A 288,358-nucleotide genomic window follows, 5' to 3' on the forward strand; every position below is an offset into this window, starting at 1 on the left:
CACTGACCATGTCATGAATGATGTAATATGTGACATCATCAGCAGTGGATTGCGGGTGCGTGATATATAGTTAGTACAACTAACTATATATGGAATTTCAATGGTTTTGTGTGAGTAAAATACGTTTTTTTAAATGCTAATTCCTAACTATATATGGTCTATAACCTATGGTTTTTTCAGTGAATTTTCAAGGTTTTGTAAATGCTAATTCCTAACTATATATGGTCTATAACCTATGTTTTTTTCAGTGAATATATATATATATATATATTCACTGAAAAAACCATAGGTTATAAACCATATATAGTTAGGAATTAGCATTTAAAAAACCTTGAAAATTCACTGAAAAAACCATAGGTTATAGACCATATATAGTTAGGAATTAGCATTTAAAAAACCTTATTTTACTCACACAAAACCAATGAAATTCCATATATAGTTAGTTGTACTAACTATATATCACGCACCCGCAATCCACTGCTGATGATGTCACATATTACATCATTCATGACATGGTCAGTGACATTACTGATGACATCACTGATGACATCTCAAATGACATCACTGATGACATCACTGATGACATCTCAAATGACATCACTGATGACATCACTGATGATATCTCAAATGACATCACTGATGACATCACTGATGACATCTCAAATGACATCACTGATGACATCACTGATGACATCTCATTTGACATTACTGATCACATCACTGATGACATCACTCATGTGATAATACGATGAACCTCTTCAGACTCTAATATAACCTTAGATACACTCAGTGTAAACAGACACTCACAGACTGTCACTCATCCATGGAGTTACTTACACACCTAGTCAGTCATGCAAAGAATCAATCACACCTCCATTTTCACAACTATACAGTTATACACATCTTACTTATTCAAACATATACTAAAACATATTTACTCACTTATACAATCCTGGATACAAGAGCACAATGATCCATACAGCCACTCACACATTCACTGGCTCTTATGCACAGTTATTTATATATGTCAACTCTCGCATGTACTGTATTTTACATATGTACTTACTTTGACATGTAGCACTGAGATATCCATTCACTCACCAATACAGTCATGCACACAGTCAACCGCCCATACAGCTGTTTCCACATGCACTTTTGAACCCATACATCTATGCACAGAGTCATACACCTCCCAGCCACCCACACACACACTCAGTCTCCCATACAAATGCTTGGGCAACCAATCAATAACCCATATAGTTACTCATATAGCTACTGATCAACACATGCAGCAGTTTACAGAACAACAGACATAATGATGCACAAATTAAGACAGTTTAGTCACTAACCCATGCACTCAGTGAGACACATTTAACCACTCACTCATACAGTCAGTCATGCACCTACTAAATCCTTCATCCAGACACTTATACATCCACTCATTCTTAAATATGTAAGACATATTTTAACTTTACAGAAAAATACAGTCACTGTATGATGTCATCAATGATGTCATCAGTGATGTCATTTGAGATGTCATCAGTGATGTCATCAGTGATGTCATTTGAGATGTCATCAGTGATGTCATCAGTGATGTCACTGACCATGTCATGAATGATGTAATATGTGACATCATCAGCAGTGGATTGCGGGTGCGTGATATATAGTTAGTACAACTAACTATATATGGAATTTCATTGGTTTTGTGTGAGTAAAATAAGGTTTTTTAAATGCTAATTCCTAACTATATATGGTCTATAAGCTATGGTTTTTTCAGTGAATTTTCAAGGTTTTTTAAATGCTAAGTCCTAACTATATATGGTTTATAACCTATGGTTTTTTCAGTGAATTTCAATGGTTTTTTAATAGCAAATATCTATAGCTATAAAATGTATTCTTATTTAAATCCAAAAATATATTTTATATGTTTATTAATAATTTTTTTAAAATATTTTTTTTGTTTCGCTCCCGGTCCGCGAACCGGGAAGCTTCCCGTTAGCTCAATTTGATTCCGCGACCCGGTCCGCGAACCGGTAAGAAATCAACATAGTGATGGTATCGCGTTGCCGCGTAATGCGTCTTATGACGTACTGCGTTAGCGCACCCGGAAGTGCCCCGGGGCGCGGACCGAGGCGCGAAACGCAGCTCCCCGGAAGCGATCCGCGGCGCGAAAGCGCGACGTATCGCGTTGCCGCGAAATGCGTCTTGTGACGTATCGCGTTAGCGCACCCGGAAGTGTCCCGGGGCGCGGACCGGGGCGCGAAGCTTAGCAACCCGGAAGCTAACCGGGGAGCGTTCCGCAGCGCGTAACATGAGCGTGAGCGGTCATGTGACTTGTTAATAAAACTTTTCATTGGTTCATTTCACTTTTGGTTTCATAATGATGGAAGGCTAGGTCAGGTGACTTAAAAATAACACTTTTCATTGGTTGAGAAGTATTGTTTTTTCCCAAATGATGAAAACCCCTCCTTCTTTCCTCACTCTGACTTTCATCATTGTGAGAGGAAGACCTATTTTGCTTGTTGGAAAATGGCTTCATTGGTAGCTTCAGCTGGTGGACCCCCACCACCACCACCACCTCCTCATGGGAAGAGAGGACCACCTCCCCAGGTCCTGACCAACACTGAGGAGGAAGAGGAAGAAATGGATGAGGAGGGAGAAGAACCACAATTTTTAGAAGAGTTGCCCCGGGTTTCCAGAAAGAAAGCCAGTTTCATCTGGCAGTTTTATTCGATCCCTCGTGGCCAAAAAAAAGTCAACGCGAGGTATGTCACCTGCCTGATATGCAAGGAACAATTGTCCAGAGGGACGGACAAAAAATATAGCTTTGGAACTCACACAATGCACAGGCACATGACGAGGAAACATCCCCTAAATTACAGCCGGGCGGAATTAAGGGATATGCACGACAATCCAAGACCAACTCCTGTGGCCAGACCAACAATACCGGTTTCTCTAACACCAGAAGAGGCACGGGAAACTGTGCCAAATATTCAAGAAAATTTTGGGCACATGATTCACTTATGTATGCACTGTCGTGCATTATTAGCTTGTGGCAACATGAGCATCAATGCACTCAACCTGGCGTATGAACACCATGATTGCCCTAACCGCCCCAGTAATTTTTTTTTGCTCCTGTTGAGCCCTTTTCAACGCCTGTTTTTTGTTGTTTCCCCCCCCCAAAAAAACCAAAAAAAATATAAAATCGTTCAAAAAATACAAAAAAAACAAAAAATTAAAAAAAATTAAAAAAAAATATAAAACAACAAAAATATAAAAAAAAAAGTTCTTTTCAGAACTACCTTCCCTTTCCAAAAAAATTGCTAGGATGTTTAGCACTCTGGCAAGGTCTATTTCTTTTGGTTCGCTTCCGGGTTAGCTTCCCGGTACGCGGACCGGGAGCTAACCAAAAAATAAAAAAAAAATAAAAAGTGTAAGTATAAGGAAAGGAAACAGAGAGTGATGTTAAAAGAAAGACAGCTATAGGGAGTAAAGAAGAGATACTGTTTAATAGCTCTATTTACCGAAGAAAAGACAGAAGAGGGTATAATTGTGAAAAACAAAATAGATAACGAAGTGAAAGAAAAAAAAAGAGAGTATAACATTAACAAAGAAGAGTTTCTTGGAGAATGTGAGTGAATGTTCAAAATAAGATTAAAACATGAGGAATAACAGAGAGAAAAAATAGAAAACAGAAAACAAAAAATAACAGAAAAAGATTAATTGAAACAGCAAAGAAATGTAATTAACATAGAGCCATATCATCAACATAGGCAATAAAAGTTTTGCAGCTTTTATTGGCAGAAATGTGTCGCTAAAGCTGCTTTTGTGGCAGAAAACTGCCACTAAAACCACTTTTGCACCAGTTTTCTGCCAATAAAAAGAGCAATAATTTTATTGGCTGTGTTCATAATATTCCCCTTAGTGTGCTTCAACTACACAGAGAAAGCATTATGAACAAGTAGTGATAGAGTGATCAGTCAAAGACACTAAGAGTAATAGAGACGCAGTGAGTGAACAAGAGTGAGGAACTATGAGAAGAGAGGGACTGAGAAAAAGAGTGGAAGGAGTTGAGTAAGTAGGTAATAGAGAAAGGAATGAGGGAGTAGCAAAGGCAGGAAACTGAGGGTTAAAGAAATGAAGCAGTGGAACTAATAGTAGTTAAATGTGATAGAAATGTAACGTAAACAGTACAAAATATTTACCTTATAATTGTCGTTAAATTACTCACTTTTTGTTTTTATACTTTCAATCTGTGAAAGAGAGAACAAACATTTGAAAAATATTAAAAAATGTATTTAAAAATTAGAAAAGACAAGGGAACAGATTGAAGGACAAACAGTTTTTCAACAACTTTGACACTTACAGAAGCTTCTGCTTCTCCAGGCCCCCTACACAGTCCTAAAGATATACATTTTAAACTAACAGTATCTTGATGCAGATGAAGTGAGGCCTATCTTAAAACATGGTGCATCTTTTGCATTGCTGTTGTTTCAGAAAAGTGTCGCAAGACACTAAAATTTTAAATAATTGCTTCAGGATGCCAATAAGATGTCTACTATCCAGAGGTTTGTTTCAGGTGAGGCCTACTCAGGGTTGCAGATGAGATTTACACTTGTTGAAGAGTACAGAGGAGATAATACATGTGAAGGTCTACCAATGAAGTGAGTCATGTCCACTGCACTCTTCAACAAAGTTCAAACCTCCTATGTTTCCCTGGACAGACCTAAACTTGATCTGCACAATGTGATTCGTAATGATAGGAAACACAGGTGATGTAAATGAAATACGTGCAATTTATTTTGCTCATTTCACAATCACATCACTTGTGTTTCCTTTGCTTAGGTATCTCATTGTGCAGATGTAGTCCAGCATATGAAAGAATACGCAGAAGTGCAGCACTGCATGCAACAACTTTGACACTTACAGAAGCCTCACCTTCTCCATGCCTCCTACACAGTTCTACATATACATCATAAATGCAAATAGTACAGAATTAATTATACATGTTAAATGGTTTATTTTTGCTGTTCTCAGAATGTATCAAAATTCACTAAAAACAGTGACTTGAAGGTATTCATCATATAACAGCGGGGAAAAAAACACACAATCAAAATGATTGTGTTTAAAAAACCCATACAACATAAGAAATGAAAATTGACAACTCCTTAAAGTTAACTTACTTTCCATGACGTCCAAGGATGTCCTATGAACAGCTTACACTCTTTTGTGCTGTTATTACTTTCAGCCCGCCACTTTCTGAAAGAAAATCTCCATCGTTTTTAAAAACACGTTACATGCAATAAATGACTTCTTGCTCTCTACCACAAGTTTCCACAAGGCCAAATCTGGTCAGAGCCATTTATAACTCTTGGATTTCTTGTAAGCCAATCCCGTCATTTGGCATTTCCGCAACTTTCAGAATTAAAATGTTGAAGATCATTTTCACAATCCTGGAATAGTAATATCTTCCCCTTCTTGCTCAGTCATGTTCTACATTTCCTATGACACTGATACTGCTTACTATGAAGCAGACTTACACTACCTCTATGACTACTACAATTATTTAATTCTCTACATCACTTTTAATCACAAAGCAATGTAAAACAGTAGACAGCATTGCAGACTTACATTCCCTCTACTCCATGTTTTGATTGGCTGCTTCAATTAGCTTATAAAAAGAAACAGTTTTTCTGAACTCATTCAAAGTGCACGTATTTCTCCATGATGTCCAGTCCTATGGTTAGAAGTTATGTCTCTGAACTACACTTATCCTCAAGGCCAAATTGTGTAGGAGCCATTAGAACTTCTTGAAATTCCACAGAGCACATCCCGAGATTATTTCCCTAAAATTTTGGTTTTAAAAACAGCTGTACTTCCTCAATGCCATCAAATTTAATTTTGAAAAATTCAATTCCATCTCTATTTCTGTATTTTACAAAATCAACAACATTACCCATTGATCCATTTACCAGACCTCTTTCAACATGTAAATTCCTTCTTAAAATTATACGGCAGTTCAAGCACACATTCAGAGTCTTTTCAAAACCTGCAGTTTTAGATATACTCTTCTCTAATGAATCCAATTTTGTTTTCAGATTCTCAGACAAAATAATTGTTGATCCCATATGCTCTACTCTGTCAATAGCTTCCAGTTTCACAATCTCTTGCTTTTCTAAATGCAACATTTTGTTGTTGAATTTGGCACATTCTGCAAGAGTTGGCATCAAACATATTCCAGATTTCTTCTCAGTAATTTTCTGAAAAATATTCTCAGGCACAACATCTTGTTTTGGATATAAATTTGACAGTAATCGTGCATGTAAAGCTTCTTTCCCATGCTCGGTCACTTTTCCAATTCTAACATCTTGTAGAATAGTCTTGTAAACTTCATCCTTCGCCTGACGCATATTTTCATGCAGTTCAGCATAATTGAAGTTTAACCATATATTGACGTTGCCAATGCTGCCTAGGCACTTCCTGGTATCTTCATGCGTGAGCATTTTGAACACAGGTTGCCCTTTCACTGGTGTCAGCTGCAGAAGATCTCCGAAAACAATGATGTGTTTGCCACCAAATAACACATCATACTCTGTTTTGAGAACTTCTTGCATCCTCAAATGCACAAAGGCAAGCATGACATTGGAAACCATGCTTACTTCGTCAATGATAAGAAGTTTCATTTTCCTCAAGATTCTTGAAACTTCAAAACAAGCATCTCCAGATAGCTTGTGATATTGTAATTTGTTGTCATGCTCCACTGGCAGCATCAGTAAACGATGTAAAGTAATCCCTTTAATATTATGTGCTGCCAGTCCAGTTGGAGCAGTGACAACACAAGACAGCGATGACTCTGTCCTTTCCTGCAAATAGCATGAAATTGCTTTAATGAGGAAACTTTTTCCAGTTCCCGCTTCTCCACTCACTTACAGTCGGACAGGCTTCAACGACGTACATGAGCACTCTTTCTTATCATGACTTAATCCATGATCAATTTGCATGGTAACTTCGTCATATATTTTCCTCTGCTCAACGTTGAGTTGTCTTTCCAACTCTTCTAAGTTAACCGCATCCTCCTGAGCATGTGCCATGGCTCTTTCCACTTCATTCATGGCAGTGGCAGCTTCATTTTCGATAACAGGTCCTCCTAGTGGATACTGACTCAATGAAGCAGAACTCTGACTGTCCTGAGAACTGTCTCTGGCAATCTCGGCTGCAATCGTTGCTTCCTGCTCAATTTCCGCATTCAACATTTCTACATATTTGGGAAAAGCAGGACATTCTATGGTCTCCTTGGCGGCATTGAAAGAGTCTTCGTAACAGAGGAAATCTCCAAGCAGTTCCTCTTCTGCACGCCAAGGCTTGAAAAGTTGCAAAAGTGCTAAATAGAAAAACTCCTTTTTTTCAGGAGATTCGCCACTCAATTTTCGATGGTTTACCAAGTGGCATTTTCTTTGCTTGACCAGACATCCCTCACTTCCTATTACAGCATACACTCCTTTCTCAGTATCTTCTTTGATGTTCCTCTTGAATATGTAATTTTGCAGAACCTCATACAGACAAACATTCTCGAGGTGACTGCTTCGATTTGGATAATATGTATCCAACATGTTTGTCTTCAAAATGTCGGTACTGTTTGGCTCCTTTTCCGCCAAATACTCAATTTCCCGCACAGGTTTGAGAACTCGATTACGCGTTGCTGCAAGACCAAGACTCGCCCAAACGATACTCCTGGACTTGGCATAGAGACTTGCTGAAGACAACCGGTCAGAACATTCGTACGCTCCGATTTCTCGATGCGACAACATCTTCAGACTGAAACTGTACAACTTCTTGCTGAGGCTCTTTTCATGGGAAATGTCCTCCCACATATCCTTCAATTCTGTCTTCTCTTTTTTGGTGATGTAAGACGTCACATACCGAGCCACAGCCATACAGTTATCAGCCACAAACTGTATATCCATGTTAGCATTCCACATGGACAAAATCACCGGGTTGTAGTCGTTGATGTACTTGGACTCTTCGTTCCTCTTCAAATTGTAAGTGTTTTTAGGTGATTTCTTCATGACATTGTGTCGCAGCGAAGACATCAAACTGTTTACTCTTCCTTTAGAAATCACCGGTCGTGGAAAGCCGAAACGACATTTAGTGTAGAACTTGTCCTTGTTTCGGAATTTACGACGGCAGTACTTTCCACATCGATGGCTTTGGAAACGCAGAACTTTTTCTCTTAGGCTTTTCTTCTCCTTTGCGTTTGGAACAGCACACGTAGAATACTGTTGGATGAAACTCATCACTGAGTCTTCTGGATCCGTTCCAAATTTAGGTGCATCCTTGATCCACAGCAACATATGTATATGAGGAGCACCTCTTGCTTGGTACTCCTTTCTCCAGAAGAAATCCAACACCTCTCCAAGAGGTGGATTCTTCTTATTCATGATGAAAGACATCATAGCTTCAAATCTATGATTGAAGTACCTACATACATTGACTGGATCCAAAGAGCACAGTTCTCCGGGTGTCTTGAATTCGATGTTATCTACGTTAGCATTTGCCTCTCGTAGAAATTCAAGTAAGTCTTCCCAGCCATACTCGGCACAGCTCAGAGTGAGGAACCATGTGGGAGTACCTAAGTTCCTCAACATACATTTTAAATCACCATGACGACGGTACCAGTACTCATTAGTACCACGCTGACACGCCATGAGATTAATCAGGTGAGAATCCAAAATACTGTCTTGGACATTGACTTTATCCATAAAGTCACTTGCCGAGATGTTTTGCATGTGTATACCACTTTTCAAGATGTGGTTCACTGCATATGACAGTCCAGACAGATCGCTTTCAAACAGGAGATGAAACAAATAAGGAATGCATTGTCGAAACCTAGCATCTCCTGCATACAATCGCAAAGTTCGGTATTCAGAAGCAGGAATTTGATGAGGTCGCTCATCATATCTTCCTCCCTGACCTGTTGGAAAAAGCTGTGGGAAACACCGAGCTTCCAAACTTTCCTCCCAAACACTAATGGGACTCCCTTTGGCTTGTTTCATTTGAAACAACTCAATAGCATTCCCCATGACTTCCTTGGAATGCAAAGGATGAACACTATAATGTTCATATATTTCTTCACTAGTAGAGGGTTCTACTTTCTCAATTTGACCACCACACAAATCGCTATCCTCTTCCTCACTTACTTCCTCTTCTGCAACATATACATTCTTATAGTATTTATTATTTTTTTTCAAATACAATGTTACCTTTTTAACTTTCCTAACATCTACTAAATCATGCCATATTGTCTTATTCTTTGTCGGAACCCCATTAACTAAGATAACCAGAGGTTCCTCTTCCACTTTTTCTACTCCAATTGTGTTAATGTTTTTCTTCAAATCTAGAGGCAAATAAACAACTCTTCCCTTTAATCCTCTCTGTAAATCTGATGGAGGCAATTTCCCTGTCTTCGGCTCCATTCTTACAATAGCCTGAAAGGGATGGATACTTTGAATCAAAATAGATTCATAAGTATTTAAATCCTTCAATTCAGAAGGAATCTCAACCAATTCCAGATTATTATGAACTGCTCTAGCAGGCATCTGGTTTTGATTTAATTTGCAACAACAATAACTACACACACGTTGATCCAATCCCAAATCAAAACAATTTTCTACCATCAAGTATGTTGCGAAATCCTTCCATTCACTATTATTTTCCCTTTCACTTTTTGCATATAAATCCACTAACTTAGTCTGATTCTTATAATAAGTGCGTCGACAACATACACAAGTGAAATTAGGCCTCTCACTTGATTTCACCTCAAACGTCGCAATTTCCCTCTGGAAATTATCTGTACTGGAAACCTGTACACTATCTTCCACATGACTCTCTTCTTCTTGCTCAATTTCAACATTCTCCTCTTTACTTCCAAAGTAACAAAACTCAATTTCTTCACATATATTCTTCACATCTATTTCAGAACCATGCAAAAGAGCAGCGCATAATTGTTTAAGCATAATTGCTGGACTCTTAGCATAATACAACATTCTAACTAATTTCCTCACTTTATTATGATGCACTGCTATCATCCTGAAATGATGAAAAACACTCTGGCATACTCTCCTGGAAAGACAAGCCAGTGAATGACCATGCAAACCTGTCACTTCTCTTACTCTGCAAGGATCTAATTCTTGCAACAACCTTATTTTCTGCTTCAAACTTTTCTTATTAAATGACCGTACAAAATCACAAAGCAAATTGATGGAATCCTGTCGCACACTGCAAATACTACTACACTTCCAGGTGTACACAGGACCCTTAGCACGTCTTCCTAAAACCTCATTACCTAACACCTCTTCTGCCTCTGTTGTCACAAGTTTTTCTTTTTCAACTGGACAACCATCTTTCACTTCATAAGCACGACCACTGGTGTCAACTGCATGCACCAAATCATTATCCTGGAAATAACTCTCCTCATTAAAAAATGCCTCACAGCTTGAACTATGCATCCATTCTCCAGAAAAAACTTCACAAAAATTACTACGATTAACTATTCTCTTCCATCTACTATTTCTTTTGAAATCATAAATTGCCTTGTTTAGCTTCCTAATTCTATTCATTATCAAAATAAATAACTTACGTTTAATTTCAAATGCCTGATCAATAACTTTCTCAACTTTTTTTTTTCTCTTATAAAAAACCAGTTTCTGTTGACCTTTCTTAATATTTTTTAACAAATTGCCAATTATCCTGTTGCGGAACATTCGTTTACGAATCTCCCTAAACTGTTGTTTCCTTCTACTATAATGCACAGAGTTATCTCTTGCTCTAGCAGTAACATTTTTCATTGGCCTTTCCTTTCCATTTGAATTCCTTCTCGTTTTATGGACTGAAACATTTTCTGTAGTAATATTTTTTTTACTACACATATTTCTTATGAAATATTTTGTGCTCTTACCCGGTGCTTTCTTCGTGACTTGACAAATCTTTTTGTTAGAGGACTGCTGCTTATTTTCTTTCACCTGCTGTCTTTGACGTTTTACAGCCTTTCTCTGTCTTTCTATTGTTGGCATGGTGAAATCTTGAAATGATCTGCAGTTGAATCTGTGGTAAAATATAATAAAAAATGTTATTAACCATTATTACCAAACAGTAAAACAATAACAGTGATCAAAAACTTAACACACTACTTGACATTTTAAATAGAAGATTTTTTAGTCCTTGCAAATTTACAATACAGAAATAGCAGAAAAGAAATGACATTTATATTTATGTTACCTGTGCTATTTTATATGTGAATCTGATCTAATTTTATGAGCATATTTTAATATTTTATTGAAGACACTACACATAACCTGCTTTTGAAGGTGTCTTTATTTTTAAATTAAACGGTTTACCTTTTTACTTTTTATTAATTATAAATTTTAAAAATAAATGTTTATATTTCCATAGGCTCAAGCAGGTCAGCTTCCCATCCTATGTCATATAATTCGGACAAATCTGCATCCTCATCACGCTCTTCTTCATCCTCAGGATTTAAATCATCCAAGGGATCAACATCCACTGATGTTTCAATTACAAGTTCAATGATGAGGTCAAAATCAACTGATTGCAGATTGTCGCTCATGTTGAGGTTGTCTTTATCTTTAAAGAAAGATAACAACAATGAGATGTTGCAGAGTAAGAGACAAATCTCAGAGATTATAATAGTAAAATTGTTTAACAAGAGTAATATTTTGCAGCTATTATTTAGCCATGTCCATCAATGCTGAGCAGGTGAAGACTATGTCTAAATTTTCAGTGAACAGGACTCATCTCTTCTTAACCTTGGATAAGCCTCACCGACTCTGTGTGTCCTGCACATACTTAAATGTAAAGGGGCAGATTTATGTTAAATGGCACATCCCCAGGCATGCACCAGTTAACGTGCACCACTACTCTGCCACCCATGGTGTGCCGTATTTACAATCAGATAGGAGAAAGCTTCGTCAAAACCCTGCGCCTGCTTTAAGCAGGCATAGGTCTTGACGCAACATTGTGGAGATGGGGCACCCCTGAGCCTTGCTTGAGCTGCATCGCACTTGCGATACAACTCCAGCAATCACTACCTTTACAGCACAGATACGTCACGCATCTGTGCCATTTTTGCCCCATGATGCCCCGCATTCTAAATGCAGCACACCATGGGTGGGGGAACAGCGGCGCAGGATGACTGACACATCCCTGGTGATGCACCAGTCATCATAAATCTATCCCTAAGCTTCTTATCTTGTTACAGATGAACCGCCATATGTAGCATGAAACTATTTTGCATTTCCTAAATAGCGAATTTTAAGGAATAAATAGCAATTCTTTACCATTCCTAATTTGCAATGAGCAAATTGCTAATTGCAAGTTACCCATTCATTTCCATGGGCTAGGAGGCTCATAGGAATGAAGGTTTAATTTGCGATTAGCAATTTGCTCATCACAAATTAGGAATTTTTCCAAGGGTGCAGGGGTGTCTCAAGAACACCCTGCTGCACCCCTGAAAAAGAAATTTGGGGGCATATGGCACACATACATGCCCTAAGGGCATGTGTTGGCGTCATATGGCACCTTTTGTTTTTTTGGAAAAAAAGCATTTTGAAAAGAATTCACAAATTACCACCAATTTACCACAATAGTTTCCAAATCCTTAATGTCATTTTTTACATATTTTTTGTTTGATACATTGCATTTAAGTAGTCACAAAATTTGCAAATCCTTCAGTGCAATTGCAAAATAAGGAATAGCAAATTTTGCTACTCCTTATTTTGCATCAAACTTGTTTGATACATACCATTTGTCTAATTAACATTCGCAAAGGCCGAAATTCGTAGAATTTTGATCTTTGCGAATGCTAATTAGCTTGATACATATGGCCCCAAGTGAGGCCTGTCTTGCGACATGGTGCATCTTTTGCATCACTGCTGCATCGGTTTCATGTGGTACGTTTTTTTTACACCATGACATATCTGCCTAAATGCATCAATTTGTAATGTTGTCGCCTCATAGCAAATCTTTTGCACCGCCGCTGCATCATAAAAGTGACGCACAGTGGCGCAAAAGAGGCATACACCTATCATAAATCTGTCTCTACCATTTTAAATGATGAATTCAGGATGACGATAAGGTGTGGCCTATCCAGAGGTTTGTTTAAGGTGAGGCCTACTCAGGATTGCAGATTAAAGTTACGCTTGATGAAGAATACAGAGGAGATAATACATGTAAAGCTCTACCAATGAAGTAAGTGATGTCCACTTCATTGCGCCAGTCATCATAAATGTATCCCTAAGCTTCTTATCTTGTCACAGATGAACCACCATATGTACCATCAAACTATTTTGCATTTCCTAAATAGCAAATTTTAAGGAATAAATAGCAATTCTTTACCATTCCTAATTTGCAATGAGCAAATTGCTAATTGCAAGTTACCCATTCATTTCCATGGGCTAGGAGGCTCATAGGAATGAAGGTTGCAATTTGCGATTAGCAATTAGCTCATCACAAAATAGGAAATTTTTCAAGCGTGCAGGGGTATCTCAAGAACACCCTGCTACACCCCTGAAAAAGAAATTTGGGGGCATATGGCACACATACATGCCCTAAGGACATGTATAGGCGTCATATGGCACCTTTTGTTTTTTGGAAAAAAATGCTTTTTGAAAAGAATTCGCAAATTACCACAAACTAGAAGTTGGTGGTAGTTTCCAAATCCTTAATATAATTTTTTTACATATTTTTTGTTTGATACATTGCATTTAAGGAATCGCAAAATTTGCAAATCCTTCAGTGCAATCGCAAAATAAGGAATAGCAAATTTTGAATTAAGGACATTTTAAGTAATTTCCACATGTGCAGTGTTTTCAAATTATGATTTGAAAATCGTTTTTGGGGAAAAGTAATGGTTAAAAATTTATGACAAGGACATAATGGTGTATGCTTCTCTATAAGGCATTTCAGTGTCTCTGATGTCATTTTTCCCATATTACATTATAAGACCTTTCCCCATAGAGCACATTCCTTGTAAATATGCTCCCACCTGTGCATGGTGAATTTAGATTTTGACTGTTTGAGTCACATAGCCATGTTAAAAGTCACCCCAAAAAACTGCAAACGCTTTAAAAAAACACATTCATGTGTCTTAAGGACATTTTAAGTCATTTCCCCGTGGACAGTGTTTTGTAAGTGGCACAAAAGAGGCATACACCTATCATAAATCTGTCCCTAGCATTTTAAATGATTAATTCAGGATGACGATAAGGTGTGGCCTATCCAGAGGTTTGTTTAAGGTGAGGCCTACTCAGGATTGCAGATTAAAGTTACGCTTGATGAAGAATACAGAGGACATAATACATGTAAAGCTCTACCAATGAAGTAAGTGATGTCCACTTCATTGCGCCAGTCATCATAAATGTATCCCTAAGCTTCTTATCTTGTTAGACATTAACCGCCATATGTATCATATAACTATTTTGCATTTCCAAAATAGCGAATTTTAAGGAATAAATAGCGATTCTTTACCATTCCTAATTTGCGATGAGCAAATTGGTAATTGCAAATTACCCATTCATTTCCATGGAGCAGGAGGCCCATAGGAATGAAGGTGCAATTTGCGATTAGCAATTAGCTCATCGCAAATTAGGAATTTTTCCAAAGGTGCAGGGGTGTCTCAAGAACACCCTGCTGCACCCCTGAAAACGAAATTTGTGGGCATATGGCGCACATAAATTTTAACAACATTCCTTTACCTCAAAAACGATTTTCAATTCATAATTTGAAAACACTGCCCACAGGGAAATTACTTAAAATGTCCTTAAGACACATGAAAGTGTTTTTTTATTGCCTTTCCAGCATGGTTGGGTCACTTTTAACATGGCTATGTAACACAAACATTTAAAATCTAAATTTCCCATGCACAGGTCGGAGCATATTTACAAGCAACTTGCGCCACAGAGAAAGGTCTTACATTAAAATGGGAAAAATAACATCAGGGACAGTCAATTGCCGTATAAAGAAGCATACACCATTATGTCCTTGTCATAAATTTAAAAACAATTCCTTTTCCCCAAAAACGATTTTCAAATCATAATTTCAAAACACTGCACATGGGAAAATTACTTAAAATGTCCTTAAGACACATAAAAGCGTTTTTTGATTGCCTTTGCAGCATGTTTGTATAACTTTTAACATGGCTATGTAACACAAACATTCAAAATCTAAATTTTCCATGCACATGTGGGATCATATTTACAAGCAATTTGCGCCACATAATTCATAATTTTCTCCTTAAAGCACACTATTCTCTATCTAAATTAAAGAAATATTTTCTCACCTTAGCAAATACTTTGAGTTTGAAAACAGTCTCAGAAACACACCAATTTGTCTTCAGCAGAGCAAAAGGTATGCACTCCAGAGTCTGCAGCTATCAAAAGCACAGAAATGCTGTAAATCTTCACACATATCTCTCATGTCACCCAATCAAAACTCTTCCCTCACTTTTTTTCAAATCAAAACCCTTCCCCCCTCTGCCATTTCATGCCTTTTCTGCATGGCAACCACCTCATTGGAAGACTTCTGGTGTTTGCAAGTTCACACAACTTTGTTGCAATTGAACTCTGAACTCTCGGTGCACCTGCATATCCAGTGCATTCTTTCATTTAATGATTTTTTATTGACCATTCAAAATACATCTTTCAAAGAACACATCCGTGCACCCTAACTTTCTGTTTTCAGCAATCAAAATCCACCAATCACTGTTACTGCTTCATGAACACAGAAACTCCACAGTTTTTTTCATTTTAAACTCTCATTTTTTCAACTGCCATTTCATTGCCACACTTCATCTGACTGCAGGAGAACCTTCTCTCACCATGTTTTCTGTCTGGATTGTTGGACATAGTTATATTCACTGGGCTCAAAGGTACGTTGAAAACAGGAATTTACCTAACCTCAATTTACAAGATGTGGAAATTAAGTGGTTTGGCCACAGAGGATTAAAATGTCACCAATTGATACCATTGGTGAAAACCTTTATGCATTTGCCCAAACCTGACCTGTTAATTGTGCACTGTGGAGGTAATGACTTGGGCACTTTGACTGGGGTAGGTCTGGAAATGCTTTTAAAGGACACCTTTGAGCAATTGATGGCACTTTTTCCTCAGACTGCCTTGGTATATTCAAATATATGCCAAAGACAGAAATGGAGGTGGTCAAACCAATTTTGTCCACAAATTGAGAAGTCGAGGGAGCATGTAAACAAATCTGTTTCAGCTTACATGAGAGACCATGGAATGGGCTCCCTGTACAACAATAACTTGCGTTACTACATGCAAGATATCTACAGAGGAGATGGAGTTCACTTCTCAGATGAGGGCAACAGAGTTTTCACTCTGAATTTAAGAATGTGCATTGGTACCTACTTATAAGTATCTAAATGTACCATAAACCCAAAAGCTCTTATCAGAGCTACCCTACATCTAATCACTCACAATTATTATTTTACTCTAACATTTTTCACTAATTTTCAGCAAAGTACGCTCCCCGGGGCGCTACCCGGTACGCGAACCGGGAGCTAACCTCGCGAAATTTTTTTAAAAAATGGTTTTTTTCCACACATATAAGCCTCCTCAGCCACCCTCACAAAACCTAGGGTGTCAAGATAAGTCTACCTTGCCCCCTTCTACCCATTCTGAACATTATTTGCCCTCCATTTTGTATCTTAATTCGACCGAAACACAAAATGGTGGACTCCCGTAACGCTTAAGGTTCGCGTACCGGGGCGCTCACCGGTTCGCGTACCGGGTCGCTCCCTGGGAAGCGCACCATCAAAAAAGGTGGGAAAGTAGTTCACAGAAAAGCCACTGGAGACAATTTCACCAAATATAGATTAGCTCATACTACATACCAATCCCTACCATTTTCACAAATTTGATTGGAATTCCATTTAGTCATTTAGCCTGTAGACCTCTCTAAATACCCTGAGGTAAATTACTTCACAAAACACATCTGAAGTGTTGGAATTGACAACCAATGAAAATGTTACTTTCATTTTCTACTTTTTTTACCTGACATTTCATTGGTTATATACCTGAATATATATAAAGGAAGAGAAGAAAACACAGCCATTTTGACTACTACTTCTTGCTGTACATTTCAATAGTATTTTCACTAATTCCTTCAACTTCTTTCTAAAGGTAAGTTTTTATTTTTAAAACTGAAGTATATTGTGCACTATAAGTTAATATGGTAAACTTTTTCTGATAGATATATACTATCCCTCTGTAGTAGTTATAGATTTAGAGAGACTTCTCTGTTATAGTTATGGATGGAGTTAGGCTTCTCTTGTATAATTATGAATTTACTTACGTTAAATCACATACACTTTTTTAAATTCCTACTTCCACTCTGATACTATACACTGCCCAAAGATAAATTCACTGATAAAAAATGCCTATCTAAAATTATTCCCAACATTGCCCTATCTCTACTAATATATATTTTTTTAATCCAAATTTCAGGCAAAATGGAAGGCGAAAACCAAGTTTCTTTTGAAATGGACCTGCAAGAGAGCAGCCAAGAATTGATTGATACAATTGATCAAATTGACATTGAATTTTTCGATGAAACTTGGGACAATGAACTACTGCAATGTGTACAAGCAGTAGATAACCTCCTTGCAAATGAGGACATTTTACACCCTCAGAGACTACAATGTATATTCCATGATAATTATGAAATTTCTGACAATGAAATGTTAGAAAGTTTAATAAATTATGAAACACAATCACAATAAAAAAAATGCTTAAAAAATAAAGAAAATAAAAAATAATCAACAAAACCAACAATCAATTAACATACTGCATTTAAAAAGTCTCTCATTCTTTTTTCATTGTAGTACGCTGCCCAGAACGCTTCCCGGTTCGCGTACCGGGCGCTACCCACGCAAAAAAAACAAAAAAAATTAATATTTTTTGCCCCGCGGGGCCCTTTTAAAGCCTCCACATTAAACCTAGGGGGTCAGGGAGGATCTACTATGCCCCCTTATGGTCATTTCCCCCTTTGTTTTGGCCTCCTCTTGTCTCTCAATCCTACCGAGAGACAAGATGGCGGCCGCTACGGACTGTTTAGAATGTTGACAGACACCGGAGAGCCAATCAGCTTCGCTACGCGAAGTTCCGGTACGCGCCCCGGTCCGCGAACCGGGGCGCGGACCGGAGCGCGCTTACAGATATATATCTTTTTTTAAACGTTAATTTCTCAAAATCCACTGGAGCACATATATTGAGACCTACAAAAGGCACATCGGGCTACCAGTCCCTACAATTTTGCCAAGTTTCGTGCAAATCCATTCAGCCGTTCGGGCTAAAAGTGAGGCCAACCGCCCTATGGAAAACTCAATGTTAAAAACACGTTTTGGGACCCCCCTTTTTTCTCGGCCCCCCCTTGACGAACCCCCCCCAAATTTTCAAGGGCTGCTCAGAAACAAAATGTTCCATTTTCCAGAAAATTTCAGCCAATTCCGTCCACAAACACCAAAGTTATTAGACATAGAATTTTCAAAAATCCCATAGGGAAAAAATCCTAACTATATATACCTACTGGCGACCGCCAGTAGGTAATATATAGTTAGGATTTTTTCCTATGGGATTTTTCAAAATTCTATGTTGAATAACTTTGGCGTTGATGGATGGAATTGGCTGAAATTTTCCTGAAAATGGCACATTTACTCTCCGGTCGTTCCCTGAAAGTTTGGAGGGGATTCGTCAAGCGGTGGCGGAGACAAAAGGGGGGTCCCAAAACGTGTTTCCCCATGTTAATTTCCATAGGGTGGTTGGCCTCACTTTTAGCCCGCACGGGTGAATGGATTTTCACCAAACTTGGCAAAATTGTAGAGACTGGTAGCCCGATGTGCCTTTGCTATGTCTCAAGATATGTGCTACAGTGGTTTTTACGAAAATTAACTTTGAAAAAATATATATTGGGCTACATTGGGCTATATATATGTTAGAGCCCAAATGTAGCCCAATGTAGCCCAATGTAGCCCAATGTAGCCCAATGTAGCCCAAAGATGGCCATCAGAGACAAAAAAAAACAAATGTAGCCCACATATCAGCCAGATGTAGCCCAACTATAGCCCAATGACAGAATGTCCCAGAGTGTTCTAAAGAACAACTAGAGCGCTAACAGTCTTACTTATGACAAAAGTATGGCACACCTGAAGTCATCTTGATTGGAATAAAGTGTTAACACTTAAAACATTTAATTTGCAAAGGAACAAAATGAGGGGGTTCATTTTGCCATAGAAATTATGATTAGTGCTGAAGAAAGAAAAATTAGGGCACATTTTGAGTGACTTCTCAAATCCTCTTATATTTCATTAAAAAAATTCTGATATGCAGTCTCCCAAGATGGCCACCAGAGACAAAAGAGCCCAAATGTAGCCCAAATGTAGCCCAATGTAGCCCAATGTAGCCCAATGTAGCCCAAAGATGGCCACCAGAGACAAAAAAAACTAATGTAGCCCAAATATCAGCCAGATGTAGCCCAACTATAGCCCAATGACAGAATGTCCCAGAGTGTTCTGAAGAACAACTAGAGCGCTAACAGTCTTACTTATGACAAAAGTATGGCACACCTGAGGTCAACTTGATTGGAATAAAGTGTTAACACTTAATACATTTATTTTGAAAAGGAACAAAATGAGGGGTTTCATTTTGCCATAGAAATTTTATATATATATATATATATATATATATATATATATATATATATATATATTCCCAGTAAAAACCATAGGTTTGAGACCATATATAGTTAGGTATTTGCATTTACAAAACCATGAAAATTCAATGAAAAAACCATAGGTTTGAGACCATATATAGTTAGGTGAATATTTCAATCATACAAAACCAATGAAATTCCCATATATAGTTAGTTGCACTAACTATATATTTCGCGCACCCGCAATCCACTGCTGATGATGTCACATATTACATCATTCATGACATGGTCAGTGACATCACTGATGACATCACTGATGACATCTCAAATGACATCACTGATGACATCACTGATGACATCATCCAGTGACTGTGTGTTTCTGTAAAGTTTAAATATGTTTTAAATATTGAAGAATGAGTGGATGTATAAGTGTCTGGATGAAGGATTTAGTAGGTGCGTGACTGACTGTATGAGTGAGTGAATAAATGTGTCGTACTAAATGCATGGGTTAGTGACTAAACTGTCTGAATGTGTGCATCAGTATGTCTGTTGTGGTGTAAACTGCTGCATGTGTTGATCATTAGCTATACAAGAGGCTATATGTGTTATTGATTGGTTGCCCAAGTATTTGTATGGGAGATTGAGTGTGTGTGGGGGTGGCTGGGAGGTGTGTGACTCTGTGCATAGATGTGTGAGCAGTTGATTCACTAGGTGTATGAGTTCAGGAGTGCTTGTGGAAACAGCTACATGGGCGGTTGACTGTGTGCATGAGTGTATTGATGAGTGAATGGATATCTCAATGCTACATGTCATAGTAAGTACATATGTAAAACACAGTACATGTGAGAGTTGGCATATATAAATAACTGTGCATGAGAGCCAGTGAATGTGTGAGTGGCTGTATGGATCATTGTGAACTTGTATCAGGGATTGTATAAGAGAGTAAATATGTGTTAGTATATGTTTGAATAAGTAAGGTGTGTATAACTGTATAGTTGAGGAAATGGAGGTGAGATTGATTCTTTGCATGACTGACTAGGTGTGTGAGTAACTCCATGGATGAGTGACAGTGTGTGAGTGTCTCTATACACTGAGTGTATCTAAGGTTATATTAGAGTCTGAAGAGGTTTATCGTATTAGCACATGAATGATGTCATCAGTGATGTGATCAATGATGTCAAATGAGATGTGATCAGTGATGTCATCAGTGATGTCATTTGAGATGTCATCAGTGATGTCATCAGTGATGTCATTTGAGATGTCATCAGTGATGTCATCAGTGATGTCATTTGAGATGTCATCAGTGATGTCATCAGTGATGTCACTGACCATGTCCTGAATGATGTAATATGTGACATCATCAGCAGTGGATTGCGGGTGCGCGAAATATATAGTTAGTGCAACTAACTATATATGGGAATTTCATTGGTTTTGTATGATTAAAATATTTACCTAACTATAAATGGTCTCAAACCTATGGTTTTTTCATTGTATATATATATATATATATATTATATCAGTCCCAGACAGCGGCTCTATTTTGCGGCGTTCGGCGCTCTAGGACGGTGCGCTGTAGAGACGGCGGAGCACCAGCCGTTGAAATTTCCACCACAGCAATCCTTTACGGACAAAGTTACACACGCACTCAGGAGTAAACGTTTCTTGTGCTTTCCGTTTATTTAGCAGCAATCATTATCCCACAAGCAATTACCCTACGTGTTTCTGTCTGTGCTCAGACCTTGCTCATGGATAGCCAGCGCCGGTGTCACCACTTGTATTTGAATTCATGCATGCAATTGCATCATATCCTGACAACCTCGGCATTCTGGTTCTTGTAGTCTATATGTGATTGTCAACAGTTTGTAAACAATTTTTAAAGACAGTGAATAAATCATAAAGTGATTGTAAAGTGCTCAGCTGGTTTTCTTCATTTCTAGCCGACCGCCGACAAACGGTCTGGACCACGCCGGATTCTGCTGTGATGCCGCCTCTGGGTGTTGGGGTCCCTCAGGGCTCTATTTTGAGCCCGACCCTATTTAACATCTTCATGACCCCTTTGGCGGCTCTGGCGGAGTCTTGCGGGGCCCGGATCGTGTCCTACGCTGACGACACTCAGCTCCTCTTCTCCTGTGAGAGGGGAGGAGATTTTAATGGGGAGAGCATCCGGGAGTGCCTTGGGGCTGTCTTCAGATGGTTTAATCTGGGTGGCCTCAAGTGCAACCCCGAGAAATCTGAGGTGCTCTTCTTCGGGTGTACGTCTGAGCCTGACTGGCATGACTGGTGGCCTATAGGCATGTCTCCCCCTTCTGCTCCATCTGCAGTGGCCAAGAATCTGGGTGTCAAGATGGACAAGGGTCTGTCAATGAGAGCCCAGATTCTGGGGGTGACGGGCACCTGCTTTGGTCTCCTGAAGGTATTAAGGAAGTTTCTACCCCTGTTATCGGAAGAACACCGGAAACTGACTGTGCAGGCTCTGATCGGGTCCAGGTTGGACTATGCCAACGTCCTATACCTGGGCCTGCCGGAGTATCTGCTACAGCGCCTTCAGGTGACGCAAAATGCGGCGGCGAGAGCCATCTATGGTCTTAATAGGCGAGCTAGGGCGTCATGCCTCTTGCAGGCCTTGCACTGGCTGCCTATTCGTAAGCGCATTATCTTTAAGACGCTGACTCTGACCTATAAGGCCCTACACTCTGGAGGTGCGAAGTACCTCCAAAGGAGAGTGTCCTTTTATCAACCGGCACGGGCACTTAGATCAGAGTCACAGTTTCTGGCAGTTGTACCGCGTATTCAAAAAGCCCGCATTGGGGGTCGCTCCTTTGGTCTGCGTGCCCCCCAGCTGTGGAATGCTCTGCCATTGACACTTCGTGGTGCCTCGAGTTTACTGGCTTTCAGGAAAGGTCTTAAAACCTGGCTGTTTACTTTATAGGTTTCTTTTTTGGTTTATCACATCTCTGTTTTGCTTTGTTGTCGTGTTGTGTTACCTACTGTAGGTCTCGCTGTGAAAGCGCCAGGATACTCTTTTTGAGTCGCTGTGCGCTATAAAAATAAAATGTAACATAACATAACATAACATAACAAAGTGAAAATGTTGTTATCATAACGGAAACGGTTCGGAGCGAAAAGTTCTGAGAAAGCTAACATAAGGGGTCAGGGTGGAGCTACTCTGACCCCATGTTTGAGAAATGGGCGTGGTAGTGACACACGTTATATGCCCAAAAATAGATATTTTAGTCACACGCAATATTCACAACACCACTGCGATCACCAGTGTTGCCCTTTATTTACCATCATGGGGACGTTGTGATTATAGCGATTTCTTTGTGAATATTGGTGGAAATATAAAACACTAAGTATCTATATCTATATACACATTCTTGCTGTTCACAATCACAGACTCATGTACCTACTCACTTATCCACTTATCCACTCAGACACTCGTACACACTCACATACCCACTGAGACACTAATGCACATACTCACAGTCTCACTCTGCGACCCATGTGTGTACTCACATAAGCACTCAGAGGCTCATGAGCCACTCGCAGATGCACTCAGAGACTTATGCGCCCACTCACATACATAGTCAGAGGCATAAACACCCACTCGCAGACCCACTCAGACACTCATGCACCCAATCACAGATCCACTGAGAGACATATACTTCCACTCGAAAACCCACTGAGAGATTGATGCACCCACTTAAATACCCACTCAGGGACTCATGCACCCACTCACAGACTCATTTAGATACTCACACACTGACTCATAGACCCACTGAGATGGTTAGAATAAATTAAATAGTTATAATTTGTAAATATGATTCTGCTTTAGCTGTGCGTTTTTGCAACGTATCGGCAATCTTCTGTCATTCCGACTCCTGGCGTTACTGCAAAAATGAAAAATAGGTTTCAAAGATGGTTTTAAAGATGTTTTTTTATAGATACTCACTGGAAAAACATGAATTTTAAGTGTACAGTAATAACTTTTAGTGCCAAAATACTACATTATTTGTGCATATAGGTGTTTTTCAGTTTGTAAAAAAGGTGCAGTTGTTGCAGTTACTGACATCCTCATGTCTCCTGGCATCACGGTGAAAATGGAAAATAGGTTTTAGAGATGGTTTTTATAGAAACGCACTCGAAAAACATAACTTGGCACAATACAGTAATAAACCCCATGTTATGTACAATACTGTACTTACTGTGTGCTCATATGTGTGATTTACACTATATGAAAAAGGCACGATTGTCGCAGGTAACAACGTCATTGCAATGCCCTGAATAACCACGAAAATGACAAATAGGTTTTAAGATGTTTTTTAAAGAAAGTTAGTACAAAAACATTTGTTTAAATATGTTTTTAAAGAAGCATGTATATAATAAGTGTTGTGCAATGTTTAGAATTGATTTTTTAAAAATTATTTTTGCATGTGCTTGTGGCTATTTAATGTCTGGTTTTGTTTTGCGATTTCACGACTTATTCACGACCATCGTGACACCATCACGCAGATTCCCAAAAACTAAAACAATTGATCTTTATTAAAAAATTTACAACATTTAAGTCATTAGGGTGGTTCTGACAGGATCCTTTGCGTTGATTGTGTGTATATGACAGCTACACATAAGACTGGATGCACAGTTTTAGGTTACTTAGAAACACACTGATAACACCTGGATAGGTGGGCTAAAATCATGGCGCCTCCATTCCAGTAGTTTAGGTTGGGAAGAAGTATCCCGGAGTCGTGGTGGGATCCCTGCTTGTTCCGAAACATAAATAAAGGCTCAAGATTCACTCCGGAAAACTATAGAATGATCGTGCTCCTAGATGTTGACGGGAAGCGCTATGGTAGCATTCTGCTGCAATAGCTGACGGCTTGGGTTGAAAAGTGCAATCTGATCCCTTACACGTAAACAGGGTTCCAAAAGGGTTCACACATTGAAGACAACTTGATTTGCATTTCCAACCTGATTGAAACAACAATGACAACAAAAGGCAGGGCCCTGTACCTTGCTTACATTGACTTTCAAACTGCCTTTAACAGTGTTTCCCGTCAGCGATTATGGATGAAATTAGAAAATTGGGGCATTGATAACACAATACTAACAGCACTGATTGCCCCATATTTAGATACCTGGGTTAAGTCAGAGTTACAACTACTTGCTCTACCACCAAAATAATTAATTTCTAATAAGGGCTTAAAGCGAGGTTGTCTGTTAGCCCCACGGCTTTACAACCTATGTCTGGCAGATTTTCTGGAGCGGTTGGCCGTAGCACGAGCATTTCCCCCAAAATAGCTGGAACCAAAATCAAATCTATCCAATATGCGGATGATACAATACTGCTTGACCAAACCCAGATTGGTCTGCAGCGGCTGCTAACGGTATTATCGCTACATTGTAGAGAGAACAATCTAAAACTGAATACAGCTAAGGCAATGATAATTTCGTGACAATTAAAAAGGAAGGGTGTATGGAACATCGAAGGTAAACCCGTTGAGAGTGTGACCACCTATAAGTATTTAGGTGTGTGGATCGAGCACAAAGGACGGGTCGCTGCCCACATTACTGCAATGCAAAGAACAGCTCAATCTTTGGAAGGCATTTCTGCAGAGCAAATATAACCATGAGCTCCCCTGATCTTTCTCCCTTAATTAATGGGGGCAACATTTCTACCATCAGTAGACCAATGGAGCAATAGCCTTCAAAGATAAGATGATTACATGGCTGGATAGAGGATAGAGCACAGTCAGCCTGTTTCCATAAAGTTTTTGTTTGCCAACTGCCACTGCTCATGCTCAAATTCAGAGAGAATTCAATCTTTCTTCCCAAAAATGGATCCTGAAGGTGCGATTTATTGCATATTGTCTAAAGGCTAAACAAGCTCGGGAAAACACCTTGAAACAAAATATCTGGACAATGATAAACACCCAAGGGTCCACATGGTATGAATATCTAGCTCATTGTTTTGAGGGATTGGATGCAAAGGAAATATGGTCAGCCTCAATATCCACACCAGCGGCCTCAAGACTTTTAACAAAACAGGCAAAGTTACTGTCTGCAGACTGTGATATGCAAACACTAAAAAAATTAAAGCATGGAAGCTGGGCCTCGACCCTCTCTGCCAATGTGTCCTTGCCATATTACCTGTCCTCTCCTTTAAAACCAATGTTAAAGTGACAACTAATGAGGTTGCAGTTCGGCCTGATCCCACTGTTGGCATACAAACACAGGCAAGGGTATAAAGAGTCTGTAGCTACCAAGTGCCGAGCTTGTGGAGCAGCAGAGGAATCACAAATTCACATATTATGCATTTGTGAGAAATTGTCTCCACTGAGAATATACTGGCTCCGCCCAATTTGGCATATTTTAAATATACGAACATGTCATGCCGCTTTAGTTGAGGGATGAATGGTGAATGAGCGCAGCTGGCGGCCCTGTTCTTGAAATATTTGATGGCGATAAGGGTGACTCGTGGCCTCCCCCATCATATAGAACTTTAAATTGTAAAGTAGGACATCTTATGCACCCCTTTAAGGTTTTTATGGTAATAGTAATCAAAATAAGGTTTCCATTTACTTAATTTTTGTATAATTAATTGAAACAACCTATCTTTTTATCCTGTTCAATAAGGGAACAAAATGTTATACTGTATATTTATATGTGGTCTTATTGCAATGGTTTTAATTAATTGTTCTATAAATGTATATATCTATCTATCTAGAAACACCCGGTTGCCTTCATCTGTAAAGTGCACTCCATCATTTCTATAAATTCCATGCATGCCAAAACGACGGTTGTTGTTATAGAATGAGTCTATGTTATGGTCTCTGAGGAATGCAAAAAAAAACTGTTTTATTAACATATTTCCTGCCTTTGTCAATCTGTGGACAGAACTGATTTGACCCCTTCCATTTCTCTCTTTGGCATATATTAGAGTACACTAGAACAGTGTGAGGGAAAAGCATCATCAATTCAGTAAAGGTATCCTTCATTAGGATTTCCAGCCCTACCCCAGTTAGTGTGCCTGGGTCGTATCCACCACAGTGCAAAATCACGAGGTGAGGAGCATGGCAGTCCACAATGTTTTAACCAAAATTACCAACTGATGAAGTTCTAAACCTCCCTGCCAAGTAACCTCCACATTTGGAAAATCCAAGTCCCTGTCAATACCTCTCTTTTTTGCAGCATCTGTAGCCCAGGAGACATAGCTGTGGCCAACAATCCACAGCCTACGATTTTTTAAGTGGAGGAGCAATAGCTGTCAGGAGAAGGCTGGAGCTGAATGAGGTAGTTTTCTAAATGAAAAGTAGTTAAAATGTAGGGGTTCTCTGAATAAAAAAATATATATATTTCATTGGATGCTATCAGCATGCACGTGAATAAAATTAGGTAGAGTGTTGAATGCATTAGCAAGAAGGATATTATTGCCTTTGTTTAAAACAAGACATTAAAAATACAGACATGGATATGTTTTTGAATCCGTGGAGAAACCACACCTGCTGCACCTCATTTGGAAGTTGCATGGTCCTTCTAGAATGTGTTGTGAAATTGTGATCTACTGGGTCCAGGGGGTGCTAGATAGAGTGACATAAGAGTATATTGGGGAGGGGGCTAAAGAAATAGAACTTTTTTTTTAAAGTAGAGAAGTTATGTCAACATGTAACTAATTATACAGTTTGATTTCCAATTCAGGACTATGTGACAAACTGTTCTGCAGTATTTAAAAAAACAAAAAAAAAACTAAAGGTAAATGTAGATTTGGACTCCCTTTTTACCGTCTTTACTCCTCGATCAATGCGAACACATCGCGAACATGCATAGAAAGAAATCTTTTTTTGAAAGATAGGGAAAGGTTTAACAGATACTAACTATTCACAAGTGGAGGTAAAGTAGTCTTACATGAAAGGCATGATTTCATTTGCTGCGTTTCTCATAATTACAGACTGCAACGTTGAAAGTGGTTGCCATTTTATGGTTGATTTGTATGAGAGTGGTGTACCATTCTTGTGCTAAGTTTTTACAAATTTTAACAGTATCAAAACAATAATACAATCTACAACTCAATTAACTGGTACGTACATAACTTTTTAATCATTTAAAAAAAATTACATTAGAAATGAAGAGGTATATGGGAGTTTGATAAAAAAAAGAGTATCACAGTGATATGAAGAAATATATCAGATGAACTGTATCTGGCAGAGCGTATGTGTTTAAGATGTTAGTACTGAATGTTTTGGGAAGTAAGAGGAAAATGAATTAGTGCCTCTTTATTCCATTGTGTAGTTTATAGAAAAAAAGAATTGTTGAAAGTTGCAATGAGCAATTTATTTAAAACTAAGAAGTTTTAAATGTCTAAGCATCATGTGCATAATAGATACATCTATGTTTGCATTCTGGGAGTTGTAGTACTTTTAGTCACATTATTAAACAGGAGTAGTGTAGTCACAAATAAAAGATAAGAAAATGTGCTGTTCCTTTATATAAATTATAAAGTAGTAATGCTTGACAGGTATGTATTAGGAAGTGTTTGTCAATGTGGTTTTTAACTTATATGACCAATTTGCATATGCTTAGATGTGAGATATGGTTTTTGTGATTGCAGATAGTTATATGTATGATGAGACTTGAGTTTACTTAAAGATGCACAGAACTATATATTTTTGGAAAGATATTCTGAAGGTGTATATCTATTATGAAATTACATATATGTTTACATGGGGATCAATGTTGTTTAAGGTTGTTGAAAATTATATGTATATGGAGAGGGTGGTGTATTTCTTTAAGCCTGCTCTGTTTAAAATTGAGGAGGGTTAATATTGCAGAATGTCTCTTGAGAGTTCTTGTGCTAGCTTTACTTGGCGTTTAACTTTTCTTCTAGAAATGCCGAATACGTTTTAAACAGACAAGAAATATTTGAGAAATGATGTAGAGAAGGTTTTGTGCTTTGAAAAAGTGAGAATTGTTGTTTTCAGTTTTAGAAACTTACTGATGCATGTGTACCCTGAGTAACTGAGCAATGTATGCTCCTAGAGAACCATGTATCCAACTATATATCAAGTGTGATATCTAGACTTCACTCAGACATAGCTCAGTAGAAAATGATAGATATATTAAAACAGGTAGTTTGATACTGCCTGAAGGACTTAAACAATGAGGTAGTCACAACAGCAATGGAGGTACTTTCACAGTCACCAATGTATTACGCAGGCACTCATCCAATCACCCAGTTCATCAAATCACTCACAAACTATCCACACACTTATTAAATCACCTAGGCACTACACATGCACTCTTCCAATCACAAAGGCACTAATTATGTACTCATTGAACTATGCAGGCGCTACCCATGCATTCATCCAATCACCCAGGTACTAACCATTCACTTATACAATCACCAAAGCTGTACCTATGCAGTCATTCAAACATCCAGGCACAACCCATGCACTCATCCAAATACCCACTCACAACCCATGCACTCATCCAAATACTGAGACACAAACCATGTACTCAACCAAATACTCAGGCACAACTCATGCACTCATCCAATTATGCAGGCAGTACCATTGTAGAGAACCTATCACCTATCCAGTAACTATGCACTTATTCAATTACTGAGGCAATACTCTTCCACTAATACAATCACCCCAGCAATAACCTTGCTTTCATCCAATCACTAACGCTTTAGCAATGGACTCCTATAATCACTCAGACAACAGTCATGCACTCATACAATCAGCCAGGCACTACTGATGCACTCATTCAATTATCCAGGCTCTACCCCTGTATTTATCTAATCACCCAGGCACTACCTATTTACTCAAGAAAACACACATGGGCAGTAGCCATGTACTCATCCAATCACTGGACCACTACTCATGCACTCATCCAATCTGCCATGTGCTATGCATTCATTAAGACAATCACATTTGCACTATCCATGCTCTCCGTGAATCACCTATATACTAATGCATGCAATCATCCAGGCACTAGAGTTCCACTCATTTAATCATCCAACCACTATCTATGCTTGTATTGAATTATTAAGGCATTAGTCATGCACTTATCTAATCATTCAGGCACTTCTTTTGCACTCATCAAAACACCCAGATAGCAGTGATATGCTTATGAAACACATAGGCAGTAACTTTGCAGATATGGAGCAACCCACAGAACTCCTGCATGCTTAAGGATTCATCCAGGCACTACCTATTTTCTCAAGGAATCACTTAGACACTACCTATGCACTCATCCAATCATCCAGGGAGTATTGATGTACTCAGGCACAAACACATGTATTTACAGGTTTTAGTGAGCAATATGTAGTCTTTTAAAACCATCTGATGAATTATATATGCAACCTGTGACACACTCTTTGCATGTACTCTGAAGAATTAGTGAGGTATATCCTGTGACAGAGATTAATATGCAGATTTGTATATGCACTATTATCAAAAATGTTAATCTGATGCATCTAAGTAAAAAAGTACTGAGACCTTAAATACACCAGTTGGACAGTGGTAGAGAGGCACACAAATAGCTCTTATGTTGTGTTTTCAGATTTATAGTATTGAAAGACTGCATGTACTTCTACACTTTGGTTGATGTTCATTTAAAAATTTACTACAGAAGGGATACACTGTTTTTTGTATTATGTATAAGTGCAAACTGAAATATGGTACAGCTGTGTTGTAGAAGAGGGAGCTTTAATGTTAAAAGGTAGCTAATAAGTAAAGTGTTGTGTTTTACTTTGGTTTTGGTATATTGAAGTAAGTACATGTAGTTATATAGTTGGGTTCATCTGTAGATTTAAAGATGCAACATAATATAAAACTGTTTTTGTATTATGGATAAGTCAGTAATAAAGTAGTGGGTACATTGGCTAGAGTAACAGTTATAATATGCTTATTTTTTGTACAGATCAATATCTACATAACAACAGTCAGTTAAAATGTCTACAAAAGCTCAGAAGAAAAGTAAGAGAAACTACAGTACCTATGCAGAACTGAGACACAAAAGGGGCAAAATGCATAAAAAGTGGTGAAAGATAAAAAGAGCTAATGGTAAGTGGGCAAAGTCCTTTCTTAAAAAGATATGTGGACACCTACAAAGATTTCAAAATAGTGAAAATAAAAACTAAACTATGAGAAAGAATAGGAGTGGACAAAATCTATACAACAAGAACATGAAAGAATGTAACAATAATGGACACACCTTAACCAGGAAACATAATCAGATACAGGATGTTTCGTAGTAGAGTGGTTGTAAATCTACTGAGACATATCAAGAAGTATAAAAGAAGGAGAGATGCACAAAAACAGAAAGAATGAGTTGAGGGAGTAGTTGATAAGGCCTTTGCTTTGAAGAGCAAGATTTTCATTTTGATTTAAATAGAATGAAGACAAAATATTATTGTACATCAGGAGACAAAACCAGACGAAAAGATTAGTGAATCAAAGTAACTTTTGTACAGTTTTTAGTGAAGAATGGATACATGCTTCTAGTACAGAGCCTTTCTTTAATGAGGCAAGCTACGGCCAGGAGAATATATTAGTTCATACTATTGAGGAGAGAGGATGATGTTATGAAATGAAGAACAGCACTGTAAGCAAAAAAGATGTTCTTACCTAGAAATGTAGAACAAGTAATTGCAGAAGAGATACAGGGAAGGCGTAGGCAGGCCCTGTATACAAATGGAATTATAGTAGTGGTTAGAGTATTCAACAGCAATCCATTGATATATTAAGAACACTTCTACATATCTTTCCAGATGAAGTTTAAAACACAAAAGAAGTACTTTAATAGGTTTACAACCTTGCAAGGTTAGAAAGCATTCAAAATTGGAAGAACACTCACTAGGTTGTTTTTCAAAGAAAGTGTCCCAAAGCTCCTTTCATCATTTCAGGATGTGAGCTGGACACCATTCAACAATGCAAACTTTATTTAGGAGGCTGTACTATGTAAAAAGTCCTGTTTTATGTGGAGGAGAAATGAACAGAGCACTTTTGCATAGTACTATGGCAGAGGTAGAAACGGTTTTGGGATGATGTGTAGTTTTGTTTCTTTGGTCCAGAACTGGAGTCAAGGGAAAATTAAGAGTTGATAACAGGAGGAGTTGCAGAATATAACACAGGTGTTATAGCTGACAATTTTGAAGAAAAACTTGCATAATTTAACATAGTGTGCTTTGGAAAAACAGAGTATCTTTGTATATGTTGTCAACTCACTCATTACAAGATTCAAACACAGAATTTAAAAAGTGGAAAAGAAAATAATGAAAACTGGCAAACGTTTACTGTGTACTTATTTGTAGGGGAACTCTTTAACTTGTGCACACAGCAAGTTATATCTAAGTACTGTTACAATTAAATAGATGATAATAAAATGCCTGCCTGCTAAAGCTGTGCATAACAAGTTAGAACTAGTTTTCATTCCAGAACCGCTTCAAGGTATACATTTTTATGAGTCAATTCTTCTCCAAAGTACACTTCCATTTCAGGCTATTGTCTGAATGAAGCCAAAGTCATGCAACTTACCACCAACAGAGCTGTAGAAAGGTCTAACAAGTAGAGTAGTGTACTGAATTACTAGTATTTTCTCAAAATGTTCAGCAGGACGCTCAAGAATTTTTATTGGTAGTGCTAGGACTAATAGAGGAAGAGGATGTAGATATCAATGAACTATTTGGTTTAACTTATAAAATGGAAGCGGAACTGTGAACATTGTGAATTCAACTCTAGCACTGAAATCAATGCAGAACAATTCCTTGCCTTGACATTACCAGGTTGTAAGGCTGTGGCCTTGGAAAATGTAACCAAAAATGCTCATCAAGATATCACCTGTCCAATCTGCAGGTCAGAACTTAGGTCTACGTTGTTACTACAAAGGTATGGAATATGTCATAGTCATGCTACAACGACGCAAAGTGGATGGCACTAATTTCCATTTCAAAAAGAACTTTCACAATTTTAATATAACTTCTAACACTAGACAATATATTTAGGATGTCAGAGAGGATCGACAGAGCGCAATGAAATACGAATGACATTCAAATTAAGAGTAGATGAAAAGTTATTAAAGTAAAATCTGCTATTTCTAGAAGTCAAGTTCTGAGGACTATTTAGGATAACAAAATGTGGTATTGTGTTGATATGTTCATAAATAATGTGTTTCTGAGACATTATTTGGCCTATTAGGGGTATTGTGTACAACAAGTTGTTAGAAATGAAATACTCTTTTTAACTGCAGGAAAGGAATTCATAAAACATTACAGTACTATGTTCTGTTACTTCATATACAAATGAAATGGTGTACTATAATATAAGCAGCCGTAAGTTGCATCTAAGAAGTCTCTTCACCACTTAAGTAAATAACACCTTTTTGTCTGCTACAGCAACTTCTACATAGTACTGTGTGATATGTTTTTGGTACATGGACCAAGAACATTTTAGATATCATTTGGCCTAACAAGGATCATGTTTACGAAAGGATATCCAACAATGAAGTCTGTTTCATAATTATAGGATGTTTTGTACCAGATATAGAAATATCAGAAACAGTTTTAACATATAGTTGATTTCATTAAGGTAGTAACATCACCAAGCCACCATTACCAAATTGTAGTAAGTGGAATGCATAGTATCACATATTTGTAATGATGTACTGTGCACTTTTGTTTTTTTACAATTCATTGATTGTTTTTCCCCTCTTTTTGATGATGATGCTTCATACAGACCACTGTTGAAACTGAAGAAGTATACAAGCTGAAAACATTTTACAATGTTGTATTAAAGTTTTGGAGAAAAATATCTTGTTTTGGTTGCCTAATGTTGAAAATTAAATCCTAATACATTTTTATTTGTTTATATTTTTCACAGTGGTTGAACTACTGCAATAAAAAAGGAAATATAAAACAAGTATGGTTTTTCACAATCTGCAAAATTACATCCACAGACTATTATGATGTTATGACATGTCCATGCAGAATGTAGCACAACGATTTAGCTCTGGTGACAATACACTGCATTCTCTCTCCACTTCAGCTGGTTCTTTGAAGCCATGAGCAGGGACAAGAGGCCTGGAGGCTGATGATTCCTCTCCTTCTCTTTCTTTATGGACTTTTAAGTTGCCTCTTCTGGTACGTTTGCAAGTAGTACAACATGCTTGTTGTACCACATGAATACTTGATTGCTGTGGCCTGAGATAAGGTCTTCTCACATATGCGTGGTGGTTTTTATTTTTAGGTTTTTATTTATACATGTGAATGGTGAGAATAATAAACTCTCTCTTAGGGTGGTAAAGATGAGAGCACAATGTGCTTGTTAAAATACCCCTCACACACTAAAAAAATCCTTTAGTGTCATGCTTCATCATGGGGGTCTTCCCGTCCCTCTACGGGGCGGGGCGTGCTACGACCTACAAACTACGCGGGAGCACTTTATATGTGACAGAGGCTATGTGACAGTGCAGAGTGGGTGATGTCAGTGAAGTGTAGGGACCTATTATGTGTGGGTGTTTATAAAAAAGATAAAAAATTCCCTGGCTAGTAGAAAAAATAATGTATTCACTTCTCTAGCTGGGAACGTTAAGAAGGGGGTTTTGAGGTAGGGCGATTAGCTTACTACCTGGTCTACATGTTTCGTAAGCAGTCCCCTACTGCTTACTCATCAGGACCTTCTAGTGGTCCCTACTGAAAAATGCTCGGTTTCTAAATTGGTAAGCCTGCAGTCCTAAAAACTAGCAGCAAAAATCAGCTGGTAGTTTTAGCTTCAGGGCATGAGCTGGCCAAGGTGAAGCGGGATACATTTTATCAAAAAAGTGGACCTATGGCGGTCTCTGTAAAAGAAAATGGGAAAAAGAGAGAAATACACCAGATTTATGCAATAATATAGATAATCTGTCGTTTCAGCACAAGTTATTGACGGTGGCACTGGTCTCACTATACGTCCATATTGGTATGTTTCATAAAGCTTATACTTAAAGCTTCATGCGCAGAGAAAAGGTGCATTATACCATCCCCTGATTGTTCGTTTGCACATGGTGACCGAACATCGTGTAGCCCCACAGAATTAGGGCTGGCTTGTATCAACACACACACAACCATAACTCAATGCACACATCAGCATCACACAGGGTTAAAAATTGAGGGACCCGATTCATTCAAGAGAAATGTTCATTACAAAAAGAATTATTCAGAAAAGTCATTAAAATCACTATTGGACACAAAAAAGTTTTTGATACATACTACTTCGGCACACGTTATATGCCCCATGAGCTGACGGACGGTAGGTGTTCACCACGGTAATCTGCAAAAGAAAGCCGTGCCCTTTACGTGAAATACACATACCATGGTAGTTCGTTTTTTCCTCGTGGACCATATTTATTAAAGACTCATGGTCAGAGTCTGTTACTCACATTTTCCGCATAAGTTCACTGCCTTAATCCTACCCGTGCTGCCGCTCCGAGGATTAATGCGGTCTTGCTCTCGGCATCAATATAACCTCTGAGCTGCACTGTCATCCCAATTGATATGTAATGAAAAAACACTAGCGCGCTGACCTAGGATGGCCGCCGTTGGCTGAACGTCGGGTGGTACATAAACGGAAGTCTTTCTTCCATGATTACTGTTTGGAATAAATACTGCCGGTGATTGATGATAATTACTGATAAGTCATATTCCTCCATTATTATTATTTGTAATAACCAAAAACTCAAAAAAGAATCTAGTGTTTTCTGTTTATCAAATTATTTAGAAAATGTTGCTATCCATGTCTATGGTTGCTGGCACTAGTGTGAAGTCCGATGTCAATACATATAGCGGACTGTTTTCGGGACTGAGTAAAAATGATGAAATAAGCAGAAGAAATAAGCTGGCTGTCTTCCGAATTCCCGGAGCTTCTATATTTTGATAAGGGGCTATTTCTAACTGTAGCAGTACTGCCACGAGAAGTGTTTGGTTATTGAGTGGTATTAATAGACAATTCATGTCGTTTCCAAGGTGATGTAGCTCAATAAAAGTTTGTGCGTCCCATGTACTACATGAGGAGCTGTGCACAATAGCTGCGACGGAAGAACTACCTTTGATACTTATGTGCAATCTGTAGGTTGTCCGGAAACAGATGTCAGCCCTGTTGGGACTCCCATGAGGAGCCTGCTGGTTACAGGGCCGTAGTTAGTAGTAAGGAAAGTGCCTGTCAGTGGGGGATATGTGTGCATGATCTACAGCTGGCCCCAAGGTATTTCATCGTTCAGCCCATGTTTATTAGATTGGACACGGAAAACCCACCTTTGTTCTTTTTCCAATAGGTGTTTCTCATTATCAATCTGCTCTATCACGGTCCAGGTGATGTCCTCTGGTTTGTGCCCACTTTCAAGGAAGTGGTTGGTTAATTTAGTGCTTGATTTCCTGCATTTTATTGTGCTCTTATGCTCACCTATTCTTGTCTTTACGGCCCTGCTCGTCATGCCGACGTATTCAAGGTTGCAGGGGCAGGTGATTAAGTACACGACATTAGAGCTGTTGCAGTTACTGAAGCTTCTCTGCTCCCATTTTGTCCCATTGTTAAAAGTTAGTGTCTTACTCTTTTTGGTAAAGCAACACACCTTGCGTCCACCACATGGGTAGTGTCCTTGTACAAAGCTGGGGTTCCTTTGGACATTGGCCTTGTCTTCCTTAGGTCTAGTGTGTACCAGTATATCTCTCACACTCTGTGCTCTTTTGTGCGAAAACATTGGTTTCGGAATATGTAGACCACCGCTATTAAGAATCTTCCAGTTCTTATTGATGATCTTGATTACTTGGTCAGAGCTTGTGTTATACGTGGTAACGCATATGGCTCTCTGCTTTTCCTCTCTTTTTGCTTTTTCTTCGAGGAGACTCTCTCTGCAGTTGTTCCTAGCTCTTTTGTATGCTTTATCAATGATCCTCTTGGGGTAGTTTCTGGTTTGTAATTTCTCCCGTAAGTCGTTAGACTGTAGTTTGAAATTGGCAATTTCTGTGCAATTCCTGCGAAGGCGCAGGAACTGTCCGTAAGGTAGATTGTCCTGATGAGTAAGCAGTAGGGGACTGCTTACGAAACATGTAGACCAGGTAGTAAGCTAATCGCTCTACCTCAAAACCCCCTTCTTAACGTTCCCAGCTAGAGAAGTGAATACATTATTTTTTCTACTAGCCAGGGAATTTTTAATCTTTTTTATAAACACCCACGCATAAATAGGTCCCTACACATCACTGACATCACCCACTCTGCACTGTCACATAGCCTCTGTCACATATAAAGTGCTCCCGCGTAGTTCGTAGGTCGTAGCACGCCCCGCCCCGTAGAGGGACGGGAAGACCCCCATGATGAAGCATGACACTAAAGGATTTTTTTAGTGTGTGAGGGGTATTTTAACAAGCACATTGTGCTCTCATCTTTACCACCCTAAGAGAGAGTTTATTATTCTCACCATTCACATGTATAAATAAAAACCTAAAAATTAAAACCACCACATATTGATAGAATGCTTATGTTTATGTATATCTATTTGGAGGGTGATTCTGTCAATACCTCTACACTTCCTCTATTGTTTTGGAACTTCTCACATATGCTGCACTTCACCAATTGAGCTGTGGTCTTCGATTAACCAGATGGAATAGTGAAAACATCCCAAGATATGGTTTGTTTCTTCATTTGTGTTTCTTCATCAGAAGACTTTTCATGTGCAGGTGAGTGCTCTTCAACAACTTCAACCAGTTGCAGGTCTTGCTCTGGTATTTCTGATGGTTTTTATTTTTGTAGAAATAGCTAAAAAAGCAAAATAAAAATAGCACAATCGTGAAGGTCAGTTTGGGACTGCTCCTATAATAACCAAACCAGTACCTTGAAAGTTCAAGAAGCGAGAAATGGGTGTGTAATTCCTTTCATAAAGGAAACTGTGTAAATCAATTACATTTCTTCATTTGGTAGTTACGTGTTATCTGCAAGTTCAGCTGTCGCCGGGACTTCTGGTGTCGCTGTGAAAATGAAAAATTATTTTTTGAAACTGTTCTTATTGATAAATGCACAGAAAAAATAAAGTTGAACAAATCTGTTACTAAACAGCTAGACTCAAAGTTTATGTAAAATGTGTCTATACATGCGGTATTCGTGGTGTGTCTGCAGCAATTGCAACTTTCCCCTGAAAATTATGAATATCTTGAAATGATGTTTAATATACTTTTTAAATAAATAGATAAGAAATACAACAAAAAGTGGTGCACCATGCAGATGTAATGTTTAATATCTATCTATTGAATACATAGAAAAGTTATACAAGGTCACCTAAAAAAAAGAAAGTTTATATGGATATTAAAGATAATTAATACCATCTTAAAACCTTACAAAATCCCTTAAAAAAACAATGTAAAAAAGATATTACAGTTAGGAATGAGAATTCTAAAAAGTACAAATTTATCAAAGAAAACAAATGTTACAGCAATGTTATAGTTAGGCGATAAAACTTTAAAAACCTTTAAAATTGAGTGAAAAAATTAACATTCACAGACACATTATAGTTATGACATAAAATGTAAAAAACCCTTTAGAACTTCACTGAAAAAAACAAAGGTTACCGGGCAGTTATTGTTAAGCTTATATTTAACCCCTACAAAACCAGAGAAATTCAGCAGTTATAGTTATCTGAGCTAACTATAACTCATCCCGTATCACTGATGATATCAATCATGACATCTCAAATTATACTACTGATGACACCATCCAGAGAATCTCTGACACACACCCTCACACCACAATATAACCTTTCATGCACCCACTCCAACTTCCACACTACCATTCTCAAAACCATTAACACACCCATAACAATACTTACATACCCACTCACTGATTCTTAGGCCTACTCACACATCTACTCTGCCACCCATACAGATCACTAATCCAGCCACTGATGTATCCACTCATACACCCGTCGCTGTAACCTTTGTTTTCTTTGCTGAAGTTGTACTTTTTAAAATTCTCATTCCTAACTGTAACATCTCTCTCTCTCTCTCTCTCTATATATATATATATATATATATATATATACATTGCAGCTACCAGTACACCAGGTAGTGAGGCATTCAGTCGGCGGGTGCTGCCTCGCGGTGGTGTGCCGCAATACAAATCAACGCTCCAAATCCTCCCAAATCCTTGGAAAAGAAAGGCAGCACGCCCGGGACACTCCAGTTTTCACGAAAGTTTTATTAACAAGACAGACGTGTTTCGGGAAAGCTCCCTTCCTCAATGTCTAAACACACACGCGTAGCGCGGCGCCATTTTAAGCCAGGCAGTTCATTGAAATAAAAGAGGGATATCGCCTCATGCGATAACGCGAGCGCCATATTGAAAGAGTAATTTCTTCATCATGTTGCGCACAGAGCAGTAATTAAACATTCATACTGACAAAAATACATATATTTCTGCATCAACTATGTCACCTTTGACAATTATCTTGCCGTGGATCAGCAAAGCAACCCACTTGGGTCGCATGTCCCTCTAAATTCCAGATAGTTAGCCTGAAACCTTACTTAATCATTATATTCAGTATGCAACATGGGTGGACTACAGACGACACTGCCATCCACCATTTCTCATTAGACATATGAATCTATGCATAAAAACAATACACATTTCCCCTCATATTGCAAACAAAGGAGCAATTTACCCATTAAAATAGTACATAGTTCAGAAAAATTCAAGAAAATATTCAGAAAGCTCTTCATTCATAAACATATGCGGGAACAGTCTAAACTTGAGCCCGCAAATGTTGATCATTCCCCAATCTATACACCAAGGTGCACCACCAGTTCTTCTCCACTATTCAGGCCATCAGGGGCCTTGGTTTGCAAATCCACTATGTACCTGGACTCCAATCTGCGAAGTCTCTGCATTCTATCTCCGTCTCTTGGATTCTCAGGTACATGGTCCAGACAGAAATATTGGAGTAAATCTCTGTCTCCTTTATGTTTGATTGCAAAGTGCCTGGCTACTGGATAAGAGAAGTCCTTGTTTGCGATAGCCCGCATGTGTTCAAGGATCCTAAACTTCACTGAATTGATGGTGCTCCCCACATACTTCAGATTACACGGACATTTGAGACAATAAACAGCATAAGTGGCATGGCATGACATGAATTTGTTGATTTTCTTCACCCCTCTACAACCCTTTATCTCGTAGGACAATATCCTTCTGCTGAAGGCACAGGCCTTACATCGGCCACACGGAAACAATCCCCTTGCCTCCTTTATTGACCCTGTTTTTTTGGCCACTGGTTCAAGATGACTATGAACCAGATGGTCCCGCAGAGAACGAGCCTTTCTAAAGGTAATCAGGGGTGCCGGGGGTACATCCGAGCCAATGATGCTGTCCGTTTTCAGGACATGCCAGTGTTTCCTCGTAATGGATCTCAACCAGGTGGAATCACGTGAAAAGGTGGTAATGAGCCTAAATTTACCATTATCTTGGGTGTCTTTGAGATGCTTTTTAAACAGATCCCTCCTGGGTATAGATTCTACCCTAGTTAAAGCTTTTTGCAGGAGTTCCACTTTATAGCCTCTAGCCAGGAATCTATCAAAGCTATCTTTGGCCGCTATGTCAAAATCGTTACTCATCGTACAATTACGTTTGAGTCGGAGGAACTCCCCATAGGGGATACTGTTGATTAGGCTACGGGGTGGCTGCTAGATGCATGAAGCGTGCTGTTACCAGCCGTTGGCTTTCTATAAAGAGCTGTCCTGATCTTCCCGTTCACAATTTCTACATTGAGATCCAAGTAATTGGCTGTCACTTTGCTTACATGGCCAGTAAATTTTAAATTGTTACTATTGTCATTAAGAACTCTAATGTACTGTTCAGCTTCCTCTATGGTACCATTCCAGACCAAAAACAGGTTATCTTCATATCTAAGCCAAGATACAATATTCCGTGACCAAACTTCATTCTCTGGGGCCCAGGCTACCTGCTCCTCCCACCAGCCTACGAATAAATTTGCATAGCTGGGGGCGAAGCAGGAGCCCATCCCCGTGCCAGAGACCTGTCTAAAGACATTATCCTGGAAGAGAAATATATTATTTTGAAGACAGAATTCAATGAGTCCCAATAACATTGCATTATGCTTTGCCAGTTTTAATAGTCGCTTTTTCAAAAAATACTTGACCGCTCGAAGGCCTTGCGTGTGATCTATACACGTGTAAAGACTTGTTATGTCTAGTGTAATCAAACAGTACGTAGGTTGCCAATCCACTTTCTCTATGTTTTCGATGAAGTCCTTGGTATCCTTGATGTATGATTTGAGGTTAAGCACTGATTCAAACAAAAAATGGTCTACAAATTTAGAAAGGTTCTCCGTCAGGCAGCCCATGGAGGAGACTATAGGCTGCCCAGGTGGTTTGTCTTTATTCTTGTGAACCTTTGGTAGGTGGTAGAAAGTGGGGAGTATAGGATTGATGGTCTTGAGGAATAAATATTCATCCAAATCAAGCATGAGTTTGTCATGCCAATTTTTCAACAAACTATGTAGTTGTTCAATGCTTTCGAAATACACAGTTTTAGAAGAGAGTTCATAACATTCTTTGGGCCCGATGTAGGTAATTCCGATTTACCGACTCTTAAATACCGAATCATACCGATTCGGTATTTAAGAGTCGGTAAATCGGAAGCAGGCAGATGTAGGTAATAAATTACTGATTCTGTATGATTCGGTATTTACAGAATCGGTAAATACTGAATCGCTATTTCCCATTGAATCCTATGGGCCTTGAAGCCCATAGGAATCAATGGGAAATACCGAATCGGTATTTACCGATTCGGTAAATACTGAATCCTGCAAGGGTGAACGGGGTGTCACTTTGACACCCTGTAGCACCCCAATTCCAGGCTTGTGTGTCATGTGGTACATGTACACCTGAATTCGGTATTTTACCACCCAATTGTATTGGGTGATAAAATACCGAATTCTGAAGGCCTGTAGCACTGTAAACAGTGCTATCTACATCTGGGATTTACCGAATCGGTAAAATTACCGATTCGGTATTTTACAGAATCGGTAAATTTACCATTTGGTAAATTTACCGATTCTGTAAAATAATGGCCCCTACATCTCAATCACCAAATACCGGTCGGTAACGGCCGAATTCGGCCGTTACCGACCGGTATTTGGTGACCTACATCGGGCCCCTAGTCTCCTAATTGGCGCATGGCCTCCTCCACATATTGTTCCCAAGAGAGGAGAACGACGTTTCCTTCCTTATCTGATGGTTTGCAAATAATGGAGGTGTCTTCCGCCAGATTTTTGACCGCCAGACGTTGTGCCTTAGTTAAATTATCACGACTCTTCTTAGGATTCGGATTGTCTCTGTAAGTCATCAGCTCCCCGATGACTAAATCCAAGAAGGTATCTATGGCATCTGGAGGCATTAACGGTAAGAACTTGGAGATAGGTTTTAAGCCACTACTCGGTGCATCTTGTTCGATTTCCACAGATGTGAGTCTCTGAGTTAATGTCATAAGTGCCCTCGGATTTTCCATAGGGCCATCCTGTCGTAGATCTTCTAGTAACTCGAATGCTGTCAAGTCGTTCACATTAAGAAGGTCTGTCTCTCTCTGTCTCATTTTTAGGAGTTTGCTTTCTCTTGGTGTTGGTTTGATTTTATGAAATTTGTGTAGTTTCATTTTTCGAATGAATTTAAACAAGTCTATCCTTGTTTGAGTGTATTCCAGGCCATCATTAGGGCAGAAGGTGAGTCCCAACTTCAATACAGATTCCTCTGCTGGTGTTAAAATTCTCTGTGACAGATTTACAATTGTCAGTTCGTCAGGATTCGTTACCATCTGGCCCCTCTTTTGCTTCTCGTTACTCTCTTGGTTGGGTTGGATTTAGCTCTTCCCCTTCCGATTCCGACCACCCCTTCTGGTTTTCCTCCTTCCTCTGGGGGCTTGTCCTTTCCCCCTCTCAACCACTTTTGTCTGATGATATTGAACTCCTGTTGAAAAGGGGTTTTGGTCGAGACTCTGGAGGGTCCTGCCAGTTCTTCACCAGACTGTTCACCTTCAGTAACCTCGGACTCTGAGGTTTCCACCATTGGTTGTAAAGCTCCTTTTTGTGTCTGACTCTTATTTGCCAACTCTTTCCGAGTTTGATCGTATCTTTTAGCGAATTTTAGGACTCTGCCCATCGCATAGTCCCGTTCATCGCGATCGAATTTTTCTTGTTTGCGTACTTTAATTTTCATTTCGTACTTTTCCAACCGCTTCTTCATGGCCACTCTCAGTTGTTCTTGCTGATCTTTTTCAGGGTCTTTCGATAACTCTTCCTCCAGAGCCTCAATTTCCTTCAAAGCCTTATCTCTATCACTCCAAGCAAACTGTATCAGGAGTTCCAGCATAACTTTGCATGATAGGGCTATGTGTACCGCCCAAGCTTCCAGCAGCAAAGGGTCCGAGTTCTCATATGCTGGAATAGTAAAAATACGCAAGCCTCGCGGGACTCTTTGCACCTCTATATAGCTTAGTAGTGAGGTCCCCTCCCACCACTTGCGTATTTCTCTTTCGTAGAGTTTTTCAAGCTTTGCATATTGGTTGGCCAAAGTACTTTTCACCTCAATTGTTGCCTTGTGAGGGGGTAGTGAAATGTCGGGATTCTTGTTTTTAAACATCCCTGCTGCCGCTTCCCTGCATTCTGTTACATTGAACATCGTGTGTTAGTATTGAATCAGTCTTAGGCAAGTGGTGCTCCGGTCCGGGGCCCCACCTCCTAGTCTTTCGCTTTAGTCCTGTGTTGGTCCCTCGCCTAGCCGCTCACCCGTTTAGCACATAGCGCATAAAAGTTGCAAAATAGGGCTTACCTCAGATAGCGGCGGTCAGTCCAGCTCTCAAAGTTATGCTTGCTCCTTATGTTAGCGGGGTTCTCACTCCACGCTGGTTAAATCGGTAAAAGCAGCGGTGCACTCACTAAAATTAATTGCAGCTACCAGTACACCAGGTAGTGAGGCACTCGGTCGGCGGGTGCTGCCTCGCGGTGGTGTGCCGCGATACAAATCAACGCTCCAAATCCTCCCAAATCCTTGGAAAAGAAAGGCAGCACGCCCGGGATACTCTAGTTTTCACTAAAGTTTTATTAACAAGACAGACGCGTTGAGACGTCATCAGTGATGTCATTGACCATGTCATGAATGATGTAATATGTGACTTTTTCTAGCAACAGAGTGTATCCAGGCATTGACAAAGTAGACAGCTGGCACAAACTTAATATATCACATGAAACACAAGTAAAGAATACTAACAAATAATCATGATATCATAAAATTTAATAATAATGATAAAAATTGATGAGCACATTCAATTAAACACTCAAACTGATAAAAAGATACCAAGGATAATAAAAAGAGAGTACAATGTTCAATTGTTATATTCTCTATAGATTAGTGAGGAGAAATGAGTTATAATGGTTTCCCCAGCTGATTATAAAAGTTGATGTCTGTCTGCCAACGCGTTTCGACACCAGGGTGTCTTCGTCAGGACAATATCAGCATATATCTACAATTCAAAAAATCAAGATTACAATAAATATTTACTTGTGTATTTACAGATATAATTTCATGTGTTATTTCTTTTTTTCTTTTTTTCTTTTTTTCTTTCCCTATAGCCAGTTATGTCTTACAACAAGGACAGAATTTACCACAGTAATGAAGGACAAATGGGAGCATAGAAAAGATGAAAAATTAATAAAAGAACAGAGAGAACTTGAAAATCAAACTTATAAACAACTTTTCAGTATCTCTACCGTTCAGCTTTCAAACATTCCCTCAACAATCTCTTAAACGAGGGCCCATACTGAGGCACATAACTATACGAATCCCTAGTCACTAGTGACTAATGATAGAGAAATGGAAAATATAGCATGTTGTACAATTTATAAAGCAGCCTTAAGAATAATAGAGCGCAGAGATCATTGGTGCCAATTCTTACCCTGCCAACCGCTTCACTAACTATCGCAAAGGGATAGATAAAGATAGTCTATGTTGTCACGTATTTACCAGGAAACCCTGTCGAGGAAGATTATTTACACGCTTTTATGAACCACTTTTCCAACAGTTTAAGAGCGATTAATAAGAAAGGTCTCAATTGTTACGTTCTTGCCAGGAAACGCCTGTTCTTAAAGATATCTACCCACCCCTTATATGCGTTAGATCTATATGTGTGAAACGTACCACTGGTAGATAGTACTGTGTTCCTTCATATATTCATTCTTTAAAATTCGTTAAATAAAGACACTGGAACAGCATATCATATTCTGTTCCGTTGTTACTCCACTCTCTACAAAGGAATTATAGAATTTAGTTAAATCACTTTTATCGGTTTTGGTTCCTGTATTTATCCATTTAAACGCTTTCAGGTATTACCTTTTATTTTATCATCTAGTTGTCTTCCGTCGTGGTAAGAAAACTTCTTGTTCTAAATCATATTCATATATTCCTATGTTTTAAACGCAGAAAAGGAGAGAAAGGGGAGGTGATATTTTTAAGTACTGAATCGCTGTTACTCAATTGTTGTGTGTGTGTATCTACATAAGACCTCCATATTTTCAGCCATTCTATGCTTACCTTAATTAAAAGCAGGATCGCTTATAATGATGTTCGAGAGATTTCTTGGTTTGATGGGCAGAATTATTTTCTGTAAGAATACCAAAAAACAAAGAAACAAACACAAAAATGAAGGTTCCCACCGTAGTTGCTAAAACGTGAGTTGGTTTAAAATAATAGTTTGAAAGATTACTCTACATCCATAATTTTAAAGAGTCCTGCTTACTTTAAAGGCGCTCCTCGAATTACTTCGTCAGCGTCCGAATTATTCGGGAGGCATCCGATATATGAGAAAACGTCTATTGAGGCGGCGCCCAAGATGTATGATAACACGGCAAAAGGTTCCCGTCGTCGAACCTTAACGTGCAGAACAAAACGACACTGGTGAAATGAAGGTTCTATATTTCACGTTGCGCATATAAAATAGGCGCATCCTAACCGGGGCATTTGTATTAAGGCATGCATCGCATAATCATTTTACCATGTTTTTACAACTAAATCTTAGTCTCCCCAATGGAATTTTTTTTTTAAAAAAACACAAGGAAGGGCAGCGTTACTCTAAGTCCGGGAATCCGACAAATTAACACTTTGTTCACGAAACGCATACCTGTTGTGAGCGGAGTACCACGGCGAGTCTAATGGCGGCGAATGAATCCGAAGGAACAAGTCAGAAATTGTAAGGTTCCACTCGATAGGTCCTTTTATACAAGTTTCTCATGGGTGGACTATTCTAGCTCCACCCTCATTTAAAGTGTAAGTGCAAGTTCACATATTAAGAGCACTTATTACATTCCCCATGAACTCGAATCATCATAGTCAAAAAGACGGGGTTTAAAAAGGAAATGTAATTATCAAAACCGGGTCCCACAAAAATAAAAACAGAGAATATAAACAGGGCCTGAATAATCACGCAGGATAAACGAGTTACTGCCGGACTTAAAGAGCCTATATTATTATCATCACGAACAGCAAGGCCACCTCAAATTTTGTTGCTCATTGATTTATTTAGGTAATGGCATTTTCCCAGGGTAATTCAAGGTTCAACCCCCGGTCAAACGTGCCCAAAGTGAAGATCCAGTACACCTCTTTTTTCTTTCTCACTTTCTCACCTCCATTATTATCAGATAGGTGTATTCTCTCCAGGATGCACCATTTCATTTCAGTTGGTGAATGTTTGTATTCGATGTAATGATTCACTAGAGGTGCCAGATGCTTCTTAGTTTTAATGGCAGATCTGTGTTCGGTCAAGCGGGTTTTGATTGCCCGAGAGGTCTCACCTACGTATCCTAAATTAATTTTCCCACAATGGACCTCTGCACATAAGGAATATCAGTTGATTTCGCAAAGCGAGATCTCACGATGAGGTCTTTTAGACTCGCTTTGCGAAATCAACTGATATTCCTTATGTGCAGAGGTCCATTGTGGGAAAAAATGGAGTGAGCGGTACATCCCGTTGTGGCACATGTTTATCTTGTAATTCTATCTTCACGAATGACACCATGACATTCAATGGTGTCTCGATTAAAACCAAGGAACTATGCACCTGTAACACCCGCAACGTAGTTTATGTAATAGTGTGTCCTTGTAATTTAGGATACGTAGGTGAGACCTCTCGGGCAATCAAAACCCCCTTGACCGAACACAGATCTGCCATTAAAACTAAGAAGCATATAGCATAAGAAGATAAAGTTTAAGAATCATACTGACCAGAACCCTCAGATATAATTTAACTATAGAACTAGAGACATGTATATAAGTCTTCACTCGCATTAAGACCTCATGGGGCCTTACTATCTAGTTCTATTATATATCTTGTTTCTAACAGTCGGAGCTTTGCATCTCTGTCGCCTCCTCTCTTAAGTGGCATTACACAATCAATTGCATAGCATTGTAAAACTGATGGGTCACTTTTGTGAAAACCCTCAAAATGGCGGGCCACCGGGTATGACTGGTCTTTACCCACGATGGCCCTAATGTGCTGCAATACCCGTTTGTGTACCGGCAGACGAGTGCTGCACACATATCGTAATTCACATGGGCACTGCAGCACATAAACTGCAAATTCAGTCCTACATGACATGCGTTTTTTGATTAGTACAGGTTTACTTTTGAATGGCACTGTGTATTGGGTTTTGTTACACCCATTTTTACAGGCTTTACAAACAGCACACCTCTTAAAACCACCGCCGAGAGCACCCCAAGTGTCAGAGATCGCCTTCTCAAGGAAATTACTGACCAATTTGTCAGCCATGGATATGGATTTTCGGAATGTTATATTGGGTTTACTCATAATATGTTCACCAATAACAGGGTCCCCTGTTAATAAATTCCAATTTTTATAGAAAATCCGCCGAATTTCCTTGTGCTGTTTACTGAATGTAGTAACAACTCTGGGCTTAATTGTTGTCTCTTTAGTTGAACATACACTGGGTTTATCCTTGACCGCTAGTGCTTCTTCCCTTGTGATAGCTAATGATCTATTAATTGCCCGCTGGATGGTTTTTGCAGAATAGCCTCAGGACAAAAAACGAACCCTGCTTTCTTCCTGAGCTTTCTAGCAGTCTATGTCTGTACTGCTTATCCGCCTAATCCACAGCATTTCCCCAAAAGGAATGCTGCTAACTAGGTGGTGGGGATGCTGGCTGGAAGCATACAATACGGTGTTCCCGGCCGTGGGTTTTCTATGCATCCTAGTGGCTACTCCAGTGTCTGTTATGTATACCTCTGTGTCAAGAAACACTACTGACCTTGCATCTACATGTGAAGTGAACTGTAGATTTAGGTTGTTTTTATTCAGTTCCTTCACAAAATCATGGGCTTCTGTCATAGACCCTCGCCATATCATAAACAGATCGTCTATGTACCTTAAATATAGGAGTACATGTTCCTGCATTTCTGCCATTAGGGTGCCACCCAAGACCTGCTCCTCCCAGAGTCCCATGTGAAGACATGCCAGACTCGGGGAGAAGCAGGCCCCCATAGCGACACCTCTAACCTGCTGGTACATTTGGTTATTGAATAAAAAATAGTTCTGTTCAAGGCAGATTTGGATCATTGATAATAGCATTCTATTGTGTGCAGAAAAATTTATCGATCTCTTGTTTAAATAGAATTCTACAGCCCGCATTCCGTATATATATATATATATATATATATATATATTCATTGGAAAAACCATAGGTTTCACACATGTTATAGTTAGCTGGACATTTCACTCATACAAAACCTTTGAAATTCCCCCGTTATAGTTAGTTCAGCTAACTATACCTCGCACGCCCGTAATGCACTGCTGATGACGTCACATATTACATCACTCATGACATGGCCAGTGACATCACTCATGACATCACTGATGACATCTCAAATGACATCACTGAGGACATCACTGATGACATCATCCAGTGAATGTGTGTCGTTCTGAAAAATAAATATTTTTTATATATGTATATCTAAAGGTCAATGGAAGAATAAATGGGTAAATAAGTTTCTAAATGGATGTTTTTTTTTGTAAAATTGATTGGTTAACTGACTTATTAAGTGTATCTTAGTGAATACATATATTAGCGAGTAATGTTTAAATATTTAAATATATGTATCAGTGTCTCACTTTGGATATAAGTGGCTGCATGAGTTGATGAGTAGCTACATTAGTGTGCATATGGGTTATTAGTTGTTTTTTTGAGTATCAGTATCTGTATGGTTTGGTGGGGGTATTACTTAGCGCATAGATGCATGAATGACTGACTCACTGTTTGTATGTGTTTTGAAGACAGCATGTGTTTCAGGACTGTATGGGTGGATGAGTGTGTGTATGGGTGTGTTACTGAGTGAATGACTGTCTCAATAGTATCTTTATTAGTAACTACATATGTTTTAATCTAGTATAGGTGAGTATTGATGTATATAAGTGAGTATATGTGAGAGTGAGAGATTGGAATAGTTCCTGTTTCAATAAGTATGTGTTTCTATAAGTGAATGTTTAAGAGAGTAAGTATGTGTAAGTTTCTGTAGAAGTAAGTGTGGTAGTGTGTGTATAGCTGTATATGCAAATAAATAGATGTTTGCTAGTTTATTTGCATGTGTGAGTATTTGTGTGAGTAACTCTATGGATGACTGTTGGTGTGTAACAGGATGTATAGGTGTATCAGTACATGTGATGAGTGAGTACATGTATGAGTGACTATATAGAACTGTTAGTGAATGAATGGATGTGTATATAGATGGTGGAATTACTGAATAGGTTGTTGTAACTGGTATTGGTATCTCCATTTTTTTGAGCATTTTAGTTTCTATTTTTGAATGTGTGTATCAACGGTTATATTATGCTGAGAGGAGGTCTGCCACTCTTTCACAAGGATGATGTCATCAGTGATGTCATCAGTGATGTCATTTGAGATGTCATCAGTCATGAGTGATGTCACTGACCATGTCATGAGTGATGTAATATGTGACGTCATCAACACACCTCTCTGCAACACAGCTGCCTGGCGCATACTGGAGGTACCTGGTGGCCCAATTTATTTTGTTTTTTTTAATTTACGGGGTGCGCGCACTGTACGCGTACCTATGCGAGGTACGCGTACGGTGCGCGTCTCCTGCAATTTAAAAACATTTTTGGGGGGCCTTGGGGGTCCTTGTGGGACCCCCTGAGCAGGCCTAGGGGGTCAGGGTGCTTCAACCTGCCCCCTTTTTGAGTTCTACACGTTTGTTTTTCTGCTTTCCTGTGCCTTAGTCTACAGAGGCACACGATGGCTGCCAACAATTTCTGTTTTGGAGTGTTGCCAGACAGTGGCAGCCAATCAGCATGTAGCTCGCGCACGCAAAGGTACGCGCACGTGCACGCACGGTATGCGTACAGTACGCGGACCTGTGCGCGCATGGTGTGCGCTTATAGATATATACATTTATAAGTTCCTGTACAACTAAGTATGTGTTTCTATAAGTGATCGTTTAAGAGAGTCAGTATGTGTATGTTTGTGTGTATAGCTGTATATGCAAGTAAATGGATGTTTGATAGTTTATTTGCATGTGTTAGTATGTGAGTAAGTAATTCTATGGATGAGTATCGGTGTGTAACAGGATGTATAGGAGCACATATGATGATTGAGTACATGTATGAGTGACTATATAGAACTGTTGGTGAATGAGTGGATGTGGAAGTAGATGTTGGAATAGGTTGTTGTAACTGGTATTGGTATCTCCATTTTCTTGAACATATCTGCTTCTATTTTTGAATGTGTGTATTAGAGTGAGATGAGGTCTGCCACTCTTTCACAAGGATGATGTCATCAGTGATGTCATTTGAGAAGTCATCAGTGATGTCATGAGTGATGTCACTGACCATGTCATGAGGGATGTAATATGTGACGTCATCAGCAGTGCATTGCAGGCGCGCGAGTTATAGTTAGCTGAACTAACTATAACGGGGGAATTTCAAAGTTTTGTATATGTAAAATGACCAGCTAACTATAACTGGTGTGAAACCTATGGTTTTTTCAGTGAATTTCAAAGGTTTTTAAAATGCTAATTCCTAACTATAACGTGTGGGAAACCTATGTTTTTTTTCAGTGAATTTGCAAGGTTTTTTAAATGCTAATTCCTAACTATAACGTGGCTGAAACCTATGGTTTTTTCAGTGAATTTCAAAGATTTTTTAATTGGTAATTCCTAACTATAACATGGCTGAAACCTATGGTTTTTTCAGTGAATTTCAATGGTTTTGTAAATGATAATTGTTAAATGTATTAATAGTTATATTTTTTATACTGATTTACTACATTATTTTAAATGATTTATTTTTAGATATTTTATATTTTAAATTACATTACATATTTTTAATATAAATTGAAAAAAAACGTATTCACACCTCTCTGCAACGCAGCCCCCTGGCGCTTTTGCATAGGGGCAACTAATTCCCCTTGCATACTGGGGGTCCCTGGGGGCCAACGAGCCCACATGGAGCCCCCAGTATGCGCCAGGGGGCTGCATTGCAGAGAGGTGTGATGAGGCTATGCCCCTTTTTACACCTCCCTGCAATGCAGCCCCCTTGCACGTTTGCAGAGGGGGAACTAATTCACCTTGCATACTGGGGGTCCCTGGGGGCCAACTAGCCCACCAGGAGCCTCCAGTATGCGCCAGGGGACTGCGTTGCTTTGCCCCAGGGGGCGGCGGTCCCCAGGGCAGTGTGGGTGGATTGGGACCCCCCACACTTCTTTATCACTATGCCTCCGCGATTTAGTCCCCCCGGGGGGGTAATTTGAAAAAAAACAGACCGGGTTTTAAAAAAAAACATTGGGGGCTTGGGGGTGCTTGTGGGACCACATGGGCAGGCCTAGGGGGTCAGGGTGTGTCTACCATGACCCTTTTTGTGTTCTACGCGATTGTTTTTCTGCTTTCCTGTGCCTCGGTCTACCAAGCACAAGATGGATGCCAACACTTCCTGGTTTGAAGTGTTGACAGCCAATGAGCATGCAGCTTTCTTTGGAAGGCATGCTGATTGGCTGCCACTGTCTGTCAACACTCCAAAACAGAAATTGTGGGCAGCCATCTTGTGCCTCGGTAGACTGAGGCACAGGAAAGCAGAAAAACAAACATGTAGAACTCAAAAAGGGGGCAGGGTAGAAGCACCCTGACCCTCTAGGCCTGCTCAGGGTGTCCCACAAGGACCCCCAAGGCCCCCCCCAAACATTTTTTTTCACAAAATAGCGGGGTGCTCGCACGGTGCTCGCACGGCGCACGCTTATAGATATTTAAATTCTTTAAAATTCGATATTCTCAACAACTACTGGAAGGATTTACACCATTTAAACAAAAGGCCGATCTGTGAATCAGACTCTACCATTTTGCCAAATTTGGTGTAATTCCGTTCAGCCGTTCGGACTGTAGCCGTGTCTAATCATCCTATGGAAATTAACATGGGGAAAACACGTTTTGGGACCCCCCTTTTTTCTCGTCCCCCGCTTGATGAATCTACCCGAGACTTTCAGGGAAGAAGCGGAGCAGAACGGGCCATCTCCTTTGAGAAATTCGCGAAGATTCAACAACCGGCGCCAAAGTTATTCCCAATAGAATGTTGCGGATTTCCTATGGAAACTAGGTCCTAACTATATATACCTACTGGCGACCGCCAGTAGGTAATATATATATATATTTATATATATATATATATATATATTGAGGGGCGGGACTTTGCTAACACAAAGCAGGCTGAGTACAGGGGATATAAACCCGTGATGACGCCCATTACCTGTTTGAACCATCTGGCGCTGAAGAAGGCAGCACAGAACGCCGAAATGCATTAGCCTATAATGGTTTACCTGCAATAAAGATGGTGTCCTCCGTTTCCCCTGTGTGGGCCTCTTCTTCTTCTTGCTTGCTGAGGAGGTACTTTGGATATATATATATATATATATATATATATGCAAACACGTCCTGTCCGCCAAATTGCAAGGTGGGACCGCACAGGCATGGACCTCTCAAAATCCTTCCAAGTAAATTATGACTCCCTCACCTCCGTCGTGGGTAAGCAGTGCAGATTCTTTTTTCGGCATACAATTATATAGACCAGTGTCCTCCATGATGCGTTTCGCTCCTCTTGGGAGCTTGATCACTTGATGCGTCTCCGTAAGTATGATGTTTTTAAAGTGAACTGTGTGCAAAATCAGCCATAGAAAATAGGCAGACTGGTCGCTGTGCAAATAGACATAAACAACAGACTTTGGCAGTTTTTAAATGGTCATACAAATGTAGTAATAGAAAAAGAAAGTGCAAAGTACATCCTGAGGCTAATAGATCCAATAAATACATAGTGCAAATGAAGTTATTTTCAGAGTTATAGCGTCAACATTCAAGCAGATCACCGTACTCGGGCCAATCATGGCAAATGCCGCAAAAGCATCTTAAACTGCATAATTTCATCAGGCTGATAAAGTAAAAGTGCATAGTGCTTCTTGCAGTTTTATAAACAAAATATATACATATTGCAAAATGATATATTCACAGTTGTAGTATCCACATCTGACTCAAACAAAACAGATCACTGGAAAATAAAGTCAATCACATATATATATCTATATATATGGTATAACAATGGCCCAAAAGCTTGAAGGCGCACTCAACAGCATCTATAAAGCTAAGGCTTTATTAACACAAAGAGCCAGCGTCTTCATTTTAGGTGAAAGCTCTGTGTTGATGCGTTTCAAGGCAACAGCCTTTTATTCAGGACAGCTTGAGTATGCACACAAATGTCTCCAATTTGTTCTGTGCAAGATTCACCAGGAGAAAGCATTTTTACTGTTGGTGGTTCCCGGATGGGTTGGCCGTCCCTGGTTTCCCCTTCTGAGCAAGTTGGCTGTCAGGGAATGCTGGGCAATTCCAGATGTTCCTTACCCCTTACGGGGCCCCTGCTCCTGGTGGGGTGTTGTATCAACTTCATCTTCAGGCCTGGCTCATGAGAGGGTGAACTTGCTGGTGCAGGATTGTTGTTTGGAAGTGGAGGATTTGCACAGGGTTCCTGCCGGGCTTCTACTCCATTGTCTTACTCACGCCATTGGTCCTCTTTGTCTTGTTGGTGGGAGTTGAAGGGGGTTGATCTTGTGTCTGTGTATTCCTTGAGGGTCCTTGATTTCCTTGCTGAGGAGTTTTTCCTGGGACTGGCTCCTTCCACCCTGTGGGCTCAATGGGCGGCCTTGCAGGCATTTCACAGTCCTGTGCTGGACAGGCTCGATCCTCTTGTGGCTCACTTGCTTCAGAGTTGTTTTTTGCAGCGGCCTCCTTCCTGAGATTTTCCATTGGTTTTATGGGACCATCAGGGTGATCCCTTTGAGCCCTTCGGTTTGAAGTTTCTCATCTTGAAGGTGGTTTCCCTGGGGCGATATTCTTTGCCGGTCTGATTGGGGAGCTGGGCTCCATTCTGTGGTCTTCTCAATTCGTGTGTGTGTTCCCAGATCATGCTGTTTTGCTACCGGATCCGAGGTTTCTCCCCAAGATTCTTTCAGTGGTCAACTGCTCCCGCAAGGTGGTATTACCGTCTTTCCCTCCTGTTTTGGAGTCTGGGTTGGAATTCATCTCTCTCGCTTTTGGATGTTCATTGGGCTGTCTTGTTGTATTTGGATCGGACAGCCCCTTTCTGTGGTGACAAATTTTTGTGACTTTCGGCCCAGTTCGGTCAGGTCACAAGCCATCTCTATCTACTTTAAGTTGTTGGATCAAGCAGGTTTTCATGCTTGCCTATGATTTTCAGGGGTCTGAGCTGTCAGCCAGGGTTCAGGGTCATTCCACCAGGATTCTCTCTGTTTCCTGTTCTTCTTTCAAAGGTGTCTCTACCAAGGATATCTGTCAGGCAGCGACCTGGTCCTACCCGCACATGTTCATGGAGCATTACCGGAGGGTTTTGGGTGGTTCTCCGCCTGGGGGTTTGCTGAGGCCTTTCTTAGGGGTGGGTCTTCAAGCTCGTGATTGGCCTTTTTGTCATGTTACGTATGTGGTTTGGTACATTGTTAATGCTGTTTTGGATTAAATTGGTTCTCTTGCATTTACTCCTTGTCGATGGTTTCTTTGTTTGCCATGAAGCCGCTTGGCTTATGTATATGCTCACTTTGTGTTTCATGTGGCGAGGAACACTTACGAGGAGGTGATGCCCCGGTTACTTACTGGTAATCCTCATTATTCTGAGCATTGTCTTCCTTGCCACATGAGTTCCCATCCCTCCCTGCCTGTCGTGCTATCGGCTTCATTGTTCTTGGGGGTTGGTAGTTCTTCAGGGAGTGGGATGTGCCAACTCTCCTCTTATAGAGGTTAGGGGTGACGAGGGTCGACCATGTTAGAAAGGGATGGGAGGCATGGGTTGCTAACTTTTCTTTGTAGGGTTCTGGTGTGGAACTAAAGCTCACTTTGTGTTTCATTTGGAGAGGAAGACAATACTCTGAGTAATGAAGATTACCAGTAAGTAACTGGGGCAGTATCAGATTGATTTATGGAATTCAATGAATTTGTACTGTGATTGAGCACTTGCACTTTGGCCAACTTTGATACCTTAATTTTTATGCATCCCTGTTTTTATTTAGGTGAGCAATGTACGAATATACCTTCATTCTACTGCATATAAAATGTATTGTATGGTAATTCATTGGGCACTTTTCTATACATTGTATGTATTCTGTGTTTATGCACCATGAGTGAAAAAGTACAAATGCCTGTTTAGCTCTTGTGGCACGTATGTTATCAAGGTCAGGACTGGGTGATACTCGTTATACTGACAGAACTTTATTTAACTTACTACGAGCAACAAACCTTTTGTGTCTGTGCCCGTCTTATTTTTGAGGAGCGTACAGGAGTTTCTAGATTAAAATATGTATATATATATATATATATATATATATATATATAAACACGGAACTCAGCTGATCCCAAGCCTCGATGTCGGCGGGCTCACGGCAGGGGTAGCCACCCCCTTAACATTAACACGCTGAACCGGCTTATTCTCCCCTTCAATCCTGGTAAAGAATTACAACGGAGCCGTGGCCACTATTCTTAAGTGCAGATTTATTGCTGACACAACGTCCTACGCGTTTCGGAGTGATTCTACTCCTTTATCACGGACAAGTTTTGTGCGTTTCAATGTGGATAATAAAGTAAATACTATGTCACGTGATAAACAACATAAACAAAATACTTCGCCTCTAAACATTTTACAATTTTGGTGCTTTTAGCATGTATACATTTCATGTTATAACTATTTACATCGAGGTTATCAGGGCTGTAAACTAAATGCATTTGTTAAGACTGCATTGCAAATTCATGGATCGTGACCCCACATAAACTTGTGCTTACGCTCAAAATTATTTATCAGCATTATAATCATAAAGTAAGTGTACGTCGCCACTCAATTATAAATAACATTCAAAATTATTCGAACAATTTGGTAAGTATGGGATTCGAACCTCCAGTCCCAAAAGACAAAGTGTCACCAAGGTTCATTAGTCATTTGAGCCGTGCACGTTTTAGGCATATTCAATGCGTGAAAGGAAGATCGTAATCCTAACGTGTAGATACCACAGATATCGCATTGTGTGACGTACTGCCCCAGTGGGCCGTATTAAATTGCAAAGATATGCCATGATCACAAAACCACACACAGTTCTTTGTTCAAAGTCTTGCCCAAGTGGGCTTTTACCGTTGCTGGATATTGAATAATGTCCAAACAAGACTAGAGTTCATCCCAAACAAAATTTAAATTTCAGATGAGTCAACCAGAATTGTGCCCCAGTGGGCTACAGCAGTCTCGAATATCAGCCTGGACCATCACCAATTGATTCTTAAGTATACATCTGAAACACCTAGGATAATAATAAAGGTAAAGTCCTATTAAAATCTTCATAACCAAAAAAACGTATTATGAAGAAAACACACAAATTCTTAAAAACATCAATCAGAAGGTTACTAGCAGCACAATTTACCACAGCTTAATTAGACAATTAATGTAAGTGTACTGACATCTCCTCGTCCATATTCAACCCATGGGGTACCATGGTGTTGAATCTGATAATAAATTTGGACTCCAGTTTTCTGAGTTCAAGTAATCTATTACCACCTCTTATATTAGGGGGGACACATTCTATGACTGCAAACTTAACCAGATTGGCATTGCTTTTGTGGTGCTCACGGGTGTTAGAACACCTGAGAGCAATTGGTAAAAATGACAAGACCTATCCTGTAGCTCGCCACTTTCATGAGCATCACAAAAGCAGACTTTGAACAAAGAACTGTGTGTGGTTTTGTTATCATGGCATATCTTTGTAATTTAATACGGCCCACTGGGGCAGTACGTCACACAATGCGATATCTGTGGTATCTACACGTTAGGATTATGATCTTCCTTTCACGCATTGAATATGCCTAAAACGTGCATGGCTCAAATGACTAATGAACCTTGGTGACACTTTGTCTTTTGGGACTGGAGGTTCGAATCCCATACTTACCAAATTGTTCGAATAATTTTGAATGTTATTTATAATTGAGTGGCGAGGTACACTTACTTTATGATTATAATGCTGATAAATAATTTTGAGCGTAAGCACAAGTTTATGTGGGGTCACGATCCATGAATTTGCAATGCAGTCTTAACAAATGCATTTAGTTTACAGCCCTGATAACCTCGATGTAAATAGTTATAACATGAAATGTATACATGCTAAAAGCACCAAAATTGTAAAATGTTTAGAGGCGAAGTATTTTGTTTATGTTGTTTATCACGTGACATAGTATTTACTTTATTATCCACATTGAAACGCACAAAACTTGCCCGTGATGAAGGAGTAGAATCACTCCGAAACGCGTAGGACGTTGTGTCAGCAATAAATCTGCACTTAAGAATAGTGGCCACGGCTCCGTTGTAATTCTTTACCAGGATTGAAGGGAAGAATACGCCGGTTCAGCGTGTTAATATATATATATATATATATATATATATATATATATATATATATATAAATCCAAACAAACGATCTCGAACCTCCAACCAGTGGCGAACAAAGACCAGTGAATCCCGAAGTAAGGCAAGATGTTTTATTGCACCAGTTTCAAAAAGGCACGCAGCGGACTGACGCGTTTCGGGCGGATCCCCTTGATCACAGTAAAATGTAATTAAAAATGCCTTATTCTTATATGCTGTGATGTACACCATGTGACTTGTAGACATAAACAACATACTACAAAAGTGGACATTGCTCCATGAATGGACATTTGAAAGAGTCCCTTACATTCAAATTTGTTTTATAATTGTTCCACCATTAAAACATATCTATTTCTAATTAAATTCATTAAAAAGAATGTATACCTGCATAAATGCAATAAACAAATATAGGTTTTAATAAGCTAGGTAAATACAGTGCTTAACGATCTAAAACATTGTATCAATATGTTAGCAGCATAATATAAATGTGCAAAATATCGCATTTTGTAAACAATTGTGCAATGTGCAAATAGTATAACATGTGTTAAAAGTAATATTTTAAATACTTAAAAACCACACGGAAATATCCTAATTCTTAAAAACTATTTTTTGCATTAATGGAATGTGCAAAATGTCGCAATGTAAACAAATCAATTAATATAATGTCTACTAATTAATCCAAGTACTGTCATAATTAAATCAACTGACATAATTGTTGTTGGGGACATCTAAATTAGATGGCAGCCCCATAGTGTTATAAGGCCAAAAAAACCTAAGCTTGAGAAATTAGATGGAAAAAGTGGAACAAATGATGGTATAGGGAAAGCCAACAAAAACTGCCATGATAAAATTAAATGTGCCCATACAGCTGGATTTAATAAACCAGATCTGTATCACCCCGTGTTTTGAAAAGTTGCTAGTGAAAGGGTAATTTTCATAAAGAATAAGATAAATGTGATAACTCATTGCACTTTATATTGTTACAGAATAGTACCAAATTGGGTAAAGGAGGTTCAGAACTAAGGGACAGTGTTTGTTAAGTGTCCCCCCAAAAAAATCCAACAAAGGTTAGCATCTCCTCATTTTTCATAGAGCCCTACAAAAAATGGTAAAGGTCCTCTGTCGTGTTCAATCCATTAGGAACCTTACTGTCTAGTTCAAGTATCATTTTAGATTCAAGTTGTCGGAGCATTTTGTCCCTGTCTCCCCCTCTTCGAGGTTTAGGTACAGAGGTGAGTACAAAGTAGGTGAGACACTGTAAGTTGTTATTATGTATGCTTTTAAAGTGTCTTGCGACAGGGTAAGAACTGTCATTGTTGACAATTGCACAAAGATGCTGCAATATTCTGGTGTGCACCTGCAGCCTGGTGCTGCCAACATATCTCAGGCAACAGGTGCACCCCAGAACATATACAGCATACTCCGTCTTGCAACTGTAGTTTCCTTTAATGGACAACGGAACGGCACTGAAAGGGGTGCTGTAGTGGGTGGTATTTATACCAAATGTAAATGCCCTGCAACTTGAACATTTGTAAAACCCCGGCCGGGGTTTGAACCAAGATGTACTTTTGGGTAGTTCAGGAAAAGGATTTGACACCAATGTCCTCATAGAGGGACCTCTGCGAAATGTGACAATAGGATTACGAGGGAGTTGGGATGACAGAACTCCGTCTGTCATAAGAATAGGCCAACTCTTGGTCAGGATAGCCCTTATTTTTCTTTCCTGGCAACTGAACGATGTAATAAACCTAATGTTGCAGTTAGCTGGATCTGTACTTTTATTACTGGTGGAAGGTTTGGGCAAGAACAGTGACTCTCTGGTTCTTTGCTTGGTTTTGTTGATTGCCATTATGAGTATCTTATCACTATACCCTCTAGCCTTGAATCTGGTCACTGCATCAGAAGTACATTTACACAATTCCTCTTCACTGTTGCAGATTCATTTGAGGCGAAGTAATTCGCCATAGGGTATGTTATCTATGACATGACGTGGGTGGGCACTGCTCGCATGAAGGGTCGAGTTCCCAGCTGTGTCTTTTCTGTGGAGAGTGGTGGAAAGTTTGTTGTTATTTGGGGACACTCTGACATCTAGAAAATCTACATAATCTCTGCTGATGTTTGATGTAAACCTCAAATTTACTGAATTGATATTAAGGCCTGAGATAAAAATTCTAGCACTCTCTTCATCCCCCTTCCAAATTAAAAACACGTCGCCAATGTAACGAACCCATAATGCTACATGCGCCAAAATTTTTTGAAGGTGCTCCCCCATGAGGACCCATCTCTCCCACCAGCCTACGTGCAAGCACGCATAGCTGGGGAAAAGCAGGCCCCCATGGTGACACCCCTCTTCTGTAGGTATACATCTTTACCAAAGACAAAATAGTTATTATAAAGACACCATGTTACAAATTCTAGAATCATTTTGTTGTGATTATAACAATGGAGAGGTCTTGTTCCCCAAAAATATTCTAGTGCTGTTAGACCTGCTTGATGTTCAATGCTCGTATAAAGAGCTTCTATGTCTAGAATTATAAGTAACGAATTTGATGTCCATGGGATGTCTTTGATTTTTTTCAAAAAATCACCAGTGTCTTTCATAAAAGTAGGTAATTTGGTCACCAGCTCTTGCAGGAAATAATCAATGAATTGCGCCAGATGTTCTGCCATGCTGCCTATGGCAGAAATTATCGGTCTGCCCGGAGTAGGTAACATACCTTTGTGTATCTTTGGTATTAGGTAAAACCTGGGCATGATTGGTTGGTCAACATTAAGAAATTTGAATTCCTGCATTGATATGAGGCCCTCTCTTCTATACTTGTGTAGCAACTTTTTTATTGAGTCTCTAGCATGGTCATATTCCTTTGTGTTAGAGATCTGGTAACAGGCGATATCTGAAAGTTGTCTATTTGCCTCAGCATTGTATTGTGCCTGAGGCCAAATCACTATGTTTCCCCCTTTGTCAGAGCTACACAAACTATTTTTATGGTCATTCTTGAGTTTCGAAATGAGGGCCAAATATTGCATTTCTTAATGGCTTTTGATTCTTTTTCGATGTTTCACCTGGTGATAAAGTTTTTTCAAATCAGATGTGACTACCTCATGAAAGGAATCGATGGAGTCTCTTGGCATAGTTGGCATAAAACAAGAAGTGGGTTTAAACGGGCTCATGCCCGCACCAGATTGCTCAATATCTGCTTCCACAAGTTCCTGTTGTGTGGACAGGTTACTATCCAACTGGGTGTTGTCAATGCCCATTTGTTGCAAGGTAAGTAATGCTTTTGCATCTCGGGCCTGGAATGCATTGGTAGTAGATTCTATGGTTGTCTCCATGCTGTTATTTAAACCATCTTTTATATTGAAAAATGTGCGTAGCTTCAATTTCCGTATGTATCGAAAGATGTCTATTCTGGTAGAAGCATAATTGTTTTGTCTTTTAGTTCTTTTTGCGCCAATATTGGTTCTTCTTTTTGGGTTTTTTGTTGCTGTTTGCATTTGTATTTTTTCCGGCGTTTTTTGCATCTTCTGTTAATTCTGGCCCTTTTTGTTGCTGTTGTTGACGCCGATTGAGAGGGCACAGAGTTTGGAGGCGCGCACTTACTAAAAAATCAACTTCCTCGCCCAGGTCGAGTACCATTTTGGGACCTCCTGTGGTTGTACTGGTTGAGCTCCTATCATCAGAGTATATACTGCTGTTGACTGAGTCAGTTTCGCTAATTCCAGGAGCAGATTCTGCATGAATTTCTTGAAGAATTCCCGCTGACGTGGATGGTACATTTGCGGGGGCATGCTTCTGATTCATTTTTATTTGTTTTGCGTTTTCAAATTTGCGCGCGAATGTATAAATTCTGCCTTGCTCGTAATCATTTTTATCGCGCACAAATTTGTAAGCCTTGCGCGCTTTAATTTTTTCTTCATGCTGAGTTAATCGTTCCTGTATTGCTTTTCTAGACGCTGCTATCATGTCGTTTGGCTCAAATTTTTGCAGATTTATATTTATCTCCTCCAATTCTTTGAGTAATTCCAAACAATCAATTTCTGCGTATTCTATGAGTAGCTTCACCAAATTAGCTGATGTGTCCAAATTGCTTTGACCCCATCTATTTAACATTTCGGGGTGGGGTTTTTCATAGCTGGGCGCCAGGAGAATTCATAAGCCTCGAGGGACTCGACCCTCCGCTATATACATCGACAGTGATTTATGTTCCCACCATTTGGTACACTCGCTACGCATGCACTTTTCCAAGCGTTTTAGGAGATCTTTAATTTGTGCTTCATTTGTCGAGACAGTCGTCTGCAAGCCCGATGCAGTGGCAATCCCCTTGTTGGGTACTTTGGGTAGATTACTGAATAGTTCCTTAGAGGCAGCCTCCCGCCCTCGTACTATTTCTTCCGACATTTTGCCGCTGCCACTTTAAGAAACTGAAACTTATGGTGCCGTATGTGTTGACGAGGGTGTATATTTATTGTCCTTATAGCCCCTCGTATTGTGCCTGCAAACCTCCCCACCGCCTGGAATGCAGATACCGACAAACACTCCACTTATATATATATATATATATATATATATATATATATTGCACACCAGTCCGAACTTCGTTTGAGAAGAAGGCGCTGACTCCATGAATATATTCAACCGCCTTGCTCAGTATATATATTTTTAGCTTAACTGAAATGTATCCTTTTTTTAACACAGTTATTTATAGGATATGTATTTGTTGTTTGATGATAGATACAATATTGCATATTTTGCACATTATTTTTGGGTAACATTTGCACAGGTTCAATTGCACTTTAAGAAATTAGCACATTTGCACTTTACTGAGAGCAGCATCGCATAGCTACCCATCAGGGATGATAGTTGATAGAAGTAGTGTAAGTTGTTATCTAAATACATCTTGTTCACTTAATGGACAAAACATTGAGTCTTATTCTAAAACATGTATTTTACATTTATGTCCAGTAGTATTCAGGATGCTAATATATGAATTGTTTTAACTTGCTATTTCAGCAGCAATTTCTGATTTTACCTATCCTGTTTTTACTCAAGATTATTATGTATCTTGTATAAATTGCTCACATATTTTTAAAATAACATTTGTTTTTTTTCCAAAAAAATGTAAACGACTTGAGGTTACATAACACAACTTCGATGTCTATGATGACGCCTGCCTAAGCATTGTGCATCATCACTTTAAAAAGTTTGACATCACTCCATAGCGTGTCATGTGATCAAGGGCCAAGGGGGCTCGAAACGCGTCATGGCAGAGGTGCGGGGAATTTGTACAATAAAGAAATAGCACCTTGAAGATTTGGGTCCGTTGTCGTCCTTGTACTGAATAAGTTGTCGACTTTCTGCTGCATATATGGTGAACAAGCTCTCTTGTAGAGTGAAACGCGTCATCCTAAATAAACTACGTCTTCCCTGTTCTCCACTGGTGGATTTACTTTCTTTGAGGTTGTGTAAACTGCTGGGTACGAGGTATTTTGAGGTCCCGACCGTTGGTTCCGACATCTATTCGGAACCTGGACTGCTTTCTTCATATATATATATATATATATATATATATATATATATATATATATATTACCTACTGGCGGTCGCCAGTAGGTATATATAGTTAGGATTTTTTCTCTATGGGATTTTTGAAAATTCTATGTCTAATAACTTTGGCGTTTGTGGACGGAATTGGCTGAAATTTTCAGGAAAATGGAACATTTTGTTTCTGAGCAGCCCCTGAAAATTTGGGGGGGGTTCGTCAAGGGGGGGCCGAGAAAAAAGGGGGGTCCCAAAACGTGTTTTTAACATTGAGTTTTCCATAGGGCGGTTGGCCTCACTTTTAGCCCGAACGGCTGAATGAATTTGCACGAAACTTGGCAAAATTGTAGGGACTGGTAGCCCGATGTGCCTTTTGTAGGTCTCAATATATGTGCTCCAGTGGATTTTGAGAAATTAACGTTTAAAAAAAGATATATATCTGTAACAGCGGACCGGGCAGCGCTCCAGGACGCGTACTTTTCGCGCAACGGAGCTTTGTGAAGCGAAGCTGATTGGTTCTCCGGCGTCTGTCAACATTCCAAACAGTCCGTAGCGGCCGCCATCTTGTCTCTCGGTAGGATCGAGAGACAAGAGGAGGCCAAAGCGAAGGGGCAAATGACCATAAGGGGGAATAGTAGATCCTCGCTGACCCCCTACGTTTGATGTGGAGGTTTTAAAAGGGCTCCGCGGGGCAAAAAAAAAACAAAATAATAATAATCGAACGGCTGAATGGATTTGCACGAAACTTGGCAAAATATTAGGGACTGGTAGCCCGATGTGCCTTTGCTAGGTCTCAATATATGTGCTCCAGTGGATTTTGAGAAATTAACGTTCAAAAAAAGATATATATCTGTAACAGCGCTCCGCTTCGCGTACTTTTCACGTTACGGAGCTTTGCGAAGCTGATTGGTTCTCCGGCGTCTGTCAACATTCCAAACAGTCCGTAGCGGCCGCCATCTTGTCTCTCGGTAGGATTGAGAGACAAGAGGAGGCCAAAGCGAAGGGGGAAATGACCATAAGGGGGCATAGTAGATCCTTCCTGACCTCTTAGGTTTGATGTACCATTTTGTCAAGTTTGGTGTAATTCCGTTCAGCCATTCAGGCTGTAGACATATGTAAATGTCCTATGGAAAATTGCATGGGGAAAACACATTTGAAAGTGTTGAAATTTAGAACCAATTAAAATGTTACTTTGGTTTTGTATTTGTGTGTGATGAAAGTTAATTGGTTATGTATATATGTCAAATGAGAGGAAACCACAGCCATTTTGTGATACTACTGTCTGAGGTACATTTGTGAGGAATTTTTGGTGGTGAATTTCTGGTGTTTGATTTACACAGTACTAACACTTCTGCTACTTTTAAAAAGGTGAGTTGTTAATTTGTAAGGGGAACTATGTTGTACACTTGAGGATAATTTGAAAAATGTTTTCTGTTATTTATTTGCAGTCCTTCTGTTATACTAAATACTTGATAAAGTTAGTTTTATATTATGTATTACTAAAAACGATAAATGAAAGTGATTATTTTTTTCTGCAATTTACAGCAAGCAATTTCAAAATAAAATGGCTCACAATGAAGAGACCGTGGCAATTTCTTTTGAATTGTCCACTACATTGATTGAAATTGAGAGCACCAATAATGAAATATTGTCACAAGGAGGACATGACTTGTATGATTCCATTAGATTGATTGAAATGGACAGCACCAAGAATGAAATATTGTCACAAGGAGATGACTTGAATGATTCCACTACATTGATTGAAATTGAGAGCACCAATAATGAAATATTGTCACAAGGAGGAGATGACTTGTATGATTCCATTAGATTGATTGAAATGGACAGCACCAATAATGAAATATTGTCACAAGGAGGAGATGACTTGAATGATTCCACTACATTGATTGAAATTGAGAGCACCAATAATGAAATATTGTCACGAGGAGATGACTTGAATGATTCCACTACATTGATTGAAATTGACAGCACCAATAATGAAATATTGTCACAAGGAGGAGATGACTTGAATGATTTTTTTGATCAATCTCTTGATGGCGAATTTATCGAGTGTTTGGAGACCATAGAGTTACAAGAATCATCATTGGAGACTTTTAATGAGGACATTGCTGATGAGGACATGTTACTAGTTCTTTCAAATTTAGAAAATTCTGAAGAATAAATTTATATTTAGAAATCAAAAATTGTTTGAGACATTATTCATTTTTATTTTTAATTTATGAGGTTGTAGCGAAGTGATTGTAGTATAAAATGAGACTTATAGTATAGAGTGCAACATTTTTATGTTACATGGTAAGTTTACTCATATTTACTTCCCTTCTGCCACTATATTATCTCCAATGTGTATTTGACATCTCTTCTTCATCTCCGGCCTCCTTTCTCTCACTGTGTGTCTCCGATGCATCTTATCGCTGCTATTTTGTGTAATTACAGAAGAGAGTAAAATAAAATAGTTCGGAACGTGAAAAGGGGGCAAAGTAGAGTACTCCTCACCCCCTAGGCCTTTTTAGGCGGTCCCAAAAGGATCAGTTTCTGCTTTCCTGAGAGATTATGGTATGAGTTTCATATACCACAATAACTTGCATTACAACATGCAAGATATCTATCTCCTATTACCAAGCGCGAATATCTCCAAAAAGTAACACCTGCCCTGAGCAGTTCTTAGCCATGTTATCCAATGGGAGGTGGATAACATGGCTAAGAGCATTAGCTCGGTAATGCATGAGTTTTTAGCGATATTCATGCATTGCGGCCGTTTATTATCGCATTTGCGATAAACCTTGATAATAGCAAGGTTTATCTTCGATAATTTCTGACGATGCTTAGTGGTAAAAAATTGGTTGGTAAGCATCGTTAGCGATAAATATCGCTTAACTTTGGTAATATGCCCCAACGTCTGTTAACGTTCGATTCGAAGGAAATGAGGAAGTGTTGAAAAACATTGTCTGCGCCATCTTGCCTTTTTTGAAATGCCACACTTTTGTCGTGCACGGCAGCCATTTTAGATGTCTTGACCAGACCCACTCTCTGCACGCTGTCGATTCGTAGCATGGCTCCTCACCCACGCAAGCATCTTCCCTAGGCACTGGTCACCACCGCTCTCTGTCTTATGCATGGGCAATAAACCTCCCCCCATCTGCGCTGCTCTTCCCTGAGAATCACACTCTGTGCCCGCCCGACACCTCCCTTTCGCCCTATTCACTACCGCACCCTCTGACACTCCTCTTTCTCTGTGTCCGATTGTCCAGGCTATCAGCTAGCCCTGCAGATGTAGTTTATGGCCCCAGCTGTAAAGAATCACCCCTCTTCCAAGGAGTTATAGTAGATCAAGGCCCACACCCGATGAGATCCGTCACACCACACGTGTTCCTACTATCTGAAAACCATCCTGTATTGTGATTGGGGAGGGGACCGAGCCTGAAGCGGAAGATTCCAGGAATGACTCTTTGTACATCAAAGTTTTTACAATTATGTGTCACATTAAAAATATATAGCACTCCAACAAAGTAGTAGGAATATAAAACTTTAATAACATATAAATATATACAAGAAAACAAAAACAGTAAAAACATTTAAACAACGAAGAGACCGTGGCAATTTCTTTTGAATTATCCAATAGATTTATTGAAATTGACAGCACCAATAATGAAATATTCTTGTCAGTAGCGGTCTGTTGTGCGAATAGTTCCAAGGCAGCAGAACGCGCTGAAATCTAGATGGCACGAAAGTGATGTCTAGTAAGTTGCCGCCCAGCAAAAAATGGCGTGGGGCGCCGCGGGGGTGAGTGAGTCCAGTAGGCACCACAGCTATTCTTACCGGCATTGCAGAATTACTGCTGGGGACAATGCCTGTGCTGTAGCAGGGTCACAGCAGAAACAAAAAGGATTCTGTTGAAGATGTTGTTGGTTTTCAATTTGAAAACAGTTCTGGTGTCAACTGCTATGCTAATGTAGTGGTTAATGTTTTGTTTTCTCTAGAAAATGTAAAAGAGGGGGAGGCAGTCCAAAGTTCCGTTAAAAGGGCAAAGGAAAGGATCGGTGGTTTGAACTATCAGTCAAAAAGGGGAGGGGGTGCAATAATTTTTCCTACCGGGTCACACTGTGCTTTCACCGGAAGTGAGGTCTGCAGGATTCTAGTAATTCAAAGTGAGGCTGGCGCCAGCATGGGAGCGCCGACGTCCCGCGGATACAGTTTCGTCACTCCACGGGCGATCATGGCAGTCATTCCCCATCGGGGGTCGGAGACTCCCGCGGCTCCTCTAGAATCTTCAAGGTCGTGGAGGACTACGGTGGTGGAGTCAACCAGTGACCGGGCATTTCTTTATGCTGGGCCCGCTCTTGCCAGGTCGACCGCCATTTTGAGAGTTCGGCAGCTACCGGCGATCGCGGGGTCACATGAGCGGACGGGCTCCACCCTGCCGGGCGAGACGTTGCAGCATGGCCACAGTGGAAGAACCCTTTTCCGGGCGCCTGGAGCGCTGAGGGTGCAGCTGGGAAGCCTCCACCTGGGGAGGCGGGAGAGGCCTGTTCGCACCGTCTCTCCCTCCCAGTGCACCCCACGGCGTCTCGCTTGAGATTTGTTATGGCCGGACCAGGCGATGAGGACGAGGGGGGGGGGGGTCGGAGGCATGTGCAAGACATCCCCCCCCCAGTGTTGTCGCAGCCATTATAAAAGAAAGAAGTGTCCCGTCCGTCTTCGGGCCGGGCTTCCGGTGGATGTCGGCCGGACGCCCCTGGCTCTGGCCCCATGAACGGGTTTCTTGGTTTATCGGCTGCAGCCGGATCCCGTCGGCCTCGGCCCCCCGACCGTTGGTGGCCGGACCGGAAGAGCATGTGGCGGGACTACCTGCAACTCTCAAGGGCCACCGCGGCCGGACTGGGAGAGAGAGGGGAGGGTCGAGGAGACATTCCCCCCCCCTGCAACTGTTCAGCGTTGTAAAGGCAATCCCCTGGCCGGGTCCCGCTGGCCTCGGCCTCTCCTCCGGCTACACCCTACGTTAGGATCTCCTGGCCGAGGCGTGGCAGCAGGACCTGCCTTATATGGGCTGCTCCCGGCTGGGCGTAGCCGGAACCCTGCCCCACCTTGGAAGTTTCCAGAGTGGGGGCGGATGTTCTACTGACTTGCATTTTCCCTAGTCTATCGATTTTTTTGGCGTGGCAGACGGTGGGACAGCGAGGGGTGATTTGGTTTCTCTTACTGTTTTTCTGGTCTCTCACCACTGGCATATTTTAACGTTTTCTTGTTTCTAGGACATTAATAGGTTTTATCATTACGTTATGTTATCGTTTCTTTGTTCGTTGTTTAATAAAAGTTCATGTTCATCAGTGGCCTACTGATTTTCGTTTTCCTATTTTTTTCTTTCCAGGTTGTTTCATGGTAAAGTTTCTGTTAACAGGATACAGTGATCACTTCGTTATTATTGCATATGTCCTTTTCACTAGGGGTGCTCTCTGGTCGGGCCAGATGACGTATCTCTAGTAAATGGTCCGGGTGAAAAAGGTGCATCAATCAGTGGGGAGTAGATAGGCATGACAGATTACAACGGGGGAGAAAGGTCCGCATTACGTACCCTTTCACTACTTGCAAAGATTTTCCTACGTTTATTTGCAAACAGGGAATACCTCCAAAAAGAACTAATTCCCAAACAGTCAATGTTCGGACAATCAATCAATCAATGAGGAATGAAATAGGTACGACGTGTTAAAGGCTTGCGTTACCTACCCTTCACTATCTGCAAAGGGAGAGAGAATATTCCTATTCTTCCTCGTTTGCAGGTAGAGAAGATCCTTAAGAGAATTAACTTCGAACAATTCAATGCTCGATTGAAACAATCAACAAGGGGTACTGTGAACACAAATGAACGCCGCTTATGTACATACGCATTGCTATTTTCAACAGGTTGTTCCTAATGTTTCTATTTTAGCGAGGTCAAAAAGAGATCCCATTAGTGGCCTACTGATTTTGCTCGATTCCTTTTGTTTTTTTACACGATTTTTCGCTATCTGCAAAGACTAAACAGAGTATTGCGACTCTGTGCTTGTTTGTAAATAGAGAATGAACCAAAGAGAACAATCAATCAAATGGAGAGAGAAGCAGGCACGACGGATTACAAAGGGGGCAAAGGGCTGCGTTAACTACCCTTCACTATCTGCAAAGAGAGAGTACTCCTAATAGAAATGAGGGGTGGGGGGCAGCATTCAAAGCAGATCAGTGTGCAAAAACACGAAAATGTTTTTACTTACCACGTACTTGACATTCGACAGCTTATGATATTTGCTATTAAAAAACCATTGAAATTCACTGAAAAAACCATAGGTTATAGACCATATATAGTTAGGAATTAGCATTTACAAAACCTTGAAAATTCACTGAAAAAACCATAGGTTATACACCATATATAGTTAGGAATTAGCATTTAAAAAACCTTATTTTACTCACACAAAACCATTGAAATTCCATATATAGTTAGTTGCACTAACTATATATCGCGCACCCGCAATCCAATGCTGATCATGTCACATATTACATCATTCATGACATGGTCAGTGACATCACTGATGACATCACTGATGACATCTCAAATGACATCACTGATGAGATCACTGATGACATCATCCAGTGACTGTGTGTTTCTGTAAAGTTTAAATATGTTTTACATATTGAAGAATGAGTAGATGTATAAGTGTCTGGACGAAGGATTTAGTAGGTGCATGACTGAATGTATGAGTGAGTGATTAAATGTGTCTCACTGAGTGCATGGGTTAGTGACTAAACTGTCTTAATTTGTGCATCATTATGTCTGTTGTTCTGTAAACTGCTGCATGTGTTGATCAGTAGCTATATGATTAACAATATGGGTTATTGATTGATTGTCCAAGTATTTGTATAGGAGACTGAGTGTGTGTGTGGCTGGCTGGGAGGTGTGTGACTCTGTGCAGATCAATGTGTACTTGTATCAATGATTGTATAAGAAAGTAAGTATGTGTTAGTATATGTTTGAAAATGTAAGGTGCTCTATGTTTAACTGTATAGACAAGAAAATGGAAGTGTGATTGATTCTTTACAGGACTGACTAGGTGTGTGAGTAACTCCATGGATGAGTGGCAGAGTGTAAGTGTCTGTATAGGTGTATGAGTGCATATGATAGTGTTGTAAAGATGAGTGATTGTATGTATGAATGATTGTATGGGTGAATGAGTGAATGTGTGTGTAGACGTAGGAATCAGTGAGTACGTATGTAGTAACTAGTATTGGTGTGTCAATGGTTTCAAAAATTATACTCTGTATTTAACACTGGGTGAAACAGAGGTTATATTAAAACGTGAGGAGATGCATTGTATTGTCACATGAATGATATCATCAGTGATGTGGTCATTGATGTCAAATGAGATGTCATCAGTGATCTCATCAGTGATGTCATTTGAGATGTCATCAGTGATGTCATCAGTGATGTCACTGACCATGTCATGAATGATGTAATATGTGACATGATCAGCAGTGGATTGCGGGTGCGCGATATATAGTTAGTGCAACTAACTATATATGGAATTTCAATGGTTTTGTGTGAGTAAAATAAGGTTTTTTAAATGCTAATTCCTAACTATATATGGTGTATAACCTATGTTTTTTTCAGTGAATATATATATATATATATATATATATATATATATATATATATATATATATATATATATATATATATATATATATATATATATATATATATATATATATATATATATATATATATATATATATACACATATGTAGATATATTCACTGAAAAAAAACACAGGTTTCAGGGACATTATAGTTAGGAATTATCCTTTTAAAATACCTTAGATATTCACTGAAAAAAACACTAGATTCAGGGACGGTATAGTTAGGCTAACATTTTTCTCGGACAAAACCAGAGAAATTCAGCTGTTATAATTTGCTTAGCCAACTATAACTCGCACCCCCGCAATGCACTGCTGATGATGTCACATATTACATCACTCATGACAGAAAGAGGGAACAGCGGTACAGAAAGAGGGAACAGTGGTGCAGAAAGGTGCAAAGGAGGTGCGAAAGAGGAAAGTGAAGTGCATAAACAAGCAAGACAGTTGCAGAAAAAGGGAACAGGGATGCAGAAATAGGCAAGAGAAATAGAGTAACAGCCAAGAGGAGTGCTTAAACAAGCAAGAGAGGTTCAGAAAGAAGCAAGAAAAGTGCAGAAACTAGCAAGAAAAGTGCTGAAAGAAGCAACAGAGATGCAGAAAGAAGCAAGAGAAGTGATGAAAGAGACAAGAGAGTTGCCAAAAGAAACAAGAGAGGTGCAGGAAAAAAAGCAAGAAAAGTGCATATAGAGGCCAGTGAAGTACAGAAAGAGGGAAGAGAGGTACAGAAAGAGGCAAGAGAGAGCAGAAAGAGGCAAGTGAAGTACAGAAATGCACAATAGGAGTGCAGAAATAGGCAAGAGAGATGGAGAAACAGGCAAGAGAGGGACAGAAAGAGGGATCCGAGGTGCAGAAAGAGGCAAGAGACATGTGAAAGACACAAGTGAAGTGCATAAACAGGAAAGAGAGGCGTAGAAAGTGGCAAGACAAGTGTAGAAAGAAGCAGGAGAAGTGCTGTAAGAAGCAACAGAGGTGCAGAAATAAGCATGAGAAGTGATAAGAGAGACAAAAGAGTTGACAAAAGAAACAAGAAAGGTGCAGAAAAAAGCAAGAGAAGTACAGATAGAGGCAAGTGAGGTACAGAAAGAAGCAAGAGAGGTGCAGAAAGAGGCAAGTGGGGTGAAGGCACAGGCAAGACGGGTGCAGAAAAAGGCAAGAGAGGTACAGAAGGAAGCAAGAGAACTGCAAAAAGAAGTAAGAGAAGTGATGAAAGAGACAAGAGAGTTGCAGAAAGAAACATGAAAAGTGCAAAAAAGCAAGAGAGGTGCAGAAAGAGGCAAGTGAGGTGCCAAAAGAGGCAAGTGAGGTGAAGAATCTGGCAAGAGAACTGCAGAAAGAGGCAAGAGAGTTGCAGATACAGGCAACAGTGGTGCAGAAAAAAGCAAGAGCAGTCCAGATAGAGGCAAATGAGATGCAGAAAGAAGCAAGAAAAGTGCAGGAAGAAGCAAGAAAAGTGCTGAAAGAAGCGAAAGAGGTGCAGAAAGAAGCAAGAGAAGTGATGAAAGATACAAGAGAGTTGCCAAAAGAAACAAAAGAGGTGCAGAAAAAAGCAAGAAAAGTGCATATAGAGGCCAGGGAAGTACAGAAAGAGGCAAGAGAGGTGCAGAAAGAGGCAAGAGAGAGCAGAAAGAGACACGTGAAGTACAGAAATGCACAAGAAGGGTGCAGACATAGGCTTGAGAGTTAGAGAAACAGGTAAGAGAGGGACAGAAAGAGGGATCAGAGGTGCAGAAAGAGGCAAGAGACATGTGAAAGAGGCAAGTGAAGTGCATAAACAGGAAAGAGAGGTGTAGAAAGTGGCAAGACAAGTGCAGAAATAAGCAAGAGAAGTGCCGTAAGAAGCAACAGAGGTGCAGAAAGAAGCATGAGAAGTGATAAGAGAGACAAAAGAGTTGGCAAAAGGAACAGAAAGGGTGCAGAAAAAAGCAAGAGAAGTACAGATAGAGGCAAGTGAGGTACATAAAGAAGCAAGAGAGGTGCAGAAAGAGGCAAGTGAGGTGCAGGTACAGGCAAGACGGGTGCAGAAAGAGGCAAGAGAGGTACAGAAGGAAGCAAGAGAAGTGCAAAAAGAAGTAAGAGAAGTTATGAAAGAGAAAAGAGAGTTGCAGAAAGAAACATGAAAAGTGCAAAAAAGCAAGAGAGGTGCAGAAAGAGGCAAGTGAGGTACCAAAAGAGGCAAGTGAGGTGCCAAAAGAGGCAAGTGAGGTGAAGAATCTGGCAAGAGAACTGCAAAAAGAGGTAAGAGAGTTGCAGATACAGGCAACAGTGGTACAGAAAAAAGCAAGAGCTGTAGTGTAGTTCCTATTATCCCAATAGGCTCTGCGCATTGGAATAATACCTTCAATAGTAAAGGCCTAGACCAGACGTTAACTAGGTCTACTACTGTTGATATTAGACTTAAGGTTTTGGGTTTGCCAGCTAGCTCAGAGTTCACTAGAAACTTTCTCGAATGTTCAGGAAGGAATTAACTTCCCTGATTAGACAAGAAGGGATTTAGTTTCTGACAACCATAGAACATGACAACTTTGCTCTCCCCTAATCAAGAGTGTATCTCGAGAGTCGTGTGAACAAAAGGCAATTTATTTTACTCAGTCAGTACGTGCATTCTTAGTCTCATCAGAATGTAGAGAAAAGGAAGAGACGGGCGTGTTCAATAAAAAGGTGTTATTTATTGATCAGTCTATTTTCTCATACAAGAGAAATGGATCGATATTATTGCAATACTTATAGCTGAGTAAAGTGCATACATTTAAAGCAATAGTATGAAATAATACTGTAAAAACATTGATATGGTTTCTAAGCCATAAGATGTTTTAAAATGAATAAAATATATTACATACACATATACATTTGACTAAACGTACTCAACTGGTGTTTCTAAATACGCCTACCCCGTGTACCTGACCTAAGCCTAATACGTGGGCGGGAATAGAGAGTTACAGTTTAAGTTAAGTTTGTTTTTGCCAAGTGAATAACTAAAGAATTCTCTGCGAGGGGTTATTCAGTTCTGTACCTGGAATCTAGGTTGAATGAGGGATGGTATCTCTCTCTCTGGTCTCGATATTCCAGGCTGCCTGCGAGGGCTACCCGGAAGCGCCGGTGCTGGATTTCTCGGCAGGAGAAAGCAGCGCGTCTCGTTCTCAGTGCGTCAGGAAGGCGGGGCTGCGCCTGCGGGGTCTGCTCTGCTCTGGGCTTCGGCAAGTATGGCTGCTCCGTCTCGTCACCACCGCGTGTGTTTGCATAGGGCAATATCGGTAATATTTATACCTTTAAGGTGCCGAGATTGACGTAAGGATGGACATAGATACGTCAATAAGGATGTCATACGACTTGCTCGTTAGCACATTCTTTTGCTGAAGTTCTCGGTGAAATCAAAACAATGGCCGCAGGGTTTTGCCCAGGTTGTCATAGGTTTGATTTGTTATGAGAACTCCGTATGCCTTATCAGGGGCTGGAGGAATATCGCTTGTCTAATTAGATCGCAAGCGTTATGACCTAATCAGATAACACGTTCCTGTGCCGTAGTGTGACTGCGTCAGACAGGTGTCTAACACGCATTCTTCTCCGCATAGCAGACACCTTAATACAGGTAAAACACATCTTTGCCACATTGGTCGAAATGATAGAAACCAAGTCATGTTCAGGTCTCTAAGCCGGGAGAGTCCCAGGATTTTTGATATCCGGTCCCGGTATCCAATGGCTAGGATTGTTTCTTCCCTTGTCGCAAGAGTTTTGTCTGTGACATGGGTTGCCATAACGAAAAATAAGGACTAAGAATAGGATTCCTGCAATTAGTCCCAAGATCAGGGGAAGTCCGCCAAAAATCGAATGGACGAAATCTGGAAAAATACCCAGTATGGCTTTGAATGGTGTTAATGCCATCGAAAATACTGTCTTAAATACCTTTGAGACCCCATTGGTATCAAAAATATTTAAGATTTCATTCAGGATTTCTGCGAAATGTATGGGGGAATTAGTTGATAACAATGAATGTATCTCTGCAGTCGTCCTTGCGACTTGTAGATCATACGTTTCTTTTGATGATGTGAGCCTTGTAGGCGTCTGAAGAAGCACTGTTTTCATTCTGCTCAAAGTATCTATTCGAATAGAAGTAATTTTCAAATCGGGCCATGCCCTTGCCTCCCTGTCTGGAAAGGAGCTGGGGAACAGTGAGCGTCCACAGCACTTGACCTTCGCAGTCGTAGTTACGAGATAAGGAGTCCCGGGCATAAGACTACAACATCGGCGATCTATAATTAGAATGTAACTCCCATTATAGAGTCTTTGAAAGAATGGTTCTATCTCTGTTGCAGGTGCGCCTTGCTGGTGACATGAAAGGTTGTACGAATTCCCTTCACAGGCTCCATGCAAACTAATTCCGTTACACAGAAGCGTGCCGCTTAGTGACATCGCACAATTATTGCCACTAAGAAACACTTTCTGTCCTTTATTACTGACACATGCATGTGAATAGGGCAGGTTCCATGTTGTTTTAATGTACCCCTTTCCCAATTTCTCGTACATGCCAGCCTGTATATATTTTTGGCAGTATTGAAACCTGAAGGTTGAGATCGGAATATTTATTATTCCATGTATTATCCATTCACTGACAGGTCGTTCTGACATTGTCACTGGTAATCTTTCGAGTTTTTCAATGCTCAAGATTGTATAATCAGCACCCTTTTGTGCCATACTGACTTGTCTATCAGTAAGGTTAAAGATTTGGTATAGTGACGTTGTGTTGATTAAACGCCAAGGCACATAGCCTGAACGTAGATTTTGTAACGTCCAGCCAAGCTGTACAATAGAACGCAATTGAGACTGACCGTGTTGTAGCAACAGTAAGTCTTGCGATAATATGTCGATTGCTGAAGACACAATGCTGTCCAAAGAAAAAATTCTGGAGGACAGAGTCATTAACCCATTGTCCACTACAGAAAGTGATTTTTCCAAATTAATACGGTCAATTTCCCGTATTCTCTCTGCTGTTTCAATTTGAGTAACCTTCCAGGCCTCATTGTATGCTGCATATACAGAGGCTGCTATGAAACGTTTTTGACGCTGTTTGCGCGGTCCCATAATGAAATCACGCAAGTCAGCACCATCAGTAAGTAAAGTTAGGTGTTGCTTAATTTCTGTCAGTGTGGAAGTTTGTAGCCATTGAAGGCATAATTTGCCCACACTGTAGGTGGTTATTATCCCTGGGTGATGTCTTTGGGGATATCTAGGGTCTGGCCTGGTCATTTTGAACCCCTGTGTTTTGTTCAGGAATCTGTCTTGACAGTTATTAGTATCTGTGGGCCAGATCAACCACTGTTTCCAATCTGGATGTGTTCTGTTTTGGTTTAATACATAATTTACGTCTATCTCCTCATCTGTAGAGGTATTGCTGTACATTGTTGGCTTTGGAATAGACGGTTTATTTAAGTCTTTGATTTTGGCTAGGCCAAGACAGGTAGTTTGTTGAACAGTGTCATTTAAAAATATCATTTGTTCTGGGATCATGCAGGCTCTAAACAAAGATTCTATACCCTGCACTTGCCATTCTTTTGTACCCCAAACACTTTTCAATTCAACATTTTTGTCCCAATAATCAAAACCAAAAGTATTAATTTTTTCAAAGAATGAGTCTGAATATATCAATTTTGTGTTTGTTATCATGGTCTTAGTTCCTGTCTTGTTTGACAATTTGAAATAAAATGCTTCAGCATTACTTGTGTTAAAACCTGAAAAGTATGAATATTTGTCATAGAAGGTTCTTGAGCTTCCTTTTGGAGGGGTTGCACAATGTTCCCATTGATTATAATTTAAAACATTTCTAGGTTGTGCAGATCTATGTAGAAAATGGTTACCATAGTGGTTATAACAGTACATACTATCATAATTTGTAGAACCCTGCAAATAATCATGTTTGGTAAATTTAGCAGACATTACTAAATCAGACATCATATTATTAATGCTTTCGAAGTCCCAATCATCAGCAAATGAGCTTGGTTTTGCAAAGTCACTCAATGAGATCTTAATTTGGTGTGGATATTTCAGGATTTCGACCGGACCATAAATTTCATAGTCAGTGTTGTCCCACCCGGTATCGGATTGGCTGTGAAGTTGACTGAAGAAAGTTCTCTTTTCTTGACGTGTGAAGATGTGTGTGGTTTGAGGATCAAATTGATTTTCTGACTTGCTGTGTCCATTTTAGCATATTTTCCCTCAATGAAGCGTCCCAAAGTAAGTACCATGATGAGCCAAAGTATGAGGATAAATGCACCAAAACCCACCCAAAATTCGATCCATGGAGAAATCAGATATGTTTCTTTTAGTTCTTTCAAAAGTTCTTTAGCTTTATCTTTAAAAGTTTTTGATGATGGCTGTGTCTTTGATTCACTGAAGCCTTCAGAGGAATCATCGAAGTTTATGAAGTAGCCGGATGCAGTTCTGTCAATTGTTCCAATTGCTTCAGGATTACTGTTTCTTGCATTTTCGCTTGTTACTTCATTATAGATTGGTGTGTCTCTGCTAAATGTTTTTATTTGGGTTTTCAGAGGTCTGAGTTCTATTGCATTGCTGCATAGTCCTTGTTGTCCTTCTGTAGGCGTTTCGAATGTGATGAGCCTCTTCATTAGTACCTCTGTACTGGTAGCAAACCTTGGTGTTCGGCTACTTATTGGGAGTCCACTTGGCCTACTGTTTGTTATCGGCCACATGATTGTGGTTTTACCAGGTCGATGGATACAACTCGGTTCTCCTTTTTACCAGCAAGTGGCGGTAGTACAACTGATCTTGTCCCGTTGATAGACAAGACAGGAACTGCTTTTCTGTAAGAAGGCCCAAATTCCTTCTTTACCGCGATCTTTTTCCTGACTAAATCCCCGACTTTTGGAATCCAGACAGGTCTTGCTGGGACAGGTGGTGGTTCTTCAGTGGTTGTTGGCTGTTGTTTCAACTTTATGTTGCTCAGGTCTTTTCTTGTTTTGTTTAAGTCCTGCAAAATAGCCAAACGGTCTTTGATATCAAAGCTTTTTTCTTTCACCACTGAAGTCTGACTATCAATGTCAGAGATCAACATCCTAGTTCCAAATAATAATTCGTACGCACTGAATCCCTTCAGAGAATTTCTTGGCAAGTTATTTAGACTACGTTGGACACTTATTAGATGTTTGACCCACCCAGCTCCCGAACCTAATATCCTTTCCGTTATAGATTGCTTTATGCCTTGGTTTTTTCTTTACACCATCCCGTATCCCTCAGGAAGGAAGTGAGAAGATTCCCGCTGTGCTATGCTCATTTGGCCATGTTTCCCATCAGGCTGGAGGGCTAGAATGAAAACAATGGTCAAACGTAGCATGCTCTTAGCGTATATGCCATTTAGACTCGCAAATCTTTGTATAACAGTCCAGACGTCAGCCGAGTGCTGGTGATCTACATTATAAGTGGAAACTAGCCTGTATATGTTAATCGCCAGCCTTCCTTTTTACTCTTGATTTTTTCTGGAGTAAACCGACGAGGTATTAAACTGTTTCTCTCCCCACTGCGATCTCTGTTGCAGTTTGGGCAGTTTTTTACAAATATGGTGTGAAGCAGGCTCATGCCTGGCCACCAGTACCGTGATTGTAATTCTTCCAGGAATCTTTTAGTTTGAGGTGTCTGAGACCCTCGCCCATATGTGCGTCTGCGATTAACAAGTTTCTCCTGTCCATGTTTGGAATCACTCTATCCCCCACTCCAGGGATTCGAGCAAAAGGGACGGAGTTTGCATCGATTATGTATGTATAATTGAGTGGATAGTTGATCGGTAGCGCTGAGCAGTCGCCTTTTGATGACGTTTTCACCGCCAGCACTGTTTCACCGTCAATGTATTTTAATGTACGCTTTTTTCGAACTAACAGAGCCGATTTAGTGGCTGCCGCTGTGGCTGTCTCAGCCAATGAATTCCCTGCAACGTGAACGCCATCACGCTGATGACTCAGTGAGTGTGTCACGTGAGTCTTTGGTAGCTCTTTTTGTAAAAGAGCTATTTGTTCCCAGAGCAGTTTCTGCTTTATTGGTGCATCTGTGTCATCTTTGTAACCGTTTTGAATCCATGTCTGCAAATCCTTGTTATATGATTTGACGCAGTAATATGAATCTGACACTATAAGTGTCGGGAATTCGCGATCCGCATTATCTAGCGCCATTTTCAATGCTAGTATTTCAGTTTGTTGTTCTGAATTAGTTTCTACTGAGTGTGTTTTTGTTAATAGAGGTTTTAGTTTACCTCCGCGCCACACTTCTTTTGTAATCCCACATGTGGGGTTGTATGCCTGTTCTCCCCAAACGGGGGGTTGAGCATGTCCGTCTGTATAAATTACACAGGCGTAATGTCGTAAAGGCAGAATGTCGATTGGCAGAGGTAATGTTTTTTCATATTCTAGATTTTTTATTTCTTCTAGTTCTGGATCAAAGTAATAGTATACTTTGTCCGTTGTGATTGAATTCACCCATTGTATCCATTCCGGATTCAATGTTGTTGTTGGTAAATTACACGGTGTTGTTAGTGCCTCAAAGGCTGATTCTGCTGTTCTGACTGTGATATGTCTACCGTCAGCTTGATCTTTTTCTCTAGCTATTGCGGTTTGAACTGCATGAACAATTTTTTCTTTGTTGCTGAATTTCTGTTCAGCTTCTGTGTACAAGTGTGATTTGAATGCAATTGGTACCTTTTCTCCCTCATTAGAGGTCAGGTATGTGAATCCGCATCTCCCTGGGATGACTCGAATCACAAGATTGCGTGTGTTATCACGTGTTTCTAATTTTGTTTTAATTAGCATGTCTGTTTGTAAGGATCTCAAAATTTCTGTGTGTATTTGAGTCCAATTGGATCTTTTAAAATCTGGTTTTATCGGATCATAAAGGGGTTTGACCCTTTCTGGGTAATTTGCAATGTATGTTCTTCCGAAATTTAGGAAGCCTAGAATCGACTGTAGGTTTTTTAGTGTTCTAGGTGCTTGGATTACGGCACATTTCTCTAGGAAATTGTCAGCCAGGCTTTTGCCTTCACTTGATAATCCATATCCTAAGAACAGGACTGTCAGATGGGCAATTCTGGAATTTTTAAAGTTGAATTTGTAACCCTCTGCTGCGAACCCAAGTATTATGGTGTTCACTCTCTTCAAGTGAGTCTCCAAGTCATCATCTGTTAAGTAAATGTCGTCGACATAAGATAATGCTTCATCATCATATATTTGTAGTAATTCTGTTACTCTCGCTGAGAATACCCCCGGGCTGTTCTTGTACCCCTGGGCTAACCGACAGAATTGTTTTTGAGTGCCATTTATTGAGAACGCAGACAAATATCTGCTCTCTGGTGCTATGTTTTGACAAAAGAATCCATTAGAGATGTCTAATGTTGTTTTGTATTTTTTGCACACTATGTTATTCATTAGTGCAGCACTATGCGAATTTTGCACTGCAAAAGTTTTGCAACATGTGTTAAGGTGTCGGCAATCCAAAACTAGACGATATGAATTGTCTGGTTTGGAGACCGGAAACAAAGGGTTGTTCATTTGTGAGGTGCAAGTTTCAATCACCCCCTGGTATTCTAGCTGATCTAGTATTTCTTTTACCTGTTTTTTTGCTTCTTGCTTAATTGGGTACTGCCTTTGTGCAGCAGGTTGTGATTTTAACTGGATTTTGTGAGCAGGAGAGTCCTCATCCCATCCCACGTGATTTTTATATAAAGCAGGAGCTAGAGCCACTGCCCACTTTCTAGCAAGTGTGTATTTTTTATGAATTGGGATATGATTTGAGAAGGCAGGCATAATTACTTCTTCGCCATGAGGGCATTCCCTGACAAACTCTGGTGGCCAGTCTTTTTCAGCTAGAAGGATATCATAGCCCTTGGAGAGATTATCCCAAAATAGTCCCCTTATTTTTCTAGTCTTATCCCCCTCTATACGCAATGTTATTTCGTATATTTTGTGAGGTTTGCTAACTCTGGTGTCTGCAGTTTCCACTTGAAGATATTCATTCGTGTCCACTGTCTCCAGATGATTCATAAGGACTTTGCGAGCTATGCTCACTTCTGCTGCGCTGTCTAGCATTGTCTGAGCCCATTCCCCGTTTTTCAGTTGTGTCCTCAGAATTCTCGGCATTGTTAACTATTTTAATGCTGGCTACCTTCTTCTTTGGAAATTGTAATTTCTTTTTTAGCTGAGCAGGTTCCTTGTCTTTGGACTTGGCGTGCTCTTCTCTTTGTTCTGATCGTCCTCTTCTTTCCGATTTCTGCGAGGAAGTCTGAAAAGATTGAGAGGGACGTGTATCAATGTCTTGATATCTATCAGGCTTTTTTATATTATCCCTGTTTCTAAGGTTATATCTTTTCCCAGAGGGGTCACTCTGGGGTGACCTGTGTCTTTGGTTCGGAGATTTCTCTCTTCGCCTAGGAGACCTTCCTCTGGACTGGAATTTCTTTTCTTTGGGATTGGATTGTTTGTTTCCATCCCAGCTCTTTTTCTGTGATGTTGAATTATTATTAAAAAATATTTTTTCAGGACTTTCAATCAGTTGTGGTTTTACTGGTATTCCACCTAAGCTATCTCTACCTAGTTCCTCATAGGATTTTTCTATGATTCTGGCAATTTCAGCTGGTTGGTCTGCTATATCTGTTTCCTTTAACCTCTGGCGGATCGCCACGTTTGCTGCTTCTCCCTTTATGTTGGCTAATAATATAGCCGAGACCTGCTTGAAGTCTTTTAGTAATTTCATACCAAGAGTTAAAGCGGGTTCTGGACCGTATTCATCTTGAATTTGTTTTAGCACATCTGGTATTACCGAAATGGATGGAACACCGTGCGTTTTTGTGTAGATGGAAGCAAAGACTGTACCCCAAGTGTCACAGTCCTCAATGTGTGGTGCGATTCCCATTGGAAGACAGATAGTCAGAATCCTGTGCTTTTCTAGCGGGGTGGTGTCTGGAAACACCGCCTCTATTTGGGTGATTTTTTGCGCTAGCCAGAATGGTATTTGTTCCCGTTTAGCCGGTACTTTACCTAGGCAGGACTGGATGTTCTGTGGTGTAATTTTATTTGTGTTCCCCTGGTGAGGGGTCAGCTGTGGGAGTTTAATCGCTGGCTGAATTGTTGAAGTCCGCATCACATACTGGACTAATTGTCTATGTATTTTTATTAATTGTTTTAGCTGTGTTAACAGGTTAGCTGCAGACATCTCGTCGATGTCTGGATGTGGTGTATATCCGGCTAGGACCGGCCACGTTGCTCCTGGTCTACCTAAAGGACCGAGCCTGGTGATGTGATTATAATGTTTTAGGGCGCCATCAAATAAGAGCAAATGCTCTTGAAATTTGAGTGGTACTTCCACCTCCTCGAAAGGAGTATACGTTTCAGGCGGTTCCTCTATTTTGTAGGGCGATAAAACTAACGTAAGACATTTAAAGTAACTCAGTCGTGCTTTCTCACTCAGACCCCTTTCTCCCATAATACTCCAAAGACGTCTGGAGTGGGTAAAAGGTTATATCCGCCAGACCTCGCAGGAGGGAACTCCTATGTATGGTTCTTGGTATAGTCAACGTTGAAGGATACACTGTTCCAAAATATTGTGCATCTAATCTTTGTTTCCATAAGAAACCTGATCTGCAAACAAAAGAAATAACCATCCTGTCAGTAAAATGGTAGACAGTGATGAAGAAAGAGAGGCAGTTAGATTAGCAACTGAACTCGCAGCAGCTGATGCTACCATGCAGGAAGCAGACCTGGATATAATACTCATCCCGGTCATTAAAAGGAAATCTATAACCATAAAACTTATAGAAAATGGACTGACACCTAGAGGTGGTACAGTCATATTCGTAATTGAGGCACACGAATATCGGCAGACAGAGGTATACTATTCATGGATAAATTTTCCAGCAGCAAATCCTGTAACAAAGTACTTCCACTATTACAAAATAGAGGAACCACCTGAAACATATACTCCTTTCGAGGAGGTGGAAGTACCACTCAAATTTCAAGAGCATTTGCTCTTATTTGATGGCGCCCTAAAACATAATAATCACATCACCAGGCTCGGTCCTTTAGGTAGACCAGGAGCAACGTGGCCGGTCCTAGCCGGATACACACCACATCCAGACATCGACGAGATGTCTGCAGCTAACCTGTTAACACAGCTAAAACAATTAATAAAAATACATAGACAATTAGTCCAGTATGTGATGCGGACTTCAACAATTCAGCCAGCGATTAAACTCCCACAGCTGACCCCTCACCAGGGGAACACAAATAAAATTACACCACAGAACATCCAGTCCTGCCTAGGTAAAGTACCGGCTAAACGGGAACAAATACCATTCTGGCTAGCGCAGAAAATCACCCAAATAGAGGCGGTGTTTCCAGACACCACCCCGCTAGAAAAGCACAGGATTCTGACTATCTGTCTTCCAATGGGAATCGCACCACACATTGAGGACTGTGACACTTGGGGTACAGTCTTTGCTTCCATCTACACAAAAACGCACGGTGTTCCATCCATTTCGGTAATACCAGATGTGCTAAAACAAATTCAAGATGAATACGGTCCAGAACCCGCTTTAACTCTTGGTATGAAATTACTAAAAGACTTCAAGCAGGTCTCGGCTATATTATTAGCCAACATAAAGGGAGAAGCAGCAAACGTGGCGATCCGCCAGAGGTTAAAGGAAACAGATATAGCAGACCAACCAGCTGAAATTGCCAGAATCATAGAAAAATCCTATGAGGAACTAGGTAGAGATAGCTTAGGTGGAATACCAGTAAAACCACAACTGATTGAAAGTCCTGAAAAAATATTTTTCCAGAATAATTCAACATCACAGAAAAAGAGCTGGGATGGAAACAAACAATCCAATCCCAAAGAAAAGAAATTCCAGTCCAGAGGAAGGTCTCCTAGGCGAAGAGAGAAATCTCCGAACCAAAGACACAGGTCACCCCAGAGTGACCCCTCTGGGAAAAGATATAACCTTAGAAACAGGGATAATATAAAAAAGCCTGATAGATATCAAGAAATTGATACACGTCCCTCTCAATCTTTTCAGACTTCCTCGCAGAAATCGGAAAGAAGAGGACGATCAGAACAAAGAGAAGAGCACGCCAAGTCCAAAGACAAGGAACCTGCTCAGCTAAAAAAGAAATTACAATTTCCAAAGAAGAAGGTAGCCAGCATTAAAATAGTTAACAATGCAGAGAATTCTGAGGACACAACTGAAAAACGGGGAATGGGCTCAGACAATGCTAGACAGCGCAGCAGAAGTGAGCATAGCTCGCAAAGTCCTTATGAATCATCTGGAGACAGTGGACACGAATGAATATCTTCAAGTGGAAACTGCAGACACCAGAGTTAGCAAACCTCACAAAATATACGAAATAACATTGCGTATAGAGGGGGATAAGACTAGAAAAATAAGGGGACTATTTTGGGATAATCTCTCCAAGGGCTATGATATCCTTCTAGCTGAAAAAGACTGGCCACCAGAGTTTGTCAGGGATTGCCCTCATGGCGAAGAAGTAATTATGCCTGCCTTCTCAAATCATATCCCAATTCATAAAAAATACACACTTGCTAGAAAGTGGGCAGTGGCTCTAGCTCCTGCTTTATATAAAAATCACGTGGGATGGGATGAGGACTCTCCTCCTCACAAAATCCAGTTAAAATCACAACCTGCTGCACAAAGGCAGTACCCAATTAATCAAGAAGCAAAAAAACAGGTAAAAGAAATACTAGATCAGCTAGAATACCAGGGGGTGATTGAAACTTGCACCTCACAAATGAACAACCCTTTGTTTCCGGTCTCCAAACCAGACAATTCATATCGTCTAGTTTTGGATTACCGACACCTTAACATATGTTGCAAAACTTTTGCAGTGCAAAATTCGCATAGTGCTGCACTAATGAATAACATAGTGCGCAAAAAATACAAAACAACATTAGACATCTCTAATGGATTCTTTTGTCAAAACATAGCACCAGAGAGCAGATATTTGTCTGCGTTCTCAATAAATGGCACTCAAAAACAATTCTGTCGGTTAGCCCAGGGGTACAAGAACAGCCCGGGGGTATTCTCAGCGAGAGTAACAGAATTACTACAAATATATGATGATGAAGCATTATCTTATGTCGACGACATTTACTTAACAGATGATGACTTGGAGACTCACTTGAAGAGAGTGAACACCATAATACTTGGGTTCGCAGCAGAGGGTTACAAATTCAACTTTAAAAAATCCAGAATTGCCCATCTGACAGTCCTGTTCTTAGGATATGAATTATCAAGTGAAGGCAAAAGCCTGGCTGACAATTTCCTAAAGAAATGTGCCGTAATCCAAGCACCTAGATCAATAAAAAACCTACAGTCGATTCTAGGCTTCCTAAATTTCGGAAGAACATACATTGCAAATTACGCAGAAAGGGTCAAACCCCTTTATGATCTGATAAAACCAGATTTTAAAAGATCCAATTGGACTCAAATACACACAGAAATTTTGAGATCCTTACAAACAGACATGCTAATTAAAACAAAATTAGAAACACGTGATAACACACGCAATCTTGTGATTCGAGTCATCCCAGGGAGATGCGGATTCACATACCTGACCTCTAATGAGGGAGAAAAGGTACCAATTGCATTCAAATCACACTTGTACACTAAGGCTGAAATGAAATTTAGCCCTACGGAAAAAATTCTAACTGCAACACAGACAGCTATAGCAAAAGAACGAGCCCTGGCACAAGGTAAACGAATAATAATTGTGACACCGATACCAGCCCTAGAGGCGGTAACAAAGGCAAGCATTCCAAATGCTAAAGCGCTCCATCCGAGATGGATACAATGGGCTAATTCTCTTGCTGCAACGGACGTGGCATACAAATTTGATCCTAATTTAAAAACACAAGAATTTCTCCAATATGAATTTGAATGTCCTCCGCCGACCGAAATTCTGCCTCTAGATCATTACGGCTGTATAATATATACAGACGGATCAGCACAACCCGCAGTTGGGGGTAAACAAGCTTATAGTACTGCGTGCGCGATTGTTAAAGGTCGCTGGCACGAAGGGAAATTTAAACCAACCCTCACTAAAACGCAATCTCTAGGAGATTGCACAGCTCAGCGAGCTGAACTACTGGCATTCAAGATGGCGCTTGAAAATACCGATCGAGAATTCCCCACGCTCATAGTGTGCGATTCGTATTATTGCGTTCAGTCTTATAATAAATACTTGCAGATCTGGATTCAAAATGGTTTTAAGGATGCAAAAGGAGGCACAATCAAGCATAAAATGCTCTGGGAACAAGTAGTTCTTTTGCAAAAAGAACTACCAAAGACTCACGTGATACACACACTGAGTCATCAACGTGATGGCGTTCACGTTGCAGGGAATTCATTGGCTGATGAGGCCGCGAAGGCAGCTGTGCAAACGGCTTCCGTAGCTGCCATCACCCGGTCAAAAACAAAAATAGACAGCGAAATATTACAAGCTGTCAGCGCTTCAGAAAAGGATTCGATAGAAACACTCCCGAAACGCTTTCCAGTAAAATACTCATACATAACTGATGCAAACAATGTTCCTTTTGCTCGAATCCCTGGAGTGGGGGATAGGGCAATTCCAAACATGGAACATAGGTTAGGACTAATAATAGCGGCACACGAAGGGCTTGCTTCTATCCATGCTGGCGTCTCAGCCACAGTATCATTATTAAAACAGAGATACTGGTGGCCACAAATGAGAAGACAAACAAGGAACTATGTTCTAGAATGTGAAATATGTCAAAGAATGAAAGTATCAACGGTGAGACGTCCAGCTCAGACGCCCCTTCTAATCTCGGATAAACCATTAGCCTGTGTTTATCTAGATCACTGCGGTCCCTTACAAAAGGACGGTAACTATAAATATATCTTGGTCGCAGTGGATTCATGCACGAGATTCATATGGATGTGGCCCCAGCGAACGGCTGACGCCAGAACTGTTATAAAAGATTTGCGAGTCTTTATCGGCACATACGCAATTGGCATGCTGCATTCGGACCACGGTCCTGCTTTTAGCTCTAGAGCTTATAAGGAGGCCATGGTCAGCATGGGCGTGGCATTGCGGTACTCTTGTCCATTTCACCCTGAGGGGAACGGAATTGTTGAAAGAAAAAACCGTGACATAAAGCAATCTATAACGCAAAGGTATTAGGTTCGGGAGCTGGGTGGGTCAAACATCTAATAAGTGTCCAACGTAGTCTAAATAACTTGCCAAGAAATTCTCTGAAGGGATTCAGTGCATACGAATTATTATTTGGAACTAGGATGTTGATCTCTGACATTGATAGTCAGACTTCAGTGGTGAAAGAAAAAAGCTTTGATATCAAAGACCGTTTGGCTATTTTGCAGGACTTAAACAAAACAAGAAAAGACCTGAGCAACATAAAGTTGAAACAACAGCCAACAACCACTGAAGAACCACCACCTGTCCCAGCAAGACCTGTCTGGATTCCAAAAGTCGGGGATCTAGTCAGGAAAAAGATCGCGGTAAAGAAGGAATTTGGGCCTTCTTACAGAAAAGCAGTTCCTGTCTTGTCTATCAACGGGACAAGATCAGTTGTACTACCGCCACTTGCTGGTAAAAAGGAGAACCGAGTTGTATCCATCGACCTGGTAAAACCACAATCATGTGGCCGATAACAAACAGTAGGCCAAGTGGACTCCCAATAAGTAGCCGAACACCAAGGTTTGCTACCAGTACAGAGGTACTAACGAAGAGGCTCATCACATTCGAAACGCCTACAGAAGAACAACAAGGACTATGCAGCAATGCAATAGAACTCAGACCTCTGAAAACCCAAATAAAAACATTTAGCAGAGACACACCAATCTATAATGAAGTACCAAGCGAAAATGCAAGAAACAGTAATCCTGAAGCAATTGGAACAATTGACAGAACTGCATCCGGCTACTTCATAAACTTCGATGATTCCTCTGAAGGCTTCAGTGAATCAAAGACACAGCCATCATCAAAAACTTTTAAAGATAAAGCTAAAGAACTTTTGAAAGAACTAAAAGAAACATATCTGATTTCTCCATGGATCGAATTTTGGGTGGGTTTTGGTGCATTTATCCTCATACTTTGGCTCATCATGGTACTTACTTTGGGACGCTTCATTGAGGGAAAATATGCTAAAATGCACACAGCAAGTCAGAAAATCAACTTCATCCTCAAACCACACACATCTTCACACGTCGAGAAAAGAGAACTTTCTACAGTCAACTTCACAGCCAATCCGATACCGGGTGGGGTAGCCTGGGACAACACTGACTGAAATTTATGGTCCGGTCGAAATCGTGAAATATCCACACCAAATTAAGATCTCATTGAGTGACTTTGCAAAACCAAGCTCATTTGCTGATGATTGGGACTTCGAAAGCATTAATAATATGATGGCTGATTTAGTAATGTCTGCTAAATTTACCAAACATGATTATTTGCAGGGTTCTACAAATTATGATAGTATGTACTGTTATAACCACTATGGTAACCATTTTCTACATAGATCTGCACAACCTAGAAATGTTTTAAATTATAATCAATGGGAACATTGTGCAACCCCTCCAAAAGGAAGCTCAAGAACCTTCTATGACAAATATTCATACTTTTCAGGTTAACACAAGTAATGCTGAAGCATTTTATTTCAAATTGTCAAACAAGACAGGAACTAAGACCATGATAACAAACACAAAATTGATATATTCAGACTCATTCTTCGAAAAAATGAATACTTTTGGTTTTGATTATTGGGACAAAAATGTTGAATTGAAAAGTGTTTGGGGTACAAAAGAATGGCAAGTGCAGGGTATAGAATCTTTGTTTAGAGCCTGCATGATCCCAGAACAAATGATATTTTTAAATGACACTGTTCAACAAACTACCTGTCTTGGCCTAGCCAAAATCAAAGACTTAAATAAACCGTCTATTCCAAAGCCAACAATGTACAGCAATACCTCTACAGATGAGGAGATAGACGTAAATTATGTATTAAACCAAAACAGAACACATCCAGATTGGAAACAGTGGTTGATCTGGCCCACAGATACTAATAACTGTCAAGACAGATTCCTGAACAAAACACAGGGGTTCAAAATGACCAGGCCAGACCCTAGATATCCCCAAAGACATCACCCAGGGATAATAACCACCTACAGTGTGGGCAAATTATGCCTTCAATGGCTACAAACTTCCACACTGACAGAAATTAAGCAACACCTAACTTTACTTACTGATGGTGCTGACTTGCGTGATTTCATTATGGGACCGCGCAAACAGCGTCAAAAACGTTTCATAGCAGCCTCTGTATATGCAGCATACAATGAGGCCTGGAAGGTTACTCAAATTGAAACAGCAGAGAGAATACGGGAAAATGACCGTATTCATTTGGAAAAATCACTTTCTGTAGTGGACAATGGGTTAAAATTTATCCATGAATAGTATACCTCTGTCTGCCGATATTCGTGTGCCTCAATTACGAATATGACTGTACCACCTCTAGGTGTCAGTTAACCCTGGGCGTAGTTCGCGTAGCCGCACTCCGCGAAGCTACGCGAAGACGCACTTGCACTCCGCGAGCTACGCGTAGCTCCGCGGACATGCGTAGTAGCTTGCTAGACCCGTTCGCGCGCCGTTTTTCGTCTTCGGGAGCGCGGTGCGCGTGTTCGGGGCGCTGCCTGCATGCTCGCAATAGCTAGCGCGCTAAGTTACTCAATGAGGTTTGTCCCGCCCGCTTGCGTTCCCTTATTTCCGGTTCCGGGTCACAAGTAACGTGTTCGCGTTGTGTTAGACATGTTCGGGAACTCATCTTCTCGTTCGCACTGCCAAAGTGCGTGATCGCGTCAAATATCGCGCGAACTTACCGCGGCGGTCGCGACGGGCAGAGCCATCTTCGATTTCACACTCTGGCTATGGTTTTGGGCCTACTTTAGCATCTCACTCCTATCTCTTCCATCCTGGTCTTTTCCCTCAGTTTTTCTAACTTTCTTTACTTCTTACCTATTTCTGTCTGTGCCTAGGTTTATATTTCTCATTTTATTTTTACTTTTACCACTTTTTTTGCAACTTTTCTCTTGTTTTATATTACTTCCTTCTTTTATCTTTCTTCTTTCTTCCCCTAACCTTTTTGTCTTCAACTTTCCTTCTCCCCTCCACCCAGAACCATGGTGAAGGGTGCCAGCAGCATCGGCGGCTCAAAGGGCAAGGCGGCTGTGCCTAAAAAAAACCGGCTGCCTTGCGGCAGAATGCGCCCGGCAGGAGTGACGCCCCGCCAACTTTTTGGGGAGGAGGAGGTGGCCGCCCTGGTCTTTTTTATCCAACGTCACCTCCCCTTGACTTTGGCAGCAGGCGGCAGGCCCGGCTCCGGCTACCAGCGCATTGAAGAGCGTCTCCGGCGGTGGGCGAAGGTGCGCCGTGCAGTCTTCCGCTGCTCCGGTATCCGGCGTACCCACCATCAGCTGTCCCACCGCTGGGCCGACATTTTGGACCGGGAGCAGGACCTGTTGGACCTGCTTGGTGTGGAGGTTGTGGGTCTTGGTGAGTGGCTACCCCAAAAATAAAGTGTGTATATATATATATATATATATATATATATATATATATATATATATATCCAAAAGAACCCTCCTTCAAAGAAAAAGGCAGAGGCCTCAGTAGGGGAACAGCATGGAGCTCTTTTATTGTAGATTTAAGGCAGGTACGGCGGGCGTATGCATTTCGGCCGTGTGGCCTCTTCAGCGCCCAGTGTGATACGGAGGATGAGTTCAAGTGCTGCCAAAGGATATTGCCACAGTCCAATCCGTTCAAATAGGCTCCACCCCAAAACAGGAGATTGATATCACCTGCTCTGGCTGTCGGCAGGCGGAGCAAACTACAAATCCCAACATGCAATAGTTTGTTATTGTTGGCCACAAAGTTGCGGAAACTGTGGATCCCTCGGGCGGCTCCTGCCCATCAATTCTTGCTGCCCTCCACAACAGCACAGCTCCTCGAGTCCCCAAACTACACCCCCACCGCCATCAGGAGTGATGTCCACGGCGGCAAGTGCAGCAGTGTGCCGAGCCACGGAGTTCAGTGACTCCGACCCCGTTTCCTGATGGAGTGGTGAGCCTGGTCTTTCCGTTACCACGGAACAAACGAATGCTTCTGCCACGGCAGAAACTGTGCCAACAATGACCAGGCCAGCTTCAGTGTAGGGACCTCTGAAAGCACGCTGTTAGCTTGCGATGCAAAAATATCCAAAAGAACCCTCCTTCAAAGAAAAAGGCAGAGGCCTCAGTAGGGGAACAGCATGGAGCTCTTTTATTGTAGATTTAAGGCAGGTACGGCGGGCGTATGCATTTCGGCCGTGTGGCCTCTTCAGCGCCCAGTGTGATACGGAGGATGAGTTCAAGTGCTGCCAAAGGATATTGCCACAGTCCAATCCGTTCAAATAGGCTCCACCCCAAAACAGGAGATTGATATCACCTGCTCTGGCTGTCGGCAGGCGGAGCAAACTACAAATCCCAACATGCAATAGTTTGTTATTGTTGGCCACAAAGTTGCGGAAACTGTGGATCCCTCGGGCGGCTCCTGCCCATCAATTCTTGCTGCCCTCCACAACAGCACAGCTCCTCGAGTCCCCAAACTACACCCCCACCGCCATCAGGAGTGATGTCCACGGCGGCAAGTGCAGCAGTGTGCCGAGCCACGGAGTTCAGTGACTCCGACCCCGTTTCCTGATGGAGTGGTGAGCCTGGTCTTTCCGTTACCACGGAACAAACGAATGCTTCTGCCACGGCAGAAACTGTGCCAACAATGACCAGGCCAGCTTCAGTGTAGGGACCTCTGAAAGCACGCTGTTAGCTTGCGATGCAAAAATATCCAAAAGAACCCTCCTTCAAAGAAAAAGGCAGAGGCCTCAGTAGGGGAACAGCATGGAGCTCTTTTATTGTAGATTTAAGGCAGGTACGGCGGGCGTATGCATTTCGGCCGTGTGGCCTCTTCAGCGCCCAGTGTGATACGGAGGATGAGTTCAAGTGCTGCCAAAGGATATTGCCACAGTCCAATCCGTTCAAATAGGCTCCACCCCAAAACAGGAGATTGATATCACCTGCTCTGGCTGTCGGCAGGCGGAGCAAACTACAAATCCCAACATGCAATAGTTTGTTATTGTTGGCCACAAAGTTGCGGAAACTGTGGATCCCTCGGGCGGCTCCTGCCCATCAATTCTTGCTGCCCTCCACAACAGCACAGCTCCTCGAGTCCCCAAACTACACCCCCACCGCCATCAGGAGTGATGTCCACGGCGGCAAGTGCAGCAGTGTGCCGAGCCACGGAGTTCAGTGACTCCGACCCCGTTTCCTGATGGAGTGGTGAGCCTGGTCTTTCCGTTACCACGGAACAAACGAATGCTTCTGCCACGGCAGAAACTGTGCCAACAATGACCAGGCCAGCTTCAGTGTAGGGACCTCTGAAAGCACGCTGTTAGCTTGCGATGCAAAAATATCCAAAAGAACCCTCCTTCAAAGAAAAAGGCAGAGGCCTCAGTAGGGGAACAGCATGGAGCTCTTTTATTGTAGATTTAAGGCAGGTACGGCGGGCGTATGCATTTCGGCCGTGTGGCCTCTTCAGCGCCCAGTGTGATACGGAGGATGAGTTCAAGTGCTGCCAAAGGATATTGCCACAGTCCAATCCGTTCAAATAGGCTCCACCCCAAAACAGGAGATTGATATCACCTGCTCTGGCTGTCGGCAGGCGGAGCAAACTACAAATCCCAACATGCAATAGGTTGTTATTGTTGGCCACAAAGTTGCGGAAACTGTGGATCCCTCGGGCGGCTCCTGCCCATCAATTCTTGCTGCCCTCCACAACAGCACAGCTCCTCGAGTCCCCAAACTACACCCCCACCGCCATCAGGAGTGATGTCCACGGCGGCAAGTGCAGCAGTGTGCCGAGCCACGGAGTTCAGTGACTCCGACCCCGTTTCCTGATGGAGTGGTGAGCCTGGTCTTTCCGTTACCACGGAACAAACGAATGCTTCTGCCACGGCAGAAACTGTGCCAACAATGACCAGGCCAGCTTCAGTGTAGGGACCTCTGAAAGCACGCTGTTAGCTTGCGATGCAAAAATATCCAAAAGAACCCTCCTTCAAAGAAAAAGGCAGAGGCCTCAGTAGGGGAACAGCATGGAGCTCTTTTATTGTAGATTTAAGGCAGGTACGGCGGGCGTATGCATTTCGGCCGTGTGGCCTCTTCAGCGCCCAGTGTGATACGGAGGATGAGTTCAAGTGCTGCCAAAGGATATTGCCACAGTCCAATCCGTTCAAATAGGCTCCACCCCAAAACAGGAGATTGATATCACCTGCTCTGGCTGTCGGCAGGCGGAGCAAACTACAAATCCCAACATGCAATAGTTTGTTATTGTTGGCCACAAAGTTGCGGAAACTGTGGATCCCTCGGGCGGCTCCTGCCCATCAATTCTTGCTGCCCTCCACAACAGCACAGCTCCTCGAGTCCCCAAACTACACCCCCACCGCCATCAGGAGTGATGTCCACGGCGGCAAGTGCAGCAGTGTGCCGAGCCACGGAGTTCAGTGACTCCGACCCCGTTTCCTGATGGAGTGGTGAGCCTGGTCTTTCCGTTACCACGGAACAAACGAATGCTTCTGCCACGGCAGAAACTGTGCCAACAATGACCAGGCCAGCTTCAGTGTAGGGACCTCTGAAAGCACGCTGTTAGCTTGCGATGCAAAAATATCCAAAAGAACCCTCCTTCAAAGAAAAAGGCAGAGGCCTCAGTAGGGGAACAGCATGGAGCTCTTTTATTGTAGATTTAAGGCAGGTACGGCGGGCGTATGCATTTCGGCCGTGTGGCCTCTTCAGCGCCCAGTGTGATACGGAGGATGAGTTCAAGTGCTGCCAAAGGATATTGCCACAGTCCAATCCGTTCAAATAGGCTCCACCCCAAAACAGGAGATTGATATCACCTGCTCTGGCTGTCGGCAGGCGGAGCAAACTACAAATCCCAACATGCAATAGTTTGTTATTGTTGGCCACAAAGTTGCGGAAACTGTGGATCCCTCGGGCGGCTCCTGCCCATCAATTCTTGCTGCCCTCCACAACAGCACAGCTCCTCGAGTCCCCAAACTACACCCCCACCGCCATCAGGAGTGATGTCCACGGCGGCAAGTGCAGCAGTGTGCCGAGCCACGGAGTTCAGTGACTCCGACCCCGTTTCCTGATGGAGTGGTGAGCCTGGTCTTTCCGTTACCACGGAACAAACGAATGCTTCTGCCACGGCAGAAACTGTGCCAACAATGACCAGGCCAGCTTCAGTGTAGGGACCTCTGAAAGCACGCTGTTAGCTTGTGATGCAAAAATATCCAAAAGAACCCTCCTTCAAAGAAAAAGGCAGAGGCCTCAGTAGGGGAACAGCATGGAGCTCTTTTATTGTAGATTTAAGGCAGGTACGGCGGGCGTATGCATTTCGGCCGTGTGGCCTCTTCAGCGCCCAGTGTGATACGGAGGATGAGTTCAAGTGCTGCCAAAGGATATTGGCACAGTCCAATCCGTTCAAATAGGCTCCACCCCAAAACAGGAGATTGATATCACCTGCTCTGGCTGTCGGCAGGCGGAGCAAACTTCAAATCCCAACATGCAATAGTTTGTTATTGTTGGCCACAAAGTTGCGGAAACTGTGGATCCCTCGGGCGGCTCCTGCCCATCAATTCTTGCTGCCCTCCACAACAGCACAGCTCCTCGAGTTCCCAAACTACACCCCCACCGCCATCAGGAGTGATGTCCACGGCGGCAAGTGCAGCAGTGTGCCGAGCCACGGAGTTCAGTGACTCCGACCCCGTTTCCTGATGGAGTGGTGAGCCTGGTCTTTCCGTTACCACGGAACAAACGAATGCTTCTGCCACGGCAGAAACTGTGCCAACAATGACCAGGCCAGCTTCAGTGTAGGGACCTCTGAAAGCACGCTGTTAGCTTGCGATGCAAAAATATCCAAAAGAACCCTCCTTCAAAGAAAAAGGCAGAGGCCTCAGTAGGGGAACAGCATGGAGCTCTTTTATTGTAGATTTAAGGCAGGTACGGCGGGCGTATGCATTTCGGCCGTGTGGCCTCTTCAGCGCCCAGTGTGATACGGAGGATGAGTTCAAGTGCTGCCAAAGGATATTGCCACAGTCCAATCCGTTCAAATAGGCTCCACCCCAAAACAGGAGATTGATATCACCTGCTCTGGCTGTCGGCAGGCGGAGCAAACTACAAATCCCAACATGCAATAGTTTGTTATTGTTGGCCACAAAGTTGCGGAAACTGTGGATCCCTCGGGCGGCTCCTGCCCATCAATTCTTGCTGCCCTCCACAACAGCACAGCTCCTCGAGTCCCCAAACTACACCCCCACCGCCATCAGGAGTGATGTCCACGGCGGCAAGTGCAGCAGTGTGCCGAGCCACGGAGTTCAGTGACTCCGACCCCGTTTCCTGATGGAGTGGTGAGCCTGGTCTTTCCGTTACCACGGAACAAACGAATGCTTCTGCCACGGCAGAAACTGTGCCAACAATGACCAGGCCAGCTTCAGTGTAGGGACCTCTGAAAGCACGCTGTTAGCTTGCGATGCAAAAATATCCAAAAGAACCCTCCTTCAAAGAAAAAGGCAGAGGCCTCAGTAGGGGAACAGCATGGAGCTCTTTTATTGTAGATTTAAGGCAGGTACGGCGGGCGTATGCATTTCGGCCGTGTGGCCTCTTCAGCGCCCAGTGTGATACGGAGGATGAGTTCAAGTGCTGCCAAAGGATATTGCCACAGTCCAATCCGTTCAAATAGGCTCCACCCCAAAACAGGAGATTGATATCACCTGCTCTGGCTGTCGGCAGGCGGAGCAAACTACAAATCCCAACATGCAATAGTTTGTTATTGTTGGCCACAAAGTTGCGGAAACTGTGGATCCCTCGGGCGGCTCCTGCCCATCAATTCTTGCTGCCCTCCACAACAGCAAAGCTCCTCGAGTCCCCAAACTACACCCCCACCGCCATCAGGAGTGATGTCCACGGTGGCAAGTGCAGCAGTGTGCCGAGCCACGGAGTTCAGTGACTCCGACCCCGTTTCCTGATGGAGTGGTGAGCCTGGTCTTTCCGTTACCACGGAACAAACGAATGCTTCTGCCACGGCAGAAACTGTGCCAACAATGACCAGGCCAGCTTCAGTGTAGGGACCTCTGAAAGCACGCTGTTAGCTTGCGATGCAAAAATATCCAAAAGAACCCTCCTTCAAAGAAAAAGGCAGAGGCCTCAGTAGGGGAACAGCATGGAGCTCTTTTATTGTAGATTTAAGGCAGGTACGGCGGGCGTATGCATTTCGGCCGTGTGGCCTCTTCAGCGCCCAGTGTGATACGGAGGATGAGTTCAAGTGCTGCCAAAGGATATTGCCACAGTCCAATCCGTTCAAATAGGCTCCACCCCAAAACAGGAGATTGATATCACCTGCTCTGGCTGTCGGCAGGCGGAGCAAACTACAAATCCCAACATGCAATAGTTTGTTATTGTTGGCCACAAAGTTGCGGAAACTGTGGATCCCTCGGGCGGCTCCTGCCCATCAATTCTTGCTGCCCTCCACAACAGCACAGCTCCTCGAGTCCCCAAACTACACCCCCACCGCCATCAGGAGTGATGTCCACGGCGGCAAGTGCAGCAGTGTGCCGAGCCACGGAGTTCAGTGACTCCGACCCCGTTTCCTGATGGAGTGGTGAGCCTGGTCTTTCCGTTACCACGGAACAAACGAATGCTTCTGCCACGGCAGAAACTGTGCCAACAATGACCAGGCCAGCTTCAGTGTAGGGACCTCTGAAAGCACGCTGTTAGCTTGCGATGCAAAAATATCCAAAAGAACCCTCCTTCAAAGAAAAAGGCAGAGGCCTCAGTAGGGGAACAGCATGGAGCTCTTTTATTGTAGATTTAAGGCAGGTACGGCGGGCGTATGCATTTCGGCCGTGTGGCCTCTTCAGCGCCCAGTGTGATACGGAGGATGAGTTCAAGTGCTGCCAAAGGATATTGCCACAGTCCAATCCGTTCAAATAGGCTCCACCCCAAAACAGGAGATTGATATCACCTGCTCTGGCTGTCAGCAGGCGGAGCAAACTTCAAATCCCAACATGCAATAGTTTGTTATTGTTGGCCACAAAGTTGCGGAAACTGTGGATCCCTCGGGCGGCTCCTGCCCATCAATTCTTGCTGCCCTCCACAACAGCACAGCTCCTCGAGTTCCCAAACTACACCCCCACCGCCATCAGGAGTGATGTCCACGGCGGCAAGTGCAGCAGTGTGCCGAGCCACGGAGTTCAGTGACTCCGACCCCGTTTCCTGATGGAGTGGTGAGCCTGGTCTTTCCGTTACCACGGAACAAACGAATGCTTCTGCCACGGCAGAAACTGTGCCAACAATGACCAGGCCAGCTTCAGTGTAGGGACCTCTGAAAGCACGCTGTTAGCTTGCGATGCAAAAATATCCAAAAGAACCCTCCTTCAAAGAAAAAGGCAGAGGCCTCAGTAGGGGAACAGCATGGAGCTCTTTTATTGTAGATTTAAGGCAGGTACGGCGGGCGTATGCATTTCGGCCGTGTGGCCTCTTCAGCGCCCAGTGTGATACGGAGGATGAGTTCAAGTGCTGCCAAAGGATATTGCCACAGTCCAATCCGTTCAAATAGGCTCCACCCCAAAACAGGAGATTGATATCACCTGCTCTGGCTGTCGGCAGGCGGAGCAAACTACAAATCCCAACATGCAATAGTTTGTTATTGTTGGCCACAAAGTTGCGGAAACTGTGGATCCCTCGGGCGGCTCCTGCCCATCAATTCTTGCTGCCCTCCACAACAGCACAGCTCCTCGAGTCCCCAAACTACACCCCCACCGCCATCAGGAGTGATGTCCACGGCGGCAAGTGCAGCAGTGTGCCGAGCCACGGAGTTCAGTGACTCCGACCCCGTTTCCTGATGGAGTGGTGAGCCTGGTCTTTCCGTTACCACGGAACAAACGAATGCTTCTGCCACGGCAGAAACTGTGCCAACAATGACCAGGCCAGCTTCAGTGTAGGGACCTCTGAAAGCACGCTGTTAGCTTGCGATGCAAAAATATCCAAAAGAACCCTCCTTCAAAGAAAAAGGCAGAGGCCTCAGTAGGGGAACAGCATGGAGCTCTTTTATTGTAGATTTAAGGCAGGTACGGCGGGCGTATGCATTTCGGCCGTGTGGCCTCTTCAGCGCCCAGTGTGATACGGAGGATGAGTTCAAGTGCTGCCAAAGGATATTGCCACAGTCCAATCCGTTCAAATAGGCTCCACCCCAAAACAGGAGATTGATATCACCTGTTTTATATAGTTATATACATATATATATATATATATATATATATATATATATATATATATATATATATATATATAGTTGTATAAATATTGTTATTGTATCTTTGTAAATATTGGCTGAATAAGTAACGCGATGACTGTTGCCCCTAGTTACATTTGCGATGTATTCCGGTATATCTACTGTCATTGTATGACAGTGTTCTTCTTCTTCACTGGCTCTTGCGTGTTGTTTCAACTTGGCGCTAGCTGTTGCTGTTTATTGATGTGAGATTTTCTTTATTGTTGAGAACTGAAGTTAGTTAATGCTATTAATAGAGTCTTGTCCTTCCTTTGTCCGTCAGTGAAATAGCGGTGGATGGATAATTGTACGTTGTTTGCATATTGTAGCATTTTTTTCACGGCCTTCTCTTCTGCATGAATCGAATCCTTTTCTTGCAAAGAATGCTAACGTTACTTTGTTCTTCTTACCTCAGCCAGGGCCGGCTCTAGGGGGCATGTGCAAGCTGTGCAACTGCACAGGGGCACCAAACTTCAGGGGCCACCGCACCAATAGATATCCTTAATTTAATAATACTCTAAGGATGGATACATATTTGCGTTGCGGCCCCTGGCATGGATTTGTTGCCTCCGGCTCTGTTCCACTGTAGCAGTGTGATTTGCAATGATGTCTATGTTTCACAGCACTCAATGTTTTTCTCTTTGTTTATTATTTTAATTTTTACATGAACCACAGAACCCAGGGGCAAGCAGAATACAGGGACCGAGTCGGCGGGTGAACCACCAGTTACACAGAGCTCCTCTACTGAGGATCCTGCTGCTGTCCCCAGTAAGTCCAACAGTGCTTGTTTTTTCCTCTGTAATGTGTCTGCAGTGCTTTGTCAATTGACAGCAACCAAGTATGCATCCAGAATGATGTTTGTCTAGTATTTTTGTAAACGTTAGTATACCACTACTAGTCTTGTGGGTATTCTTCTATCTCCTATGGAGTTATATACATATTACACAACTATGTAACTATGCACACGAAAATTGGATGTTGTTGGTACTGATAGGCAGGTTGGACCTTACTTACACCTCAGTCACAGAACTCTGAGGAACGCACAATTCACTGAACGTCAGCCTATATGGCCTGAGTCATTGGTCTATTGTTCAAATCACACTCCTGAACCCCAATACCAAGATGCCGAATGCTTTTAGGACACAAACCGTTACCTAAGAAACCCCCTTTTGCTCACTCACTCGTGTGAGTCTCTAAGACAACAGACACTGAAAATAAACTTCAGAGTCAAAGTGGTCATTCAAAAGCTTTATTTTGTTAGAAGTAAGTAAGTAACATCAATGTTTTTAAGTTGTTCCGTCCAATACGTTGAAGGGCCCACCAGAAAAAATCCAGAGTTAAAACAGGCATAATAAAGTAATCAACATTTGTACAGCTACTAGTGCACAATAGGGAAATGTGGCAACTATCGGAGACCTCTCACCAACGTATACTGGTCAGATATTCCTCTTTTTTTGTAAGCTATGGAAATGTCCGCTTCGTAGAAGGCAATCTTCTCACCTGCCGAAAAATAATGACAAAAGTGGTGCACGTTAGACAGTATTAAATACATTTATGCCAGTTTTATGCAGCCATGCTAAAAAGAAGTTGTAACCTGTAAGCAAACTCTATTCCACAATCCACATAGAAAACTTAAATACGGGCCCTTTTACTTTCCCACCTCTTCAGGTGTATGCATTGAACAATGATGTGTTGCCCCAGAGCGTCTTCTCGTACTGCGCAACAAGCTGCGAGTTAACATGCGCAAAACTGGATACATTGATGTACAAAGGTTACATAGTTCACTTCCAATTTCCAAGGACTAGAGTAGCAGGACAGATGAGATGAGCTTGGGTACCATACCATAACAATGAATGCTAATATGTGTAGTGACTCTGCTGTACTATGCAATGTGGACTCATACTGATTACGTACGTTGTACTTAACTGTTTTGAAGAACTCCATTCTTGGTGAACAAGTACAAAGGGGGCTGTGCATCCATCTAAAAAGGTGTACTTATTTTTATAGGTGCAGAACCCTTACCATCGACCAGTGCCGACGGGGACAGCGGCGCAGCTTCAGCGATCCCGGCGGGGACAGGAGGAACAGAGGCACCTACACCAGCAGCAGTGGGGGGGGAGCCAACAGCGGCGGGCGATGGTAAGTTACATTCAATAGTGATCTGCATTACTTGGTGGGAGGGGAAAACTTTCTCACTGTACTCTACTGGAAAATATATGATGTTACCTTTACTTGTCATTAGCATGCTAAGCATTACCACTACAGTAATGCAAGTGGCTGATAGCAGTCGGATGCATGGGTTGTTGTTAAAGCATGTAAAGGGGAAAACACAGCTGCCAGCGTGGTTGGGAGACACACCCAATACCGGTGGTTAGTGGATAGTCTCAGCAGCAGCGGTGTTTTGGGCAAACCCAAAGGCAAGGGAAGGAGGGGACGACTGGGTGCATGGGTCGTTGCTGGTGAAACACAAACCAAATAAGGTTTGTTGCGCGGTATAAAGTATTATAGTCTTTACTAGACATGTGCTACTAGCTGCCCCCTGTTAATTAATGTTACTTTGAGAGTGTTCCCGCCTTCCCGGAATCAGAGTATATAATACAAAAGGAAATATGAAAAAGACAGGTGTTCGTTCTAATGTGTGTGACCGTTGAAGTACACCCATGCTAATAGGGCAGGCATAATGCCGTGCCAAAAAGTCCGAAAAATTAATAGAGGCTGTAGAATGTTCAAGATAGACGCAACACAATTTCTGGTACTCAGCTTGCTTGCTAGTGCTACTGTGCCGCCCACTATGTGTTGAATCAATGTTGTGTTCTTGATTTGCGGGGAGTTTGGATTACAACAATTCTGTTTCTTTCTTTATAGTTACTCCTTCCCAAAAACCAACAAGGAAGGAGTTGGCAGTCCGGGCCCGGCAGCGGAAACTGCAGGCAATTGTAGAGGCCTACCGCCGGCTGGTGGATCAGGCCGAGGAGGAGGAGGAGGAGGCGGCGGCAGCAGCTGCTGCCTCTTCCAATGCCCCGGGCCCCAAGCCTGCAGGACTACGTCGCCGTGGTCAGGCAGCCGCCCGCCGCCGCATTGTTACATCTTCGGCGGCCCCCCCACAACAACAACAACATGCATGCAAGTGTAGGTGCCGTGATTTCAAAGCAAAGATTCTCCGCCGGGTAGCGAAGTTGGAGGAGGAGCGGAAGAAGCTGGAGGACGGTCTAGAGGAGCGTGTGAAGATACTGGTGGACAAACACCTGAAAGCCCGCCGGCTTTGAAATGGACCCTGTTTTTTGCCCCTTTTTTAATCCTTTTGTTGGTGGGTGGGATGTGGGAGTTGGGGTGTACATTTGGGTTGAAATTTGGTTGGGGTTAGGGGAGGGTAGGGACAGCTCTGGGTCAGGGGGTTACATTTGTTATATATTTTATTTTTCTATTATCATTATGAAAATATAAAAATAAAACAAAGATATTTTCACAAGAAAGCATTTGAAGTTCATTTGTGTTTGTTGGGGGGGTGGAGGGGGGACTGTTTCACCAAATAATGTACGTTGTGCAACATGAACATGAACTACGAACGATAAATTAAGTACTGATTGCACCTGTAGTAGTAGGGTCACAAGTGCATAAATAATTTATATTATTAAATAACATGGGAAAATTGCCCATCACGTGAGTCTGAAGTTACTACTAGTATACTTTAATTCCATGCACATTTGCTCAGAGTCGGCTAAACAATCCTATGCAATGCATTGCATCATTCCTTTAATATACCTGTCCTAGTTGTCAGGGAAGAGGAGCTCGTCCTCAAACTCTGTGCGTTCAGACAGAAGTAGGTCATGTAACCCAGTAGTGAGGACGTCTTCTTCACACTCGCTTTCTTCATCCGGCGGTGATTCACGTACTTGATAGTCTGGTGGTATGAAGCGTTGATTCATTTTTATCATTGTCAGCCGCTCCACGCTTTTGGGGGAGAGACTAGTCCTTTTCGATGTGACAATGGCACCAGCAGCACTGAAAACCCGCTCAGAGGAGACACTGGCTACAGGACAAGCCAGATACTTTATCGCCAGCCTGCTCAGCACTGGCCACTGTCTCCTTCTTTCATACCAATAGACCAATGGGCTTTGCTCCATGAACACCTCTGTTGTGTCATCCAGATAGGCCTGAACCATCCGCTCAATGTTCATTGGTGCTCGGCTTTGCTGGTCCTCTTTTCCCTTTGCAACAGCAACGGACTTACCCATCCCTTTCTGTAGAAAAAAAGCAGTTATGCTTTTGGTTGGGTCTGCTGAATCAGATCGTGTAGGTGCTGCTTTTGCTACTGTTGGTGCCTGCTGGAAAGCAGACGCACTGCTCTCACGCTGTGAAGAACTTGCGTCAGGAGTACTTGGACTGGCCTGGGCTGGCAGTGGCAGGCCTTTAAGTAACAGCCGTTCAGTTTCTAACTCATTAGCTTCCGCAGCTATGGAAGTTTTGTACTTGTCAACATCCTCATCTGAAAATGGAATTACTTCGTTACTGCTGACAAATAATTTGTACCGTGGATCCAAGATTGTTGCAGTTATGTAATGTTCACCTGACACAATATTGTTGAGCCTTACATTTTCACACAAGCGGTTGACTAAGCCCTTGGCTAAGGTATATGCATCAACTTTTTGTTCGTCACCTTCGTATGTTTCACAGACCTCCTTCACCTGTTGCTCAAGCATGTACAACAATGGGATGGCTTGGCCCATAGTACAGTCCTCCCTGCTAACTGCACGTGTGAAGACCTCAAAGGGTTGTAGCATCTCTGTGATGCATTTAATGAGGTCCCACTGCCACATCTCAATGGTCAGGGCTTTAAGATTAACAGTAGGATCCCCTAATCTTCTTGACATGACATAAGCATTCAGTGGGATGTACTGCTCAAAGAGACGCTCAAGCATGAAATAAGTTGAGTTCCAACGTGTTGGGACCTCCTGGATCAGTGCTTTGACTGGCAACCTATGCTCTTGCTGAATGACCCGTAGCAGCTTCCGTCCTTTGAAAGAATGGTTAAAGTGCGTGCATATTCTTCTGCAGATGGCCATTATGTTGCTGACTTTGGCTTCATTTTTCAGAAAGTCTTGCACGACTAAGTTTATGCAGTGTGCCAAACAGGGTACCCTGAAATAATGTCCTTCTCTCATTGCCTTCACTACATTACTGCCATTGTCGGTGGAAACAAAACCAATCTTAAGGCCTCTTGGTTTCAGCCATTCAAAGACCTTGTCGTTAAAGTCAGACAAAATGTTTTCAGCAGTATGACTTTTGTCCATACCAAACATGGCTATAGTTGCATGTCTGCGCGTATCATTAAAAATTCCAGCAACGTCACGGAGGCCTGAAGTTAACTTGTCTTTAACACCTGCAAAAGAGATCCAGTGTACGGTGATGCACATGAAATCTGTAGCATCGCAACTGCTCCACATGTCTGTTGTCAGGTGGATACAATGGACAACACTCTGTTGTAAGGCTTTCCCAATCAATTCCAGCACATCGTGGTGTAGTGCTGGAACAGCCACTCGGGCAAAATAGTAGCGACTGGGAACGTTCCATTTTGGGCAGAGGGTTGCCACTAATTCCAGAAATCCAACAGCCTCAACAAATGAAAATGGGAGAAGGTCCAGTGCTAACATTTTCGCAAGTTTGGCATTGTATAAACGTGCTACTGGGTGGTTCCGCTCGTACTTTCCCTCCTGCCTTAACATGCTAGGAATGGTAAGCTGCTTTGCATGTCTTTGAGTTGTGCTAGACGGACCACCTTGCATCGCAGACTTTGCACTCCTTGGTGTTTCCAGCTGACTCTGGTGCCACTGAGAAGTTGCAGATGCGGAGGATGTGGACTTTACCACTCCAGTGCTGGCGACAGGGGTCGATTGTGTACCACTCCTAGATAGAAGGTCATCGTCTCCCTCTTCTTCTACCTCCTGGTCAACCATGAGTGGACCTTGTACCACTGTATCCCCACCAACACGAGTGCTAACATTTTTTAAGCTTGCAAGGTGGTTCTCCCACCTGATCACGTGTGTTTTTTTCAAATGGGTCGTTTGGCCTCCAGTCCCATAGTTTGTACCAAGCTTACCACGACTAACATTGGCATGACAAATGGTGCATACAGCAATGTTCTCCTGAACTGGGTGAACCGTAAAGAAGTCCCACACTGGGGAGGTAAACTTTTGTCTCCTGCCATAGGAAGAGGAGGACCCACTGCCAATGCCGGATGGACTGGAGGATTGTGGAATTTCACTATGGGACAGCTCAGTCCTAGTACTGCCACTACCTCCTTCTGTTGAAGTGGCGCTTCTGCTGGATGTCGGATGCTGCCGGGCCTTCGCTGTTGAAAAAATTGGAGCTGGTGTTACTGTGGGTGTTGAGTGTGTAGGAGTTATGCGTGGTACCTGCTCATCAGTCATTGCAGCATTTCTGGATAGGGTGAAAATGTTTGTCTCTACATCCTCTGCACCAGGAATAACGCTTGTGATGATGACAGTGTCAGACCCGTCTTTATCACCAGCAGTATCCTGCTCACCTACATCGACCTCCATAAGTTCAAGCCTGCCTGGAAACTTCCTTTTTCCTAGCATGGTCTTCTTGGGATGTCTCTCCTTTGAATGCGCAGATAGTTGTGGCTGCCAATCCGTATCAAGGTCATCGGAAGGGATGCTTTGCGAAGAACTCGATGCACTAACCCTCCTTTCCCTTGGTGAATTCAAAGGAAATAGATCACCTACAGAAGTGGCTTCCTCTTCTTCTTGCTCGGAAGGAGGCTCTACTTCCTGAACTGCCCCGACTTCGGGAGGAACAACTACTACTATTTGGTGCGGAGATGGTGGTTGTTGTTCTTGAGGAAGTACTATTGCGGGCTGGGGTTTTTCAACAACAACTGTTGCGGGCGGTGGTTGTGGTTGTTCAACAACTGTTGCGGGAAGTGGTTGTGGTTGTGGGTGAACAACTCCTATTGCGGGCGGTGGTTGTGGTTGTTGAACATCTACTGCTGGCGGTGGTTGTTGAGCACTTCCATCTTGCGTGGATTGTGTACTACTTTGAGACAGCGATAAGTTTAGTTCTGGCTCAGTATCACTGCTCGCAAGCAGAAGGCTGGCTACCTCTTCGACCCTCATCATGTGCTTGGCCCTGGGATGCTGGCTTGCCCCCACTAATGCAGATGTGCTGGTCCCAGCTTGCACCCCAGACCCCGCTGCTGCAGGCGTACCTTTTGGGGTGCCAAAAAAGGTTTTGGGGTCCATACCAGACTTAAGTGACACTTCCTTCTGCTGTTCCTTCTTCGCAGCAACTTTCTTTGTGGTGGAGGACCTGGTAGCTTTCTTAGGGCCCATCTTCTTCTGATGTCAGTCAGCTCACAGCAGCACAAATTGCAGAGATGTCTGGTCAGATGAGTCACACACCACACGTGGCGTACAACTGAAGGACGTCCGTCTGGCAGTAGAACGAGCGATGGATGAAAAAACAACCAGCACCTCCTCAGTCTTTTTTGTGCACCTACAAGTAAAGAAGGCAGAACAACATCAGTCAAACAAGCAGTAAGGCAACATGAACAATTGAAAGACACACAGGTCAATGTATAAAAGACAAAACAGAAGACTAATAATACCAGTCCAGCAGCACCACAGCTCAAAGGCCACATGAAGTCCAGAAAGAACCAATAAAGTCAAGCAGGCCTATAGATACCAATATGGACAGAAAAACGAGGATGCCTGCTGCACATGACAGGTTAATGTGCAAGGAATAAATAGCCCATGGCTAAGACAGAGGTTGTAAACATAACACCGCAAAAACACATACAAAGAAACCCCTGCCCAGGCTCCCAAAACAACAACCAAATGACAAATTCTGTTTTTTTGGGTGCACAAGAAAGACCTGCAACATTTTTGAGAAACTTTTATGCAACTCGGGACATATTGTCCGCGAGAATGCTAAATCGGCATGTTCGGCAGCGCGAACGGAATAAAAAGTCGTGTTCGCGTTCCCGGGCAAGTACATTGAGTGCGCGAACAAGACAAAAAATGTAAGTTCACGTGCTCACACTGTGCGAAGTTACCAAAACTACCCAAGCAGTATTCCTAGGGTTACCTAATGGCAGAAATTGACAGAGTATTTAAAGTTTAAACACACCCAAAACCAGAAATACCCCACACATAAAAATAAGATTTTCTATATCAATCCAAGACATCCATGATTTTCACATTAAGGGTACACCACAAAAACAGTTGATTAACTTTCATGACCCTACTATGAGTAGTACCTATGGCCTACTGCCAGAGTAGGCCACAAGGTTGGAGGCCTATGCCTATGGCAAAAGCACAAAGGAAGGACACACAAAATGGCCGCCGACATAGGGCCTGGCCACCAACAACAACATGGCAAAATCACAAAGGATGTATACACAAAATGGCCTCCACCACATGGCCTGGCCACCAACAACAACATGGCAAAATAAATCACAAAGGAAGCATACACAAAAAGATCACCACCATAGGGCCTGGCCACCAACAACAACATGGACAACTTTACAAAATGGCCTCCACCACATGGCCTGGCCAGCAACAACAACATGGCAAAATAAATCACAAAGGAAGCATACACAATATGGCCGCCACCACATGGCCTGGCCACCAACAACAACATGGCAAAATCACAAAGGATGTATACACAAAATGGCCTCCACCACATGGCCTGGCCACCAACAACAACATGGCAAAATAAATCACAAAGGAAGCATACACAAAAAGATCACCACCATAGGGCCTGGCCACCAACAACAACATGGACAACTTTACAAAATGGCCTCCACCACATGGCCTGGCCACCAACAACAACATGGCAAAATAAATCACAAAGGAAGCATACACAAAATGGCCGCCACCACATGGCCTGGCCACCAACAACAACATGACAAGAAAGAGAAGACAGACAATAATGCCTATGGCAAAGGGACAATGCTTTGCTTCAGAAAATGGACACACCACACCACCGCCCAAATTGGTCACCCCACCCCAAAAAAAAAAAAAAAATTACATAGAGGACAGAAAATGGAAGTGGTCCATGCTCCAAAAAGAGAAAACTACTACCAAAATGACAACATAACATAAATGAGGACTTTTTAGGTGCACAAGAAAGACCTGCAACATTTTTGAGAAACTTTTATGCAACTCGGGACATATTGTCCGCGAGAATGCTAAATCGGCATGTTCGGCAGCGCGAACGGAATAAAAAGTCGTGTTCGCGTTCCCGAGCAAGTACATTGAGTGCGCGAACAAGACAAAAAATGTAAGTTCACGTGCTCACACTGTGCGAAGTTACCAAAACTACCCAAGCTGTATTCCTAGGGTTACCTAATGGCAGAAATTGACAGAGTATTTAAAGTTTAAACACACCCAAAACCAGAAATACCCCACACATAAAAATAAGATTTTCTATATCAATCCAAGCCATCCATGATTTTCACATTAAGGGTACACCACAAAAACAGTTGATTAACTTTCATGACCCTATGAGTAGTACCTATGGCCTACTGCCAGAGTAGGCCACAAGGTTGGAGGCCTATGGCAAGAGCAAAGTGGCTGGAAACATTAAATGGCCGCCAACACATGGCCAGGCCAACCACAGAAAGTTAATACAATGAACTCATGCATGCCTACACACTAACTACATGGGGTACTAGGGTCAGATATTGGCTTAAAAATTAGAAACATTTTAAATTCCACAAAATGCAATGTTAGAAAAAAATTACAATTTGGGACCTCATGAAAGTACAGGCCTCCATCAATAATTTCATTCCAGGATTGAATACTGTAGTTAAAAAAAAAATCAAATCAAACAAGCACAAGTCTACATCACTCATACATTACACAAACTTACTTGAAAAAGAGAATTCCAATTCAAAAAGTCCTCATTAAATCCAAGGTAAATCAGTAATGCAGCCAACACAGACAGAAAGTGATCCTTCCAGCTCAAAATCCAAAGGAAAGTGAGCACCACATGGACAAAGCACTGGGAGGAGCCTGGTGGACAGGAACAGGAAGTTGTAAACTCAAGAGCCCTTCCTCCTTACTCTACAAAACAAGAGTAGAAACAAAAAGAGGGGTCCTTCCCCCCTAAAAATAAAGCCAAAGGTACAACTTTAAGGTTTTTTGCTTTTTTTTCCTAACCAAAATGGTAATTTATTATGGTTTTAACATGCTCGCGAGTTATTCTGTGCAAGAATGCAGTTTCTGCGTGTTCGGCAACTCGATCTTACCGAAAAGCATCCTCGCGCATCCTTATGACGCTATCTCGCATCAAAATGACGTTATCGCGTTCGCACAGTCGCACGGGACTGTGCGAGAGTGTTTCCAAACATGGTGGCACAAGCGACCAGGAAAAAACGAACGCAGAACGAAGGTAAGCCATTGCCGCGCACGCGATAATGTTATTCAGCGCGCGAGAACTACGCTACGCACCGGATCGCGGAGTTATCGACAGCTACGCGTTCTCCGCGGAACGCGGAGCTGCCGAAACTCCGCAAGCTCCGCGAACGGAGCGTAGTTCTTCGCCCAGGGTTAGTGTCAGTCCATTTTCTAAAAGTTTTATGGTTATAGATTTCCTTTTAATGACCGGGATGAGTATTATATCCTGGTCTGCTTCCTGCATGGTAGCATCAGCTGCTGCGAGTTCAGTTGCTAATCTAACTGCCTCTCTTTCTTCATCACTGTCTACCATTTTACTGACAGGATGGTTATTTCTTTTGTTTGCAGATCAGGTTTCTTATGGAAACAAAGATTAGATGCACAATATTTTGGAACAGTGTATCCTTCAACGTTGACTATACCAAGAACCATACATAGGAGTTCCCTCCTGCGAGGTCTGGCGGATATAACCTTTTACCCACTCCAGACGTCTTTGGAGTATTATGGGAGAAAGGGGTCTGAGTGAGAAAGCACGACTGAGTTACTTTAAATGTCTTACGTTAGTTTTATCGCCCTTTCCAAACGCGTTGGGCGCCATGTAGTGTAGTTCCTATTATCCCAATAGGCTCTGCGCATTGGAATAATTATTTTACTCAGTCAGTACGTGCATTCTTAGTCTCATCAGAATGTAGAGAAAAGGAAGAGACGGGCGTGTTCAATAAAAGGGTGTTATTTATTGATCAGTCTCTTTTCTCATACAAGAGAAATGGATCGATATTATTGCAATACTTATAGCTAAGTATAGTGCATACATTAAAAGTAATAGTATGAAATAATACTGTAAAAACATTGATATGGTTTCTAAGCCATAAGATGTTTTAAAATGAATAAAATATATTACATACACATATACATTTGACTAAACGTACTCAACTGGTGTTTCTAAATACGCCTACCCCGTGTACCTGACCTAAGCCTAATACGTGGGCGGGAATAGAGAGTTACAGTTTAAGTTAAGTTTGTTTTTGCCAAGTGAATAACTAAAGAATTCTCTGCGAGGGGTTATTCAGTTCTGTACCTGGAATCTAGGTTGAATGAGGGATGGTATCTCTCTCTCTGGTCTCGATATTCCAGGCTGCCTGCGAGGGCTACCCGGAAGCGCCGGTGCTGGATTTCTCGGCAGGAGAAAGCAGCGCGTCTCGTTCTCAGCGCGTCAGGAAGGCGGGGCTGCGCCAGCGGGGTCTGCTCTGCTCTGGGCTTCGGCAAGTATGGCTGCTCCGTCTCGTCACCACCGCGTGTGTTTGCATAGGGCAATATCGGTAATATTTATACCTTTAAGGTGCCGAGATTGACGTAAGGATGGACATAGATACGTCAATAAGGATGTCATACGACTTGCTCGTTAGCACATTCTTTTGCTGAAGTTCTCGGTGAAATCAAAACAATGGCCGCAGGGTTTTGCCCAGGTTGTCATAGGTTTGATTTGTTATGAGAACTCCGTATGCCTTATCAGGGGCTGGAGGAATATCGCTTGTCTAATTAGATCGCAAGCGTTATGACCTAATCAGATAACACGTTGTTTTAATTAGCATGTCTGTTTGTAAGGATCTCAAAATTTCTGTGTGTATTTGAGTCCAATTGGATCTTTTAAAATCTGGTTTTATCAGATCATAAAGGGGTTTGACCCTTTCTGCGTAATTTGCAATGTATGTTCTTCCGAAATTTAGGAAGCCTAGAATCGACTGTAGGTTTTTTAGTGTTCTAGGTGCTTGGATTACGGCACATTTCTCTAGGAAATTGTCAGCCAGGCTTTTGCCTTCACTTGATAATTCATATCCTAAGAACAGGACTGTCAGATGGGCAATTCTGGATTTTTTAAAGTTGAATTTGTAACCCTCTGCTGCGAACCCAAGTATTATGGTGTTCACTCTCTTCAAGTGAGTCTCCAAGTCATCATCTGTTAAGTAAATGTCGTCGACATAAGATAATGCTTCATCATCATATATTTGTAGTAATTCTGTTACTCTCGCTGAGAATACCCCCGGGCTGTTCTTGTACCCCTGGGCTAACCGACAGAATTGTTTTTGAGTGCCATTTATTGAGAATGCAGACAAATATCTGCTCTTTGGTGCTCTGTTTTGACAAAAGAATCCATTAGAGATGTCTAATGTTGTTTTGTATTTTTTGCGCACGATGTTATTCATTAGTGCAGCACTATGCGAATTTTGCACTGCAAAAGTTTTGCAACATGTGTTAAGGTGTCGGTAATCCAAAACTAGACGATATGAATTGTCTGGTTTGGAGACCGGAAACAAAGGGTTGTTCATTTGTGAGGTGAAAGTTTCAATCACCCCCTGGTATTCTAGCTGATCTAGTATTTCTTTTACCTGTTTTTTTGCTTCTTGCTTAATTGGGTACTGCCTTTGTGCAGCAGGTTGTGATTTTAACTGGATTTTGTGAGGAGGAGAGTCCTCATCCCATCCCACGTGATTTTTATATAAAGCAGGAGCTAGAGCCACTGCCCAATTTCTAGCAAGTGTGTATTTTTTATGAATTGGGATATGATTTGAGAAGGCAGGCATAATTACTTCTTCGCCATGAGGGCAATCCCTGACAAACTCTGGTGGCCAGTCTTTTTCAGCTAGAAGGATATCATAGCCCTTGGAGAGATTATCCCAAAATAGTCCCCTTATTTTTCTAGTCTTATCCCCCTCTATACGCAATGTTATTTCGTATATTTTGTGAGGTTTGCTAACTCTGGTGTCTGCAGTTTCCACTTGAAGATATTCATTCGTGTCCACTGTCTCCAGATGATTCATAAGGACTTTGCGAGCTATGCTCACTTCTGCTGCGCTGTCTAGCATTGTCTGAGCCCATTCCCCGTTTTTCAGTTGTGTCCTCAGAATTCTCGGCATTGTTAACTATTTTAATGCTGGCTACCTTCTTCTTTGGAAATTGTAATTTCTTTTTTAGCTGAGCAGGTTCCTTGTCTTTGGACTTGGCGTGCTCTTCTCTTTGTTCTGATCGTCCTCTTCTTTCCGATTTCTGCGAGGAAGTCTGAAAAGATTGAGAGGGACGTGTATCAATGTCTTGAAATCTATCAGGCTTTTTTATATTATCCCTGTTTCTAAGGTTATATCTTTTCCCAGAGGGGTCACTCTGGGGTGACCTGTGTCTTTGGTTCGGAGATTTCTCTCTTCGCCTAGGAGACCTTCCTCTGGACTGGAATTTCTTTTCTTTGGGATTGGATTGTTTGTTTCCATCCCAGCTCTTTTTCTGTGAAGTTGAATTATTATTAAAAAATATTTTTTCATGACTTTCAATCAGTTGTGGTTTTACTGGTATTCCACCTAAGCTATCTCTACCTAGTTCCTCATAGGATTTTTCTATGATTCTGGCAATTTCAGCTGGTTGGTCTGCTATATCTGTTTCCTTTAACCTCTGGCGGATCGCCACGTTTGCTGCTTCTCCCTTTATGTTGGCTAATAATATAGCCGAGACCTGCTTGAAGTCTTTTAGTAATTTCATACCAAGAGTTAAAGCAGGTTCTGGACCGTATTCATCTTGAATTTGTTTTAGCACATCTGGTATTACCGAAATGGATGGAACACCGTGCGTTTTTGTGTAGATGGAAGCAAAGACTGTACCCCAATTGTCACAGTCCTCAATGTGTGGTGCGATTCCCATTGGAAGACAGATAGTCAGAATCCTGTGCTTTTCTAGCGGGGTGGTGTCTGGAAACACCGCTTCTATTTGGGTGATTTTCTGCGCTAGCCAGAATGGTATTTGTTCCCGTTTAGCCGGTACTTTACCTAGGCAGGACTGGATGTTCTGTGGTGTAATTTTATTTGTGTTCCCCTGGTGAGGGGTCAGCTGTGGGAGTTTAATCCCTGGCTGAATTGTTGAAGTCCGCATCACATACTGGACTAATTGTCTATGTATTTTTATTAATTGTTTTAGCTGTGTTAACAGGTTAGCTGCAGACATCCCGTCGATGTCTGGATGTGGTGTGTATCCGGCTAGGACCGGCCACGTTGCTCCTGGTCTACCTAAAGGACCGAGCCTGGTGATGTGATTATTATGTTTAGGGCCCATCAAATAAGAGCAAATGCTCTTGAAATTTGAGTGGTACTTCCACCTCCTCGAAAGGAGTATACGTTTTAGGTGGTTCCTCTATTTTGTAATAGTGGAAGTACTTTGTTACAGGATTTGCTGCTGGAAAATTTATCCATGAATAGTATGCCTCTGTCTGCCGATATTCATGTGCCTCAATTACGAATATGACTGTACCACCTCTAGGTGTCAGTCCATTTTCTATAAGTTTTATGGTTATAGATTTCCTTTTAATGACCGGGATGAGTATTATATCCTGGTCTGCTTCCTGCATGGTAGCATCAGCTGCTGCGAGTTCAGTTGCTAATCTAACTGCCTCTCTTTCTTCATCACTGTCTACCATTTTACTGACAGGATGGTTATTTCTTTTGTTTGCAGATCAGGTTTCTTATGGAAACAAAGATTAGATGCACAATATTTTGGAACAGTGTATCCTTCAACATTGACTATACCAAGAACCATACATAGGAGTTCCCTCCTGCGAGGTCTGGCGGATATAACCTTTTACCCACTCCAGACGTCTTTGGAGTATTATGGGAGAAAGGGGTCTGAGTGAGAAAGCACGACTGAGTTACTTTAAATGTCTTACGTTAGTTTTATCGCCCTTTCCAAACGCGTTGGGCGCCATGTAGTGTAGTTCCTATTATCCCAATAGGCTCTGCGCATTGGAATAATACCTTCAATAGTAAAGGCCTAGACCAGACGTTAACTAGGTCTACTACTGTCGATATTAGACTTAAAGTTTTGGGTTTGCCAGCTAGCTCAGAGTTCACTAGAAACTTTCTCGAATGTTCAGGAAGGAATTAACTTCCCTGATTAGACAAGAAGGGATTTAGTTTCTGACAACCATAGAACATGACAACTTTGCTCTCCCCTAATCAAGAGTGTATCTTGAGAGTCGTGTGAACAAAAGGCAATTTATTTTACTCAGTCAGTACGTGCATTCTTAGTCTCATCAGAATGTAGAGAAAAGGAAGAGACGGGCGTGTTCAATAAAAAGGTGTTATTTATTGATCAGTCTCTTTTCTCATACAAGAGAAATGGATCGATATTATTGCAATACTTATAGCTAAGTAAAGTGCATACATTAAAAGCAATAGTATGAAATAATACTGTAAAAACATTGATATGGTTTCTAAGCCATAAGATGTTTTAAAATGAATAAAATATATTACATACACATATACATTTGACTAAACGTACTCAACTGGTGTTTCTAAATACGCCTACCCCGTGTACCTGACCTAAGCCTAATACGTGGGCGGGAATAGAGAGTTACAGTTTAAGTTAAGTTTGTTTTTGCCAAGTGAATAACTAAAGAATTCTCTGCGAGGGGTTATTCAGTTCTGTACCTGGAATCTAGGTTGAATGAGGGATGGTATCTCTCTCTCTGGTCTCGATATTCCAGGCTGCCTGCGAGGGCTACCCGGAAGCGCCGGTGCTGGATTTCTCGGCAGGAGAAAGCAGCGCGTCTCGTTCTCAGCGCGTCAGGAAGGCGGGGCTGCGCCAGCGGGGTCTTCTCTGCTCTGGGCTTCGGCAAGTATGGCTGCTCCATCTCGTCACCACCGCGTGTGTTTGCATAGGGCAATATCGGTAATATTTATACCTTTAAGGTGCCGAGATTGACGTAAGGATGGACATAGATACGTCAATAAGGATGTCATACGACTTGCCCGTTAGCACATTCTTTTGCTGAAGTTCTCGGTGAAATCAAAACAATGGCCGCAGGGTTTTGCCCAGGTTGTCATAGGTTTGATTTGTTATGAGAACTCCGTATGCCTTATCAGGGGCTGGAGGAATATCGCTTGTCTAATTAGATCGCAAGCGTTATGACCTAATCAGATAACACGTTCCTGTGCCGTAGTGTGACTGCGTCAGATAACGGTATCTGCATCATGGGGGTTTTCTGCCTCATGGGCTGACTGCTAGTTAACTTGTTGGTTTGTTTAACCAGAATAGGGTCAGGAATAGGGGGATCGATTCAGAACCTATAGGAATACATCACAGAGCAGTCCATATAGAGGCAAATAAGATACAGAAAGTGGCAAGAGAAGTACAGATAAAGGCAAGTGAGGTAAAAAAAGAGCTAAGAGAGGTACAAAAAGAAGCAAGAGAGGTACAGAAGAGGCAAGTGAGGTGCAGACAATTACAAGAGGAGTACAGAAAGAGGCAAGAGGGATACAGGAAAAAGCAAGAGAGGTGCAATAAGAAGCAACAGAAGTACAAAAATAAGCAACAGAGTTTCAGAAAGAACCAGGAGGAGTGCTGAAAGAAACAACAGAGGTGCAGAAAGAGGCAAGTGAAGTGATGAATGTGACAAGAGAGTTGCAGAAAGAAACAAGAAAGGTGTAGAAAAAAGCAAGAGAAGAGCAGAAAGAGGCAGGTGAGATGCAGAAAGAGGCAAGAGAGGTACAGAAAGAGGCAAGGAGGTGAAGAAATGAGCAAGTGAGGTGCTGAAACAGGCAAGAAAAGTGCAGAAAGAGGCAAGAGAGGTGTTAAAAGAAGCAATAGAGGTGCATAAAGAAGCAATAGAGTTGTAGAAACAGGCAAGAGTGGTACAGAAAGAGGGAACAGTGGTGCAGAAAGATGCAAAGGAGGTGCGAAAGAGGCAAGTGTAATACACAGGCATGGGAAGTGCTGGAAGAAGCCTCAGAGGTACAGAAAGAAGCATGAGAAGTGATGAAAGAGATACGAGAGTTGCAGAAAGAAACAAGAGAGGTGCAGAAAAAATAGCAGTGCAACTAGAGGCAAGTGAGGTACAGAAAGAGGCAACAGAGGTACAGAAGGAGGCAAGAGAGGTACAGAAAGAGGCAAGTGAGGTCCAGACACAGGCAAGAGGGATGCAGAAAGATGCAAGAGAGGTACAGAAAGAAGCAAGAGAGGTAAAGAAAGAAGCAAGAGAAATGCAGAAAAAAGCAAGAGAAGTCCAGATAGTGGCAAGTGTGGTACAGAAAGAGGCAGGAGAAATGCAGATGAAGGCAAGTGAAGTACAAAAAGAGGTAAGAGAAGTATAGAAAGAGGCAAGTGAGATGCAGACACAGGCTAGAGGGGTACAGAAAGAGGCAAGAGAGACACTGGGAGAAGCAAGAGAAGTACAAAAAGAAGCAAGGGAAGTACACAAAGAAGCAACAGAGTTACAGAAAGAAGCAATAGAAGTGCTAAATGAAGCAGCATAGTTGCATAAGGAAGCAAGAGAAGTGATGAAAGAAACAAGGGAGTTACAGAAAGATACAAAAAAGGTACAGGAAAAACCTAGAGAAGTGCAGAAAGAGGCAAGTAAGATGCAGAAAGAGGCAAGAGAGGTGCAACAAGAGGTAAGAGAGCTGCAGAAACAGGCAAGTGAGGTGCAGAGAAAGGGAACAGGGGTGCAGAAAGAAGCAAGAGAAATGGAGAAACAGGCAAGAGAAGTGCATAAACAGGCAAGAGAGGTGTAGAAAAAGGCATGAATAGTGCTGAAAGATGCAAGAAAAGTACTGAAAGAAGCAAGAGAAGTAATGAAACAGATTATAGAGTTGCCGAAAGAAAAAAGAGGAGTGCAGTACAAAGTAAGAAAAGTGCAGATAGAGGCAAGTGAGATACAGAAACAGGCCAGAGAGGTACAGAAAGAGAAAACAGTGGTACAGAAACAGGCAAGAGAGCGAGAAAGAGGCAAGTGAAGTGCATTAATGGACATGAGGGATGCAGAAGGAGGCAAGTGAGGTGTAGACAGAGGGAGCAGAGGTGCAGAAAGAGGCAAGAGAAGTACATACACAGGCAAGAGAGGTGGAGAAAGAGGCAAGAGAAGTGCAGAAATAAGCAAGAGAAGTTCTGAATGAAGCAACAGAGGTACAGAAAAAGAGAAGGAGAAGTGATGAAACAGACAAGAGAATTGTTGAAAGAAACAAGAGAGTTGTAGAAAAAAGCAAGAAAAGTGCAGATAGAGCCAAGTGAAGTGTAGAAAGAGGCAAGAGAGGTGTGGAAAGAGACAAGAGAGGTACAGAAAGAGGCAAATGAGATCCATAAACAGGCAGCACCAGTGAAAAAAGAGGCAGGAGAGGTACAGAAAGCAACAAGAGAAGTACAGAAAGAAGAACAGAAAGAAGCAACATAGTTACAGAAAGATTCAAGAGGGCTGTAGAAAGGGGAAATAGAAGTGGAAAAAAGCAAAAGAAATGTAGACAGAGGCTAGGGAAGTGCAGAAAGAAGCAACAAAGGTGCAGAAAGAGTCAAGAGAATTGCAGAAAGAGTCAGGAGAATTGCAGAAACAGGGAAGAGAGGTGCAGTGGTGTAGAAAAAGGCAAGAGGGGTACAGACAGAGGGAAGAGGGGTGCAGAAAGAGGCAAGAGGGTTGCAGAAAGTAGCAAATGAGATGCAGAAAGAGGCAAGAGAGGTATAGAAAGAAGCAAGAGAGGTGTTGAAAGAAGCAGGAGGGATGCAGAAAGAAGTAAGAGAAGTGCTCAAAGAAGCAGCAGAAATGCAGAAGGAGGCTAGAGAACCCCAGAAAGATATGTGAGAGGTACAGAAAGAGAAGTCCATAAAAAGGCAAGAGAGTTGCTGAAAGAAGCAACAGAGGTGCAGAAAGAAGCAAAAGAAGCGATGAAAGAGACACTAGAGTTGCTGAAAGAAACATCAGAGGTGCAGAACAAAGCAAGAGAAGTACAGCTAGAGGCAAGTGAGGCACAGAAAGAGGTAAGAGAGGTACAGAAAGAGGCAAGAGAGGTGAAGAAAGAAGCAAGTGAGGTGCATAAACAGGCAAGAGGAATGCAGAAAGAGGCAATAGAGGTGCAGAAAAAAAGCAATAGAGATGCTGAAAGAAGCAAGAGTGTTGCAGAAACAGGCAAGAACGGTACAGAAATAGGGAACAGTGGTGCAGAAAGAGGAAATGAGGTGCAAAAGAGGCAAGTGAAGTACATAAACAGGCAAACAAAGTGCTGAAAGAAGCAACAGAGGTGCAGAAAGAAGTAAGAGTAGTGATGAAATAGACAAGAGATGCCAAAAGAATCTAGAGAAGTGCAGAAAAAGCAAGAGCTGTACAGATTGAGGCAAGTGAGGTACAGAAAGAGCAAGAAAGGTGCAGAAAGAGGCAAGAGAGGTACAGAAAGAGGGACAAGAATTACAGAAAGAAGCATGAGAGGTGCCGAAAGAAAGCAAGAGAAGTTCAGAAAGAACCAACAGAGTTGCATAAAGAGGCAAGAGAAGTACAGAAAGAGGCAAGAAGTTTGCAGGAGACAAGAGATATGCAGAAGGAACCCACATAAATGTATGATGACCCAAGAGAAATACAGAAAGAAGCAAGAGAAGTGCAGAATAAAGCAACAGAGGTGCAGAAAGAGAAAAGATAAGTACAAAAGGAGGCAATAGAGGTTCAGAAACAGGGAAGAGAGGAGCATGAAGAGGGAACAGGGGTGCAGAAAAGGCAAGAGAAGTGCAGAAAAAGGGAAGATAGGTGCAGAAAGAGGTAAAATGGGTGCAGAAAGAAGCAGAGATGCAGAAAGAGGCAACAGAAGTGCAAGAAGCAAGAGAGTTGTAGATCCAAGCAGCAACGTTACAGAACGAGGCACGAGGGGTGTAGAAAGAAGCAAGAGAAGTGCAGAAAGAAGTGAAAGTAGCATGAGAAGTGCACAAAGAAGCAACAGAAACGCAGAAAGAAGCAAGACAAGTGCAGGAAAAGTCAACAGAGGTGCAGGTAGAGGAAAGAGAAGTGCAGGAAGAGGCAAGGGGATACAGAAACAGGGAAGAGACGTGCAGAAAGTAGAAACCTGGTACAGAAAAAGGCAAGAGAGGTGCAGTAAGGTGAAGAGGGTCGCAGAAAGGCAAGAGGGGTGCAGAAAGAAGCAAGAGAGGGATAGAAAGAGACAGGAGAGGTGCAGAAAGAGGCAAGAGAAGTGCAGAAGAGAGGTGCAGAAAGAGGGAAGAGGGGTAGAGAAAGAGGTAAGAGGGGTGCAGAAAGAATTAAGTGACGTACAGAAAGAGGCAACAGAGGTGCAAGAAGCCCGAGAGTTGTAGAAATAAGCAACAGAGTTGCAGAAAGAAGCAAGAGAAGTACAGAAAGACGCAAAAAATATATAGAAAGAGACAAGAGAAGTACAGGAAGAAGTGGAGAAAAAGCAACAGAGGTGCAGAAAGAGGCAAGAGAAGTGCATAGACAGGCAAGAGAGGTGCAGAACCAGAGAACAAAGGTACGGAAAGAGGGAACAGGGTGCAGAAAAGGGCAAGAGACATGCAGAAAGAGGGAAGAGGGCTGCAGAAAGAGGCAGGAGTGGTGTAGAAAGACGAAAGTGAGATACAGAAAGATGCAAGAGAGGTGCAGAAAGAGGCAAGAGAGGTGCACAATGAAGCACTTGATGTGCTCAAAGAAGCAACAGAGGTACAGAAGGATGCAAGAGACTGCAGAAAGAGACAGGAGAGGTGCAGAAAGAGGCAAACAAGTGCAGAGAAGGAAGAGGGTTTGGGGTGCAGAGAAAGGCAAGAGGGGTGCAGAGAGAACCTAGAAAGGTACAGAAAGACACAAGGGAAGTACAGACATAAGCAACAGAGGTGCAGAAAGATGCAAGAGTGTTACAGAAAGAGGCAAGAGAGGTACAGAAATAGGGAAGTGGGTGCAGAAAGAGGCAAGATGGGTGCAGAAAGAACCAACAGAGGTGCAGAAAGAGGCAATAGGTGAACAGCAGAAAGAAGCAAGAGAGGTACAGAAAGAGGCTGAAGAGGTGCAGACAGGGAGTAGACGGGTACAGGAAGAGGCTAGAGAAGTGCTGAAAGAAGCAACAGAACTTTACAAAGAGGCAGGAGAAGTGCGGAAAGAAGGAACAGAAATACGGAAAGAGGCCAGAGAAGTTCAGAAAGAAGCAGCAGAGGTGCAGAATGAGGCAAGAGAGGTCCAGAAAGGAGCCATAGAAGGAAGTAAGAGAAGTGATGAAAGAGACAAGAGAGTTGCAGAAAAAACATGAAAGGTGCAGCAAGAGGCAAATGAGGTCTATAAACAGGCAACACCAGTGCAGAAAGAGGCACAAAAGGTAGAGAAAGAAACAAGGAAAGTACAGAAAAAAGCTTGAGAAGTCCAGATAGTGGCAAATGAGATGCAGAAAGAGGCAAGAGAGGTGCAGAAAGAGAAAATATGGGTAAAGAGGCTAGGGAAGCGCTGAAAGAAGCAACAGAAATGTACAAAGAGGCAGGATAAGTGCAGAAAGAAGGAACCAAAATGCAGAAAGAGGCTAGAGAAGAGCAGAAAGAAGCAACAGAGGTACAGAAAGAGGCAAGAGAAGTGCAGAAAGAAGCAAGAGAGATGCAAAAAGAGTGAACGGGATGCAGAAAAAGGAAAGAGAGATACAGAAAGAGAGAAGAAGGGTGCAGAAAGAGGGAAGAAGGGTGTAGAAATAGGCAAGAAAGGTACAAAAAGGAGCAAGAGAAGTGCATGAAGAGGCAACAGAGTTCCAGAAAGAGGCAAAAGAAGAGCAGAAAGAGGTAAGAGTGGTGCAGAAAGAAGCAAGAGATGTGCAGAAAGAATCAACCGAATGTAGAAATATCAAGAGAAGTGCAAAAAGAAGCAACAGAAATGCAGAAAGAGGCAAGATAACTGAAGAAAAAAGAAACAAAGCTGCCGAAAGAGGAAAGCGAAGTTCAGAAAGAGGCAAGAGAGATGCTGAAACAGAGAAGAGAGGTACAGAAAGCGGGAACAGTGATGCAGAAAAAGGCAAGAGAGGTGCAGAAAGAGGGCAGAGGGATGCAGAAAGAGGCAAGAGGGGTTCAGAAAGAAGCAACAGATGTGCAGAAAAAGACAGGAGAACAACAGAAAGAGGATAGAGAGGTTTATAAAGAAGGAAGCGGGATGCAGAAAGACACAAGAGAGGTGCAGAAAGAGGCAAGAGAGATGAAGAAAGAGGGAATAGGGTTGGAGAAAGAGGCATGAGGGATGAAGAAAAAAGCAAGAAATGTGTAGAAAGAAGGAAGAGAAGTGCAGAATGAAGGTACAGAGGTGACGAAAGAGGCAAGAGAAGTGCAGAAACAGGTAAGAGAAGTGCAGAAAGAGGCAAGAGAAGTGCTGCAAGTAGCACCAGTATAGCAGAAAGGACCAGGAGAAGTGATGTAAGGGACAAGAGAGTTGCAGAAAAAACAAAAAAGGTACAGAAAAAAGCAAGAGAAGTGCAGAAAGAGGCACATGAGCTGCAGAAAGAGGCAAGAGTGGTGCAGAAAGAAGCAAGTGAGGTAAAGAAAGAGGTAAGTGAGGTGCAGAAACAGGCAAAAAACTACAGAAAGAGGCAATAGAGTTGCAGAAACAGGCAAAAGATCTGGAAAAGAGGGAACAGTGGGGTATAAAGAGGCAAGTGAGTTACAGAAAGAGGCAAGGGAACTACAGAAAGAAGCAAGAGCGGTGGAGAAAAAGGCAAGACAAGTGCATAAAGAAGCTCGAGGAGCGCTGAAGGAAGTAACAGAGGTGCAGAAAAAAGCAAGAGAAGTGATGAAAGAGACAAGAGAGTTGCCGAAAGAAACAAGAGAGGTGCAGAAAAAAGCAAGACAAGTGCAGATAGAGGCAAGTGAGGTACAGAAAGAAGCAAGAGCGGTGCAGAAAAAAGCAAGAGAAGTTCAGAAAGATCAAACAGAGTCGTAGAAAGAGGCAAGTGAACTGCACAAAGAGCAGGAGGGGTGCAGAAAGAGGCAAGAAAGAGAGGTGCAGGAAAAGGCAAGAGTGCTGTGGAAACTGGGAATAGTAGTGCAGAAAGAGGGAACGGTGGTGCAGAAATAGGCATGAGAGGTACAGAAAGAGGGAAGAAGGGTCAGAAAGAGACAAGAGAGGGGCATAAAGATGCAACAGAAGTGCAAAAGGATGTAAGGGAACTGCAGAAAGATGCAGAAGAGATGCCGAAAGAGGTAAGCAAAGTATAGAAAGAGGGAAGACGGGTGCAGAAAGAAGCAAATGCGGTATAGAAAGAGGCAAGAGAGGTAAAGAAAGAGGCAAGAGAAGTGCTCAAAGAAGCAACAGAGGTGTAGAAGGATGCAAGATGTTGGAAATGGCCCTTTTTGCAGGGTTATCCCCAAACTTTTTGCTTCTTCTTCCCTTGTTTTTCCTGACCTGTGGTTGTTGGCAATAGGACTTTGGGCACTTTACCACTGCTGATCAGTGCTAAAGTACATATTCTCTCTGTGTAAATTGTTATTGCAATTGGTTAACTATGATTGGCATATTTGTATCACCAAGAAGTCCCTAGTAAAGTGCACTGAGTGTGCCAGGGCTGGTGATACAAATGCTACTAGTGGACCTGCAGCACTGATTGTGCCACCTACATGAGTAGCCCGAAACTGGTGTCTCAGGCCTGCCATCGCAGTGCTGTGTGCAGTCTGTGAACTGCCATGTCAACCTTGCCAGTATCCCCACTGGCCAGGCCTAACCTTTCCCTTTCTGTACACATTGGACACCCCTATGGAAGGCCCAAGGTACCCCCCTGGGCAGGGTGCGATGGAAGTGAAAGGTGGAACATGTACTAGTGTAGGTGACATGCTCTGGTAGTGAATTACAGCCATTTATGTTTTTCACTATTGAAAGGCTATCTTGCCCATAGGCTATCATGGGGAATGCTGGCTACAGTGGCTACCAGCATATCTTCCCATAGGAGCAAGGTAGGACATACAAGTCTGATATCCCTCAACTCAGAATGTAATAACACATCTTTTAGGAAAGGTGTTTTTTAAATCCTGTATTTGAGAACAGCACATTTAGAAAGTGGCAGTTCTCTTGTCTGACCTTTCTGTGTGCCTTGGCCTGTTTGTGAATTGACTGTCTGGTTTGTGAGTGACAGGGCTGGGGGATTACAGGAGACAGAATGAGTCAGCCCAGTGGTGAATAGAGAGCTCTGCATCTAGATGGGAGGGAGGAGTTGCACCTGGGACCTGAATAGGACTGTGCCTGCCCCACACAGTGCTGGCTCCACCCCCTGTGGTGTGGCTGATGTCTCTGCCCTGCACTGTGAAAGGAGAAAAGGAATCATGTCAACAAAGTGCTCCAGGGCTGTACTTTGTCTTCACAATGCTGGCTCCACCTCCTGTGGGGCGTCTGATGTTTCTGCTCTGCACTGTGAAAGGAAAGAAGGAGTCATGTAAACAGAGTGCTCCAGAACTGGTTTGTACCGGGCTAAGAGCCCTCCTGCACAAAGGGAAAAAAGACTTTTAGGGGTATAAGTATAGGACCCCAGACTACAGAAAATTAGATCATCCCGGAATCAAGAAGGAACCTCTGCCAAGGAGAAAGCTGAAATCGAAGAAGGAAGACTGTCCTGCTGTTGCTCTACTGGACTGACCTGCTGTTGCTTTGCTGCCAAGGAGAGGGGAATGACTTCGCTTTGTGCTGTGTCCCCTTGCTTGAAGGAATCTCCAAGGGCCTGAGAAGAGCTGGCTCCCTGTTAAGAAGTCCCAGGAACAAAAGGACTTCACCCCCAGCTTCCCTGAACTCTGCTGAGAGAGTTCTGTCCTTCCTAGAGTGCTTGGGCCAGTTGTGGTGCCTCTGGAAGTTGTACCTGTGTTGGGAAGCTGGAAACCAAGATTTTAAAGACTTTCTGCAAGTTTTCACGCATCGCTCGCTTGCGGAGCACATCCCCGTCAGTGGGAGGTAATTCCTGCTGCCACGAGGGTCGAGATCGTCGCAGCGCCTGTTGCCGCTGCCAGAGTCTTCGCATCCTTCGTCTGCGGGACGCACCAGTCCGGGGCGGGAAGATTACCATCGCTGCGAGTATCGTCACCGAGCCTGTCGTCACTGGGTTAGATCGTCGCACCGCTTGCTTGCGGACCGCATTACGTCGCTGCGAACATCATTGCAGAGCCATTGCATCGAGGGGCCGCGAGAGTAGAAGATCGTCGCTCAGCCACGCATCGTCACCACACCTGATATTATCGCTGCCCCAAAGATCGTCGCATCGTACCTTTTGCGAGTGACTTCCACCGAAACCTGTGCACCGGAATCCACGCAAGGTATCGCATCTCTTCCCATACAGACCGTAGTCACTGCAACAAGCCCGCTACATTCAGTTGTGTTGTCGCATCTCAGGAGTGACGCATCGCTTGCTTTTCAACGCTACAGCTTTCACTTGGAACTTATGTCGCATCTAAAGGTACTGTTGGCTAAAACGTGACGCATCTGTGGATTATTTTAACGCAACCTTAAGAAAACTTTTGAAACCATATTCTTGAACTGTGTATGTTGGATTTTTGTCATTTTGGTCTTGTGTAGTTTTGATTAAAATACCTTTATTTATCTAAACTGATGTGGAGTCAGTTTGTGGTGTTTTCACTGTGTTACTGTGAGTGTTGGTACCAATACTTGACAAATTGCCTTCGATAAGCCTGACTGCTTGTGCCAAGCTACCAAGGGGGTGAGAAGGGGTTATCTAAAGAGTGTATCCTTCTTACCCTGACTAGAAGCAAGGGTCCCTGTTTGGACAGTGATACCTACCTCTGCTAACTAGAGACCCCCAGTTCTAACATTGTTGGTCAGCGGTGGGATTTTGAACTTGGAATTGTACTAGACCCACAGTGACTGGTGTACATCACTAGTGAGTGCAGATCACTACGCCACCGCATACTACGGTTGAGTTTTTGTTCTGGTTCTATTTTTTATCGTAACCCTGAAAGTATCCACGCATCATGTCTCAGAATGGTTAACCAGCAAGTGATGTTGCAGAACTGGAGTTTGATATTGAAATATTAAGTGATTACAAAGTAGGTTGACTCAGGTAGTTCTGCAGGAGCTTTGGATGTCCCATGGAGAGCCGCTCCAGGAAGGAGGAGCTACGGAGGGCCTTAAGGGCCTGGTGGGAGACCAAAGAGGCTGGGGAGACAGATGGAGCAGAAGTAGAGGAGGATAAATAAAGGGATGGTTTCAGGTCACAGGATCTGCGTGTGTCCAGAGCAGCCTCCAGGGCTGACAGCAACCATTCAGCTGAAAGATTTTGCCCAGAGGAGTTGGAGGAAAACCAAAGGGCGAGAGATCATAAGTTAGAAATGTTGAGGCTTGAATTGAAGCTGAAGCAAATGGAGAAAGAGAGAGAAAGGGCGGCGGAGGAGAGCAAAAATTTGCGTGCCCTGGAGGAATTGAAATTGACCTTGGCCCATGATTTGAGAATGAGGGAGCTTGATTTGAAGCTCGAGAGGCTTGAGGCCATGAGTGTCTCAGCTGAAGAATAAACATGGGTATCTCAAGAGGTGAGCTTTGCTGAGTTGGAGGTGGAGTCCAGCTCAGATGGTGGCAGCAAGGTTATAATTTCCAGTGCTGAGAGAAAGGTACAAACACCAAGAGATGTGGCGTCTGACTTGAGGGAGGGGGTTGACATACACCAGGGGGTACAGGTTTATGAGATATCTCTAGTGGTGTGCAGTTTCCCTGAAATAGATTGGGGGACTGACACAGGGGATCATATTCCTAGTGGTGGGAGGGACAATCTCTAGATGAGAGGTGCAGGGAGAGGATTCCCCCAAGGTAGAAACCTTGGTGTGTGAGTGTGAAGATTAGCCAGAAGAATGTGGGTTCTGTGACAGAGACAGTAGTATACTGTCTTGCCAATCTCAGGAGAGTGGTGTGGGGTACTTGTGTGAGGCACTGGAGGGTGAGGCAAAGGGTAGCTTGGTTAACAACTGTGGGGGGCTGGGTGATTCATTTGTTGGAGAGCATATTTTAAGTCCTTGTTTTCCGGAGCTATGCCAACACCCGGTGGAGTGTGAGTCCTCTGATTCCAGGGGGCTTGTGTTGGAGGCAGATCTCTTGGTGGAGTCCAGAGTCTGACGAGGCATTGGGGATTGATCCCAAAAGGAGTGGCGTAGATATCTTCCCGACCTGTGAGGTGGAAGAGGTTCAGTGTAGCACAGTTAGGTCCCAGTATAGTGGGATGGGTGTAGGGGCTCATGTCTTGTCTCAGTGGAGAAGGAGTGAGTGTGGGACTGCGTGTCCCAAGGTGCCCGAATCCCAAGGTGCCCGAAACCAAGTGTCAGGGCCGGGAGGGTTCCTTAAGGGAACACCAAGTTGGGGGCCTAGAGGATGCTAGTAGGCCATTTCAGGAGGATCTCCTAGTGCCTGGTGAACAGGGAGTGCCTGTAACCAGGCCTCCATCAGTTCTGGTGTATGGCAGTACCACTCCAGTTGGGAGGGTGCAGAAGTCCAGACTGAGGGGTGAGAGGGGGAAGTAGTCCCCAGTGGGAGAACCAGTGGGCCAGGGGCCAGCCAGAAGGGCTGAGTCACCAGTGAGTGACCATGGTGACCTCACTTCTGTCCTGGGGGATCTTCCTGCGCTGTCATATGGGCAGGGGTCGGGAGATCTGCGCCAGGCAGACTGTCACATGACGCCTGAATTGTGTGTCACCCTCAGGGGGGCATATGTGTTTCCAATGAAGTCCTGGTACGCCAGGCAAATGCACAACCGCAGGTACTGGTCCCTGGGTTGGAAGACCAGGTTCAGGGTCTGCCTGACCTGGAGGGGAGGACATCTGTAACCACTGTCCTGACCAGTTTGGCTTCCAGGGCTACCCCTCTACTAGGGAGGGTGCAGCGCTCTGGAAGGGGGTGCAGAGGGAGGGAGTCCTCGCCTCTGACCCCGGTGCAACCTGAGGGCTTAGACCCTAAGTTGAGAGATCAATTGCTGGAGAGAGGTCCTGAACTGGTGGCAGAGTTGTGCTCTGAGTTTGACTCTCCTGGGAGAACAGTGCAGGACCCCAGAAGGAGGGTACAGGCCTTGGGCTGGTGGGCCAGTGTCAGGGTGACCTACCTGACTTGGCAAGAGGGAGAGTGGAGGAAAGGTGCCAGGCACCTGGGGCTACTGCCCCTACTCTCCGATGCCACGGAGATGAGAGAGGCCTGACAGGCATGTGGCCTGGCTCTCATCACTGACAGCTGTCAGTGGCCCCTATGGCTGGTTGTCCTGGTGGACAGGGTTGCCCCTGGAAGGGGGGCAGGAGTCACACCCTGGGGTGGACTGGGCCACACCGTTGTGTTGGCCATGTGGGTATTGTGTGAGTCCCCAGAAGTCCTGGTGTGCCAGGCAAGTGTTTCACCGCAGGTGTCGGTCCCTGGGTGGGGAAGCCAGGTTCAGGTGCTGCCTGACCTGGAGGCTTTGGAGCCTAGGTTAGAGGGCCATGTCCAGGGTGTCCCCCTGACCTGGAATCCCAGTTGCAGGATAGAACCCCTGAACTGGTGGGTGAATGGTGCAGGACCCCTGCCACAGGTGCCCTGACTATTCTAGAAGGGGGTACCGCTCCAGGTGGGAGGGTACAGAGCCCCAAGGAAGAGGAGGACCGGGTGTTGGAAGCCCACCCCAGCCTCCTGTCCAGCCATTGGATACAGGTCCGGGACTGGTGGGTCAGTGCCAGGATGTCAGACCTGACCTGACAGGAGGGAGAGTGGACAAAGGGTGCAAAGCACCTCGGGCTACTGCCCCCCACCCTCTGACGCCGCAAGGGTTTGAGAGCCCTGAGAGGCTTAAGGCCTGGGTCTCATCCCTGACCACTGTTGGTGGCCATTGTGGCTTGCTGTCTGTCTGTTGGGACACACCTGTGAGCAAGTTAAGTGTAGGTGCTGCACAGGTGGTGTCCACCAGTGAGGAGAAGGGTTCCACATGGATTGGCATGGTGGACCCTGAGAGTATGGAGAGAGTGATCCAACTGGGTTCAGGACGGCATAGAAAAGGAATTGTGCCCTGCTGTTTGGGCCAGTTTCCGTGTTCTATCGCCTTAAGCAGGGAATCCCATTGAGGTATCGTCTGGTCTGCCCTGGCTTTAGGCTGGAAGGGGGTTGTGTTGGAAAGGGCCCTTTTTGCAGGGTCATCCCCAAATTTTTTGCTTCTTCCTCCCTTGTTTTTCCTGACCTGTGGTTGTTGGTAATAGGACTCTGGGCACTTTACCACCGCTGATCAGTGCTTAAGTGCATATGCTCTCTGTGTAAATTGTTATTGTAAATGGTTATCCATAATTGGCATATTTGTATCACCAAGATGTCCCTAGTAATGTGCACTGAGTGTGCCAGGGCTGGTGATACAAATGCTACTAGTGGATCTGCAGCACTGATTGTGCCACCCACATGAGTAGCCCTAAAATGGTGTCTCAGGCCTGCCATCGCAGTGCCTGTGTGCAGTCTGTGAACTGCCATGTCAACCTGGCCAGTGTCCCCACTGACCAGGCCCAACCCTTCCCTTTCTGTACACATTTGACACCCCTATGGAAGGCCCAAGGTACCCCCCTGGGCAGGGTGCAGTGTATGTGAAAGGTAGAGCATGTACTAGTGTGGGTGACATGCTCTGGTAGTGAATTACAGCCATTTTCGTTTTTCACTATTGAAAGGCTATCTTGCCCATAGGCTATCATGGGTTATGCTGGCTACAGTGGCTACCAGCATATCTTTCCATAGGAGCAAGGTAGGACATAAAAGTCTGGTATCAAAAAATCGGGGCTTGATCCCTCGGTTCCATCTAACTATCGTCCCATTTCTCTCCTGCCAGTGTTGGCAAAGGTTTGTGAGAAGGTGGTATTTCGCCAGTTGGAGGCCTTTGTGGAAACATCAAATGCTTTGCACCCTGCTCAATCTGGGTTCCGTGTTTCATGCAGCACTGAGGCAGCACTGGTTGAAATGTCTGAGGCTGTCAGGGAGTGTCTAGATGGAGGCCGCAGGGCGGCCTTGATTTTGTTTGACCTCTCTGCCACCTTCGATACGGTGCCCCATCAACTTCTCCTTGCCCGGCTGTCATCCATCGGGATCACCGGCTCTGCTTTGGAATGGTTAACATCGTTCTTGGACAACCGGACTCAGCAGGTCTGGGTGCCCCCCCTATTCGTCGTAGGCTGGGAAACTCTCTACTGGAGTGCCTCAGTAGTCAACTCTAAGTTCTAGGTCCTTTGCTGTTTAACATTTACCTGACCCCCCTGATCTTTTTAGCGGAGGAACTGGGTGCGAAAGATATAGCCTACGCGGATGACACCCAGCTAATATTTACTAGGCAGGGCTTGGACCTGGACACCAAGATTGCTCAGACCTGCCTCTCATCGGTCTTCCGCTGGGTCGCACTTGCCCAACTTTAGTGCAATGAAGAAAAATTAGAAGTAATCCTCTATGGCTAGTTCCCTGCCACCTTTAGAGAATCGTTGCGGCCTCCCAATGTGCATTGCCCCAACTCCACGGGAGATACGGCAAAAAAATTTGGGGTTTGGTTTGGGGAAAACTTAAGGTTTGAAGGACACATTAAAAAACTAACCGGAGTATGCTTTAGCACCCTCAAGGCTCTTCGAAGGTTTTTTCCTTTGCTTCCGAGGGAGGCCAAAGAAATGGTAGCGCGTGCCCTCATTCTCTCTCGCCTTGACTATGCCAATGCTTTGTTCATTGGCATCCCGGCTTATCTGGTCAGGCATCTCCAGATCATACAGAACGCCGTGGCTAGAGCCTTATTTAATATCTTGTGGAGATCTAGTGTCCGGCAGCATCTGCGTGATCTGCACTGGCTCCCAGAGGCCCAGCGGGTACTATACAGGGGAGAGGAGTTGGCCTAATGGCTAGGGCGCTCAACCTCGGACCTGGAGAATCTGGGTTCGAGTCTCGGTAACGATGCCAAAACCACCTGTGATTCTGGGCAAATCACTTAATCTCCCCGTGCCTAAAAAAATAAAATAATAAATGAATGTGTGTCCTCATGTAACATGTAACGTAACTGGTGCTATGTAAAGCGCTCTGATACCCGATTCGGTTCGGGTCCTGTTCGCGCTATATAAAACTCTGCCAAAAAAAATAAAATAAACATTTAAGGCCTTCATTTTATCTCACATGGCCAGTTATGGTCAAGGGCCAGTGTATCTGAGGAGACGCTTTATCTTGTATATGCCGAACCGTCCCCTTCGCTCTGCCACTCTGTGTCGGCTTCTCATCCCACGGTTTCCAATGGTGCATTTAGGTGGCCAGTCTATCTCTGTGAAAGCTGCGGCTGCCTGGAACGCCCTTCCTGTGGAACTTCAGGACACTGAGGATCTCAAGCTTTTTTAAAAATCACTTAAAACTCACCTCTTCAAAATGATTAAGTAACTCTCTTCTTTTTCTGCCCACTTTCTCACTGTCTGTGCACACGCCAGGACACTCTTGAGTATTTGAGCGCGCTACAAAACCCTCTATAACCTAACATAACAAATATCCCTGAACTCAGAATTTAATAACACATCTTTTAGGAAAGGTGGTTTTAAAATCCTGTGTTTGAGAACAACACTTTTAGAAAGTGGCTGTTCTCTTGTCTGACCTTTCTATGTGCCTTGGCCTGTTTGTAAATTGACTGTCTGGTTTGTGAGTGACAGAGCTGGTGGATTCCAGGAGACAGAATGAGTCAACCCAGTGGTGAATATAGAGATCTTCATCTAGATGGGAGGGAGGTGTTGCACCTGGGACCTGAAAATTACTGTGCCTGCCCCCCACAGTGCTGGCTGCACCCCCTGTGGTGCGGCTGATGTCTCTGCCCTGCACTATGAAAGGAGAGAAAGAATCATGTCAACAAAGTGCTCCAGGGATGTGCTTTCCCTCCACAATGCTGGCTCCACCTCCTGTGGGGCGTCTGATGTTTCTGCTCTGCACTGTGAAAGGAAAGAAGGAGTCATGTAAACAGAGTGCTCCAGAACTGGTTTGTACAGGGCTCAGAGCTCTCCTGCACAAAAGGAACAAAGACTTTTAGGGGTATAAGTATAGGACCCAGACTACAGAAAATTAGATCATCCTGGAATCAAGAAGGAACCTCTGCCAAGGAGAAAGCTGAAACTGAAGAAAGAAGACTGTCTTGCTGTTGGTCTGCGGGACTGACCTGCTGTTGCTTTGCTGCCAAGGAGAGGGGAGGGACTTTGCTTTGTGCTGTGTCCCCTTGCTTGAAGGAATCTCCAAGGGCCTGAGAAGAGCTGGCTCCCTGTTAAGAAGTCCCAGGAACAAAAGGACTTCACCCCCAGCTTCCCTGAACTCTGCTAATCTAGGTCTGTCCTTCCAAGAGTGCTTGGGCCAGTTGTGGTGCCTCTGGAAGTTGTACCTGTGCTGGGAAGCTGGAAACCAAGATTTTAAAGACTTTCTGCAAGATGTCACGCATCGCTCACTTGCGGAGCGTATCCCCGTCAGTTTGAGGAAATTTCAGCTGCCGCGAGGGTCGAGATCGTCACAGCGCCTGTTGCCGCTGCCAGAGTGTTCGCGTCCTTCGTCTGCGGGATGCACCAGTCTGGTGCGGGAAGATTATCATCTCTGCGAGTAACGTCGCAGAGCCTGTCGTCACTGGGTGAGATCATCGCACCGCTTGCTTGCGGACCGCATCACGTGGCTGAGAACTAAGCATGGGCGCAAAATCCGTTCCGCTCGCGGATTCTTCGGATTTTCGGTAAGTCCGCAATCCGCCAACTCTCGCGGATGTGGCGAAAATACGCAAATCCGCGCGCGGCGGATTTTTTGCTTGTGTTCGCACTGCTCGCGGGCCGCGGCGCGAGCAGCAACAATCTCGCACTCGCGAAATTACAAAAATTACAATTGGGGAGGGGTGAAGGAAGTGACCCAGTCTCCAACTTCCTCTTCCTGTCCAGCAAGCTCCTCCCATTGCTTAGTCCATTTCCTGGCCACTTTGAATTCGATCTTGACTGGGAAGGATTACTTTTTGTGGATGCTCCTGGAGATTTGGCTTTGAGGCCTTTTGGATTACTTTTTGATTAGAAATTTGATTTACAAGTAAGTTGATAAGTTGATGTTGTTTGTTTGTGGTGATTTTTGTGTGTGTTTTTTGACTTTTTGGGGTGGGTTTGGGGGCTGGCTATGTGTGGGAGGCCATTTTGAGGCATGGTCCTGCAGGTCCTGGCCATGTGGATGGGGTCAATCGGCCATTTTGAAGTCAGGCAGTGTGTTTTGTGCCCTATGCCCACCCAGTCTGCTCTGATTCCTTTCATTATGCCCAGGGGGCCTCTAACTTACCCGAAAATTGGATTTAAAAAAAAATGTTTGCCTGTGTTCGCACTGCTCGCGTCCCGCGCAGCAACAATCTCGCACTCGCGAAATTGTAAAAATTACAATTCTGCACATGAATTGAAAACTACCAGGCTTAGTTATGGGTGCATGCATGATACAACTGTTTTCTTTAATTTTAACATTATTCTGGCCAGGGCATGGATGGCATTGGATTGTTGTGATTTTTGTGTGTTTTACGACTTTTTGGGGTGGTGTTGGGGGCTTGCTATGTGGGTGGGGGCCAGTTTATTGCCTGGTCCCGTGTGGGTGGGGGTTTAGGGGCCATTTTTAAGCCAGTTTGTGTGCTTTGTGCCATAGGCCTGCACCCAGTGTGCTGTGATTTTATCATGCCCAGGGGGCCCAGAATCCGTCTGTTCGCGGATTTTGCTGGTTATTCGCCACGTTCGCGTTGTGAAGCAACAATCTCGCACTCGCGAAATTGCAAAAATTGCAATTTCGCACCAGAAAACCACCAGCAGGCAGCATAAACCTTCTGAAACTTGATGGATGGCATTGGATTGTGGTGATTTGATTGGTGTTGTGTTTTTTGACTTTTTGGAGTAGGGGTTGGGGGCTGGCTATGTTGGATCTAGCCCTGATCTCTTGACTGGGTGAGAGTACTCTGCTTAATTCAGAGACTCTGTCCATCACCACCCCTTGTTGTAAATAATTTTGTCCACCCTAAGCGTGGAAGGGTATACTCAGATGTGAGTCCCTTGCTCATTGCACCATCAGGATTCAAGCAAGCCGGGCCGAAGACGCCTGAAATGGCAGAAACCGGTCCCCGGAAGCTTGTTTCCTTCCCAGTGTAAGAATTGGCTTTTGTAGTCTGGTCTGCCCTGTTCCCATGATGCACTGGGCCAGGGACAGACTAATTTGCATACAGCCAGGTTCTGAAACTGGGATGGTGCAATGAGCTAAAAAACGGTGTTGGATCTAGCCCTGATCTCTTGACTGGGTGAGAGTACTCTGCTTAATTCAGAGACTCTGTCCATCACCACCCCTTGTTGTAAATAATTTTGTCCACCCTAAGCGTCGAAGGGTATACTCAGATGTGAGTCCCTTGCTCATTGCACCATCAGGATTCAAGCAAGCCGGGCCGAAGACGCCTGAAATGGCAGAAACCGGTCCCCGGAAGCTTGTTTCCTTCCCAGTGTAAGAATTGGCTTTTGTAGTCTGGTCTGCCCTGTTCCCATGATGCACTGGGCCAGGGACAGACTAATTTGCATACAGCCAGGTTCTGAAACTGGGATGGTGCAATGAGCTAAAAAACTGTGTTGGATCTAGCCCTGATCTCTTGACTGGGTGAGAGTACTCTGCTTAATTCAGAGACTCTGTCCATCACCACCCCTTGTTGTATATAATTTTGTCCACCCTAAGCGTGGAAGGGTATACTCAGATGTGAGTCCCTTGCTCATTGCACCATCAGGATTCAAGCAAGCCGGGCCGAAGACGCCTGAAATGGCAGAAACCGGTCCCCGGAAGCTTGTTTCCTTCCCAGTGTAAGAATTGGCTTTTGTAGTCTGGTCTGCCCTGTTCCCATGATGCACTGGGCCAGGGACAGACTAATTTGCATACAGCCAGGTTCTGAAACTGGGATGGTGCAATGAGCTAAAAAACGGTGTTGGATCTAGCCCTGATCTCTTGACTGGGTGAGAGTACTCTGCTTAATTCAGAGACTCTGTCCATCACCACCCCTTGTTGTAAATAATTTTGTCCACCCTAAGCGTGGAAGGGTATACTCAGATGTGAGTCCCTTGCTCATTGCACCATCAGGATTCAAGCAAGCCGGGCCGAAGACGCCTGAAATGGCAGAAACCGGTCCCCGGAAGCTTGTTTCCTTCCCAGTGTAAGAATTGGCTTTTGTAGTCTGGTCTGCCCTGTTCCCATGATGCACTGGGCCAGGGACAGACTAATTTGCATACAGCCAGGTTCTGAAACTGGGATGGTGCAATGAGCTAAAAAACGGTGTTGGATCTAGCCCTGATCTCTTGACTGGGTGAGAGTACTCTGCTTAATTCAGAGACTCTGTCCATCACCACCCCTTGTTGTAAATAATTTTGTCCACCCTAAGCGTGGAAGGGTATACTCAGATGTGAGTCCCTTGCTCATTGCACCATCAGGATTCAAGCAAGCCGGGCCGAAGACGCCTGAAATGGCAGAAACCGGTCCCCGGAAGCTTGTTTCCTTCCCAGTGTAAGAATTGGCTTTTGTAGTCTGGTCTGCCCTGTTCCCATGATGCACTGGGCCAGGGACAGACTAATTTGCATACAGCCAGGTTCTGAAACTGGGATGGTGCAATGAGCTAAAAAACGGTGTTGGATCTAGCCCTGATCTCTTGACTGGGTGAGAGTACTCTGCTTAATTCAGAGACTCTGTCCATCACCACCCCTTGTTGTAAATAATTTTGTCCACCCTAAGCGTGGAAGGGTATACTCAGATGTGAGTCCCTTGCTCATTGCACCATCAGGATTCAAGCAAGCCGGGCCGAAGACGCCTGAAATGGCAGAAACCGGTCCCCGGAAGCTTGTTTCCTTCCCAGTGTAAGAATTGGCTTTTGTAGTCTGGTCTGCCCTGTTCCCATGATGCACTGGGCCAGGGACAGACTAATTTGCATACAGCCAGGTTCTGAAACTGGGATGGTGCAATGAGCTAAAAAACGGTGTTGGATCTAGCCCTGATCTCTTGACTGGGTGAGAGTACTCTGCTTAATTCAGAGACTCTGTCCATCACCACCCCTTGTTGTAAATAATTTTGTCCACCCTAAGCGTGGAAGGGTATACTCAGATGTGAGTCCCTTGCTCATTGCACCATCAGGATTCAAGCAAGCCGGGCCGGAGACGCCTGAAATGGCAGAAACCGGTCCCCGGAAGCTTGTTTCCTTCCCAGTGTAAGAATTGGCTTTTGTAGTCTGGTCTGCCCTGTTCCCATGATGCACTGGGCCAGGGACAGACTAATTTGCATACAGCCAGGTTCTGAAACTGGGATGGTGCAATGAGCTAAAAAACGGTGTTGGATCTAGCCCTGATCTCTTGACTGGGTGAGAGTACTCTGCTTAATTCAGAGACTCTGTCCATCACCACCCCTTGTTGTAAATAATTTTGTCCACCCTAAGCGTGGAAGGGTATACTCAGATGTGAGTCCCTTGCTCATTGCACCATCAGGATTCAAGCAAGCCGGGCCGAAGACGCCTGAAATGGCAGAAACCGGTCCACGGAAGCTTGTTTCCTTCCCAGTGTAAGAATTGGCTTTTGTAGTCTGGTCTGCCCTGTTCCCATGATGCACTGGGCCAGGGACAGACTAATTTGCATACAGCCAGGTTCTGAAACTGGGATGGTGCAATGAGCTAAAAAACGGTGTTGGATCTAGCCCTGATCTCTTGACTGGGTGAGAGTACTCTGCTTAATTCAGAGACTCTGTCCATCACCACCCCTTGTTGTAAATAATTTTGTCCACCCTAAGCGTGGAAGGGTATACTCAGATGTGAGTCCCTTGCTCATTGCACCATCAGGATTCAAGCAAGCCGGGCCGAAGACGCCTGAAATGGCAGAAACCGGTCCCCGGAAGCTTGTTTCCTTCCAAGTGGAAGAATTGGCTTTTGTAGTCTGGTCTGCCCTGTTCCCATGATGCACTGGGCCAGGGACAGACTAATTTGCATACAGCCAGGTTCTGAAACTGGGATGGTGCAATGAGCTAAAAAACGGTGTTGGATCTAGCCCTGATCTCTTGACTGGGTGAGAGTACTCTGCTTAATTCAGAGACTCTGTCCATCACCACCCCTTGTTGTAAATTATGTTGGTGGGGGCCATTTTGAGGCATGGTCCTGGCCATGTGGATGGGGGTTAAGTGGCCATTTTGAAGGCAGGCAGTGAGCTTTGTGCCATAGGCCTGCACCCATTTTGCCTTGCTTTCACCCATTTAGCCCAGGGGGAGTCAGTGGTACATGAAACTATAACCCTCTCTGTGTGTGCTCTCTTGGAGCAATGTTAAATTCCTGTTTCCCAAAAATTTAGCAAATCCTAATTTTGAAATTTCCATATTGTGTGGTGTGCATGTGTGTATTCATAAATGCCTACTTGCAAACTATTTATTGAAGCGCTACATATGCAACATATATTTACTGATGTTCCTCTGTCTTCGTTTGCTTTTAGGTGCACAAAGTCAATAACTCCGCATCATCGTTGAGCATCAGTGCCAGGAAGAAGTCCTGCTGCGGCCTGTTGTTCCGACATCTGAAGAAGATGGCTCCAAAAAGAGGTGCCCGTAGCTCCTCTTGCAAGAAAAATGTCTCTACTAAGGAGAAGAAGAAGCAAGTGGCACCACTTACCAAGGAGACTGGTGGCTCGACCACTACATTTTGGGGAAAAAAAAAAAAGGCCCACCATGAGTGCTGCACAGGTAGCCTGTTTAGTAGTTCAATCACCAACGACCAGTGATGTTGGCTCATCGCAAGAAAGTAGCAGCACACCATCAACACAGGTTGTAACTCATCTCACAAGTACTATTCAACAACCAAAGCCGCAACAACAACTGCATGGGCTACTAGTACAAGCACAAGTACATGCGGAAGGAGCTGTCCGAGAAGGAGCTGTCCGAGAAGGAGCTGTCCGAGAAGGAGCTGGCCGAGAAGGAGAAGGCCGAGAAGGAGAAAGCCGAGAAGGAGAAGGCCGAGAAGGAGAAGGCCGAGAAGGAGAAGGCCGAGAAGGAGAAGGCCGAGAAGGAGAGGTCCATGGAGAGTTGCAAGTAGAGGTCAGTGAAGAGGCCCATGTAGCGGCGCATGGAGCGGTGCAAGTGCCCACAATGGTTGTTCTTCCAGAAGTAGGGGCACAGGAGGAAATTGACTTTGGAGCCGGGGTATCATGTCAGGAAGACGAAGGCATTCCTCCTGATGATTCATTTTCTCCCAGCTCCCCACCAAGGAAAAGATCAAGGAGTGTGTGTAGAAGTTCCTCTTCAAGCCCCGCTCCATCAGATGATGATCTGGATCTAGATTGGCAACCATCTCTGACGTCTGAGAGGGAGACACACCATGAGCAGCGAAAGGTATCAAATGTTAAAAGGAAGGGCCCCGGAAAGCTCATACTTATGGATCAGAACGTCGGACTTGATGAAGTGGTGCATTCTGATGTTGTTGAACAGGATGACAGCAATGACCTAGTCATCACACACGTCATTCCAGCCACACCGGCCATGCAGCAGACAGACATTTATACCCTATCCCGACGTCATGCTGAGCGTGACCCTGGCGACGTGGCACTGGTAGCACCACCAACGCAGTCAAGTAGTACAACAAGTTCAACAAAACCTACAGCTCCCATATTTTCTCCCCAGAGGGGGACTCCATCCAGCTCGACTCCCTCAAGTAGGGTTGCTGCAATAATTGCACAACCCAGTAGATGTCTGCAAGGCTCATCCACCACTGCTTCATCTGGCATTGGCAGTATCATCTCTTGCGGCAAAACCAGAAGTTTCCAGTCCCCAGTTTGGAACTTTTTTAGTGTCCATGCAAAGTATGATAACATAGCCGTTTGTTGCATTTGTAAGACTAGAGTTAGCCGTGGTAAGACTGGTACCAACTATGGAACCGGAGGCCAGGTAGGTCATCTTCAAAGAAGGCACGCTATCGAATGGTTTGGGCACCTAGCAAACATCAAGGGAAAGCAATCCCAAAGGGCAAGTGGCCAAAATATACCCATATTAGGTGTTTCATCTGAAGATGACGGGGAGGTAGAAGAAGCGTCAGACATTTGTCCGGTTGCACCCAGTACCCCTGGCAGCACCACGCCCTCCGGAACACATAGGAGGCACACTGAGAGTCTGGGAGACACACCAATGCGGAAAATGTCAACACTGAGCAGAAGTGGGTCGAAGAAGACATCAGCATCATCCAGTAAATTTGTCCAGCGCACCATTTCAGCCATGTTCTCCTCAGATGTGCAATTTCAACGCAACCACCCAATTGTACGCCTGTATAACACTAAGCTGGCTAAAATGCTAGCGGTGGACCTTCTCCCTTTTTCGTTTGTCGAAAATGTGGGTTTTCTTGAACTCGTGGCAACACTGGCCCCTAAATGGAAGGTTCCTAGCCGGTTCTATTTTGCCAGGGTTGCTGTTCCAGCACTACATAAAGAGGTGCTTGAGTTGGTTGGGGCAGCTTTGCAGAAGAGTGCTGTTCACACTATACACCTGACAACAGACATGTGGACCAGTTGCCAAGCCCTTGATTACATGTGCCTCACTGCACACTGGGTCTCTTTTTCAGGGGTTGCAAAACAGATAAATGCAGGTGGTGACTTGGCCGAGATTTTTAAGGGTGCTCGTAAACATGCAACATTAGCCATGTTTGGCATGGAGAAAAGTCATACTGCAATCAACATTTTGGATGACTTTAACAAAAAGGTCTCGCAATGGCTGCCCCCAAGAAATTGCAAGGTTGGTTATGTTTCAACTGATAATGGCAGCAATGTAGTTAGGGCCTTGGAGGACGGTTACTATTTCAGAGTGCCGTGTTTGGCGCACTGTATGAACCTTGTCGTGCAAAAGTTCTTGAAAAAAGAACTTGCAGTCGACCAAATACTGACCATCTGCAGAAGAATATGCACACACTTCAACCATTCTTTTAAGGCCCGGAAGGAGCTGAGGCGCCAGCAAAATGTACGTAGAATGCCAGTGAAAGCACTTATCCAGGAGGTGGCAACACGTTGGAACTCAACCTTCTACATGCTTGAGCGTCTGCATGAGCTGTTTCCAGTAGTCAATGAGTATTTCTACAACCTGGGTGGTGATACGACAGAAATGATGCTAGTTAAAAGCCTGACAGACATGCTTCGTCCTTTTGAGGTCTTCACGCGTGACGTCAGCAGGGAGGACTGTTTTTTGAGCAAAGCTATCCCATTGTTGCTGAAGCTCGAGCACCAAGTCAAGGTGGTGTCTTCAGAATTAAAAGATGCTGGAAAGAATGAAGCATATGAGTTGGCGCAGAGATTATTACATCGCCTAGTTAGCAATAAACGGCTTGTAAATATCAAGAAACAACAGCACTACATTTGTGCTACTATTCTGGATCCACGTTACAAAAAGCCATTGTTTGGCAAAGTAATAATACAAAGGTTGGCTAGCTCAGTCAGCCATTCGTTTTGAAAGAGAGCGGAAGGAAACTGTAGGAGAACTTGAAGACAGTACTACTAGTGAATCAGCAGGCCATCAGGCGTCCCAAAAAAACACTTCTGCATCTGTGCCTGTGGCTGAAGTGAGAGACTTTTCCTCTGAGCCGTTAACCACACCAGCAACCGTATCATCTGCACCAGGCCCAGGCGATATGTCTGAAGCGGATTGGCTAAGTGAGCTAGGGTTTCCTTGTCCCAGAAAGGACACAGAAGTGCAAAGTACAGGAATCCGGGAGAACATTGTTTCTATGGTGCAGGCCTATCTGGATGACTCCACAGCGGTCAATATTACTGAGGACCCATTGGCGTATTGGCATGGGAAAAGAAACATATGGCGAGAGCTCACCAACCTGGCTATCAATTACTTGTCTTGCCCACTCGCAAGCGTGTCTTCAGAACGTGTTTTTAGTTCTGCTGGTGGCATTGTGACTTGCAAAAGGTCCCGCCTCTTGCCCGCAAATGTGGAGCGGCTCACCATGATAAAGATGAACCAGCACTTCATACCACCAGATTACAAAGTACGAGAATGCACGCAGGAAGAAGAGGACACCGACCTACCTGAGGAAAGTTCTCCTCAGTTACCAGAAGTACTACCGACTGAATTTGCAGAGTATGAGGACGAGTTCTGCTTCCCTGACAGCGAGTTCTGAAAATGAGTCAATAATTAATTAACTTTAACATTAGTCCTTATTCACTTTTATTCCTGTGTGTCTGTCTTTCTTTTTTTAGCAAGTGCTTGATCACATTCACAACAAAACTGTAATCACCCCATCACAAGCAACAACAAGACCATCAGCAGAACTGTCTTGATTTTGATGCCGCAGCATTCCTCATGTTCACAACAGTTAGTTGACAAGAACTCAGTCCTGGTCGTCTATCCTCCTCCTCCAGACTCACCCTATCCATTTCCCGTAATGCTGATGCCTGGAATCTGCACAATGAAGAAACTTACATTGACGAGTCCCCTAAAGAGGGACTGGAAGTAGTGAGTCCTCATTTAAATACATTTTGCTAAGTGTGACTTTTTTTCCCCGATTTGCTTTTTGGCTGTTTGGGGGGTGTCAAACTTGTTTGCGCTTGGGTTTACGGGTCTTGGCTGGGCCATTGCTGGCAAGGTCTATTAAGGGATGAAATTGGTTAGGCATTTACTTTGGAAAACATTTGGCCAATTACACGTGAACGTTTAGGCGTTATTATTGCTCGCTCGCCTGTCTTAGGGGTGCTGTCTGTGGGGCTTCTAGGATTTTGGGGTCTGTGAGCACCGCTGCCATATTTCTAATGTTGATTGCTTTTGTTTTGCAGAAAATCCACGCCGGGAAACTCCAGTTGGGGCCCTGCTGCAGAACGCCTTAGGACACTGTGAATTCCAGGTGGAGCCAGCCCTCAAACACAAATTACAGGTAAGATAAGCGTTTGGATGGGAGGTAGTATAATGGAGTATTCGGAGAGGCGAGAGAGTGACAGTGGTACTAGTAGTAAAGTCCTAGGGCTCTTGAATTAACAAACTCTATGACAGGCATTTACTTTAGAAAACATTTGGCCTATTACACGTCAACCAACACGATGACAGTGTTCAGTTAAATGAACTTACTGCAAAACCACCACCCACCAAGCTCAAAAGTAGTAAAAAAACAGATATGCTCAGATAAAGTTTGAAAAAGTATATTTTTATATCCCTAACAAAATAATCTCCTGCAAGACCCTCCCTAACCCCAACAAATAAATAGTCATTCAAAAGTCCCCAAAAAACCCAACTCCCAATTCCCACCCCCCAAAAGTCTCTAAAAAAGGGGCAAGGGACACTCTAGGGATGCACAGTGTTGAGTTTGGCCTCCAGGGCATCATGCCTTAGGGCCAGGGCATCGTACTTCTCCTGGAGGGTGGCGTGATCTAAGCGGAGGCCCTCCACCACATTCTGGTAGTCTTTCCATTTCTGGACCTCCGCCTCTAGGTCGGACACTCTGCGGAGTGCTCGGCGCAAGCGAGCCTTTACACTGCTGTGAGGTGCAGCCTTTGCTGCTTGGCGGTGGCGTCTGCCAGCACGGCTCCGTTTGGCTGGAGCACTGCGCTTACCGGCAGAACGTGGGGTCACGGAGGAGGATGCAGATGTTGATGCACTGGACTGCGTGTCGTCCCCCTCCAATTCCACCAGCCGCCGATATTGGGCAACAGTTGCTTCCAGCCTCCGTTGCCGGGCCAGTACAGCCAGCATACTCCTTTGTCGGTTTTGAGGTTTTAGTATTACCAACTATATGAAGAAAGAAAGACATAATATGTAACCAATGCTCTTTAAGAATATGATTAACACAAAATAATTCAGCAGGAAGTTGTGTCACAGTACAACTAGCAACTAGCCAGCGCAGTACAAAACTATTCAGGCCAGTATCATGGGCGTCCGCAGGGAGGGGCAAGGGGGGGCGCTTGAATCACCATTTCCCTTCCCACAACTCACTTGTATCCTTGGTTTGATGCTCTTTCATATGAAAGAGATCTGGCAGAAGCCCAGGCGATATGTCTGTTGCCCTCTCTCTCTCTCTCTCTGTCTCCCTCTTTATGTCTCCCTCTACCTCGCTGTCTCTCTCTCTCTGTCTCCCTCCCTCACCCTCCCTCTGGCTCCCTCCCTCTCTCTCTCTCCTTCTGTCTTCCTCTCTCTCTGTCTCTGCCTCTATCTGTCTGTCGGTCCCAGCCTGCTGTAATTACCATATTGTAATTTGTCACTGGGCCACCACTGGATACACATCATATCCTATCTAAGGGTCAGATAGTACCATGATCCAGCTTACCTGTACTCGCCACCGCTACTGTCTCCTTCCTCACAGTCTGTACTTCTTGGTCCGACTCCTCTTGCGCCGCCTCCTCCCCAGAGTGATCCTCGGACTCAGAGTCAATGATCACCACCACATCCGAGCTGGCCCCGCCACCAGATGTTCCACCTACAAAGTAGATTTAAGAATGTTAGATTACACCACTCACTAGTATTTGGTCTATGAATGAAGAAATGTGAAAACAGAAAAATTAATTGACTGTCTACTCTAGTCTAAAGTAAAAATGTCCCTCCTTCCAGGGAAGGCTGTTGTCTTGCTTAATTTTTTTGTCATAATTGATGAATGCTTGATTAATTTTAACACACACCATTTTTCTCTGAACAGACAGAAACTGGACTTCTAAGGACAAGAGCAACATCAACTTCAAACCAGGTGAAAGCTCGGCTCGACCACAAGAAATGTGTTCCATTACTCATCAACTCAGCACCAAGCACTTTTCCATTTCCAACTAACTTTATTTTAATATATGTGTTTACTTAAACTTTTAATAAAGCTTTTAAACTTGAATAGACTCTGTGGTTTTTGGTCCTCCAGACTAGAGTGACTGAGCGAAAGGTTTTGCAATTTTTGCAAGGAGGAGTCCGTGCCGCTGACACTACCAGGTTTATACAGTGTGCCAAACACGCCACTCTGAAATATTATTACTCTGGTCTTTGGTGTCCATAGTTCGGTTTGTGGAGAATTGTCCCTGCAACAGTAGTATTATTGATTTTGCTCCTATCTAAACACTATTTCGAAAAAATTTAATTAGGAACGCTTGGACAACAATAGGTCCTCTATATTTAAATGAAAACTTACTGGGGCCAGCAAAGGAGCACTCGCCGCCCTGGCCTGCATCCTCCTCCTTTGGAGCCACTGCATCCGTTTTTTCTGTCCGCTTGCCCCTGGGCGGACCTGACGTACAACATGAAAGAATGAACAGAAAACATTGATGATTGCTGCTTGCCGATGTCCTTGTCAACCAAATCAAACATTTAGAAAGAACAAGAACCAACTATTTCAGCCAAAAAGAGGGCTACAAAGGAAGGACTGCACCTGAGCCTCTACTCTAGGGGCAGATTTACAAGCCCCTTGCAGCTCTTTTGCTCCATTCTTGCGTCACTTTTGTGACGCAACGCCACAACAAGAGAGGCGCCATGGTGTGGCGTATATTAACAACGTGACGCATATGGGAGATGCATCCCATTCTAAAGCCCTGCGCCATAAGAGAGCGTTCCAGCGCAAGGGAGGGCGTTCCTGCGCAGGAACGCATGCTAAAAGTGGCTATGTGGAATATATAAAATTTCAATCAGTCATTTAGGACAATGATGCGTCACTGAAACCCTGCGCCTGCATGAAGCAGACTTACGGCTTGACGCAGCATTGCTGGAGCTGCGCCATCGTTGCAATGCAACTCCATCAATGAGCCGCCTTTACGGCACCGATGCGTAACGCTTCGGTGACGTTTTGGGACCATGGTGTGCCGCATTGTAAATACTAGTAAACAACACAAAATGCCCAAACCACAGTTACTCAATACAATTTTTTGATATAGGGTAAGAAACACTTTATTATCGCTTCCCTGGACACCATTATTTTGTGTCAATCATTTTGTATTTTCTATAATTTGAAAAAATTGCTGACAGAAAAAAGACATTGATTGCAAATATTTACAAATATTTACAAGGCTGGACTAATGTTAGCAAACATTAAGGGCAAAAACTATTTACACATTTTAGAAATTATTAGAACACACAATAGAAAATATTCTCACATCAGACATTATTGAAAAAATAATAATACAAACATATCAATTTACGAACAACAAAAAGCTAACAAACACTGAATGAGAGAAACTAGGGGTTGGGAAGATAAATGATTAAATATCTTGTATATTTTAGTGCTGGACCAGCCGGTCCTAGCTTTAGTGCAACAGTAATACTTTATGTCTCCCAACCATACTGCCGACGCGTTTCTAGACCAGACTGGAGTCACTGGTCTGTCATCAGAGCTGTATGTATCTTGTATCTGTGGGATACAAAAGCAATGTTTTGCTTAATCTAGTGTGTGGGCTCCTTTTTATCATACAGTAGCTGTAATGTCGGTGTGCGCTACATACCAAGGCTGCTCAGTGTTGAATTTCAGATCGGGTCTTTTGGGGGTCCGTTTAAATGAAATAACGTGGCCAGGCAGAGAAGCCTAAAAGAATTTAAGGGATGTTTTTAATTTTTATCATTACGAGATTGGTACAATATATTCACTAGCTAAAACAAGTTGGGGAGTGGAAGCATACCTTTTACTTTCAGTAGTGCCGAGTGCTGGCAAGGTCCATTAAAAGCGGCGTGACCATCAGTTTGGGTTCTGAGATATGGGAAAGATTAATATTCAGACGCTTAGCGGTGTGCACATTATGTTAAACACTCGCTTGGAGAATTTGAGAAGGGATTGCCTACCTTGATTTAATCTCTCATTTGCGCATAAATGGAATTGTTGATTTCAGCATTCTACAAAGAAAAACAAAGCGCACCCTTAGTAGAATATTTTAACTGATTCAGCGCTCAGCAAGCGCGTATTAGTGCAAGTGGGACAAATACCTGTGGCTGGAGCTGCTGCTCTGTGCTGTGGGATTCGAATTTCTCTCAGTAAAGATGGCCGCCGCTATTTCCTGTTTGTTATATGCAAAAGCTATACTGATGCATTATGGGGCATGTAGTCCCATGAGTCACATTTGCTTGAAAATAAAGGCTAGAAGTGCTGTCTACAGCACCTTATCTTAGTCTAAAGGTAATGGGTACGTCCTTCCAATTGTTTATTGTATCATGTATTTTAAAACAAAAGATGAGTACGCTAGATTGTACTAGAATTTTTGGTGGCTTCTCTGGGTCAGTGACCTGTTCTCATGCAATAGAGGACCAAGACCAGCGGGCAAGCCAGGGATGTCTAACCGATGCAAATCAGGACCGATGTGGTCAAATATGCGCTATCTCAGACAGGTTATTTAAACCAGTCTGTGCACTATTGAATTTTAAAATTAGATACGCTTCTTTTTGTAACAGAACGCGTTCGACGTCATGGCATTTTGACCTGGAGTTTACAGTGTATAGGACAGACCATTTGAATTCTTGCTCATTGTGAGACTTCTCGCAGAAATGCTCCACCATTGAAGCAGACATGACCTTTTTCTTAATCCGCGATCGGTGCTGACTTATTCTGTGGTTGACTTGCTGGCTGGTTTTTCCAATATAAATTAGTTGGCACGGACATAGAATCAAGTACACAACGTTCTTTGTTCTACAATTAGAAAATTCTTTGTGCTTCCACTTGGTCCCATGGTGTACAAACTCGTCGCCTTCTACTGTGCTAGAGCAGGCGATGCAGTTACCACACTTGTGGTGACCCTCGATAGGCTTGAGATTCCATTGTGCCAATAAGTCGCTTTTGGGCTTGGGAATAACCACGTCAGCTCGGATGAGTTCCTGGCCAATGCTGCGGTTTTTTCTGTATGCAAAAATTGGTTTGGGGAACGAGCAGCTCAGCCCCTCCAACAAATGCCAATTCTTTAATACAGCCTGTCTCAATTTGTGGGTGTCCGGACAGATCTGAAATTCAACACTGAGCAGCCTTGGTATGTAGCGCACACCGACATTACAGCTACTGTATGATAAAAAGGAGCCCACACACTAGATTAAGCAAAACATTGCTTTTGTATCCCACAGATACAAGATACATACAGGCCTGATGACAGACCAGTGACTCCAGTCTGGTCTAGAAACGCGTCGGCAGTATGGTTGGGAGACATAAAGTATTACTGTTGCACTAAAGCTAGGACCGGCTGGTCTAGCACTAAAATATACAAGATATTTAATCATTTATCTTCCCAACCCCTAGTTTCTCTCATTCAGTGTTTGTTAGCTTTTTGTTGTTCGTAAATTGATATGTTTGTATTATTATTTTTTCAATAATGTCTGATGTGAGAATATTTTCTATTGTGTGTTCTAATAATTTCTAAAATGTGTAAATAGTTTTTGCCCTTAATGTTTGCTGACATTAGTCCAGCCTTGTAAATATTTGTAAATATTTGCAATCAATGTCTTTTTTCTGTCAGCAATTTTTTCAAATTATAGAAAATACAAAATGATTGACACAAAATAATGGTGTCCAGGGAAGCGAAAATAAAGTGTTTCTTACCCTATATCAAAAAATTGTATTGAGTAACTGTGGTTTGGGCATTTTGTGTTGTTTACTAATATTATTAGGTCTAGCCCTCACCACATAAAGGACCTAACCCCTTTTGTTCCGCATTGTAAATACGGCGCACCATGGGTGGTGCTGGCGTGCCGCACACTTTGCAGGGATGCGCAGGTAATTGCTATTCTGACACTTATTGGCATACTTACGAGTTCTGAGCTGGACACCTCCAGAAGTGCACCAGAACAAATGCGTAACGCAAAACTAACCTTGCGTCACGGCAGATGCGCCGCAATTACAATGCGGCAAACCCTGGCGCAAGGGTAGGCAGATGCGTGACGCATCTCGTGACGAAAGAGAGGCGCATCTCTAGAGTCGCGTCGCAGGCGCGATGCAACTATAGCAATGCTCAGGGCTGCCCAATACTCAACATACCGCATCAGTCCTTACGCCTGCTTCAAGCAAGCAGGCATAAAGAATTGACGTAGCAGCGTCGCGGAAGTGCCTGCGTTAAATCTTGTAGATTTCACGCAGGCACTTTTGCGAGGCGCACAGCTGCCTGACCGCCACCCCCCACCCCCCACCCCCCCCCCCTGCGTGGGAACGCACCCATTGTGGCGCAGGCCCAGGCCTTAATGTGGCGCATCTCCTTAGATGCATCACGTTGTACATGACTCGCAGGGATGCGCCACGTTTACGTCGCTGTGCGTCAGGTAAGGCAGCGTAAACGTGGCACAAGGGGCTTGTAAATCTGCCCCTTTGTGTCTAGCATTACGCAGTTCTGTAAAATACACTCATACATTACTCAGCCCAATTAAATGAACACAAAATAGAAAACAAATAAGCAGTGGCACCGCCACAGAGAAGGAGAACAGTGCACCTGAAATGCACAGAAGATTTTGAAATATTAATTTACCTCTCTTATCAATGTAATCAGCAGCATTATTGCTCTTTGTAAAAAAGTTAAAACAAACATTTGCAATATAACACACAGAGCAGGAGAAAAAACAGAGTAGTGAGTGATGAAAAAATTGCTACTACTACTCACCAAGCCCGGGGACCTCCACTCCCAGCACGTCTAGCAGGTCGCGCTCTCGGTCCAGGATATCGGTCCAGCGGTGGGTCACTTGATTGTAGGTGCGCTGGACCCCCGTGATCTTAAAAAGGGCCCGACACACCTGCCCCCACCGCTTCCGTCGCTCCTGGCTGTTGGTATAACCAGCAGCGATCCTGCCACCTGCCGCGATGGTCCTGGGGAGACGGCGCTGCACATAAAAAACGAGTGCGTCCACCTCCTCAGGGCTGAAGATCTCCCGGGGCACCACCATTTCCGCCCTCAAGCGGCCACACGGGAGCCGGGCACGGGCTGCGGTGCCCGTCTTGGGCAGCTTGACAGCTGTCTTCACCATGTTCTGGGCAGGTGAAAAAGACAAAATGAAAAAGAATAAGAGTAGGGAAGAAGGAAATAAAAGTTTTAAAAAGTAGTTGAAAAGTAAAAAAAAGTAGCCTAAAACACAAAAATATAGATCTAGAAAACTAGAGGGATAGAAAAAAAGTTAAATAGATCAAAAAAATATTAAAACAAGCAAAGGATGGCAGAGATATACAGAGGATAGAAACACCATGCCCAGACACATAGGAATGAATGAAAAACAAGATGGCGGCCCGAACACGTGCGTGTAAGTAAGTTCGCACGCGATTTCTCTCGCGAACTCGTGCGAACTTGCATTCGCAAGGCGCTCATTGCGCGAGATTACACATAGCGGGCGGAAACGGAAATACGTCACGCAAACAAAATGGCGGCGCCCATACTCAACCTTGGGGTAACTCGCACGAGTTCGCGTCTTCCACGGTCGAGTTCGCACGACGCCGCGCCTCGCGAATAGGGCGAAATTACCGAAAAACCAGTTTTGCAAAAGCAAAACCAACGAGCAGGTGCAAAAGTTCGACCTCATCATTTGTAACCATTTACCTGTAGTACTTCCTGAAGGGGCCCTCCAGAATCCGGTTGCCTACTTGCAACTATTGTGTGACCCTGCTCTGACAGTCACAGAATAGTTACAAGTATGCCATTGCATCCTGATATTGCAACAAAAAGGAAAGGGAGCAGACAAGCAGGTGCCAGCCTTCATTAATGTCAGTTGGGGCAGGGCAGGTGTTGTTGTTTACAAAAATTAGTGCAGGTGTACTTGGCTTTGCCACAATAATGTACACTCACTAGTCAATCAGAGGGTGCTGTGATGACACCGAGGGTGGCATGGGTGTGCCAGCCAGAGGTTGGCATGGGTGAACCAGAGTGCCAGTGTTGACAGAGGATGGCAGTGCTTTGCTTTGCCCCAATAATGTACACTGGTGAACCAGAGGGTGCTGTGATGACACAGAGGGTGACATGGGTGAGCCAGAGGGTGGCATGGGTGACCAAAGAGAGTGCCAGTGGTGACAGAGGGTGGCAGTGATGAAGAAAGCCTTGCAAACAGGCTGGGCACGTAGAAACAAGAAGGTCGCAAAACTGGCGACCCGACAAGTAAGTTCGCAATTTGCGAAATTGTACAAAACCCTCGCGAACTTGCAGAAACCCGTGCGAACACACCCCCCCAAAAAAATCTGCAAATCCGCGAGAGTTCGCGGATTTTGCGGATTTTCGCAATCCGCAAATACGCAAATCCGCAAATTCGCGGATTGCGAATCTGCAAAATCCGCCCATGCTTACTGAGAACATCATTGCAGAGCCATTGCATCGAGGGGCCGCAAGAGTAGAAATCCTCACTTAGTCACGCATCATCACCGCACCGGAGATCGTCGCTGCCCCAAAGATCGTCGCATCGTCCTTTTGCGAGTCACTTCCACCGAAACCTGTGCACTGGAATCCACGCAAGGTATCGTATTCCTCCCCATACAGACCGAAGTCACCGCAACACACCCGCTACATCCAGCAGGGTTGTCGCATCGCCTACCCAGGGTCTCAGGAGTGACGCATCGTTTGCTTTTCAACGCTACAGCTTTCACTTGGAACTTATGTCGCATCTAAAGGTACTGTTAGCTAAAATGTGACGCAACTGTGGATTATTTTAACGCAACCTTAAGATCATTTTTGAAACCATGTTCTTGAACTGTGTATGTTGGATTTTTGTCATTTTGGTCTTGTGTAGTTGAGTGTAAAATACCTTTATTTATCTAAAGTTTTGTGGAGTCAGTTTGTGGTGTTTTCACTGAGTTACTGTGAGTGTTGGTACAAATACTTTACACATTACCTTAGATAAGCTGGACTGCTCGTGCCAAGCTACCAAGGGCGTGAGCAGGGGTTATCTAAAGAGTGTATCCTTCTTACCCTGACTAGAAACGAGGGTCCCTATTTGGACAGTGGTACCTACCTCTGCCAACTAGAGACCCCCAGTTCTAACACAAGAGAATTTCAGAAAGATGCAGGAGAGGCGCTGAAAGAGGCAAGAGAAGTGGAGAAAGTGGGAATAGGGATACTGAAAGAGGCAATAAGGGTGCAGAAAGAAGCAAGAGAGGTGAAGAAAGTAGCAAGAGAAATGTAGATAGAGGCAAGACAAGTGCAGAGAGAAGCACAGAATTGCAGAAATTGGCAAAAGAATTGCAGAGAAAAGCAGCAGAGGTGCAGAAAGAGTCAAGTGAAGTACAGAAAGAAGCAAGAGAGATACAGAAACAGGGAAGAGAGGTACAGAAAGAGGGAACAGTGGTATAGAAAAAGGCAAGAGGGGTACAGAAACAGGGAAGAGGGGTACAGAAATATGCAAGAGGGGTACAGAAAAAAGCAAGTGAGGTGCAGAAAGAGGCAACAGAGGTGCAGAAAGAGGCAATAGATGTACAGAAACAGGCAAGGAAAGTACAGAAAGCGGCAAGAGAAGTGCTGAAAAAAGCAAAAGAGGTCAGAAGGAGGCAAGAGAACTACAGAAAGAGGCAGTAGAGTTACAGAAATAGGCAAGAGAAGTGCAGAAAGAAGCAACAGAGGTGCCAAAAGAGGCAAGAGGGGTGCAGAAAGAGGCAAGAGAAGTCCAGAAAGAAGCAAGAGAAATGCAGAAAAAGGCAAGAGAAGTGCAGAAAGAAGCAACAGACGTGCAGAAAGAGAAACCAGTGGTGCAGAAATAGGCAAGAGGGATGCAGAAACAGGCATAAGAGGTGCAAAGAGAGGGAACAGTGGTGCAGAAAAAGGCAAGAGGTACAGAAAGAGGGAAGAGGGGTGCAGAAAGAGTCTGGAGGGGTACAGAAAGAACCAAATAGAGGTGAAGAAAGAGGCCAGAGGAGTGCAGAAAGAGGTAAGAGAAGTAGAGAAAGAGGCAACAGAGGTACAGCAAGAGTCAAGAGAACTGCAGAAAGAGGCACAAGAGATGCATAAAGAACCAACAGAGGTGCAGAAAGAGGACAGAGGGGTGCAGAAAGAGGTAAGAGAAGTACAGAAAGAGGCAACAGAGGTACAGAAGGAGGTAAGAGAACTACAGAAAGCGGCAAAAGAAATGCATAAAGAGGCAAGAGAGGTGCAGAAAGAGGGAAGAGGGGTGCACAAAGAGGCAAGAGTAGTGCAGAAAGAAGCAACAGAAATATAGAAAGAAAGAATGAACAGAAATGAAGAAAGAGGTAAGAGAATTGCAGAAAGAAGTAACAGAGGTGCAGAGAGAGGCAAGAGAATTGCAGAAAGAAGAAAGAAAGGTACAGAAACAGGTAAGAGAAGTGCAAAAAGAGGGAACAGGATGCAGTAAAAGGCAATGGATGTACAGAAAGAAGGATGAGGGATGAAGATCGAGGGTCCGGGGCTGCAGAAAGAATCAACAAAGGTGCAGAAAGAGGGAAGAGGGGTGCATAAAGAGGCAAGAAAAGTACAGAAGCAAGCAACAGAGGTGAAGAATGCGGCAAGAGAACTGCAGAAAGTGGCAAGAGAGGTACAGGAAGAGGCAAGAGAAGTGCAGAAAGAGGCAAGAGAAGTGCAGAAAGAGGGGAGAGTTGTGCAGAAAGAGGCCCAAGAAGTGTAGAGAGAAGCAGGAGAAATGCAGAAAAAGCCACGGGAAGTGAAGAAAGAAGCAACAGAGGTGTAGAAAGAGGCAACAGAAGTACAGAAAGGGACAATAAGAGTGCAGAAACAGACAAGAGAGGTGCAAAAAGAGGGAAGAGTGGTGCAGAAAGAGGCAGGAGGGTGCAGAAAGAACCAACATAGGTGTAGAAAGAACCAACAGAGGTGCCGAAAATGTCCAGAGAGGTGCAGATAGAGGCAAGAGAAGTATAGAAAGGGCAAACAGAGGTGCATAAAGAGGCAAGAGAAGTGCCGAAAAAAGCAACTGAAATCCAGAAAGAGGCTAGAGAAGTGCAGAAAGAAGCAACAAAAGTGCAGAAAGAGGCAAGAGAAGTGCAGAAAGAAGCAAGAAAGGTGCAGAAACAGGTATGAGAGGTGCAAAAAGAGGGAACAGGGTGCAGAAAAAGGCAAACGAGGTACTGAAAGAGGGAAGAGGGTTACAGAACGAGGCAGTAGAGCTGCAGAAAAACAACAAAGGTGCAGAGAGAGGCAAAAGAACTGCAGAAAGGGGCACAAGAGGTACAGAAAGAGACAAGAGAAGTACAGAAAGACAGAAGAGTGGCGCAGAAAGAGGCAAGAGAACTGCAGAAAGAAACAAGAGAAGTGCAGAAAGAGGCAAGAGATGGGCAGAAAAGAGGCAAGAAAAGTGCAGAAAACGGCAACAGAAATGCAGAAAGAGGCAAGAGAGGTGCAGAAACAGGGAGCAGGGTTGCAGAAAGAGGCAAGAGAGGTGCAGAAAGAGGGAAGAGGGTTGCAGAAAAATGCAAGAGGGGTGCAGAAAGAAGCAAGTGAGGCAACAGAGGTTCAAAAAGAGGAAAGCGAAGTGCTGAAAGAAGCAACAGGAGTGCAGAAAGAAGCAACAGAAGCGATGAAAGAGAGAAGAGAGCTGCAGAAAGAAACAAGAGCGGTACAGAATGAGGCAAGAAAGGTACAGAAAGAAGTAAGAGTGGTTTGCGCACCATTAGTACCAATTTAACACGCACATTTGGCAATAAGTAACAGGTGACCATTCCAGCTTTGCAGAAGCCCTTGCACCACGCTGTAAAACTTGTCACTGCATTTTTGGTAACTTTTCAAACAAAGCAAAGGTGCACCTCACAAAGATTCTAACAGCAAAGGCAAATCAAATGTCCATGAACAAAAAGAATCAAGAGGTCTTCGATGTTTCATTTATTTTTTATTTTTTTTCTCTTTATTATTATTCCAGGAGAAACAGTGCAATCAACACAACGGACAGCCGACACGTTTCGTCCATTTACAAAACTTCTTCAGGGCTGTTAATTGCAAACAAATAAAAATACAAATATAATGACAAACTTTCGGGAAATATAAAATACTTTTTTTTAAAAGGACAAAAGATGGTTTAGATTGTCCGCAGAGCGCAGCAAAGACAGACAAACAAGATATCTAAGATAATACAAAATTGTCATATGAGCAGAAATACATAAATACTTCATGTTTGTCCACCTAGGGCTGAGTTATATACATAAAAAGACAAGAAAATACACACAAGCCCAGCCGGGACTGTGTTCGTACATGCGACCCTCACATATACATGTCTTCCACGATACCATGCTACATTGAAGAGACATTAAAAACTGGTATCACGCGTTGCATACAAATAGTGAGAATAACCAGAAAAGAAATGCTAAAGGACCCATAAAAAGTGGACCCACAAAGTGAGAGGAAAAGAAATAATTTGATGAAATAATAAAATAGAAGTGACCATGTAAATAAATTAACACAAAAAGTGTAGATACACACACCCGAGACTAGTAGCGGTCTAACATAATAATCTAAAACATAATAAAGTGCTAGGGAATATATAAATTATCAAAACAACAAGGAGTAAGAAAGGACCTAAGTTTGTAGAGCAAATGGGGGTGGAGCCTCCAGTTTGAACAGACACATAAAACCAAAGGGGAAGTGGGAAAAGAGTGCAGAGAGCGCAAGTTGCCAAAAATACACACTCAATTTATATTAATGAAGCCTCAGAGTCAAGGTACCCACCATGGGAATAGGGTGGGATCAGGCCCATCTAGATGTATTCAGAAGAGCGTATAAGTTCTTACTGGTTATCGTTCCCCATCAAAGGCAATCTATAAGGTACGAGGCAATAGTTAGGAGCAACTTGAACAATGAATGAGATAATATCAGATGGAACTTTTCATCCCTTAAAATAAAAACTTACATAGTATACAAAGTAATAATCCTAAATTCTCTTGATAGAAAGTGGAATTGAACAGCAGGGCCGCGTCCACATATAAGGGCGTCATTCCCCGACGTAAGTGGACTATAATGTATAAGTTGAGCAATTATGAACAATTTATAAAAGAGGAATGGTACAATCAAAATGACTTTGCCAACTCCTGTGACAGACACTTACATTCAATTGTAAGTTATTATCCTGAGTATATCTCCCAATACTGATTAGTAGTACCCAGCAATAGATTATCCAATTTGGTAGGCGTCTCGATCTGACAGCCTCCGAATGAAGGTGACAATTGGGGAACGGCGAGAAATATCTAGAGTCAGGAAAATGATAGGAGTGGACACAAACTCACAGTGTGATTCCAGACAAGCATAACTATTACCTGGACTTTTGCAGGACTGACTCAGTAGTCTGCAAGGGGTTAGGGGACAGCATGCATTGTGCACATTTTACTTACCACTGCTTGTCTCAATGCCTGAGTCATTCTGCAAGTGCATAGACAATGAATAGGTTCCTAGAGTGCTAGTAGTCGACAACAGGATAAGTTTATAAGCGCTTATGTTTCAGCAGAGTGATTAGATAAGGACATGCTTCTGTCAGCATGATTGTAGGAGTAGACACAGACTCACAGTGTGATTCCAGACAAGCATGACTATTACCTGGACTTTTGCAGGACTGACTCAATAGTCTGCAAGGAGTTAAGGGACTGCATATATTGTGCACATTTGACTGTACCACTGCTTGTCTCAATGCCTGAGTCATTCTGCAAGTGCATAGACAGTGAATAGGTTCCTAGAGTGCTAGTAGTTGACAGCAGGATACGTTTATAAGGACTTATGTTTCAACAGAGGGATCAGATAAGGACATACTTCTGTCAGGATGATTGTAGCAGTGGACACAAACTAACAGTGTGATTCCAGACACACATGACTATTACCTGGACTTTTGAAGGACTGACTCAGTTGTCTGCAAGGGGTTAAGGGACCGCTTATATTGTGCACATTTGACTGTACCTCTGCTTGTCTCAATGCCTGGGTCATTCTGCAAGTGCATAGACAGTGACTGGGTTCCTAGAGTGTTACTAGTTGACAGCAGGATACGTTTATAAGCACTCATGTTTCAGCAGAAGGACTAGATAAGGACATGCTTCTCTCAGGATGATTGTAGGAGTGGACAGAGCTGCTTTAGAGCCATTTAACAGGTCATCACAGCTGCTTTAAAGCCAGAGAACCAGGTCAGCAGAGCCGTTGTAGAGCCAGGGACCCAGGTAAGCAGAGCTGCTGTAGAGCCAGAGAACAAGATCAGCAGAACTGCTTTAGAGCCATAAAACCAGGTCAGCAGAGCTGCTGTAAAGCCAGAGAAACCGGGAAAGCATAGCTGCTTAAGAGCCAGAGAACCATATCAGCAGAGCCATTGTAGAACCAGGTCAGCAGAGCTGCTCTAGAGCTTAAGAAGCAGGTCAGCAGAGCTACTCTAGAACCAGAGACCGAGGTCAGCAGAGCTGCTCTAGAGCCTAAGAAGCAGGTCAGCAGAGCTACTCTAGAACTAGAGACCCAGGACAGCAGAGCTGCTGTAAAACCAGAGAAACCAGGCCAGCAGGGCTGCTTTAGAGGGAGAGAACCAGGACAGCAGAACTGCTTTAGAGCCAGATAACCAGGTCAGCAGAGCTCTTTAGAGGGAGAGAACCAGGTCAGCAGAGCTGCTTTAGAGCCAGAGAACCAGGTCAGCAGAGCTGCTCTAGAGCTAGAGAACCAGGTCAGCAGAGCTGCTCTAGAGCCATAGAACCAGGTCAGCAGAGCCTTAGAGCCAGAGAACCAGATAAGCAGAGCTGCTTTACAGGGAGAGAACCAGGCCAGTAGAGCTGCTTTAGAGCCAGAGAAACCAGGTCAGCAGAGCTGGTTTAGAGGGAGAGAACCAGGTCAGCAGAGCTGTTTTAGAGCCAGAGAACCAGGTCAGCAGAGCTGCTCTAGAGCCAGAGAACCAGGTCAGCAGGGCTACTTTAGAGCCATAGAACCATGTCAGCAGAGCTGCTCTAGAGGCAGAGAACCAGGTCAGCAGAGTTGATTTAGAGGGAGAGAACCAGGTCATCAGAGCTGCTTAAGAGCCAGGGAACCAGGTCATCAGAGCTGCTCTAGAGCCAGAGAATCAGGTCAGCAGAGCTGCTCTAGAGGCTAAGAACCAGGTTAGCAGAGCTGCTCGAGAGCCAGGGAACCAGGTCAGCAGAGCTGCTGTAGAGCCGGAGAAACCAGGTCAGTAGAGCTGCTTTAGAGCAAGAGAACCAGGTCAGCACAGCTGCTTTAGAGGAAGATAACCAGGTCAGCAGAGCTGCTTTAGAGCCAAGGGACCAGTTCAGCAGAGCTGCTCTAGAGCCAGAGAACCAGGTCAGCAGAACTGCTTTAGAGCCATAGAACCGGGTCAGCAGAGCTGCTTTAGAGCCAGAGAACCAGGTCAGCAGAGCTGCTCTAGAACCAAAGAACTTGCTCAGCAGAGCTGCTCTAGAGCCAGAGACCCAGGTCAGCAGAGCTGCTGTAGAGCCAGAGAAACCAGGTCAGCAGAGCTGCTTTAGAGGGGGAGAACCAGGTCAGCAGAGCTGCTTTAGATCCAGAGAGCCAGGCCAGCTGAACTGCTATAGAGCCAGAGAACCAAGTCAGCAGAGCTGCTTTAGAACCATGGAACCAGGCCAGCAGAGCTGCTTTAGAGCCAGAGAACCAGGTCAGCAGAGCTGCTCTAGAGTCTAAGAACCATGTCAGCAGAGCTGCTCTAGAGGGAGAGAACCAGGTCAGCAGAGCTGCTGTAGAGCCAGAGAAACCGGGTCAGCAGTGCTGCTCTAGAGCCAGAGAACCAGGTCAGCAGACCTGCTGTAGATCCAGAGAAACCAGGTCAACAGAGCTGCTTTAGAGAGAGAGAACCAGGTCAGCAGAGCTGCTTTAGAGCCAGAAAACCAGGTCAGCAGAGCTGCTTTAGAGCCAGAGAACCAGGTCAGCAGAGCTGCTCTAGAACCAAAGAACTAGCTCAGCAGAGCTGCTCTAGAGACAGAGACCCAGGTCAGCAGAGCTGCTCTAGCTTACACTGACTGACTGACGCTGACTGATTGACACTGACTGGCACTGATTGACTGACACTGACTGACTGACACTGACTGACACTGATTGACTGACACTGACTGACTGACACTTACTGACACTGATTGACTGATACTGACTGACACTGACTGAATGACTGACATTCACTGACACTGATTGACTGACACTTACTGACTGACACTGTCCGACTACTCTCTACTACTCTCTACAACTCTCTCTCTACTACTCACTCTCTACTACTCTCTACTACTCTCTACTACTACTCTCTACTACTCACTCTCTACTACACACTTTCCCCAACTCACTAGTCATCACTAGACATCATCAGTGATGTCACTGACCATGTCATGAATGATGTAATATGTGACATGATCAGCAGTGGATTGCGGGTGCGCGATATATAGTTAGTGCAACTAACTATATATGGAATTTCAATGGTTTTGTGTGAGTAAAATAAGGTTTTTTAAATGCTAATTCCTAACTATATATGGTCTATAACCTATGGTTTTTTCAGTGAATTTTCAAGGTTTTGTAAATGCTAATTCCTAACTATATATGGTCTATAACCTATGGTTTTTTTCAGTGAATTTCATTGGTTTTTTAACAGCTAATATCTGTAGCTGTAAAATGTATTCTTCTTTAAATCCAAAAATATATTTTATATGTTTATTAATAACTTTTTTTTTTAATATTTTTTTTTCTTCGTTCCCGCTTCGCGAATCGGGAAGCTTCCCGTTAGCTGACCTTGATGCCGCGAAATAGACCGCGAGCCGGTAAACGTTTCTTTACCGCAACTGCCGCGTTAGAAAACAACATCGTGACGCCTCCCGTCCGCATGACGTTTCGCGTTGTCGCGTGATACGTCATATGACGTGCTACGTTAGCGAACTCGTACGCTTACCGAGTCGCAAAGCACAGGTTTCTGGAAGCAAACCGGGAGGCCCTGCAAAGCGCGTAACATACACACAGCAGGTCATGTGACTTGGTAATAACACTTTTCATTGGTTCATTTCACTTTCGGTTTCCTAATGATGTAAGACTAGGTCATATGATCTAAAATGAACACTTTTCATTGGTTGAGAACTATTTTTTTTCCCAAATGGTGAAAATCCCTCCTTCTTTCCTCACTCTGACTTTCATCATTGTGAGAGAAAGACCCTTTGTTACCAGTGAGCAATGGCTTCTTTACTAGCTTCAGCTGGTGCTTCCCCACCACCTCCACCACATCCAAGGAAGAGTGGACCACCTGCTAAAGTTATAATTCAGCAAGAAGAGGAAGAAGAGGAACAGGACGACCTAGATAATCTCCCTATTATGGCCAGAAGATCTGTTGTACCGGAAGTAACGGGACCAGAGGGCAGGGAGATGGTGCCAAATATACAAACGAGATTTCGTGAAGTAAAACAAGTCTGCGTACATTGCAGTGGATTCATTTGCTACGCAGAAAGTAGCATCACTCTGATCAACAGAGCTATTGACAATCATGCTCATGTTTGTCCGAAACTCCCCAAACAATAAATTCTTTTTTTTTGTTTTCTTGCTCCTGTTGAGCCCTTTACAATGAATCGTTTTCGTTGCCCCCTCCGAAAAAAAAACAAAAAAAATATAAAACTGTTCAGAAAAATTCAAAAAAAGTAAAAAAATGTTCAGAAAAATAATAAAAAAAATATAAAACAACAAAAACAATTTTAAAAAAAGTTCTTTTCAGAACTACCTCCCCGTTATTAAAAAATTGGTACAATATTTGCAACTGTGCCAACCTCTATTTCTCTTAGTTCGCTTCCCAGTTCGCTCCCCGGTACGCGAACCGGAAGCGAACCCAAAAATTTTTTTTTTTAAAAAGAACAGTAAGTATAAGGGAAGGAAACAGACACTTATGTTAAAAGAAAGACAGCTATAAGGGAGTAAACTAGAGATACTATTACCCGTAATCCACTGCTGATGATGTCACATATTACATCATTCATGACATGCTCAGTGACATCATCAGCAGAGGATTGCGGGTAACAGTATCCCTAGTTTATTCCCTATAGCTGTGTTTCTTTTAACATAACTGTCTGTTTCCTTCCCTTATACTTACTGTTCTTTTTAAAAAAAATTTTTTAGATCAGTCAGAAACAGTGAAAGTAATGAAATATAAAAGACTACGTAGAATATGAGCACTGTATGCAACAACTTTGACACTTACAGAAGCCTCACCTTCTCCATGCCTCCTACACAGTTCTACATGTACATCATAAATGCAAACAGAACAGAATTAATTATACATGTTAAATGGTTTATTTTTGCTGTTCTCAGAATGTATCAAATTTCACTAAAACAGTGACTTGAAGGTATTCATCATATAACAGCGGGGAAAAAAAAACACAATCAAAATGATTGTGTTTAAAAAACCCATACAACATTAGAAATCAGAATTCAGAACTCCTTAAAGTTAACTTACTTTCCATGACGGCCAAGGATGTCCTATGAACAGCTTACACTCTGTTGTGCTGTTATTACTTTCAACCCGCCACTTTCTGAAAGAAAACCTCCATCGTTTTCAAAAACATGTTACATACAATAAATGACTTCTTGCTCTCTACCACAAGATTCCACAAGGCCAAATCTTGTCAGAGCCATGTATAACTCTTGGATTTCTTGTTAGCCAATCCCGTCTTTTCGCATTTCCACAACTTTCAGAATTAAAATGTTGAAGATCATTTACACAATCCTGGACTAGTAATATCTTCCCCTTCTTGCTCAATCATGTTCTACATTTCCTATCACACTGATACTGCTTACTATGAAGCAGACTTACACTACCTTTATGACTAGTACAATTATTTAATTCTCTACATCACTTTTAATCACAAAGCAATGTAAAACAGTAGACAGCATTGCAGACTTACATTCCCTCTACTCCATGTTTTGATTCGCTGCTTCAATTAGCTTATAAAAAGAAATAGTTTTTCTGAACTCATTCAAAGTGCACATATTTCTCAATAACGTCCAGTGTTATGGTAAAAAGTTATGTCTCTGTACTACACTTATCTTCAAGGCCAAATAGTGTAGGAGCCATGAGAACTTCTTGAAATTCCTCAGAGCACATCCCGAGATTCTTTCCCTAAAATTTTGGTTTTAAAAACACCAGGTAAGAGTTTTTAAGGTCATATGGCAATTTTTTTTTGAAAATTAAAACAGAATCATTGCAGAATGACCAGCCATTTCTACACTTTAAATAAGCTGTATAATGTCCTGATGTTATTGAAGAACCATCATGATATATAATTGCTACAGTTACAAAAGTCCTTCCTGATATTGACAACTGTGAAGCCACAAAATTTTTAATTAAAGTTGTCAATTTTGTTCCATCAGGCCTACATCGTTGGAACATTAAAATGACATACTGGCCATATGTTCGTATAAATAATGTGGACATCATTTCAGATTTACATTGCCTACACTCCATATTGTGATCAGCTGCTTTTACTAGCTTATTAAAAGAGACTGATTTACTGTCTGGCAAAGTTAAATATATAAATCTTTCTGAGTCTACACTAGTACTACTTGATACCCTACAGTTCTCGCAGTCATGCTGCCATTGATAAGAAAGCCCAAACAGATGATCTACATCTACACCTTCAGCATACAATACATCAAGCATATACATTAAAAACTCCTGACAATCTTGCTGACTATTTTGAGAGAATTGTGTTTGGCCTGAACATCTGTCTAACAGATTTCGAATTTCAGACACACTTTCTATGTTTGTTCTATCAGTGCTACATTTCTCTAACACAGAATTTAACAAACTGCAAAATCTTTGATCAGAATTGACCACAATCTCTTCTTTTACATTTTGTAGAGAAAACAAAACATTAATCACTACATTAGCATAGCAGTTGACACCAGAACTGTTTTCAAATTGAAAACCAACAACATCTTCAACAGAATCCTTTTTGTTTCTGCTTATAATTTCAGGTTCATCGACTTTTCGTCTTTTTGCTACAACCTCCCCAGTATTGGTCACATTTCTTCGTTTCCGGCCTACCACACGTTTCTCAAACAAAGGATACTGAGGCAAATGTGGCGCATACTCTCTTCTCAACCTATTGTATTCCTTAACACAATCTAGATCCGCACAAATGTTTGTGACATCACACTCAATCAAGTACAATCCCGATAAAGTCCTAACTCGTGACAATGCCACATATGCCATACCCTCCTTGAACACAGAACTGCCAATATTCACCAATGCACAGTCTACACTTAAACCTTGCGATTTATGGATTGTCACCGCATATGCCAAGCAAACAGGAAACTGCTTACGACGAACATATAAGTCTTTTACAAGCAAAAATCTAGCAGAACAACGAGCAATTAGCTGTACTTCCTCAATGCCATCAAATTAAATTTTTAAAAATTCAATTCCATCTCTATTTCTGTATTTCACAAAATCAACAACATTACCCATTGATCCATTTACCAGACCTCTTTCAACATGTAAATTCCTTCTTAAAATTATACGGCAGTTCAAGCACACATTCAGAGTCTTTTCAAAACCCGCAGTTTTAGATATACTCTTCTCTAATGAATCCAATTTTGTTTTCAGATTCTCAGACAAAATAATTGTTGATCCCATATGCTCTACTCTGTCAATAGCTTCCAATTTCACAATCTCTTGCTTTTCTAAATGCAACATTTTGTTGTTGAATTTGGCACATTCTGCAAGAGTTGGCATCAAACATATTCCAGATTTTTTCTCAGTAACTTTCTGAAAAATATTCTCAGGCACAACATCTTCGTCTGGATATAAATTTGTCAGTAATCGTGCATGTAAAGCTTCTTTCCCATGCTCGGTCACTTTTCCAATTCTAACATCTTGTAGAATAGTCTTGTAAACTTCATCCTTTGCCTGACGCATATTTTCATGCAGTTCAGCATAATTGAAGTTTAACCATATATTGACGTTGCCAATACTCCCTAAGCACTTCCTGGTATCTTCATGCGTGAGCATTTTGAACACAGGTTGCCCTTTCACTGGTGTCAGCTGCAGAAGATCTCCGAAAACAATGATGTGTTTGCCACCAAATAACACATCATACTCTGTTTTGAGAACTTCTTGCATTCTCAAATGCACAAAGGCAAGCATGACATTGGAAACCATGCTTACTTCGTCAATGATAAGAAGTTTCATTTTCCTCAAGACTCTTGAAACTTCAAAACAAGCATCTCCAGATAGCTTGTGATATTCTAATTTGTTGTCATGCTCCACTGGCAGCATCAGTAAACGATGTAAAGTAATCCCTTTAATGTTATGTGCTGCCAGTCCAGTTGGAGCGGTGACAACACAAGACAGCGATGACTCTGTCCTTTCCTGCAAATAACATGAAATTGCTTTAATAAGGAAACTTTTTCCAGTTCCCGCTTCTCCACTCACGTACAGTCGGACAGGCTTCAACGACGTACATGAGCACTCTTTCTTGTCATGACTTAATCCATGATCAATTTGCATGGTAAGTTCGTCATATATTTTCCTCTGCTCAACGTTGAGTTGTCTTTCCAACTCTTCTAAGTTAACCGCATCCTCCTGAGCATGTGCCATGGCTCTTTCCACTTCATTCATAGCAGTGGCAGCTTCATTTTCGATAAGAGGTCCTCCTAGTGGATCCTGACTCAATGAAGCAGAACTCTGACTGTCCTGAGAACTGTCTCTGGCAATCTCGGCTGCAATCGTTGCTTCCTGCTCAATTTCCACATTCAACATTTCTACATATTTGGGAAAAGCAGGACATTCTATGGTCTCCTTGGCAGCATTGAATGAGTCTTCGTAACAAAGGAAATTTCCAAGCAGTTCCTCTTCGGCACGCCAAGGCTTAAAAAGTTGCAAAAGTGCTAAATAGAAAAACTCCTTTTTTTCAGGAGATTCGCCACTCAATTTTCGATGGTTTATCAAGTGGCATTTTCTTTGCTTGACCAGACATCCCTCACTTCCTATTACAGCATACACTCCTTTCTCAGTATCTTCTTTGATGTTCCTCTTGAATATGTAATTTTGCAGAACCTCATACAGACAAACATTCTCGAGGTGACTGCTTCGATTTGGATAATATGTATCCAACATGTTGCTCTTCAAAATGTCGGTACTGTTTGGCTCCTTTTCCGCCAAATACTCAATTTCCCGCACAGGTTTCAGAACTCGATTACGCGTTGCAGCAAGACCAACACTCGCCCAAACGATACTCCTGGACTTGGCATAGAGACTTGCTGAAGACAACCGGTCAGAACATTCGTAAGCTCCGATTTCTCGATGCGACAACATCTTCAGACTGAAACTGTACAACTTCTTGCTGAGGCTCTTTTCATGGGAAATGTCCTCCCACATATCCTTCAATTCTGTCTTCTCTTTTTTGGTGATGTAAGATGTCACATACCGAGCCACAGCCATACAGTTATCAGCCACAAACTGTATATCCATGTTAGCATTCCACATGGACAAAATCACCGGGTTGTAGTCGTTAATGTACTTAGACTCTTCGTTCCTCTTCAAATTGTATGTGTTTTTAGGTGATTTCTTCATCACATTATGTCGCAGCGAAGACATCAAACTGTTCACTCTTCCTTTAGAAATCACCGATCGTGGAAAGCCGAAACGACATTTGGTGTAGAACTTGTCTTTGTTCCGGAATTTACGACAACAGTACTTTCCACATCGATGGCTTTGGAAACGTAGAACTTTTTCTCTTAGGCTTTTTTTCTCCTTTGCGTTTGGAACAGCACACGTAGAATACTGTTCTATGAAACTCATCACTGAGTCGTCTGCATCCGTTCCAAATTTAGGTGCATCCTTGATCCACAGCAACATATGTATATGAGGAGCACCTCTTGCTTGGTACTCCTTCCTCCAGAAGAAATCCAACACCTCTCCAAGAGGTGGATTCTTCTTATTCATGATGAAAGACATCATACCTTCAAATCTATGATTGAAGTACCTTCATACATTGACTGGATCCAAAGAGCACAGTTCTCCGGGTGTCTTGAATTCGATGTTTTCTACGTTAGCATTTGCCTCTCGTAGAAATTCAAGTAAGTCTTCCCAGCCATACTCAGCACAGCTCAAAGTGAGGAACCATGTGGGAGTTCCTAAGTTCCTTAGCATACATTTTAAATCACCATGACGACGGTACCAGTACTCATTAGTACCACGCTGACACGCCATGAGATTAATCAGGTGAGAATCCAAAATACTGTCTTGGACATTGACTTTATCCATAAAGTCACTTGCCGAGATGTTTTGCATGTGTATACCACTTTTCAAGATGTGGTTCACTGCATATGACAGTCCAGACAGATCGCTTTCAAACAGGAGATGAAACAAATAAGGAATGCATTGTCGAAACCTAGGATCTCCTGCATACAATCGCAAAGTCCGGTATTCAGAAGCAGGAATTTGATGAGGTCGCTCATCATATCTTCCTCCCTGACCTGTTGGAAAAAGCTGTGGGAAACACCGAGCTTCCAAACTTTCCTCCCAAACACTAATGGGACTCCCTTTCGCTTGTTTCATTTGAAACAACTCAATAGCATTCCCCATGACTTCCTTGGAATGCAAAGGATGAACACTATAATGTTCATATATTTCTTCACTAGTACAGGGTTCTACTTTCTCAATTTGACCAGCACACAAATCGTTATCCTCTTCCTCACTTACTTCCTCTTCTGCAACATATACATTTTTATAGTACTTATTATATTTTTTCAAATACAATGTTGCCCTTTTGACTTTCCTAACATCTACTAAATCTTGCCATATTTTCTTATTCTTTGTCGGAACCCCATTAACTAAGATAACAAGAGGTTCCTCTTCCACTTTTTCTACTCCAATTGTGTTAATGTTTTTCTTCAAATCTAGAGGCAAATAAACAACTCTTCCCTTTAATCCTCTCTGTAAATCTGATGGAGGCAATTTCCCTGTCTTTGGCTCCATTCTTACAATAGCCTGAAAGGGATGGATACTTTGAATCAAAATAGATTCATAAGTATTTAAATCCTTCAATTCAGAAGGAATCTCAACCAATTCCAGATTATTATGAACTGCTCTAGCAGGCATCTGGTTTTGATTTAATTTGTTACAGCAATAAGTACACACACGTTGATCCAATCCCAAATCAAAACAATTTTCTACCATCAAGTATGTTGTAAAATCCTTCCATTCACTATTATTTTCCCTTTCACTTTTTCCATATAAATCCACTAACTTAGTCTGATTCTTATAATAAGTGCGTCGACAACACACACAAGTGAAATTTGGCCTCTCACTTGATTTCACCTCAAACGTCGCAATTTCCCTCTGGAAATTATCTGTACTGGAAACCTGTACACTATCTTCCACATTACTCTCTTCTTCTTGGTCAATTTCAACATTCTCCTCTTTACTTCCAAAGTAACAAAACTCAATTTCTTCACATATATTCTTCACATCTATTTCAGAACCATGCAAAAGAGCAGCGCATAATTGTTTAAGCATAATTGCTGGACTCTTAGCATAATACAACATTCTAACTAATTTCCTCACTTTATTATGATGCACTGCTAGCATCCTGAAATGATGAAAAACACTCTGGCATACTCTCCTGGAAAGACAAGCCAGTGAATGACCATGCAAACCTATCACTTCTCTCACTCTGCAAGGATCTAATTCTTGCAACAACTTCATTTTCTGCTTCAAACTGTTCTTACTAAATGACCGTATAAAATCACAAAGCAAATTGATGGAATCCTGTCGTACACTGCAAATACTACTACACTTCCAGGTGTACACAGGACCCTTAGGACGTCTCCCTAAAACCTCATTACCTAACACCTCTTCTATCTCTGTTCTCACAAGTTTTTCTTGTTCAACTGGACAACCATCTTTCACTTCATAAGCTCGACCACTGGTGTCAACTGCATGCACCAAATCATTATCCTGGAAATAACTCTCCTCATTAAAAAATGCCTCAGAGCTTGAACTATGCATCCATTCTCCAGAAAAAACTTCACAAAAATTACTACGATTAACTATTCTCTTCCATCTACTATTTCTTTTGAAATCATAAATTACCTTGTTTAGCTTCCTAATTCTATTGATTGTCAAAATAAATAACTTACGTTTAATTTCAAATGCCTGATCAATAACTTTCTCAACCATTTTTTTTCTCTTATAAAAAACCACTTTCTGCTGACCTTTCTTAATATTTTTTAACAAATTCCCAATTATCCTGTTGCGGAACATTCGTTTACGAATATCCCTAAACTCTTGTTTCCTTCTACTTTCATGCATAGAGTTATCTCTCACTCTAGCAGTAACATTTCTCATTGGCCTTTCCTTACCATTTGAATTCTTTCTCCTTCTCTGGACTGAAACATTTTCTGTAGTAATATTTTTTTTACTACACATATTTCTTATGACTGTTTTTCGACTCTTACCCGGTGCTTTCTTGGTGACTTGACAAATCTTTTTGTTAGAGGACTGCTGCATTATTCCATGGTCCTGCTGTCTTTGACGTTTTGCAGCCTTTCTTACTCTTTCTTTGCTAGGCATCCTAAAATCTTGAAATAATCTGCAGTTGAATCTGTGGTAAAATATAATAAAAAATGTTATTAACCACTATTACCCAACAGTAAATTAATAACAGTCATCAAAAACTTAACACACTACTTAAGTATATAATATACTGAAGCCTATCTCCAATTTTTCACTGAACAAGACTCATCTCTTCTTAACCTTGGATAAACCTCACCTACTCTGTGTCCCCTGCACATAATTAAATGTAAAGGGGCAGATTTATATTAACTAGCACATCCCCAGGGATGCACCAGTTAACGTGCACCACTGCTCTGCCACCCACGGTGTGCCGCATTTACAATCAGATAGGACAAAGCTACATCAAAACCCTGCGCCTGCTTGAAGCAGGCATAGATCTTGACGCAGGTAGGCTGAAAGCTAAAGCAACAACTAAGTATCGTGTGCAGAAGTTACAAAAAAGGAAAAATGGCGTTTAAACCAGTAATGAGCCCATGCTAACGTAACACAGAGTAAAAATATCCAGGATCTACATCAGTTTGGGGTTCACGAACCTGGCAGGTACAAGGCACTGAGGCTTTCCACCGTGCATGTTTCATCCCAAATCATATGTTGTTTGTGAATGAAACAATTTCCCAGACCAAATGCTTTGGATTGGCTACTTCTAAAAAATTGAACACCCCTACTATCCCGGAGTTAGAGGAATATGATGGTTGGAGTAATTTTACTCGTTGTCCATTAAAGATTTACAGGCCCTACTCCGTAATTCTTCCTTTAACATTTCCAGTATAAATCCAAAAGGTTGACTGCTTTGGCAACGTGCCTTATCCACGGTTTAATAACGCTGCCTTTTGCTTTATATAAGTTTTCAAATTGTATGAAATATATACCAATAGGTCGTTATTAACCTTTAGGTAGTGGTTTTCTTCATGAGGTCTGGTCGCTTCCATACACATACAGATTTTCAAAGATGATCAAGAACTTTATCTGAATGGAGAGGAATGCACTGAGACGCCAGATCATTCACTAATGTGTAGGCACATACAGTTACATGGTTCATGCAACAAACACCGACCAAATATGGCTTGCGTGTTGCAAGGCACACCAGTTCCTGCTATCATCCCCACGTTCAAGTTCTTGGAAAATGGTAGTTATTTGATGCTCAATAATGAAGATTGTTCTGGGTTAATTAAAAGTATTCATTTTATCGTAACAGTAAATGAACGGGTTATTTGCTGCAGAAATGTTCTATTTCCTCCCACACATGAACATAGGGAGTTTTCAATCTGGCCACAAATACCAACCTTGGGAGCACATTTCAACGGCATGGCAAGAATAAGAGCTCTTTTGTCTCAGAGAGAGGTGGCCTTGAGTTCGGCCCGTGAAACTTTCGTGCTTCACATAGCGAACACCCGTACAGAGGTGCAGACCCTTTTAAATACAGATTCGACTTTGCATTTCAGCAAGATTACCCATTCATTTCCATGCAGCAGGAGGCCCATAGGAATGAAGGTGCAATTTGCGATTAGCAATTACCTCATCGCAAATTACGAATTTTTCCGACGGTGCAGGGGTGTCTCAAGAACACCCTGCTGCACCCCTGAAAAAGAAATTTGGGGTCATATGGCGCACATAAATTTTGAAAACATTCCTTTACCTCAAAAACGATTTTCAACTCATAATTTGAAAACACTGCACATGGGGAAATGACTTAAAATGTCCTTAAGACACATAAAAGCATTTTTTGATTGCCTTTGCAGCATATTTCAGTCACCTTTAACATGCCTATGTAACGGAAACTTTAAAAATCTAAATTTGCCATGCACAGGTGGGGGCATATTTACAAGCAATTTGCTCCACAGACAAACTTCTTACATTGAAATGGGAAAAATAACATCAGAGACTCTCAATTACCTTATAAAGAAGCAGACACCATTATGTCCTTCTCATCAATATTAAAACCATTGCTTTTTCTCAAAAACGATTTACAAGTCATAATTTGAAAACACTCCACAACTCCTATGCACATAAAAGCCCTGTCAGTACTAATACTTCACATTTTCTCCAATTACAATTTCTCAAAGAAACAAAATCTATTTGTGAAACACTTGAGACAAAGCAACATTTGAAAAACACAACTTTCTTCATAATTTTCTCCTTAAAGCACACTATTTTCTATCTAAATTAAAGAAATTTTTTCTCACCTTAGCAAATACTTTGAGTTTCAAAACAGTCTCAGAAACACACCAATTTGTCTTCAGCAGAGCAAAAGGTATGCACTCCAGAGTCTGCAGCTATCAAAAGCACAGAAATGCTGTAATTCCTCACACAGATCTCTCATGTCACCCAATCAAAACTCTTCCCTCACTTTTTTTCAAAGCAAAACCCTTCCCCCCTCTGCCCCCTCTCTGCTTTTTCTGCATAGCAACCACCTCTTGCAAGACCTCTCACACAACAATGTTGCAATTGAACTCTGAACTCTCAGTGCACCTGCATATCCAGAGCATTCTTTCATTTAATGATTTTTTCTTCGCCACTCAAAATACATCTTTCAACGAACTCATCCATGCACACTAACTTTCTGTTTTCAGCAATCAAAATCCACCAATCACTCTTACTGCTTCATTAACACAGAAACTCCTCAGTTTTTTTCATTTTACACTCTCATTTTTTCAACTGCCATTTCATTGCCACACTTCATCTGACTGCAGGAGAACCTTCTCTCGCCATGTTTTCTGTCTGGATTGTTGGACATAGCTACATCTATTGGGCTCAAAGGTACGCTGAAAACAGGAATTTACCTAACCTCAATTTACAAGATGTGGAAATTAAGTGGTTTGGCCACAGAGGATTAAAATGTCACCAATTGATACCATTGGTGAAAACCTTTATGCATTTGCCAAAACCTGACCTGTTAATTGTGCACTGTGGAGGTAATGATTTGGGCACTTTGACTGGGGTAGGTCTGGAAATGCTTTTAAAGGACACCTTTGAGCAATTGATGGCACTTTTTCCTCAGACTGCCTTGGTATATTCAAATATATGCCAAAGACAGAAATGGAGGTGGTCGAACCAATTTTGTCCACAAATTGAGAAATCGAGGAAGCATGTAAACAAATCTGTTTCAGCTTACATGAGAGACCATGGAATGGGCTCCCTGTACAACAATAACTTGCGTTACTACATGCAAGATATCTACAGAGCAGATGGAGTTCACTTCTCAGATGAGGGCAACAGAGTTTTCACTCTGAATTTAAGACTGTGCATTGGTACCTACTTATAAGTACCTAAATGTACCATAAACCCAAAAGCTCTTCTCAGAGCTACCCTACATCTGATCACTCACAATTATTATTTTACTCTAACTTTTTTCACTAATTTTCAAGAAAGTACGCTCCCCAGACCGCTTCCCGGTTCGCGAACCGGGCGCACTCCACGCAAAAAAACTAAAAACTAAAAAAACGGTATATTTTTTTTTTGCCCTGCGAGACCCTTTCAAAGCCTCCACATCAAACCTAGGGGGTCAGGGAGGATCTACTATGCCCCCTTATGGTCATTTGCCCCTTCGCTTTGGCCTCCTCTTGTCTCTCGATCCTACCGAGAGACAAGATGGCGGCCGCTACGGACTGTTTGGAATGTTGACAGACGCCGGAGAACCAATCAGCTTCGCAAACCTCCGTAACGCGAAAAGTACGCGAAGCGGAGCTCTGTTACAGATATATATCTTTTTTTGAACGTTAATTTCTCAAAATCCACTAGAGCACATATATTGAGACCTAGCAAAGGCACATCGGGCTACCAGTCCCTACAATTTTGCCAAGTTTCGTGCAAATCCATTCAGCCGTTCGATTATTATTATTTTTTTTTTTTTTGCCCCGCGGGGCCCTTTTAAAACCTCCACATCAAACGTAGGGGGTCACCGAGGATCTACTATTCCCCCTTATGGTCATTTGCCCCTTCGCTTTGGCCTCCTCTTGTCTCTCGATCCTACCGAGAGACAAGATGGCGGCCGCTACGGACTGTTTGGAATGTTGACAGACGCCGGAGAACCAATCAGCTTCGTTTCACAAAGCTCCGTTGCGCGAAAAGTACGCGTCCTGTGCCGCTGCCAGGTCCGCTGTTACAGATATATATCTTTTTTTAAACGTTAATTTCTCAAAATCCACTGGAGCACATATATTGAGACCTACAAAAGGCACATCGGGCTACCAGTCCCTACAATTTTGCCAAGTTTCGTGCAAATCCATTCAGCCGTTCGGGCTAAAAGTGAGGCCAACCGCCCTATGGAAATTAACATGGGAAAAACGCGTTTTGGGACCCCCCTTTTTTCTCGGCCCCCCCTTGACGAACCCCCCCAAAATTTTCAGGGGCTGCTCAGAAACAAAATGTGCCATTTTCCTGAAAATTTCAGCCAATTCCGTCCACAAACGCCAAAGTTATTAGACATAGAATTTTCAAAAATCCCATAGAGAAAAAATCCTAACTATATATACCTACTGGCGACCGCCAGTAGGTAATATGCATTTATATATGTATGTGTATATATATATATATATATAAATGCATGCATACATATACATATACATATATGCATACATATGCATGTTATGTACATGAAAGTTTGAAAAACACTAATAAAAGCAAAGATAAAAAAGCCACCTAATTACAAACAATTGCTTTAACTTAAAAGAGGGCGAGACCTTTTGCATTTTCAATGCTTGTTTACTTTGTTTCTATCAAGAGGGCATTCAGACGTGTCACAAATTTGCCATGAATTCGGAACGTTAGCACTCTAGTTGCTCATTAGAAAAACTGTAGAAAAGCTACTGCTCACCAGGAAAGTCTGCTGCTGGTATTCAAAGTACATGTTTCAGTCTGCATGTTAGAATTTTTTAATTAAAGAGAAGAGGATTTGAGAAGTCAAAATGTGCCCTAGTTTTTCTTTCTGCAGCACAAATCATAATTGTTACGGCAAAATGAAGCCCCTCATTTTGTTCCTTTGCAAAATACATGTTTTAAGTGTTGCCACTTTGTTCCAATCAAGATGGCTTCAGGTGTTCCATACTTTTGTCATAGGTAAGACTGTTACCGCTCTAGTTGTTCTTCAGAACACTATTGGAACATTCTGTCATTGGGCTATACTTGGGCTACATCTGGGTGGTATTTGTACTACATTTGGGCTCCTTTGTCTCTGGTGGCCATCTTGGGAGACTTATTTGTTATGAAGTTTCCTAATTTCCTCATTTACTACAGTCTCCTCAGTTGGAAATACTTTCAGTTTTTTACTATGGTTCCATCAAGAAGGCATTCAGATGTGTCACCCATTTGCCATAAATTCTGAATGTTAGCACGCTAGTTGCTCATTAGATAACTGTTGAAAAGCTACTGCTCAAAAGGGAAGTCTGCTGTTGGTATTCAAAGTGCATGTTTCAGTCTGCATGTTAGAATTTTTGTAATGAAATATGCATGTTATGTACATGAAAGTTTGAAAAACACTAATAAAAGCAAAGCTAAAAAGCCACCTAATTACAAAGAATTGCTTTAACTTAAAAGAGGGCGAGAACTTTTGCATTTTCAATGCTTGTTTACTTTGGTTCTATCAAGAGGGCATTCAGTTGTGTCACACATTTGCCATTAATTCGGAATGTTAGCACTCTAGTTGCTCATTAGATCACTGTAGTAAAGCTACTGCTCACCAGGGAAGTCTGCTGCTGGTATTCAAAGTACATGTTTCAGTCTGCATGTTAGAATTTTTTAATTAAATAGAAGAGGATTTGAGAAGTCAACATGTGCCCTCATTTTTCTTTCTGCAGCACTAATCATAATTTCTATGGCGAATTGATGCCCCTCATTGTGTTCCTTTGCAAATTCAATGTTTTAAGTGTTATCACTTTATTCCAATCAAGAAGGCTACTGGTGTTCTATACTTTTGTCATAAGTAAGACTGTTAGCGCTCAAGTTGTTCTTTAGAACACTCTGGGACATTCTGTAATTAGGCTATACTTGGGCTACATCTGGGTGATATTTGTGCTACATTTGGGCTCTTTTGTCTCTGGTGGCCATCTTGGCAGACTTATTTGTTATGAAGTTTTCTAATTTCCTCATTTACTACAGTCTCCTCAGTAGGAAATACTGTCAGTGTTTTACTTTGGTTCAATCAAGAAGGCATTCAGATGTGTCACACATTTGCCATAAATTCTGAATGTTAGCACTCTAGTTGCTGTAGTAAAGCTACTGCTCACCAGGGAAGTCTGCTACTGGTTTGAAAGTACATGTTTCAGTCTGCATGTCAGAATTTGTTTTAATGAAATAGAAAATGATTTGAGAAGTCACTCAAAATGTGCCCTCATTTTTCTTTCTGCAGCACTAATCATACTTTCTATGGCAAAATGAACGCCCTCATTTTATTCCTTTTCAAATTAAATGTTTTAAGAGTTACCACGTTATTCCAATCAAGATGGCTTCAGGTGTGCTATACTTTTGTCATAAGTAATAAGGCTGTTAGCACTCTAGTTGTTCTTTAGAACACTCTGGGAAGCTGCAGTAGACCACAAAGGAATCAACTGAGAGTCTCTGCCCTTGTTGGATGTACATGTTTTACTGAGAATGTCAGACTTCATTCTCACATGACTGAGAAAGATAATGTGAATTTACAGAAAACATGCTCTCAGTTTAGCTTATAGATCACCTTCCAATTCTCTGTGGGAAAAGCATGAGGAAATAGTTTTCTCTCAAACATGATTCATGATATCCCAGCAGAAGGCTTTTTTGCATGGTAAAATCACCTTAGAACACACCACAATTCCTAAAATGAGTATGGTACCATCAACAAATGATTTATAATGTAACTAAAGTCTTAAAACCTTCTATTAACTGCAATGCTTTTTAATGAGGTGCTGTCATTTATATTGGTACCAAGATGGCTGCCAACACTTCTTGGATGAAGTGCTGACAGCCAATCAGATCTCACGATGAGATGTGTCGTTAGGCTCAGCCCAAATATATATTTGTATTTTCATTTAATATCTAAAAAAATACTGAACAGATTTACACCATTTAACCGAAATGCACGAGTGTGAACCAAGGACTACCTCTTTGCCAAATTTTGTGTAATTCCATTCAGCAGTTCGGGCTGTAGCTGCAATTAAAGGTTCCTATGGAAAATTGCATGGAGAAAATATGTTTTTCTCAGCCCCTGCTTGACGAATCACCTCCAAACTTTCAGGATAGGAGCGGACCGGAGCGTCCCACGAGTTTTGGAAATTTCTCAAAGATTCCTTAACCTGCGCCAAAGTCATTGCAAATAAAATGTTGCGGATTTCCTATGGAAAATAGGTCCTAACTATAACTACCTACTGGCGACCGTCAGTAGGTAATATTTATACATATATTGACATTGACAAAGGCGTTTAGCCGAAACACGTGGAAGGCTTTTTGTTGCGGAAATAAATTAAGAAAAATTCCCTCTGGTGTGCGCCTCGTTTATGGTCCGGAAAAAGGGAGCATCGTACAGCAAAAACTTATATATAAAAACTTATATATATATATATATATATATATATATATATATATATATATATAAACACACTCCTGGTCAAGATTCATCCATGAAAAACCAGAGTCGGAGCCCAAGTATGATACGGTGCTGTCAGTTTAATCAGCAGAGAAAACCCAACGCGTTTCGAGATCCGCCGACCTCTTGCTCACGGGTGGAGCTTACCACTGACATTCATTTAAAGTGACATACTTTTTTTCGAGTTTGCAGCACGTGATTATAGACATAAAGAAAATATACAAGTTAAGGCTATGTCTGTCCAAATATAAACAATGTTTCATGTAAACAATTGTATCAATTCCAAAACAGAAATTAAATTGGAAACATTCGGAAACCACACTCATTATAATGTCCGATTTAGACTTCTCAAAGTATTTAAACAATGTTCGTAATTGTGGACAGTACTAAAATTATTTAAACTGTCCAATTTAAATTGCGCCCATAATACCCGGCATCAATTGTGATACTGTGTTGAATTCACACCAGTACACATGGTCATTGTTCATAAGTTGTGCTGCCCAAGTGGGCTAAAGTCAATCAGTTAATCACTTTGAGGTGGCCTCCGGTATTGCCCCTGTGGGCGATGATATACTCCATATTCCTGTGAAGGAAAAAAAGAGAGAACATAGCTATATGTGACAATATTTACATTTTAGATCAGTGCATAATTAAAACCAATTAAAAATTAGAATTCAGATACCAAAGAAGCAGCAGCATATTTCACATCATTTAGAACCATATTTCATGTTTGGAGATGTATGGCTAACTCTTCCCCTAAATTATGTCCTGTAGGTTGCAGAGTATTATACATTATAATGTATTTGGATTCGAGTTTTCTTAACTCAAGCCACCTGTTACCTCCCCTCTCATTGTTCTCAATACTGTCCAGAACACAGAATTTCATTAAATTTGGATTTTTGTTATGTACCATGGCAAAGTGCCTGGCTACAGGATACTGCTGGTTCTCATTCCTTATTGCTCTCTGATGTTCCAAAATTCTTAATTTTGCCTGTTTTGTTGTGCACCCTATATAAAATTTCTTACAGGGGCATTCAAGGGCATAAACAACATACTCAGTCGTACAACTGAGATGTTTGGTAATTTTATGGGCACATCTGTCTTTAGACAATTCTATTGATTTACGAGTGTTGCTGTATTTACAGGCTTTACATCTGCGACATGGATAAAAACCTTGAATAGAATTGGGTTTCTTACTTTCTTTTATCAGTGTATTGCTCAGTGTGTCCTTAAGTGATTTCGCCTTTCTGAATGTCAGCGACGGAATTTCATGAATTGCATCTTTTACATCTTTGTCCAGCTTTAATGTATCCCAATACTTGGTTAAACATTTACGTAGTTTCCAGGACTGACTACTATAGGTAGTAATGAAACGTACCTTTTCCTCTTTTTTATGCTCTTTGGGGACTAACAGATCTTTCCTGTCCATCGCATTAACCTTGGTTAGGGCCTGCTGTATTATTTTTCCACCGTATCCCCTCTCAGAGAATCGCTGCACCATAATCTTACTTTCTTTGGAGAAACCCTCTGCAGAGCTACAGTTTCTTTTGGCCCTTATTAGTTCACCTATTGGAATGCTGCGTATAAGACTCTGGGGATGACCGCTCCCTGCGTGAAGCAGGCTATTACCAGCTGTCAATTTGCGGAATAGAGTGCTATTGAGATTTCCATCCTCAATTTCAAGCTTAATGTCCAAGAATTCCAATCGTTCTTTGCTGATTACACTAGTGAATTTTAGATTGAGAGAGTTGTTGTTCAGAATAGATTCAAATTCGTGTATCTGGTCAAGGGTGCCATTCCAAATACAGAAAATGTCGTCAATGTACCTTTTCCAGAGGATGACGTGGGTACTATAGTGGGAGATCTTATTCACCACTAGCTCCTCCCACCAGCCCAGATATAAACAGGCTAGGCTGGGGGCAAAGCAAGTACCCATCGCCACCCCCCGGATTTGTTTAAACAGTAATTTGTTGAAAATGAAATAGTTGTTAGTCATGCAATCCCATATCATGTCAAGTAGCATGTTGGTGTGTGATAAGAGAGAAATCGATCGATTTCTAAGGTAGAATTTACATGCTTCCACCCCCAGTTCCTGTGGGATACTGGTGTAGAGGCTGGCCACATCAAAGCTAACCAGCCAATACTGGGGACTCCACACAATATCTTTGGTGATGCGTAAAAAATCGGATGAGTCCCTAACATACGAGGGTAGGCCAGTTACATAGGGCTGCAGAAAGTGGTCAATGTATCTACTAGTTTTTTCATACAGACTGCCAACCGATGAAACAATAGGTCTGCCGGGAGGTGTCTGAAGGTTTTTATGTAGCTTTGGGAGCAAATATAGTGCAGGTGTTTTTGGATATTTTACCTGGAGGTAGTTAAACTCATCATCCTCAAGTATACCTCTGGCTTTCCAGTCACACAATTTATCACCATAAGCAGCGAAACTTTTCACATCAAACGAAACTAGTGAGGGGGAAGTGACATGACCACCCGGTAAGCAAGTGAATGAACTGAAAACACTTTGGGATGCACTTTGGAAGAACTTAAAACGTGAGCAATCGCGCTGGTGGGAGGCGGCTGCTCTAACCAAGTATCTCGAGTGCAATAGGATACTGCGTGGTCTAAGGATCTTTGTTATACCTGAATGCTGAGAAGGAATGTGCTAAAATCAATACAGAAAATGAAGCACTAATTATGAAACTTAAAGCTAAGTACACAGATAGTGAATTTACCATAGAGATGGATAAGATGAATAAACGCCTTGACAAAATAGAGGATGAAATCAAAGAAAAAAAGCAGCGGAAATTTTACCGCGATGAAGTTGACTACAGCAAGGGTCAAATCTTAACCTTTGCCAAGCGGTATGATGTAATCAGGAATGCAGCCAAGAAAACTACAACAAAAAGTCATACAACACCCGGAAAAAAGACAAAGGTACCGAACCAAGGTGCAACGATTCCGAGTGAAACAGTGACTTTGGAGGATGACATTGAGTCAATTGAAAGTGACATTTCTGAGCCACTGGAAACGATTCCAGTAAAAGATTTAATTTGAAAGGAAGTAGCCCTTATGACCAAGGGACGCCAGACAGGCACCCCATCAAAAGGGCGTGGAAGAGGCGGCAGAGGAGGACGCGGAAGAGGCAACAGATCTTCCGAAGTGGCTCTAAGCCCAATAGGAGTGGTAACCAGAGGTAAGGCGGCGAGAAAATAAACTCCATGACAGTGGTAAATCTTTCTAGTCGTACTTTAACACCTGTACAAATTGAAGTACTTTCCAGAGGGCTTTCATTCTGTCCAACCTCTACCTTTAATTTCACCAATGCTCTCATTGATCTTTTTTGTTTCACACGCAAACTAAAATTAAAAAAGTGGTTTGCGAACAAACCCCGACTCGGAAAAGAGACTCTGACTGAGAAACCGAGTACACTAAGTGTCAATGACGCAGAACTCTTGCAATCTGTACAATTGTTAGCAGGTTGCGAAGATGTGCATGATGATGCTTTGCTTAACTTAGTAAACACTGAGGATACAGTCTATATGAGTAGCGGTAGTGGTTTTAAACCGAAATCGGTTTTTGTTCCACAAATTGCCAACAGCTACATTGATAGCTTTGAACGTGGAATGATACAGGAAATGAGACGTATGGACAGAATGTAGCCTAAAATAAACTGGAATCTAAACAAAAAACAGTTTCTTGCTCTAAAGGAAATGGAAAGTTGGGTTGATGTTGTGATTAAGAACAGTGACAAGGGCGGGAATGTGGTGGTCTGGCCCATTGAAATGTACCTAAAAGAAGGTTTAATGCAACTGTCTGACAAACATAATTACATGAAAGCAACCAGAGAGGATTACAATATATCCAAATGTGCTTATGGTGATAAATTGTGTGACTGGAAAGCCAGAGGTATACTTGAGGATGATGAGTTTAACTACCTCCAGGTAAAATATCCAAAAACACCTGCACTATATTTGCTCCCAAAGCTACATAAAAACCTTCAGACGCACTTGGGGGCTTACCTTGCCCAACACCCAGGTCCCACGCAGCTCCAGCGCTCCCCTCCGCCACCGCACACACAGACCAGCGGCCGCAGTGCGAGGGGGGCATTTCTTTGAACAAACTACACTACCCAGATGCCCTAGCGGCGGGACACGCCGCCGGACGGGAAGCCCGCGCCAGGAGGCGCTTGAAAAGGGACACCAGCACCCGCGTCGCGGGACCGCGCGCGGATCGGCGCCGGGCGAAGCCCGGGCAAAGGGCGGGCCCTCTGTGGCCCTCGGAGGCACAAGGAGGACGGGACGGGCCACCACTCTTGGCCCCATCATATGAGAAGGTACTGCCACTTAATTATCTTCTCAATCCCTACCGTTTTAACTATCTACATTGGTCCCCGGGATCCTGTCTTCCACCTACTATGTCCATCTGGGAAGAGCTGAACGCACTATGCGGCACAAACTATATCCCGGATGCTTCTACCCCCCCATTGTGACCAGAGTCACTGATCAAACAATTAGCACTCCCCAGGCTTCCCCCCTTATTACCCTCTCTCCATCCAATAACTGCAGCCCCTTTTTACCTGGCCCCAACCCAGCCTCATCAACGTTGGATAAAGCTGAGACCCGACCAAATGACTTTGTATCCCCCCTACAATTGACTCTTTTGGCCCAAATCGAGCGCCTATTATACACTGCTCTATCTCCATTGATAGCAAAAATCAATGATTTGGGGGACAGGCTGTCCAGGATCGAAAAATCGGTAACAAGGTCAAATCCAACTCCTGGAAATGCTGTTATATCTACATGTTCTATCCCCGCTAACATCCAGGAAAGGTCTATCAACAATGCTCCCAGGATACCTCAAACCTGTGACTCCCCTGTTATACCATCCACTCTATCTGGTCGTAGTGATACTCTGAATCCTGAACATGCCCCACATAGAGTTCCTATTAACTCAGTAGAAAGAGGGCATCGCATTGATCTACCCCCTGAAGCCGCCCCATATGTCACCGTTCTTTCTGGGGTCCCGGCACTCAGCCCAGGCACACGTGAATCACACCAGGACCTACTGAATAAAGCCATTTATTGGCTCAATAACAATAGACCATTACCATCCGCGCTAGATGGTGGGATACTCTGTGTCAGAAGGGTGGGGTGGCTTGGTCATCTGCCCAAAAATGTTTCGGGGGACTTGATTTTAATCAAATTCAAACGTAGGAACATTACCCCCTTTTTGCGATCTACCCAGCCTAAACTCGGAGATGGTTCCATCTGTATTTGGGACCTGCATGACTTTTACCCTGGTTCCCGAGTACCAAATCACTATAACACTGGATGAAAAAGGGGGATTCTGTGTATCTGGGGTTACTGATTTGCTTTGAATCCTTGATTTGTTAAACTATTTTAGTTGGGTTAAATGTATTCCCTTTTAATTATGCAATGTTATGCTGAGTTATTTTTGTATTTATGTATTTGTTTTTGTTGCTTTTATGGTTTTACTCTCAAAAGCCGAATAAAGCTTATTTTGACCTATTTTGACCTTTGACCTTCAGACACCTCCCGGCAGACCTATTGTTTCATCAGTTGGCAGTCTGTATGAAAAAACTAGTAGATACATTGACCACTTTCTGCAGCCCTATGTAACTGGCCTACCCTCGTATGTTAGGGACTCATCCGATTTTGTACGCATCACCAAATATATTGTGTGGAGTCCCCAGTATTGGCTGGTTAGCTTTGATGTGGCCAGCCTCTACACCAGTATCCCACAGGAACTGGGGGTGGAAGCATGTAAATTCTACCTTAGAAATAGATCGATTTCTCTCTTATCACACACCAACATGCTACTTGACATGATATGGGATTGCATGACTAACAACTATTTCATTTTCAACAAATTACTGTTTAAACAAATCCGGGGGGTGGCGATGGGTACTTGCTTTGCCCCCAGCCTAGCCTGTTTATATCTGGGCTGGTGGGAGGAGCTAGTGGTGAATAAGATCTCCCACTATAGTACCCACGTCATCCTCTGGAAAAGGTACATTGACGACATTTTCTGTATTTGGAATGGCACCCTTGACCAGATACACGAATTTGAATCTATTCTGAACAACAACTCTCTCAATCTAAAATTCACTAGTGTAATCAGCAAAGAACGATTGGAATTCTTGGACATTAAGCTTGAAATTGAGGATGGAAATCTCAATAGCACTCTATTCCGCAAATTGACAGCTGGTAATAGCCTGCTTCACGCAGGGAGCGGTCATCCCCAGAGTCTTATACGCAGTATTCCAATAGGTGAACTAATAAGGGCCAAAAGAAACTGTAGCTCTGCAGAGGGTTTCTCCATAGAAAGTAAGATTATGGTGCAGCGATTCTCTGAGAGGGGATACGGTGGAAAAATAATACAGCAGGCCCTAACCAAGGTTAATGCGATGGACAGGAAAGAGAGTTAGTCCCCATGGAGCATAAAAAAGAGGAAAAGGTACGTTTCATTACTACCTATAGTAGTCAGTCCTGGAAACTACGTAAATGTTTAACCAAGTATTGGGATACATTAAAGCTGGACAAAGATGTAAAAGATGCAATTCATGAAATTCCGTCGCTGACATTCAGAAAGGCGAAATCACTTAAGGACACACTGAGCAATACACTGATAAAAGAAAGTAAGAAACCCAATTCTATTCAAGGTTTTTATCCCTGTCGCAGATGTAAAGCCTGTAAATACAGCAACACTCGTAAATCAATAGAATTGTCTAAAGACAGATGTGCCCATAAAATTACCAAACATCTCAGTTGTACGACTGAGTATGTTGTTTATGCCCTTGAATGCCCCTGTAAGAAATTTTATATAGGGTGCACAACAAAACAGGCAAAATTAAGAATTTTGGAACATCAGAGAGCAATAAGGAATGAGAACCAGCAGTATCCTGTAGCCAGGCACTTTGCCATGGTACATAACAAAAATCCAAATTTAATGAAATTCTGTGTTCTGGACAGTATTGAGAACAATGAGAGGGGAGGTAACAGGTGGCTTGAGTTAAGAAAACTCGAATCCAAATACATTATAATGTATAATACTCTGCAACCTACAGGACATAATTTAGGGGAAGAGTTAGCCATTCATCTCCAAACATGAAATATGGTTCTAAATGATGTGAAATATGCTGCTGCTTCTTTGGTATCTGAATTCTAATTTTTAATTGGTTTTAATTATGCACTGATCTAAAATGTAAATATTGTCACATATAGCTATGTTCTCTCTTTTTTTCCTTCACAGGAATATGGAGTATATCATCGCCCACAGGGGCAATACCGGAGGTCACCTCAAAGTGATTAACTGATTGACTTTAGCCCACTTGGGCAGCACAACTTATGAACAATGACCATGTGTACTGGTGGGAATTCAACACAGTATCACAATTGATGCCAGGTATTATGGGCGCAATTTAAATTGGACAGTTTAAATAATTTTAGTACTGTCCACAATTACGAACATTGTTTAAATACTTTGAGAAGTCTAAATCGGACATTATAATGAGTGTGGTTTCCGAATGTTTCCAATTTAATTTCTGTTTTGGAATTGATACAATTGTTTACATGAAACATTGTTTATATTTGGACAGACATAGCCTTAACTTGTACATTTTCTTTATGTCTATAATCACGTGCTGCAAACTCGAAAAAAAGTATGTCACTTTAAATGAATGTCAGTGCTGGTAAGCTCCACCCGTGAGCAAGAGGTCGGCGGATCTCGAAACGCGTTGGGTTTTCTCTGCTGATTAAACTGACAGCACCGTATCATACTTGGGCTCCGACTCTGGTTTTTCATGGATGAATCTTGACCAGGAGTGTGTTTATATAGGAGGGGTTGGCGTACCCCGTCGTGAGCCCGCCGTTCAAGTGGCTTAAGCACGCCAGCCTTGTGTGTGTTTATATATATATATATATACATATATAAATCAAACGAAGCATGTATTTTCCCTCCAGAAACATGCAAACATGCCCACCAACGTGTTGTAGTGAAAATCCTTTAATCACAGCAAGTCTCCCAGCATAAAGCGTTTCAACTCTAATAAGTCTTAATCATATGCAGTAAATGAGAGTGACCATTTGTTTCATTTTATTTAAACGCAGCTTCAAAAACTGAGGAAGGATCAAGATATTCAAGCATTGCATCAGGTACTTAAATTACATGCAATAGTCTATCCAAGGAAAGTACACTACTTTACATTTACTGATTTCAACACTGTATTCACGTTGCTCATGTACAGGAATCACAAGTACCACAACTACCATAATGCTTTGAAATAGCCTGCATACACTGTCCCAATCCTTCAATGTCTTTCACTTGATTCATTCATTACCTCTGTTTACACATACCAGCATGCCCCTTTTTGGTGCCTTCAAAGGATATAATTCCACATATTGCTGAATTTCAGGATGCAGAGAAGTGTGCCTGGCAGGGCCAGGAGGCCCGACCGACTTGGAAAATTTGGTGTAACAGGCAGGGTTTGTGGGAGGGTTGGACTCTTGCACTCCGTGTTGAGGAAAACTCGAGGCAGGGAAGTCGTGCAACCATTGGACAACTGGGTTTGAAAACGAGAGTGACATTTCCTTTGACATTATATGGATGCCAAATGACTCTTATTGCAAGCATATGACCAACACATTTAGGTGGTGGTGTGCTTTCTTTTTGTTTCAATTCTTCTTTCTATTTTGTGGCATAGTCCCACAATAAACAATAAAGAATAATTTAACCACAGCATCAGCTTCACAAGGACAGACCTATTGGTTTTGCCAATGCCTGTTACATTTGCTAGTAAACAATTACCTTTTGATTAATCTACATGAAATTTGGTACTTACCTAAAGTATCCAGAAACATTTTGGCATGACATATTGTGTGAAAATCTCTCCAGTAGAGATTAAGCAAAATGGGTGGACAAAAGAGTAGCCTTTTCTTTTTTCATGTTATTTATTTATATATTTCTTTAGTTAGCTGGTGGGTAAGTTATTGTTCTTTATTATTAGTTTGGATGCATAGAAACCCATCAAGAACACACACATAAAATTCATGATACACACTAAAAGATTTAAACGGCTAAAATTGGCACACTATGGCCCACATGCATCAAGCATTTTTGGAGTCGCAAACGGTGCGATTCCTTAAAATCGGCCGTTTGCGATTCCAAAAGTGCTTTTTGGGATGCATGAAGCAATTTTAGAATTCGTAACATTTTTGCGAGTTCTAAAATAGCGATTGCTTTTAAGAAGTCGCAAATGTGCGATTTCTTTAAAGCAATGCATCATTACTTTTAAAAGTGCAAAATCGCAATTAGGGTGTCAGATTTACCGAGTAGTTGAACCACTCTGTAAATTTGGAAAAAGTGTTTAAAATGCTGAAAATGCTTTTTTTTCAACATTCATGTTACGGACACACATGTCCTTAGGACATGTGTGTGTGAAACATGATGCGAAAAATACATTTCAGGGGTGCAGGGGGGGTCCTTTGGACCCCCCCCTGCACCCATGAAATTTTCAAAGTGCCACTCGCAATTTGCTAATGCCTTCCTATTGACTCCTATGGGCCTTTTGGCCCATAGGAATCAATGCGAATTGTGAAAATTAACTTAAGAATTCGGTATTTATTTGGGATTCGGTAAAAATTGCGATTTTTACCGAATCACAAATGAATACCAAAAAAAATGATGCATAGCATTTTGCACTTCTTAATTTGCGATTCGTTATTTTTCGCAAATTAAGAAGTGCAAAATGTCTCAATGATGCATGTGCCCCTATATTCTTTATGATATAGCTCAAATTAACCAATACATATGTCTGTACGTTAAATGTTTCTCAGTTCATCCATATGGCATCTAGTAATTGTGCAAATGTTGGTGCAAAGGTGGTTAATTTTTCACAGTTTTCCAAAATGTTATTCTCAAATTGCAGGACACTTGCAGGAATTTTGACACAGCAAATACCACTGTAAGGCTGGTAATTGATTTGCATATCCTTAACAATCCTCAATATTGTCTTACTTTTGGGAGTGGTTTAATCTAACTAACTCTGGGCGGCTTATTTGCTGAACAAAACAATAATACATGATCTTCATTTTCGTATGGGGCACAGACCGGATTCAGTTTAAAAAGTCAACCAATATAAGTGGAAGCGTGCCTAGTCTAAACTGCATATACAGTTTTCTACAATTTGAGAGGTTGACACAATCTAAAAGAAATCTACAAAGTTATAATCCTTTTTCCTTTCATTTTTAAAAGAGTACTTGCTAGGCTCCCCAGTTAAACCGGATTCATTTGCTTTCCCTTGACACGATGTCAGAATCTTCTCTTCGCTATAAGAGGAGCATTGGATGGAATGGATGATTGTTTGACCAACAGTCCCCAGATCGACTAGTGAAGATTTAGCATTCCTCAACCAGAGGTTGGCCACTTGTGGTGTGCCAATAATATCACGTAGCCCCAGTCTGAAATGATCTGATTCTTTTATAGTCCAAAATCTTATCCAGTGTTGAATATGCCTTAGATTGGCATACTCAGTTATTGGCTTTAAGGCTAAGTCTAGTCGAGGTGGCAAGAGCTGAGTACCCTGTGGTAACCTCAACGAAGATCTTATGAAATTATTCTTGGCTCTCATAAGGTATACCGCACCCTATTGACCCCAGAGTTCTGCAGCATAAAGGGAAGACCTAAGAGCCTGTGATGTTTAAATCTCTAGAGCTGGAGCCTCAGGATAGGTTGAATCTTTCAAGGCAAACTTAATTATGGCAGCTGCCTTGTGGTGTAACAAAAACATCCTCTTCACGATTTCTTCATGCCACGAGTCAGTGCCAGACAATCTGATACCCAAACACTCATTTTTCGTAACTCTTCTAGTTCATTACCATCCAATGTTATCCTGCATTGTATCTTCCTGTTGGAATCAAATACCATAAATTTCATTTTTTGTGCATTTATTTCCAGCCCATGGTTGCTAAAAAGTAAGCCAACCTTCTCAATTATGATATGGAGCTTACTTTCTGTTTCGGAGATTAATTAAGTGTTGTCTGCAAAAAACGTGCTGGAACCTTCATACCTGCTATTGCGGGTGAATCATTCTCGCAGCTTGCCAAAATATCTACACAGCCGGGGTTGGAGCTACTACACTTTCCTGGCAAACTCCTTTTTTTAATTTCTACTTTTCCTGAGAGCTCACCATGTTGTCCTCAGCACACTGGTGCAGAGTTATTAGTATATAGATGCCTAATAATAGATATAACGTCAGATGTGATTCTCAGTTCAGAGAGCACCTGCCTCAGCTTATTTCTTGGGACCATATCAAATGCTGCCCACAGGTCAACAAAGGCTACATGTAATCTGTCCCGTCTCGTGTCTGCATCCTTCCACCTGATCAAAATAAATAAAAAGGTCTGATCATTTGTGCATATCTTCAGTCTAAAGCCTGCCTGAAATTGAATAAAGATGTTGTTTTCTATCACCCAGACAGTGAGCTTATCAAGTGGATATCTGCAAAATATTTTTTGCAAATGATCAATAGCCTGATCGGGCGGTACTTGCATGTTGCATTGAGAAATCCATTTTAAAGAGGAGAACTATATCTGCTCCCTTCCATGTATCTGGTATTGGAGCGCCCATTAAATAGCATCAAGTAAAAGATTGATATACGTCGCCTATATGTTGGGCTTGAATCAAAAAAGATCAAATGGGGTCTTGTCCAGTCCTAGAGTCTTCCTTAGCTTCTGGGCCGTAACTGCTATTAATGTATCAGACAGGGACAGGTGATGGGGCATTCTAGGCTAAAGTTGTGCTGATGTTAGAAGTGTTTTACAATGGTAGCAGATGATACATCATCTATGTCTTTGGAATAAAGGACGCTAAAATGCATAATCAATTCACCCGCAAGAATGTGTGCCTCTGATGTTCTTCTCAGCCTCCATGGAACACTAAGGGCTTGATTACAATGTTCATCGGAGGCAACTCCATCAAGGTCTCGGGACTGACCGGCATCCAGCCAGCAGTCCCGACACCACATTCACAATGTAACTGCACATGGTGCAGTTGCATACTCCCATTTCTCAATAGGAGATTGTGCTGTGGCTGTAAATCGGCCGTAGAACAAGCTCCCATTGAGAAATGGGAGTTTCTGTTAATCTCATGGTCCCTGCTGGGATTAACAAGAGGGCACCATAGTTGCCCCCTTGGCCTCCAACCGGAGGCTGCAGGGAGAAGGGGGCCCTGCTAGGTGCCCCCAAACTTGCTTTCCAACAGGCTTTCCATGTCAGAAATCCCAGCATGGAAGGCATTTTGGAAACCGAGCATTGTCATCCCAATGGCGGAAACGCCGTCCATTGGGATTACGTGCCGGTCTCTGACCAGCTGGAATGACTAGTTGGTTTCACTTTTAACCTCCTTGATTGCAATTAGACAGTCAGAAGCGAAACCGAGATTTGATTCGGAAAGCCTCCGACCAGAGGTCAGAGGCTTTCTGAATCACAGCGCTATAGGGCCCTAGGTGTCAAAAAGAACTTGGGTCATTATTCTTAGCCACTCATCTATATGTTTTTCCCAATTTCCATTTTCCCATGCCCATTTTGCCTATTGCACGTTTTCCTATAGGATGCCCTCATCATTTATGTCCATCGCCCAGCTTGATAGTATTTATTAGGTTCCTCTTTTGAAACCGACAATTGAAATTGAGACACTCTTGAGCCCTCTGAAATCTGGCCCTTCCTAAAGTGTTTTTCACAATGGTCAGCCTACGATTATTAAACAGCTTGCCATGGATTTTTAACAATCTAGTTGAACATTTTGTGTGTGGTCCCAAATGGTCGGGGGCTAGAGCTGTAATACCATAAATTGATTTCAATGCCACCTTGCTAATCCGAGTGGTGGCCCATTTGACATTTTTCCTGGTATTTGTAATGATTAGATTGTTGCTTCCTGCAGTTGGACCAGAAAATAGACCATTTGTCAATTGGTTAAACATTTGGAGGACCAAGGAGTCTGTGTAGCCTTTTCAATTTTAACTGCTATATGCTATAGCAAAAGTCACTCAAAGGATTTATGCCACACTTGGCATGAAAGTAAAAAGTCACTCAGCAAGTGAACTTTTTGTGGTTAGGTGTAAATCTCTTCAGGAGTTTTTGACATATGTGTTTGACTAAGGAGTTGGTGGGCTTTGGAGGGTTAACCTTTCGAAGGTAGTGTGACAGTTGCAAAGGTGTTCTACGATTTGGCTATAACTGTAACACTATTTGATGAATTTGCAAGAACATTTGGCAGACAATTTATTTAAATTACTTACAATATTTTAACTACTCTACATCCATCAAGAGGAGCTCACCTAAAAAGGGGAGGAGAGGAAAAAAATGTTAACTTGCTAATAACTTTGTCAAAGACGGATGACCCTGTAGGAAATATGGCAGCATGTTGGCATTGTTTGTTTTCTTGTGGTATATCATGTTTTGCGCAGATCCGTGAAGGTGGGGGCATGTTAAAGGGGAGAGGAGGGTCAATTATATATTTTATATGTACTTGTATGGGGCTGTTCAAGGACCTGCAAGACATTTGGCAGCCTCTTAACACTTTTAGCTTACCCTTAATAAGCTAAGTTTGTTTCACGCAGGTCTACTAAAGTGGACGAGGTAGTAAAAGGGGACCAAAAAGGGTTCAGTTGATGATAATGTTGGACCTCTTAGACAAATTCAACAGCTATTTAAGATATTGATTACATGAACCTGTTGGTAAAGATTTTCAGTTTTGAAACTTAACAGCAATAAAAAGAGGTCATGAATAATTAAAATGTTTTACGGTTTCTTTCTACAATAATATAAGCAAATATGATAGTAACGTAGACTGGAGTGTCTTTGGAATTTGTAAATTATAAAAGATGAAAGGTATACACCACATTGGACAGCAACTATGTGTCATATTGAATGGACAATAAGGGAATCAAACGATTAAAAATTCTTTATGAAACAAGAGTGAGACGAGAATCGACAAATACCCTGTTCCATGCTTTTCCTTTATACTGATTATTCCATTAATGTCCAAAAATCTGATTCGGTGAAAAAAGGGAGTTAGTTAACATAGATTCTGCTATGGGTGGGTGTGGCTTACTCGTGTTATACTCTTGGCTTATTCCTGAATTCTGTGAGTAAGCCATTATTACTACAAGGATGACTCATAGAATCATATTAGGATATACTCCTTTGTGGACTGGGCTGAGGATCTTAGAATTTATGCCAACTGATGTTTTTTGTACACCTAATCGGGAAATGTGTGCAGCAATGTGAGCTGGTTCCAGAGTGCAGAACTGTGTGGAAAATAAGCTTACAATAAGCGCCAGTAAACAGTCTTAACTGCAGCTTGCAAGTTACAACTAGTTCAATTCTAACACTTCGTAGCATGTAACTTGGTTTTTCACATACTGCATCAAAATGCATTTTAATACTCTTCAGGTAAATGTATCAACCTTTCACGCATCACAGCAAGCCACCTTGCTGCGCTGCGTGAAAAGGAAATGGCAGAAATGTGCTGCATTTAACATTATACAGCACATTCCCATCATTTCCTTGCGCTGGCGCACAAACTGCTGTCTAGCTCCAAAGCAGGCACCCTTGTGCTGATGTGCAATGGTTCCTGCTTTGCAGACAGGATTGTTTTTGTGCAGAAAGGGGCATCTTCCTGCACAAAAACAACCCTCTGAAGCATTTTCCTCTTTCTATTGGTGCTGCAGAATACAGTACACATAGAAAGAGGAAACAATGAGGAGAAATAAAGATATGTCTCTCCCTTACACCGCCCCTGGGGATGCATAGCATTGTTATGGTAAATCTGGGAATGCGCCAACGTCAATGGTTCAATGCGTGGGAACACCCACACTCCACCCAGGGAACGTCTCCGGGGGGCAGAGTAACGCAATGCAGCGATTTGTGTTGAGTTACTCTAGATTCATCAAGCCACTCAGGGTCACACAAGGTAGCCTCGAGTGACTTGGTCAATCCAAGTTTAGTTTTGCGTCGCTCTTCCTCCCCGTTGCTTGACACAAGGGTGATGCAACACTATGATACATTTGCCCCTTCTGCTTCCTTTCTCAACTACAAACCGACATCACAAAGTATGCACTGCATTTTGTTTTGAATAAAAGTAAAATACAAGCGTATTCCGAAATCGAAAGTCCAAGGAGAACGGTAGGTTTTTCACTTTGTTTTCTAAAGAAAATATTTTAGTTCTAAAGCAAAATGTTCTATGGTTCATTAGAATTATTACAGAATCCAGTGCCTTCAACATTATCAGACTGTCTCTGTGAGGAAAAAGAGCCAGAGAATATTAAGGCAAGTGAGTAAGGCATTCTCTCAAAAGGCAACCATGTTTGCCAACGATTACAATTTAGGACAGATCAGTTACAGCCTTTTGAAAAGACAACGCTGTGCTATTACTATTTTGTTATTATTGAAAGCATTTTTTACCACACAGTTTCTGGAGACCGGAACAAATTACTTAATTAAATGGTAGACTAAAACTCACATTTTAAAGGCATTAGGCCATTTTAATAATACAGATTCGAGTAAAAACATAGCCCTGCATTTTTATACGTTTTAAGTGAAATACTCAAAACTAGCAACGTGTGCTGGCCCATTCACTAATTACGCTTCGCATCAGCAATAAAAGCAAACTGATGCCCCTCACATGCAAAGATTTCCGAGCACATTTACATACTTTAAAACTTTGTTCTTCGTCTGCTTAGAGTTTCAATGTACTGGGTAATGATACATTACCGAAGTATAAAATGTAATGTATTTTTGAAATGTTGTCCAAGTACATTGTTCTGTGTTCTTTAGTTAATTTCTTCTGCAGTCAATGAATCCTCCCAGCTGCGCAACCACCCTTGGAAGCTAAGGTTTCTTCATAGAACAAAGAAGGACAGTTATCCCTAGCTAAGTCATACAGCCGGATAAGAGCGTTGTTTGTGTTGCACCTAGTGGTCCTTGAGAAACACAGTAATTGACAATTATGTCAGGCCGAAGGGGCTTTAGTTTTCTTATGTTTTCTCGAGCAGTGCGCCATTGCTGTATGGAATTGTGGGGAATCATAATACCAAAAAAAGAAGACAATTATAAGTTAAAAAATATACCACTGAAATGCAAATTTGAAATACTTTTTAATTAGTACAGATTTGCATGTTGAAAACACGTATTATTATTTTGTTTCTTTTTACCAAACTTCCCTATATTTTAACAAAAGTTAGCATTAGGATTAGGTCCAGGGCTTATAGTGTAGTTCCTATATTCCCAAAAAGACTCTGCGCATTGGAATAATATATCCTATAGATTTGACGTAGGACTTAGGTCGACTAGGTCTCTATCGAATATATTAGACTTAATTGTGAGTGCCAGCTAGCTCAGAGGTCACTAGAAACTTTCTCGAATAAACAAGAGGGGATTAGTTTCTGACAACCGCATAAACATGACAACTTTGTTTCCCCAAGAATAAAACTGATCTTCAGAGTCGTGAAAACAATAGATAGATATTTTACTCAGTCAATCGGCAATGCTTTGTTTCATCAGAGTTGCAGAGAAATAGAGAGACGGCCGTTTTCAATAAAAGGGTTTATTGAACAGTCTTCTTTCTCAAGCAAGTAAAGTGAACTGCTACAATCGTAATACTGGTTGCAAAGTATAATGCGTACAGTAAGAAGAGTATTATAAAATAGTACTGTAAAAGCATTGTATGGTTCCTAGACCATAGATAGATACATACATAAATAACCAAGGATAAAAAGTACTCAACTGATGCTTCTAAAATATGCCTACCTCAATGTACCTAACCTAAGTCTAGTACGAGGGAAGAAGTAAGTGAGGTGTAGCATAGGTTTAGTTTGTCTTTGCCAAGAATCTAACCAAGATTTCTCTTAGGGTTCAGTCAGCTCCGTACCTTGGTTTTAGAATGAAGGAGGTCTGATATCTCTGTCTCGGGACTCAATTTCCCAACACCCCGCGAGGGGAGTTTGGAAACACTGGAGCTGGATTCTCAGCGAGAGAAAGGCAGCTTCTCTGTCAGTGCGTCAGCTGGAGGGTCGGCTTCCTTCGGCACTTGCTGTAGCGAGCTGCGTCGAGCAAGTAGATAGTCGAGATGCTCCGAACCACTGTATGTTTGCTAGGGCAAGTGGTGGCAAATTTATACCTTGGAGGTGCCTAGTTTGACGTAAAGTTGGACATAAAAACGTCATCAAAGAACCCCAAGGGAATGGTAGTTCTTTGAAAACTCCATGATTTCTAGGACAAATCAATATTTAAGCAAGGGGATGTCCCTGACTGCTGAAGCCGAGTTTTCCAAGAAATCGTTGTGGCTTTTTGGAACTAGTGGAAGTAGCCATGCCTGTATTTGGACTGGATGAGTTATGTCTAAACATAGGCATGATTTCTATGCCTATATAGGGGCAATGTGATTTATATCTATATAAGGGCATGAATCGGTAAATTACGCTTGGATTCTAAAATGCAACACAACAGGCTTAGAGTTAGCTCAGGTTTAGAGTAAAAAAGACAAGACTAGGGTTAGAGATAGCATCAAGCATATGATTATGACAAGTTCTAGGCAAAGGGTTAGTATTAAGTGAGGCTCAGTCAAGGGATCAGCTTCAATTTTGTGTCAAGATACACAACTAGAGTTCGATTTAGAGCTAACATTAGGCCTAGGATTTGAGTTTTTGTTTCTACTGCATCTTTTTGATTATATATTCTGGATCCTACGCCTACTCATCGTTATGTTTTGTTGTAAATGGCCTCCATTGAAGCCTTTAGCGTAAATGACCAGATCGGAATCTTATAAATCACTGCAATGTGGTTTTTTGCACACTTTGTTTTACATGTTCCTTACAGCTCCCCCATTACTTCTCAGCCCCTGTGTATAAGTTAGAAGAAGGGGCAGATGACTTTTACTTTGTTGGAGGGGGTACATTTCCACAACTAACATCATAGATGGGAAAAATGCAAATGTTTATGACGTTTTTCACCTCAGGGTTCTGAGAGACATCATAGACAACTTGATCTTCCTTCTTGTTGTCTATTTGATGTCACTTAGAAACCCACGATGAAAAATGTCCCCGTAATTCATAATCACCGTCAACCTCCAGCTGGTTCAAATCTTCATGTAATTTTGTAATATTCTTAATATATCCCTCAATTCCTTTACTTTTATCAGGGATATATGTACAGCAGAGTTGGATTTTCAACATGCCACAGACTCCACTTTCTTTTGCCAATAAGATATCCAGGGCAAGTCGATTTTGCAAAACCAGTGATCTGATTGCAAACATTTCGGTGTCAATCATCAAGAACCCTCCAGCAGTATCTGTTGATAAACGATCAACCACTGTGGACAATTTTTGAATTTTGTGTGACTTCAGAACGACTCCAACTGAGGGTATCAGTGCACCAAAAATATCACCTACTATTTCTGAGAAACTTGCTCTCTTGTTACTTTTTCACCTTCTGTATCTGGTTCACAGGTTCTTTTATTTGGCCTTTCTTCAATCTGTTCGTCTTTCTGATTTTCAGAAACTTCTGTTTCTGCTGCTTCAACAGTGAACTCACTTTCTTCTGGCTCAACAAGGAACTCACGTTCTTTTGGTTCAACAGTGAACTCACTTTCTTCTGGCTCACAAGTGAACTCACTTTCTTCTGGCTCAACAGCAGTCTCTTGAGACCCAGTATCTGGTGCCCTATCTACTTGACTTGTGCTCGGCTGTTCATCATCTGTTTGTTCTTCTGAATCTGTCATTCTAGATTCTTCAGCTTCACACACTTCAGCCACTGGTCTTTGACTTTGATTAACCAGTTGTTGCGCTTTTGGTCTTTTAAGTGGACTTGGGACTTGTCTGGTATGGCTCGCGTGGATCCAATTTGGCAACCCACCACACTTCACTGCCGTTGTTGGCACCAGTATGATTTGATAAGGTTCATTCCACCAGGGTTCTAAACACAATTTCCTCACATGTTTCTTGACGAGAACCCATTCACCAGGACTCAGATCATGAGCTTGATTCCGCTGTGTTGTAATGGCATTTTCTCCAACCTGGTGAGACACAGAACGCACCAGATCAGCCAATCCTCTGCAATAATCAAGCACTAGATCATCAGATCTACTCATCAGTTTATTTGCTGGTATAAATGCTTGTCTCATTGCTCTTCCCATTAGGACTTAGTGAGGACTCAATCCCGTCTTTTTGTCAGGAATGCTTCTAAGACTCATCAATACAAGGGGTAATGCGTCAGGCCATTTCAGTGTTTTGTATGCACACACTTTCGATAACCTAGATTTTATTGTGCCGTTGATCTGCTCAACCACTTCAGATGCCTCAGGTCTATAAGCACAATGCAGCTTCTGTTCAATTTATAATGCTGCACATATCATCTAAATTATCTCATTGTTGAAGTCGGTTCCTCTATCTGTCTCTAAAGTGACTGGAATTGCAAATCTAGGAATTAGTTCTCTCAAAATCAATTTGGCTATAGTTATGCTGTCATTTCTTCTCCTGGGCTAGGCTTCCACCCAGCAATAGAACAAGCAGATGACAACCAGCACATATTTCAGCCCATTACATGGGGGGAGTTTTATAAAAATCTAATTGGAATCGGGTAAGTGGTCCTGCTTCTTTTCCAATTATACCCCAGCTAACAACTGTCTTTCTGCCTGGATTTTGCTGCTGACAGGTGACACACCTCTGGCAAAGGCTCTCTGCAATGACCCTGAACTTTGGGTTATACCATGACTACTTGAAGAGTCTGATCATTGCATCGCTTCTAGTATGCGCAATTCCATGGTACACCCTGGCCATATGGGAAAGTGAGAAATCTGACAAGACTTAAGCCTCTGCTCTCTTTTTACAGCTTGAATTAATCCAAATTTCCTTTTCCTCATCACTTGCTTCTTCCTGCATCAGCCTAATTTCATCCCAAGTTTCAAATGTGTTTGTAAACATAAGATGGCTTTCGGTATTTCCCCTCTCAATCGCTCTGTTTAAGACCATTACATTTACTCGCTATTTGGTCTGCATATCTGTTACCCTTCATCACATAATCATCTCCTTAATTATGTGTGGCACATATGACCACTGCAATTCTTTTGGGCAATTACAAAGCATCCAATAATTCTTTTACAGTTTTGCTGTTTCTTAAAGGGTGAACCTGAAGAAGTCAAAAATCCCCTTCGCATCCACAGCTGACCGAAGTCGTGTACAATCCCGAAACCATATTGACTATCAGTAAATAGGATTACCCTCAGGTTTTTGGCATTATGTACGCTCTAATCAGAGCTATCAATTCAGCAATATGAGCAGAGTTTACCCCTTTAAGACAGGATGCTTCTAGAACTCTGGCTATGGTGCAAACAGCATAGCAGTGCATAATTCAACTTTCTTATTTCTTAAACATGACCTATCTACAAATATCTCACAGTCTGATTCTTCCAATGGAATATCCTCTATATAAGGCCTGGGTTTGATGCACAGTTCTGTCACATCCAAACAATCATGATCCGCTTCCTCTCTCACTTCCTCACAATGAGAATTTGGCAATAGAGTTGCTGGGTTTACAGTTGTGCACCTCACCACACATTTTCAGCACCCAGAATCACTCTTTCGTACATGGTCAGCCGACTAGAGGTCATGTACTGCGTCCTGGTGCGAGTTAAAAGAATCTCAACAGAATGTGGCACATACACCTTGACTGGATATCCCATCACAATCGCTTCACTTTGTTTCAGACTCACGCAAGTGGTGACTCCTGCTTTCAAACAGCCTGGTAATGCTGCAGCCACTTAATTCAAAGTAGCAGAAAAATATGCTACTGGACGTCGTGCCTTTCCATGTTTCTGAGTTAGGACTGAAAGTGCACACCCATCTCTCCCACAGGAGTACAACACAAAATCCTTTGCATATTCTGGCATTCCCAATGCAGTTGCTCGACAAAGACTGTTTCTAAATTTAGTAAAAGGTTCCATACGTTCATCATCCAACAACAATTGGATCTTTCACATCTTTTCGTGTCATCCTCTTTAGAGGTTTTGCAATCAGTGAGAAACTACTGATAGACTGCCTACAGTAGCCAACCATTCCCAAAAACATTCGTACTTCTTTCTGAGTTTTGGGTGGACTCCTCTGTTAGATCACATTAATTCTTTCTTGTGTCACTTTTCTGACCCCTTTTTCTATTTTGTGTCCTAAGTACTGGACTTCCTGTTTATAAAATTGCAATTTTGCTGGGGACACTTTCTGTCTTCCTTTTGCCAAATGGTTCGATAGGACAACTGCATCTGTCACATATGCCTCTTGTGTCTTTGATACCGCTAAGAGGTCATCAATGTATTGAACCAAAACTGAATTTCCTGGCATGACTAAAGTCTCCAGACATTTTTTCAAGATCTGATTAAAGGTTGAGGGACTCTCTGTGTACCCTTGAGGAACTCGGTACCATGCCAAAACATGGTCTCCGAACCAGAATGCAAACAAATACTGGTTTTCTGGATGTAAAGGAATCGAGAAAAATGCTTAGCACAAATCAATTACTGTGTACCATTCAGCATTACAGGGAATTTGGTAAAGGATCACTGTTGGATTTGGCACTACTGGACAACAGGGTACTACAATTTTATTAATTTTTTCTTAAATCCTGCACTATTCTGTATTTTCCACTGGGCTTTTTAATTGCTATAATAGGTGAATTAAAGGACCTGCTTAGTATTTCTTTCAGAATTCCCTGTTCAATCATTTGGTTGATCAAAGGAGTGACTCCTGCATTTACTTCCGGACTCATTTTGTACTGAGGTGTGTTTGGATATACAGCACCCTCTTTCACTGTTATCTGAATCGGATCTACATTTGTCATTAGGCCAATTTCCTTTCCTGAAAAATCCCACACATCCGATCTTACTGCACTTTTTAACTCTTCAGGCAAATTCTCTTCTGTGAGAAGTGAAAACAACTCATCCACTTCTGTCAGTTGCTTCAATAGCATCATCTTAAATCCAACATCCTCATCATGTGTCTGAAATGCAATACATCTGGCGTACAATACATGGTGCAATTCATCTTGCATAATACATCTCTACCTAAGAGATTTATTGGACTCAAGTCACATACCACAAACCGATGCATGTCTCTGAAGTTTCCAATATTAACTTCTATTGGAGTTGTGACTGGTATTCTAATATACTTATTTGAGACTCCTACAACTTGGATAGTTTCTCCTGAGAGGGGTAGGTTCGGAATTTCAGCTTCTCCCACAGTAGAACAGTAGCACCAGTGTCCACAAGGATTGTAATATCATTACCTTCCACTTTTCCATCAACAAATGGACCTGACTGATCTACCGCCAAGGATGCGCCAAGTAACACACTCTTCCTCCCCCCTCAGGCACAGTCATTGAGATGAGTCTGAATCACTCTCATTGCAATGCAACTAGTATTGCGGAACCGTTTTCACACTTTGATTCTTACCAACTTGATCACACCTCTGTGAAATCCAGTGTTTGCACTGTACCTCTGCACTTGAGCATTCACATTATTTGGCATGGGAGTTTGTGGCACCTGTAACTGTGGAGTAGCTATCTGCTGCTGCTGCTGTTGATTTACTCCCACCTCATTCTGCATCTGTGGAATTAAATTTAGATTTACTCCATTATTCTTTTTAGCAGATCTACAAACGTTCTTCCAATGTCCATGCTTTCCGCACACATGACAAGGACATTTCTACATAGCTTCATCTCTGCTCATTTTACCTGTACCTCTACCTCCACTGGGTACCTGACCATTCTGATTTTGACTATTTATCTGGTAACCTGTTTTAATATTATTGTTTTGTTTCTTGCTGCTCCGCTACCTTTACTTGCGCTCACATCATTTTCTCTTTCAACCTTTTATGTTTAGTATCAATTTCCTCACTACAATACTTTGCATATCTTAGGATTGCATCAACTATTTTGCTCTGCCAGCAAATAAAATGCTGCTCTATCATATTGCCAATCTCTGGGCTTAGTCAAAATACGAAACGGTTCTCAAAATGTCTCATATCTTTGTCTCCAATATTCTCAAACCGACTGAACTGCTTGAAATCCAGCAACATAATAGGCATGTACTGATTCCTTTGGTTCTTGGGTTGTCCTGTCAATCTTAACCCAATAGCTTTCATAAGGGGAAATCTTTCCTTTCAAATAAGTGAGTGGCTGATTATATTTTTTCATTACTTCATCTGATGGTGCACCAGTTTTAGTGTCTCCAGGATATTCTCCTTTTGGCCAATCAACAGTAATCTTACACTCTGTCCATAAATCAGCTGGAACGGCAATCTCAAACAACGCATCTAGATCCTGTAACAAAACCTTTGAGACTTTCACAAACCTTTCTACCTGCTTGTAACACTCAACAGGTTTTTCTCTTAACCTGGGAAAATTGTTTGTGAAAGACAATATATCCTGTCTGGTCCAAGGTACGTGAACATATCCACCACCTCACCACCTGGAACCTCTCTCATCAGACATGCTCTTTCAACTTGCTCTGTCTCTTTCAACGGAAACATAGACGCTCCTTTACCAGCTGCTTCTTCTTTATTTCTCGTCCATCTATTTTTCCATAACCCCACATCTCCCCATTTCATCAAAATATTCATCAATTCTTTCATTTGCAACCTTTTTCCAGACGCATTCAAACTTTCTAGATCCTTGTCAGTAAAGGTCACTCTGTATGATTTGTGCAACACTTTCAATTTTTGTATGTCTACTCCTAACTCACTAGCAGCTTCTGATATTTTCTCATGAAGATTCTTCACTCTCCAAGTAATGCTTTTACACAAGAACAACTGTTCTTCATCTTGGTAAGTTCCTAATCTGTCTGGACTTATTGTACCAATATTCATCTTTTCCAGATCTACTTTCAAATGACTCACATTTATACTCTGGGGTTGAGGAAGGAGACAGAAAGTAGGGGAAGAAAAAAAGAAAGAAAGAAAGAAAGAAAGAAAGAAAGAAAGAAAGAAAGAAAGAAAGAAAGAAAGAGAATAAGGGATGAAACGAAAACAAAAGGAAAACATTTCAAAATAGTGCAACTGAAAAAATACATTTGGCTATAGGTTTATACCTCTCCAAATACTTTGCATTGCATTTATTAAAAAAAAAATCACACAGAGAATAAGTTTCAGGCTGAACGTTTACAAATAGTGTGTTCTAATTTGAGACCTTTATTTATGGTCATGCTTTTTCCTAGGCAGCAGCACAGAATACTTTTTTTAATAAGAGGGTGGGCTGTATGCTACGCCAGTCACTTTCCTCTCCCTCACAGGACCAGAGTTCAAAAATGTGGCAGTAGTTGGGATGCAGGTGCATACTCCCAAACCCAACTGAAAGATAGGTATCTTTTCCAAGACAGGTTTGAGCTTATTGTAGCTCATGATTGACCTGTAATAGACTTCTGATTTATAAGAATTAAAAACTGCATTCTGGGATTGTCCATCTTGGGAGCACAGCTAAACCACAGAGCTAAATCCCCATATTTAATTTATAAAGTTTTATATAGCACTAGCTAGACCCATGGGTATCCGAGCGCTTTACATACACAAAGGAAAATAAAAATTGCATAACATCGCTGGACATGAGGATGCATAAAGATAAAAGCAAAAACAACATACTTATGTATCCAGTGAAGGAAGAAAGATGCAGGTGGTTTACACAATCAGATAATCACCATCCTTGAAGGTCAGAGTGAGGGGGTAGTCCATTAGGTTATTGTTGCCTAGGTTGGTTGACTTGGTCGGTACATTATTGGTTGAGGAGAAGATTTTCCAGGTCCTTTTTGAAGCAAGAGAAGGAGGGGTTGCACCTGAGGTCGATAGGGAGTGCGTTCCACATCCTGGGTACGTTACCAGAGAAGGACCGGCACTGGTTGTATTCATTTTCAGTTTCGGAGGGATGAGAAGAAGTGACTTAGTGCTCCACGGAGGCTGTTTACAGATAAGACCAATTGAATGAGAAAAGAAAGAAAGGACAATATTTGAGAATTAAGGTAAGCAAAGTGTACAAGGTACGGGTCATGCATTGACGTATATACCATTAAATAGAGATTAGTCTAATAAGACTCCCAGAAAACTAGCTGCACATATCCTAAATTATTGGCCGCTCAAACATTTTAAACAACAAGTTTAGCTTTGTGAGTTATGTCCACCACATTATTTATGTCAGATTTATCACTCAATATATAAATTAGCATTATTCAGAAACAAATCATCTGTTTATAGTCCACAGGGGTATGCCACTTTGAGTCTTTTACCGTAGAAGTAGTTGAACATAGGTCCTTCTCCAGAATGCTAATTTTATTTTCCTTCAAAAAGTAGAAATGCCTGTGGTACAAGAAAAAGAAAAGTTAATCCAAGTCTTAGAGTTAAGGTAAACTCAGAGGTCTGAGAAGAACCAAGAGATGCTAGTGTGCAGTTAAGGAGTTAAGGAAAGTTCAATGTATCTAGACCATCAAACATCAAAAGGAAGGGGTAGAGGACACATTATAGGTGGAGGCCCAGCAATAAACAACCAAAGAAGCACAGAAAATGCAGAAGAGGGAGCGGGAAAAAGAACATAACCCCTGCACAACACACAGAAAGAAGTAATAATAACATTGTCAACAGAAGAGGAACATGATTAAGAAGAAAAAAATCTAGTAATCAATCTGTTGAACAATGAAATGAATAAACATGAACTATTCCTACTTAATAAAGGCCTTTCCTTCTGTCCTGAACAATGTATAGACCTAGTGGAAACCAAAATAGATATCTACAAGTTTATAAGAAAAGTCAAAATGGTGAAATACTTCTCCAACAAAGAACCCAAAGAAGGGGGAACATACCACCAGCGATTTACACGACAATATAACTATAGAGCAAACAAGTGATATTAAGTTGTTGTTGGGTTTGATGCATGACTTACATGATGAAGATATGACAGAGACACAGATTATGAAACAATTGGAATGGGACACTAATGAACACACACACACACAGTTCCTTTAAGCCTAAATCTAAATGTGTTCTAATCTGACCCCGGGTAACAAAGTGGAAATTTTCTATGATGCAGTTTTAAATGATCTTGTGAAAATAGAAATCACGGATAACAACAAATACAGCAAAGAAAATCTCACGATTATCAGGAAGGATAGCTTTGAAAAACCTACCCATAAATGAATCCATAATTGTGAAGTAAGTGGATAAAGGCGGAAACATTGTGATCCTAAATAAACAGGATTACATGAAAGAAGCATAAAGGCAATAGAATGATTCTAATAACTATAACAAATTGCAATACATTCCCATAGAGACAATGATGTCTAATTTGAATTTGAAACTCAAAGGATGGTATGACGACACGCTACTGAATGAAGAGGAACATCAATTTTTAACAACTACCAATCCAATTATTGTAGTGTAGTTCCTATATTCCCAATAGGCTCTGCGCATTGGAATAATATATCCTATAGATTTGACGTAGGACTGAGGTCAACTAGGTCTCTATTGAATATACTATACTTAATTGTGTGTGTGCCAGCTAACTCAGAGGTCATTAGAAACTTTCTCAAATACACAAGAAGGGAATAGTTTCTGACAACCGCATAAACATGAGAACTTTGTTTCCCAAGAATAAGAATATATCTCTCAGAGTCGCGGAAACAATAGATAAGTATTTCACTCAGTCAATCGTGCATGCTTCGTTTCTACAGAGTTGCAGAGAAATAGTGAGACGGGCGTTTTCAATTAAAAGGGTTTATTGAACAGCTTCTTTCTCATGCAAGAGAAGTGAACTGCTACAATCGTTATGCAGACTGCAAAGTATAATGCGTACAGCGTAAATAGTAATATGAAATAATACTGTAAGAGCATTGTATGGTTTCTAAGCCATATAAAAACACATACATAAATAACATTGACTAAAATACTCAAATGGTGCTTCTAAAATACGCCTACCCCAATGTACCTAACCTAAGTCTAGTACACGGGAAGAAGTAAGTATTGTGTAGCATAGGTTTAGTTTTTGCCAAGAATCTACCAAAGGTTTCTCTAGGTTCTAATCAGACCCATACCTTGGTTAGAATGAAGGAGGTCTGGTATCTCTGTCTTGGGACTCGATTTCCCAACACCCCGCAAGGGGAGCCGGAAACACTAGAGCTGGATTCCCGGCAGGAGAAGGACAGCTTCCTGATCAGTGCATCAGCTGGAGAGTCAGCTTCCTTTGGCACTTGCTGTAACTAGCTGCGTCGGGCAAGTAGTTCTTTGAACTGCTCCGAACCACTGTATCTTGCTAGAGCAAGTGAAGGTATATTTATACCTTGAAGGTGTTTAGGAATGCCATAGTTTGACGTAAATCGGGCATATGAACGTCAGGAAAGAACCCCTAGGGAATAATTGTTCTTTGTAAGTAACTGAGTTCCTGGAGAAATCAATATTCAAGCAAGGGGAAGACCCTGACTGCTTAAGCTGGTTTTCCAAGAAATCATTGTGACGTTTGGTACGGGTGGAAGTAGCCATGCCTGTACTTGGGTAGCATGGGCTATGCCTAAATAGGGGTTTGATTTCTATGACTATATAAGGGCAATGTAATTGTACCTATATAAGGGCATGATTCGGGAAAATTCACCCAGAGCTTAAAACACCACACAACATTATGCCAACAATATACTTTGTCCTGAAGTTTCACAAAACACTAAAACGCCCCCCAGGAGGACCAATTGTATCTGGGTGTGGATCTATGTCTGAAAACATTTCAAAATATGGGGATTATTACATCTTCCCTATGGTCACAACACTATCATCGTATCTTAAAGACAGTGGAGAGTTTCTCAGAATTATATCTGAGATTGAATGGCAAAACACTTTCTTACTTGTAACCACCAATCTAATCTCCCTGTACACCTCAGTTCAACATAAAACAGGATTAAATGCAGTGAGGTATTTTCTCAAACAATGAAATATCAGAGAAACCAAGCATTCAATTATGATCATGGAAATGATTGAAATGTGCCCACATAACAACATCTTCTTTTCATCAACTGCACCAACAAACTTGCGGAACTGCAATGGAACTTTCCTTCTCCCCCAGCTATCCGAATTTGACCATGGGCATGTAAGAGAGGGAGATTGCATGGAAAGACATATAGGAACAACATCCATCAAAAATCATTATTTGACTGCGATGTATAGATGACCTATTCCTAATATGGAATAGAACACAACAAGAATTTCAACAATATTTTGAAGCCATCAACTGTAATAATCACAATTTGAGATTTACATGCAATATAAGTGACAAGCAAATTGTTTTTTTCAAAATCAGAGTATATGTCAAGAACCAGAAATTGGAAACAAGTATATACAGGAAGCCAACTGCAACCAGCAGTGTGCTATATGGGACTAGTTTTCATCCGAAAGCCTTAATCAGAAGTATCCCATATGGAGACTTTCGGCGCTATATAAGAAACAGTTTTGAAGAAGGACACACTGTAGCCCAAGTCAAAAAAGTGAAGACAATATTCTATTAGCGGAAATACCTAGCATCCAATATTGAACAAGGAGCCAGAAGAGCACAGATTAGAACAAGGTAACAAATACTCATGGGGAAATCAGATCAGAAGAGTAAGAAAGAGGAAACAATCAGAAAGATAACAACGTACAAGCAGTTGGTCGGAGCACCCTCAGATCCTTGCCCCCAAAAATATTCCAGATGGCACCTGACCTCATCAGTGAACAACTTAGAATACTTTTCAAGGAGATTATTAGCACAGGTATCTTTCCTGATTCTTGGAAGACTGTCTCAATCCTTCCCCTTTTAAAAAACCCTGACTTGGATCCTAGTGACAACAGCAGTTATAGACCAACCTCCAGGATACCATTCCTAGCTAAGGTCCTAGAAAAAATCTTAAACATCCAATAACAGCCTTCATATCATTGGTGGATCTGTTTGATCCCTCACAATATGGTTTCCGACAAGGGCATAGTACGGTAACTGCCTCAGTCATGACAGCAGAGGAGCTCAGAGCAATACTATGTGCCAAAGCCGCCTTGATACTTTTGGATTTATCGGTGGCTTTTGACACCGTAAACCATGATATCCTAATCAGAACGTTCTCAGAGGCGGGGGTTAAGGATTCTGCTCTGAAACTGGTTAAATCCTATTCGAACAATAGGTTTCAGTATGTTCAGCTTGGAGATTCCTGCTGAGAACAGTTCATGCTTCCATGTGGGGTGCCCCAGGGCTCCTCACTGAGCCCCACATTATTCAACATGTGTATGACCCCCTTGGCTGATGTAATTAGTCCGTTTGTGATTTCCTACGCGGACCATACTCAGTTAGTGGTATCCATCTCCAGTAATTTGGAGGAAACAGTGGACCGCTTTAACCGTTGTATGTCCCGTGTGAATCAGTGGATGTGCGCAAACTGCCTAAAGTTGACCGTGGGGTAAAATGGAGGTACTCCTGCTGGGCTCCGACACATCCTTTTGGTCGCATAGTTGGTGGCCAGCCAGCCTGGGAGATTTTCCAGCCCCAGTCAAGAAGGTGAAGAATTTGGGCATCATCTTTGATGATAACCTGACATTTCAACACTAGATTAATAAGGTTTCATCTTTGGTCTTCCTGACTCTAAAGACAATTAAGAAAGTTCAGTCTTTTATCTCTCCAAAGGTAGTAAAAACACTTGTAACCATTCTGGCCCTGGCTAGACTCGATTACGGAAATGCCCTGTATTTGGGCCTCCAAAAACAGCATATGCTCAAACTACAGCGGGTGCAGAATGCAGCTGCTCGATTGCTGTTGGACATTCTGAAATGTCAGTCTATTTCCCAAGCATTAAGCAAGCTACACTGGCTCCCAGTAACAAAAGGATAGACTATTAATCCTTATGTTTAGCTGACAAGGCTTTGAATAGTAATAGTCCTCAGTACCTGAAACACCACCACTACTGGTACTCTCCTGCTAGAAATCTAGGAGCAGCAGAGAGCAAACTGCTCCAAACCCCCAGATTCAACAATGCATTTTGGTAGAAGGAAGCTTTGTTCTAGGTACAGTGAAATTGTGGAACTCACTACCAACTGATATCAAGAACAGCCCAACGTTGCTTTCCTTCAGTAAAGCACTAAAAACCTGGTTCTCTCTAGCTAATCTTCTCTTCTCTGTTATTTCTGGCAATCTACTGCGCAGCGCCTAGATGCCCTTGGGCTTTCGTGCGCTATATACATTTCCAAATCAAATCAAATCAACATCAACTAATACATAAGATATTTCAGAAGCATTGGAATATTCTACTAAGCGACAATGACATCGCAAAAGCGGTAGGAAACAAACCGCAAATAACATATAGAAAGGCTTTCTCCCTTCAAGATCGACTAGTGAGAAGCCACTTTTCAAACCAACAACCAAGAAGCTGGTTACAACAACAACACAACGTTTTCTTCAAATTCAACAACTGCAAGGTAAGCAAGGATTGAGAATACCATGAGGGACATCAGAGATCCAAATGGAAAATAAATCTCAAATGAACATAAAATAACCTGCAGCACACAGATTGTGGTATATTTCATTGAGTGTATGTGTGGTTTGAAATATGTGGGAAGTACAATCTGCCCATTGAAAAAAGAATACTGGAACTTAGGCGGACTGTCCAACACAAAGACATTAGCTATGCAATTGTGAAACATGTCCAACATCATGACAATAAATGGAAAACTTTAAGATATTATGGAATTGCACATGTTCCTAAAAACAAGAGAGGTAGGGACAGAACATTACAACAGCACAACATGTAGAGTAAATACATCATAATACTGCTTACAAAAATACCATTCGGTCTCAATGCAGATGACAAACTGTATGTACATTTATAGTATAAATGTGGATAAATTCAAATAAAATGGCCAAAAAATAAATATGGATAAATACAGATGGAAATGGACTAAAAATAAATACCATAAAACAGGGAGCCCTAATTATGATTAATACATGTAAGCATAAAATAGGTACAATGTGAGAGATAACATAGGTACCAAGCATCTAGTATAACACACATCGAAACAGGTAGAACTTATATTTAACTTAAGGTTTCATTATCGGGAGGATGTATCTTAAATGAAAATAGCGGCCAGGGATAAACATACATTTCGCTCACAGAGCAGAATATCGCAATATATATAGGACAGATGAGATTGAAGTGGAGTACCATCAAACTTAAGAGACGAGTCACAAAAATAAGGCACTTAGAACAAGAGTCATCAAGCCGAAAACGGCTCGCAGAGGGCCAGATTCTGAGAATCTGACCCTTTGCAAGCGCAATTTTTGCATTTGGGATTCAGCATCCCAAATGCAAAAATCGCTAATAGCGAAATCGCATATTTGCGAGGAATTGTATTTAAGGAATCTCTATTTGAGATTCCTTAAATGCAATTCATTAACCATTTTTAAATTGCGAATTCGCAATTTTTAGCTGCTATTTACCGCGAAGTCTGACTTCGTGGTAAATAGCGAAAAATTCGAAAAATGCACTTTAGTGCATTTTTCTAAGTTGCATGTTACACACACACATGTCCTTTGGACATGTGTGTGCGCAACACCTGTGTACATTTGCTTTTCAGGGGTGCTACAGGGTGTCCTTTGGACACCCCAGGCACCCTTGAAATCGCATCCTTATTTGCGATTAGCAAATTGCTAATCGCAAATAAGGAATAAATCCCCATTCATTCCTATGGGCCTGTAGGCCCATAGGAATGAATGGGAAGTTATTCCTTATTTGCGATTAGCAATTTGCTAATCACAAATAAGGATGATGTAGGAATCGCAATATTTTGTGCCATTCCTACATGAATCCCGTTTTGCAAGTCCTTAATAGCGATTCCTTAATATTCGCTATTAAGGACTCGCAAAACGGGACTAAAGTAAAGTCCACATTTGTAAAGCGCACAATCACCCGTAAGGGTCTCTAAGCGCTGGGGGCCGTCGGGAAGATTAAGCGAGCTATTGCCCAGAGTCACATGGTGCTGGGCTAACCTGGCGCCGGAGCCGGGGATCGAACCGTGGTCCCCAGATTCCAGTGTCAGTCGCCCTGGCCGCGGCGCCACATGATGAATCTAGATGATAGCCATCAACAATCGGTTGTGTAGATTTTTCACACTGTTGGACTCCATGAAATAAACAACTAAACAACTGAAATTGCCTACTTGGGGCCCTCAGCCTACAAGTCTAGTTGTAACATTACAAATGATATCTAAAAAGTATAAATGATATGTATGTTCATCAAATCACAGCAATCACTGGGCTATGCTATAGAGATATGAGAAATATATCCTCATAATTTTGCTTACCATGCAACAAACATTCAACAGTGATAAGTTGTTATGCAACAATATGTACACGTAGACTACTTTTCACAGAATGCCTCATGATAGGCAGGACGGGAAAAATGTATAAAACCTGAAACTGTTGAGGGACTCACTGACCGTGAGCAAGACTCGGAAGAGTTGAAACACATAGTTGTTTGCTACATGCAATAAATATAAATGGAATTCTTACCAGAGACTGAAGTGCAGCGTCTTTTGTCGCAAAAGTGGATGTGAAATATATATGTGTGTGTATATATATTATATATATATATATTCCAAATGATATTTACTCTGCAAATGAAGACACCCACGCAGCTGTAGTTTCCTCCTTTTATTGCAGGGCAGCTACAACAGACATGAATTCTCCTTCAAGCTGAGTTCAAGCTGTAAACACCAAACGCCTACTCGTTTTAGGAGAGGTTTCCCTTAATCATGGCTTGGCATTCAAAGTGGGAAGAGAGCAGCCACATCATTTTCAGGTTTTTAAAAGGTATTAGGCCCGCCTCATTGGGCGTGCCATCCGCATACCATTGTGGTTCAGGTAATTTGTGAATTATAAAATCCATAGTGGGTGCCACTCTCAAGTCCCCTCATGTAGTGTTACCCGTCAGGTCGCTCTCTGGGAAAACCCAGGCCCAATGCATTTCTCATGCAGTTTCCGCAAGGCCCGCTGCTCCTTCCAGCGTGTCTCTATTGCAACACACGGACCCGCCTTACAGCGGTGGGGTAATCTACGTGACCCGAGCCGGCCACACAACATTCCCAAAGTTGGATTCGGAGACAGGTTCTTTTTGATGACATTTCTTATGTGGCAGCACAATGAGCAAAGATGTCCCGTGAGTGCACAAATCAATTTGTAATACAGGACTGCGATGCACAGAAACAATTTACAAAAGGTAATTGCATGGCAGCCTGAAAAGGATTTTGCATTTCGTTTCCACAGTGCATCCTGGGAAATGGAGGATTGAGACACCAAGCAATGCATCCCCATTGGTTATCAGAGATAGCTCTCCAATTATTAAGACTGTATTATCGGTTGAAACGCGTCTGAAAGTAATTGATTGGTGTCTGGAAGTAATTGATTGGCTACCGCCCTGCACTATTAAAGCACTTTATCTCCGAAGTCGAGCCTTGGTTCAATCTTTATGTTGCTGGGTGCACGTAGCAGGACACTCCGTTCCTGCATGTCCGAGGTCACCCTGCTAGGGTTGGGGGCCCCCTACCACAGAGAAGTTGGTGTGATAATATATATATATACTAGCTTACCTGTCGCGCATTGCTGCAATCTCCGAAGAAAGGAAATTCAAGGAAACTCGTTATGCTAACATTCAATTTACATTGTGTCATTTTTATTGAAACGTATTCATTTTAATATGGAAAACATTTCAAAGTGTCATTTTAATTCTATTTATTTATTTGAGTGCTTGTAGATACACAATTTTTTGTTTTTCCGTCTGGTTTGTACATCAGTATTTGAAAGATTATGAGGGCCCATGGGAGGGCCAATATTTAAAAACAATGTATGCCAGAAACCTTCGCGGGAGTGTACTCAACAACTTCTCAAAGTTTCCTGGCGATCGGATGAATGGTGTTTTAATTCTAGTTATTTATTTATTTGAGTACTTGTGGATACACGATTTTTTGTTTTTCCGTCTTGTGCGTACATCAGTATTCGAAAAATTATGAGGGCCCTGGGGGGCCGATATTTAAAAAATGTTTATGCCAGAACCTTTGCTGGAGTGTACTCAACAACTTCCCAAAGTTTCCTGGCGATCGGATGAATGGTGTTTTAATACTATTTATTTATTCGAGTGCTTGTGGATACACGATTTTTTGTTTTTCTGTCTTGTGCGTACATCAGTATTCGAAAGATTATGAGGGCCTTGGGGGGCCAATATTTAAAAAAATGTTATGCCAGAAACCTTTGCGGGAGTGTACTCAACAACTTCCCAAAGTTTCATGGCGATCGAATGAATGGTGTAGTAATGCATAAAGGACAAACAGACATACAGACAGACAGACAGACATACTTTCGTTTTTAGGTTATATGTAGTTATAGTTAGGACCTAGTTTCCATAGGAAATCCGCAACATTCTATTGGGAATAACTTTGACGCCGGTTGTTGAATCGTCGCAAATTTATCAAAGAGGATGGCCCACTCTGCTCCGCTCCTTCCCTGTAAGTCTTGGGAAGATTCGTCAAGCAGGGGCCGAGAAAAAAGGGGAGTCCCAAAACGTGTTTTCCCCATGTTAATTTCCATAGGACGATTAGACACGGCTACAGCCCGAACCGCTGAACGGAATTACACCAAATTTGGGAAAATGGTAGGGTCTGGTACGAAGATCCCCCTTTTGGTTAAATGTGTAAATCCCTCAAGTAGTTCCTGAGAAAATATCAAAAGAAAAAATATATATATATCTGGGAGGAGCCTAACCACACATCTCATCGTGAGATCTGATTGGCTGTCAGCACTTCATCCAAGAAGTATTGGCAGCCATCTTGGGACCAATATACATGATAGCACCTCATTAAAAAGCATTGCAGTTAATGGAAGGTTTTAGGACTTTAGTTAGATTATAAACCATTTGTTGATGGTACCATACTCATTTAAGGAATTGTGGTGTGTTCTAAGGTGATTTTACCATGTGAAAAAGCCTTCTGCTGGGATATCATGAATCATGTTTGAAAGAAAACTATTATCTCATGCTTTTCCCACAGTGGTTTGGAAGGGGTCTATAAGCTAAACTGAAAGCATATTTTCTGTAAATTCACATTATCTTTCTCAGTCATGTGAGAATGAAGACTGACATTCTCAGTAAAACATGTACATCCAACAAGGACAGAAACTGTCAGTTGATTCCTTTTTGTTCTACTGCAGCTTCCCAGAGTGTTCTAAAGAACAACTAGAGCGCTAACAGTCCTACTTATTACAAAGGTATGGCACACCTGAAGCCATCTTGATTGGAATAAAGTAGTAACTCTTAAAACATGTAATTTAAAAAGGAACAAAATGAGGGGGTATATTTTGCCATAGAAAGTATGATTAGTGCTGCAGAAATAAAAATTAGGGCACATTTTGAGTGACTTCTCAAATCCTCTTCTATTTCATTAAAAAATTCTGACATGCAGTCTCCCAAGATGGCCACCAGAGACAAAAGAGCCCAAATGTAGCCCAAATATGACCCAGATGTAGCCAAAAAGGGGCTTAGTCCTGCCTGATAAATATCACTCAGTCTTCTGCGCCACCGGAACGTCACAAAAAGTGACTTTCCAGAGGCGCAAGGGGCTCGTAAATAAGGCCCCATAGGTTTCACACTCGTTATAGTTAGGAATTAGCATTTAAAAAACCTTTGAAATTCACTGAAAAAACCATAGGTTTCACACCAGTTATAGTTAGCTGGACATTTTACTCATACAAAACTATTGAAATTCCCCCGTTATAGTTAGTTGTACTCACTATAACTCACGCCCCCGCAATCCACTGCTGATGACATCACATATTACATCATTCATGACATGGTCAGTGACATCACTGATGACATCACTGATGACATCTCAAATGACATCACTGATGACATCATCCAGTGAATGTGGTTTGCTTTGATATTTAAATATTTATTATAAATACACTACTTTGCATTGAAGAATGAGTGGATATATAAATATAAATGTGTGGATGGTGGTTTAGTAACAGTGTCATTGATTGTTTCCTTGAATAATTTGTAGAGTCTCACTATATATAATGTGTAGTTTATAAACTGTGTGAAAGTCTTTATTGCTTTGTCTTAATTGCTATGTTAAAGACTATATTACATAAGTGTGCCTAAGACTTAGTGATTGTATGAGTCACTATATGGATAACTGTATACTTGTAATAGTGATTTTATAACACACTAAGTGTGAGTTACTATCTATATAAATAGATGAAGTGGTGTTTGTATAAGTGTGTAGGTGAGTAAATGTAAGTATAATCAATTGTTTGCATAAGTCAGAAGGATGTCTTTATAAGTGAATACAATGTGTGCTGGTGTGTAATGTTGAAATAGGCATATAAGTATATTTGATAGTGTTCTATTGATTATTCACTGCATATAACACTGAATCTATAGGTAAGTGATTAGATGTGAGTATAGTTTTATGAATAACTGAGTGGGTGTTTAGAAATTTCTATTGGTGTGTCAATGGTTTCAAATATGGCACTTTCTATTTTACAGTGAGTGATGAAAGATTATACTAGTGTGTGATGAGGTGTATTTGATTGTCACATGGATGATGTCATCTGTGATGTCATCAGTGATGTCATTTGAGATGTAATCAGAGATGTCACTGACCATGTCATGAATGATGTAATATGTGACATCATCAGCTGTGGATTGCGGGCGCGCGAGTTATAGTGAGTATAACTAACTATAACGGGGGAATTTCAATGGTTTTGTATGAGTAAAATGTCCAGCTAACTATAACTGGTGTGAAACCTATGTTTTTTCAGTGAATATATATATATATATATATACATCAAAGCTCCAAGGTTCCCATTTGTTGGAGACGCACTCTGACATCCACTGCAGCAACCTTCATGAGGTAAATGCCGGATCGGCGAGCGGATCCAGTTCATAGCATGCCTGTCGATTCACGCCGGACGCGTTTCGTTCTCATTGCACTCTTCAGCGGCGGGACAGTCATTTTGGCATAGAGGCCACAACTCCCACTTAAAAATATGAGCCCTCCAATGGGTGACTCAAATGAGTCTGCGTTAGTTTGTGGGTCTTGTAGTGTGTGCTTCAGTTATGTGCCGCTGTCTGAGCTGTTTCAAGCCCACCAATGGGCCTCCACTCGCACATCCGGCTTGTTAATCCTCCATGGATGGCTCCACATTGAGACTCCATGATTCGGATCTCCGTGGCCCCAAATTTCCGGGTGGTGCATCTCCCGCGGCTGGGAGGCCGCGTATTAATCAAAGCTACAAGGTTCCTACCTGTTGGAGACGCACTCTGACATCCACTGCAGCAACCTCTATGAGGTAAAAGCCGGATAGACGAGTGGATCAGGTTCACAGCATGCATGTCGATTCACACCGGACGCGTTTCGTGCTCATTGCACTCTTCAGCGGCGCGACAGTCCTTTTGGCATTAGGGCCACACCTCCCACTCAAAAATATGAGCCCTCCAATGGGCGACTCAAATTAGTCTGTTAGTTTGTGGGTCTTGTAGTGTGTGCTTCAGTTATGTGACACTGCCTGAACTGTTCCAAGCCAACCAATGGGCCTCCACTTGCACATCTGGCTTGTCAATCCTCCATGGATGCCTCCACATTGAGACTCTGTGATTCAGAGCTCCGGGGCTCCAAATTTCCGGGTGATGCATCTCCTGCGGTTGGGAGGCCGCGTATAAATCAAAGCTCCGAGGGTCCCACCTGTTGGAGACGCACTCTGACATCCACTGAAGCAACCTTCATGAGGTAAAAGCCGGATCGGCGAGCAGATCCAGTTCACAGCATCCCTGTTGATTCACACCGGACACGTTTCGTGCTCATTGCACTCTTCAGCGGTGCGACAGTCATTTTGGCATAGAGGCCACACCTCCCACTTAAAAATATGAGCCCTCCAATGGGCAACTCAAATGAGTCTGCGTTAGTTTGTGGGTCTTGTAGTGTGTGCTTCAGTTATGTGCCGCTGTCTGAGCTGTTTCAAGCCCACCAATGGGCCTCCACTCTCACATCCAGCTTGTCAATCCTCCATGGATGCCTCCACATTCAGACTCCGTGATTCAGAGCTCCGTGGCCCCAAATTTCCGGGTGGTGCATCTCCCACAGCTGGGAGGCCGCGTATAAATCAAAGCTCCAAGGTTCCCACCTGTTGGAGACGCACTCTGACATCCACTGAAGCAACCTTCATGAGGTAAAAGCCGGATAGGCGAGCGGATCCAGTTCACAGCATCCCTGTTGATTCACACCGGACACGTTTCGTGCTCATTGCACTCTTCAGCGGCGCGACAGTCATTTTGGCATAGAGGACACACCTCCCACTTAAAAATATGAGCCCTCCAATGGGCAACTCAAATGAGTCTGCGTTAGCTTGTGGGTCTTGTAGTGTGTGCTTCAGTTATGTGCCGCTGCCCATATATATATATATATATTTCTCATCAAATTGTTCCATCAAAACACACTCCATAAAAGACGAAATACAAAACCATAATTCTTGCATTTTGGAGTCATTCCTTTGCCTTACACATTCTGGATCTCCAGCTCCTTGATCACAGACCTGCAAATTATACTGCCCTCCAGTTGGTTATACTGAGAAAGCCCATTGGAGGTCAATATTATCATCATGCAAGGAGCATTACTTTTGCTTCAGTACTGTGTACTAACAAGCATGCCTGTGATCAAGGAGAGGGAACTCCGAAATGTGTAAGGTGAAGGAATGACTCCAAAATGCAAGAATGCTGGTTTTATGTGAAATAAAGATGTCAATTTTTGTGGAGTGCATTTTTAACCAGGGACAATTTGATGCTGGTAATGAGTATACACTATTAATGACAGCTCTTCATCATTACTACACATATTTCTTCATCGTCAATACCTCCTTCTATCTTTTCAGTATCTCTCTCAAAGAAACAGCCAACTACTTTCGGCGTCATTATTATTGAATAGGATGTTGGGTTTTCATAACTGCCAATAGGCCCCTTGTACCATATTGTCCACCTCACTTCCCACAATGCACTTTTGTGCAATTGAGCAATTCAGTCCTCATTCAGCATGTAATTAAATCCCTAGCCAGCGAGTAGATTTTCATTTTATTGCCATAACAAGTTGCGGTCGAACTAAGCTGAGTTTGCTTTTTCTTTAGGTGGGTTGGGCTTGCAGTAGGGTCTGTTGATGTTGTTTATTTGGTTTTTGAGAAGCTGGAAATAGGTGGTGGTACAACAGCTGTCTGAATACAAGTCATCTGCACTTCTTCAGTGTCACTCTCTATTTAAAAAAATAACTTCTTCTTCTTCCGTGCCAACAAGGCTTTCTGTTCCTTTTGCCTTGCCTTGCCATTGTTGGTCTTAGGGCTCCCCTCTGTGTCAACTTCCTCTGAATGGGGGGCTTGGAGAAAATGAGGGAGTGAACTTTCTTTTACTTGGAGGAGATGATGTAGATAATGTGTACAATGTAAAAAGAGTCATAATGTGCCATATGAGGCAAGCCAACTTTCAGTTATTCCTACCTTTGGCAGATCAGATGTAGAATACTCTTTATTCTCTTCACTCTCCTCCAAAGATCATGTAAAGATGTGGTTTGCTGGTAAACTTCATTTTAGACACACTGGTCTCAGCCATGAGTGCAATTACTGTAGCACTGAGAGATCTGCTTTGTTTTTGTGGTGATGATACTATTATTGAGTCAGGGTGATTATCCCTAAGTCTTCCTGAGAGGTAAAGGGTGCAATAGGTACACTGTATTGTATACCTTGGTGGAAAAAGAATGACAATTTGATGTTAGGGGTGGCAATAGACCTTTTATACTCACTGCACACTTTCGTGGCAGGAGCCTGTTTCTTTGGTACCATCTTCTTCACTTCTTGCTGGTTAGCATGAGCACTACTTAGTAGAGAGGTCTCTGGACACCAGTGTCAGTTAGACCTGATCATTCTATGCAGTACAGGTCTTTTTGGTGATTATATACCCCTTTCTAAACTAATTGATTGTGAGACCGGGCACAAGTTAGACAAAAGTCAGTGAAAAGCTACAAATGTAATGAGCATCTGGAACACCTGCAGGGCCAATTGGCCCAGTGGAAGCCAGAGGGATGCTCAAATATGATAAAAAATTATTATACCCATGACCATAGACTGCCCCAACTAGCCAACAAGCACAATATGATAACTAAAAATACATATGAAATAAGGAAACAATTGCACAAATAACTGTAGGCTTATAAATGGCAAAAACATACAATGTTCCCAGTAGAATGCTTTTATAAGTGTCATAAAATAGTTAGTAATCAATAATCAGACACACAAACACTCAGTTTTACATACTGTTGATAAGCACACAGCAAGACTGAAGGCATGATGAACAAAGACAAAATGGCCACCTATGAGGTGTACACTGTTTTCAGAAAATGGTGGACGAGAATATGGCAGGCAAGGAGGACAAAAAGAACATGGTTCTCTGCCCTGGCTGGAGCCCCTTGCTCCCTCTTCACCAATAAAAACATGCTGAATTTCAGGGGATGGGATAAACAAATTTATACTTAAAATCTGCCTGGGCCAATTCAAGGAACTAGACACCACCAGCAAAGCAGCTAGAACAATGTAAAACAAATCAATCAAGATAGCAAAAGTAATAAAAGCACAAAAACATTGAATTGAAAAATATTGATGTAAAAAATGTTTAACATGCGCAGCACATTAACAGTCATTGACAATTACCTCAGATACAGATTTTTAAAAGATGCAGAAGATGCAGATGCACAGTAATCAACTATCTCCCATAAACACACATTCACGTATGTGCACATACTGATAAAAAATAACCTACATTTTCCATGATTTCAAGGCCATCCACAAATATGACTACACTAAGAACATGAAAAATCTAGTAAAAGCAATATCTAGAGCAGACTAGGCCTCAAACAATATAACACCCCTGTATAATCTGGGGAAAACACAGGGAAAAGAAGGAAATATAGTACCAGGCCTCCACAATCCCATAATGTCCACTATGCATGTATCCTTCGTCCCCACATGGGCCTGCCCTGAGTCCCTTAATCCAAACTCCGGCCCACCCAATGGCAAACAATCTAAATAGAAGAAAAACAAAAAAAAAGTAAAACAAGGTGTTTTCCAAAGTGCTGTACTTATGTTAATAGACTTTCGAAAACAAATGTAAATATTGCATTGGTGGATGTTTTATTTCATCTAGAATCCAAATCCAAAATTACCAAGGGCTCAACAAAGAGCAGGGTGGACATTCAGATCAGGAATAGGTGGTTGATCCTGTATTCCCTGTAACCTCACTGTCTGTGGCATTTGCCCAGTATAATTAAAAATATTCACTTCACACTAAAGAAAAGCTACTCAAATGATCAGTTGAGGTAAAACATGATTTTTTTCATGAATTACTGGTGCCCTGCAATAAAAACAAGAGCCACTCTCCTTCAATAAAGATAAAGAAATAGTACTGTTCCTATAATCCTGCCATAGTTTTTTTTATCTGAACAAAATCTTATTTCCGTGATGTGGTGTAATTGCATAATATAGGGTATTACAGTATCACTTTGACAGCGTGAAATACCTGAGCTAGGCAATGTAACAACACATAGGACAATTTGCCTGGGCTTAATTTCAATGACCTATGTTATTATTGGAAATTGATGTTGCAGTTGGAAAAGGTATGCACCCTGTCCAAGATGAACCACAATCCTAGTCTGGGTAAATCAGATACACACCAGAAATTAACCTGAGCTCACCTTTGGTAGTTTGGCACAGAATGGTCAGGCTTAACTTAAGAGACAATGTGTAAAGTATATGCGCACCACTTTAAACAGTAAAACAGTACAAATACCACACAAAAAGATACCACACCAGGTTAGAAATCTAGAGCTTAATTTAAAGAATAAAAGACGACCAAAACAATAAAAAAATTATAACTAGATTTATGAATTTTTAAAGAATAAACTGAAATGTTGTGCTTAAAAGCATAAAGTGCAAAAGGGGGCTATGTGGTTGTGATGCACAAGGTCGAATCCAAAAGTCAAGATAGACCTCAATGGAGTGCTGGTGGGATACCGGGACCAGGTTTGGCCCTGTGAAACAGTAACTTGCTTTGCGGTTGTGTTGACGTCGAGGGCAAGATGCAAGTAGAAGAGGAGGATGAGATGCATTGTTGTCAATTGATTTGGATGTAGGTGTTGTGTCGGTTCTGTTCTATGCCAGTCTAAGATGAGTCATCAAGATGTAGAAGATGCACAAACGTCAAGCCACGCCAGTCGAGGATGCAGCGACAAATGGAGGTACTGCGCAGCACAGTCGATGGTGTCTTCAGTCCTTGTGCAGCAGCGATGCATCAATGTCGAGGGAGATGCACCAGTGCCGAGCCGCGCAATAACGGATGTATGGGTTTTGACTGGGACAGCATTCTATACCAACTTCCGAGGGCTCAGGACTGGCTACCATCACGTAGCAGGGCAAGAATCTCAGATGGCAGAGTCCAGGTGCTTTATATGAGTGGATTGAAGTCGCTTTGATTCTGGGTTGTAGAGATGCAGGTCCAGTCCCTCTCACGCCCAGGTAAGGAGGGCAGCAGGCATCAGGTCAGCAAAGCAGAACAGTAGTCCAGCAGAGTCCAGCTGTGTTAAAGTCCTTTCAGCAGCACAGCACCCCCTTCTTCTTGGCAGACTATTGACAGGTCCAGAACTGTACTGAGTTGGTGGAGTCAGAGGTCCAGTAATTATACTTCGTTATGCCTTTGAAGTAGAGGAGACCTTAAAGGGAGGCCTTTAAAGTACACATTGTCCATGCCCTTCCTGCCCTGGCTCCATACTCACTACAGAGGGTTATGCAGTCCTTTCTGTGGGGACAGGAAACATTGCATTCAGGTGTAGGTGTCAGCCCCTCCCTCCCATCCTGCACATCAAGATGTGAATGGCCAATTAGTGACACCTTAGTTTGTTTGTAGCTCTCGAGAGGGGAATGCAGAAAGCTCGGCTGACATCCACTCCAGACTTGTTTTCAGGGACAGGCTGAAGACACTAAATTGCTAAAGTAAGAAAATCTCAACTCTAAAAGTGCCATTTCTAGAACTATAATTTAAAATCAAACTTCACCATATGTAAGGATTTTAAATTGTCATCCCAGAGACACCATAATTAGGGTTCCCATCTCTTCCCAATTAGAAATTACACTTATAAGTGGTAATAAGGTCATCTCAATGTTAACCTTCTGGAGAGAAAAGCCTTGCAGTAGTGAAAAGCAAATGTAAGAGTTTTTCACTACTAGGACATGTAAATCTTGAACATATATGTCCTACTACTTATATACACTCCACACTGCCATTGGGCTAGCTAGAGCCTACCTTAGGGGTGACACATGTATTAAAAATGAAGGTTTGGGCCTGACTTGCCAAGTCGACGAGGCAGTATAAAATTGCATACGTAGGCTCTACAATGACAGGACTGAGACATGTTTAAAGGGCTACTGAAGTGGGTGGCACAGCCAGTGCTGCAGGCCCAATAGTAGCTTTTAATTTACAGGCCTTGGGCACATGTAGCATACTTTACTAGGGACTTATAAGTAAAGTAAATATACCAGTTGTGGATGAGACAATGTTACCATGTTTAAAGTAGAGAGCACATGGGCCTACCAGTTATCTCCTGGTATGAGGATTTGTAAAGCACGCTTATCACTGCAGGGGTGTCCAGGCACTGGAGTAGGTGAGTAGCCCGATCGGGCTCCTAGTTGAAAAGCTAGGTCTTCTGTTTCTTACAGAATTCGAGAAGGGATGGGGAGGTACTGATGTGTTATGGAAGGTTGTTCCAGAATTTGGCAGCGATATAGGGAAATTACCAAGCATCCTCCTGACTTGCTGCTACTGTCTATATACAAAGTATTGCTTCTCACTTTGCCTGCTTCAATGTTATAATATTAGCAAAGAGATAATCAAATTTTTCTCTATAACCCTATGCGGTTCAACTAGCACCAAACCCCAACTCAAATTAAAGAATACAAGCAGGGAGAGAAGAATGCTCCAGAAACCCAGCTCACATTTTCCTCAAAATGGCACAACCTGTAGTATCTTTCTATAGATAGTCCATCACCAAAATAACTGAGAAACTCCTGTAGAAAGAGAAGGCAAAAGGAACCTAGAAAGCAGAAGTAAGTAAGTAAGTCGTTTATTCATCCTTGATTAATTAAAACCATTGCATACATTGAAAACATTTAAAATAAAGATTTCTTGCTCATATACAGTAAAAGGCACTGTTAAAAGACCCACATATTCATCGCCAATAAACAATTTAAAGAAATCCAAAAAGTCATTAATGGATAAACTCCAATTGTTAAAACTTTCTGCTCTGTGCTCTTATAAGTCTATAAAGATTATTCCAGATTATGGCTATTCTGATGTAGGTTTCTTCATAGACAGCATTGACGTTTTTTAAAATCTTTTTACAGTTATATCTAAACATTTTGTAAGCCGGCAGTTTAGCTGCACTATCTCTGGATTAAAGCACAGCGTTACCACCTATCTACAGGTCCTAACACCATGCTGTCTGAACATTGGCTTTAGCAAGGTTATCCTTATATACCTTAGGTTGTTGCAGATGCAAATGACGTGAATGAGGACCTCCACTCCACAGCCACACAAATGACAGAGCTGGTTGCCTCCTCTTTTCTCCCAAGGAGGTAGAAACTGGGTAAAAGGCCCGACCCCCAAGCTGAGTTTTAGGAATTTTTCCTTGGTGGTGATTTTTATTACCGTTTTCAAGTAAGGTTGGGGTTTAAGGGCGGTGTACGTGTTTAGTACTTCCCAGTCCTGAGCACGTTTGGCTAATGCTTTTTTATCCTCCAAGGCAGATATTAGACTAGTAACCTTTGTTACAGCTTTTTTAAATGCGGAATGATTTATTGAAATATTACAATGGTCTGTCAGACCTAAAGGTTTGATTGATTCCTAGAGATACCTTCTGGCTGGCGATTTTCCAGGACGATGCAACTCCATCCAGAGATGGGTATTCAAGGATCCTTCCTCATCTCCTTTAATTTTGTGCCAGCATTTTACGTATGCTCCCCTTCTTTCAATTGACTGTTTTTGGAGCCCAAACTCCACCGTGTTTTTGACCGGGGAAGCATATTTGGAGAGTTGGAAGATCGCTCGTTATGAGTTTGTTATTATGTTGTCAAGGACTGTCGTGTCTTTTCCTTTCATAGCTTTGTTCCCATATGTTATTGTGGGCTGCAGTTTAGCTCACAGGACCCTTAGCAGAGGTTCAAGCGTTAGGTCCGGCAACAACTTCTTCAAGGGTTTAAGGCCAAGTAAGTCATTGCCCCCTTTCTCCGCAGAGATTCCATCTGCAGTTTAAACAAGTTGTTTTGATCTAAAATTAACCCCAGATATTTGTAGCTTGCTGCTTGGTCTAAGCAATGACCATCCAGGAACCAATTAGGGTTCTTCTTCTTATGGTAGTTTACTGCCATAATGTTTATTTTGTTGAAGTTTATTTTTAATGCATTCTGTTGTGAAAAACTGTGGGCCACATTCAGGAGCTGTTGGAGTCCGACAGGGGTCTGGCTTATCAAAACTAAATCATCAGCAAAAGACTTTATTGATTCTTGTTAGATTTAACTAGGTCAGCCTAGGGAGCAATTTGGAGGGAAGACAAAGGGGAAAAGTGAATCATACTTCTGACATCTTGGTTTTCAGTAGTGAATATGTATTTGGAATAGCTGTTGCAGTGAAGCCTATATATGAAAGAGTAACTGAATCACTTTTTTAAAGAGATCAGGTAGAGAAACATAAGACATTTGTTGGATTTGTTTTGGGGTTGTCTCCACTCAAATACTGAATTATCCCTTCATAACCTCTGCATGACAGGACTCAAGGAGAGTGCTGACTGGTATAGAACAAGGAAAAAAACGTGCTTGCTGCATGGAAAAAATCCTATCTACTTGACAACGTACTGTGAAGAAATGTATGTCATATACACATAAGAGGGGTGGAGAAAACAAAACACATAAATGAATCCAGAGTGTACAAGCAATGGCACACTCATGAGTGATGAAAAACTGCCCTCACTCACACACAATGTATGTGACATGCTTCATCATCGGGTCTGCTACAACGTCCGGGCGTAGCCACACTCCGGGCGGAGAATAGGGAGAGGGAACAAAAAATACACAAGGACAACGTGTAACACAAACCTGTAAGTGACAACAGTGTTCACAAACAAAGACCAACAACTCAAGAGTCAAGACTGAGTACAGTGATAGACAAAAAATTGCAGTAGGGAATGGTTAAAACTGGCTCCTGGATACCACATTTAAACTTTATTGGTAGGTTCCAAGGTCAGGATTGAAAATAAATGGATGGTAGTGCTAGGGTAGGGTATTAGAACACCCTAGCGCCCCTCCTTTACTGCTGTAGTCCAAATAATTGCAGTAGGGAATGGTTAAAACTGGCTCCTGGATACCACATTTAAACTTTATTAGTAGGTTCCAAGGTCAGGATTAAAAATAAATGGATGGTAGTGCTGGGGTAGGGTATTAGGACCCCCTAGCGCCCCTTCTTTACTGCTCTAGTCAACATGTTTCGACCTCTTATCGCCCTTAAATACTGGGTCACCTAGGTCTTCTTCAGGACGTCTTCTTGTCCCAGTCTAATATAATATTACCCTTACCTTAATTAGGTGTTAACAGGGGTATAGGTCACTCATGCCCATCAGTAAATGGCTATGTGGAGGGAATTCCGCCAAAACGGTGACACAACTGTGAACAAAATTAGTGACATTCATAATTATGGACTAAAGTCCAGAAACCACAGTTCCCAGCATGCTATTGTGGTGAAGTGATTCAAAAAAGGGGGTGGTGATGAACAGAGTGTCTGAATTAAGCAGACCACTCTTACCCAGTCCAAAGATCAGGGCTTGATCCATCACCGTTATTTAGCTCACTGCCCCATCCCAGCTCAGAACCTGGCTATATGCAAATTAGTCTGTCCCTGGCCCAGTGCATCATGGGAACAGGGCAGACCAAACTACCAAGCCAATTCTTCACCAGAAAGGAGACAAGCTTCCGGGGACCGGTTTCTGCCATTCCAGGCGTCGTCGGCCCGGTTTGCTTGAATCCTGATGGAGCAGTGAGCAAGGGACTCATGTCTGAGTATACCCTTCCACGCTTAGGGTGGACAAAATGATTAAAAAAAAATCAGAAACTCTGTCCATCACCACCCCTTGTTGTTAAATATTTTGTCCACCCTAAGCGTGGAAGGGTATACTCAGATGTGAGTCCCTTGCTCATTACACCATCAGGATTCAAGCAAGCCGGGCCGACGACGGCTGAAATGCCAGAAACCGGTCCCCGGAAGCTTGTTTCCTTCCCAGTGTAAGAATTGGCTTGGTAGTTTGGTTTGCCCTGTTCCCATCATGCACTGGGACAGGAACAGACTAATTTGCATATAGCCAGGTTCTGAACTGGGATGGTGCAGTGAGCTAAAAAACGGTGTTGGATCTAGCCCTGATCTCTTGACTGGGTGAGAGTATTCTGCTTAATTCAGAAACTCTGTCCATCACCACCCTGTGTTGTTAAATATTGTGGTGAAGTGGCACGCGTATGCGCCAGATGTCGGGGTGACGTCATGACGCTTGCGCGCTGGGTACACGCCCTCTATCACTACTTACGTACTGGTTAGACTGGGCTCCGGTATCGCCGCGGCGCATCGGAGAGGGGCACGACTGGTGAAGGAAAGTCCCTCCGGAACAGTAAGAGGCTTGAATGGGCCGTTCTACAAATGGCGGATTGGGCTAAGAGAGTTGTGATCCCGTTCTGCAGTACGAATGAAATCATTGTAGGATGGGTGATTTCCATGCCGATCGCTATTACGTGGAATACTATGGAGGTGTATGTGCTCAATGGTGGCCCCTCCCGGATACAAGATACAAAATACAAAATAGGAAATACCACGTATAGCATGAATGTGCCGTTTGTCGAGATTACGACATGGAACATTGGATATGTGGATGCGTGCCCTTTGTGAATGTGAGAGTGTGGCCACGTCAATAAAAGGAACGTGAAGAAACGTTTTTCCTTAATGGTAACAGCTATATTGGCGACGCTATTGGCTATTGATTTATCCATCCAGGAGAGGTGGGTTCTAGGGGGTCATGTTGAGCTCATTCCGCTAGTTGCATGGGGATATTCTCTATATTCTCCATGTAAACAATGGTGTTGATAGAGATATGCTGCTCCCCCTAAACATGGGGCCAAATTACAAATATATACATTTCTTTTCTTTACTACATCGGAACATAGGTTGTGTTCTTTGGGACTCCACCCTCCATGAACCAGGTCAAGTGATTTGCTCAATAAACTCGGTGAGTTGTACCTTGTATTATATCATTGGCAAGGAACTATAAAAACGGCGATATTAGACTATACTCCTGGTGCTATGATAAAACTTCTGCAGGTGGAGGCTTGACGGGATTTACCCTAGTGATGTATATACTGGATAATCTTATTCATAATTTGGGACTGATATCTTCACATTGAATGTTTTTAACATATGGAATTATTGGTTCTAATAATACGGTTAAATGAATTGCCCTACTGGGGCTTTGATCATTGTATGACTTTGATGGACCTATTGCAAGGCATTGAATTTTCTTTCAATTGACCGCATGTGGATAGTGGGCAACTATGTGTGGTGTCCATAATTATGAATGTCACTAATTTTGTTCACAGTGGTGTCACCGTGTTGGCGGAATTCCCTCCACATAGCCTTTTACTGATGGGCATGAGTGACCTACACCCCTGTTAACACCTAATTAAGGTGACGCTGTAAAGCACTGCTAGGAGTTGCTTCGAGTTGTAGAAGTGAGAGCCTACCTCGTTTTCCGTGGACCCTTGTGCCTCCTGTCTCTGTCCCCCTCCCGCCGCCGCAGCCAAAAACTAACAGCGGCCGCCGAGTGGTGGAAGGCACAGGACTACGTTTCCCGCCCTGCACAGCGGCGGGAGACGCAACCAGCAGCGCGCCAGGCGGCGCATAAAGATCGCGACACCCCCGTTTCGCGGGAGCGCCGGGCTAAGCCCGGGCAAAGGGCGGGCCCTCTGTGGCCCTCAGTGGCCGAAGTAGGCTGGGCTAGGCCCAAATATTTTCAATTTTTATTTGATTTTTTCGTTTTCATCTTGTTTAGCTTGATAGATTTTTATTACTCATTCATGCTTACATAGACATTGACTTGTTGACCAATATTGGAACTCGGACTCACATTCTTCAATAGCCCTATTTTACATATTTTCAGCTGCTAATTATTGTTTTTCTTATTGGCATTGCGTTCTGCCTTCATCTTAGATACAAGTCTAATGATGACTGCTAAAAAGTTACGTTCTGGAAGACTCTTGGGGGGAAGGTCTTGTGTTAAGACAAGATCTAACCCCCTGCGAAACAAAGAGTAAAAAAATCTCCAAATAAAGGGTCAATGCCAGCTATTCCAGTTATGGGAAAAGACTATGGATAAGGACTTGGTGAAGGAGGCTGACCTTGAAGAAATTACTATAAACAAGAACATAGGGGTAGCTCCTTCACTTGGCGTAGATCCTGCGTTAGTAAAGAAGGGGCCTGTTGTGGCAGAAAAATCGATTCCTGACTTACAATCTTGTGAGGGGCTTAATTTAAACCCCGTAGAAAGTGCCGGTAGTGTTAAGATGCTCGCTTCTAGAATAGAGAATGTGCATCAAAATAATGCCCTCTCAAAGCTTGATATGTGTTTGACTAATGATTTAGTAAGAAGTACCCAGCCAAATGAGACATGTAATGGTGATTCTCAAGGGTTAGATATTGACCTGGAGTTGTGTGGTCGTTACTTAGCAGAAGGTTCACTGAAATTATTTGAAGCCACTAAGACGCCGATTGGCGCTACTCCTTCTGGCTTGCAGCTTTATAGTAGCACCCCCTCCCTCAAATCTCAAGATTCATCTATGCAGTTTAACCTTTCAAAAAGCCCTGTGCTCAATATTTCAGGTATCGATCCTATTATACCACCTGGCTTGGATAGACATGAAAAACCTATTTCGGAGTCATTGATTGCTTTGGAACATTTGTTGTCGTCGATATTACGGTTATTGAGTAAATTTGTGGGGAGCTCAGACTGTGTTTTGGAATCTGTCACTCAGATATTAAAGGCTTTACTACTTAGATTTCCAGAGAAGACATTGGAACTAGATCCTAGAGTGGGTTCACAGGAACCGGTGCCCCCTGGTGCTTATCCTTCCGGAAATAATCCTATGTGCATGCCTTATAATCCTGACCAAACTATTTTGGGGGTCCCAGCCAGAAGTGAGCCTCTTCTAGTCCCTAAATCTTCAGCTTATAATTGTATAAGGGATTCTGATCTTGAAATTGTAGAAGAAGATGGGGTTTCCGCAGATTGTAAACTTGATAAAGCGCTCTTCCCAATCTTCATGCCAGAATCCAAGGGGACAGAGAAAGAAGAAAAAGAAATAATAGGGAAGCACAAAAGATGTAGAGGAAAAAAGAGAAACCCAATTCGCAGACATAGGAAAAAAAGGGTGAGACAAATAATATTTGAGGATTCTCAAGAACAGCCAAATGATCTGCCTAGTACGGAAGAACCAGTTAAGGGGTTCCCGAAGCAGGATTCAAATACTTGTATCCCCGATATCCAAGTACCCTTTGCAGAATGCAATAAAACTCTCCCTAATTGTTCTATTTTATCTATAGGAGGACCTCCCCTTGAGGGGGGGAGAGCTACGATTCTCCTTCCTAAAATAGAAGTGACAAAGCTAGTACCTTCTGTCCCAGTTGTCCTCAATCCCGCTGCTCCTACTTTTCATTCCCTGGTTGAAGGTACAGCCTGTTCGCAAGAACCTCCTAGAAAAATTACGGAAGATCCTGTAGATACACTGATTCTTGATTTCCTTCCGTTGTTTGACCACGATGTGGCATTAAATAGAACATGGTTACTTAAATGTTTAAGAGATATAGAGAGACTAAAATTAATTCAATCAAATGATATTGATTTGGTTTCTATGTCTAGAACTGATAATACATCACATACTAGGGTAACGTTCTATTCCAAGCTAATAGTGAACCTCATTTTGAATCAAGTTGAAAATGTTCAAAGTCGAGGAATTGACGTGATACCTGTTTTGGCGAATTGTGGAGATAGAGTCTGTGAAAATAGACCTATTCAACGGGGCTTGGGTCAAACAGGTCACCCTCCCTTCTTCGAGGAATTAAAAATATGTGTATTAAAAACTAAACGGCTAGTGTCCCATGTAATTCCTGCCCCGCAAAATATTTACAGCATTTCAAGAGAGGATAACCAACAATGGAATTGGCTTCCTGGGGCTTTGTTAAGTAAATCAAAAGATAACCCAAAGCTATTTCCCAACCTTTAGCAGTAGCTTAAAAATTCTCTCCTGGAATGCTGCGGGGATCAACAATAGTCCTGAAAAACCACAGTATCTTCTCTCGTTGAACCCCAGGGTGATCTGTATCCAAGAGACCTGGTGTATAGACAGAATAGACGTGGGGAGGGACTACATTTTTCTTGAGGTCGCAGCCTCCCCTTCGAAGAGAGGGCATGCAAAAGGAGGAATTGCGTGCCTTCTCTCTAATAGAATAAAGTGGAACTTCTCCCATTATGTGGATCAGAGTAACCTTTTTCAGGCGGTCACCCTTAGTAGCTTTGATAGTGGGGAAAATAAAAACCCACTGGGTATAATAAATGCCTATATCCCCCATGATGAATGTTACAATAGTGTATTAAAGAAGGTTTTTAATTTTATTTAAAAGATAAAGGAGACAATATTTACTCCTCAGGTCCTGTTAGTGGGGGATTTCAATTGCAGAGTTTCTAATTATAGCTTAGAGCTCTTTAGAAATAAATTTAAAGAGGAAGCTTTTTTGATTCCTCAAGCCCTTTTCCCCGATAAAATCAAAACTAATAAAAGAGGGAAAATGCTGCTGGAAGAATTGTTTCTTATGGAGGGGATAATAGTGAATGGTAGGCTCCCTTCTGATGTCCCAGCAAAATATACCCATAAATCCAGCACAAGTGAGTCCATTTTGGACTATGTAATCACAGACCACCGCACCTTCTCTTTATTAAGTGATCTGGTGGTCTCAGAGAACATATTTAGTGATCATAGGTTGATAACTTTAATTCTTTCTATACACCCTCCTAAATCTGACCCTTGGTCACTCAATGGTGATGCGGTCAATTTTCATAAGAAGTCTGGAAGATGTTTTTGGGACTTTAAAGCCATAAAGTGTCTGGGACATATCCTTGAGAAAACTATATTAGAATTAAATAATTGGAAAGGGTCTGAATTAATCCATTTTGAGGATCTTATGAAGAAGATCATCTTGGTTGGTAAAAAATCTAATTTGGCGCCAAAAAAGATCTTCCTCCCAAGATCGATTATTCTCCTCAGTAAGGAAATAAATAAGTTAGTGCGGGAGCAATACCTGTGCAGATCAACTGAAAGACTCCACAAAATTGATCGTTTAAAAAGAAGGAGATGTAGGATTAAGAAAAAGATAAAAAAAGAAAAAGAAGATTCCCTATGGATAAGTCTACGGGAGGCAGTGGCTCAAGGCAAAGTTAGACAGTTTTGGTCTCTTATTGGGGAGGGTTGTGGTGCAAGAGTTGGTCCCCTCCCAATTCCTATTCCTGAATCGTTATGGATCAATTATATCTCCACTTTATACGCTATGAATAGGCAGTTGGTGGAGCTTAGGGGCCTCAGTATTGAGCTTGATTCCCCAATGGAGTCCCCTTCAGAAAGAACTATTGAACAGGCGATCATGGACATGCGTACTTCAGGAGCCATTGGGCCTGATGAACTCCCGATATCTGTCTTAAAACAGGAACCAGTATTATGGAGCAAAATACTGTTTCCAGTTTTCAGATTTTGCTTCATTAAGAAAATTGTCCCCTCCTCTTGGAAAGGGAGTATACTGGTGCCACTGTTCAAAAAGGGCGATAGGGATATACCAAAGAACTATCGTCAAATAGCCCTCCTTGATGCAATTGGAAAAGTTTTCACCAAATGTTTGTTATCCTTAATTAATGATTGGGTCGATGCGAACCACATTTTACCCCTAGAACAGACTGGCTTCCGCAAAGGGCACGGCACCCTAGATAACCTTACCGCACTTCAGATCATCTCTGATAAATATGTTAGGGTTCGTGGGGGATATGTGTACGCGGCATTTATAGACTTCTCCACAGCATTCGATAAAGTGGATCGCCCCCTGCTGTGGAGAAAGCTATCTGCCATGGGCATGCCTCCTCACTTGCTAGATCTGCTGCAGGTTTTACATACTGATACATGGTGTCGTGTCCTGCAAGGTGGAGAAAGGGGGTTATCACGTGTCATTCCATCAATTAATGGATTAAAACAAGGTTGTCTTCTTGCCCCACTGCTTTTTTCACTGTATATTGCGGATCTTCCTGCATTTATCTCCTCAAGTGATGGTATAGCCCTGGTTGTAGGGGGAACCCCTATTTCCTGCTTGTTATATGCAGATGATATTATAATATTGGATCTAACACCTAAAGGGTTGGCTAATCGTCTTCGTGCATTACATCTTTTTGCCGAAGCCCATTACTTGAGGATAAATGCAACAAAAAGCAAAATTATGTGTATTGCAGGGAGAAAAAAGTTAAAGTATAAGAACTTTGTTTGGACAGTTGGTGGCCATAAATTGGAGGTGGTAAAGACTTATGTCTTTTTAGGAAAAATTATTTCCAATAATTTGAGTGATAAGCCCCACACCGATAACAATACCCGCAAAGCGTTATCTCAGGGAAAAGGCTTGAGTGCATTATACTCAGCCACGGGGAGAAGACATTTCAATTGCCTACTGGAAGTTTTTAGGGCAAAAATCCCTCCTTCCCTTTTGTATGGAATGGAATTGGTTGATTTAAGGCAATGGGATTTTTTATATTCTGTAGAAGGGAAGTTGTTAAGATCTATATCCTCTCTTAACACCGCTTGTTCAGCAGCTGCCTGCAGACTTGAATATGGCCTTCGCAGTAGTTGGGTGCAGGGCCTAGCAGCTGTAGTACGGTGGGTTGCCAGTTTAGCTAGAGGAGAAATGGGTTCGTTAAGAAATCTTATGAAGGTTGAACTGTTGGGCAGCCTAAAGGAGTACTCGCAAATTGTTAAAAATTTTAGAAAGGCGGCCGCCCTTCTCCAATTGGAAGAGAGCACACTTTTTATTGTTTCCGCTGCACAGTTAAAATCACTCTTGAAAGAGGCATCTTGGGACCTTAGCTTTAAAATGGACAAGGAGGCTATTTATCTTAAAAAGGGAGCTAACCATCTTACTGACTCTTATGTTAGGAAAGTTATACAACCTTATGTCGCCTGGAACCTACCACATGGCATTCGCCGATTTTGGTTTCTTCTAAGACAGGATTTGTTGCCATTAAACAATCTATTGGCAAAGTGGTATGGTACTCCAGCAATTTGTAATTTGTGCAACTTGTCCACCCAGGATCGCTTGCATGTTCTCTTTATATGCCCTGTATTGCGCCCACTTCGGTGTAAGTGGTTAAGATATGTATGTTTGCAGTTGGGTATTTTTAATGCTAACTCTTTCTTACTCGCATTGAATAATCCCCCAAATGAAATTTTCTGTTTTAACATTTTTAACTTTTTTAAATGTTTTTTAGATATTTATTGATGGCTTTTGTAGTAAGTGAATCTGATTACTCTATATTTTTGTAAACATTGTAGATGTCTCTCTTGCATTGAATGGGTCTTGTATTATGTATGGTTTTTATGTGGACCTCCTCGGAGTTCCGAAACATAATAAAGAATTGAATTGAATTGATAGATGACAGTTTCCGGGCATCCTTAAGGATCGCAAACATGCTGTCTATTGTATGCTCAAGAAAACACATTGCTTTCAACATTAAATGTAACATAATATATGCTATAATATGCCCAATGTAATATACTGAAATGTATTGCGACATAATACACATGCTTGATACTGTATTTACAACAAAACTCATTAAATGTGTTACAAAGTAAGGGTAATATTATATTAGACTGAGACAGGAAGACGTCCTGAAGAAGACCTAGGTGACCCAGTATTTAAGGGCGAAAAGAGATCTAAACATGTTGACTACAGCAGTAAAGGAGGGGCACTAGGGGGTCCTAATACCCTACCCTAGCACTACGATCCATTTATTTTTAATCCTGACCTTGGAACCTACTAATAAAGTTTAAATGTGGTATCCAGGAGCCAGTTTTAACCATTCCCTACTGCAATTTTTTGGACTACAGCAGTAAAGGAGGGGCGCTAGGGGGTCCTAATACCCTACCCTAGCACAACCATCCATTTATTTTTAATCCTGACCTTGGAACCTACTTGGAACCTACTAATAAAGTTTAAATGTGGTATCCAGGAGCCAGTTTTAACCATTCCCTACTGCAATTTTTTGTCTATCACTGTACTCAGTCTTGAGTTGTTGGTCTTTGTTTGTGAACACTGTTGTCGCTTACAGGTTTGTGTTACACGTTGTCCTTGTATATTTTTTGTTCCCCCTCCCTATGCTCCGCCCGGAGTGTGGCTACGCCCGGACGTTGTAGCAGACCCGATGATGAAGCATTTCACACACATTGTGTGTGAGTGAGGGCAGTTTTTCATCACTCATGAGTGTGCCATTGCTTGTACACTCTTGATTAATGTATGTGTTTTGTTTTCTCCACCCCTCTTACGTGTATATCATATTGACTTAGGGGGTTCGGGTGGTTGACCTATATATAGACCCTCTCCCCTTTTGTGTGTGAGAATAAGAAATGTATGTCACCAGCATTGTTTTGAATCTATGGGACCGCAGAACTTCTCCAGGGGCTAAGGGAGATACCCTATCGTAGTCACTCCGGCTATAAGAATAGTAGTCCAAGGGTACTGGTTATAGCCGCTTGAGGTAGGTCACCTGGAGCATCTCCTTCCTGAAGCAGATGTGTGTAGGAGAGCCAATCAATAGACCCTTCACAAATGATAACATCTTTGGTGTGCCTAAGTAAAACGTGTCCGCTATGTCTAGGGAGAGAATGATTCCTTGCAGCTTTAGATAGTTAGATCTTCTCCAGAGGAATTCTAGCAACAAGTAGAACCTGGATAATGTTACCAGAACCTTATCTTGAGTTATGCAAAGCCTTTCTGGAACTTGAACTGATAGTCTAATAGCCAATAAGCCTTCCTAAAAGTTTAAAAACATGAGGAGCGCAGTAAAAATGTTTCATATTTATTTGTGATCGATAATATCAAGCATGTTTTCATTTCCGCTTTCAATGTCACTTTTGAATCCCCTGAAAAATATCTTTACACTTTTGTGAATATTTATTATTTCACCTAAAGCTAGGGAGGGCTTTTGCTTCCTTATTTCTTAACCACATCATTGCTTGATTATACTTATACATAACACTTCACACGTTATCTCTGGGGATTGCCTTGCTGAGCTGGCATACCTTCCAAAGGAGAGATATGGAAAAATTAGGGAACCCTTTTGACTAGTTTGGACACAACACAGCAAAGCATTCCATTTTCCATTTTTTCACAGTTTGGGAATTAGCATGTCTAAAATGTCCAAACTGCATGAAGGCCATTTATTTTGTTGGTGAAGGAAAAATGAAGATAAAAAGAGTGTGCGGCATATGTACAAGCCCCTATCACCACGGGAACATCACTTTTTGTGACATTTCCATGGCGATAGGGACCTTGCCTTATGTACAAGGCACCCTTTTACGCTATGTTTAGCGTGAAAGGGTCATGCAGTGGGAGTTGTGGTGGGTGTTCCACAGCAACACCCATTGTATTTGACGCTGTCCCTTATGTACAAAGGTGGCGTACTCAGGAGGCTGCGCCAAAATTAAGATCAGAAAAACCCTGGTCTTAAGGTGGGGAAATGAGGAGAAATGCATTATTTCTCCTTGTTTTTGCTTATTCCATGTGTGCTGCCTTGTGCAGCACACATCGAAAAAGCAAAATGCCATGGTTTGTTTATGTACAGGGAGGTGTCCCTTTCTGTACATAAACATACCTTTTTTTAAATGCCATTTTGTAACTTTCATGTGTGCTGCATGAAGAAGCTCACATGAAAGTTACAAAATGGCATTTTAGGATTGGTTATGTGCGGGAAGGGACACCTTCTTACGCATGACCAATCCTCCCATGCAAACAGACACCCTTGCACTCTGATGCAAGGGTGCCTGCGTTGGCGCTTTGTTTTTAAATTTAGCGCCATCGCAGGGGGATTCTTGTAATATATATGGTGCAGCCTTGCGTTTTCGAAGTGGTGGAGCGTGGCGTTAAGCCTAGGAGGGTGACGACACGCTCCGCCACTTTGTTGCACATATGGCCCTCTGTTTGTTGTCAGGCAAAATATCCTGATTTTGCTACCCAGAACATTTAGCTTTTAATCGCAAATGCTGGCCAGGTTGAGAAATGTTTGTGCACTGTGAATATTGTATTGTCATAGTGGAAATACGCATATCTTGGGGATGATTCAAAGAGGCATTTAGGAGTATGTGAGTTAATATTACATGCGTACTACTACAAGTACTCATAAAGGCCTTTGTAAATTGCTGCCCTTGTACTCATACGTCAGTAAATGTCTCCACATTCACAATGCAGGGGATATATGTGCAAAGCAAATGTATATGTTTCAAAATCTCTCTGACCCATTTGAGTGAAGGTTCTACGACATTAATAAAAAAATGTAATGTACACCAAGCTGTCTTCTGCCTTACAGTTAGCACATTCTGCATTCTATTATCCTATGTCACTGGAAATTCTTATGGAGAACGCATAGCGAATTGCCCTGTTACCATTGCAGGACTATGCACACGCTTGAAATCATGCACACAGTTTAATCATATGCCACCTGCTGGTACAATTGCATGTCTCCTGAGAATATCATTAGACATTCCGTGTCATCAGCAGCCAATGGCATTCTTGGAAAGCGTGCACATCCTTGGACATAGTCTTTCAGAACTTTACACGGGAAAACCTCTGCGTCCTAATGAAACAAAACTGTACAGCTGTGCGCTAGAAAAACCACCCCATTTTAAGTGTAAACTTTAATCGCATGCAGTCAGCAAGTATTGTGTGTTTTGATTTAACTGAAGTGCCAAAGCTGGTTAGATTGACTACAAAGAATTGTAAGATTCTTTGGCGTTCTGCAGAATAATTTTTGTGTGGTTTGGCTTGTATGTGTTATAATTTAAAATCAGCTACAATTGGGCTACAACACACAAAAAAGAACCCAAACCATGAACACAGGGGAAATCCAGATTTTGCTTTAAGGCGCCATGTAATTATTATAAAAACATGTTAGGATTTCTTGGTGACTGGAAAAGGGAACATCAAACATCAAACAAACTAGCTTTACATTACTTGATTTGTTCCAGTAAAAATGAGTGGTTGGATTTTTGTTACAAAATGATTATTATCACGAATCGATGCACTGTTAAATATTGTGCAATAGCATCAATATTCATCTGATAAGCACTATTTGAAGTCAGACTTTTTTCCAAACAGTTAAAATTGAATTTTCAAACTCTCATAGATTATTTTTAATTTTCAAAGGGTTTAAGTATAAATAGTACAGATGTGCCTTCACCGAATTAATATTGATTTGTTTAGCTTTAGAACATGGATTTTAAATTGTAAGGTTTTTGAAGGCATCTGCTGAATAATTTGCAAAAACTACTCACGGGTGGAAACAAAAAAGAGAGAGAGGGAGCAAGGGGAAGAGAGAGGGAGCTAACAGAAAGAGAAAGAGCAAATGATACAGGGGCATAGAGAAAGAAAGAATGAAGGAAATAGTGATAGCCAGAGAGACACTGAAACACAGGAAGTACATGGAAGTAGAGAAAGTGAAAAAGAGAAGGGAAGATTGAAGTGGAGAAAAGAACAGAGGTTTCGAGATACGGAGAGAGATGACAAGGGATGGTCATGAATTCCACTGCTCAGTCTGCACTACTACCCCCACCACTGTAGGTGAAATCGATCTTTTGGGCATGCATACACCGAATATTACACAGACTGGAAAGAAAAACGCGTTTGAATCTCTTTCTGAGAAGAGATCTCTCTCTCCGAGGCAAAAAAAGCAATTGACAAGGGGATTTCACAATACAGGCGCTTCTTTTTCATAAGATCTATTGACTACAGTGCATTGTTACTCGCAATAATGTAGAATACAAGTCATGATTCTCCCAATCGTAAAATTGTGGGTAAAACAAACGCGTGTGTTTCCAAGTCTTCTGCTCTCCACTGTGAGCACAAAACAAAAGAGAATTTTACTGCACAACCTGATTTTGAATATTAAAGATGTTTATGGTGATGAAAACAACAACAACAATGATAATATTAATATCAGCAACAACAACAATAATAATATATAATAATATTCAAAATCAAACTTCACATTGGCATAAAACTGCAATATTAAGAGGTTAGTCCTTACTTGACACTGAACACTTTCTGGAAATGCAGCACATACATTAATTATTTATGTAACACTGTCGTTTCCTCATTCCCTTCCTTTCCATGAGAATTTTAAAATTGAAATAGTATTTCGGAAATTCGTGGTGCAAATCTAAGCACAAATATAGTTTCAACAACTGTATACAATAATTCTTTTCTAAATAAAACTAAAATACGCTGATATTTTTCTTTCATTACTTAAACGTCACTGAGGGACTTGTGTCACTGAAGTTAAACCACAGGATTCTATTTTTTACCGAAAACAAAGAAAAACTGCTTATTTGTTTCTCGCTCTAATTATAGATTCGACATTCAACCAGTTTATATCCTTGAAGAAGAAGAAGAAAGACTCTCCCTGAAACCAATCTGTGTATTTTCAAGGGTTTAACTGTTTATTTGTTATTTACTCTTTCTGTTGTGGTTCAGTGTTAAATGTACTGCACTCTTTTAGCTGCAGCATTATTAAGGTAATGTCAACTAAATCCAAAAGTGTGTCTTGCAAATTGAAAGGCAGCGCAGGGCAAATCCAAAACTAGTCTAAGATTAAATGCATCAAATTAACAGAAGCAGGATTTTCGTTTAATGTGCAATGGATGTAAGGAAAAAGTGTTAGCAATAAGTCAAGTCATGGATTGAAAACAGCTATCACCTGCTTTATACAGACAAGGCGTTTTCATTGTTGATGATGGTATAATCATTGTTGTCAAAGTAAAGTAGATAGCAATACATTTAGGGCCTCATTTATGAAAAGTGACGCATCGCTGCGTGAAAGCAGCGATGCGTCACTTCTCAGTGCGCACTCCTTGCGACATTCCTGATGCATCATATTTAATGTATGACGCATCATGTCGCAAGGAGTTACAGATACGTCAGTATTTCTGACGTATCTGTAAGCGCAAAAGTGACGCATTGCTGGAGTGTGTCACAAAAGTGACGCAACTCCAGCAATGCGTCCTTTCACATGGGGCAAGCCCCATGTGAAAGGGCCTGCGTTAGTCTTACGCCTGCTGTGAGGCAGGCGCAAGATTTTGACGCAACGGCGTCCTAAAAGTGACGCAATGAAATCTCATAGATTTCACTGCGTCACTTCTACGACCCTTGCTTGCGTCAATACGCCCCCCTTGCATACATTATACCTGGAGCAGGTTTAATGTGGCACAGGGGTTTACAAAGTGACGCATCTACCCAGATGCATCACTTTGTAAATATGGCGGAACAAGGTGCATTTTTTACGCCACTGGTGCGTCACAAAAAGTGACGCACCGGCGGCGTAAAAGTGACGCACAGCCTCATAAATGAGGCCCTTAGCATTTTTACATGAATGAAATAATGAATCGGGTTCTATTGGCTCACCTCACATTTCTGAAGGTTGTGCAGCTGATGTATTAACTAACTCATACATCACAAAGATTGCAGTGCACACCTTCATTCTTCAGTTTATTCCTTCATTTTGCCAATTCGTTTTGCTTGCTCTTTTTTGCGTGCTCCCCGAGTTGCGTGATCTACCCTGGTATCACGCTGAATTAAATATCATAAATGGGAGGAGCGAAGTTTCACTCCTAAACCAGGTGCACAGCTTTAAATTGGGGTTATCCCACTTTTATATCCACAACTTTCCAATTTTGCCGAAAATTAATCTCCGTACTTCAACTTGTTTGTTCTGTTTCATTTATTTTCTTCATTTCAATCACACGTAAAAAGCTTATACGTTTTACAGCTTCTAATGACCTTTGACCAGCTGCTCATCCAGGATAACCGCTGTGGGCCAATGTAGGTGTAAGAAATTGGAGTATTGGATGAAAGGGGTTAGAACAAACTTTAAATAATATTTACAATACTTGTTAAGGTGAACCACAAAAGTCACTAAATAAACCAGAGCATAACCATTTGGTTGTTGGGCAAAAAAGCAGTCAGATTAACTTAGAAACACTGTGGAAAGTATTATTACAATACTCTAATAATATTAATACAAAAACAAAACACAAGAAAAATCCCAAATCCATTTAGAAAATTAGAGAATATTTTAGCAGAAGTAGAGATAACATTTTTAAAGTTTGAATTAAAATAGTGCCAATAAACACAAAGCACAACCGCGGTTATCTGGTCTTGCTAGACCGAGTCAAAGTCGGAAGTTAAGGTTGACAGAGAGCCAAGGTCTAATACAAGGTCCTTAGGAAAACAGGATGCAAGGTCCATCACCCTCTTCCTGTCCTGTAAAATACCCGGAGTTTCCTGCGGGTGAACAATCCAATAGGGTTTGGACATTCTAGCTTAGAAACTTTTATGGAGAAAAAGCTGTTGTTGAAGAATGTGAAAAATAACCATCAAATATGATATCACCAGGGAGGTAGCGACAACACAAGGCGCAACATACAAATTAAAAGTACAAAATTGTGCTTTATTATTAAGTATATGTACTCAGGATAAAAACATTAGGGTTCAAATATATAACCAATTTATACACTTGACCTATTCTAATTAAAAAACAACACATATTGACAAACAAAATAAAAATATCAATGACACAATTAATAAATTCATAAGACAGTGGCAAACAATAATAATCTTCGACGCGCGTTTCGGCGTTTGAACAAGAACGCCTTCTTCAGGAGCCACAATTAAAATCTGAAAAACATATATAAGGAGGATTAAAATCACCATTGGGGGAGAAGCATTTGCCTCTCTACATAGTTTTAATACATAAACATATAACCATTGGGAGAGAAGTACTAGCCTCTCTACATAATTTTCATACATAAACATATAACAATATTGTGAACCGCCTTGCATATCAATGAAATTCCCTGCTTAGTAGCCAAACTGTAGCGCTACATAAGTTACAACAATTATATTATAATATTTGAGCAGTGGTGTAGTTGCATCCTGACCAGGTCCTGCGTAATACTCAGACCTGGACTCATTACTATTACCTTCTCAACATTTACAAAAATTCAGGGGAATCTTATTTCAGACCGAGTTATTTCGTGACACTATTTTTTTTATATAAAAAACAGCAAACTGGTAATTACAAAAAGGACAGTCTAATTTATCATTCCTTTTGGTATCTATTCCTTGAGATTATACTGACTCAAAGCACCGCTGCATATTGTTGATGCCTCCCATTGTTTGGTTCATATGAACCGATAGCTATATTCTAGATTAATCGAGAATATTTTCTTGTATTACACTTGATTCTAGCTACATTGTCCTTACCAGTTGAAGAGCCATTGATAGGGTAAGACTCAAGTTGGATCTGTGGGGCTCGATAATGGAGGGTTTGCTGAAGTGCAGGGTTTCGGTTCAGTCATCATTGAAGACTCTAAGCTGGCAAGTGTATGTCCAGGAAGGCCTCTACAATGATCTGCTTGGTGTTGGTCTCAGTGCAGCCCTCTACAATCAGGCTTATAAACTCTTCTGGAAGTTGGATCTCTTTCAGCGGTGCAAACAAGCAAGTTGAGGGTGAATAACGATTCGATATTGAAGGTTGGGACTTTGATGCTACCCCGGTCACCATCGGTTCTCCGGGAAGAAGGTTGGCAAGATATTTCTAAGTCCAACACCTTGCAATTTGGGGACAGGAGGAACACATTCTACCACCAGCCAAGGGTTCACAACCTGAGGGACACAATGTGGGTGGTCAGATTCACTTCAACCGAGACCAACAGCAGGGTCTAGGGCCGTTCCAGCTGAAACTCATTAACTGGGCGGTTGCAGAGAAAGAGGCCTCCTGAAGCTTGTTGTGTCCCAGTGGTTCAAACAGGATATCAGTCAATGGATCTTTGAAGTGACTTTTGGGGTCCTGCATTCAAGGCACACAGGTTAAATTTTCCTTCAGGTTCATAAGACAACAGGGCAGTTATTTGTCTGATTCGTCACAAGTCCAAGAGTGTTCTGAGGAGAGGTCTGGAGGGTCAACTTTTCTGGCCAGTGCCAGCCTATGGTTAGAGGACAAGCCTCTCCCCACTGCCAAAACCAGCCCGCGTCACTTCCTCTCCTCCCACTGAGCTTGGTACCAGTCTGATTAGAGAGACAAACATGAAGCTGGCCTACATGGGAGTTTCATCTGCAGGTGAGAAGGTAGTCATCTTTTGGAGCTCAGGAAGGTGCTGGGTGCAGAACCCAATCCAACTTGTCAAGGGAGGAGTGCCCTACCCATATATGTAAATGTAAATGTCATGGTATTTATAGAGCGCACTGTCACCAGACGGTCACCTTGCGGTGTCGCCTATTCGGCTTCCTGGCGCTGATACTCATACCGCTGTGGAATCCCTCCTGGCTTTCCCTGTGAAGTGTCCACTCCTGGGAACCCCCAGGGTGAAGCCAGGCATCCTTAGCGCTGTTGGGGCCGGTGAGGAGGCTAAGCAAGCTATTGCCCAGAGTTGCAGCGTGGGGCCCGTGATTAGAATAGGCACCGAGGCGAGAATTAACAGGTCCGAGGAAATTGAGCCCGAGACCCCACCGAGGCGGGAATCGAACCCTGGTCCCCTGGCCAGAACTCTGCATCAGGGTCTGCCGCTCTAACCATTGAGCCACACTCCTCCATACCCTGAGCCCTCGGTCCACTGTCTAGGTGCAATACTCATCTCACCACAGGGGACGCAACATCGGTTAAGTGACACCTGGACATGGGTAGGGAAGTCTTTTGGTTTTAGGCAGGAAAGTGGCAACACTCTAAAAGTGCCATTTCCAAAATAGTATTATAATATCCTATATGACCAGTAAGACAGGTTTTAAGCAACTATTAAATACATACTTGACCCATTTCCCTAGCTATTCTCAAACTTAATTTAGTACTTTTTAAATGTAGTAATGTAAACCACTGTTAATCTATGAAAGTGCCTTCCTTGCAACTGTGAAAAACAAAGTTTTCTCACTGCCAACATTAAATATATTTGTCCTACTTTTTAAATACCAGAAACCCTGCCCTATGTGTTTTTAAGGCCTACCATAAGGGTGATTTATAGGTATTAAAAAGGAAGGGTTAGGCCAGGCAATCATTTTATTTTACCAGGTGGAAAGGCAGTTTCAAAATGCACAACCCAGCTGCAGTGATAGGCCTGGAGACAGTTTCACAGGGTTACAGGGCTACAGTAGCAGGTGGCACATTGAATGCGGCAGTCCAGTAGTAGCATTCAATATACAGTCCCTGGTTACACGTACTACTATGGTCTAGGGACATATAGGTATAGTAGATGCAGGGGAATAACAATGTTATCATGTTTAACCAGGAAAGAAGGGGTAAAGTGCACAGAGTTCTACAGCCAGCAAAAATAGGGTTCAACAAAAAGGCAAAGTATCCAAGGTGACCCTGCAGGAAAGGCACATTTCCAACATATTCCCCTCAACCAAAGCTAGGGTAGACAAATCAGTACCTTGATGGGTTTCCCTCCTCATGTGATAGAACATGGATCATTGCCTCCCCTGCAGTGGCAAGTGTCTGTTCTATTACCCTCTGAACTTACTGTACACCTCCGCCACCATCCTCCTGTGCCCATGGAGAGCCCTTTTCCTCATTTGCAGGCTCCATCTGTTCAGTTCTTAATCTTTGTTTCCTCAAAGATGCATCCCAGTAGGCAGACAGTATCCCTAAAGATAACAAGGTGGTGTGGCCCTGTCAGTATCAGAACCCATGCCCTTGGCCATCCACTGTAAGGTGGAGGCTTAATCCATGGGCTTTGGGCAGACCAGGTGCAGGTCTCCCATCATCTGTCCTTGTGGCAGCACAGGCATCACCTACAGGTCAGAAGTGGCCTTATAAGAACCAGTCTTAGGGTACTTTCTCTCAGAGCGGGTAAACCCTGATCCACTGGTCCTCCCATTGTGGGTTTTCTTCATCTGCTACCCCTTGTTCTCCACCTTGGCCTCAGTACTGTCCATTTGGGAGCAGTAACCCCAGAAATATGAGCTTTGGGGGCACATGGGTGGCCACTCCACCCAGCTCGTCCATCACTGGTGGGAGATTCTTTCCAAAGATGCAGTCAAACAGAATATGGGCACAAACAATAGTCCTCCTCCAGGCCAATTCTCCTCACCCATTCCAGGGATATCAGTGCCATAGGGTGGACAAAAAAGCAGAAAGTGACAACTGCAGTTATCTGACTGCACTGGGCCAGGTCAAAAGTTAAGGCGGAGTTGTGTCATAGGTTGTTTAAAGGAGTACGTTCATCCCGGTGGAAAGTGTTTCCTTCAGACTTGAACACTTTTATGGACAAAAAATGGTTGTTGAGTTATTGGCAGCATAATCTGCATGTTCGATCCAAAGCAGTGCTTGGTGATGGCAGGATGCTGAAGAATGGGGTCTTTATGCAACATCAATGAAAGCGGGAAAGCTCTAAGAGGGCAAAGTCTAGTGTCCTTGCTGGGAAGGCCTTGCCTTTGGCTCACCGTTTGTCTTGGTGGAGCCCTTTATGTTTGAACATTTTTCTGGAATTCAAATCTCGTTCCGAGGGACAAACCGACAAGCTGAGGCCAACCGGTGATTCGATGGAAATGACTGAGGCCCTCTAGGCAACCCTGGTCTCTGTTGTTTTTTTGGGCAGAAATTTGACAAAGCCATTCTAAGTCCCACTTCTTAATGTTTGGGGACAGAAGGAGTACAATCAAACACCAGCCAAAGTTCAAGAACCTGAGTGATACCACTTAGGGGTTAGGACTTACTCAAACAAATGCCAACAGTAGGGTCAAGTGCTGGTCCATTTGGAACTGGTCAGCTGAGCAGTTGCAGGGACAGAGGCCTCTGGAAACCTGCTGAAACCCCGTAGCTCAAACAGGAGATCAGCCAGCTGAACTGTGTAGTCAATTCTGGGTTCAAGTCAAACAGGTCTTTCAGATTCTTGAGGAGAGAAGGCAGTACTGGTTCCGATGTTTCACAGGCCAAGGAGTATTCTGAGGATGGGTTTATTGGATTCCCTTTAGGCCAAGTAACAGCCTTTGTCCACCCCCTAAACTTGCCCTGGTCACTTCCTCTCCTCCCACTGGGTTTGTGCCAGCCTGACTAGAGAGACAATAGGGAGACAACCCTAGGTGTGAGCTTCATCTGCCAGTAACAAAGTAGCTGTCATTTGAAGCTTGGGAAGGGGCAGGGCACAGCCCCCATGTCATCTTGCCAAGAGAGGAGTCCCCCCTCTCCTCACCTAGAACCCAGTGTCCACTGGGAGTAATACAAAACTTACCACAGGGAAGAACAGGAAACTATCAAAATGAGGCATATGTGCTGACAGAATCTCATAACGCTTCACAGCCATTTGTTTTGGGATTTTCAAAAATTAACTCCCACTCTAAGATAATGTCTCTGAACAATGCAAAAAATATGCACAGTGAGGCAAAAACAACATTAAACCCAGGGGAAGTGCGCATTGGGGCCAAGGTAAGCACACCATGGCCTTCGTGCCCACGTAGGGGGCAAGGGACCTTCCCCTTGTTGCTTAAGACAAACATTATGAAAAAAATATTTCAGATAAGCTGTACTGGCAATATTCAGAAAGGCACCCAGAACAACTTTAGGACCCAATGAGGCCCATGTGTGGTTTCATGATTTGGTGTCATGGTCCTTTACAAGCTTCATTTGTGGGTACTGGGTCTACAATACAAGTTCAGGTAGCACAGTATCAGCACCGATTCGGAAGGGAAATTGACACACTGGAAGGAAAGCTTGTGGGGTTGAGCACTGCTAAGGCTGTGTGCAGTGAAGGGGGGGCCGCCAGTAGAGGTGTGGACGAAGGGCCCTGCCATGAGATGCAGCCCTTAATTGTACAAAGCTCATGGCCTAGCTGTGAAGGGGTGGGTTGCACAGTAGAAAAGTTGTTTGGCTGCTGAGGAGTGGGTTCGGGACTTGATGGGAGGCCAGGCCCTGCCCATCAACCCTCTACTCCACACGACTGTGGAGGGATGTGCTCAGGGACTGGCTAGAGGCCAGAAACTGTGGCAAAACCTCCACCTAACTATGAAGATGAGGCACAGGGCCGGAGCAGTGAGGAGATAGATAGGCAACAGAGAGGGGCACAGGACATAGCTAAAGGCTGTGGCCAACCCTCTGCTCCACACAATTGAAAACTGGGTGCCATGGAGGAGTTGGCGGTATGTGGAGAGGTGTTTAAAATTTGTGAGATACATTTTTCTTTTTGCGTAATATAGGAACAATGGTACCTCCATGAATCAAGTAAGGGAACTACCCCAAAAATGTTTGGCAACATATTTGTTTGAGTTTACCACAGGACCCAAATATATATTACAACATGTTTTCAGTAGAAATAATACCAATAGTAGTGAGTATGGCATGGCTTTTACAAGAGGCAATGTGGTTATAGTGTATTGTGCACACCTAGACATAGAAATGGATAGATTCTTTAGATTGTTGAGTACGATCTTGTTACCTTCTTCTGTAAAATGCACCCCATCTCTAATATAGATAATATGCAGGCTGAAGCGGAGTTGCCAACAGTCATGCACAAAGATGCTGTTGGTAGCCCCTCTCCTGGAAAGAGAGGGGCACCACCAGAATGAGAAGGGTTCTGTAAGGTTTTTTTGATCCGAAGAATTTTTTTTTATTTAGGGGCAGATTTATGAGGCCCTTGCGCCTCTTTGCGCCGCAATTGCGTCACTTAATTTGACGCAACAGCGGCGCAAACAATGCGCCCTATTTACAACGTGATGCATCTAGGAGATGCGTCACGTTGGAAAGCCCTGCGCCATAAGGAGGCGTTCCTGCGCAGGGGGGGGGGGCGTTCCTGCGCAGGAATGCCTCCTAAAAGTGGCTGAGTGAAATCTATGAGATTTCACTCAGTCACTTTCTACGTCAATTCCTTACGCCTGCTTGAAGCAGGCGTAAGGGTGACGCACCATGCATTGTAGGGGTGGCCCCTGTGCATTGCAGGAGTCATGTCGCACTTGCGACATGACTCCTGCAATGCGCCGCCCGTACGCCGAAAGATGCGTCACGCATCTTCACTGCCTTGCACCATGGTGCGCCGCATTGTAAATGCGGCGCACCATGGGTGGCGGAGTAGTGGCGCACTGTGGCGCACATTAACTGGCGCATCCCTGGGGTTGCGCCAGTTAACATAAATCTGCCCCCTAATGTTCTAGCTTCCTGACTGGCTGCTCTTAATGAGGTAGTAGAATATGCTTGGCTACATGTAACTTGTATTTGTTTTGTTAATTGTGATTGGAAATGATTAACTGCTAACTATATAAGGTCTACTAATCATTGTAATACAGTGTTCTGTAGAGCAGAATAGGCCTGGTGAACTTTGATCTGGAGACAAGATGCTAACATGACATTATTTGGGTGCCATGGAGACTGCTGTACAGTAGCGAAGGATGATTACCTGTTGGGTAAAGCCCATATATTTACATTAGTTTAAAGGGTGTTTTACCTTTCAATCAGAATGTTGATTAAGAAGAGCATTTAATTACACATTTCACATTAAAACTGGAGAGTAATATAGGTGAGACATGTTAGAGGTCTGAGTGAAACAATATGCGTAGTATAATACATAGAAGAATGCTTTCACTGCTCCAATTAATAGTTTGAGCATAATACGTGAATGACTTAAGAAGGCGGTACATCAATGATAACACAATATTTATAGACAGCAAAAGAGTTTTTGAAAAAGTGGCAAAGGTGAACTGAAAAATCACTCCTTTACATGAGTAAATGAGTAAAACAATTGGTACAGCAATTCCATGGACTAAAGAGCTTGGTTGCTACACTGGGAAACTCTCAAGCATTAAGTTAACCCATCTCCCTACAGCAAACGTTCCAGGACAATCTTAAACAGAGTGTAGGACTTACTTGTGAGGCTACCAACGGTGAAATTGTCAAGGTCCAGCATTTTCTAGGATAGCCATTCCAGGAGAAAGTTGTAAGCCTGAAGAGTTAAGATGTAAATCCGCTAAACGTGGCACAGTCATTATTACACCATCTGAGAAAGATTCACAGTGTGCAGGCTTCAAATGTAAAACTTATCCAAGTGCAACTGTTAATCTTTTTCCTACATTGGTATAACTAGTATACCCTGACTCAGAAGGGTATTAAGCTATCAGACTATGCCACCAACTGCAGGTAGGATATTCTAATTAAAAAGTAAGACAAACATTGGGAAATTGGAACCACGGCCTCGAGCACGTATTATTGACTTTGGAGCTCTGATGAAGGGAAAAATTGAGTAAGATATATCGGGTCAGATTTAACAAAGGCTTTGCGTCTCCCTTGCGCCACCCAAGGGGACGCAGGGTGACGCAAAAAGTAGAATGAGATGTACCGTGCCATGCACGGCCCTCTTGAGTGGGGCAGGTGTACATGCTGGTAAACAGCCTTACCCACGTAGCCTGAACTATGCGGGGCTGAACCACACAGGGGGTACCACACACTTCTAAACCACGATTATGCCTGTTAAGGCACATGCGCTGTCTAGTTGCTGCTGCTGCCGGGCGGGAGAGCAGGAAGCAGGAAGAGGAAGGATCAGGACGAGGCGGAGAGGTAAATTGGCCTTTGAGGGGGTGGGGGTAGATTGTAGAGGTTGTGGGGTCGTTTTCAGGGCTGGGGGGGGTTAGGGTAGTTTACAGTGACTACAGGTGTCGATGTTTTAGGCCTCACGTCAGGGGACAGAGGTAGGGTTGATTACTTGAGTTGGGGTCGTTTTGAGGGTAGGGGTCGGGGTAGTTTTCAGGGCTGGGGGTTGGTGGTTTTAGAGCACAGGGCAGGGGACAGGAAAGGGGCAGTTATAAGGCTGAGGGGGCAGTTGTGCAGGGACAGGGGCTTGTTTTTGGACTCAAGGAGGGGGCTGGGGTTGGAGTAGTTTATAGGGGGCTGAGTTGTAGTGCTCAGGGGACAGGATTTAGGGCAGTTTTCAGGTGGAAGGGCAGTTAGGAGTTTTAGGGCCCAGGGCGGGGAGCGGAGGTGGGGGAAGATTATTTGGGTTGGAGATAGTTTTCAGGGCTCGGGGTCTGGAGTTTTAGAGCTCAGGACAGGGGACAGGAAAGCAGCAGTTTTAAGGCTGAGGGGGCAGTTGGGCAAGGGCAGGGTAGGTGAGGTAAGGCTTTAGGGGGTGGGGGCATGTTTTAGGGCTCAGGGAGGAGGCTGGAGTCAGGGTAGTTTTAAGGAGGCGAGTTGTAGCGCTCAGGGTAGAGGATAGGATAGGGGCAGTTTTCAGGTTGAGGGGACAGTTGGGCTGGGGTAGGGCAGAGGTAGGGATTTTAGGTTTAGGGTGTTTTTAGGGTTTAGGGCAGAGGGGTAGGAGTGCGATCTTTACCACACATGCCCATTTACCAAACATGTCTTTACCAAAAAGTTGCCAGGTAAAGGCATACGTGGTAAAGATGCCGTCTGGGTTTAGACCCCGTGGTTAATTCATACTTTGTTGAGGCAGGCATTTTTCCATCACAAAATCGTACTTGCTCAAAAGGGTGTTTGGATGGCTGGAAGAGCATATATTGGATACAAATTTTAATTTTGTTTGTTTTCAGTTTGTGTGATCAGCAGTACTACAGTGGATGCAGTGAAGAAGTAACCCCAGAAATAGGGAAGCAAAACAATCTTTTTCCTTGGTACCACACAATAGCACTGCAGATCCATTGAAATCCATAAAAATAAACACTAAAATGAACAGTTTTTGAAGAAACATCGTGATTTGACCATGTTAATTAAGTTTTCAAAGACTATATAGTAAAAGTGAAATAATGTATTCTTGTTCGTTCTACAGAAAAGTTGAAATGCAAATTCATAAAGTGTGAAGCAAAATGTTACCTTTTAATAGTGTTGAATTTGGATAAAAGAAAAAACATAGGAGTAAAGTTAAATTTACCGTTAAATCTCCTCCAAAATATTCATTTGCAGTAACAGCTAACTGGGAAGAGGCTTTGAAATTATATCCATGGCTATTTTTTAACACAGATGTGGGCTTTGTTATTATTGAAACACCCTAGACATGTTGTAGTAAGTTCAATCAAATGTTGTCATTCTCAGTATTATTTTTTTTTTAAGGTTTACTGTAATTGGGTGGTAAATTTCAACGAGATGAGACTGTATAAGATTAAGATTACCTTTGGAAGGAGAGTTCAACTTTGACAGGCGATGAGGTGTATGAGTTCAACATTGAACTGTCACTGGATTTTGCTATGTCACATATTCTTCTACTTAATGTATTTCTACCTACAGCTTCTATCAAAGGTAAGACAAGGTGTATTGATAGTGAAAGTTATGTCTGGTATAAAGAGAAAATTAATAGTGTTTGTTATTCCTATATCATCTACAGTAAAATGTATTTTAAAGGTATGGCTTTACACATTTTAAAGACAATTGCACATATTTTTCATTGAAAGTGAGTTTTAATGACTATATGGTGTAAAAATAACTATGTGCAATGCTAGAGTTCATCTATATTAAGTATTGGGTATATTGAAGAAATTAAGGGCCAGACGTAGCAAACGTTTTTGCTTTTGCAAACAGCCTGACTTGCAGAATCTGGCATTTTCTGATTGCAAAATGGCATTTGGGTATGTAAAAAACCTAAATTGCCACCAAATGAGAATTCGGTATATGGAGATGTTGTGTTTAGGGCGTCCCTTCCAAATACCGACATGAAATAATATGTATTAATGCTTTGAGACTGAAACAAAGTCACAAAATATTAATACTTTTCTGACTACAAAACATAGTGGCAACCCATATGCAAAAGGGAAGGATTCTGAAGGAACCTCATCCCCTTTGTAAATGTTGGCAAATCATTTTTTAGACCAATGCTTAAACTTAAAAAAAAAACAATTAAGCACAGTCTGTTTTCCTTCAGGAAAAAAAATGTGTTGCATTTAAACAAAAATTATTGCTTTGTTTAAAAGCAATCATTGGCATGGTGGTGTGCTGACCTCAGGGCCACTATGCCCGTTTCAGCTGATATTCCTAATGAGTTGCAATTTGTGGCCTACCCCATTAATATTCACGAGGTAGGTATATTTGCAACCCACTAGAAATCAGTAATTTCTGAACCAACCAAATGGTACATAAGTTGGTTCAGAAATTACTGCAAATTACCACAAATTACCACACTGGACAAAAAAATAGGGTCACAAATTGCAACCAGGATTTTGTGTTAAGTGCTGCATACATCTGGCCCCTATGTTCCATTTTGAAATGCCCTTTAAGATGAGCCATGCTATTCTTAAAATACTGTTTTTATGAGAACTTCCTATTCATAGCTTTGCATTACTTGAGCAGTTCTTTTGTTAAAAAAATGTGTACATTGTTTATGACTTTTATTGAATTTCATATATTTAGTAGTGCTATTGTTTTGACCTTATAGTATTGTTGTTGTCATTAATGTTGGTGTTAGGTGGAGCCGGACCGCAATGAAATGGTTGCATTTGAGTAAGCTCTGCTATTGTGCGACTCTCTATAGGTACATAGCCACTGCTACAGGTAATCTCCTTTAGTGACAATCTGCGCAATAACAAGGCGTTAATGACCTCTGTGCTTCCATCCCCAACAAAACAGTGCTAGTAGATGCTATATGTATTAATACACACGTCGGCGCACCATACCATGAGGCATTCCATGTCGGCAGCCCTCTGGTGAAATGAAAATCCTCTCCCCAGGTGAGGTTACCCTAACGGCTTCCCTGAACTCTGCTGGGCTTAACACTGCACCATATGGGGATTCCGGTCCTGTTGAACAACAACAAATAAGCCTACAACTGCACAGGGACACAGGACTACACCTAACCACTGGGCTATTGACTGGGCAGAAAGAGGTCTCTCATTCTCCCTCCAGCGAGTGGGACATCCAGAAGTAAGTGCGGAATCTTTGACCCAGGAGGACGCAATAACAGATGCATTCTCTCCCCCTCTGCCTTATCTCAGGAGATCCGCCATCTTGGATTGGGCCAGGCTCAATCTTATAATGTCACAGATCAGCCTGGGGCAGACATTCACAGGTTTCACACCTCCTTGCTATTTTGATTCAGCCCAATGGCAGTGCTCCACAACCATGCAGTGGAAACAAGAGTTACTGCAGGTAAAGTGATTTTTCAGTTTTCTACAAACATTTACTCCACTTCCTTATGACTGCATAAACCCCCATCCACTGATCATCAGACACCATCCAACTATTCAAGCAGAAGGCAGTAAGACAGCACTTTTTTCTGAAGCCCTTAAAAAAGGATGCCATAAACATAAGGATACCCCTCCACCACCCTTATATATGTCTTCAGTTATGTAAGATTATCTTATGAAGGAATTTAAAAGCAATCCTCGCTCGACACTGCGGCACAAGCTATTGCTGACACCAATAAAGATATGAAGATACTACAAGGAGGGCTAGCGACCTTTAAAACCCAACTTCATCATGCAAAATGGCGAAGACATTGATACTGAACTCAGTAAGACTCCTTCCTAGGAAAATGGGATCTGCAACATCAAATAGAAAGTTCCTAAATTGGAAGGTAGATCAAGAAGGGACAACACACAAATCTTTTGAGTTCCAGAAACTGAGGAAGTCACAGACATGCTCAAATGTCTGGCTTTTGGCTTCCAAATTTGCTATCACCTTGATTTTTTACTGCCCGAGGAATTAGAGGGCTCATTGACTACGTCAGAGACACCAATCACAAATTCTACACTCCCCATTCTATTATCGTTTGTCTACTGAGAGACCAACATGTGTGTCAAATACTTTACCCATTCCAGAAACGTGGCTTCTATATCTACAATGGGGATAGTGTGGCAATTGAAAATATTAGCCAGCATAAGGGCTCTCTATCTGTGTCTTTCATTGACCGGAAACCAATACCCACCTATGAAAGTTCTATTGACGAAATTGTCCGTCCACTGGCAAGAACACTCTCTCTCCAATATAGGTATGGCACTCTACCTATAAAATCATTTACGTGCAGATAAGAACAGGATAAAGGTTCATCCTGTGATTTGTGTATAGTCTGTATAGGGTGTTCTGAGTCGCTTATCCATGTTTTTTTTGTTCTTTTACAACCATGTACTTTCAAAATGGATTGTTCTCGTCGGCAAAAATCTGGTCTGTAGGGTGCATCAGGAAACATTCAGAATACTGGAGAGTGACACCAGATTGTAGTTTTTTGTGTGCCTATGTTTTTAAAGGCATTTTGGATTAAGCAAGCTAAACTCCTACAGTCTGCCACTGACCTTTATTAAGAATGACTTCATGTCACTGAGATTCTGTGGTGGGATTTTTTTTTGACGTGGTAGATTTCATCTGTGATTTTAGTCCCTTGCTATTTTAAGATCATGGTTGTGACATATTTCTGTGGTTTTTAGATTGTGCATGTTAACAGCTATGCTTAATTTATTGATATTTATGTGTATCTTTTTCTGTATATGTGTACTCTGGTTGTCTTGTTTGTCTATACTTTAACTATCCATATTGATCAAAGTAAAGTTCTTTGATGATTATGACGATATCTACAATGGCCACACAATCTCCTTTGCTGATGATTTCTCTGCTGATACAAATATCATCCATAAAAAACTCCTGGTGCTCGGACTCCAACTCAAAGAAAAGGAACTTCGATACTGCCTGCTAGTGTCCATGATTGTAATGATGTAACTTCGATACTGCCTGCTAAAGCTAGTGTCCATGATTGTAATGCTGGAAGGCAAGGCCAAAGAGATTTATGACCCTGACAACTACATTAGATTCTTAGAGATCGAATGAAGGTTGCATTAGAAATGAGATCCCCATGACTTGGTGACAAGCAGACCCACCAGAACAACAGTGTTGAGGAATGGGCTCCCCCTTCACCCTCTTCTTTCAGACCTCATGGCCATCATAGAGACATGGAGAACTCATTGGCACAGAAATGTTACCCCCACCAAGGACTGTGATAAATGTAGGTTTCCCCTCAATCAAAAGACTGATTCACCATTGGCTGGTATCTTAGGGGCTCATTACGATGGCGGACGGAAAAGCACTCGGACTGCCGTGGTTGCGAAAAAAAAAACCTGCATGTACCTCGGCCAAACCGGTGGTCCCATTGCGATGCAATGAGTGACAAATACAACCGCGATAGTGGGATTCCAGAAAACGCCGCCCGAAACATCCGGAAAATCAGAAAATCTGACCGCGGCAAGCAGAAATGCTGTGGAAAGCACCAAAAAAGCCGATTCACAAGCAGAATGACCGCAACTGAAATTAGGATAAGATGGCGGAGCAAGCGGAACGATCAGTCGTTTCCAACTGTCGTGTTTGCACAAGAAGATGAATGGCAGAGCTGGCGGAACGATCATGGTGTTCAGACAGCTGAGGCCACATGGAAAGAAACATGGCGGTAGAATGCAACCACACAACAAGGCTACCAAGTGTGGCTGTTTGTTTTCCTCTGCCTTCACAAACATTTGACACATCCCAATGACACATCCCAGTGGCATAAGCAACATACAAATCTCAGGTCAACCCAGAAAACACACCTTACATGAATACTCCATTTGGACACACCCACACAGCTGAGAATAAACCTAATCCCTTCCCTGGCCAGCATCCCTTGCACAACTCCTGAAGTGAAGGGCCAAACACCACAGCAGAAAGGAGAGGCAAATCATCACACATCACACCATCACAACCACCCACACCCACAACACCAATACACACCTCATACATCCCTACCACCACCTTCCCACCAGCACTTGTCACCCATTTGCATATCACACACCTTGGCACCGAAACAAAATGCCAAAATTCACAGACAATGGGTTGTCAGTCATGGTTAATGGGATAATCAGAGTAGAACCACATTTGTTTGGAAACATGGTCCAACAGACACCTATAGTCAGATAAAATCAAATGTGGGAAAGGATAGTCAACCAAGTCAATGCCGTTGGTACCACCCTCCACACACCGCGTGACATCAAGATGAGATGGCATGACCTCAAGACCAGGGCGAAATACCGTGCCAACAGGAACCATGAGGCAACTCAGAGGGCTGGCGGTGGCCCTCCCATTCCACCACTAACATTCGCTGAATGGGAGGAGATGGAGCACGCCATACTGCATCCAGAGAGTCTCACAGGAACACCCGGGGAAGTGGAGGCTCGTAAGTAACAACAAATGTCTCCTATCACACTGCCATGTACTGTCTTGCACAACTGCAAAGCTACACTTCCCAGACCTAAATGTACAACACACTCTTCCCAACACATGTTTCACATATCTACCATTTCCCTCCTAAGAATCAATAGGTAGCTAGCACTATTTCCAGGGGGCATGTGTACAGGCAGCCAGCATTACAACTCCCACCAGGCACCTTTTTCCTACAGCTGAGCAAGATGAAATACTCCCCCACCCAGAACCATGTCGCAGCCATTTCATTGCTCTCCTCAAACTTACAGGTAGGTAGCCTCCTCGTGCCCTCTTGTCTCACCCCTGAGCAGAATGGAAGACTCCCCCCATCCATGAGCCATGTTGCAGCCATTCCATTGCTCACCTTCACCTAACAGGTAGGTAGCCATCTTAACAGGGATGTGGGTTTGTGGATAGGCAGCCAGCAATACAACTCCCACCATGCACCCTTGTCCAACAGCTGAGCAAGATGAAACACTCCCCCACCCAAGAGCCATGTGGCAGCCATTTCCCTCCACTGTGTTACCTAACAGGTAGGTACTCAATGCATGCACATTGTCATCCTTCTCAAAATGCATGTAGCCATATGACCACAACATCCCTCACATGTCAGCCAACTCTATAGAGACCCAAATGTTACATCCAGTGTGCAGACAGCTAAGCGCATGTAACTGTCACCAAAATTACACTTTGGCTCACCAAGTCACATGTGAAGCAAATTCAGTGCTAAATCATGCACTGCACAGAATGCAATGTGTACGTGCCATGGTGTCAGAGCATGAATGTCCATATGAACACACAACATGCACGGTCAATTTGTCAGACACACAAAAGTACATGATATGAAAGAATATTTAAAATATTCCAATGGCTATTTTTTGCAGAGCTGAAACAGAATCCATAAGGAGTAAACAAAAAGCATGCAGTAACAAAAGTTGATTTGCACCAAGTTGGTAGATGATGGATGACATGTCCTTGTAAACACACTATCTTTACGTGTCACATGGTTGAAATTTCAAAAGTCTGACACCAAGCTTGTGGAGTGCACATAACAGACAATATAACCTCTGTTCAACAAGAGATCCACAATCAACTGCTGCTGAAAACACCAACACCCAGCAGAGCCAGCCTCCCCCTCCCAGAACGTGAACTCTCTGATGCTGATTCTATTGGTTTCTTGGATGAGGAGCAACAACCTGGCCCCTCAAGCCCGCCAGTGCGCACCCCCTCTCTGGGCCTCATTGTCCCCACCACCACACCAGCAACAACCACAGCGCTGACCCCTGTTACAACGACCTGTGCTGCAGCCACATCCACCAACACTACTGCTGCCTTTAACACTGTCCCTGCCTCAGTGGTTAGCAACACCACCACACAATCCTAGGATGCCAGAGAGAGTGTGTGGGTGCACAGACTCCCAATGCCACAGGTCCGTGTCAGCAGGGCAGGTGCGAGGGCAACTGGGGGACAATCACAGGAGGACACTGAGACAGAAACCCTGGCCACCGTTGCAAGAGTTCTTGGTGTAAACCAATAAAACAAGGGCAGATGGGCCAGGTTGTTGAAGAAGTGAATGAGCTCTGCTGGCTGCTGAGGTCCACTGACACACGTATGGGCCAACTTGTGGATCTCATTGGCCAGCTTGTGGGTGTTACTAGGGACAGACATGCTTCTCAAATGACGGTGCAACCCCGCTCCAGTGGCCAGCCTGCTGATACTTCCACCACCTCAGCTTCGGCCACAGAGAGGGGTGATCTGCAAGACAATGACTCCTCAAACATCTCTGAGCCTGCGGCAGAGGCCCCCCTGCCAAATGCAAGAAGGGACATCTGAGAAACACCAATGTAGAATCATGTGGCAAAGCACTAACCAAAGGCAAGTCACTGAGCCAGCCATGATGGCACAGGTGTTGCCCTGGATATTGACTTTGTTGATTATCCTATCTCACATTGCCATGTTTAAGGCAGAAATGTGTTGGACTGTGTGATTACATCAATGTGGTGACTACTCTATTTGTCTCATTTACCATCGCTGACAACTCATACACTCACTTTGCACAAATTTCCTAACAAACACTTACATTTTAACCAAACCTATTTGAAAATAAACTCTATTTACACACCTATGCCTTTGTGTCAGTTCCATGTTTATCACAGTATGCACAATGCCAACTGTTGTTCCAATGTACCACAAGCTCTGATTGTGACGAGACATTGATGGGGTGAAGGAACCTAGAAAGACACAAGAGAATGACGTTTAGTTGTCAGGTGACGCCATTACAGCAAAAACACAACAGGAGTAAACAGCGTACAAAAGACATTACGCATAACAATGACAACCCCATCAACATAGACATGAGGTAAGTGGAAAACAATATACTGTGCCACACACATCTGCCATTAGCAGTGAGCTAAAAACAGCCAGCAGCCAAAAACCTCATCTATGCCTTGCAACTACCATGAAAGCCAACATACGATACCACTGTTGCACAATGTTACTAACACTCAAGGGAAGTAGTTGTCGATGAGCTGTTGATGCAGGTCAACACCTTCTTCTTCTCCACTATCATCGTCACTTGGACATGTGTGGATTTGCAGCAGAGGGCATCTGCTGCTCATCCTTGTCCAGGAGCAGGGGGATCTCTTTGTGCAAGGCCAGGTTGTGGAGCATGCAGCATGCAACTATGATCTGACATACCTTTTGGGGAGAGTAGAGTATTGCACCTCTGCTCTTGTCCAGACACCAAAATCTAGACTTCAGAAGCCCAAGAGCACGCTCCACTAGACGGCATGTCCTCTCATGTGCATCATTGTAGCAGACTTCCCCCGGGGTCCTTGGATTTCTCAGTGGGCTCAGCAACCAAGGCCGGTTTAGATACCCAGAGTCACCTAGGTGTGGGATACACAGACCAATTTTGAAATGCAAACAGTTGAAGAGAACAAAATGACACACATACAGCACCCTACTTGACTCAGGATACTCACTCACAAGCCACACACGCTCCAGATGCAGATTTCTCATCAATTGTGGGATGCTGCTGTTACGCAGTATGTAGCAGTCATGTGACGAACCTGGAAATTTGGCACATACATGGGAGATAATCATATCTGCTTGGCATACCACTTACACATTAATGGAATGATAATACTTCCTGTTACGGTAGATGTGCTCACGTGCCTGTGGTGGACGTAGGCCAACGCGTGGGCAGTCAATCGCTCCGACACCATTAGGTATGTGTCCAAGGTCCTAAAAATAACCCTTCACATCTGCAAATTCATGTCTCCTTGGAAAGTGGATGTAGCGGTCCTTGTAGGTCAACATTGCAGACAGGACATCATGCAGCACCATGCTGAACATAGCTTGAGACATCCCACCGGCGATGGCCACCGTGTACTGAAACAAACCAGTGGCAAAGAAATTCAGTACAGCCATCACCCTAATTGCTGGCGTCAAAACTGTTGGATAGGTTCTGAGAGGCCTCAGAAGGGGCTCTAACTGAGCACATAGCTCTTGAAGGGTGAGGCGATTCAGACGGAATTTCCAAATGATGTCCTCATCCTCCATGTTCGCCAGCACTGGGAAAGGCCGATGCACATTTGGTTGTCTCCTATGTATAATGAAAGAGGACACATGTAAATTCAATTCACAAATGAGATGTGGCAAACATCTTACATAATGACTAACACAGCATCAACATTGACAGGACTGTAACAACACCTTAATGCACAAGTCACACGCACAGACACCTTGATATCATGTAGTCAGTCATGTGGTCAGTATGTACATACTAACTACTCCTAAAGCAGATACTGACTATGTGAATGGTTAATGGTACACTCCTACATCTTGTATCACCAGCCCTGGGTGTAGCTAACACAGCACTTGTGGCAAACAGCAACACTGCAGACATCTACTTAGCTGCTGTACCTGCAACACCTTCTTGCTTTAGTCTCACTAAGCACAACATTTTCACACAATGAGCACAGTGTGTGTAAGTTGGTCAACTATCAAGATAAATACAGCACTGTACATAGTGATATAGGTACATTATGTGGTCAGTCCATCATTGATGTTGAATGAGTAGTCATTTTACACATTGACATATTCACAAATATGAGATTCCATTACACATCAAATTTTTATACATGCACACAAATATCATATTTGACTTGTGAGGAAGTACATGTCAATGCTTGTACTCGTGTATACTGACATGACATGTGTGGGCATCTTTGAGTTAAATGTCACACTCTAATTTCACTTTACAACTAGGTGCAACAACATAGTGTAAATGTATAGTGATCAGTGATGAAAATTGTCAAGTGACAATGCAATAACACAATGTGTCCATAGGTGTCATAGAAGTGCTCCGCCACTGTGGTCACAGTCAATGGATACAATTAAAAGATGCAGGATTGCGTAAGACACCACCTGGCCCCTGCGTTGTGACACCGCCTATTCCAATGCCTTTGCAGCCAATGGGAACCGCCATCGCGGTAGTTCAATACAGTTTTGAAACTCACTGTAGGCGTGCACCACCACCACGGTCACAGCCATTGGATACAATTGAAACATGCAGGATTGTGGAAGACACCACCTGGCCCTCGCGGTGTGACACCGCCTATGCCAATGCCATTGCAGCCAATGGGAACCGCCATCATGGTAGTGCAATACAGTTTTGAATCTCGCGGTAGATGTGCACCGTCACCGTGGTCACGGCCATTGGATACAATTGAAAGATGCAAACCAGGCAGACCAATTGCATCAGCAGAGTAACACTGAAACAACCCTGGGGGGATATAAATGCCCGAGAGAGAGCCACACATGCCACTTGCATTCAGACACTGCTGCCTGCCATTCATCACCACCAACTGCTGCTGTACCAGTACTCTGGAACCAGTGATGGCTTGAACAGAGAACATCAGGGCCAGTCCCTTTACCACAGAGGAGATGGAGGTCCTGGTGGATGAGATCCTTGCACAGTATGGGAGGCTATATGGTGCTTCAGAAGTACTGGTAAGTGTCTTAGTAAAAGTTTGAAAAAGCTCAGAATGCTCACATGGTGTTACTGTACAGTAGTATGATTGATAGGCTTTATTTCGATATAAAAAATATCATAAAAGCTTGTACAACAAGTATAAAACACTACATTTATGACAATAATTTCCTATTAACACAAAAGGGAAAAAGGGAAGAAAGTGTTAAAACAGTTAAAACAAGAATTAAATTGACAAGGAAAGCCTTCTTACACGAATCAACCATGACCACTTTAAAAATTTAGACACAGCACAAACAATGAAAGTGGATGTGTCAGACATTAAAATATGTAGTGCCACTTTGTGCTGGCGGGTACCTAAAAGTCTACATAAGGGTTTGAGCCAGCGCCTCCTAGGTGCACAATAGTCCGGACATTCGAAAAGAATGTGGGCTACCGACTCTACTCGAGTGGGTGCCTCTGAGTGCAAGCCAATGTTCATGCATCATTTTCTTGCCTAATTTTCTTGCCTAAAGCATAGTCCATACATGTCCTAGTACTTAATGCACTTGAGTATTTGGTGAAGATGGCAACATGGACACTTGTGCATGTCTTTTTAAGCCTAAAAAACACATGGTGCTCTGAGACTGGGTAATGTAAATCTGTGAGACACGGCCCAGCATGCTGACTTAATGTTAACGGGTGTATGTCCTTATTTTCACAGATCTCTGACTGCATTTAAGGATTGGAAGGACATACTGTGGTTTAGCACTTATACAGTTACACTGCTGATTTGAGACACTCAAACTCTGAATATACATTCCCTGTGCTATGTGATGTCATAGTCCATTAAGTGTTCATATACTAATTTGTGACATTTCAAATGTAGATTTGCCACAGGGTAATGAATAATGTGTATTCTGCTTTCAAATTGACCCTATGGAGATGTGTCCATTCTGCACATGAGTACAATGCCTGAGTCTATCACTATTGGTGGTAATTCACCTAGGACACATTGGCTAAATGTGAGGTGAACATTGTATCATCCTTATATTGTTTCCATGATTTGGTTAGTCTTGCATGTGTAGGCACAGTTTCTCCATTCACATTGTACATGCATGTGATTTCTGTGATGGACCACGTTTATCCTCAGTGTAAGGCCCTCTGGCCTGCACAGTAAATGCCCAATGTTCCAAGAATACATCACTAAAAGGACTGAGTAAAACATATGTGTTGTCCACCACCATATTTCTGAATGAGCTATCATAGGCCTGAGGAGTACACAAGACAGGACTACACCTTGTGAAAAGAGTGTGAGAATGTAAGATAAGGGTGCTAAAGGTGACCACCATGAGACATCTAGCTATGCAATGGTCAAGGACATTAAGGGGTATTTTGTGTAGGACACAGTGAGTCTGACCACTACACATCATTTCCAGTGTGTTATATGTCATGCTCACTCACATAGTGCATCACAGCTGAGGCCCATTTTTACATTGGTTTCTGGGCTGGCACTCTGCATGTGTATGAGATGGGTATGCAGTGTGTCCATCATCATAGATGTATATATTGCTATGATATGGGTAGATCCAAATGTACTATGTGACAAGCTGTATGGGCTCTGCCCTCCATTGATGAATTAGTGTGCTATGTATTTTCATGCACCTGTACTGTCACAAAGTGCTACACATCACAGTGTCACAGAAACTTCCTTTTGTCTCCCATGCCTGTAGCTTAAGGTCTTTCAGCGTAAGGCCATATGGAGGGTCGTTGCCCGCAAGGTGCAGTCTCTGGGTGTCTCAAACCGACGTCATACACACTGCCACAAGAGGTGGGATGACATATGCCGCCTGAGCAAAGACATCGCTGAGATGACGCTGGGTGTGGTCCCTTGAAGTGGCAGGTTGGTGCTCAGGAGCATGACACCACTAATGGCCCGCATCTTGGCAGTGACACAGCCAGAGAAGGATGGATGCTTGAGGGCCCATCAGCAGCAAGTTGGGGGTGAGTAGTGTCCAAAGTGTGACTTTGCATATGAGTGACTGCATGTATCCCAGCCCTGAGCAAGTGAGGACCTCTGTAATGTCTATAGAGTGATACAATGGCTTCTAAGTGGCCTCAGTGGTGAGTGCAGCTGTTCTACTTTTGTACTATATTTTGGTTCGCATGTGTTAAAACCCATGAACCTTGTCATATAAAATCATCTTGCCATGTTTTCATTTCCCATTTTGTGAATATTGTCTGAACTGAGACCTTCCTACACAGGATAATGTATTGTGTGAAGTGTGTAGCCCAGGCCACTTGTCAGGCTTGGGTGTGCTGTGTGGCCAACACAATAGTGTGCTCTTATGATAATGTATAAGTGGCTAGAGACATGCACAGATGTGGACTCAGGTAGCGGTGAGTTTGTAGAGGTCACACTTTCCCATGTGTCCTTTTTTCACAATGATAGGTATGACAGCACTTTTGCAAAATATTTAGCCTAATATCAGCAACATGGCATACCATGATGTAATTTCCTGCCATAGTGACAGCAAGTGCACACAGGTGCTGAATGCTGATGCAGTAGATAGTGATGATTGCAGTGATCTATTGGCTGATTTGCATTTGCCATTGTGCACATGGCAATTTGACTGGGATGGTTGGACTCTGTGATTTAAATGCAATGAAGCTGAACCGGGCTATTGCTAAATAGTTTTTGCACTAAGGCTTAACATGGTTGGAAGTGATCAGTGGGTATGACACATTGAGGTGTGACTGAAGTGTTGTACAGTAATTTTAAAGATGATAAGGAACAAATGTTACTCAGAGTGTCAGTCCTCACTTTGTGTGCATTGTGGAGGGGTGTCCATGAGCATCAGTGCATGGTGAAGTTGCGGCTAATGCTTTTAATCAGTGAGTGACTTTTCGGCACATTGATGTATCCACAATGTCATCAGTCAGCACAACGAAGGGATGTCATATGCCAGACCATAGGTATTCTCACACATTAGCTGTACTAATGGAGTCCACCTACTTCATCATCAACAGAAGACACTATCTTGCCTTGGATCTTTGAGGGCCTGTCAGGCACTTGTGGAGATGTTGGTATGTGACATGTCACAACCTATGAAGGCCTTGCAATAATTTCACATTCTCATACTATTGTGCATTGTGTATGTGACTACATTGTTACACATGGCGTTAATTAGTATTTCATTAACACATTAGATGTGTCCTTGTGACTTATGCTGCAGTGTGAGTTTCGGAGTCATCAACTGGAAGTGAAAAGCAGTGAGCATCATGTTAGTTTGCATTTAGAGATGTGTGCTGTGCACAACAGCTAAATTGTGACATCTACAGAGCTGAAACCAATGGACAACTGTAGTTGGGCTTCAAAGATCTCCCTTGCATAAGACCATATTTGACTTTGTATCTGTGGTGTTTCATAAAATATACTCTATATGTGACTGCTCTAACATATTTGGATGTATAGCTATCTTACCTAGGTGTGCCTACAGACAATTGTATATGTGGTTACAGGGAGGCACAAGCCCAGCTGTTTGGCTGTGTCAACGCAACATGGAGCATGACTATCAACTATGCATGTTTCCATTATTGCATACATGTGGCATTTGCTGAAAGTACATGGAGTAGTCCAACATGGGAGTTTCATTTGCAGGATTTGAGTTTTCATTGCATATGATGTTTGGGAGTTAGGCACTATACTGATCCTATGTCTCTGTCTCTTGCAGCATATACCAAGGGCAGGGAAGGACAGGGGCCCAACAGAGCTAGGCAAGATACTGGCATGACTGGGACACAGGAGTTCAGTGACACTGAGGGGACCAATGCCTCAGAGGTAGATAGGAGTACCCTGTGGAGAAGTGTGGCTCACTGGTTAGAGGAGGCAGACCTGGAAGCAGAGGTCAGCCCGGGACCAGGGTTCAATTCCCGGCTCGGCGGGGTCTTGAGTCCTAAAATGTCCATGGACTCGACAATTCTCGCTCCGGTGCCTACTCGATTCATGGGTTCACACTCTGCGACTCTGGGCAATAGCTTGCTTAATCTCCACAACGGCCCCTCACGGCGGGATGCCTGGCTTTCACCTTGTGGATACCCTGCCGGGGTTATCTCACAGGGGAATACCAGGACGGGTTCCCTAAGCAAGCGCTTAGAAACCGCTTGGTGATTTGCGCTATATAAATTCCTGTACATTTACCCTGGAGGATTCCCAGGCAGTCACACCAACCTCCGCATCTTCCCAGTCCAGTGGTGACTCCTCGATGTTGGTGGGCACCGGAAGTTCCAGATCTGCATCTGCTTCTGACACACCTCGTCCAGTGCCCACCCTTCCAGATGCTCCCCCAAGTGCTGTCCGTACCCGCAGCCCTAGGAAAGGTAGAGTCTCCTTCCCCCTAGACACCGCTGCCCCTGTCCCTGTCTCCCCTGCTACTCTCAGTGCGGAGGCCGCAGACATTGTGCAGCAGCTGTGTGTGGGTCGGACTGCTTTCCTGAATGCCCTCCAGGATCATGGCAACAAGTTGTCACATGTTGTTGCGTTCATGGAGGACATTCATTCGGACGTGGGTGGCCTACACCAAACTGTCCAGTCTTTGTCCTCCACAGTGACAGCAGCCATTCAGCAGTCCCAAGCTCCCAGTCCAGCTCCTGTCTCTTTGGCACGCACCCTGCCAGTGGCCCCACCTGACCAGAGTACACACATGCCAGAGCCCCCAGGCACCCTGTCATCCACACACAACACACAATAGCAGCGCTCTAAGCGTACCAGACATTAGACACCATCACCACATCACACAAAGAGCACACATGACACAAGTAAAAAAGTCCATCACATGACACTCAGGGACATAAGGCAAAAAACATGCATTCACATTACATCCCTCCATATCATCACAATCCAAGGGCACTCCCATCCCCACACCTGATCCCAAAGACACACAAGCACTTGCCCTGTCTGCAGTGAACCTGGTGCCTGCCACAACTAAGTCCAAACACATTCCAAAGGCAGTTTCACCCAAAACATCGACTCCCACACACCCCTGTGAAGCAAGGACAAGACAGCAAAGTGAGGAGTGAACATCAACCCCAGGGGATGCAGGGGAAAGGCATGGCCACCACCATGTCCCACAGGTCCAGTAAATCCCAATATGGAGAGCCACCGGTACCTGCTACACCGTTGCAGAAGAGTGAGGCTGTTGTGCCCACCTAACGTCTTACTCAAGCCAAGATATCAGATCCCTAAACAGTAAAGACCCATCCCTCAACATTCAGCCTCAGCCACTAAGCCTCCACACAACATGTCTCTACCTCTCCATGCCATCACTCCACCCGGTCCAAGCAGCCCTCAGCCTCCCACATCAATGGGTTCCTCTACCTCAGCCAGTTCTCTCCCTCCCAGGTCCAGTCCTCCTACTGGCTCTGACAATCAGCCCCCTCCCAATACAACTTCAAGCCAAAGTTGAAGCCAAGTCCTACTCACCACTCCAGTCCTCCCAGAGCTTTGCCTGGACTGCCTATTTGAAGCCCCTGACCTGTGGTGATTCCCATGGCAGTGGACTGTGTTGCCTATTTGATGTGCAAGTTTTTATGCAACAACGGTAAACAGAAGGGAGAGCTAAGACTATTTGTGGGCCATCCTTGTCCCCTGGTACATACTGGAAAACAACTAGGACAGACCTGTCTAGCAGTTTGTCTGACACTACAGTGTCCGGCACCGCAAGTGTTTGTTAGAAAAACCCTCACACACCAACCTAGCTTCATCATTGGGTTCGGAGCTGAGTAGCAAATGCTACTCAGCTGTGCTGCGACACATGATTACAGTGGAGCTGAAGTTTTTGGAGTGAGAGTGTGATGAAGTGGTGTATTAAAAATACCTCTGGGTCTCTACCTGATATTTACTTTATTCCCAGTGGTCCAGGGTATAATAAAAAATGAGTGGATAACTAAAAGAGACAGTTAATTGCGTCTCAGTTATCAGCTAGGTCGACATATTTCAGCCCATATAAAACAATTGTGGGGCTTACTTCAGGACCTTCTCACAGTGAATTAAAAATTGTGGTATAGGTGAAAAAAGTGAAAGGTGAGTGGCAAAAGATAATTATGCCACATGTATATTAATTTTTGTACTCTCCCTAACGGCCACGAAACGCCAGCAGCTATCCTTTGCAGCACCGTGCACCTTCCGTAAACAATTTCCGACGGATCTTGTTGGATAAGAGGGAGTACGGTTAGAACATTTTCCAGGCTACGATACGCCGCCAGTTATTTACTGCAGCGACGTGCTCCTTCCTTTTGCAATCCCTAACGGATCACGTCAAAGAAAGAGAGAGCACGGGTAGAAATGTCCTCAGGCCTCCAAGAATTGTGATTTTAACTGACACGAATATTTTCGGTCCTGACACGCCGACAGCCATCTTTTGCAGCAGCATGCTCCTTCCTTTCTTTTGCAATCTCTGACAAAGCACGTTAATCAAGAGAGAGCACGGGTAGAAGTATCTCCAGGCCTTATAAACTAAACTGGGACGACTTTTTTCGGCCCCGATCGGCTGTCAGATCTGATTTAAGGAAATTATATTTACCTATCTGACGTGAGGCTAATTAATAAGGAGAACATTTCAATCTTAACTAAATGTTATACTGCAATGGATTTCTTGGTTTTATTAATGGTTATTAACTGTCATATCCATTACATCATTGGATTGAGAATTATTAAAGAAATAGAAGCTGGTTCTAGCCAATGTGATGAAATTTTATTAATCCAATTTGTGGCTCCTGAAGAAGGCGTTTTTTCAGAACGCCGAAACGCGCGTCGAAAGTATTGATTGCCACTTTTGTTCTTTTTAATACTGTGTGTTTATATTTTAAAAGAATTTCATAATTTGTGTTTTGTGTTTATTTTTATGTAATGTGGATGTATAGAAATATTGGTTTTAATATATAAACTCATTAAAAGGAATATAGTTTTATATCGAAATAAATTTGTAGGTCTCTTTTTGCAACTACCCTCACTTTTGTTAGGATCGATTGAAATAAATACACATTATTAATTTTTGTAGCCCATGCGCTAAGGTGTGTTAACATATGCTGTGTGGACTGACCATGATTCGCGTCCACCTCTGAAAAATACCTGTAAAAAAATGTTTTCAAGACAAGACAATACAACATATAACATATAAAATTTAGACATATGAAATGATCAATCATTTGCGTTATGATGGTAATTTTAAAAGAAGAGCATGCAGTGTCATTCAGACGTGTTGCACCACTCATTCACAAGTCATGCATGCCAAAAAATATTTCTATGTGAGGAAAAACATGCTTGTTACATGGCTAGACATAGAGCTTCCATCGTAGTTGAATATGTGGTTCCTGAGGCGCTTATAAAATGTGTGAAGGCCCGATGATAGCTGGTCTAGTATTGTTGATAAATGAAGGAGCGCCATACGTGGATTAGCTCCATCTTTACTTTTTGTGACAATCGTGGCCCACAATTAATTTAATGGACCCGTGAGTTAAAAACTAACCCTGGGCGAAGCACTACGCTACGCTCGCGGAGTTTGCGAAGTTTTCGCAACTTCGCACTACGCGAGCTGCACGTAGTACAGTGTGAACATGCGTAGTGCAGTGTAGCGTAGTGCAGCGGTCATTTTTTGCTTGTTCGCGGTCCTGAACGTCACGTTCGCGACCGCGAGCAAGCAAAATGACATCCCAGCGAGATTCTCAACGCGAGGAGGTCAGGCTTCTCATTGTGAGTGGTTGCTCATGCTCGCGACCGCTCTCAATGAGAAACTACCTGTTCGCGTTGAGAAAGCTGCCGCTCGAGTAATAATCTACTCGAGCAGCAGAAAACTACAGCTCGCACTGTGCAAGATGCCGTTTTCAATGCTTGCACAGTGCTGGATGCTTGTCCGCACTGTGCAATCATTGAAAACGCATCTTGCACAGTGCGCACATGCTACTACGCAGCTCGCGTAGTGCTACGTGAAGTTCGCGTAGTGCGAAGTGCACTTCGCGTAGCTTCGCGTAGCGCTACTACGCGAACTACGCCCAGGGTTATTAAAAACCTATTTTGGGAAAGTATGCAATAAGGTATATTTACGTTTGTTTACAGAAATACAACGTAAATCTGATCCCGGGTGGGGAGAACCCTTACTTCACTATTTGTTTCGTAGGAAATAAAGGAATGTCGTGTGAGGCTTACTTCTTTGGATAAGAAAGGAGAGTGGTCTCAAAATCTGACAGTATGAGACCGGCGCTTACGTCCGGTTCTGAGCAATTGGACTTACTTGTAAAGAAGGGCTCACCAGCAAATACACATACTCTGGGCTCCTCAGGAGCAGGATGGTTCTCGGGCGGGGTCCCGCTGGATTGGTAAGTAGTGTAAAAGCGCTGGGAAGGCATCATCTGTGCTGCGCGAGTAGCGTCTGTAGACTAGAGTGCTAACTTCATTGGCGAGGCCGCGGCAAACTTGAGCATGCGCAGCGTTACTAACCTCACGGGGCATTTCTGGCTTGATTGCTGACAAAGTAATTGTTTATCAGACTAGGTACTCTGATTCACATGAAGACTGAAATAGATAGCTGCATGGGCATCTCTGGACGATCTTTTTAAAAAGGAATAACAACAGTAAAGTAGTGATCGTACTGGTATAGGTGCAGCATATATTAAAAGCTATAATGTTGTATATAGGCTAGCATAAGTGCCTTTTACTATCGGCAACAAACATGCTGCTAGTTTCTGATAAATGCATTTACCTTGCTTGAAATCTTATTATTCAGTACCTCAAATACCAGCGCTTTAATGGCTGAACGAGATACAAGGGACTGGTAATGGGTTGTGATTCCATTAAACACATGTATGTGTTGTGGATTGGCTGTGAGAGGAATAACACGGATCATATTAAGGGTGTATAATATTGCCACACATGATGTATCCTGTAGGATCGTGCTCACATCAGTCAAGGGCGGATGGTGGCCCCAAGCTATTTTGAGTACCCGTGGGGTCAAGTAAATGGGGGAATATTTCGACGGGGGTCAGGTGATCAGTTTAAGGGCAACTGTCAAACTTCGTTTTTCACTTGATAGTGTTTCTTCAAGGAAGGATCACTTGTTCAAACTGTTCCATGGAATGTTATCGTTTAACCCATGTAGATGGGTGGATAATCGATATATCCATTGTTGTTCTTTTTCCAGCAGTTGCTGTTGGGCATTATTAGAGGTGATTTCTAGGTATTCAATGACAGTCCATTCCATATCATTTGTGGTGTGTCTCCTTTTACAGAAAATGGTTTGTCCGGATATTACTTCTGTTTCGCATATTCATGTCTTTACTTTCTGACTGGTCATGCCAACATACCTTAAATTGCATGGGCACGTGATTAAGTATATTGCATTTGCAGTGTTGCAATTTGTGTGTTTACGTATTTCCCACACTTTGCCTGGGTCCAAATTAAGAGATTTTGCTGATTTGGTTAAGTGGCCTGTAATCTTTGGTATGCCCCATGCATTTTGTATGGTGTTAGTTTGTTTCATTGGTTGTGGCCGTCTGGTTGAGACTAGATTGTCCTTCAGGCTCATTTCCTTTCAGTAGGGGAACAAGGGTTTCTCCCATTGTTGGTTGCCTGAATTGTGTATTTTCCAATGCTTTTGTACGATGTTTGATACTGTGTTGGACACGGCATTGAATGTGGTTAAGCATGTCAGTGGGGTTGACTGTTCTGTTGGTGGTTTCTGTTGGTGGTTTCTGTTTGAGAAGGGCATCTCTGTTCTGGTTGTGTGCCCTTTTCTTTGCCTTATCAGTGATTCTTTTTGGATACCCTCTGTCTTCCAGTTTGTGTGACAGTGTTTCTGCTTGCTTGTTGTATATTATTCCTACCTTTGTTTCCATGCTTTTCCTTTGTTTTGCCTCATGTCACATATTCCAGAATGTTGGTGGCTCTGACTCTTCCTGGGGTTCTAGGTTGAGACAGTTTGTGCCTGACCAGCTTGTGTTGAAGATGCCTGCTGTTTCCTTACTACAATAAACCTGCTCTTATACACAGGAAGTCTCCGAGTAATCTACTACAATTTTGGCAGTGAAAGGTGCAAGAACCTTTGCGCTACAAATAGCTTCTTTGATGTTGTTAAAACACTTTTCAAGTTCGGGCCCCCAAACAAATTTACAACCTTTTTTTAACACAGCTCTCAAAGGTAAGGTTTTTTTCAGAAAATTTCTCCACAAATTTCGAATAATATTCAATCAAACCCATGAATGAACGTAATTGGTCCTTATCACCAGGACAAGGGGCAGAACGTATTGCCTCAAGGAGATCTCTCTTTGGTTTAACCGCGTTAGCCAAAATTTCATGGCCCAAGTATTCAATGTCTTGAACAAGGAAGGAGCACTTCTCCCTACGCAAGGAAAGACCAGTGTCCCAAATCCTGTGCAAAACATTCTTATGGACATGATTATGATCGGCCACCGAATCTCCAAAAATCAAAATGTCATCCTGAAAGAACACTACGTTCTTTAACCCCTTAAAGATTTCACTAACTAACCATTGAAACACACTCACTGCCGATATCAAACCAAAGGGAAGACGAGTGAATTGAAAGATTCCATCCGGAGTGATAAAGGCAGTGAGGTGCTTTGAGGACTCGTGAAGCTTGACCTGATGGTAAGCACTCTTCAGGTCAAGCTTAGAAAAATATTTCGCTCCCTGAAGAGTGGACACCATCTCAGAGATATTAGGCAAGGGAAATGTGTCAGCGACAACACACTTATTCAATGCCCTGAGGTCAACACAGAACCTTAATTTTCCATCAGCTTTTCTTCGAAATGACCACCGGAGAAACCCATGCTGATGCCTCCGTTGGTTCTATCACTCCAGATTGAAGCATTTCCTCAATTAGGAGTTTCACATCATCACGAATAGAAATGGGAACCCGTCTCACACGATGCTGCACAGGTAAACTATTCTTCTTAAGTCTAATGAGGTGAGAGTAACATCTCAGTTCACCAAGCTCATCTTTAAACACAGAGCTAAATTTGTTAGGATACTTTCAATAGAATCATCTTCCACAACCATAATTTGATTTTTTGCTCTAGGGTTGATAACAATGTAAAGATCGTATTGATGTACCCAACCAAGGATGGGAGGACCATCAATAGAGACATACACCTTACCAAATGTAGATCTCTTTTCAAAGACAATTTCAGACTCAAAGAAACCAAGAATTTCGATCTTTTGGCCGTTAAAACCCTTAGGAGAAATGTCACTCTCCTTCAATCTTAACCCTTCCCAGAAAGTGTCAAAGATAGATTTAGGTATGATAGTATGACGCGACCCTGTGTCCACCATCAATGACACTTCATGAGAGTCAATCTTGAAAACAGCCTTTGGTCTGTTCTGTCTTGGATCCTCACCAACCACACCGACCTCATCCACTACCAAAAGTCTTTCAGCTTCAGTTACAGTGTCAGATTCGTAGTCATCCACAGTAGCCACTCTTTGTTTAGGCTTAGCCTTACACATCTTTGAGAAATGTCCAATTCTACCGCACTTCAGGCACTCCTTGTTGGCAGCGAAGCAAAATATTGTGTCAGAGGAATGACTATTGCTTCCACATCTATTGCAAAATGTATTCGTAGTGAACTCTACTACATTGCTCTTTGTAATCTTAGAGATTGCTACAGTTTCTCCGTAGTCATAGGGATTGTCCTTATGGCAAGATCTCTCTGAGAGGGCGAGGATGGAAACTAGTATTGTGCAGCAAAGAGTTCTTTGCAGTCGTCTTAAAATGTGTCCTTGTGTCCAGTTTGCATGGGAGATGTCTAGGTCTAGAAATGTTATTGTTTGACGGCTCTTTGTGTTTTATGCACACATGTGTGGACTAGAAATTTGGACTGGTCAATGGCCTTGATGTTTTTCACTTTTGTAGCATATACAGAGTTTATTTAATAAAGACTGTTACTCATGTTGTGAGCTTTGTCACTGCCCTTGCTAATGATGCAGTGCAATGTATGTGTATATGTTCATGTGACACATGCTCTGGATGCCACATTCATATTGGCATATACTTTATTTTCTTTTGCAAAGGTTGCCAGACGTTACAGCCACTTTTGTTCTTCTTGACTTAGAGACTTGAGGGGGCTATGATGGTTGTCTGTGATGATCTACTCTTATCCTAATCATTCTATTGTCAGGTCTCCAATTTTGTATACATGTCATTTTTGGAAGCTGTACCACAACAGAAGGAAATTCTTTCCATAGGATACGTTGCGTGGTGCACAGGGTCCGTCATATCTGTGTGATCAATCTTTAATGTGTACACAGCAGTGTAGATGTGTAGTCATCTTGTGGAGACCTGGCTTCATAGTCACATGGGTACATTTGAATGTGTACACTTGAGTAGTCATACAGTGTGATTGGCCTGTCATTGGCAGACATGTCGGTGTGTATGTGCCCCTGAACATGACAGCTACACACATGTATTATCCAGGTAATGAGTGCCTGTTTACATTATCAGGCATGTGCATTGGATTGTGGGCACATGTAGGAGCTGTTGGTTGACCACTGTGCAGTGTCGGTATGACCTTGCGCTCCTGGGGTCTAACTACTTGTTGTCGCTGTCAGTTGTGAGTATGTAGAGTGGTTCACTGCAATGTCTGTGTTGTGTTTTTTTGATCAGCCATGGCTCTTGCTTACGTTTGTGCTCACTGTGCTGACCTGCTCAAGCAAACTGACATTACAAGTGACTTTTCTCATATATTGCTGTCATTTTGCACAATTTTTTAACAAGCATGTGGTATTAAGAGTCATACCATTCCCAACGGGGGCTTTTGATGGATACACATTGTGAGTTAGTCCTCTATGTGTTTTTGCTCTGTACACTCACCTGTCCAATACTAATGTACACACCTCTTCAGTCTAACGTCTTCCACCCCATGCCTTGCCGGTGTGTGAATCTCCCCACCACTTCATAGTGTGACATTATACTGTGGGAGGATGATCTTTGTCCAGGACCACTGTTCCACCCAGGACTGTTTCACAATTTGTTATGTGCTATTTTCTTCTACTTGATTGCAGTCATGGTCGCTCATGTACAGTGCAGATGTTTTACCAGCACAGTCCTCTAGTCATGTTACAGGCATCTGTGTTTTCCAGAGTTGTGCAGCAGTAGGTGATAGCTAAGGTGTATGTGTGTTTGTTGAAGTACTACTACCCGTCCTGAGTGTGATGTGATGTGCTCCCTGTGATAATTTGTTGTGTTGAAGTTCATGGTGAAGCGCTCCAATATGTTTGATACTGGTTTTGTTGGTGTTTACACACTGCTTACTGTGCATGCACTGCTGTCAGTGTATGTTGCCTTGTCCTTGCCTGTTGTGAATCCCCCTGATGTCCAGATGAGTTTGCTATGTGATGATTTTGTGTGTGCATATTTTGTATATTTGTTCATGATGAATGCTGTCTTTGGTCTGTGTCGGTTCTTTCTACTGACAGGTCCATGTGTGTGTAATGTTTTTTTGTGTGAGGAGTTTGTGTATTGGAATACATTCAGATGTGTGTTGAATTTGTAGTGTGTATTTCTTGTGTGAGTGTCACATGCAGCAAATTAGTGTCTGGTTTGTGAGCTTGGTTTGAGTGCACAATTGTGCTATGGCCTCCTATATTTGAACAGTCACTTGTCAGGAGTGTGCATGTGCATGCTTGTGCTACACATTGACACCATGGTCACTTGGTAACTGGTGGCGTGTCTATGTCTGTGTTAGCAGATATTTCCTATTGAACACAGTTAAGGTTCATGATTGGCATTTGATCATGTATTTTTTGATTGGGTTGGGTGATGGTGTCTGTGCAGTTGGCCAGAGTAAAAATGTTATGTATTCCGGTGCTGTCTAGGGTCACATTGCCTATCCACTTTTTGCCTACACATGGCTGAGCTTCTTGGACTTCTTTTGATGTGGTTTGTGATACATGACTTTGGCAATTGGTTTGGGATCAGCATTGTTTCAGACCTCCCTGATTGGGATTCTGACATTTGTAGATACAGACCAGGGTGTGGCATTGGTTATCAGGGAACTAACATGACCTTATTTTCAACTTTATGAACAAATGCTATCTGAAATATCTCCATGTTTTACCTGCACTGTGCACTCCACTTTATGCTAGTTTACTTATTCTCATACATTGCTGATGACTTATGGTATGTATATGAGGCGAAGTTTCAATGTGTGAGATGTCTGAAGGACTTGACATGCAGTGCGAACAGTTGCATGGTTGTTAATCTGCACAGTGACTCTTAATTTCTTCAATTACTCACTTTGATTCACATGAGTGGAAGGTAGGTGTGAGGAGGAGGAGGGTTGTTCTGACTCTCAGGTCAGAGTTTTCTGCTGCCAAGATGGACTCTTCCTGACACTTAGGCATTCATTCACTAGTTTGTAGTTGGTGCTCCCTTTGTTGAGGTGGAGTAATGGTGTGTAGGTTTTTCTGTGAGTTGGCAGTGTAGTCATTGTGTTTGATGTACTGGACATACTCACATGGTGTCATTTATTACAGCTGTACACTTGTGAGTCAAATGCACAGTGGTGCTTACTTTGATTGTGCTGATTGAGTCAGGAATTTCTTATTGTGTTGCGTGATATGGGATGCCATTGTGTGATGTGGTCTGCCATTGTATGTGATGGATCTCTCAATGTCTGCTTGGGGGCTGTGGTGATCTGTGACTGTGTGGCAGTTGTGTCTAATATAATGTGTCATCCACCTGGGCTCACTGGCTCATTCCAACACCTTGTTGGACTACTGTGAAATACACATACATACCCTGCTTGGCCTGCCCTCCTGTGTGCCACATTGTATGAGGACAGACCCTTATTTGTGTGCAATGATGACAGTTGTCATTTGGGAGGGACTCTTCCCTCACCCCTCACTCATGTTACTATACATTCGAAGATGATTCTAATGATATGTCACTCTAGACAGTGTGCCTGATCATGTCTTCTTGTTGCAGATATGTTGTGCTGAGTGTTGCTTCTTTTATGTTACATGTGGTGTGGATGTTGATCTTGCATGTCTGGGACAATGACCTGGACTCCTACTACATTGTGGGCAGGTTTTCACGTGACTTCACAGCTGCGGTGACATGCCCAGCATGACTGGGCTAGTTGCAGTAATTTCTACGGTTATGGGTGACGCCGATGCAGAGGTGTCAATTTGTGACGTGCAGGACATGTGTACTTATGCTGGGTGTCTGATGTAGACAGGACAAATATATCAGCATGACTGTTGGGTGTTTGGTTTTTATTCAGGGATGTGTTGTTGACTTACCTGTGGTGTTGACCGCAACGGCGTGTTATCTGCTGATAGTGTGATGAGGTACAGCAGCGGAAGGGCATGTAGAGCTGGATCCATGGAGACCAGAACTTGTGGAGGTGGCTCAGATTTGAGTTTCTATCTCTGCTGTTGTGCTTCCACCGTCTCCGAGTGGCTGGCTTCTCCGCTGCGTTCTGATGGGCTGGTTGAGGCATCGTGATTCGTCTGGCAGTAGTAACGTCATTAAGCATGGTGGTCTTTGTCTATTGGCTCCCTCCGCCTCCATTGCGGAACAAAAAATCTGGCAGATCCGGAAACTCTGTAACGGACGGGAAATGGGCTGTCTTTGCCCATTGTAATATGGCTGACGCGAGGACGGCCGCAGGAGTAAGTAAATGGACGTTTTCTGCCATCACCATTGAGATACCTACTACTGCCAGTTTAATCGGCCCCTAAGTTGGGAGGCACACAACCCTTCAGTCATCTTTATTCTTCAGATTACACACTGCATTATGTCACCACAAACTGACCTTTTGTTGCATAGAGTGACACCAAAGGTCATGCACCCTGACATGCCAGCTCTTAGTATTGATATCCTCTCAAGGATTAGCGATAACATGCACCTTGATGTTCAACATTCCACATGGTTCTTATCCCCTAGGTTTATACAATTGACCATTTCTTCATTAAACAGATCACAAAGGCCCATATCCCAGTTCCGATCTTGCTGATTTATCAGACACTGCACCAGTCTGGAAGTCGTTGTCATGACAATGAGTAGAACCACAGCTCTTTCCATATGGTCTCTCAATGTTAATGGTCACTCCAGTTATATTAAATGCAAGTATATCTTATAATGTTTTACTATTGAAAGACCTGACATTGTACTCTTACAAGAAACCCATTTATCCCCAAAGAAATCCAATAAATTAGAGAGAGAGTAGGTCGGGAAGGTGATACACCTCAGGCTATGCTACCGCCTTGACCATAGACAGCCAAGAAAACATGCCGTAAGAAATGCAGTGTAGCCATTCTTGTTTACAAACACCTTCCTGCCCAGATTCTCAAAATGTGGGCAGATCTAAACAAGAGGGCCTTATTTATGAAGGCCTTGCGCCTCCCTTGCGTCACTTTTAAAATGGGAAAAAGTGACGCACTGGCGTCGCAAGGCCTTCATAAATAAGGTCCAAGGTATATATTTGCCAAACTGAAATTACAAGAGCATATATTTATGGAAGACTCACTACATCAGGCAGCCAATGCCTGCTAAATGTAGAATTATATTATAAAGCGCACCAACTATCACAGCTGACTTACTTCTTTACCAGGAGAGTAATTTTATGATCCCAATACTGAAAAACAGGTATTTTTCTTTTTACACTTAACCAAATTTAAATGCCCCAGGCTCAGAATTGAAGGAGACTGGAATGTAACATTTAACCCTTGTACGGCTAGATCAGGACGTCAAGACCTAAGAATTTCTTCTGATAGGGACCGCCTGAGAGATCTGATGACGGATCATGTCAAAGAAGCTGGGAGTATACCTACCTCTCCTGCATGCATGGAACAGAAACAAGAATAGGCTTCTTCCTGGTAAACAATGTCATGGTGCTGAAATATAGTGCACAGACAGAATATTGAGTTTTCAATATCGACATACACAAATATCGAGTTGGAAATATCATGACACAGGAATATAGACAGCAAGAATATTGTGGTCATGAATATCGACTTTAAGGTAAGAAATATAATTTTTTTTAAATATTGAAGTTTGTAATATTGTTTGAAAAAATATCATTTAAATTAGTATAGTGTATTTTAGTTGGTATTTTGAAAGTATGTTACCTATTTTTTTTAGAAGTACTGATTTTGTTGTTAATATATGTGTCAAATTTTTAGTAGTGATTCATTTTATGTTAATTCAATTTAGTGTTTAGATCTGTAGTGGGTTGTGGGTCTATAAGGGAATAGGGTGGGAAGTAATTTAATTATAATAAATTATTAGATTTTATTCCTTATTAATCGACCAATCAATCGGGCAATTGTAAGCGCGCTACTCACCCGTGAGGGTCTCAAGACGCTGAGGGGGGGAGGGGTGTGCAGGTCTGTTCAGCTGAAGAGCACGGTCTGGAGTGTCTTCCTGCAGGTGTTCAGGGAGGGGGCACATCTGATGTCTGCCGGTAGCTCTGTCCAGGTCTTGGCTGCAATACGGAAGAAGTATCTTCGCCGACTCTGGTTCTGTGGATGTGTGGGGTTTCTGCCAGTGCGAGATTGGCAGGCTGGAGGTTTCTTTTGGGTACGTGGAAATATGTCCTGTTGTTGAGGTACTTAGTTCCATTGTTGTGTATGCATTTGTTGCATGAGTGAGGATTTTGAAGGTGAGCTTCTTCTCGACGGGGAGCCAGTGGAGTCTCCGTAGGTGTTGGCCGATGTGTTCATCCTGGGGGAGGCTGTGAACGAGTCTGGCCACTGTGTTCTGTTTTATCTGGAGTTTGCGGAGTAGGGATCCATTTGAAGGTCTTGCGAAGGATCCGGAGGGTGTTAAAGCGGCTGGAGGTGACGGTGTTGACCTGTTGGTTCATGGCGAGTGATAAATGGAGTACAATGCCAAGGTTTTTGGCGTGTTCTGAGGGGGTGGGGGGCTTCCGAGGGTGGTGTGCCACCAGGTGTGGTCCCAAGCTGAGGGGGTGGTTCGTAGGACGAGGTCTTCTTTCTTCTCTGCGTCAAGTTTAGGCAGTTGTTGGTCATCCAGTCTGCGACGTCTTACATTCCTCTCTGGAAGTTGAGTTTTGCAGTGGTTGGGTCTCTGGTGAGGGCGAAGATTAGTATTTATTTAATTTAGATTTCATAGTGTAAATTGTGGGAATTCATTTATTATTAATTAATTATAAATTGGCTGTTAATTTGTATTAATTAATTAATTGGTAATTATGTCAATTGTGGTTTTTTTAGGAGTGTGTTGTGGGATTATAGGCGGAAAGGATGTGAAATAATTTAATTTTAATACATTTGATTGTAATATTTATATATTAATATGTATTTAATTAACAATTTATAGTGCTAACTGTGGGAATTCATTTATAATTAATTATGCTTATTCTGTCTTTTTTTAGGAATGGGTGGTTGTGTTTATAGGGGAATAGGGTGGAAAGTAAGTTTTGTATGAATTAATAAATAATTAATTATTTAAAAAAAGCACTTCATCAATTAAGTCAAGAGTTGGCTTTATGGCCACCTAGGTTAATATTATGTGGGGATTTTAATCTCCATTTGGACGAAACATTTGATATCTGTGGAAATACTGCATATATGGGGATAAAAAAGAATGCATTTAAAGCAGTTAAGGGGATCGCTCAAGAGTACCGTTTGATAGATGTGGGTTTTGAGAAAAGGGGGGGAACTTATGGATGTACTTTCTTTTCTGCCCCACATCAAAAACACTTTAGGCTGGATTATTTCTTTGTTGCAAGGAACTTCTTTAATGAACTGACACACATGGAATATAGAGTCTTACCTAAAATTGTATCGGATCACAACCCCATTATGTTTAGTTTTGAGGTAATCATGCCATCTAGCCCCCGGTCTTGGTCTTTTGACCGTAAGCTCTTGTTTGATGCATCCTATGTTGAGCATATGAATACCTGGATCCCTGAGTTTTTTACTAATAATAGGGGTTCTGCCCCGTTACAGGTAGTTTGGGATGCATTTAAGTGTGAGGTTCGAGGAGAAACTTTGAGCTACTCAATAAAAAAACAGAGGGTGATTCGAGATTTCGAGGAACGGGAGATGAATAAATTGAGACTATTAGAGATTCGTCTAATGCAGGCTTGTAATAAGGGCTCAGTTACAGATAATATTACTAAGGAGCTATTGGCTCACAAGGTCAAGATTCATCAGGGATTTGCTTCAAAATTTGCTCAGCAACTTGCAGCTTTTTGAACAGAGGTTTACGAGGTGGGAGAAAACTCAGGAAAACATCTGGCTAGGAGGGCAAGGCAGAAAGCTGCTTTTGCTAGTATTGATAAAGTTAACGATATGGCAGGTACGACTGTTAATAATCCTGCAGATATACTCAAAGTGTTTTGTGATTTTTATTCAAAACTTTATACTGACGATATGGCAGGAGATTGCATAGACCGAATAACTCATTTTACTGATCAGGCCTTGAGTGGTATCTTATCTATACAGGAGAGGGAGAAGCTGGACTTGCCCATTACTTGGGAAGAGATAGAGCAGTCGTTACTGTCATTGGCCTCTGGAAAAGCTGCAGGTCCTGATTTCATTCCCCTGGAGTTTTTTTAAATATTTTCGAAATATACTTAGAGCAGAACTGGTGGATTTATTTCAAAGAGCCCAACAAGGTCTTGCCCCCCAGTCTTGGCATGACTCTATTATAACTGTGTTCCTTAAAAAGGGTAAACCTCCTCTGCTACCGTCATCCTTTCGCCCTATTTCCCTCATAAATGCTGATAGCAAAATCTTTTCTAAGATCCTTGCCTCACATTTATCTAATATCATATCCCCATTAGTGTCTAAATACCAACATGGCTTTATCCCTTCCCGAGACACCGCGGATCATATTCGACGGGTGATCACGTTTTTGGATTGGTCCCAGGCAACCCGGTCTAGTGTTGGACTCATATTTTTAGATGCTGAAAAAGCTTTCGACCGGTTTGCCTGGAACTATCTATGGGATGTGTTAGCTAGGAAGGGATTAGGTCCAGGGTTTTTAATGGCCCTAAAAACGATGTATATTGCTCCAAAAGTGTGTATTCAAATTAATGGCCAACTCTCTCCTTTTTTTTCGATTACTAGGGGCACCCGTCAGGGATGCCCCTGTTCACCTTTACTTTTCGTGCTTTATATTGACCCCTTAATTAACAGGTTTAACATGGAACAAAGGATCAGCCCTATCTGTTTAGCTAATATTAACTATCGTGCATTGGCTTACGCGGATGATATTGTTATAACAACTACCGACGTGCAGACTGCTCTTCCTGCAATTAACGAACTTGCTAAACAATTTGGGGCATTTTCTGGGTACAAACTTACTATGGATAAGACGCAGATTTTATGCTCAGGAGATAACCCACCTTTAAACATCCCTATTATTTCAGAGGTTATATACTTAGGAATCAGAATAGCCTTGCCCATAGAGAAAATACCTGAACTTAATATAAATCCTGTGATATTTCAAATTAATAGTTTGTTACAACGCTTAGATCATTTACATTTATCACTGTATGGCAGACTCAACATCTTAAAAATGTTGATTTTGCCAAAAGTGTTATATATGTACCGCACTATACCGTTGGAATTTCCTCCCTCTTGTTTTAAAAGTTTAGAAAGGACCACTTCTAGGTTTTTATGGGGCTATAAACGCCATCGGAAAGCTTTAAAAAAGATGATACTGAGCAAGGAGTGTGGGGGATGGAATGTTCCTTATTTTTTCTTTTATTATTTAGCACCGACGCTTCAATTTATCAGACCTCTTATAATTGGTGACAGGGCAGATATTCCTACTTGTCAAACACCTTCTATCTTTGAATTGATCATGGGTGAGAAAGTGAAAGGTAGCTTTCTTAGGGTTGTTGAGCCGAGCTACCACAAAAAGACAAAGTATAAAACGTTGAAGTCAGCTTTTGGAGCTTGGCAAAAAGTACGGAAGCATCTGTCCATATCTAAACTAAATGCTTATACCCCTTTAGCGTCGCCTGGGCTTTTGCCAAATATTTTCTGTGATCTGACGGTCTATAGATGGGAGTAGAAAGGATTACTATATTTAGGTGACTTATTTAGCAACGGTTTAATCGTATCTTTTCAAGATTTAGAGAATACATTTTTGTTGGCAAGAAATGATTTTTTTAAGTTTCTCCAGATTCGCAGTTTTTTACAGAGTCATACATTTATTACCTCAGCTAGAATGACAAAAAGTCTTTATTGGAACTTCTTCAGAAAAAAACCCCTATAGGGCCTCTCTACTTAAGTCTGATTCAAGAATGTGGGGATGATATGGAACAATGCCAGCTGAAATGGGTTAGTAAATTAGGTCTCCCCGGTATATATGTCTTGTCTTCAGTTAAATGTGCTTCAGAATGTTTAATTACAGGGATGATGAAATCTCAGCATTTTATGTGCATACATGGGGCAGATTTATGATGGGAATGCGCCACGTTTGCCTCACGCAACTGCGGCGTAAACGTGGCGCATCCCTACAACCCATTTACAACGTGACGCATCTAGGCAGATGCGTCACGTTGTAAAGCCTTGCGCCACTTGTGGGCGTTCCGGCGCAGGGTGGACGTTCCGGGGCAGGTGCGCCTCTCAAAAGTGGCTGAGTGAAATCTATAAGATTTCACTCAGTCACTTTCAGGCCAATGCTGCGTCAAAACCCTGCGCCTGCTTGAAGCAGGCGTAGGTCTTGACGCAGCATTGTATAGATGGGGCACCCCTGAGCCTTGCTGGAGCTGCGTCGCGCTTGCGACGCAACTCCAGCAATGCGCCACCTTTACGGCACAAATGCGTCACGCATCTGTGCCGTTTTTGCCCCATGGTGCGCCGCATTGTAAATGCGGCACACCATGGGTGGCGGAGCAGCGGCGCAAAATAACTGGCGCATCCCTGGGGATGCGCCAGTTATCATAAATCTGCCCCATGATCTTTATTATACTCCTAGTAAGGTTGTTAAGTGGAGCACCACTACTGGAACGAGCTGTAGTCGCTGCGGGTTTTATGCAGCTGACGATTTGCATATGTTTTTCCATTGCCCTAAACTTAGGAGTTTTTTTCAACAAATTGAAAGTTTTCTTGCAGCCGTTCTTAATTGTGATATCACAGTAAACATCGAGATGGTGTTACTAGGAATGGACTTTTCTATCTCTAGATCAAAATCTGTAACTTACTTTTTGTTTATTTGTATGGCAGTGGCTAGAGCCTGTATTACTAGGGAGTGGATCAATCCAGATCCTCCTTCCTTTTTTACTTGGCGTGAAAACTTATTGTTTTTGTATAATATTGAGTCTGCTATTTATAAGCTAAAAGGCATCAAAAGAAGAATTTGGGGGGAGAAAATCTGGGCTCCAATCGCTGATTGGATTTAATTAATTTGTGGGACTCTATACATTTTCTTATGCTTTGTATGCATCCAAGATTAATTTTTTTTGTTGTTGGCTTATTTGTATTGCTGTATTTCCCTGCAATGAAACAATAACATTAAAAAAAATAATAATAATAAAATGGTCGTTAATTAATTCAAAATTAAATATGGCAAATGGATAATTATTTTGAGATGTCAGTTGTAGGATTTATGGTGGTAAAGGGTGGGAAGTAAATTATTTTCAATTAATTAATAAATTGTTGTTAATTGCTAATAATTTAATAATGTAAAGTTAGTTATGGAACTCGTGTAAAGATTTTTCGGTGTATGTTGTGGTATTTATTGGGGTAGAGGGTGGAAAGTATTTTATCTTTTAAGAATTAATAATTAGTTGCTCATTATTATTCATTTATTGATAAATATTTATGGCAGTTGTTTACTTTTATTTTATGTTTGGATTTTGGTTTTATAAGGGTAATGTTTGGTGAGTGAATACATTTTTAACTGTTTTAATATGTTTAATAAAGAATAACATTTGTTTATTTGATAATTAATTATGTTAAATATGGAGGTACACTTTTTTTTTAGAAATTTAGATGTATGCTGTGAATTGTGTGGTGTTATAGGGTAGGAAATAAAAGAATTTATGTAACCAATAATGTTTTTGATTAAAATTAATTTCGATTAAATATAGTTATTTGTTTGAAAATAGTTTTTTACATTTGTATCAAATAATGTTTGTAGGTACTTTTTTTAGATTGTTTAACATTATCATATCTTTCTTTCTAATTTAATTTGTATTATTTAAAAAAAATAGTTTTTAAATTGTTTTGTGTTGTAGTTGATATTTTGTTTGTTTTTAATTATGGACGTCTTCAGTGGAAATATTAATTTTAACCCTCTGCCATCCAACGCTTTCCCTACTGTTGCACTCACTGGAGTGCAAATAGTAATTTGTAGCCCTCGTTTGTCCAACACTTTCCCTACTGTTGCACTCTCTGGAGTGGGAATAGCAATGTTTACCCCTCCGCTATCCAACACTTTCCCTACTGTTGCACTTACTGAAGTGGGAATAGTAATTTTTACATCTTCGCTATCCAACGATTTCCCTTCTGTTGCACTCACTGGAGTGTGAATAGTAATTTGAACCCCTCTGCTATCCACCACTTACCCTACTATCGCACTCACTGGAGTGGGAATAGTAAAATTTGCCCCTTCGCTTTCCAACATGTTCCCTACTGCTGCACTCATTGGAATGGGAATAATAATTTATACCCCTCCGCATCGAGTATTTTCCCTACTTTTGCATTCAGTGGAGTGGGAATAGTAAATTGAACCCCTGCACTGTCCAACACTATCCCTACTGTTGCACTCTTTGAAGTGGGAATAGTCATTTTTACCCCTCCGCTATCCAGCCCTTTCCCTACTGTTGCACTAACCGGAGTGGTAATAGTAAATTTTTCCCCTCTGCTATCCAACATTTTCCCTACTGTTGCATTCACTGGAGTGGGATAAGTAATTTTTACCTCTCCACTATCCAACACTTTACCTACTGTTGCACTCACTGAAGTGGAAATAGTAATTTGTAACCCTCGCTATCCAACACTTTCCCTAATGTTGCAGTAATTGGAATGGGAATAGTATTTTTTACCCTACGCTATCCAACACTTTCCGTCCTGTTGCACTCACTCGAGTGGGAATAGTAATTTTTACTCCTCCGTTATCCAACACTTTTCCAACTGTTGCACCCACTGGAGTGGGAATAGTAAATTATTCCCCTCCGCTATCCAACATTTTCCCTATTGTTGCATTCACTGGAGTGGGAATAGTAATTTTTCCCCTCTGCTGTCCAACACTTTCCCTACTGTTGCACTCACTGGAGTAGAAGTAGTAATTTGTACCCCTCTGCTATTCAACACTTTCCCTACTACTGCATTCAGTGGAGTAGGAATAGTAATTTTACCCTTCCACTGTCCAGCACTTTCCGTACTGTTGCATTCATTGTAGTTGGAATAGTAATCTTTACCCCTCTGCTATCCAGCACTTTCCCTACTGTTGCACCCATTGGAGTGGGAATGGTTCAATTTTCCCCTCTGCTCTCCAACATTTTCCCTACTGTTGCATTAACTGGAGTAGGAATAGTGATTTTTACCTACCCACTATCCAACACTTTCCTTACTGTTGCACTCACTGGAGTGGAACTAGTAATTTGTAACCCTCGCTATCCAACACTTTTCCTAATGTTGCAGTAATTGGAATGGGAATAGTAAAATGTGCCCCTCCGCTTTCCAACACTTTGCCTACTGTTGTTTTCTCTTTGGACTGTGAATAGTAATTTATACCCCTCCGCATCGAGTATTTTCCCTACTTTTACATTCAATGGAGTGGGAATAGTAAATTTTACCCCTCCACTATCCAACACTATCCCTACTGTTGCAATCTTTTGAGTGGGAATAGTAATTGTTACCCTTCCGCTGTCCAGCCCTTTCCCTGCTGTTGCACTGATTTGAGTGGAAATAGTACATTTTTTGCCTTTGCTATCCAACACTTTCCTACTGTTGCACTCATTGGAGTGGGAATAGAAATGTTTACCCCTCTGCAATCCAGCACTTTCCCTATGGTTGCACTCATTGGAGTGGGAAAAGTACATTTTTCCCCTCCGCTATCCAACTCTTTTCATAATGTTGCAGTAATCTGAATGGGAATAGTAACTTTTTACCCCTACAGTATCCAACACGTTCCCTACTGGTGCACTCAATAGAGTGGGAATGCTAGTTTTTACCCCTCCGTTATCCAACACTTTCCCTACTGTTGCACTCATTGGAGTGGAAAGAGTAATTTGTACCCCCGCGCTATAAAACACTTTCCCTACTGTTGCACTCACTGAAGTGTGAATAGTAATTTTTACCCTTCTGCTATCCAGCACTTTCCTTACTTTCACACTCACTAGAGTGGGAATGGAAATATTTTCCTCTCCTCTATCCAACGATTTCCCTAATGTTGCACTCAATGGAGTGTGAATAGTAAGTTCAACCCCTACGCTATCCAAAAATGCCCCTACTATTGCACTCCCTGGATTGGGAATAGTGGGAATAGTAAAATATGCCCCTCCGCTTTCCAACACTTTCCCTACTGTTGCACTCACTGGAGTGGAAATAGTAATTTGTACCCCTTGGTTATCCAACACTTTCCCTAATGTTGCAGAAATTAAAATGGGAATAGTATTTTTTACCCCTACGCTATCAAACACTTTCCCTACCGTTGAACTAATTGGAGTGGGAATAGTAATTTCACCCCTCCGTTATCCAACCCTTTCCATACTGTTGTATGTACTGGAGTGGGAATAGTAAATGTTTCCCCTCCGCTATCCAACATTTTCACTGCTGTTGCACTCACTGGAGTGGGAATAGTAATTTTTACCCCTCTGCTATCCAACATTTTCCCTACTGCTGTATTCAGTGGAGTAGGAATAGTAATTTTACCCCTCCGCTATCCAGCACTTTCCCTTCTGTTGCACACATTGGAGTGGGAATAGTAATTTTTACCCCCCTGCTATTCAGCACTTTCCCTACAGTTGCACTCTTTGGAGTGTTTATAGTAATTTTTACCTCATCGCTATCCAACACTTTCCCTACTGTTGCATTCAATGGAGTGGGAATAGTAATTTGTACACCTCCGCTCTCCAAAACTTTCACTAATGTTGCATTAACTGGAGTGTGAATAGTAATTTTTACCCCTACGCTATGCAACACTTTTCCTACTGTTGCACTTACTGGAGTGGGAATAGTACATGTTTCCCCTCCCCTATCTAACATTTTCCCTACTGTTGCTCTCACTGAAGTGGGTATAGTATTTGTACCCTACCGCTATCCAACCCTTTCCCTACTGTTGCACTCACGAAGTGTGGGAACAGTAATTTGTACCCCTCCGCTATCAAACACTTTCCCTACTGTTGCACTCACTGAAGTGGGACTAGTCATTTTTACCCCTCTGCTATGCAACATTTTCCCTACTGTTGCATTCAGTGCAGTGGGAATAGTAAATCTTACCCCTCCGCTTTCCAACACTATCCTTACGGTTGCACTCATGGAATGGGAATAATATTTTTTACCCCTCCGCTATCCAGCACTTTCCCTATGGTTGCACTCACTGGAGTGGGAATAGAAAATTTTTCCCCTCTACTATCCAAACTTTTCCCTACTGTTGCATTAACTGGAGTGGGAATTGTAATTTTTACCTCTCCGCTATCCAACACTTTCCCTACCTTTGCCCTTACTGGAGTGGAAATAGTAATTTGTAACCCTCTGTTATCCAACACTTTCCCTAATGTTGCAGTAAGTGGAATGGGAATAGTAGTTTTTACCCATAAGCTATCCAACACTTTCCCTACAGTTGCACTCACTGGAGTGGGAATAGAACATTTTCCCCCTCTGCTATCCAATATTTTCCCTACTGTTGCACCCTGGAGTTGGAAAGTAATTTTTTCCCCTCCCTATCCAACACTTTCCCTACTGTTGCACTCACTGGAGTTGGAATAGTACCTTTTTTGCCTTTGCTATCCAACACTTTCCTACTGTTGCACTCATTGGAGTGGGAATAGAAATGTTTACCCCTCTGCAATCCAGCACTTTCCCTATGGTTGCACTCATTGGAGTGGGAAAAGTAAATTTTTCCCCTACGCTATCCAACTCTTTTCATAATGTTGCAGTAATCTGAATGGGAATAGTAACTTTTTACCCCTACAGTATCCAACACGTTCCCTACTGGCGCACTCAATATAGTGGGAATACTAGTTTTTACCCCTCCGTTATCCAACACTTTCCCGACTGTTGCACTCATTGGAGTGGAAAGAGTAATTTGTACCCCTCCACTATCAAACACTTTCCCTACTGTTGTACTCATTGTAGTGGAAAAAGGTAATTTTACACTTCCGCTATCCAACACTTTCCCTACAGTTGCACTCACTGAAGTGTGAATAGTAATTTTAACCCCTCCGCTATGCAACATTTTCTCTACTGTTGCATTCAGTGCAGTGGGAATAGTAAATCTTACCCCTCCGCTATCCGACACTATCCTTATGGTTGCACTCATGGAGTGGGACTAATATTTTTTACCCCTCCGCAATCCAGCACTTTCCCTACTGTTGCACTCAATGGAGTGGGAATAGTAAATGTTCCCCCTCCGCTATCCAACATTTTCCCTACTGTTGCATTAACTGGAGTGGGAATTGTTATTTTTACCTCTCTGCTATCAAACACTTTCCCTACCTTTGCACTCACTGGAGTGGGAATAGTAATTTGTAACTCTCTGCTATCCAACACTTTCCCTAATGTTGCAGTAATTGGAATGGGAATAGTAGTTTTTACCCATACGCTATCCAACACTTTCCCTACTGTTGCACTCACTGGAGTGGGAATAGAACATTTTTTTCCCCTTTGCTATCCAATACTTTCCCTACTGTTGCACACTGGAGTGGGAAAGTAATTTTCCCCTCCCTATCCAACACTTTCCCTACTGTTGCACTCACTGCAGTTGGAATAGTACATTTTTTGCCTCCGCTATTCAACACTTTTCCTACTGTTGCACACATTGGAGTGGGAATAGTAATTTTTACCTCTCTGCAATCCAGCACTTTCCCTACGGTTGCACTCATTGGAGTGGGAATAGTATATTTTTCCCCTCCGCTATCCAACTCTTTTCATAATGTTGCAGTAATCTGAATAGGAATAGTAGTTTTTACCCCTACAGTATCCAACACTTTCCCTACTGGTGCACTCAGTGGAATGGGAAGAGAGTATTTTTATCCCTCCGTTATCCAACACTTTCCCTACTGTTCCACTCACTGGAGAGGGAATAGTACATTTTTCCCCTCTGCTATCCAATATTTTCCCAACTGTTGCACACTGGAGTAGGAACAGTAATTTTTCCCCTCCCTATCCAACACTTTCCCTACTGTTGCACTCACTGGAGTTGGAATAGTACATTTTTTGCCTCCGCTTTTCAACACTTTTCCTACTGTTGCACACATTGGAGTGGGAATAGTAATTTTTACCTCTCTGCAATCCAGCACTTTCCCTACGATTGCACTCATTGGAGTGGGAATAGTACATTTTTCCCCTCCGCTATCCAACTCTTTTCATAATGTTGCAGTAATCTGAATAGGAATCGTAGTTTTTACCCCTACAGTATCCAACACTTTCCCTACTGGTGCACTCACTAGAGTGGGAATACTAGTTTTTACCCCTCCGTTATCCAACACTTTCCTTACTGTTGCACTCACTGGAATGGGAAGAGTAATTTTTATCCCTCCGTTATCCAACACTTCCCCTACTGTTCCACTCACTGGAGAGGGAATAGTACATTTTCCCCTCTGGTATCCAATATTTTCCCAACTGTTGCACACTGGAGTTGGAACAGTAATTTTTCCCCTCCCTATCCAACACTTTCCCTACTGTTGCACTCACTGGAGTTGGAATAGTACATTTGTTGCCTCCTCTATCCAACAGTTTTCCTACTGTTGCACACATTGGAGTGGGAATAGTAATTTTTACCCCTCTGCAATCCAGCACTTTCCCTACGGTTGCACTCATTGGAGTGGGAATAGTAAATTTTTCCCCTCCGCTATCCAACTCTTTTCATAATGTTGCAGTAATCTGAATAGGAATAGTAGTTTTTACCCCTACAGTATCCAACACTTTCCCTACTTGTGCACTCACTGGAGTGGGAAGAGTCATTTTTACCCCTCCATTATCCAACACTTTCCCTACTGTTCCACTCACTGGAGTGGGATTAGTACTTTTTTTTACCCTCTGCTATCCAATATTTTCCCAAGTGTTGCACACTGGAGTGGGAATAGTAATTTTTCCCCTCCCTATCCAACACTTTCCCTACTGTTGCACTCACTGGAGTTGGAATAGTAAATTTTTTGCCTCCTCTATCCAACAGTTTTCCTACCGCTGAACTCATTGGAGTGGGAATAGTGATTTTTACCCCTCTGTTATCCAGCACTTTCCCTACTGTTCCACTCATTGGAGTGGGAATAGTACATTTTTCCCCTCCGCTATCCAACTCTTTTTCTAATGTCGCAGTAATTCCAATGGGAATAGTCATTTTTACCCCTACACTATCCAACACTTTTCCTACTGGTGCACTCACTGGAGTGGGAATAGTACATTTTCTCCTCCGCTATCCAACATTTTCTCTACTGTTGCACTCACTGGAGAGGGAATAGTAACTTTGTTCCCCTTTGTTATCTAACAGTTTCCCTACTGTTGCACTCACTGGAGTGGAATAGTAATTTGTACCCCACCGCTATCCAATACTCTCCCTAATTTTGCAGTGATTGTAATAGGAATAGTCATTTTTACCCCTACTCTATCCAACACTTTCCCTACTGTTGCACTTACTAGAGTGGGACTAGATCATTGTTCCCCTCCCCTATCCAATATTTTCCCTACTGTTGCACATTGGACTGGGAAAGTAGTTTTCCCCCTGCCTATCCAACACTTTCCCTACTGTTGCACTCACTGGAGTTGGAATAGTACATTTTCTGCCTCCGCTATCCAACACTTTTCCTACTGTTGCACTCATTGGAGTGGGAATAGTAATTATTACCCCTCTGCTATCCAATGCTTTTCATAATGTTGCAGTAATTGGAATGGGAATAGTAATGTTTACCCCTACAGTATGCAACACTTTCCCTACTGGTGTACTCACTAGACAAGGAATACTAGTTTTTACCCCTCCGTTATCCAACACTTTCCTTACTGTTGCACTCACTGAAGTGGGATTAGTAATTTTTACCCCTCTGTTATCCAACACTTTTCCTACTGTTGCACTCACTGGTGTGGTAATAGTATATATTTCCCCTCCGCTATCCAATATTTTCCCAACTGTTGCACACTGGAGTGGGAATAGTAATTTGTTCCCCTCCCTATCCAACACTTTCCATACTGTTGCACTCTTTGGAGTTGGAATAGTAAATGTTTTGCTTCCGCTATCCAGCACGTTTCCTACTGTTGCACTTATTGGAGTGGGAATAATAATTTTTACCCCTCAGCTATCCAGCACTTTCCCTACTGTTGCACTCACTGGAGTGGGAATAGTAATGTTACCCTCCGCTGTCCAACGTTTTCTCTACTGTTGCACTCACTGGAGAGGGAATAGTAACTTCTTTCCCCTTCATTATCCAACACTTTCCCTCCTGTTGCACTCACTGGAGTGGGAATTGTAAATTGAACCCCTACTCTATCCAAAACTCTCCCTAATGTTGCAGTCATTTTAATGGGAATAGTCATTTTTGGGAATGGTATTTTTCTCCCCTCCGCTATCCAGCGCTTTCCCTATTGTCGCACTCACTGGAGTGGAAATAGAAATGTTTTCTTCTACGCTATCCAACACTCTCCCTACTGTTGCACTCAATGGAGTGCAAAATGTAAATTTAAAAATATTTAATATTTTAATGTTTTAATTTATAATGTAATTTTTTTATTAGATTTCATGTTATAGGTGTATGTGTATATATATATATATATATATATGCGTGTATCACAGCAAATTCTGAACAAAATACGAGGCACTCCTCTTGGAATTTCATCTCAATTTAATGACCTGTTTTCTTCTCCCGTTTCAAACTATGCAGTTCCTGATCACGGTAGTAACATAAGTCCTATGTTTATTTCACAAATGTATACAAAGTCACAACGTTTACCTTTAATGAGGCATTGTGGGCTTGGTAGTTTATAGGGCATTAATTGGCTGATTTAGCCAATCCATGTCTGTACTGCTGTAGAGAGCTGGCGTTACAACACTGTATGTTGGGGGCATTGTTGACTACCGAAGTGGTGCAACAAATTAAAGTGAGCACAACAAGGGAAAATCACTCTTGTGATTACCCGCAAAACACAAGTGTTGTGCTTCTATTTAGATAGGTTGCTCGCAATTTTATGGGACTGAGTGTCCCATAACTCTCGGCTGAGTGCCGTGGATAGACCCTTTACACTAACGGTGTTTCACACCATGCTCCCACAGCAGCACAGACAATGGACAAAAATTACTTACTAACAGTAAATGTTGCGATATTTTTCAAATGTTACCGATTCAACAAAACCTGTTCAATCAAGTGGTGTATTCATATTTACAGTGACTTAAGGAACAAAAAAAGAAAAGCGAAAGCGAAAAAGCAGGAAAAAGGAGAAGAGAAACTGAAGAAGACAGACAAAGATGATTTCTTCAATCTGCTCAAAGTCTGTTCATTTTCAAGAGTCAAGTTCATAAATGTCAGATTTTTCAAGAGTCAAATTTTTCAAGAGTCAGATTATTAAGAGTCAAGTTTTTCAAATTATACAATGGTATTTACAAGTGTACATGCATCTGTTCATCTCCATTAAACCCCAGAGGGATCCTGGTCTTGAAACGGATTATTAATGTGGACTACAGACAACTCAATTTTTGGATTCTGTTTCCTCCTCTTTCATGTTCAATGATGGTAGCTAGACCTGAGTACTTGTTGTCTTGCCAGGTGTTGTCGTGTGGCTTTGCAGGTGCTTGGTTATAGCATATATTGAATCCTTATTTTGGATCGCTGGAATGTGTTCTAATATTCTTTTTTCAACGGACAAATGGTGGACCCTATGTAGCGCTTGCCACAGCAACATTCAATAAGATAGACTACAAATTGCAATTCACAAGTGATTTTATCTTTGATTTCAAATGCTTGTCCTCTTGGATCTTTGATGGTTTTAAGATTTTTACCTACTTTGCACGCTTGACAGGTCATACATTTTGTGAATCCTTTTTGTCGTTTCTGCAGCCATGTTTCTGTTTTTGTATTTGCAAAGTGACTGTTGACCAGTGTGCCACAGAGAGATGGAGCCTTTCTATATGAGAATAGTGGTCAATCTCCAATTAGGCAGCCAATGTCTGGATCTTTCTTGAGCACACTCAAATACTTCATCAGTGTTTTATGGATTTGAAAACTTTCCTTGGCGTATGTTAGAATTAATCGAGGCTTCTCACCATTGTTTGATGTGCCATCACTTTTGTTCTTGACAATAAGTGTTTCAGCTATTGTTTTTTGTCTGGCTCTTGACTCTCCTTACACAATGTTGCTGTTTCTATAGCCACGTCTTGCAAAGCGTGTCTTTGTTTCCAGAAATGTTTTCTCCATTTAAATATATATACAATTATAAATATAAATATATATATATATATATATATATATATACACCAGCTGCAGTCTCCCACCACACCGCCGACGCGATAGTACAAAAACTACGCAAATCCAGCGTTTCTTCTTAGATACAGGTATTTATTGAAGTCGAGATACCAAATCTGACGCGTTTCGGGCTACCGCCCTTGCTCACAGATTGTCAGTCAATAAACTGTTCACCATTTAAATACCAACTGTTCCATAGTTTTTTCTCAAATGAATTTTTTTCTCTAACCACGTGATAGTAAAGAGTGAGGACATACTACTCAGTAAAACCATATATAGTTTGTCTTCCAAACATTTTAAAACCCACATGTTGATGCCATATGCAAAATGGATAAAAACAGATAAAAGTTTGATCCATATTAACATTTATCTGAGCAATATATATACATTAAAAATAAACGTACACATGTATATATCAAATATATAAAAGCATGAATGCCATGACCAAAAATCACTACTGTGTTTGTCCATAATAGTTGTTCCTAGTGCAAATAACGCATTGAGATTAAATGTGCAAAGTACTGCATT

Source organism: Lissotriton helveticus, chromosome 4_1 (genome assembly GCF_964261635.1).
Source record: "Lissotriton helveticus chromosome 4_1, aLisHel1.1, whole genome shotgun sequence".
Taxonomy (NCBI): Eukaryota; Metazoa; Chordata; class Amphibia; order Caudata; family Salamandridae; genus Lissotriton; species Lissotriton helveticus.